Genomic DNA, 288,358 nt, shown 5'->3' with positions numbered 1-288,358 from the left:
TGTTAGTTAATCACTAACACTTCTAGAGATGTCCTATCAGGTGGGGTGACAGCAAAAGGCACGCAACGAATGAGTAGGGCCTCTTCTCTGGAGGGGACAGAGCGAGACAGAAACAGAGACAGAGAGATCAAGACAGAGTCAGAGACAGAGAGAGAGAATTCCAGCAGTGTAACATGTTGAGAAAATGCAGAGAAAGGGCTGAACTATTTTTAAACAGTAGCTGTTACTGAACACAAGTTCATGTGCCCCACACACAGTGAGGCCAAACAAATTTAAACGTCAGAGATTGGAGCAGAGAAAAGTTTATTGCAGAGCCAAGCAAGGAGAATGGGTAGCTTGTGCTCAAAAACTCCTGAACTCCCCAATGGTTTTCAGTGAGAAGTTTTTATAGTCAAAATATGGGGTGAGGGCTGGAGGATGTGTGACTTTCTTCTGACTGGTTGGTGGTGAAGTAAGAGGGCTGTGTTCCAGGAATCTTGTGCTTAGCTTGAAGTTACCATCCTCCACCTGGGTGGGGGTCTTAGGTCCTATAGAAGAGCTCAAAAATACATTGTTATGTATATTCCTTGAGGAGGAACCAGGACCTGCTTTATCCATGTACTATTGTTTCTTGACTGCACCTCCTTCGTTTTTGCATTCCCTCCCTTCCCTGATAAGCAACTGTTTGAATCTACACTTTGGAACTCAGGGAAGGTCTAGGAGGCTTAATGGAGCCAATTTTCTATGAACAAGAAACAGGTGACATGGAAAGGATTTATACTGGAGAGGGCCCCACAGGGTGCTACTCAGTTTCAAAGCCATTTCTTCTTTCTGACCTAATGGGTATGATTGGCTTTGTGGTACCAGGGAACAAGAAATGTGATGTTCTTTCCTTACGTTTGGCTCGAGCCTGAGTTGGTGGCCAGTTTGATGTCCATCTGCCAAGGCTCCTTCCCACTTTCCCACTCCCCTGAAAGATGCCGAGCACCAGAGACATGTTCATTTCAAAAGGGTGGTTAGAGCATCTTCTCAAATAGTGTTTCTGCTTATCGAACCCATACCCCTTGCTCTTTTCTCACAGATTCCCAGTTCTACTCGGGATGGCAATGTGTCCCCCAAATCCTCTTTCCCAGCCTCTCCTAGAGGTAGCACATGTCAACTCTGGTCAGTAAGGAGTATGTGGAAGTTGTTAGGACATTTTCATTTTCTTATCATGAGCCCTGACCCTTTGTGCTTGTCTCTTTCTCCTTTATACTCCCTAAAGTACAGATACAAGGCTAGAGGTGAAGCGGGCTTAAAGCAACAATTCAAGGAAAACCACAGCCAAGGATGGCCAAGAAGAAAGACTGAAGGAACCTAGGGCACAAATGCCTTCACAGAGCCACAGCATCAGCCCTAGTCTGGAATACAGTCTGTTCCTAACTTGGTCATTTTTCTGCACTATGACTTGATGGCACTGGTGAGTGTTGGGTGTTCACCCTCTGTCTAGTTGCCAAGCTGCTAGTGCCCACCCACAGTGGGAAATTCTATTCTCTGCAGGATTCAAGCTCTTTCAATCATTCTAGCCCACCATCTTCATTGTATCAGGGATGTTACCCCTCATGATACAAGATGGCTGCTGAAGCTCCATACAAAACACATCCTTACCTAACAATGTTCCAGTGTGGAAAAGGAAGGGGCACTCTCACTATTTATCAGGTGGAAAATATTTTCCAGATGTCTTCAGTAAACTTTCTCTTAGGCTCTGTTAGCCATAATTATGTTGTTTACACAGCCCTATGTCAATTGTTGGCAAAGGAGCATATGATTACCATGATGGGCTTGGACCAACCACAGATCTTCCACTGGGACTGCAGAAAGAACTCACCAACTGAGCACACTGCTGCTCCAAACCTTAACCAAGTTGGGTTTCTTTTAGCAAGCAACAGGGTCTGCCAAAAGGGACCAACCTGGCAACAGGGGGAGGAAAGTTGTTAGAGGCAGAGGGAAAAGCATGCACCAAGGAAAAGACACATGAAAAAGCATGTTGGTTGCAAAGAGCAGTAAAATATTCATTATCACCTCACATAAAGTCATCCACAAAAATTCCCAAAGAAGGGGATCATAGAGGTTTGGTCAAAGCACAGCATAGAACCTCTTGATGGGACATGGCAGTGAGCTCTTTATCAACTATCATGAAAGCCTAGTGCATTGTCCCTGTGTGCTAAGCAAGGGATCCCTTGGATTATCTGGCATTTTGTGGTCAGGATTCTACCAATATTAAAGTGAAGCATTCTGGGTAAGAAGCCATGATCACCATGGTATCATCAGCTCAAAAGTCCTACAGGGCCCACAATTTGCTGTTTAGGGCCTGACCCACTCATTCCCGTTCAAACCCCTGCCCCTCTTGGCCTTCCCTATTCTAATGGAATCTTTTCTCAGCCTTGGACAGATTCTCTTAAAACCAAACTTATAAAAATACTTTTTTTGGTCTAATAATGGCTTTAATTAGCCACAGTTGCATTTAAATTAGTTCTGCATTTAAATTATTCATTCTAAGTAAACAATCCAAAATAATTTTTTAAATGCTTGACTCAAAGATGTCTATAGCAATGTTTTTATGGCACTGAAAAATTACAAAGATGTCCATAAGAGATAATGGTTAACTGAATTACGTATAACTATGGAATGAAATAATAACTTAGTCATAAGTGCTTAACTGTTAAAATTTGACTATACAGAAGCATGGAAAGATATCTATGGTATGCGGTTAAATTAAACAAAACATGATTATATGAAAAGCCAAGATTGCTGACCTTCTCTCTTTGCTATCACAAGTAGAGGAGGTGGAACATATGCACAACTATTATGCAGGACTGTTATAACAACGTATGGCTTATAAACCACAGACATTTATTTCTCACAGTACCAGACATGCAAGTCCAAGATCAGGGAACCAGTGTTGGGTTCTGGAAAGAGTCCTCTTCCAGGTGCAGACAGCCAGCTCATCGCTGTGTCGTCACATGGAAGAAGAGGTTTGGGAGTTCCTTGGAGCCCCTTGATAGGGGCACTAACACCATTCAAGGGGGCTCCACCCTCATGACCTAATCACCTCCCAAAGGCCCTTCTGGTACCATCACCTTGGGGGTTAGTTTTCAACATTTGGATCTGTGGGGGACACATATATTCAGTCCACAACAGCCCCATTCAAATTCCAGAATCTGATGTACAAGAGTAACACCTTGTGGTGGGAGAAGAAGGAGAAAGGAAAGGGTGGGGGGAGTTTGAGAGAAGAATCTGAAGTGACCTATGACACGGAGGTAGCTCACTTTTTCAATTGCTATTTTCTTTTGCCTTAAATATCCAATAACAAATGATAATGTTAGAATTTCCAAAGTACTTCTGAGAATTCACTGTTGTTGATTTATAAAAAAGACATTTAGAATCCATTCCTAGTATCCTAGAATGGACAGCCTCCATGAAACTGGAAAATTCTAAGGCTAATAGAAACTATTAACAGAATATGCTCACTTGAGAAAGCCCTTTTTCAAATAATTGAGCCGCTGTAGCAATATCAATGACTTAGAGTCAGTGCACCTGAGCAAGAGAAAGCTATCTACTTCCATCATGTCATTGAACCTAAAATACCTTGGATTATAAAATGCATCCACATTTCAGACATTAATATGTAAAAAATTGTGGATAGTAAAAACAAAACAAAAAACCATGGGATTACAAACGTTAGCTTTTACTGAGAGTCCATTATGTACCAGGCATTTTATATACATTCTTCCAAATACTCACCACACTGATATATGGTGTGTTCTGTTCTGTTCATTTTACGCATCAGGAAATTAAAGCACAGAGGAATTATGGAACTTACATACCACATCATAGAGTGAACGAGTGCTGGGACTAGGATTCCAACCGAGGTCAATCTGACATTTTTCATTATGCCATACTGCTTTCAGTGATTTTGAAAATACTTTTCCTTTGTGAGAGGAAAAAGCAAAACAAGTTGTAGAGAGCATAAGTTGCCCTTATGGCTACTCAGCTGCACAGCCTGGATCCTGAGATGTCTCAGGATCACCATTTTGTAACCCCTGGGAATTAATGGATCTAAGCAATAATCATCAGAAAGAGAGATAACCAGACATTATGTACCCTCCAGTGGAAATACACACGCCACCTCTGAAATGGTTTTAACAACAACAACAAAGTTACATCCAAATTTGGTCAATCTTCTAGATCTAAGCACTCATCTTAGGAAATACAGGAGACAGAGTAACACATTAATATCACCATGGGAATGAGAACAGAAAAACCCAGCCCATGAGAAAATCTATAGGTCAAACAACCTGGTTTCTTCACAACTTAGTTGTAACGGGGGAAAAAAAGACTTAAAGGGGGAGCCTATTGAAAGAGAATTAAGAGACTTATCAGTAGACTACAATGCATGGACTTTATTTGTATCCCTATTCAAAACAAATAGTAAAAAAACTATTATAAGACAATTGGAGGAATGTAAATATTTGATGATATTAAAGAATTATCGTTCACTTTTTTAGGTGTGATAATGGTATTATTAGTTATGTTTTTTAAAAAAGAGCCTATATTTCGAGGTAGTTACTAAGGTATTTATATAAAAACAATACAATTTGTTTCAAAATAATCTCAGGGTGGTGGGAGGGAGGAATTAGGTAGGGGTAAAAAATGAAATAAGATGAGCTGTGAATTGATGGTCACATGAGGCTTATTATACTATTCTCTTTGCTTTTGTGTACTATAATTTAAAATTATTTTTCAAAGAGGAGACCCAGTTTAAAATAACTCACTCAAATTACTCTAGCAACTACTTCCAATATCCCCACTCTCCTCCCTAATTACTACTGATCTTTGACATCTTTTCCCCATCCAGCCACCTTAGAACTCCCACCGTTTGACCCTGGTTACCTCCATTATTTTGACTCTTGGGTCACAAGAGCCTCTCCCCAAGCCCGTCAAGGGATTTGTGAGAGTGCCTCAACATTCTAGTAGAATTGATAAGCACAGTTGAACAGGAAGCTGCCAACATCACCACGTGCCACTTGCATCAAGGGAACAGCAATGTCCATTCATGGACCACCTTGTCCAACCTTCTCACCCAGGAGCTGAACGGGAATCAAATTGCCCACATCTAGGAATGCTTAATGAAGTGAGGCTTACAACCAACCTAATTCGATCAGCCCGTGCTCAGCCAGGCCATGGGGATGCCTGGTACATCAAGGCAAGTCAGATGAGCTGGGCAGCCCCAAGATCCTTGTGAAATACCTGGGGTCTCGCAGCCACACTGGGAGGAGGATTGGGGCAGAGTGAGGCGGATGCCTCTGAAACCACATAGCCAAGTCTCTTCCTATGTAGGGAACTGCTCTTTGACCGTCAAGTCATATACTTCTTTCTTTTAACTGTATTTTATTGAAGTATAGTTGATTTACAATGTTGTGTTAATTTCTGCTGTACAGCAAAGTGATTCAGTTATACATACATTCTTTTTCATATTCTTTTCCATTATGGTTTATCACAGGATATTGAATATGGTTCCCTATGCTATACAGTAGGACCTTGTTGTTTATCCATTCTACATATAATAGTTTGTATCTGTTAATCCCAAACTCCCAATCCATCCCTCCCCCACACTCCCCCCCTTGGCAACCACAAGTCTGTTCTCTATGTCTGTGAGTCTGTTTCTGTTTCGTAGATAAGTTCATTTGTGTCACATTTTAGATTCCACACATTAGTGATATCATACAGTATTTGTCTTTCTCTTTGTGCAAGTCATATACTTCTTAAGATTGCACTGCCAAAGTTTCATCTGGCCAAGGAGAGAGTCACTAGCCCATCAGTGAGGGAAAGCTTGCCAGATGTAACTCACTCTCAGACTTCATAGCACATGACTTGTGTAGCTGACCCTTGGGATCCAGGCTGGGAGGTACTTCCTCTCTGGGTGGGATGTCATGGCCCCACAGATTTTTGGGAGTTCAACCACCTAGATCTCTGGGAACAGGTATGTCCTTCCTCTAACCTGCCCCAGTGTTGGGACAAGCAATAGATCTGTTGGTCCTTCTTATGCTACCATTCACCCAGGAGCCCCAGCCTCTGGTGCACAGGGGACTGGGTTTATGTGGACCAGGAAACCACTGCTCAGACGAAGCCTAGAGACAGAGAGCATTCAAGGGAGACCCTGGCCTGACATTTAAATGCACCAGCGGCAGTGAAATTTATGGACTAGAAGGGGATAGGAGCTGCCCCAAATAACTGCAGCTGAAGCGTTTCCCAGCCCCCAGACAGATCACACAGACCTCTCAGCAAGGCGAACACGCCACCTTGATGTCTACCTCAGAGCTAAAGCTACGTATGTGCACTCCACCTTCCAGCAAGGCCTGTCCTTGTTCCACTGACCCCGGTGCCCGCTGTAATCAACCTGGCAGCATTTCCCATGGCACAGATCAACCTCGTGGCCATGCTCCGGGGGGTGGTCAAGTCTCGTTACAAAGCCAATGTGGATATGCTCTTAGGAAGCTCCTTCTATCTGTTAAGATTGAGCTCAGCAGGGTCTCTCAACCTCAGCACTGCTGACATGGGTGGCTGGATACTTCCGTGTTGTGGAGGGCTGTCCTGTGCATTGGTTAGCAGCTTTCCTGGTCTCTCCCAACAAGATGCCAAGAGCAGCTCTCCAGTTCTTACAACTAAAAACATCTCCTGACCTCGCCACGTGTCCCCTGAGGTAGCCCCCAACTGCAAATCAATGAGCCATGAATGACAGAAAACCCCAAATAAGAGTGGCTAAAATAAGACACAAATTTATTTCTCTCTCATGCCCCTGAAGTCCTAAAGTCAGCAGTGTGGCTCGTATAGAGGCTCCGTGTTATCAGAGAAGGGGCGCCTTCCTGTTGCCTCTCTGTTAGCCACGTGGGGGTCCTCGTCATGGTCCAAAGTGGCTACTCCAGCTGCAAGCCCAAGTGTTGCTTCAGCCACAGGAAGGAGGCAGAGTGAAGCGCCAGCATCCTCTGCCTTTAAGACACTCCCCCAAAGTGACACAGCATGTGTGTCCCATGGGCTGGAATTAGTCACCAAGTCACACCTGCCAGCAAGGAAAACTGCAAAGGGTAGTCTACGTTCTGTGTGGCCATGAACCCAGCTAATGGGTGGAGTTGTTACCATGTAGGAAGAGAAGAGCAGATCTGAGGACAGCTGGCCATCTTTACTGCCCCATCGTAAGCACAAGCCATATCTGAACTAGAACCTCAGTTCCACCTGGCTGAGTTGAAACGGGGAGGATGCACACACACAGCTTCTTCTCTTCCCATCACCAGCCTCCACCTGGTCTTCATCCAGCTCCTGACCCACAGTTCCCCCCGACCCTCCTGCTCTACCCCCATTCTTTTAAAATGCTTTCCCTCCTTTATTACACATTATAAACAAAAGACTCATTTTTTAAAACATGTTTATTGGAGTATAATTGCTTTACAATGGTGTGTTAGTTTCTGCTTTATAACAAAGTGAATCAGTTATACATACACATACATCCCCATATCTCCTCCCTCTTGCAACTCCCTCCCACCCTCCCTATCCCACCCCTCTAGGTAGACACAAAGCACCGAGCTGATCTCCCTGTGCTATGCGGCTGCTTCCCACTAGCTATCGGTTTTACATTTGGTAGTGTCTATATGTCCACGCCACTCTCTCACTTGGTCCCAGCTTATCCTCCCCATGTCCTCAAGTCCATTTTCTAGTAGGCCTGCGTCTTTATTCCCGTCCTGCCCCTAGGTTCTTCGTGACCTTTTTTTTTTTTTAGATTCCATATATACGTGTTAGCATACGGTATTTGTTTTTCTCTTTCTGACTTACTTCACTCTGTATGACAGACTCTAGGTCCATCCACCTCACTACAAATAACTCAGTTTTGTTTCTTTTTATGGCTGAGTAATATTCCATTGTATAGAAAACCAAGGAAGAGAAGTCCCCCATAGTCACACTACCTTGAGATCAGCATTGTAAAGTTTTTGTTTCTGTCTAGAGTAAGAGCCAACATGTATGGAGTGGTTACTAAGTGCCACACCCTAAGTTACGTGCTTACCTTTCCCACCTGATTTAATCCTTAGGACAACCCTGTCGGGTAGGATTGTCACTGAAGTATAGAGAGGTAACTCTAGTCTGTATTTCCTGAAAAGGCTAGGAAACAGCTGAACCAGAATTTGAAACCAGAAAAAAGGCTCCAACCCTCATATGCTTAAACCCTTTACTCTTCTCTCATAATTTACCTTCCTCTGTCTATGACATGCACACACACTTTCTTTTTTCACAGAATGTGGCTAGACTGTACCATTATGTTGTACACCTTTCCTTTTCACATGATATATTATGAACATCTTTCCATGTCTTTACATTTTCCTTAAAAATAGCTTGACATTGTAGCCTGATTTGGGGAGTCAAACAAACTGAGATTGGAGTTCCAGTTCAACCAGAGTTTCACCAGGTGGCTAGCCTTTCAAAGATTTAATTTTCTCATCTATTAGAGATAATATTATTTTCTAATCACAGGGTTGTTAGGAAGATTGCACTGATACCATTAAAAGTGACTTCATGGGTAATCACAGGGGCTAATATTTATTAAGTAGCTACCAGGTACCAAAAGAGGGGGGATAAATTAGAAGTTTGGGATTAACATAAACACACTGCTATAGATAAAATAGATAACCAACAGGGACATACTATATAGCACAGGGAACTCTACTCAATAGTTTGTAATAACCTATAAGGGAAAAGAATCTAAATATACATATATATATATAACTGAATCACTTTGTTGTACACCTGAAACTAACACAACATTGTAAATCAACTATACTTCAATAAAAAACAAATGAATAAAAAAATTTAAAAAACACTTCAACAAGTTAGTCATTATTATTTTTCCATAAGGGCATTTGAAGTGATGTCAGTATTCTATTCCACAGAGAGTACCCTGCCCTCTAGTATACATTCCCATAGTTTGCGTCTGTGATGAAAGGCTAGAACCCTCCTTGTGTTACTGGGATATACAAGATCATAGAGCCTCAAGTCGGCCTGGGAAGTTGCCAGTCATTTCCCTTAGACCCAAAAAGGCAGCTGCAAAAATGTCAGTGGATTAGCAGTAGACTAGAAGTCCCTGCTGGGCACGACCTGCCTGGTGGGTCAAGTTTCCTTCTATAGGCTGATGCACAGACCTTGGCCCACCTTAGCCAAGGATCCAATCTGAAGCGGTATCCGTATTGGCAAACAGGCAGATTTTGTGAACTTCCTCTCTTAACATTGACTGCTCACACTGTCTGCCATTCTTTCAGGCAAAACTCAACTCCCACCCTTTTGGTAACAAAAGTGCAGAAATCACCCATCTGACATCTTCTGATCTTGGCCTTCTCTTTCTCTTTTGTAAAGTGGTAACATTGCCTTAGAAAGGAAAAACATATGGGGGAAAAGAGATCAAATGATGGTAGATATTTAGCCAGCTTTGGTGGTTGGAAGGCAGGAAAGCGGCAGCCTTTGAAGCTAGGAGGAGGGAGTTTGCATCTCCCTGTCCCTGTATCTCTCCTTTAATCTCTCTCACTGCACCACACTCACAGCACCTCTGACACCAGGTGTGTGGGCTTCTTTCCCACACCAAGCAATTCTCTGCTACACCAGCTGATTGTACGATCATTGAATTCTGGAGTTAGAGCAGACTCCACAGGTTAGGGGCTCAGTCCCACAAGACCGCCCCCCACTTCAGATGCCAATGACAAGTATAGGTTACCCACAAGTTCTGTTCAACTTGGTTGCAAGTTGGTTGTTCCCCTACCCCCACTTTGGGTTCTATCATTTCCTAGAACAGCTCACAGAACTCGGGGAAACACATTTACCGACTTATTATATAATAAAGGAGATCATTCAGGACACAGATGATCAGCCAGAAGAAGAGGTACATAGGGCAAGGTCTGGAAGGCTCCAGAGATTCTTATGGAAGTTTCATCTCATAGGCATGATAGAGAGTTATCTCAAGCTTCAGCCCCCTTTCTTTCTCCAGAGAATGGGGGATGGAGCTGAAAGTTCCAAATTTCTAATAAAGGCTTGTTCTTTCCAGTGACCAGCCCTCATCCTGAAGCCCACCCAGGAGCCCACCCAGGGTTGCCTCATTAGAGCAAAAGACACTCCTATCACTCAGGAAATTCCAAGGAATTTAGGAGCTCTGTGTCAGGGAACAGGGTCAAAGACCAAATATTTGAACAAAAGACGTTCCTAAGTGCTCTTAGCGGTTAGGAAGCTTCAAGGGTTTTAGGAGCGCTGTGCTGGGAACCAGGGGCAGAGACCAATACATATATTTTCTATTATGTCGCAGGGGGAAAGGCAGGGGCTGCAGAAAGCCAGGCCTCGTGATGCAGACAACTTCGCCAGCCTCACAGATGCGGCTGCAGATCCAGCCCTGTGCTCTTAGCTGGTAAGCGCGTGCGTTTGGGAATTGCTCCTGAGGAGCTGCAGCTTTGTGTTTGACCACAAGATGGAGACTTCGCCTTTTACACTGGAAACCTTGGCCCAGCTTTCAGGAAGGCGCTGAAAGGCTAGGGAGGGCGGTCCTGAAGCAGGCATCCCTTGCCCATCGCTGAGCAGAGCCGGGGCTGCACACTGCCTTCCCGAAGCGGCTGAAGTTCGTCACTTTTGCTCAGTTTACATTTCACCAACAAAGTTCATACTGTCAGCTGTTTTTTTGCTTTCTTGTTTGTTTCTGGTTTTGTTTTTGTTTTTGATCCCTGCTGGTTTCTGGTTTTGGGGGGATATTTTTGCATTCTTTTTTCAGGCCAACTCCCCAGCCATTTTAAAAACATCTTATTTACTTTGATTTCATATCGAAAGGCTGATTAAGTAGAGAAAAATCTGTCCAAGAAAAGCCCCTTGGGGCTTCCCTGGTGGTGCAGTGGTTGAGAGTCCGCCTGCCGATGCAGGGGACATGGGTTCGTGCCCCGGTCCGGGAAGATCCCACATTGCCGCGGAGCGGCTGGGCCCGTGAGCCATGGCCGCTGAGCCTGTGCGTCTGGAACCTGTGCTCCGCAACGGGAGAGGCCACAACAGTGAGAGGCCCGCGTACCGCAAAAAAAAAAAAAAAAGAAAAAACAAAAAGAAAAGCCCCTTGGAGCGGTACGGAGGAACATGTTGCCTGACTGCCTTTAACTTTATACTAAGACTCCCTGTCCTGCTCTTATGAGCAGGCGACTGGTCTTCAGAGTCTGTCCAGTTAGGGAGTCATCACGGTGTCTTCACAGACACACACATAAACACACAGCCTCACACATACCCGCAATCTCACTCACAGACACACATACTCACATGCTTACATGCACAGACACTCACTCACATATGTGTGCACACACATGTGTGCATACTCACTCTCCCATCCACTCACACACTCACTTTACATACACACTTACACATATACACTAATAGACACACTCACACACACATACATATACACTCACACATACACTCTCACATAAACATGCACCCATACATATACCCTCACGCATGCACACACACTCACCTACACGCGTGTACATATGTACACATGTGCAAACGCACACTTACTAACTCATTGTTACACTCACATTTTATATACCATCCCATACACACACATACTCACACGTTCACTCACCACTTATAACACATACTTCCATATATACCCCAAGTAAGAACACAGAAAATAGGAAGAAAATAGGAAAATAAGAAAACGTTCGCCTGCATCTCCAGTAGTACCTACTGCTGGGCATTAAGTACAAGGAGAAGCAAAAACAAAGACACAAACATTTGAAACAGGAAGAAGAAAAATTTTAACTGATTAGCTCCTTCTTTCCAGGTAGATTAATTTTTGAAAGAGCAAATACTGGTCCATTTATTGCTCACCACAACATTGTTATAAATGTCAAAAAGTGGAATTTATGGCATGACATATGTCAAAAACAAGTATCAGAAGTCAAAGCAAAATGCACACAAATTTGGTTGTTGCTCTAAGCAAACTGTCCAGACAAGGGATGGCATGGCTTTGAGATAAGCAAAGAAGACAAAGAAGACACCAGCACCAACCCCTGAAGGAATTAAACGGCACTTGTCGCCAAACTGAGAGCTCTGTGGCAGGGAGCACGTCTGGGACATCCCACTCGTATCCCTAGTACGAGTGGACTATCTGACTCCCTATCTTACTCAGGATATAAATATAAGAATATGGTGCGAGTGCAAGAGTGATCGTGTGTTAAAGAAGTATCTGCCAAATAAAAGAAGGCGGCTCAAAGGCACACAAGTTAAGAGGGCACACTTGAACTCAGTGCCAGCCTGACTGTCAAGTGTATATTCCTTCCAATACAACCATTGCCATTTGAGGTTCACGACCAAAGGTACAATACAGAGGGGTGGCAAGGTCTAATGCCCTGGGATGTGGTGCAGAGCCATCCTACTGTCCCCAAATGCTATCTCTCTAAGGCTTGCGAGCAATGAAGGCCAGGTCTGGGTCAGAGGGTGTTCAGGCAATCTACAGGCTGCAGCAGTCACTCCTGTGCATGGCTCTCTCTTCTTCATCTAAACACTTTCTTCCCACATATTTTAAGCTACAAATTTCAGTTTTTGACATTTTAAAGTATCCTTTATTACAACTTTTAAACCACTTGTTTTTTAGTTGTTTTTGTCTATTTTTCTGAGACTTTTCTCTAGAAACACAGAGATACTTTGGGGGTATCCCGAGATCTAAACATTTCGTTAAGACACTTCTTGTGAAAATGCTCTTTTCTAATAATTTTTTAATTTATTCAGAGCCATAGATAAATCAATGTCTTTATGAGAGAATAAATGAATGAATGAAATCAACTGTCATTTCCATGGCTGTTGAGGGAGAGGTTGAAAGTTCCCTCACTTGTTTGCTTATAGATTCTTTTATCCGCTCAACCAATCAAAAAATGGAAGAGAATTTTGTTGGAATCCTCCAATTTGCTCTCCGCTGCTCTTCTATAACAGAAGGAACCTGACCCTACTGGATGACTTCTGTGACTGACTTTTCCAGCTCTCATGTTAGCCTGTCTTCTAGAAAGGAAGTCTGAGGAGAGATGGTTTCAGGGGACTCTTGGAGGGGAGCTGACATTTACCAGGGGTGGACCAAGGGCAGAGAGCTTCCTCAGCAGAGAAAATGCTTGCAAAGTGGCAGTGCTGTGTTTGGGGAGAGAGAGGACGTTGAAATTGTCATTGAGGCTGGATGCCAAAAAGCTTCCTTTCCACACACGCTAAGGAGTAAAGATTCGGGGCTTGGTGTGATAGGCGTAAATGGCTCATGAGTCTTAATATTAGAACAAATGAACCTTTAATGATCTATACCCAAGCGGATGCACATAGCGTGTTCTCATGCGGTGTTTCATGTCACCTGAAGCAGCCTGGCCTGTTTCAAGCCTATGAGTGACTAGGACAAGCTTTATCTCACAGAAGGGGAGTTTTTGCCTAAGAATAAGCTATACAGTGATTGATGTGCTTTGGCCATTATTTTGAGCTTTCATAGAAATGGAGCAGACTTGACCCAAGATTTCACAAAAGCAGTTGTCAATCAAACAAGGTCACTTACTTGCTTTGCGGCTGGCACTGGGGCTGGCGTTCCTCTTCTCTGCCCTCACCCCTCACCCTGTGCCCTAGTACATAACACCACAGACTTGGCCAGGCTGCAGTGCAGTGACCTGGTATATGCCTACCTCCCCAGCAGACCTTAAGTTCCTTGAATGTATGCTCATGCCTCACTCAGGAATTATTCAACAAATATGGGAAAATGCAAAGTTGGCACCAGAGACTGTACTAGGGACTGGAGTGGCAAAGGTGAGTAGCACTGATGGGGTCCCTGAGCTCATTGAATAGACAATCACAGTTCTGTTACTTGAGTGCTGTGATTGGGAAAAGGCAGGGTGCAGGGTGCTCATCACAAGGCTACCCACAGTGGACTTGAGGGGTTGGGGCCATATCCTAGAGGCAGTAAAATCTAAGTCAAGTTTTACCAGATGTGCAGGAGTTAAGGCTCCTCTGTATTTGGTGCAGGACCTGATCCACTCCCTAGATGTCTGACGGAGAAAGGACAGGATCTAAACAGTGTGCACAAAGAAACTGGTGGAAGGAGGAAGAAGGTAAAACTGTAGGGCCTCCTGGTCCCAGGCTCTTTCCCAGGCAAACCCCTGAGCATCCCACAAACTCTTCCCAAACACCGGCCCTAAAGAGATGGTCTGTCTTCTGGTTGGCTCCGGCTCCATTCCCATCTCCATGCCCAGCTCTCTCGCTCCACTAGCCTGCACTCTGTGTAATTACTTACGGCTTTTCAAAAGTTTCCTCCCCGTTTTCCACCCTTCCTTTTAACCCCAGCAGCTTCCGTGAAAACTTGCCAGCAGCAGGCCTGCCAGGCCAGCTGAGAGAGGGGGCGGCTGGGCGCCCAGAGCTCCCCCCTCGGCAGCTCGCTCCGCAGGTGCCCGGGCCCTGCCTCCACGTGCGCCTCGCGCCGCGCGCAAAGCGCTGTCACGACTCGGTGGCCGAGGTGATTAATTAGCGGCGTGGCGGAGCAGGGGGACGCGTGCTGGCCTCCACATCTGCCCCGTGACAGCAGGGGTCAGTATGCGGTGTCACTTCTTTCCCTCTCACTCCCTCCAAAGCCTAATTGGCTGTGACACGCGGGCCAGCTGTTCTGAGAGGTGGAGCACGGCGGGCGTTTCGAGGACGGGAGGCTGTGGGCAGGTGGACGCGCCTGTGGACTACGCACGCTGCTTCCTGCCAGCCGACCACATCTTTGTTCCAAGAGCGGGGCGGGCTAGAGGCTGTGGGCTTTAGCATCTCATTTCTTTCTCTTCGTTTACCTCCTGATCACAGCCGGGGGTTGGGTACAGAGGAAAGGAGGAAGTTTCAGGTTTCATATGGGGCATCAGGAAGCATCCTTGCCCGCCAACACCCAGAAATCTCCCTCCCCTCCTGGACTGAAATCATTGTGCCCCTCTTACTTTCTCTTATTGGGAGATAAATTCAATCAGAGTTATTCTTGCTAAGAAAGGAGAGAATATATGAGCTGGAGTGGGCGACGGGGAGGAAGAAAGAAGGGGTGGTTTTGAAGCATCGGACACGGGTAGGGGGAAGATGCCAGCGTTAGGAGGTTGGTCTGTACCTCCAGGAACTGGCTGGAGCACAGGAGGGAGAAAAAGAAGCACTTGGAGAGGGGGGCAGGCCTGCTGTTGGTAAAAGTACAAAGGTCTTTGTCCCGTTTGTGGGACAAATATGATTCAAGAAGGAATACACTTTTTAAAAAAGTCTTGCAAGCCTGTTTTAGAATGCATTCCTACTGAGCAGCAGATGTGTGCTGCAGCCATTCCGATTTTCTAACAAAATGATTAGTGCTGCTGCCTGGATTGAGGAGGGAGTAGAGGGGAAGAGCCTTGATGTTTATGGAGCCCCGACTGTGTAACGGGAAGGATTCTGAGTGCTGCTATACCCCTGGAAGAGGGGGTGGGGACAGGCTCCTTGGCCTCTCCAGATCCTGCTATCCAGCGCTGAGCTAGGTGGTGAATTCAAATGATTGGTTCTTTTGTTTCATTATTCAACAGCTTTTACAGAACCCAGCTCTGCCAGGCACCGTGATGGGAACCGAGATACAGAAGAGCTGGAGGAACTGATAATGAGGCTGAGAAACCAAAAGGGAGTGAGCGTTACAACCCAGGGCAAGAGGCGTGCGAGAGAGCCAGGCAAGGGCCGTGGCAGGGTTCTTGGTCAGAGGCGAGAGTCAAGGGAAGCCCAGGGAGGCACCCCCCAAAGAGGGAACCCCTGAGTTGAGTGTTGAAAACGAGCAGGCATTAGACAGGTGTCACTGACATGGTTCCGCAGAGGGAGACCCAAGCTTAAGCCCGGGGAAGGCAGAGGTCGCTAATGCTGGGGGTACCACAGCAATCCTCTGCTCCCTTCTCCTCCTTCTGGAAGAAGCCAGGGAAGGCCGTGAGCAGAAAAGCCAGCTGGGCTAATGGGACACTTCCCCCTGCAGGTATAGGACACCCTTAAGACAATCCTCCTCTTAGAGAATGGAGGGCCGCTTGCACCCACAAGTGGGAAGACGGAGGGGTGGGGAGGGCCTGGAGGCCCCCGCAGCCGCTGGGGCAGTAATAACCTCATTAGGAGGGTGAGGGGCGGCACGGCACAGGTAGCTGCGGGCGCCGGTGGCGCCACGTGCTGTCAGCACTTTGAGCAGCTGTAATTGCCGCTGAAGCTCCTGCCTCACACCTCGTCTCTCATTAGCCCCCCGCTGGGCTGCCACCAGGGCAGATGAGAAAGAGCTGCTGCATCTTTAGCCTGCTCTGCTTCCTGGACCACTGTCCTGCCACTCCCCTAACCACTGGGCGGTCACCTTGTTCACTCTTTCTGGGTCCTCCAGCCTCTGAAGCAAGGACATAGGGGTTTGGGGTAGAGAAAGTAGGAAATCAGCTTCATCCTCAGCTCCCTGGCCCAGATGTTTTGACATCCCTGCTAAGCCTGGAGGTACCACGCTCCAGGTGGCGCCCCCCAGCGGCCGAGCCGGACCTGGCCCTTTGCTCTTGATTGAGTGTGGTTAGTTGCTCACATCTGCTGGGTATGACCACGCAGGATGGGCAAGACACCTCGCTAGGGAATAAGGGTGCTCCTTGGATTCTTGCGGTCTAATAGGGAGGAGTGAGATCACAGTGTGTAAGGAAAAAAGCAGTGCAGCAATGCAAGAGGCGTCCTGATGCTGAATGAGTAGTGAGAGAAACAAGAGAAATGAATTTAAAAGAAATGGAGGAGCCGGAGGTTGGCAGTATCCTGAGCCTGCTGTGCGCTGGTGACTAGGGCTGTAAAGACCACCAGAAGGTGTGTCCCCTGCCTTTGAGGAGGTCACCGCCCAGCAAGGAGGTGAGGACTGAAGCCTGGGACATTCCAGGCAGAGCGCAAAGTTGAAGCAGGGGCACCAGGTGAGGGACAGACCGATCAGGACAGAGAGCTGGTAGAGGAGTGGGGGGTTGAGTAGCACATGATGGGGTGGGGCTGTGATGGGGAGAGTGCACTAGATTTTAGCAACCGAAGGAAGCAGGATAGCCTGGACACAGTGCCTGCTCTAGGAGGGCTTTACAGAACCTGCAGCCTCTCCTCTCACTGTGCGTTTTCCTTCTTACGTAACAAGAGCAGTAGGCCCCAGTCTGGGGCTTCTCAGGGTGGACCAGGGCTTCTCACCTGGAGTTGGCATCCTTGCTTCTCTTCACCCTCTTTTCTTCCTCCCATGTCCATCCCAGCGGCTTCCTTCAGTTCCCACATGGCAGCCCACTCACTCATGTAAGAGGTTTTGATTTAGCTATAGAATGGTTAGTCTTTTCTTTCAAAGTTTGTGGTCAACCTGTTTGTCTTAGGAACTTTGTATACAGACAGCCAAGAAGCTTTTGAAAAGTCAAGGGGAAATAATCATCATCTATTTTTAACTCAGCATTATCAAGAAATGAGCTTTACTGTTTTCCAATCACTCCACCCCTCCCACTGAGACCACTTCCCCGAGCAGAACAGACTAAATGTCTGACTTGGTGAGCGAAGCAGTAATTTTAGCATCTGATGGGCAGTGCCTTCTGAAGTCCTGGGTCAGGATTCTCATAGCTTCCCTCTGCTCTGCCAAGTGCAGGGCCCAGCATTGAGCAAGTACATTGGTGAAACAGCACAGCTTTCTCTGAACCCTCAAGGTCACCCAGCGGAAGTGTGAGAACAGCCGATCAAAGCTGAGTCAGGTGCCACTTTGCGAAAGGAAAGGTGACACCTGAGGCTCGGGCAGAACTGGTATCATCCACCACCTGTCCTGGGCCTTCACCTGCCATGCTGAGTTCGGCTGAGCTGCTGGAGGCTGCAGTGTGGCTTTGATGCGTCTTTTTATTCACTTCAGCCCTGCTTGCCTCTCTGAAGTTGGCATGGGGCTAGCTCTCATGGCCCCTAAGGCAGCCTTCCTCAGAGTATATTCGGTGAAAATCTAGACTCTTGGGACACTTAATCTAAAAAATAAATAATAAAATAAAGTAAGTACTGGAGAGGGTTCTGGTTCTGTCATATAAATTTGGGAACAGTGACTACTGCATTCCCCTTGCACATTTGGCCTGTTCAAAGTTCTGAGAAGTCCTGTAACCGGGAAATCCTGTTTAATTTTTTGTTAATAAATTTTATTTATTTATTTTTGGCTGTGTTGGGTCTTCGTTGCTGCACTCAGGCTTTCTCTAGTTTCAGTGAGCGGGGCCTACTCTTTCTTGCGGTGCGCGGGCTTCTCATTGCGGTGGCTTCTCTTGTTGCGGAGCATGGGCTCTAGGCACGCCGGCTTCAGTAGTTGTGGCACACGGGCTCTAGAGCACAGGCTCAGTAGTTGTGACGCATAGGCTCAGTTACTCTGCGTCACGTGGGATCTTCCCGGACCAGGGCGCGAACGCACGTCCCCTGCATAGGCAGCCGGATCCTTAACCACTGCGCCACCAGGGAAGCCCGAAAGCCTGTTTAATTTTAAGTGTTGTAGCTGCCCCAATTTTTTCATCACAGAGATTCCATTTTTATGTAACACCTATTAGCCTCTCATGGAACTTGGGTTTTCGAGAATGCGCTTGAGGTAAAGGACGATGGCCTGAAGGGTCTTCAGTGATAAGCTGAGGTATACCATTTTACCAGGCTACTCTTGAAGACACAAAGCCTTCTTGAACCAAAGGAGTAATTCTTTCATGACAACCAATGGGTAGGCAGATGGTAGCCCCACTAGTATGTCCGAAATCACATCACATGGGTGATCTCCCACTTTATGCAGCCAACCAATTCAGAGAGTTCCAGTAGCCATGGGGTTATATAGAAGCACTGGGCATCTCTTCAAAAATTAAAAGCATGCCTCTTTAGTGACAGAAGGCAGAGGGTGAAGAATATCCCCTCAGATAAATTAACACGTATCTCATACAATTTATTTAGAAAGACAAAATTTCATAGGCACACAGAAAAAGACAGTCAGAGAAGGATAGGAGAGCCACCTTCCTTTCATCAAAATTTGATCTCTGGTACATAACACTTTAGCCAAAGCAAGCACTGTGTATGAACAACAGGAGGTAGGAAAGAGTTATTAAATCAACAGTACGCATCAGCTCTTCTCCATATCACATCTAAAAACAAAATAAGATGTGAGATCAAATTGCAGCAAGTTTTTGTCATCCACTCTTTCATTTAACAAGGATTTATGGGGTATGTACTGTGTGTAAGATACTCTTGCACCAAAAAGAAAAAGAAAGTTTAAGTGAATAAGGTATCAGTCTTGCCCTAAAGAAGTTAGTGGGTTATAGGGAGTTAACATGTAGAATCTGAATTATAATCATAGGGTTATAATTATATAATTATAGTACATAGTTATATAATTATGATTACTGGACTTTAAACAGAAGGCTCCTTAGGGGCCATATAATTCAACCCATCATGTTGACACATGAGGAAACTGAGGCTCAAGGAGATTGAGGAACACAGTTAAGGCCACACACGTTTTGGTCACAGAGCTGAAGTAAATGCATTGTCTTCCAATAAAGGCCCCTCCTCCTTTTCCACAGAGAGTATTATCAGAGCCCCAAAGAGTTGCAAGGAAAGTGTTATGGGGGCTCAGAGGAAAGGCCGTTGGGAAAGGAGGCATTTAGGCTGAATCTTTTAAAATGTGTAGGATTTTGATGACATTGAGGATGGAAGGACATCCCAGGAGGGTGGAACAGCAGACAAAGGTTTAGAAATGAAAAAGTACAGAGTACGTTTGGATAACAGGCAAATAGTCCAGTTCTTGGTCAGATACTTGGTAGAGGGAGGGAATTTTTTGATGCACTGAACTCACTAAAGTAGGTAGCCAAGACCCTCGGTGGCCCAAAGCGTCAGACCAAAGGCTAGACTAGGTCAGCATGATATGGTCTGAGCCATACACAGGAGCTGTAGAGGCCCTTACATTATCCACTCCAAAGCAAGGCCTGCTGCAGAAGGATGAGGGGAGCATAGAAGGGAACTGAGGACTGAGATGCTAGAAATTTAGGAAACATTGCTAGAGTCCACCAAACGTAGCATGTTGAGACAGTGAATGACATTAATTTGATGGTTCCTGGAGTAGAGAACAGGAAGGATGAAGTGTCCTTTCCGTCAAACCAGGTTAAGTATCATCAGTTTGTCTCTCCAAAGTGGCTGTAGTCTTGTTCTTGGTAAGAACTGAACTTAAGGGAGAATAGTTAAAAAACCTAAAATCTCTTCTAAGCCTTGGGGTGATGTGAACCTTGGGGTGAAAATTACCACCCACAGGCCTGGAATCACCAGAGCAGGCAAAGGATGACTGAGTATTACCCTCACTCTGCCCATTGGGGCATAACAGTGATGATTTCAGAGTTTTCCTCTTTAATTCATATTCTTTCTCTTTAGATGAAACAAGTGTCCATATATATATTTAAACCACTGAGAAGTGCTTCACTGTGGAACATCTTGGCCCTCAAACCATGTCTGATCAATATTTCCATTTTCTAAAATTTTCTTGGCATCTTTTTCAACATTGTTCTGCCTAGTAAAAGCAGGGAGATTTACAAATGGAGATTTCAAATACTCTTCCAAACTGATGACATAGATCATCTTATATTTGAATATAAACAAATAATCTCAGTGTCCTGATTCTTTCAACTATTTAGACATCTGTTATTGTAAAATCAAGACATTTTTGTTTTTACATGGCAAATGCTATAGATATTTGGTATTATGGTGACACAGGCTCAGAACTGGGTCACAGTTTAACTCTAAGCTAGAAGAAAGTCTGATCTAGATGCTCCCCCCAAATTCCTTTTTGTGATTCCTGCCTTTCTCCACAATGCAATTCCATCCCAGCACACACACACACTCTCCCAAAGAGGTCTTCATCTGAATGCCCGCCAGGCTGTGAAAACACCTCCATTCCTGTGACCACTGGGTTTGCTGCCATATCTGGGAAGGGAAGAAAAGCTGAAGGACTTGGCCTTATGTTCAAAACAGAAAATCAATAAGCTCATTCGAACAAATTAAGAAGAAATGAAAGGGGGGCTGAAAAGAAAACAGGAGGAAAGAGGGAAATAAAGAGACAGGGAGGAAAGAAGGAGAGGATTCAGAATCATCTCACTCTGTGCTGATACACACTCTGCAAAATCATGGAGAAACACATAAACACCCTGGCTGTTTGTGTGAATAAAGAAATCACGTGTGTATATCACAGTAGTAATTAAAACCTCTCAGTCAGATGCTATAGAGAGATTAGTTGTCACATTGTGTTAAAGGAATCCTTGCCTTATTCCCTAGAAGGGGACAGACTGCCTGCCGTCCTGTCATCTGTTCCTGTGCTAGATCAACCCTCAGCCAGGATGCCTCACTGGCAGATTCTGTGCCCAGAAGCCCTTAGCTACTGGGAGTGTTCTATCTGCTCAATAAGAGAAAAAATGGACTGAATCTATATGCCCAGCTACTCCAAACCTGGGCCCCAACAGCAACGCAGTTGTTGTTAAAGACCCTAAACGCTTCCCAGAGACTTTCACTTCCCACTTTTGCTTTTCAGGAAAGTGAGTCAGAAGGTTTAAGAGGCCACCAGGAAGGGCAGGGAGGAGGAGCAATAATATAGGGGTGTAGGGAGAGAGACTGCCTGCCTAAAACTCAGGGAGACAGCTACTGGTCATCCTCACTACCAGGCACTATGAGACCAGGATGAGTGTCTTAACTTCCTCGTGTATGAGCTGGACCCCTTGGATCTGTTGGTTCCAAGCTGTAATTCTTCTAACCAAGTAGAGTAGATTCTATGGTCAATAAGTGGAATAAAAAGCAGTGAAGTCCTTGGACACTTTTTCACTACCAGGTAAGCAGTTGGTTCAGTCAACATTCGGTCAGCCCAGTAAATAAGAAAACTCAGCCACACCAGCTTTTTGACTGAACTGACTGCTATTTTGACTGAATTTATGGGCTAAATAGTTGGTCACAAAAGAATTTACACAGACTACCTGAGGAGTTCATGGACACTTGTTCTCCTAATCAACCACAGCCTCCATCTGGGGTGATTTTTAAGCTACCATATGATCCTACAATCCCACTCCTTGGCCTATATCCAGAAAAAACCATAATTCAAAAAGATACATGCACCACAGCGTTCATTGCAGCACTATTTACAATAGCTAAGACATGGAAGCAACCTAAATGTCCATCGACAGATGAATGGATAAAGAAGATGTGAGATATATATATATATATATATATATATATATATATAAAATTCAGCCATAAAGAAGAATGAAATAATGCCATTTACAGCAACATAGATGGACCTAGAGATTATCATACTAAGTGAAGTAAGCCAGACAAAGATAAATATCATATGATATCACTTTTATGTGGAATCTTAAAAATAATGATACAAATGAACTTATATACAAAACAGAAATAGACCCACAGACCTAGAAAACAAACATGGCTACCAAAGGGGAAAGGGGGGCAAGGGATAAATTAGGAGTTTGAGATTAACATATACACACTACTGTATATAAAATAGATAACCAACAAGGACCTACTGTATAGCACAGAGAACTATACTAGGTATTTTGTAATACCCTATAAGAGAAAAGAATCTGAAAAAAATATATATATATCTGAATCACTTTGCTGTACACCTGAAACTAACACAACATTGTAAATCAACTCTACTTCATTAGAAAAAATTCGTTGCAGGAAAATTCTCCCTGTATTGTATCCACATAATACCTTTGTCTGCAAGTTAATTGGAGGCAAGAAACTTGTCTTCAACACCATTAAGAAAGTGAAAATACAACTCATGGAATAGGAGAAAATATTTGCAAATCATATATCCGATAGGGGACTTGTATCTGGAATATATAAAGAATGCTTATAACTCAATAATAAAAAGACAAATAACCCAATTTTTTAAATGGTCAAAGGATCTAAATGGAGATTTCTCTGAAGATATACACATGCTAAAAAGCACATGAAAATGTGTTCAAACATCATGAGCCAGCAGGGAAATACAAATCAGAAGGAAATACCTTCACACCCACTAGGATGGCTATAATCAAAAAGACAGCAATCATGAGAGTTGATGAGGATATGGAAAACAAGGATATGGAGAAATTGGAACCCTCATACATTGCCGGCAGGGATGTAAAATGGTGCAGTTTCTTTGGAAAATATTCGGGCAGTACCTCAAAAGGTACTGAGTTACCATATGATCCAGCAATTCTACTCCTAGGTATATACACAAGAGAAATAAGAACTTATGTCCACACACAAACAAGTGCAGGAATGTTCATAGCATCTTATTATTATTAATCAAGGTCTGATCCTAAGACTTACATGTTTAGAAACGAGATCCCATCAGATGAGCTAGAGTTGATTAGACTCAATAGCAACAAATTACTGTGGGAGACTGCTAGCTGTCCCAAAACATCTGTTTCCCTTTCTTCCACAGGAAAAAAGTTGTAGCTGCCTACCTAGCAGCTAGGTGTAGCCATATGATTACATTCTGGCCAGTGGAATGGAAGTGATATATGCCATTTCAGGGTACCCTTAAAAGAGTTGGGCGCATGTTTCTCTGGGTCCTTCTATTTTTAAAAAATCTTTCAGCTGTCTGAGAAAGAAGCAAACACTGGAGCAAACACATTTGCCCACAAAGGGATGACACCTTTTATGAGTACAGAGCTGTTCTACCAGTCTTGAGCCCTATAATTACCACTGGACTGTGACATAAGAGACAAATAAATTTCTATCAATTTAAGCCATTGTGTTTTGGGGGGCTCTTTGTTGTATCTGCTTGGACTCTACTCTAACTGACAGAATTAGGCTTCCAATTGTGCATGTGACTGATGAGAAAACCAAATGCTACTTTGCCCTTCCTACTACCTACTATACATTTCCCCAAACAGGAATGTTTAATTCTCTCTACTGAGCATCCTCTTCTTATTCAACATCATGGGAAACTGAATTAGAAGCTCTGTTAACAGATATTATTAAGATGAGTAGTTGGTAGTTAATCTAAATGAGTTGGTTAAAGTGGATAATCATTTAAAAATGATACAAGCTACTATATTAAACATTTCATTTTAGTGTATATGAGATACTTCCTGGAAGTCTCTTAAAAAGAAAGTGGTGGATGATTGGCACTCTGGGAGTCATATTGGGCCATAAGGATGATGGTTACTTTCCAAGGATAGTGAAGCAGAAACCTGGAGGGAGGCTGGATCCTTAGCAACCTCATGATACTATCATCTGAGTCTGGACTGCTTGCCTCTGGACTTCTGTTCCATGAAAGACACTGTGGGCATCAGTCTGTAAGTTCTATGGAAGGAACAGAGAGTATTGATCAATTCAACATATTAATTAAGGGGTAATCAATTAACAGCATTTGCAGAGTAATCAGATTCTGGACTGAGCAGAAGTTTAGAACAAAGTAAATTAGATATAGTTACAGGAAATGTCATTCAAGTTACAGAAAGGCTTAATAAATGTCTCTATCCCACAGTAAGTACAATACATCTATCTTGTGGATAGAATTCTTGGAACCACTGGATATATCATTTTATTTTCTCTCTGGTGGTACTAAAATCTGCCGATGATTTTTAAATTTTCAGTTCTGGTTTTTAAAGTTACCATAAGGGCTTCCCTGGTGGTGCAGTGGTTAAGAATCCACCTGCCAATGCAGAGGACACGGGTTCGAGCCCTGGTTCGGGAAGATCCCACATGCTGCAGAGCGACTAAGCCCGTGAGTTACAACTACTGAGCCTGCACTTTAGAGCCTGCGAGCCACAACTATTAAGCCCACGTGCCACAACTACTGAAGCCCGCATGCCTAGAGCCTGTGCTCCGCAACAAGAGAAGCCACCTCCATAAGAAGCCTGTGCACTGCAACGAAGAGTAGCCCCACTCGCCACAACTAGAGAAAGTCTGCACACAGAAGCGAAGATCCAACACAGCAAAAAATAAATAAATTAATAAATAAATTAATTAATTAAATAAAAATAATGTTACCATAAGCCCAATGTATAATATGAGACAAGTTATAGTAAAGTTGAATGTTTTGCAGTTCAATTGGTTTTCTGAGCCTTGAATAATTCTGAGAACACTTCTCATATCCTGGCTACAACCATTGCCTTGTCTTCATCAACCAAGTCCCATAATTAGCTGAACTAGAATCATTGCAAGAGAATATGTCATTGACTATGGGCAATGCCAAAGTGATGTTTGTGTAACTTACAAAGGTCCAAGTTGGAAAGGATTTGAAGTTCATTTATCAGACCCCTACATTAGTTCCTAAGGAAAATTCCACCTAAGCTATCCTGAGACATGGTATAGAATCACTTGAAAGACCTGCAAGGAAAACCAGCAAAATGAGTGCTTGCTCTGTATTATTCTTTAAAATGATTTAAAATAGGAAATGAAGCTTTGGTCATAGAAATAATAAAATATTAAGAAATAAAATAGTCTCTACTATTCATTCATTTATCCCTTTGTAAGTTCGGCAGATATTTATTGTGGACCTCTGATTGACTGTATTAAGTGCAAGATGTGTCTGTGGCAGCTACCGGACCATCAGAGACTGGTGTCCTCTTTCCATGGTGTAGAGTTGTTGCTGGAAAGTGTTTCCCAGCCAGGACTACATGCTCCAGCATCTGAGTGACCAGTTCTGGTCTAAGCAATGTGAGTGTAAGTGATGTGTGTTACTTCCAAGCCAAGATTGTTAATATCCTTCCCCATTTTTCTTTCCTTCTGTTTTGTCTTTGGAGACCCTGTTAAAGATGGTGGCGTCACAAGATGGAAGAAGCCTGCACCTCTGAGTCACCACTTGTTGGAGAGCCTGCCAGGAGAACCACCCAGCCAGGAGCACTGCATTGTATTTTATGTGAACAAGAAAAAATATTTTATTTTGTTAAATCACAGAGTTTGGGGGTTGTTTTGCTATAGCAATTAACCTACCTTGACTAATACTTAATACATAGGATTGGGGATAAAATTCTCATTTATTATAGGTAACTGTTCCCACTATTATGATCTTATTACATTGTTATGTAACTTTATTAGAAAATATTGGGGATTTGTGAGAACTTCCCTCTGGGGATATGAAAAACCTTCTTTACACAACAGAGTCTCACCAAAGAATGAGAACAACCCCAAATTAACTGCATTTTGGCAAACATTCTGTGCATAATTTGGAAATTAAAGTCTCTCAAAGGCAATTGCTTAGTTTACTGAATGGAATGTTGGGAAAGTTAGCAAATGAGACCATTGGGGACATGTACATTTTTAATAGGAATACTCTGTAAGGTCTGAAAAATTTAGCACTAATAGTTTGACTGTCTGTTTAGCTTTCACACCATGCCCTCCAAGCCTTCAGGTATGTCTGATTTACGAAGAGCTACACCATCCAATGTGACATGGCACACAGAATTGGAAGTCCACCCATCAAGGAATGTGGCCTGGGTGTTGGGTCCTCAGAATGCACTTATGACTTCTCAAGCCCACCTCTCTCTGGAATTTTTGACATGCTTTATCCTTCCCAGGCTCACAAATTAGAAGAGAATAGCATACATACAGAAATCACATAAAAGTTTCACATTACACTCACCATGATACATGCAACAAAGTCAAATATGTTCTGTTCTATTTCCTTTTATAAATGCTGATTGAAAACCAATAAACTGTTTTCATGATCCACTAAAGAATTAGAACTCTCTGTCTGAAAACTGTCCCGTCTTCTCTGTGTCACCTTTTTGCCTTAAAGTGCTCTTTTCCTTTGTGCTCTTTCCTTAACTAAAGCCTGCACTTAAGAAGTTTTCATTCATTTCCAACCTATTGAGAATTTGAGTCAAATTTTTACCTTCACGGGAAATATTTGAAATTTTTAGCCTTCGAGCTGAAGAAATCTTAGATCTCTTTTTCTTTTAATCAATGAGTTGACAAATAAGTTCAGAAAGGCTAAGTTCTTGGAATGGCTGGTTATAGAGTTGGGGATCAGAACCCAAGTCTTAGATATGGGGTCATTTCCAATCATTGCTCTGCCACTTTACTAAATGAATGACTGTGCCCTCTCATTACCAATTTCAGGATTAATGAGATGTAAAGAGTTTTGTGGAGACAGGGTATTGAATACATGGAAGATTCTCAAATTTTATGTATGTTATTTATGTATGTTTGTATGTGTTTTTGATGATCAAATATCTCATTTGCTGAAAACTCTATTCCTTCATACAGTTCTATGGATTCTTTTATTGTGGTAAAATACACATAAAACAAAATGTACCATCATAACCATTTTTAAGTATACAGTTCAGTAGTATTAAGTGTATTCATATTGTGTGCAACCATCACCACCATTCATCTTCAGGACTCTTTTCATCTTGCGAAACTGAAACTCTCCACCTGTTAACAATAACTCTCAAATCCCCCTTCCCCTCAATCCCTGGCAACCACCATCCTACTGTCTCTACCTCAAATTGTATTTTCAGATATCTTTTTCATCTAGGCTACCCAGCTGCAGAGGTGGAGTGGACAGGCAGGATAGCAGTCCAGCTCCATTTAGACGTGCACAGAATCCTAATTTTAAATGCTGCCTCTGGGCTCAGCAGGTGGCGCAGTTGGCCATCAGATGCCTCTGAAGCAGCTCATGAAATTAAGGAAACTATTAAGAAAGCGGGAGCTGGTGTGGAAGGTAGGCGAGGACAGCAAGAAGGCAGACACTGATCGGCACCTTGCACTCTGGCCACGGAAGTCACGTCTCTGCGGACAAGCAGGGCAGACACGGTGACTGACAGCAATAAAGATAGAGCAGCTGGTGTGCCATTAATCATCACAAGCTCCAGGGAATTCATCCCCCTGCAGATGAGGACAAACAGTGCAGGCTGTCGTCAGTGTATGCTGGGAACACCCTTCAGTCACCCTGGAGGCATGACTTCATGTCCCTCACCTTTTCAACTTGCTTTTCTAGGTGGCTGTGACATTTATTTCCTGACCTCGGGGTGACAATTCATAAAGGCAAAATTATCCCAACCCAGCACCTTCTAAGCCTTTAGGCTTAATCCATGTAAATCATTACTGTAAATGACAACCTCCACCACTGACAAAGCCATATGGGTCCTAGAGTCCTGATCGTATCCCTCTCCTATTTGTCCCAAGCAAAATATATTTCTTTTTGATCACACTCTTAATCCCTTATGTTAATGGTAGACTCGTCTTATATGGACAATGTAAGCAATTTACAAAAGTCATCCTATGAGCCAGACAGAGCCATTGTCAATAGTAAGCATAACGTGAGGAAAGACAGCAATGGCCCTGGACCATCAGCATTACTGATAGTTCTTGTAACTAGTGCCACATTCAAGCACTAATAAACGGCCAGGTGGGTGTCTCCACCCAAAGAGCCAATATGAAATATTCAAGGAGAAAATAACAGGACACCCTTCTCAGTTTGGACTTCACACCAAGAAGAAACTCCAACAGTGGCAAGTTCATAGAAGCAACAACCTCACTGTTTAGGAATGCTGTGGGGCTGTGAATTGCCAAAGAATGCACTAAGCACCCTAAATACTGTATGCAAGAGAGCCTTGGATTTGGAGTGAGACCCTTGAGCTTAATTTCAGGCTCCTGCTCACTAGCTGTAACCCTGAATAAGACATAAACTCTCTGAATCTCTTTTTTTTTAATTTGGCAAAATGGATATAATATCACTAGCCCCTGCCTTTTTCACAGGACTGTGAAGATGAAATGAGATCGTGTAAATAAAGCACCCTAAGCCTAAGTGGTGAAGGCAAAGTAAAAATATGCAGTTGGCCATGCACGTAGGTAGTCACATGTGTCATATATACACACAGGCAAAGAATTTTGATTAGTTTCATTATTAAGAATTCTTCATCAGTGCTTAATGAGAACCGCTGCCTGCCCTTCTGCCCTAGGAATATTCACTCGGTTCTATGAAATAAGTTCAAGTTGCAGCAAATGCATTGCCATTTACAGGACCTTGGAATATCTGAAACAAAAGATGATGTGTAAGGAAGGTAACCATTTTGCAATGTGTGACTAAGGGGGTACATATACTGCAAAGTTATATAGAAGGGTTGTCCTAATATGTCCTAATGGATGCTACAAATTTCCAGAGTACAGTAGAGGGGCGTGGAATCACATTCGATAAACTACAACGAAAATACCGTGTTCTTGCTTGTGAAGGCAGTTCTGTTCGTTGTCCTCATGGACATCAGCGTTCATGCATCCCATGTGTTTACTGGCAGCTGTGGTGGTTACTTAGTGCTATGGTCTCAAAGTTTGTGTCCCCCTCCAAATTCATATGTCGAAATCCTAACCCTCAGAGATAATGGTATTAGTAAGTGGGGTCTTTGGGAGGTGATTAGGTAGTGAGGGTGGAGTCTTCATGAATGGGGTTAGCGCTCTTACAAAACAGACCCCACAGAGCTCCCTTGCTCCTTCCACCATGTGAGGACACAATGAGATGTCTGCGACACAAAAGAAGGCCCTTATCCAACCATGCTGGCACCCTGATCTTGGACTTCCCAGCCTCCAGAACTGTGAGAAAAAATTTCTGTTGTTTATAAGCTACCCAGTCTGCAGTATTTGTTATAGCAGCCCAAAAAGACTAAGACACAAGGAAGTGTTCAATAGAGGTCTGAGACAAAGAGAAAAAAACATAAATCAGGCCAGTTCCTTCCAACCTGAAGGTTGAAGATGATGTAGGCACAAAGGATCTGTGCACAAACTTATCTTCACACAAGCAATACATGCTTGCTCGTCTGTGATGCGTGTCTGTGATGTGTCCATCGGGGTATCTGCCTACTAATATTCAGATCATCTATCTATTCCTAAGAGCACCTCCCACCATGCATGGCCCATTTGTCCGTTCCCCCCACCAACTATAGGCAGAGATCTAAGAGGGCAAGGACTGTGTTTTCTTTCATTGTATTCTCAGCAGCTAGCAAACTGCTTAATAAATATTAATAAAATGAATAAATAATGAGCATGGCCAATCTCATTTTTCTAAAAGAGAATTTACCAAGACATTAGAAACATAGCTCTTTTGCAGAGGCAGTTTGAACAATTCCTTTTGGGGATGCCTTTAAAAATAGGGGAGATGCCTCAGATGCTGTGAGTCCCATCTTGTTAGAAGGAAGTAGCACGTTCTAAATCCGTGGACCATCTGTATCAGAATCAGCAATGAGACTTTAGAAAATACAAACTCCTGAGCCCAAGACCTGGGGGTTTCTGAGTCAGTAGATCTGGAATGTGGTCCTGAAATCTGTAGTTTTAAAAATTCCCATTGGTGATTGTCATGCATCTCCAGGCTTCAGAATTACTAGACTAGGGGACTCTAGTCAGCTTCAGGGTGAGTTTAGACTGGGTCTAATTTGAAAATAAGTCCTTCTCTGTCTAGATTCAAGTCAGAAAATCCTGCCTGGTTAGAGCTCAAGATGAAATGTAGATGTCGAGCAGTTGGCTGATTCTTCTGGATTTAAATACTTGAGATTACAAAGTGGGTTTAAGCCTCTGAAGGGATCATGAGCTCATCTTTCTCTGAGGCTCTCAGATTTAAAAAAAAAAAAAAAGGCTCCCTTCAGGGCACAGAGCAGGTGCTGAGATGGGAGAAAGAGGATGGGATTAGATTTTAAGATTTAAAAAAGTAAGAATTAAATAGAACAAAGAAATTTCAGCAAGGTAAGTAGCATGAGTTTTCTGCAGTCATTTCTAGTGAACAAATGGGAAATTTACCTATCACTTAAACTGCTCTGCATCCTGGATTTTTCTACTGCATCCATTTAGGAAATGGTGTTATCCAAAATGTCACGAAGGATGAAACTCAGGGATGTAGAGGAGAAGTGACTCTTAGTTGTAAGCAAACCAGATCATCTGCTCTTTTTATTTGCTATTAAGTAATAATTAGCAGAGAAAACAATCATCTAGCCCAAGTTTTCAGGCACATCAGTCCTATATTTATGCTACAGACTTGACAAATTCAGTAAAGTATAAGTGTTCAATTATTCAGTCAACATTTTTGGACAATAAACTTTGTGAATCTCTCTGCTAGGCAGTCTGAAGATTCAGATGTGAATTTTACATGGTCCTCACCCTCCTGTAATTTATACTCCACAAAATCAGTAACTTAGAATTTTATGTGTCTTTAAATATTACAAAGTTATTTCTTATCTATTAAACCCAGATTTCTATATCTAACTGCCTATTCTACATCAACACTTAAATATATAATAGGCATCACTATCTTACCATATCCAAAATTTAACTCCTTATGTTTCTCCCCAAACGGGCTCAACTTTCAATCTTCCTTATCTTAGTAAATGGCCTTTCCAATTGCTCAGGTCAAAAAACTTGGAGTCATTCTTTTTTTTTTAACATCTTTTTTGGACTATTATTGCTTTACAATGCTGTGTTAGTTTCTGCTGTATAACAATATGAACCAGCTATATGTATACATATATCCCCATAAACCCTCCCACTTGCATCTCCCTCCCACCCTCCCTATCCCACCCTCTAGGTGGTCACAAAGCACCAAGCTGATCTCCCTGTGCTATGCAGCTCTTTCCCACTAGCTATCTATTTTACATTTGGTAGTGTATATATGTCCATGCCACTCTCTCACTTCATCCCTTAGAGTCATTCTTGACTCCTTTTTACTCTCAACATCATCAGCTCTTATTGGATTTACCTTTAAAATGTATCTAGAATCTGACCTCCCCTGCTGTTACCACCTTGGACCAGACCACCATTATCTCTCCCCTAGACAACAGCAGTAGTTTCCTTGCTTCACTCTTAAACCTATGTGATTTATTCTTAATACCTAGCTTGAGTAGCTAGAGAACTTTCTTTAAAAAGTAAGTCAAATCATATCACTCTTCTGCTCACTTCCCTCTAATGGCTACCATTTTGCTCAGGATAAAAGCCAAATCCTTAGATTGTCACCTTTCCCCTTCCTGAATCCTCATTTACCCACTCCCTTCCCTTAACTCTATGACTATATCTCTGTTCAGCACAATAGAAACATTCTTCAAACACAATAGAAATATTCTTCAAAGCACTAGAAATATTCCTGCCTCAGGGACTTTGCACAGCTTGTTCTCTATGCTTTAAATGCTCCTTCCCATATATCTGCATGACTAACTCCTTCATCTGCTTCAGGTTTCTGCTCAAATCTCATTTTCACAATAAGGCCTATTCTGACTATTCAGTTTAGAATTTCAGCCTGAAACTCTCCACATATACTCCCGATGTCACTTACTCTGCATCTCTTTTTTTTTTTTTAACATAGTTCTTATTTCCTTCCAGCTTATTACATAATTTACATATTTATTAAGTTTTCGGTTCATTATCTTCTGCTCCCTGGTACAATGTAAATGCCATGAGACCAGAGACTTTTTGCCTGACTTGTGCGTGGTGATATCCCAGGCATCTAGAATAGTACATAGCAAATGGGACAGACTCCATAAATGATCATAGAATGAGTGAATATACTTTACTGAGTGCTTTTTAAAAATTTTGATGTTTTATTTCATCCTCACCATAACACAACGAGGTAGGTAATATTATTTATTATGCCTACAAAGTAGGTAATATTATTTATCCTTAAAAATATAAGAGAACTGAATCATAAAGAGACTTGAGTACTCAGCTCTGAGCCATTAGCTTCCAGGGCCTGTACACTTGGCCATTACGATAGAGCTAGAGCGTGAGAGAGGATATCTCCACTTAAAAAGTGAACCAAAGACCTTAACAGCATGTTAAAAAGGGGTAGAGTCTAATGCAATGACACAAGAAAAGGAAATAAAAAGTGTACACATTGGGAAGACATATGTCTTTGTTCACAGATGACATGATCGTCTATGTAGAAAGTCCAAAACAATCGACACAAAAACTCCTGGAAATAATAAGTGACTGTAGCAAGGCTGCAGGATACAAGGTTAATATACAAAAGACAATTGCTTTTGTACATACCAATAATGAACAAGTGGATTTTGACATTAAAACACAATTAGAACCTCCCAAGAATAAATACTTAGGTATTAATCTAACAAAATACATTCAAGATGTATATGAAGAAAACTACAAAACTCTGATGAACAAATTAGAGTTAAATAAATGGAGGGATATTCTATGCGCATAGATAGGAAGATTCAATATTGTCAAGATATCAGTTCTTCCCAACTTGACCTACAGATTCAATGCAATCTCAAATAAAATCTCAGCAAGTTTTTAAGTGGATATGGACAAAATGATTCTAAAGTTTATATAGAGAGGTAAAAGACCCAGGTTAGCCAATACAATATTGAAAGAGAAGAACAAAGTTGGAGAACTGATGCTACCCAACTTCAAGACTTACCATAAAGCTACAGTGATCTAGAGAGTGTGGTATTGGTGAAAGAATAGACCAAAAGATCAATGGAACAGAATAGAGAGCCCAGAAATAGAGCCACACAAATCTAGTTAACTGATACTTGACACAGGAGCAAAGGCAATACAACAGAGCAAAGATAGCCTCTTCAATAAATGGTGGTAGAACAACTGGACATCCACATGCAAAAAAATGAATCTAGACACCTTTCACAAAAATTAACTCAAGATGGATCATAGAGCTAACGTAAATTGCAAAACTATACAACTCCTAAAAGATAACAGGAGAAAATCTAGATGACCTTGGGTTTGGTGATGCCTTCTAGGTTACAACACCAAAAACACAATCTACAAAAGAAATAACTGATAAGCTGGACTTCTTTAAAATTAAAATCTTCTGCCCTGTGAAAGACAGTATCAAGAGCATTGGAAGACAAGCCACAGTCTGGGAGACTATATTTGGGAAAGATGCATCTGATAAAGGACTGTTGTCCAAAATAAACAAAGAACTCTTAAAACTCAACAATAAGAAAACAACCCAATTTAAAAAATGGATCAAAGACCTTAACAGACACCTCATCAAAGAAGATAAACAGGTAGCAAATAAGTATATGAAAAAATTCTCCACAGCATATGTCACCAGGGAAATGCAAATTAAAACAACGAGATACTACTATACACCTATCAAAATGGCCAAAATCACACTGACAACATCAAATGCTGACAAGTATGTGGTGTAACAGGAACTCTTACATATCATTGTTGGGAATACAAAATGGCACAGTCACCTTGGAAGACATTTTGGTGGTTTCTTACAAAACTAAAAGTACTCTTACAGCACAATCCAGCAATTGGTATTTACCCACAGGCGTTGAAAACTTAGGTCCACACAAAAACCTGCACATGGATGTTTATAGCAGCTTTATTCATAACTGCCAAAACTTGGAAGCAACCAAGATGTCCTTCAGTAAGTGAACGAATACACTGTAGTACATCCAGAAAGTGAAATATTATTCACTGCTAAAACAAAACAAAACAAAACAAAACAAAAAAGCTATCAAGCCATGAAAAAACATGGGGGAACTTTAAATGCATGTTACTAAGTGAAAGAACCAGTCTGAAAAAGCTATATGAGTCCAACTATATGTCATTCTGGAAAAGGCAAAATGATGGAGACAATAAAAAGATCAGTGGTTTCTGGGGAAGATGAATAGGCAGAGTATAGAGATTTTAAGGCAATGAAAATACTCTGTATGATATTATAATGATGGGCATACGTCATTATACATTTGTCCAAACCCACTGAATGTACAACACCAAAAATGAACCGTAAAGTAAACTATGGACTGTGGGTGATTATGAGGTGTCGATGGGGGTTCGTCCTTGGTAAAACCATACCATTCTGGTGAGCGATGTTGACAGTGGGCGAGCTGTGCATGTGCGGGGTCAGGAAGTATATGGGAAATCTCTGTAACTTCCTCTTAACTTTTTTGGTAAACCTAAAACCACTCTTTAAAAAAATTGTCTATATAAAAAAAAAAAAGGACTAGAGTTAGAAATCTTGAGACAGTATGTGTCAAAATAAGGGCAAGCAGAGTCCCTAGATCTTCCCACATGTATGGGTTTCCTAGGGCTGCCATAACTAATTACCACAAGAAAACACTTATTCTTTGAGAATCTGGAGGCCAGAAGCCTGAAATCGAGGTGTCAGCAGAAATGCGCTCCCTCTTACGGTTCTACAAAGAATACTTCCTCGCCTCTTCCTTGTTTCTAGTGTCTGCCAACAATTCTTGGTTTTCCTTGGCCTGTAGCTATATCACTCCAATCTCTGTTTCCAATTTCACAGCCTCTTCCCTCTGCGTCTCTGTGTTTCCCCTCTTCTTCTTATAAAGACACCAGTCACTTGATTTAAGGCCCACCCTCATGTTGTATGACCTCATCTTAACTAGTTACATCTGCAAAGACCCTATTTTCAAAGGTCCTGTTCTGAGGTTCTGAGTGGACATGAATTTTGAAGGGACATTATTCAACCCACTACACCATTTGTGACAGATTTCTTATGTCTCAGGTTTGGAACAACCTTATAAAGACATCTAATCAACCTCTTATCAGGTATTAGAATCCCATCTACAGCATTGTCATCAAAAGTTGGTCCATTCTCTGTTGGATTATTTCTAGGAGTGGCATGTCAATGCAGCCCACTCACTGCTGTATAGCTTTATTAGGAATCTATCTACATAATCCATTCTTATGCTGAATGTGTGATAAACAGAATAATGGCCCGCCTAAAATGCGCATGTCCTAATCTCTGGAACCCATGAATATATGGCAAAAGAGACTTTGCAGATGTTTAAGGATCTTGCCACAGGGAGATTATCCTTGATTATCCAGATGGGCCTACTCTAATCACCTAGGTCCTTATAAGAAAGGAACTTTTCCCAGCTGTGTCAGAGGGACTTCAGAAGAGTGATCAGAGAGATGCAATGCTGCTGGCCTTGTAGATGGAGGAAGGGAGTCATGAGCCAAGAAATGTGGGCAAACTCTAGAAGATGGAAATAGATTCTCCCTTAGAGCCACTAGAAGGGACACGGCCCTCTTGCCACCTTGATTTTAGTCCACTAGGCTCCATGTTGAACTTCTGACCTATGCAACTGTAAGAAGATAAATTTGTATTGTTTAAGCCCCTAAGTCTGGGGTAATTTGTTATAGCAGCAATAGGAAACTTACACATAGTGGAAACTGACATTCCTGTAACCATCCCCCATTGGCTCTAGATCTGCCTCTGGAGTAAATCAAAACACATCTTTTTCTTTCTTTCCTAGAGCAGACATTCAACTACTGGAAGACATATTTCAAATTCCCCCTAAATCTTTAGTTTGCTAATTTAACATTGTCGGTGTTTCTTTGTATGACAATTTTCAGATGCTTTATCACTGTAACTACATTATATTTTTGTCCTCCTCCTCACCCAAAAAAAGTTGGTGCCCTGAACAGCACACTAACTCCAGAGTGGAATACGGGGGAATCAGCCCCTAAAAATGCTCTAGATTGCTAATTCCTCCCTTGAGCATAGGTGTTCCCATCCCCAATGCTTCAGTGTAAACAGAGCCCCACATGATTCTATACAAGACTTATTATGGGAGAATGGAAAGAGCAGGGCGTTGGAATTAAACCCACCTGAGTTTGAACTGTGACATTTCTATTTTCTGGCTACATGGTCTTAAAAAAGTTAAGTAGCCTTTCTGTGTCTTGGTCTGTAATTCAGCTATAAAAAGTGGGGTTTATAGGTTGTGAAAAAAATAAATAAAATGAGATAATGCATTTGAAAATATTTTGCAGAAGGAAGGCATTAAAATAGGTTGATTTCCTTTTTTCCTAGTTCTAAACACTATATTTCCATTCACGTGGAGCAAGTTTGGACTCACTTTTTAGGCAAAAATATCACATCCCAGGTGATGTTTTTATCAAGTTTATAATTACCTAAAAGCCTAAAGTCTTTTTAAGGGTATGCCTAGCAAGCCACCTTCACCCTAGTCAGTACTGGAACAGTTATTGATTTTATGTTATATTTATCTCGTGAAGTTTGGTTTATTGTCCTGGTCCACCAATAACATTGGGATTCTAATTTTCTCACTTAGCATATTGGTCGTTGTGCCTAGCTTGAAACCATATGAGTTTGTCAGATGTTTCATTAAATACCTGTAGAAATCCCAAGAAGAAAGGAGATGAGCCTATTTTAGCATCACTTGTCCTCAATACATTTACGCCGGATCCAAGTGTTCACCGTTTCCTTGTCCAAGAGCTCACAAGCCAGCTTTCCAAAGACCTTTGATTTCTGGATTCCTCAGATTTCAGATTGTGCAGGGTCTTTCCAGTCAGCTCATATGCAAGTTCTCTCCTCCTCTGAAAGCAGTCCGTTCCTCTCGGGAGATTTGCATGCATGTAGAGCACCTTGTTTCTCCTTTATTGCTTCTCCTCCTCTCCAGGGCTTAAATCCCCTCCCAACAACGTTGATGTTGACCTTCACAGTTGTACAATCTTTCTTTTTAAAAAAGTATAGAAGCAAAGTAGGTATTGGGGAGCTCTTGGGGACCCGTTCCTTTTCAACATTGACCTTCAGCAGAGAGATATCCTTTGTTACTGGATTTTCTTGCTCAAATTCTAATTCTAAAAGTATTTTTATCATTTGATGCACTTTGGTTGACTTGTAAATTGCCCCCCCAGAGGTCAATGGCATGGCGTTCTGTCCATCATTATTTTTAGGCACTTATCTCCATAGCTTTTTATGTCTGAACTCGCAGATACATTCCCTGAGAACCACTCAGTTTATATTCCTAAAGTATAAGATTTGTGTCTAACTCTGCCCTATGCTCTGGTGCCGTGAGGTACCCACAATTTAGAGATTGCAAAGCCAAGTTTGGTCCTTGCTCTTCAGACATGATTTTGGCTTAACATCTCTCCAATCCCCAGAACCCAGAGTAGCAAAGGAATCTCCTCTCTTCCCCCAGGGAGGGCTCTCCTTAGTCCCAGAGGGAAGGCAGACCCTGGGGGGCTGAAAGCCCAAAAGTGATGGTTCCTCTTATCCCTTGCTATTGCTGAGAAGCTCAGAGAAAAAATTCCCTGGTTAAAAATCATGGTCCTATTCTTTCTTTCATCTCTGTATTTCCCTTTACTCAGATTCCACCTGCAGCAGGACTCAGGAGCCATGAAACACTGTGGCTAACAGCCTTATTTTCTCATCTGTAATATGTGGTTAACAGACCTCTCACAGAGGGATGGTATGAGAATTCAATGAGATGATAACTAGAAACCACTTAGCTCAGTACCTATAAAATAACAAATGTCAATTAATGTTTGTCATTATCATTCACTGGAAATACGTTCCTCCCATGTAAGGTTAGAGCTTGTGTCTGGTCATTCAGCCTACCTAAAAGTCAGGTGAGGCTGCCACGTGGTCCAGGCAACCCACCACGGAGCATTCGGCCATTAATGTGACAACGGAAGAAAACAAGAAAAGGAACAGACTACAGAGTGATAGATTCTGTGGTCCATTTACAGATACGGCCTCAAATGAAAGCTGAGTCTATAAGACATGAGGGCCAGAACTCAACCTGACTTTTTCCATAGAACTAGTGGTCATTCCATCAGAAAAACTCAGTCATTCAATTGTTTGACTCCATTGCCCAGTTATTTCTGGGTCGTAAGTATATGGCAGATTCTGGTGGAAAATAGCCCAGTTGCATCGGTTTGCACAGAGAGAAGGGAATGGTGAGGGGTATCTTCTGTTTTTTAAATCTCAGCACACAGATGGATTTGAGAGAAGAATAGAGTCGAGGAGGACGGCAAACACAGCTTCCCTTTGTCCATCTGTCAGAACTGGCACCAACTTGTTGGCAGCCTTTCGGGAGCCTCTGTGCCTGGGCTGGGTTAACTTGGCCCCATGCGTTTAAGAATATTTGATTTGATTGCACAGCAAAATGCTTTTGAAAAGCTGGGCTATTATCCCTGAAATAGAAAAATTTAAAAAAATTTGAAAAGCACCTTTGAAGTCAGCTACCCAAATGAAACTTGTGACATCAGAGCGATGGCAGATAAGTGGGGGGCAGAACAAGGCCGTCATTGACCGCTGAGGAGGCCAGGCCGATGCCACACTTTACACCCTACCAATATAAGTCAAAGATGAAAGATGCTCCGGGCAGCTCGCCTGACCCCTGTGCTCTGTTATCTCCAGTTGATTGCACAGTGTTTCACTCTGAACAATCCCTCACTGTCTACCTGGTGCAGGTGAATCTCAGCAGAACAGGGGCTTGGGCGGCTTGGCCAGGTTATAGGAATGCCATGCATAGCACAGGGGGCCAGAGGAGGGCTTGCTCGAATCAAGCACTGTCTTTATTACTCCTCTTATCCCCTGGATGCTGAGGACAGAACAGCTAAGTGCAAATTGAGGGCAGCAAAGAAAACCCAGGGCGTGTGTGGTGACAGACAGGCAACTCTCTCTCCAACTGATAGAACATCAGAGACTGAAAACAAGCTCCAGCTGCCGCACTGCCCCCTGCAGATTTACATACAATGTACTGGAACCATGTTATAGCAGGACTTTAAACAAACCTGGATTGAGTTCTTGCATCCCTTAATATATAACAACTAGTTGCTGAAAAAGTTCAACTGCTAAGGAGAGTCCATCAGCGGTTCTCAAACTTGAGCATGCATCAGAACCACCTGGAGGATTTGTTAAAACACAGATTGCTGGGCCCACCCCCAGAGTGTCTGATTCATTTCTACCAAATTTCCAGGTGATGTTGAGGCTGCTGGTGCAGGGCGCACACTCTGAAGGCCACTGGTCTTTACGGTAAATATCAGTCTTAACATCCAACACCATCATAAATGAGATTCATTTGAATTTAATACAGTTCAACAAGAGTCAGGTGCTATACTAAGTGCCGAGGGTACAAGCATGAATAATAGACTTCAGCTGAACAGTTCAATACACTCTAAGTTCTATCTAGAACAAAATGGGATCAAATAAAGCCCAATGGTATCCAATAAACCCAACAGAGCATTTGGGGAATCAGTAGAGTGGGTTTGCAACTTTAACAAAAAGAAGTAAAGGTATCTTGTATCTATCATTAAGAATAGATGGAACATGCAGTTTAGGAAGGGAATTTGGCAGAGAAAGGATTAGTCTGTTAAAAAAATTTTTTTTAAGACAGAGGCAGAATGGCTGTGCATATCTAGAAGACACAATGTGGAATGGAAATCCATGAAACTGAGGGCGAGGAAGGGTGGATGAATATGAAAGGAAAGAGGGAAAGAAGTAGAGTCATTGTCAATGGCACAATTAGGTGGAGGAAATAGACAAAGTAATTCTGATTCCATTTTCCATTGGAGTCTGACTTAGGCACCTGTGAAAGAGAGAAGTCTCTGGGGGTCTTTCAAGCCTTCCTCTTCCACGCCGTTTCACCTTCTCTCACTTCCTCAGATACTCAACACACCACTGTAGCTTCCGTAAGTTATCTAGGGCAGCTGAGGCAGAAGAGGAAAACTACTCTCAAACTGGAAATGACTTGATTGCTCCAAGTCTTCCTTTTCTGAGCTGGCCTCATTCATTCATTCAGTAGCAGCCCTGAGCAGCTCCTGAGTTCCCAGTAATGCGATGGGCTCAGAGGGGGTGAGCTCTACCCTCAAAAGCATGTGACATGATCGCTGTCTTCAGGAAGCTTCCAGGAGACAAGAAGGCACTCTTAAGAAGTTATTTTTCATTGACTAGCAATTTTAAAACTATTGTAAGAGATGCTACAAGCTATATGTGATTAAGGGCCCTGTGAGTAATTCAGAGTAGGAAAGTAGGGCTGTAGAAGACTGAACAGTCTCCACTAAGGAGCAAGATGGGAACTCAGAGTAAAACATGTGTAGATATTATACAGTTGGAGAGATATTATACAGATATTATACAGATATTATATCTGTATTATACAGATATTATATTATATCTGTATTATACAGATATTATATTATACAGATATTATACAAGATGGGAACTCAGAGTAAAACATGTGTAGATATTATACAGTTGGAGAGATATTATACAGATATTATACAGATATATATATCTGTATTATACAGATATTATATTATACAGATATTATACAGATATTATACAAGATGGGAACTCAGAGTAAAACATGTGTAGATATTATACAGTTTTTTTCATTTGAAAGAAAGAAAGAAAGATAGGAAGGAAGAGAGAAAGAAAGGAAGAGAGAGAGAGAAAGAAAGAGAGAGAGAAAGAAAGTGGGAGGCAGGAAGGGGAGGGAGGAAAGGAGGGAGGGAGGGAGGGAGGGAGGAAGTAAAGGAGGTGGGAGTGTATGTAGTATACTGAAGGGCAACATAGTTTATCTTGGTTGAATCAGAGGGTTTGTCTCAGGTTGAGAAGAGACCTAGCAAAGTACTGCAGGCTGTCCTAAGGAATTCTGACATTATTTTCCAGATAATAGGAGATCAGTCATGCATTTCATTCATTCATCTATCTAATCCACACTTATGGAGTCCATACTGTGGGCCAAGAACAGAGTTCACTTGCAGGCTTAGAAATCGGTAAGACTAATCCTTGCCCTTTAAGTGTTCACTGGCCAGTAGGGAGACTCCATGGAATAAGATAATAACACAAAGCAGCAGCTGTAAAGAGGGAAGTTTGAACAAGGACAATGAAAATCAGAGGAGGCAGCAGGTGACTCTCCTTGGGAGCACTTCGGAGAAGCTTCACAAGACCTAACTCCTTGAACTGGAACTTGAAAATGAACAGACAGCCTGAAGACAGGCAGCAAAAGCAATCATCACTTCTCAGTGTGGTCATCTAAGTCTGCTTCCTACTCTTCTCACCCACCAATCCTGTGTCATGAGTGAATGAAGGAATAAATGAAGGAGGGAAGGAAGGGAGGGAATAAGGGAAGAAGGATGGCACAGGCTACAAGACGGGAGGACAGCAGAAGGACATTTAGAAGGGGTGACAGGGATGTCAGCCGAACATCATGGTGTGCACGTGACAGCCCTAGAAGGAGCTCGTGAGGGGTGCCCAGCACTGCAGCTATCAGGTGACAGCAGAAAGACATTCTTTCAGCGCAGGGAAAATTCCCATATTTTTCCAAGCACGCCGTGTATGGCTGGTTCTCTTTCTACTCAGGGACAAATGTCCCCTAGTTGTGAGAGAGGATAGCTGATTGGTCTCTGCTCTGGCTTGAGGCACCCAAAGTCCCCTCATCTGTGCTGCCTCCACTCCACCAGGTTGGTGTGTGAATTCAGTCCCATAACAGGCTTCGTGCATGGGTTAGGAAAAGATCAGGACTCCTTTTCAGAAGGCCACAATTAAGAGGAGAATGTGTCGGCCAGAAGCGCCATCACCCCTTTTCCAGAGCTTATTACCTAGCTTCTATAAAGTGAAAGGAAGGAGCTTTGAAAGGGGAGCCCCATAAGGAAATGGATCCTATCCTGCTATGAAAGCTAACCTAGGACCACCCTGCCAGTGAGTAACGGGAAGACTAATTTTTTCAAAGCACCACTGTCTCAAAGCCCAGCAAACAATCTATCTGAATAGATCATTTATGTGAAAAGCAAACTTTCAACAGCTAGAAGATCAAAGGAGTGATTCCAGTTCAGAAATGGATTTCAGCTTTCTTTTGTCATTGGTGTATTCCATTAAGCATCATTCTTCAATCTCCTCTTACGAGCTTCAGTCTCTTACGACCCACTCCTCCCCCTTCCCTAAGTGGAATTCTACCTAAGAGAGGAGTTGTACTAGCCCGGGACTCTGAATTAAGGTAACTTGGGGGTTACGTGGCCTAAGCACCCTCCACAAGCAATTTTCCCCGTCAGTCAATTTCTTCCTATTAGTGAGAAGGACCCCCAGTATGGCTGCTCCTGTGGTTGGATTCCAGGTCAGTGCTGTGCCCCATGTAATTTAGGAACCTCTTTGATTATGCAGGTGAATAGCTCTACTTGTTTCCCCAGCAGATGTTTGGTTGAAGTTCCTTCCCTGTGATTATGATTTTCTTTGGTCAAAAGAAGAGTAACTTGAGAAAGCTGGTCCAGGAATGAAGGACAGGGAGGCAGCCACAAGATGAATTTTTGAACTCTCCAGACTGCATTTTTGACTATACAATCCCTGAACCAACCTTATTATTAAGTGTAATTACCAGCCCCAAGCACAAGCTCCAGGACCGCTACAGAGGACCTGAGCTTGCTGCTGTAGGTACCACCCAGGTAAGCTATACTCTTTCATGCACAGTCATCTTACCAATTGAGGGATTATGAACTCGTGGGTGATCATTGGGTCAAGGAGGCTCCAAATGCCCAAAAACCCTGATAGGATCCTAAAGAATGTAAAAACATCCATCATTAGAACCTTAAAAGCTAAGCACACCCAGGCCCCACTTAAAAACACTAAAGATACGTTTAATGCAACATTCTTTCCCAATATTAATTTTTGCAAAATAATTAAAGCTTCTCCCTGTCCCTAAAAAAAGAGACGTATATCAACTCCAGGCTTGTTCATTTGATAATACTCCTGGGAGATGGGAATAGGTGTTGGTTTAAGGATTACTAGGCCCTATTTCATAGGAGCCACAGTCACTAATCAAATAAATTGTTGGCAATGGGCCACTCTTTTTCACACTGTGATTGTGAAAAGCATGCAGATAGCTACAGCGGCACATATTATCTCAATAATGCACCTCAGATTATTCCAGTGAAATATTCAAAGAGCAGAAGAGAGTGAGAACATGTACCTCTGGGGGACGAGAAGAATGCCAGGAGCCTGGGAACGTAGGCTGAGCCAGTCCCCACAAGTGAGACGTTTCTGTGAAGATTAATACTTGATCTTGAAAATTTATGAGGATATTACAGTCTACTTCTTAATATATCTGTGTTCCTCTTCCAACAATGACTTAAATTACTTATACCCCGAAAACTGATGCTCCAGGAAGGTTTGCAATGTTCATTCTGGAGCTAATCTCCTGTACCTCAGAGGACTGGTCCTCTGGCTCAGGAAACAAGGTCACGAAGGACACAATGTCTTGGTGAGAAGACGGGCCACCAGCCCCATTCTTCTTCAGAGTAAGAGACCAGCCCAGGAAACTTTGACCTACGGAGACCCCCTAGTAGATATCGTAGCTGATCTTAGACAACTGGGGCCCCAGTCACTGTCTATTGAGGACAGATCACCTAGCCTCATTCTTACTGTTTGGGGAGGCAGATGTAATAAAGTGATATTACCTTATTATATAAATCAGAGATGCAATGGGTTTTGGGCGGGGGCGGTTTTTGTCTGCGCCAAGCGGCTCGCGGGATCTTTATTACCCGACGAGGGACTGTACCCTGGCTCACAGCAGCGGAAACTCGGAGTCCTAACTCCTGGACTACCAGGGAACTCCCTCAATGGTTCTAAAGGGTGCTGAGAAGTTGAAAAGTTGAGAAGTGCGTGTGTATACTAAATATGAAATCAGTCCCAGCAGTGCATTAATGTACCACATGGTAAGAAATCAGTGGAGAACCTGAAGGAACCAGGAATCCTGAGCAAAGCGGTGAAGGAACGAGGTGTAACAGAGGCGGAGTCAAGAGCGCCATCTAGAGGCAGAAAATGGCAGGTCAGACGGGTCAAGCTGGGTAGGAATGAAGTGGAAGGAATAAGGGTCAACAGTGCGTTTCCCGGGCTGAGATGACGCACAGAGCACAGGGGATGAGGACACGACCTCCAAAGGAAAAGTTATAACAAGAAGTTGTATTTACTGAGCACTTTTCAAATGAGATAGGTATGATTCTTAATCCCATTTTTCAGATGAGACAACTGGGATTTAAGGGAGATTAGCTCATTTGCCAAATTTCCTTCTTTTTTTTTCTTCCTCCCTTTCTTCTTCACTTTTCTTTACATTCTGTGTGTCAGTCACTGTTCTAGGCACAACAGAAAACAAAAAGACAGTTCTGGCCCCTATGGAGCTCACAGTCTAGTGGAATAATAATATAACTTTATATAGAAGATAATATGTATAGCATACTTCCAGGTAATGAGAGCGATGGAGAGTCATAATGACTGAGAGAGGGAGAGAGAGTGATGATGGTGGTGAAAGGGCATCCATTAATACAGATGCTCAGGAGAAGCTTCTCTGATAAGGTGACATTTGAGCAGCGACCTGAATGAAGGGCAGGAGGGAATCATTAACATATATACACTACTATATGTAAAATAGATAACCATCAAAGACCTACTGTATAGCACAGAGAAATGTACTCGATATTTTGTAATAACCTATAAGGCAAAAGAATCTGAAAAGAATACATATACATATATAAAACACTGAATCACTGTGCTGTACACCTGAAAGTAACATATTGTAAATCCACTATACTTCAATAAGAAAAACTTTACAGAGAAAAGGTACCTTTGGAAAGAGTATCCTAGACAAAGAGGATAGCAAGTTCACAATGCACTTGTGGGTTGGAGGAAGACCGAAGAAGCTGCTGCATCTGGAGCAGAGAGCAGGAAGGATCAATGATAAGAGATGAGGATGGAGAGTAACCGGAGCACATACATACATTTGCCACATGCATGGCAAGGACCTGGGAATTTAAGCACAATGAGAATATATCAGGTTGCTGGGGCAGAATAGACTGCAAACGGACAATAGTGGAAAGGGATGGGGGTGTGATGGTGATTCAAGTGGAAAGCAGTATACTAGGCTTGGTAATGATGGAGGTAGAGAGGACTGGCTGGATCCAGGTTATATCTGAACGTAGGACCAATAGGATTGGCTTTAGGATACAGCGAAGTCTAGTTTTAAACCTAGGTAGGTGAGCCCACACCCAGAGCCCACACTCTGGCCAATACAGTAGGCCGGTCTCACTGCATCAACCACCTGCATCCTCCGTTTCCTCCTATTGCCTCCCTGCTCTCAGCTGCCATCCAGCATTCACATGCTGCCTCAGAAACTCCCCAGCTTGCCCTGAGTGGGGTGCCCATCAAATGTTTATGAACAAAGTGTCACCTCTCTGGGCCTCTGTTTCTTCATCTGTAACCTGCCAAGGCTGGGATAATTGTCCTCTAAGGTCACTTTCAATCCTGATTTTCTTTGACCTGTGATCTAATTCCCTATAATGCAGAGAGGACAGAAAAAGCTAAGATTGTGGATATTTATGGAATTTTTTTTCTCTGCATGAGTATGTTTTAAAATATTGCCTGGATAGTTCTTAAGCGTCCTGCTCTATTGCACAAAAAGAATCATTAGGGCTTTTGAAAAGTTGGAATTGAAATGATTTAATTATTGTTTAATTAAAATGATATGAAACTAAAAGTTCACCTCTTAGAAAACAATTGGGTGGGTTCTCAAATAGTTAAATACAGGATTGCCATATGACCCAGCAATTCCACTCCTAAGTATGTATCCAAAGAAATTGAGAACAGGTATTTGAACAGATCCTTGTACACGAATATTCATAGAAGCACTGTTTACAATAGCTACAAGTTGGAGCAATACAAACGTCCATCAATGGATGAAATGATAAATAAAATGTAGTACATACACTTAAAAGACTATTACTCACCCATCAAAAGGTTAGAGGTCCTGATGCACGCTACAACACGGACGAGCTTTAAAAACATGCTGAGTGACAGAAGCCAGTCACACAAAGTCCTGTATCGTGGGATTCCTTTTCTATGGAATATCCAGATTAGATAATCCGTAGAGACAGAAAGCAGACTGGTCTTTGACAAGGACTGAGGGGAGGGTGGAAATGGAGAGCCACTGCTTAATACATACTGGATTGTCTTTTGAGGTGACGAAAATGTTTTAGAACTAGATAGAGGTGGTGGTGGCACAGTGGACTAAAAGCCACTGAATTGCACAATTTAAAATTGTTAATTTTATGTTATATGAATTTCACCTCAATAAAAAATAAAGCAGTTCCTCAAGTGCTCAGTAGCTACGTTCAAGGGCTCAGTAGCTAGGGGCTACCATGCTGGGCAGCCCAGCTAAACTGAATATTTCCATCACTGGAGAAAGTTCTATTGGACAGCTATGATTTAGACAATGCATGGTTTCTGAAACGATTGTGGAGAGACCGCAGGCGTGGAGAAGAATAGGGAGAGCTGGATCCCATTGTCTTTGGCCCCTGCTCTTCACACAAGTTCCATGCATGTCTGTCCTCCATCGCAGAGCATCCTCAGCTCAACATTTCCAGCCAAATGCCCACCAGAGGGCACTCACATACCCCAGAAAACAAGGCTGAAAGAAGAACGCAAGGATCAAAGCATATTTTTAGCATCCAAGGCTGAGTCACTGAATGCTAAACAGGGGGTAACAGAAATGTGTGGAAACAAAGATTTATATGACAGATTCCATGTGAACTATCCTATTCCCACTTGTGAAATTGTTCATAATTGGGGGAAATTTCCCTTCTTGGTCATCTTGGATCTCAGCACATTTATGTGCCGATATATACAGGCACACACTTAAAGCAGATTAATGTGTATATACAGAGATATCATGCAAATGTAAAAGCTGAAGTCCTGTGGCACAGCAATTGTCCATCCCTGCCCTCCGCCAGTAAATATAGTAAACCACAACACCATGCTTCACAAGCATTTCAGAGAGATAACCCTCTAATTAAGGCAGCAGGCTCTTAGCGAACAAATTATCCATCCGGGATAGGAACTATACCAAAAACATTTGAAAATCACCATCCCTTCTGGGACATTAGTCAGTGAGAGCATTTATGTTTCACTGTTTGAGTTTTCACGTGAATCCTCTCACATGAAAAGCTGTTGTAATCTGAAAGTTGACCATTATCGTAGTTGGGTGCAGGCATTGCTGTCATTTTGCAAATCTCAATGTGAGAAACCAATCTGTCAATTTTACACTTGCAGAATAACTTTGTACAGGACACATCTATTGCCTCTACCATTTGGCACTTGGAGGAACTAAGATAAAATCCCTCCATTCCTGAATGTGGAAATGTTTTGGGTTAAAAATATAAACTCACAGGCTTCTGGAAGTGGAAGCCCCTCAGGACAGGGGTGTAAGTGTAACTTGCCCTTACAGTGGTTGGTTGTTTTGTCCCATGATCATCAGTTTGGGTTTTCTTCCCTCCCGTCCTCCCATGCTCCTTCCCTTCTACTCTCTTTCCTTCAATCTGAGGTTGATTTCTCAAAATCGGAACAGTCTCTCCTAATTCTCAGCTCTCCAGAAAAAGTGGACAAAGCCAGACTTCAGCCTTGGATTAATGGCAGTCAGTGGTATAACAAAGAGAAAAAGTTACTAGACCTTCCTCAGCTGGATACTTAGAAATGAAAGATCTTTTAAATATCCTGTTATGTAGTACTTTATAATTTTTAATTTCGTGTATGTATAAAAATTTTATATCTACCTATTTTGTTGATACACATGTTCTTTAGGTCTTTGAAATCCAAGACCAAAATTCCATTGAAATTCCACAGGACCATCACTCCCTCACTTTCCTCAGGCAACCTTAAATATCTTCCATCCTCAAAAGTATTCAGTATTACCTAAAATCAACCACATGCAGGCTAATCAGTTGGAAAGTACTGTAAATTAGGGAATTATTGGCCAACCCAAACCCATTTACACACTCTTAATCTTATGTCTCCCTAAACCCTTAGAATTTGCAAGAGAGAGCAAAATGTAAGCAGCATTTCCCAAACAATGTTTCACAGAAAACCAGTAAGAGAAGCACTGAGGAGAACAAAATGGACTTCCTGGCCAAATAAATTTGGAAAACATTGAGCATTTGATCTTTCTCCTGACTCTTCACAATTTATGTCAATGTACTACAGTAAAGGCTTTGAGGAGCTGCATTGTCAGTGCTCTATCCAGACCTCCAAGATTTCTTTACAGTACTTCATGCTCATCGCCAGCCTCTGTGTCCCCCACAGGTTTCTTCAGAGAACTGATAGGGGCCCTGAGAGCTGGAGTACTGAGTTCACATTCCCCTGGGAGGCTCATGGCCAGTGATGACTGGGGCAGGAGTTTGGAAACCTAGCTCCTTGCCTTGGAGTAGGACAAATTCTGCCAAGTAACGTAAGCCTCAGAGTTTCCTGGGGTTGAGACTGAGGCTGAGACATAATCTGAAACTATACCCTGCCTCACTTCTTCCACTTCTGTCCTGTCTCCTGCCTCACTTACTGCCTTCTGCAGGGAGCACTTCCTTGATAAATCCCTGCCCATATGGCCTCACCTCAGGGTCTGCTTCTGGGGCAACTGACCCACCATACCACTTAACTCTGTTCCGCTCAGGATTTTGTTTATTGATGCATTCATTCAACAATATTTTACTGAGTTTCTATCATGTGTCACCATTTCCTAAAAGTCCTTGATCGTGAGTGGCTGGCTAATGGTTGGCTGGTTTGTGTCACCAAGTACATAAGTGGGTGAGCTTTGCCATCCAAAAGAATGAAATAATGCCATTTGCAGCAACATGAATGGACCTACAGATTATCATACTAAGTGAAGTAGGTCAGAGAGAGAAAGGCAAATACCACATGATATCACTTATATGTGGAATCTAAAATACTCCCCATAAAATACGAATCTAAAATGAACATATCTACAAAACAGGAACAGAATCACAGACAGAGAGAACAGACTTGTGGTTGCCAACGGGGATGGAGGGTGGGGAGGGAAGGACTGGGAGTTTGGGATTAGCCAGAAGCAACCTATGATATATAGGATGGATAAGCAATAAGGTCCTACTGTATAGCACAAGGAACTATATTTAATATCCTGTGACAAACCATAATGGAAGAGAATATATATGTATGTATATCTGAGTCACTTTGCTCTACAGAAGAAATTAACACAGCATTGTAAATCAACTATACTTCAATAATTTTTTTTAAATGAATAAATGGGTGAGTTTTCCCTCCCATGTAGCATCTGTCAGATTTCTGGGAAATTAGAATGCCAAGGAACTTACTTTAGAAAATGCTGACACACAGAATTAGACATGGCACACACAAATCTCCCTCTCAAACAGCACTGTACATTCCTCAAGGCAGAACTGTAGGGCATATTTCTTTGCATCCACGTTATTATTGTTCATTCTGCATTGTGCCCTGAAAATACTCTGGACATGGAGTCAGAAGCCCTGAGTTCTTACTCATCCTCATGAAATGAGGAGAAGCAGGAGGAGACAACCTGGTGATAAGATGTAACACTGGTAAATATGGGGGCGGGGGGTTAACACCAATTTTGTAGGATGAATAAAATTTTGGCCACCTGGCAAATCTGGACAAGATTTTCAAAAGAGTGTTGGGTAATAATTTCTCCCAAGAAGCTCCAAGTTCATTCCCAGATAGGGTGTAATCTATCTCCAAACATCCCTAGGAAATAGGAAGTACTTCAGAAGCTCACAGTATAATTTTTAAAGTTATGTCTGCCCAGTACTGAAACATTTAATCAATTCATAGAACTCAGCATTCAATTTTGGTACTTGGCATCACAGAGGAAAATGATCCAGGTGTTCTGAGACTGGATTGAATGAGTAGAAAAGAATCTGGAGGTGAAAATTGAGTCAGGAGACATGCTTTCTGTCTCTACCTTTTATCTGCCCACCTTTCTCAAGTGAACAAAGAATTCAATATTTCATAGAAGCCCAGTATGATGGGATAGTGGCTAAACCAGGGTCCATGAAGAACCAAGCCTGGTCAGGGACAAGCAGAAGAGGGTGACCTGCTGGCTGCTTCTAGGGCGAACACAATGCACACGGTGCCCAGTGCTGTGGCCTGAAGCCAAGCAGTGGGATTCTTTGTACTTAGTCAGGTAAGATGGTTAAAAAAAACAAAAACAACAAACAAATCACCCCCTGTGCCTAATACTCCTATTAGAAACGAGTAAGAAAAAGGAGGTGATTGAAATTACAAATAAAAGGGTATATGTGCGTATCTGCATCCTGGTCACAGCCTCAAAGGTTAAGAAGGCCGGCTTCAGGTAAATGGTGGAGGAAAAAGACTGGGAACAGGTAATTAGTGATCAGAATTAAATGAGGGGCTCAGACGATCAGAGGGTTAAATATTCAGAACAGGAAGACACTGTGGAACAGGCTGGACCATGAATGGCTACACAGAGAAATCAAGGCTTGCAATAAGCCTCAGTGGAGTTAAATCTGGGGAGTTTGGTTACAAGTTTATAAAGTCTTATCCTAGGACACTCCCTGCCTCCTTTAGAACTGAGAGAAAGCCCTCTGAAATTCTAATCTTGACTCTTCTGAACAAAAGAGTCTAGAACTATAGCATGGACATTTTCAAGACCTGCACTTTTAACCAATCACCAAGGCCCATTGTTGACTTTTCCACTGGCTCACCTTCTGTCCACACTATAATACCTGTCCACATGCCTAAGGACCCTTCTTCAGTGGCAGAGTTTTATTACTTGAGATCGAACAATTTGAAAGGAAGGAGCCATAGAATTTTTAAGAAGCTCAATGTATCCCAAGCTGCTAGTCTTTTACTTAATAGACAGCAAAAAGGTGTGGGCATGCATGAGGGGAAAGGGACCTGAATCTGTACATATAGTAAAGTCCAGCCTCTGATACTGGTATGACCACCTACAAGACAATTATTAAATAGCACAATGCATATGACACTGTGCTACACTGTGTCTCATCCAAGACAGGTGCAGCGACACAGGGCAGAGTGTCCAAACATCATCACAGTCTAATCATTGCCCTCCATGCCTGATGGGTAGGGAACATGCATGCTGCTGAGGTCAAAGGCATGACCTCGGTGCAGCGAGGAAAACTGGGTACTAAAAGTTAGAGTGCCTGGGTCCAACTTTTAGTTGGACCTCGGCACTTTCTAATTCTGTGACGTTGAGAAATGCACTTAAGGTATCTAACTTGGGATTCCTGTAAAATACCTGCCTTGCTTACTTCAAAAGACGGTTGTGAGGAAGTCAAATTTATCCAGTTTTGCCATAGCTCTAGGAAAAGGTTTACAGAAGAGTAAGGTAATTCAAGACTGACCAGAGGAAAGAGTTGAAAATCTGTGAGAAGTTTCCTGTGGAAAATGCATACTTCAAAGGAGGTATGATTGGTTTACTGTTTTCATCTACCGTAACAAAAAACGTGACATTTATGCCTAGTTCAAGCATCATGTTTTTACATAATAAGAATAACTACTAAGCAATCAAACCAGAAATCTCATCACTTATGTCAAAACCTTCATATCAAATTTATCACATTTATGTCAAAGAGACTACAAAATTCACATATAAAAGGATGCTGTTTTGCTAAAAACATAAAATAAAATTCAGTACCAGGACAAAAGACAAAAGAAAAGACTGTTGAGAGAATCAGATGAAGGAACAAATGTGAAAGCATGTTGCACATGCAGAAATAGAATACAAATGGAAATTCTTTTAACGTAATCAATATTTAATTCTCCCCAAGCCAGTGCAAGATGGCGCAAGGATAATCATCATCATAATAGTTAAAATTTATCTCTTTTATGTCATAACTCTTTTATTTGATATAATTTCAAATTACAGAAAAGTTATAAGGAAGTACAAAGAAAGCTGTATGTCCTTTACCCAGATGTACAACTGGTAATAATTTGCCACATTTGCTTTCTCTCTCTCGTGTCTCTCTGTCTCTCTCTCGTTGCAGACATCATGTCCCTTTAGCCCTAAATAACTTACTGTATATTTCCCAAGAACAAGAACATTCTCTTATATCACCCCAGTACAATTACCAAAATCAGCAGATTCAACCAACCGCAGATTGTATAGTTCTGTAGTATGTATTTATTGAAAAAAATCTGTATATAAGTGAACCTGCACAATTCAAACCTGTGGTGTCCAAGGGTAAGCTGTGTATATATTAAGCATAATATACATATAGAGAAAACATGAGTTTATACTGGTACTTCCATTCAAATAAATACTACCAGTGCATTCTAGCCCTTCCCCTGCCCATATTTGTAACTTTCTTCTCTGACAGTGAGTAACCTGGCTTCCATTCACAAAATACTTATTTGCGCAGTCTTGAAACACTCACACAGTAGTTTTGAAATTGCTAACCCTGTGTTACTTCACTTATCGTATGATATCGCTTATATCTGGAATCTAAAAAAATGATACAAATGAACTTGTTTACAAAACAGAAATAGACCCACAGACATAGAAAACAAACTTATGGTTACCAAAGGGGGAAGGGAGGGGAGGGATAAATTAGGAGTTTGGGAGTAACATATACACACTACTATACATAAAATAGATAACCAGTATTATGTTAGTTTACACTGTATGGCAAAGTGAATCAGCTATACATATACATATATCCCCTCTTTTTTGGATTTCCTTCTCATTTAGGTCACCACAGAGCACTGAGTAGAGTTCCCTGTGCTATACAGTAGGTTCTCATTAGTTATCTATTTTATACATAGTGTCAATAGTGTATATATGTCAATTCCAATCTCCCAATTCATTCCACCACCACCCCCTTTCCCCCTTGGTATTCATATGTTTGTTCTCTACGTCTGTGTCTCTATTTCTGCTTTGTAAATAAGATCGTCTACACCAGTTTTTCCAGATTCCACTTATATGCATTCATATACAATATTTGTTTTTCTCTTTCTGACTTACTTCACTCTGTATAAGAGTCTCTAGGTCCATCCATGTCTCTACAAAAAAGAAAAAAGAAAAAAAGGAAAAAAAATGGGCCTGAATATTTGTATTTGTGGATGTATTTGAGGCAAGAAATTTTGAAATTTTTGAGTACAGAATCAATTATCTTAAAGTAATTGCTTAATAAAAGCTTCAAACTCTTCGTGTTAAAAAAAAAGATACAATGGCATGCAACGAAACAAACAAATCTTGTGTGATAGTCTGATGCATTCAAGACAAGGAACATTGCCGTAACTCTAGAAAGTTCCCTGAGCCCCTTTCCTGTTAATTGCCCTCCTCCACAAAGGCAACCATCATTCTGATATCTAACCCGATAGACTAGTTTTGCCTCTTCTTGAACTTCATAAATATGGAATCATACAGTATAAAAAAAAATAGATAACCAACGAGGACCTACTGTATAGCACAGGGAAATATACTCAAAATTTTGTAATAACCTATAAGGGAAAAGAATCTGAAAAAGAAGATATACACAACTGAATCACTTTGCTGTACACCTGAAACTAACACAGCATTGTAAATCAACTATACTTCAATTTTAAAAAAAGAAAAAAATTGCTAACCCGCACCACTATGAAAAACAAACCTGCTAAGTAGAGTTCAATATTTATTTCTCGTTCTTTTTTACTTTAGATTGAGGTTATATAGTGAAAATACTGTGGTCAAATGTCACTTGGATTAGTTTTATTTCCTCCTTTGGTGTGATTATGTTTTTCATACGAAATGTAAATAGACCCATTTGTTTCTGTTTGTATTCCATTTTATTCCGTTTCTTCTTTGTCCTTCCTGATTAACTTTTTTGCGTAGTAAAATGTTGACCTGGTTCCAAAAGTTATCATACAAAAAGGTATTTTTAAATTGTCCTTCCCCAATTCTTTGCACTCCATTCCCACCACTCCCTGCGAATAACTAATCTCATGAGTTTGAGGTTTACTCTTTCTGTGTTTCTTTTGGCAAAAAAATAAGCAGATGCATGTATATTTCCTTAGAAAAATTAATAGCAGGATTATTACTGGCTTACAGGAAAGACACAATCGGTACACACCATATAGTCAGTCCATCAGATCAGGTTGCATTTCCTACTGACTCAGAGGAACCTGCAGGGGTCAGCAGGGGACACAGAGCCAGCTCTCGTGAGCTGAGTGGATATTACAAGTTCACTGCAGTCTGAACCCACATCCATCAACTGGCTGCTAATCCTTCTTGACAGACATCCCAGAAGAAACTTGATGTGTTAACTAGTTCCAGAGTTTAACGAGTGTGAAAGCCAAGGTTTGTGTTTGAGAAGCTGGAAGTAAAGTGATTTATTTCTACATTTGACTGACCATGAGAAGTCACTCAGAAAGTGGCTAGACTCAGTTGTTTCAGTGCTCTTCCTCCGCTCCACCCCAAGAAAAAGAGCCTACATTTTTAGGGTTCTCCATAGGGCTGTGCTTAGGAGACCCAAGAGTCTCGAGTCCCAAGCCCTTCTTAAGATGCATTTGATATACCACCCTGTGCAGGCGACAATAGCAGGTCTGTCTGCCCGCCTGTCAGTGGGGCCTCTCAGCCCCACAGGTGAAGAAAAAGGACGGTGGCTCCACCTGAGTGCACCTGTGCTCACCTGAGCGGAGTCAAGAATGTGAACAATTCAAGTATTCTCCAGCCGAGAAACTCAGCTGCGAGGCTGAGAGGCTCTGGATGCACTTTTCTCTTTGGGAATTTCTCCTTTGCTTTTCTTAGCAGGACAGAGTCTGTGCTGCATGGCAGGCGGAGAGCCTCAGATGGCTGTCTTGGCTCAGGCAAGCAGCGCTACAGCAAAGGAGGCAGTTTCAGCTGTTCTGTACAGCCAGGAGCGATATAAGCCCACCTGGGCATGAGGGAACGCCCCCCGGCTCTGCCGAGCGTGCAGAGGGGCAAAGCTTTCTCCTCCATCTCCAGCTCTCCTTGTTTTCTCATTCAGTCCGTCTTACTTTCCCATTTCGGTACACTCAGTTGAGAAGTGTAAAGAGATACATACCCTTAGGGCACCGAAAAGATAAATCCTGCCCCTTCCTGATCCCATCGTAAACCCTCTTCAGGTTGACAGCAGCTCCCCTCTAGCCCCATGAGGCAGAGAATAGGGAATTATGTGTTGATGGATGGTAAGATATATGCTAGTACACTAATGTTCTACTACTGTGGCTCTTTCATAGAATCTTGGATTTGGAAGGACCTTGAGGTCACCCAGGCCAGTCGCCCACCTCCCCAGGAATCCCTCTGCAACACCTTTGACAGGCGGCCATTCAGTCTCTGTCTGAACCCTTCCAGTGATAAGGCACTCGGTACCACTGAATAGCAGACTGCTACTCATCCTTCAAGACCCTGATCAAGTGTCATCTGCTTGGTAAAACTTCTCCCAACTCCCCCAGGCAGATCAGTTACTTCATAATTTGTGATCCTTCAGCACTTTCCCTTCAGTCCATCAGAGCCTATTGCATTGGAATTTATCTGTTTACATTCATATCTGTCTCTCGTATTGGTCTCTGAGAGAGTGAGCTCTGCATATTATTCATCATTGTATCCTCAACTCTTAATACAACACCTGACACTTAGATGATGTTCCAGTAATTGTCGTTGACTCTGAAGATGAGTGCATTCCCCTAAAATAGCTCATACCATATTTAAACAGCTATAATTATTTAAAAATCCATCCTTATGTTGAGCCCATGTCTTCTTTCCTGCATTTTCCACGCAGTGGTCCTTATTCTGCCCCTGGGCAAAGGGACAACAGGAAACTAGAGCTGATCAAATTTCCACTATTTGCTAGACGCTCTGCTGGACAACTTTAAGTAAAATCCATTTATTCTTTCATTAACCATCCTTCTGATATTTGCAGTCCTCATGGCTCCCGTGATGCTCTCCTGTTTAGGTTAACCCTCCCTGGTTAGCTGATGTGGCTTTAGGACATCAGCTCTCCATTTGCCCAGTTCTGCATAGGTTTACTTTGGAGAAGCTAAGGAAACTCAGAACCGTGTGGTGAGTTCTATTATCTGTCCTTGGAATGCAGTGGCTCACCAGATAGCATGTGACAGCCGCTCAATCTTACAGAGGGCAGATACAGAGGCTTAGGAAAAGAGGTCAACACTTCTCCTAAGTGCCAGCCACAGTACTTTGGTAGGACGTCTGATTTTCCTTCAAGCCAATCTCAAGGGAAGATCTTATTTTCTCCCAGCTAATGAAACATTAAACCTCTTTTTAAGATTTCCTTTCCATTTAGGTCACCACAGAGCACTGAGTAGAGTTCCCTGCGCTATACAGTAGGTTCTCATTAGTTATCTATTTTATACATAGTAGTATATCTCTGTCAATCCCAATCTCCCAATTCATCCCACATATGTATACGTATAACTGATTCCCTTTGCTGTACAGCAGAAACTAACACAACATTGTAAAGCAACTATACTCCAATAAAAATTAATTAAAAATTAAAAAATAAAAAATAACTTAAAAAAAATTAACCCTGAGACCAAAGGGCCATACACCCCATCCTCAGAAGATTATTGTCACTAGTGTTGAATCCTCAGGCCCAGGTTTTTATTTGTAGGTCAATCAGCATTTTTTTCTAGTCCTGCCTGGATCTATGTTCTATTATGGTTTCGGTTATTTTCAAGTAGGAATCTTCTCTGCAAAATGCTGCCAGAACGTGAATATATCTGTGCATCTCTCGTATCAGGTCTCTTTGCTCTGCAGAACACCAAGAGATCTCCGGGGGGGAGGTGGAATGGGAGGGGGACATGACACAGAAAGCAAAGACATGCGTATCCAGATCAAACCTGATTGCGTGGATTCAGCCCCCTCTCCACTTCCACCAAAATGCACCGAAATAGCCAAGTGCTTCCCTTCCTTGCCATCTCCAAAGACACATCTCTGAAGATGATGTATTTGATTTTAGTCACTCTCTTCAAAGCTGAAAATATAGTGCCCAGCCACCCCTTAACCATGTAACTTTCTTTTCAAAAACCACCCCAGGATTCCTTCCTCACTCCACATCATATTAGGCTCATTTTACTGATAACAGTTTTCAAAACACAATTGTTCCCCTCAGCTTAAATCACTTCTGTGCCTTACTGTACCCCAAGGGACCACCACTTCTACCCTGGGGTCTGCACTGCATCTTTGTAGAAGCTTCCAACCTAACACATGATTAAAGTTATTTATTTATACAAATGTCTCCCACAGTAATCGTCTCTGAGCTTCCCAAGGGCAGGAACTCTGTCAGTCTTTGTGTTTCCAGGATCCAGCATAATCTCTGACATGTAGGAAGTACTCATTTGGCACTAATGAACTCCTTTTGCAACAGTCCCTAAATTGCTGTGTCAGTGTGTGACCTTAATCACTCCTCACACTAGTGGCTTTGAATCCCAGCTGGAGAGTTTGTTAGAAATGCACACCACAGAGCTGTTGACTCTTTTATTGGTGGGGTCAGGAAACTTGCATTTTTAGATAAGCACCCCAGGTGAATCTGATGTTGGTGTTCCTCATACCACACTTCAATGAACAGTGACTAACCTGCAGCCTTCTTTCCCGTCATGCTCTCCGTTCAGGGTAATTTGCCATTTCACACCCAGAAAATTATTAGCCTGGTAGATCAGTGACAAATTATAAATATCATATATCTGGTGTTCAGCAAGGCAAATGTCAAAATCTCTTATTAACACAACTAGGTAAATTAATAGCTGGTTAGACACTATCAGTCAGCATAGGAGAGGGTAGATTCCAGTAACAATTAACCATGAAATCCCAGTGACTTAATGTCGCAGAAGTGTACTTCTTCCTCAATGGACTTGGTAGGGTACTTGGTTCATTTGTGGAGCCAGGCTGATAGAAGTTCTATATTAAAATGTGCTTCCAGAGACCCACAGCAAGGAGAAAAGGTGGCAAGTCTTGCAGTGGTCCCACGGCTTTGGCCTAGCAGTGACACCTGATCACGTTTCATTAGGTGAAGCAAATCCAATGACCATACCCAAACTCCATGGGGACGTGTGATCCTACTATATGTTTGGGAGAAGAGGAGAACCTAAACATTAATGAATAGCAATAATAACTACCCAAATACTCACTCACACCTAATATCGAAGTAGGGAGAGGGTGTCAGAGAGGCTGGCACAAAGTACGTGCTCAATAAATATTTATCAGGTAAATAAAATGAGAAAATGTAGCACCCATGTAGGGAAACTACTGTCATTATCTTTCTACTTGCGAAGCTAGTTATATCCTGTTTTAGTATATATTAACATGCATGTTCTATGCTATTGAGTGGGGGACCAGTAGATTACAGAACATCTGTTTGGTATGATTATGATCTCATTACCCAAAGTTATGGATGTACACATCACACCAGATATAGTTATATGTTATACAATGAGAAATAAATGTCTGGAATGGTGTTCCACCAAAAGTTATTAGTGGGTGATTTCAGTCTGGTGAGTTTTTATGTTTTCAAATTTTATTTTCCTATTTTGTTTGACACATTTTCAGTAAGCATGAAAATCAGAAACAATAAAGCAACTTTTGTTCTGAAAAAAAAACACAGATGCTCATTGTAAGGGAATGAAGTAGACAATACTAATAAAAAGCATGCATGGGAGAAAATTAAAGAAAGGAGTCAGTATATGTTCTGAAATAAGAGCAAGTTTAACAAATGGCCTAAGATACAAAGACGTCTGTTCAAGGATAATCAGTAGAGCACTTATGACAGTGGACAATTGGAAATGTCCATTAGAAACTAAGTGCGAGCTCCAAGAATAGTATGGACTTGTGAAAAGGACACAGGGGCCAGCTGGAAGGGGCTCCCAATGGCCAAATCTAGGACAACATGAACCTTAAAATTAATAATAATAGTAATGAGTTATAATCCATTGAATAAACTAAGAACCAGAGAAGCTCTTGGAGGCTCCTTCACCCTCAGCACTCACTACAGCTGTAGGCACATGGTCAGTTCTCAGCCCTCATATTACTTGATTCAGAAGCAGCATTCAACACAGTTGATTCCTCCCTCCTCCTCTAAACATTTAAAACACTTTCTGACCTCCAGGACACAACACTCTCCTGGCTTTCCTTCTACTTCGTTGCTTCCTCCTTCTCAGGCTCCTTTATGCTTTCTTCCTCTTCTACCTCAAACTCTCAACATTGGAGTCCCCCAGGATTCAACCCTCGTTCTCTTCTCTACTTGTTGTACTTGCTCTCCTCTGGTGATCTCAGGCAGGTGCATCACTTTAAGTACCATGTATACGTTGATAACTCCCATTGTCTGTCTCTCCCCCTGGCCCCACTCTCACTCCTGGACTACAGAGTGTACATCCAACATCTTCAGCTGGTTGCCCAGTAGACCATTGCAGATCCAATATGTCAGAAACTGACCACGGATCTTTCCCCCAGAACTTATTCTACCTCAACCTTCCCCCATTTCCGTTGGTGTCTTCTCCAAACGTCCATTTGCTGACACCAAAACCCTGGGATCTTCCATGATGGCTTTTTTTCTCTCATGCCTCCCCGTTTGATCTGTCAGAAAATCCTGCTGGTTTTGCTTTCACACATATACAGAAACCAATCACGTTCTGCCCCTTCTTACGCCACCACTGATTGTTTTCCCCACCTGGAATGCTCAGACAGCCACAGTCTAAATCTCTCACCTCCTTCAAGTCTTTGCTCAAATGCCATCTTCTCAATAAGGTCTTTGGTTAAAAATGTAACCCAAATGCTGCTCTATTTTCTTTTTGAAGGCACATATCATCTTTTTAGAGACTATATGATTTGCTTTTCATTTTGCTTATTGTTGGTTGCATGGCACAACACAGTGTGAACTCCATAAGAAGTATGATTTTCATTTGTATACTTCCATGATGTATCACGTGACACATAATAGATATTCAAGAAAATTTGTTGAATTAAAAATTGCCATTTAAATTTATTCATAATATATCGTTGTGGGAAAAAAGCCAGTTACAAAACCAGAAAAGCAACATGATGTTATTTGGGGGAAAATAGTGCATATATGTAATAAAATATACATAATAGAATGGAAGGGACATATAACAAAATGTTTACAATGGCTTTCTCTAGGAAATGGGTCTAAATAATTTCCATTTTCTTCTTCTGGCTTTTTAGATTTGCATTTTTTTAAAAACATAAATATTATGCATTTATTATTTTCACAATCAAAGAAAATTCTTTATTTTCCTTTTATGGAAAGAGTTGTAAAAATAAAATGTCACCCAGAAGCCTACAGAGGCGAAAAAGAAATCTAATGTATGTTTATGGCAAATTCCTAATGAGAGGGAGGGTAGTGAGGATGCCGTAGCATCATGGCTATGAATTTGGGGTTTACATCCAGATAAACCTAGGCATTATTCTGATCTTAAGTGGTTCCCTCATCCATAAAACTCAAATTCACAAGGTTAAATGAAAAACGCATGAAAACCATTTAACCCAGTACCTAAATTAGTACAGTAAGTACCAGCTGTTATCACTTATCTCATTTAATCCTCCCAACAAGCTAATTAGGAAGCATCATTATTCCCATTTCCTAGAAGACAAGTCTAAGAGGAGTTAAGTACTTTTCCCCAGTAAGAGGTCAGTCCAAGATTTTCACCTGAGTTTGCCTGATAGGCAAGTCCACACTCACGGCACTACGCTGCACTTCAACTCAAATCTGCACAAACACTGCAAATGTCACTATTTCATTATTGGGTAAGGAAGAAGCAACAAAAATTACAGCATTCCTTCCCTGCTTTTAATTTTAAGATTGATGAAGGGGATGTCTAGAATCACAGGAAGACAGAGCTGCAAGAGTGTTTAGAGACCTTAAAAATAAGGAAATCAAGATCTGGGAATGTTAACGGAAGTTGCCAATGTTCGGTGGCTGGAACTAGACCTGGCTGCCTGTCCAGCCTCATTTCCACCTCACCCACCAAGTCAAGGCCTCATCAGGTACCTTGCCATGCGCCTGGGCAGCCCTGTTGGATCGCCTCCTCCAGGCTCCCCTCTCCCTGGGGCAAAGTGCACCAATTCTTTCCATTTTCTTTTAGGGCGCTTATCCAAGCCTTTCATCAACTCCACAGGTCTCTCTGTATTTTTTTTTGTTTTTTTATCTTTAGTCTCTGAAGCTCAACTAAGGAACAGTTTCATATAAAGAGTGATTCTTGAGTTAGGAGAGAAATAAACATGCATCTGCTCGTGGGCAGCTGTAGGGAGGGAAGAGGGAAACGCATGCTAGCTGCCTCCCTGCAGGTCATCTCTCCTGGTAAGGATCAGTGGGCATGACGGCTGGCCAGCCAGGGGGAGTGAGAGAAGAAATGAAATCTTAATTTCCGAAGAGCCTGGGGAATAAAGCTGCTGGGAAGAAAAAAAATGTGATCCTTGCAAAGATAAGACAGGCAGGGAAGAATCAATAAAATTACCAGCTTAACTATGAAAACATTTGACTACTCTGTTCTCTATACTGTCTCCTCCCAACACACATTCATGTACCCCCCGCCCCTCCCCCCGACACACACCAGCAGCTGACATTACTGTCATCATAACAGCATGTTTCAACTCAAAGTATTTGAGGATCGCTCTCAGCATGCTGAGTTCCGCTTGGCATCCGTTCGTGTCTGAAGGACACCTCTACACATATTTTCCCCCTATTCCTACAGTTTTCCTTATCTCACCCCCAGTGGAAAACCAATTGTTAATGAAGATGAAAAGTTAGGTTGAATTAAACCAAAGATAAATTGATGTAATGGTTGAATGGTTAGTAGAAAGATCCTTGAACTGGAAATCACAAGATTCAAGTTTTATTTCCTCATGTCCTAAAATACTGTGACCTCAATACTCTACCATAAAATAAGGATCACATCTCTCCAGGTCTCACCTTCCTCTACCAGAAAATAAGGATGACAATGAAAATTATCCTATCTGATGGCAGGTGACTATGTCAAATAGATGGTTTTATGAATCCCTTCCAGTTCCACAGTTCATTTATTTCTTTCTATATCTAATTTTTATTCTTTTTAACAGGCTCATTGAGATATGACTGGCATACAATAAATTGTAGATATTTAAAGAAAACAATTTGATAAGTTTGACACATGCATACAGCCAAGAAACCAGCACCACCATTAACATAATGAACACATCCGACACCCTCAAACTTTCCTCTTCACACTTGGTAGTCTCTTCCTCCTGTCCCCATACATTATTTTACATTTCCTAGAACTTTCCATGATAGAACCACATAGTACATACTCATTATTGTCTGGACATAATTTATTTATTTAGTCACAAGTATTTCCCAAACTTCTATAGCTCCAGACAGTCTTATCCTCAAGGTGGTTGGTGAGTGCTAGAAGGAAAAAATGAGCAGGAAAGAGGATAAGGATGCTATTCTTGGTAAGGTGGTCACTCTAGAGCCACGTGGATGCCTGGGGGAAAGGCAATCCAGGAAGCAGGAAGAACAGTACTTTCTCTGAATCCATGAACTGCATTCTGTACACATTTCCAAAGGGGCTAAAAGTCCTCCCAAAGTCTGCTTCCTTCAGAAACGTTAGAAGTGTGAAGGCCTGGCCAGCTCTGTCTTGGAAAGGCCAAGTATTGAGAGTTAGGAAAACGGGACCCCTTTTCTTCTTCCTCATGCCTTCCAGGACCAGCTGGAACGTAGCCACCTGTCTGTGAGCAGCGATTTTTCAAGAGTACTGCTGCAAACAGGCCCTCCGTTCCAGCGGATCTCTCGTGCAGAGCCCTTGTTAACAGCCCCCCCCCCGTCCCCTTCCAGCTCCTAGGAGGATGATGACACTTCTCCCAAAGCAATCTAGGAAAGCAAGCTTCCCGCTGGCTCCTCCCCTCTCGGTTCAGGGGCCACATTCTCTCACTCTCAGGCAACCCTGAAGCTCTTCTCCTAAGTGGCACTTATAAGGCAGAGCATTGGTGTGATGGGAGGAAATAAACAACCAAGCAAAAAAACCTGCCCCAAACTACTGCACAGGCCTCCCTATGAGGATGATGGAAATTTCCACCAGGTAGCATTCTTTCAAATTAAAATAGTAAAGTGTCAGTTTAAAAAATGCAAACATGGCACAGTGTTGATAACCCTTTACTGCATTATCTGCTTTTTGCGCGTGTTGTGGGTTGAATCATGGCCCCCCAAAATGTACGTTCATGTCCTAACTCCAGAACTTGTGACTAGAACTAGTGCCCCTGTAAGAGAGAGAAGGGGAGAAAACAAACACACGGGGGAGAAGCCCAGGTGAATACAAAGGCAGAGAGGGAGTGACATGGTCACAAACCAAGGACAGCCCAGAGCCCCCAGATGCTGGAAGAGGCAAGGAAGGACCCTCCTCTGGAGCTTTGGGGAATGTCAGCCCCGGCCAGCACCTTGATTTTGGACTTCTGCCCTCCAGAATTGTGAGAGAATAGGATTTTTTTGTTTTAAACTACCGAGTTCGTGGTAATTTGTTTTGGCAATCCCGGGAAACTCACATAACGCCTCAGCATTATATTTCATATTTAACATTATATTTATTAGATTTGCTTCTTCTGGACCTCAAAGCTCTGAGACGTGGGACATTTTCGTGTTTCACAGGGAAGGGAAATGGAGCATTAGGAAATGTTGGTGAAGGGGACTGTGACGAGCAGACCCGGGGAGGGCACAGATGTGGCAGATGGGTCACACCAGAATACTCTGGGGAAAAGGAGGACATGGGCACCTGGGGTGAGAGGTGACAAGAAGGGGTTGGCAGGGCCTGGGCCTTGAGGGGTGATGACAGTTAACCCCACAGCCTACACATTTCTTTTTTTCACACTGAGGAAATGACAGCCTTTTTATTTTTATTTATTTATTTATTTAATTTTTGCATTCCAAGAGACCCTGATGAATTTTACTAGTGTACAAAGCATATTGCGTGAATTTACCAGGGGTCTTTATTCTGACCTCACATATGTTCTACAAAGCTGTTTTTTTCTTTTTGTTTGTACATACACGTATATCTATTCTTTTTCAAATTATTTTCTCATTTAGGTTATTACAGAATATTGAGCAGAGTTCCCTGTGCTATACAGTAGGTCCTTGTTGGTTATCTATTTTAAATATAGTAGTGTGTATAGTAGTCAGTCCCAGACTCCCAATTTATCTGCACCCCCCCTTCCCCTTTTGTAACCATAAGTTTGTTTTCTAAGTCCCCATGGCCTGCACTCGATATTCCCGCAGTTTTATGTCACTGCAGCTTCTAGCCCAAAGCTCAGAGAATGGACCTCATTCCCAGGAAGGACTCCGGCTCTCCCCAAACGAGCTGTTGATCCAACTCAGTCTCCTTGGAATAGGCCCTGGGCTGAGCAAAATGATTTATGAAAAGCGTTCTCAGCCTGCATTTATCTGAAGTGAAAGCTTGAAGAACCATCTGACTGGTGCTCGAAGGCAAAAAAAAACCGGCTGTTGGCTTCAGATGAAGAAGTCGCAGGCAACCCAACCCTAGTTTGGAAGCCAGTTCGCCTGTGATTTGTCACACGGAGAAGGCTCCAGGGACTAAGGAGAAGCGGCTGATTTAGCAAGCTGGCACACATCCAGCTGTGGGTAGGAACACATGCACCCACCCAAAGCAGCTGACAGCTCAAACATCTTGCCCAGATTCCTTTTCTCGGCCGAGTTTGATGGCGATGATCGAACAGCCTCCTTGGGAAGCACCTTGAGGATACAGAGGGGAAGAAAGCTTCCTTTGGGGTTTCCAAAACACTCCCCTTTCATGCTTGTTTTTACTTAGTCATTGCCTCCCTCCTGGCCTCCGGCACCGAGCCTGCATCCTGCCTGCCCCAGGTAACCAGAGCCCTGAAAATACACAAAGCTCCACTATGCCAGAGTGATGTTATCAGGCGGGCCTGGCCTGCTCCACACGCTAAGACAGCGGCCGAGCCAGGGTGGCCAGACCCGGAGCTGAAACAGGATTCCCATGCGGCCGACCGAGGACAGAGTGGCCTTTGTGAGGGACAAATCGTATTTAGGCTGGTTCCTTATTAACATTGCAGTCATTAGAGCATTTTCTTTCCTGACTTCCAGCGCCAAAACCGTATAGGCTTCTGTAGGATGAGGATCAACGCTGGAGTTGACATTGGACGGAAAAGATGATGTGGCTTTATTTGTCCTCAGTCTTTGTGGGCCCATCAGGACACTTAGCACACCATAATCCGTGATGCAGAGCAAACCTTGTGTGGACGAACCACAGGACCGAAAGCTTGATAGAGCAGGGTTAGACCAGACAAGATTTGGTCATCATAGAGGGAAATAGTGTCTTTTACAGGAAAGAGGGCAGATTTGGAACCATATAACCTTGGATTATTGAGCCTTAGACCACCTTTCCCACTTAAAGCAGCACTGAAGGTCCTACTGACAAAGATGACCAGCCGTTGGCTTCCATTCTATGTGTGAGGAAAGCCGAGACATTCACATGGCGTATGGATAAAAGACTCACTATCTCCTTATGGCTATGTTGGACTATGCTGGCTGTTTAGAATCCCCTTCTTTCTGTAGGATCCTCTTATGGTTCTACAAAATGGTCTCATGGCTAAAACTCACTGGTACATAACTGGTTAGGACATTTAACAGAAAATTTCACCCTTCATCAAAGCCCAGCTCAAACAACACCTCCTCAGCCAGAGCTTCAACTCCCCCGGACCATAATAGCCCAGTGTTTACACAATACATGTAGCCAGAGCAGATCAGATTATACGGTTTAGGATAGGTGGAGGGAAGGGAGGGGCTTTTTAAAAGAAAGAACACAAAATAATAATTCAAATTTGATAGGAAAGTAAATATTTATATAGGATGAAAAAAATAACGCATTATAAAATTTTAAAAGCTGGCAGGTACAACAAACATTGCAAAATCCAGAAAAAAACGTATTTTTTGTGAATGAACTGCCTGATACATTTTTATATGTTCCCTACATGTTTAGCTACATACTATTTTGTGTGCATACATATTTTTGTAATGTTTTCTACCAAACAGAATAAAAAGATAATTTCATCTTTCTTTTAGCATGGTTAATTAAACTTCGTTACTATTGATAGGTGGGATGCATAAAACATATAAACTCACAGAGATTTAATTTACTCAGTATTGTACTACCACTACAGTTTGTTCCTACAAACACAGGAGTCAGGAATTCTGATAGATTCTATATCATGGAATTCTCATTACACACCCACATACCCACACACCCACGCTTTCTACCTAAGTATGTATAGCGGGTGTGGGTGTATTTATAATTGCATGTATTCCATCCTTAAGTATGTTCCTGACCTGAGGAAAATTACATTTTGATTAGTCATTGACGAGAGCCAAATCCCCCACTTCCAATTTGATGTTTGGAAGGATTTTCCAAAGACTAGTTTCTGGGTCCATATATTTCAAGTCTTCTTTCACTCCTATGATCTACACAGTTCTGGCGCCAGGTGTGATGTGATCTCTGGCCCTGCATCTTCATTTCGTCAGTGAACTGGAATGTGGGTAGTAGGCGTATTAGTGGGAGCCATTTCTGTACCAGCTTGGCTAGAGTAACTGTACACAGAAGTGACCACAGAAAGAACTAATCCCCAAACAACTGTAATCCCAAATCCACTGCTCCTTAACCAAACCTCAAAATTGCTCTTGTAGCACCACCCAACACTGAGGGAGATGGGATGGAAAGAAAGGCAGAGAGAAGAGAAGGTCTTAACTGATTCCATTTAATTCCATTTCATTGTGCAAATTTTACAAAAGCCCATGACCGGGCTTCCCTGGTGGCGCAGTGGTTGAGAGTCCGCCTGTCGATGCAGGGGACACGGGTTCGTGCCCCGGTCCAGGAAGATCCCACATGCCGCGGAGTGGCTGGGCCCGTGAGCCATGGCTGCTGAGCCTGCGCGTCCGGAGCCTGTGCTCCGCAACGGGAGAGGCCACACAGTGAGAGGCCCGTGTACCGCAAAAAAGAAAAAAAAAGAAAAAAAAAAAGCCCATGACCACTTGAACACATTCCTAGAACTTCTCCAAGGCTCTTTGAAGGTGCCCATGGAAGTGAGCTGTATTAAGACTGCAGATTCATTAGTTTCACAGGAACTCTGCCCCCTTTATATTACCTTTCTTGATTAACCTATTATATTGTCGCTTACCATTATCCTGCATTTATGTCCTGTCTTTACCACTCACTACCTATGTGATTTGAGTCATGTCTATTGACCTTGCTGAGTTGCAGTTTGAAAATCTGTAAAGTGAGGGTAAAATAGAGAACGCTCCTGGGGCTCTTGGGAGAATGGTGTGAAGTGATGGCTGGGAAGGTTCTTGAAAACCAGCAAACAGTCGCCATGCCCATGGCAGATCTGGTGATGGAAGTGGCAGTGGATGTGTCCTTCACACTCATTGGTTATGACATAGGGGACAAAGAAGCAGGTGAGTCTCTGAACGGGCCTTGGACCCTCAGAATAGCAGTCAATTTTTAAACAAAGCTTATGAGACCCTTTATGGGCTGGCCCTGCTTATCTCTCCCACCTTACTTCACCTCTAAAACTTTTCTCTCCAACACCCCCCCTACTCCATTCTTGCTGCTGAACCACTAGGGAATTTCTCCACCATGCAACACTTCTCTGGCCTTTGGGCCTTTTCTCATGCTAATCCCTCTGTCTGGAAGACTCCTATCCCCACAATCCCCCTGTTTGCTTCACTACCTTTTTTTTTTTAATTTTTTCTTTAAAGTTATTTTATTTATTTATTTTTGACTGCATTGGGTCTTCTTTGCTGCGCGTGGGCTTTCTCTAGTTGTAGCGAGTGGGGGGTACTCTTGGTTACGGTGCGCAGGCTTCTCGTTGCAGTGGCTTCTCTTATTGAGGAGCATGGGCTCTAGGCGCACGGGCTTCAGTAGTTGTGGCACGCGGGCTCAGTAGTTGCAGCACACAGGCTTAGTTGCTCCGTGGTATGTGGGATCTTCCTGGACCAGGGCTCTAACCCGTGTCCCCTGCATTGGCAGGCGGATTCTTAACCACGGCGCCACCAGGGAAGCTCACTACGTTTTGATGGTCCTGCAGGACGCAGCTTAGCTGACGCCTCCTCCAGGACATTGTCTCTGAAGCCCTGGTCTGTGTCCTACGTGTTTCCTGGTCCACGGTACACCTCACCCCCACATGTCCCAGCGCATCCTGCTCTTCCTCTACCTCTGCACTTGGCGCACTGATTATAACTTCCTGCTCGTTTATCTGTCTTCCCCCACTAGCCTGTGGGTTCCTCAAGGACTCAGTGTACTTAGTGCCATGACTAGCAAACACTAGGTGTTCAATAACTATTTGTCAATGAATATACAGGTGAAAATAAGAAAAAAAGCTGACCCTGCAATCCCTTAGTGGCATCTGGAAGAAGCAGCATAAGGCAGCATCCTCTGGGATGTATCTTTGGGCAGTCGGCTGGCTTAAGAGCAAAGTAAACTTTCTCCTATCAAATGACAGAGGGTGAAAGCCTCACTCCCTAAAAGCACCTCTTCAAGGAGCATGGATACCATTTGCTAGAGTCATTGATCCCAGACCTCAAAAGGTTTGCAGAAGTTGTTGGACTAAATGAAGGAAACTTCTACAGGTCAGGGACAGGTGCCCTGAAAACATAGGCCTCCCTGATTGCTGGGTAACCAGCCACATAAAGGAGTTGCAGGTGGCTGTATGAGGTGTGGTGCTCACTCAGTGGCCAGCCTGGGGCTACTCTGAACAGGAAGAAGGACTCTGCCTTGCTGTGGGAGCACAGGAATAGAAGTGGAGGAAAGAAATGGGTCATTAATCAGAAGATAATGGCCTGAGGTCAGCCTTCTTTCAACCCCAAAATTCATCTCTCAAGCTCAGGGTGTTGCCAACAAATCAACTTTTCTTTGGAGAAGTGTCTAACCTGTGCTTGAATAAAGCCCCGTTCTCCTATGCGTAGGCAGAAGCAGAGCAGGAAACCTCTGTCGTGGGATTTTTTCTTTTAGATGCAATGGGGAAGCCACTTTACTCGCTCCTAATTTTCCTTTATGGTCTGAAATTCCACAGTTAGACATGCATTCCTTTGGCTTAGTATTTCCTTCCTTGTTAAAATACAAATATCCTTGGCAGCCTGTGTTTTGAACCGTATCCATCATTTAATCCACTCCTGACCTCAGGATTTGCTACCTGAGTCAGGGGAGTTGGGAGTACTCTAAAGAGAATTTCAAGCCCCAAAGTCACTGTCCCCTCCTTTTCAGTTTTCCAAGTGCCTTTGTCCCTGCCCCAACTGGAAATATTAGTAATCCTATGATACTCTTCACCATGGATACTGTTTTCTTTCTCTGCATTTTCTACTTCTCTCCCTCCATTATTTCTCTTCTTTCATTCAATTTCTTCTCTTCTTTTCTCTCTAATCCATCTACCCCAAGCCTGGAGAAACATCCATACATATGTTCACGGGCATTCTTTAACATAGTGGCAGTGTGGTATATGAGGAAGAGCACAAAAGCTTTGTTTTTCTAGCTTCTATTGTTTAGTACATATGTGACTTCGGACAAATCATTGGTCTTATTTTTTCCTTTGGAAAGTGGGAATAATAAGTTATATCAACCTAGCAGAGAGCTGTCAAGACTCAATGTAGCCTGGCTGATATGGTTGGGTCACAGCAAACCGTTTCTGCTTTCCCCTCTATCTCTATCTGGGCCTAACAAGAGCCCTCAGTGAACCCGTGGGCATCGCTCAGCTATGGGGACTGGAGATCATTAATCTCTCTTGTCAGCCACTTTTACTATTATCTTTTCATTTTCCCTTTACTCTTCCCCCTATAATAGTGTTCTTAATTAGGTTGCAATAAGTCTGTAACATGGCAGCCTGGTATTGTAAACACAGGTGCTTTTCCTGATCAATTTCAATGGAAATTCCACAACTTTAGAACAATGCTTCCAAAAGCATGGTATTCAGTCTAGCTGTATCAGAATCTCTAGGAGCGTTTGCTAAAACTGCAGATTCTTGGGCCCTATCCCAGAGTTCTTAAATACAGATATCTGGAAATGTGGTCTGGAAGCCAATGTTTGCCAAGCACTCCAGGTGATTCTCATGAGAGCTATTGTCTTACAGGTTAAACTTAGTCTTACAGGTTAAGCTTAGTACCTACACTGACTATTGCAACAAAGGGAAAAGCATTCATAAGCTCTTACTGACTCTTCATAGCAGTAAGATAACCTTTTTCCGCCTGCCATTAAGACCCAAGAAATGACTTGCCAGGAGGCTCACAGCTGGTTAGTGACAGAGAAGGAAGGAAACCCAATTCCCTGCTAGGAGGTTCAGGTCTGTCTCTACTGCACCATGCTGTCTGACCCTCCAACCACCATCAATCCTTCTTTCAAAGAGTTCTCATCACTGAAGAAAATAGTTCCAGAATCTTCAGGCAAAAGAAGTAAAATAAGTGTGCATGTGTGTGTGTGTGTGTGTGTGTGTGTGTGTGTGTGTGTGTGTGAGAGAGAGAGAGAGAGAGAGAGAGAGAGATACAGAGACAGAGATAGACACAGACAGAGCACAGAGACAGAGAGACAGAAACAGAGAAAGAGAGGGAGAGAGAGATGTCTCTCTTTTACTACCTAGCTCATTACATTTTCTCTCATTTTCAAATTCATCATGAAGGTTAAATACTTGATATGTTCTTTTTAAATTCTTGAAAATTCAATTTCAGGTGAGTATAATCATAATTAAATTTCATTATGGAGAAGGAATTTAGATGGCTAATGGCATTTTTGTCTTAATACTAAGATTTGATCTATATGTCCATTTAAGTATCTTATGTTCTTCCTTATAGTTGGGAGCTGTTCTATCAAGTTTCATGCTTCCACCTGATAAAAGATTTTTGGACTAAGGTAATCATTTAAAACATAGCTATTATCTGGCAGAGAAATTAATGTAATGATGTCTCAGGAAGAGTGAAGTTGAAAGAGCAATGGTCTGAATGTCAGCAGATTTGAGGTTCCAGCCCAAAGAATGAGATTGGAACCCTGGGTAAGTCACTCATCCTCCCAGGTCTCAGTTCCCTCATTGGAAAAATAAGATAGAAAATTTGAATGCTTCATGCACTGTGTTCTGCACAGTGATGTGCCTTGATACGTTAATGATCATTCATGGGAAATGCTGCCATACACCACATCCCATCTCAGAGAACCTTGACACATATTCTTGTAATAAAGGCTGTGAGAAACTCTGAAGGAAAGAATTTAGTCTAACTTTTCTCAACCCAACTTTTCCCAAGCCCATTTCATTCTCCATTCAAAAATTATTGATTGTGTATCTACTTTGTATAAGGCAGTGTTCCAGGAGCTAGGGATTAAGCAGGAAAAAAAACACACTGAAATGCCTTCCCACAAGAAACTTACATTTTAATGGGGGAGACACTAAAAGCAACATAAAAAATTGAAAAGTATATAGGATATTAGATGATGAAGGTGTTATGAAATAAAATAAACCAGGGAAGAGAGTTGGTAGAAGGGAGGTGTGAGTGACCAATATTCTTTAAGAATAATTCTTATTAATATCTCTGGACCTGATGTTGTGCAAAAATATAGCCTGGGCATCCCTCTACTGGAAAGTGTCTAAAGGCTTATCTGCTCTTAAAGTCATCTGTTTTGCTATGAAAGATCATACTGAGAATCTCGCTGGTACGTAGGGAAAGATAGAGTTGGTCTTTGGCACCATAACTGATTATATAGTCAGATAACTCCCATGATGTCACCTAGAGAGTAACTCAGTCCACCTACCCTTTGTTCGCCTAGCACTACACTGGGTGCTATTAGGAGACACTAAAGTAGAAACCATTGCCCTGACCCTAAGGCAGTTGAGCGTCTTACTGGATAAAATAACTGAGAGAGTAATTCCAGGTCAATGTCTGCAGTGCAGTTGAATACAGGGAAAGATATTAGACAGAGAATCATGAGGTTTGTTACCTACAGGACATTCTGCCCCTAGTCAGTGGTTTTGTACCGTCACTTCACCAATCTCGGCTCAATTTTGTTACATTTAAAATGCAGATGTTGGACCAGATGACCTCCAAGTTGCTTATACTGGTGAAATGTTATTTTATATACTTGTATGAGGTAGATTTATGCATTCACTTAATAAACATCTATTGAGTTCCCAGTGATACTTGGCTCTGGAGTCAAGGTAAATGATGCAAGAAACCTTCTTTGAAAAACTCTCACATTTAGTAATGCTTTTTTGACTAACGTTTGCTGAGCACTTACTATGTGCCAAGAACTATTCTGAATGCTTTTCATATATAATTCACAACCTTTTGAGGAAGATACTGTTTTTTGCCCCATTGTGGGAAGCAGAATTCTAAGAGAACCCCAATGACTCTTGACCCTGTAGGATGCCCTCCTGTTGAATGTGGGTGGAACCTGTGAATCTGATAAGATGTCACTTCTGTGATTAAGTTATATTATATGACAAAAGGGATTTGCAGATGGAGTCAAAGTCCCTAATCAGAAGAAGGGGTGATGTATTTTATATATAGCAGTGTGTATGTGTCAATCCCAATCTTCCAATTTTTCCCTCCCCTGCCCTTACCCCCAGTAACCATAAGTTGGTACTCCTTAAACTAACACAACATTGTAAATCAACTATACTCCAATGAAATTTTTAAAAAAATAAAAATGAAAAATAAATTAGAAAAAGAAGGAGTAATGTCAACAAGATGGAGATATAGGAGTTTCCACATTCATCTTCTCACAAAAACATCAGTTTGAACAACTAACCATGCCCAAAAATATCGTCACAAGAGCTAAGGATTCCAGATGAGAGATTACAGCACATGGGTGGAGCACAGAAATAAGAAAAGACAATTCAAGAGGTTAGAAAGGACAGTATCACATTACACTCATCACCCCTCCTGCAAGCCTGGGCAGTCTACTACAGAGACAGACACCCACCCCATGGGAGAAAGAGAGTGCAGTGAGCACCCAACTTCACTGGGGACCCCAGCATGAGGTCTCCATCACCCCAGGCACCCACAGACCCAGTCTCCAGACCCACCCCTGCATCAGGACAGACTCTGCAGTTCCAGGCTCTAGGCTAGCCCCAGCACCAGGCTGGTTCCCATGGATCCAAGCTCCAGGCAAGTTCCCATGGCTCCAGGCTCCTTTCCCGCCCAAGTATCAGTCCAGCACTCACAGACCATGGCTCCAAGCCAGCCCCTGCGGCCCCAGGGTCTAGGCCTTCCCTAGTGCCAGACCTTCCCCTGCACTCTCAGGCTCTAGGGGAACCAGGGTCCAGGCATGCCCCAGCAGACCTCAAGGCTAGGCTGGTCCCCACTGACCCAGGCTCCAGGCCTGCCCAGGACCAGGCCAGCCCTCATGAACCCAGGCTCCAGGTCAGCCCACATAGACATAGGCTTCAGGCCTACCTCCACAGACCCAGGGTCCAGACCTGCCTCGGTGGGCCCAGTCTCCAGGCCCACCTCTACAGACCCAGTCACCAGGCTCACCCCAGTACTCCCTGGTGCCTAGTTGCCCCCTGCAGACCCAGGCACCAGACTGGCCCATTTGAGAACTTCAAGCAGCAAGCACGTCATGGATACCACCAGGTGAACATCTGGACAGGCTGACTGGTAAAGGGATTTCCCTGCCAAAGACAGTGTGTAAAGACCGGAAGAGATGCCTACTTCTTCAAAAGCACAGACATCAACGCAAGGCTATGAGTCATGAAAAATCAAGGAATTAGGTCACCACCAAGGGAATCAAATAAAGCACAAGTAACCAGCCCTAAAAACGTGGAGATCTACAGATTGCCTCACAATTCAAAATAATTAGTTTGAAGATCAGTGATGCAGACAGTTAAACGAAATCAGGAAAACAATATATAAACAAAATGAGAAGTTTAACAATGAGATATAAACCATAAAAAGAACCAAATAGAAATTCTGGTGGTGAAGAACACATATGGTGGGACTGAAAAATTTCATGGAGAACCTCAATAGCGACTCAATTATCAGAATAGATAGAGCTCAAAACATTACATTTGAAATTACTCAACAAGAAAAACGAAAAGAAAAAAGAATGAAAAAGAATAAAGAAAGCCTATGGAAATCATGGCGTATGATCAAGCAAAACAGTGTACTCATTCTGGAAGCCCCAGAGGAGCAGTGGGCAGAAAGCTTATTTAAAGAAATAATGACAGAAAACTTTCCTAATCTGAAAAGGGAGAAAAGCATCCAGATCTGTGAAACCCAAAGAACCTCAAATAGATTAAATATAAAGAGAATATTGCCAAGAAACTTTAAAATCAAATTCTCAAAAGTCAAAGACAAAGAGAGAATTCTGTCGAGAGCCCGTGGTAAGATATTCAGGACTTTTGCTACCTGGTTGTTATACTATTGGCAGCTTGAAGGGCCATAATGGAAGTATTTACCTCATGGAAATCAGCAAGCACTACAAGTCAGGGTTTTCTGTTTGTTTGTTTGTTTTTTTAAAGGGACAGTAGGTTAACCAGCTTTACGACTGAACTGATGGTTCCTCAGACACAGTATAGAGACCGAACATCTATCAAGTATGGCTGGTATTCAGAGAAAAGGAAGAATCATTGCATGATGAGGTCCGAATAGGACAGCAATGAAAAGTAAGAGTCTGTAGGTGGTTCAGGAAACACGGCAGAGACTGTAGGAAGAGCATTTCAAATGGAGGGGCAGCACATTTGGAGCGCGGCACAGAGGTGGCAAGGAATGTCGTGTGTGCGCACCTGGAACGGAGGGCCATGCTGGGCACATCATTCTCCATCATGAGAGGCTGGCACGGGATGGCATCCTGAGAGCAAAGTGTGCTCTGCAAGGGAGGGGTCTGGATGGATCCCAGCAACCTACCAGATGGGCTGGGGGTGGGGCACTCACAACTGTCCATCAAGCACGACCCAGAGGCCCAGGGCACAGTGTACTGGAATGGGAAGGCGGAGACCAGGGCCGCATCAAGAAAGAAGAGTGCTAATATGAACCCAGCGTGAAACCAACTCAAATCAGCTGGCACTGCACTGGGTGTAGCCACTTAATAGAACAGACACATTCACTGGACAATAGAGGCAAGAATGGCCTTAAGGAGTTTGATTTAGTTTCAGTACTAAGTAAAAAAAATACAAATGTATCAACATTTAGTTGCGTACATTTTCTCAGAGCCCTACTATGCGGTGTCAAAAGAACTGGTTGAAAAGAAAACATTCCATCCTTTTAACCCAGGTGCATTGCAGTCCTGGGTACAATAAAAACATTTACTGGTATGTGTGTTTAATGCCCTCTGTTGGACACCCCCTTTAGCCTCTCTTCAGACCCTCTTCCCTAACTGCTGCAACCGGCTTCATGGAGGTCTGACTGGACAGCCCTCACCTCAGACTTCACCACTCACCTCCCAGCTCCTTCTTTGTTGATGCTGTGCTTTGGGTCACCTGTATTGGTGACCAGCTGACTCCACTCATGCTTAACTCTGCTTGTGCTTCACTCCTGCTTCCTGCTTCCTTTCTTCTCCTCTGTTAAATCTTTCACTCAGTTCTGCTGTCTGAGGAAACCAAGAGGAGACTGTACTAACCGAATGACTTAGTATCCTGTAGACATAAATAAGAACAACAGAGATCTTAATGACTGACCTACCTACCAGGAATAGATTGATGGATAGAAAACTTTCTTAGTGAAAAGCCACAAGTAGTAGGTTTGTTCTGATCCTCAGATTTCCAAATTCCCCTAACCCAGACCTATGTGCTAAAGTTTGGATAACATGCAACATACTCACCATAATTTGGAAGAGAGAAAATTTCAAAGTTTGTTGGTTAAGATGTACAAGATGTTGGTTAAGATGTTTTAGTGGGTATAAAAAATATCTTGTTTGGGGTATATTGGTAACAATTTGCTCAGAGCTGAGGCACAAATACCATTGGAAGGAGGAAAATAGTTACATCACCAAACACAATGCCTGGAAATCTCTGACATCACTAGTCTAAGTAAGTCTAAGAATTACTTGCTTATTTTCTATTGAATTTCATGGGTAACTCTTTTTCCACACTGCTTCAGAAGTATACACATTTAAAGTTTAATAAGTAACTTTTTGGAGGGTATTTTTTAATGCTCTCTGCACAATTTAAAGTGCTTTAACGGATTATCAGTTTTAAGGTTCACAACTCTGATGTGGGTACAGTATTATTATTATTACCCATTTTATAGTTAAGAAAGCTGATATCCAGAGACATAAAATAACTTCCTGAAGGTCATACAGCCCTTTAACAATATAGAATAGAGCTGGGGATTTAGATCCAGTGGGGGCTGACTCCAAAGCTTGACTCCTAATCCACTCAACACACTGTCCCACATTTTGATGCCCTGCTATGTTCAGATAGAAAAGTGAAAGATTGTGCAAATATTTGGTGAGTTGGGAATGTGGTAAAACATCAACGGATAGCTCAGAGCCTTACTGCACTTGGGCCAACGTGACACCAAGTTAATGGATGAAAGTGAGGAATAAAATACAAACAGGGCACTGTTTGGTACCCAGATGGGCTTCCCACTGAGTTAAGGTGAATCAGTTTGACTTCGTTTTGTTTCTCATGGATTGAAACAATCAACCAGTTGTCAGGGGTTATACTGATACCAATCAATTTGATTTTAAAATGCACTAAGTCCATTTATGAATGTTCCTAACCAAACTTTTGGCATTTTAATCAATTATTTGACCTGATTAGGATGCAGAAAGAAACCAATTACTATTTATAATTTATCTCAGCTTCTTGTCCAAACTGTTCTAAAATGGTTACTGGATGGCAAGAGCTGCATAGAACTGAGAAAAGGGTCCAGTAACTTATGCCTAAATCACATTAATTTGAGTATTCTTACTTTTGGAAATTATTTTGTTTCTGTCTAGAAAATTGAGTTCCTAGGCAGATCGTGTTCTACTTCTGCAGCTGAACTGCCTCTACGTAGGACCATGTACGTACGGAAAGTTCAAAGACTAGATCTTGAGAATGTTAGAAAAAATTAATCTCTCTCCATTTGTAAGAGTAGGAGAACTGAGGAATCTCACAATCCCTTTTTCTTAATCTTCTCAAAGAGCTGAGATCCAAGAACCTGTGGTTTTTCTTAGTTCTGAGAACACCTAACATTTGAACACCGGGCCTGTTATGTCACAGATCTAGTGAGGGGAGGGGGCCCCAGCTGTAAACCTAATTGCTCAATAAAATGTAGAAGAAAGGGCTGCAAGATTCCTGACTTTATGACGTGACAATGAGCAAACCACGTAACTTCCCTGAGCATCACTTCTCCTCATGTATGAAGCGACACAAGGTTGTCGTGGAGATGGAATGAGATGATACATGTGAACACTGTCCAGGGCTGTACACCTGCAAGAGGAAGATTTTATGTTATCCTCCTGTGCCCAGGAGAGGTGATGTACCCAGATAGGAGGCACTTTGGAGGGCACGGTAGGCTGAATAATGGCCCCAAATATATCCACACCCTAAGTACCTGGAACCCGTAAATGTTACCATATATGGCAAAAGAGCCTTTGTTTAAGGTCAGGATCTTGAGATGGGAAGATTGTCCTCTATAACCAGGTGGATCCTAAATGTAAATCATAAGGTCCTTACAAGAGGGAGCAAAGGGAAACTTGGCTACCTACATAAGAGATGTGACAAGGGAAGTGATGGACTGGAGTGATGTGATGAATAAAGGATTGCCAAGGAGTCATGGCAGCCTCTAGAAGGTGGAATGAGGCAAGAGACAGATTCTCTCCTGGAGCCTCCTGGAAGGAACCATCCCTGCTGACGCCTTGATTTTAGCCCTAGAAGACTCATTTCAGACTTCTGACTGCCAGAACTGCTAGAGAATAAACTTGTGTAGTTTTAAGCCACTAAGTTTGTGATCAATGGTTACAGAAGCAACAGGAAACTAATACAGGAACCAGGGATCTGGGTCCCTGTCGCTATTGCTGCTTTCCTGCCTGCCTGCCAAAATGGGATAAACTGCTCTCATGTGCCTTCCAAACATGGAGCTCATGTCATGCTTCCAAGCACACCTTTCTGGATATTGTAGGGTTTTTCTAAGGAAAGTCATTATTCCATTTAACACTAACAGTGCATACAAGGATCCAGCCCAGTTTCTCTCAGGCAAAGGGAATTTACAACAGGTGTAAAGAGGAGACACAGTTAAGAAAAATCCTAAAGTGCTGCCTGTAATACAGGTGGCCGGACCAAACAAATATTCAACCAATTACCCATCCATTGGTCAACATGTTTGAGCAGTTGTATGTGTAGACAGTCACCGTGCAAGTTAACAAAAGAGAACACAGGTTTTCTGAAGAAGGAAGTAGTGTGGGTTAACAGCAAAAATGTAGCGAAAAGAAGTCTTGCCTCTAACCCATCAGGAGGCTTTAACTAGTCACAACCTCTCTGAATCTTGGTTTCCTCTTAAGAGTAGGGGTTACACTGTAGGCAATGTTTGTGCTTTTTAAGTGCCTTGCTTGCTATATGAACTTCCCTGAATACCCACAACAATACTATAAGTGAAGTATTGCTATTTCCATTTCAGTGTGAAGAGCCAAGCCCTAAGTTCACCACACCCTCCAACATCGGTACAAGTCTGACGGCAGACGCCACGCTCCTCTCACTGCATCACGGTGCAAAACCATACTCAGCCTTCAAGCTCCCTCTCACCTTTAATGTTTTGCACCTGTCCCTGCCTTTGCCCAAGTAGTTTGTTCCCTCTGCCTAAAATGTACTTACCGGCTTTCCCTGGTGGGCAGTGGTTGAGAGTCCGCCTGCCGATGCAGGGGACACGGGTTCGTGCCCCGGTCCGGGAGGATCCCACATGCCGCGGAGCGGCTGGGCCCGTGAGCCATGGCCGCTGAGCCTGCGCGTCCGGAGCCTGTGCTCCGCAACGCAACGGGAGAGGCCACAACAGTAAGAGGCCCGCGTACCGCAAAAAAATAATAATAATAAATAAAATAAAATGTACTTACCTAACCTTTGTTTATCGAAACCCATCATTTAAGACCCAGTTGAAATACCATCCTGTCACTTGGAATGAATTCTCCCTTTGTCACATCTCATAAAAACTTGCATGACATTTGTGACAACATGGATGGACCTGGAGGACATTGTGCTAAATGAAATAAGTCAGATGGAAAAAGACAAATATCATATGATCTCACTTATATGTAGAAATAAATAATAAACACAACAGCAAACCAAGTTCATAGATAGAGAACATATTGGTGGTTGTCAGAAGTGGGGACAGGGGGTGGGAGAAATGGGTGAAGGAGGGTCCAAAGGCCCAGACTTCCAGTTATAAAATAATTAAGGTATGGGGATGTAATGTACAGCATGGTGGCTATAGTTAATAATACTGTATTGCGTATTTGAAAGTTGCTAAGAGATTAGATCTTAAAAGTCTTCATCACAAGAAAAAAATTTTTTGTAACTATGTATGATGATGGATGTTAACTAGACTTACTGTGGTGATCATTCTGCAATATATAGAAATACTGAATCATTATGTTGTACCCCTGAAACTCATATAATGTTATATGTCAATAGTATCTCAAATTTTGAAAAGCGTGTCAACATTTTCCATTTTGTGCTCTTTATGAACAAAAGCAATGGTGAGAGCCTTGTTCACCATTGAGAAGTCTGGAAAACTAAAATGTGATTGTATGTTATAAAGATGGAGATATTCTGAAAAGTGAGGCAAAGCAAGAATTTTGACAAGGGACAGTGTCTCTGGGAGGGTGAGAATGAACACCTTTAGGAATAAAAAGCAAAGGATGTTAACTGAGAACTCAAGGGAAACCTTGAGGAGAGCCACCTTGCGTTCTGACTCAATTTCTCCCGCACTCTTGGTGGGAATGTAGAACGGTAGAGCCACTATAGAAGACAATTTCAAGGCGCCTCAAAAACTTAAAAATAGAACTACCCATATGACAGCAATCCTGCTTCTGGGTGTGTATCCAAAAGAATTGAAATTGAGATCTTAAGAAATATTTGTACTCCCAAGTTCATTGCAGCATTATTCACAATTGCCGAGAGATGTAAAGAACCCAAGTGTCCATCAACAGATAAATGGATAAAGAAAATGTAGTATATATATATATATATATATATATATATATATATATATATATACACACACACACACAATGGAATATTATTCAGCCTTAAAAATTAAGGAAATTCTACCTTTTGCAACAATGTGGATGAAACTGGAGGACATTATGCTCAGTGAAATAAGCCAGTAACAGAAGGACAAATACTGCATGATTCCACTTATATGAGTTATCTAAAATAGTCAAAAGTATAGAAGTAGAAAATAGAAAGGTGGTTACCAGGAGCGGGGCTGGGGAGAATAAGGAGTTGTGCAGTGGATGTAAGGCTAAAGTTATACAAGATGAAGAAGTTCGAGAGATCTGCCTTGTAACATAGTATCTCTAGCTGACAATACAGGGTTGTGCGCCAAAAAAATTTAAGAGGGTAAATCCCATGTTGAATGTTCTTACAACACACACACACACACACACACACACACACACACACAAGGGGCACAAGGAAACTTTTAGAGGTGATAGATGTTTATTACCTTGATTCTGGTAATGATGTCTGGTGGTGTATACAAATGTCCAACCTCATTAAGTTGTATACATTAAATATGTGTGTTTTTTTTGTCTTCAGTTATACCTCAATAAAGCTGTAGAACAATTAAAAATTTTTGTTCCTCTGTAGGATTGAGCGTGAAAAGAAAACCACAAAACTGGGAGAATATATTTGCAATGTATATAAACAAAGGATTACATCCAGATGACTAACAGTATTCTACATATCAGTACAAAACAATCTTTAAAAAGGATCACTCACCTGGGCACTTCACAGATGAAACAGAAACAGCTGACACACACGTGAACATTATGCCTAAGCACATTAGTAAGCAGAGAAATGCAAATGAAAATCACAACCAAAAACTCCAATTTTTAAAAAAATTAGCATTCTGAATAAGATACATGTAACTTGTAAAATGCAAATGGCATGTATAATTATGTTGGGAAATACTTTTACTTTCCCAAATGGAATTCTCAAGGGGTTCCCTGCCACCACTGAGAACTTCTACACAGTAAACTCCATGAAAGGGATGGTGTTTTTTTTCTCCTCATTATATTCTCAGCACCTATAATGCCTGGCACTTAGCATATACTCATTAAATATTTGATGGAAGGGAGAGAGAAAGGAGGGGAGGAAGGGAGGAAAGACTGAGAGCACAGATTATGTCCTAGGTGCTTGCACGTTTAGGGCCTTAAATCTCAAATCTGTAGTTTGTGGAGATGAAATCCTGAGACTAAGTCCAGGCCCTAAATTTCAGAACCTTAGGCAAGTCAGTTAAGCAGCGGGAATCCATTTCCCCAGTTTAAAGGGAACAGGCCCCATCACATGGTGGTGGTGAGGATCAAGGGCAGCTCTGCTTGGAAAGTGGCTGGTCACCTACTAAAGGTCCCCAAATGCTTTGGCCCCAAGGTCTTAGACCTCCCTGTAAACATGTTTCTGGATCATTTGCCTCCGGAGGCCTCTAGGGCTATAAACCCCTCCCCTCCTTCTGGCTACTGTCTGTACCTCTTGAATGGCAGACAAAATCTTTCTCCTGCTAAGATAAGGATGCAGAAAGGGTGTTGACAATAAGCTTCACCGGCCTCATGGGAGCAGGCCGGTCCTGTATTGCTGAATGAACGTGAATGAAGACTGTGATGGGGCAGAGATACCTGTTTCCCTTGGGGGCAGAGTCAGGTCATGCATGGGCCCAGGTCAAGAAACTGAGAGGGCCTTCGGGGCTGGGGGTGGGCTGCAATCCAAACCCATTGTTCACCTTAGGGGAAAGGCCTTCGCTTTCTGACTCTCCCCCTCCCAACCCAGTCTAAAAGGTTGGAGGTTTAGGAATGTTATCCAACCTGGGCTTAGCCACAGTAGCAGGCAGCTGGGCCACTAGGGACACAAGGACAGGAAGATGGCCTTTCCATCCATACATGTCAGAAGAATTGGGGCAGCCCTCCCAGGGCCACAACAGCAGGAGAAGCCCACATGCCCCAAGGCGGTCTACCTGAGACCAGTGGCTGGCAGAGACACTGCTGGAACACCGGTCCCACCACCCCTCCCGGCTAGCAGGCGGCACCAGTCCCAGGTCAGCACGTGTGCTTCAGACACAAAGGGCGGGGAACTGGGACAGGGCTGAGAGACTTCTAGGATCAATGGGACTCAGGCTGCCGTGGGTGGCACAGCAACAACTGCTGTAGCCAAAAGTCCCCAGGAGGGTGGGATATAGTGACACTTAGAGGGTGGAGTCAGCCCTGAGTGCACTGAAGGGTCAAAAAGAGATAGCAGTGATGGATAATAACAAAAAGATAAGAACCACATTTTCCTGGACGATCATTATGTGCCTGGCATGTTACATGCTTGTGTTCTTAATCCTTGCAGTCACCTTAGGTACAGAAACTGGCATCATGACCGTTCTGCTGAGGCATAGTCTCTCAAGGTCACACGAGAGTGCAGTCCAGAGCCAGTCTTATGAGCTCAGGGTGTCTGACTCTCTACTGCTCACTCCCTACTGCTCTTATGCCCACTGAGAACAGAAATCTGTTTCTGTGGTTGGTTTTCTGATCTGAGACCACTGTGTGTCAGGCCCTGAGCTCTTATGAAGCCAAGGCCAAGGCAGAGCTGGAAGAGAGACAGGCCAAACCCTTTCATTTTGGCATATATTAACCCCTATAAGTCCTGGCACCAGCTAGGGGTCAGACGTACAAAAGTGGAGGACAGACCGGGTCCCACCTCCTGTAGCCCATGACACAGTCCAGTGGAGGCTCCAAGAGCCTGAAAAAGGGCAGAGGCCTGGACATGGAAGGAGGGGCAGTGGACCTCCTGGAGGACATGATAACTAATTTGAAACCTGAAGGATGAGTAAGTTAGTCAGGTGTGCGGTGGTGGTAGGATGCTGTACGACAAATAACCTAGGCCAAAACCTGGAGACGGGAGAAGGTGCAGCAGGCTGGGTGACCAGAGATCTGGGGACGAGAACTTGGAGGGCACAGGGAAGGGGGAGAAGACGAGGCTGTGGATGCTGAAAGCCACAGCGATGGTGTCCAGTTTGCCTTTAGAAAGATCACTCTGGCTTCAGGGCACACATAGGGAAATAGCAGCCTTCCCTGCCTGCATGGACAGTGGGATAAACACCATTGTTATTATGGATGCAGGGGTGGGGCTTAAAAGTAGAGTCCGGGAAGGGTCTAGAGCAGCAGTCCCCAACCTTTTTGCCATCAGGGACTGGTTTTGTGGAAGATAATTTTTCCACGGACGGTGGGGTGCGGGGGGGATTGTTCAGGCCGTAACGAGAACGATGGGGAGCGATGGGGAGCGGCAGATGAAGCTACGCTCGCTCGCCCGACACTCACCTCCTGCTGTGTGGCCTGGTGCCTAACAGAGGGGTTGGGGACCCCCTGCTCTAGAGAAGCCTGGCAGAGCCTCCTTCTACTGCACTGCAGGACGCACCAAGGCCCTAGAGCACACTGCTTGGAGAAAGATGGACCAGGGCTTTTGGCTAGAGGCACAAGGGGCAAGAACCCACAACCTGCCTTGTATTGACCCATGTGCCCTTGACAGAAGCATCCACGGGCAGACACCACCCTGGGGCTGGCAGGTCCAACCAGGGCAGGGGGCAAGCCCGGAGCAGTTGTTGGGACAGCTGTGTCTCGTGTCACTTTCCCTCCAATCCATCCTCCCCACTGCTGTCAGAGGTATCTGGTATAAAACATAGCCCCTTATGTCACTGGTCTGCTTAGTGCTCTTAAAGAAATGGTTGGTAACACCGCTGAAGCCTTCACCTGATTCAAGGAAGTAGCCCCACATTGAACTAGTAGTCATTGCATTCTTCACTTCCTCACACTCCCATTTATTTAAAAGCCACTTTCATTTAAGAACGTTATAGATGAGGGACTTCCCTGGTGGCACAGCGGTTAAGAATCCGCCTGCCAATGCAGGAGACACGCGCTCAAGCCCTGGTCTGGGAGAATCCACGTGTCGTGGAGCAACAAAGCCCTTGCGCCACAACTACTGAGCCTGTGACCTAGAGCCCGCGAGCCACAACTACTGAGCCCGCATACCTAGAGCCCATGCTCTGCAACAAGAGAAGCCACCGCAATGAGAAGCCTGCACACCACAACGAGTAGCCCCCGCTCGCCGCAACTAAAATCGTACATGCAGCCACGAAGACCCAACGCAGCCAAAAATAAATAAATAAACTAATTAATTTTTTTAAAAAAGTTGATGATTTCATCTAACAGATATTTAACAACAAAAAAAAGGATGTAATAGATGAGCCAGTAAAAATGGTTAATTTTATTAAATCTCAGCCCTTGAATACAGGTCTTTTTAAAGATTTGGTGTGATGCTATGGGAAGTACACACAAAGTGCTGCAGCTGCTTACTGATGGATGACGTTGCATCGCACAAAGCTCTTATGTGATTGTTCAAGGTGCGAGCTGAACAAGCTGCTCTTCCTGCAGGATACCATTTTTACTTGAAAAAGTGACTGACAAACAATGGTTATGCCAATTTAGGTATTTGTTAGACATTTTCTCAAAAATGAGCAAAGTGAATTTTTCAATTCAAGGGGAACAAACTGACAATTTTTGTTGCCAATGATAAAATTCGAGCGTTCAAAAGAAAATGAGACCCTTGAAAACTCCCATGTACTTGAGAGCTTGACAGCTCCCCAGTCCTCAAAGACTGCTCTGATGAGATCGGTGGTGATGTTAACAAATGTGATGTTGAGTATGGTGTAATGAAATGTGTCAACGCTGGGAAGAGTTGTCTAGCTCAGAAATCAATAGTTTCCAAAAGACCAAGGAACGATGTCACAAAATGAACCATGGATTGAAAAAATCTATTCAAAGTGCAAGACTGACCCTTGAATTTTTAAAAATAAACTTTATTTTTTAAAGTTTGTTTCCCTGAAGTATAGTTGATTTACAGTGTTGGGTTAGTTTATGCTATAGAACAAATTGATTCAGTTATATATATATATATATTTTTTTCATATTCTTTTCCATTATGGTTTATTACAGGATACTGAATATAGTTCCCTGTGCTATATAGTAGGACCTTGTTGTTTATCCATTCTACATATAATAGTTTGCATCTGCTAATCCCAAACTCCCAATCCATCCCTCCCCCACCCCCTCTCTCCCTTGGCAACCACAAGTCTGTTCTCTATGTCTAAAAAAAACCTTCATTTTTTTATAACAGTTTTAGATTTAAAGAAAAATTATGAACTCAGCAAGTTCCTACATAACCTGTGCCCAATTTCCCCTATTATTAACAGCTTGTATTAGCATAGTACATTTGTTGTGATTAATGAACCAATATAGACACATGATTATCAACTAAAGTCCATTCTTTATTCAGATTTCTAGAGTTTTCACCTAATTAACTTTTTCCGTTCCAGGACCCCATGCAGGATATCACATTACATTTCATCACTACGGCTCCCCTTGCTCTGACGACTCCTCAGACTCTCCTTGTTTTTGATGACATTGATGGTTTTGAAGAACATTGGTCAGGTATTTTGCAGAATGTTCCTCAGTTGAATTTGTCTGACATTTTTCTCATGACTCGACTGGGGTTATGGGTTTGGGGATAAAGACCACAGAAGCGGTATTTTCATCACATCATATCAAAGGTATATACTGTCAACCTGATGTGTGACTGTTAGGTTCGTTTTAGTCACCTGGCTGAGGTAGTGTTTGTAAGGTTTCTCCACCATTGAGTTACTCTTTTCTCTATTTTCATACTGTACTTATTGGAAGGAAATCGTTAACTGCAGCCCACACTTAAGGAGTGGGGAGTTAAGTTCCCCCTCCCAGCAGGCAGGGTACGCATATAAATTATTTGAAATTGTTCACACGGGAGATTTCTCTTTTCTCCTCCATTTATTTGTTTATTCAATCATTCATGTATATATATCAATATGGATTCATACTTATTTTATACTTTGGGTTATAATCCAATACTTCTTTATTAACTTTGCTGCTTAAGTTTTTCTAGCTTTGGCCACTGGCAGCTCTTTCAGTTGACTCCCGTGTCCCTTTGATGTACCCCCATCATTGTGTGTGTGTGTGTGTGTATGTGTTAAGGATCATCTTGTAGATATCCTGCCCCAGTCCTACTAGAATCGGTCATTTCTCCTAGGATCCCCAGTTCCTTGTATTAGAGAATGGTATTAGAAACCAAGATCTAGGTCCTAGGTACTAATGGATTTTAACGTAACAGACAGCACGGTTTCAGATTCAAATAACCTTTAAGGAACTACAACTTGTCAAGTTTGGGAGTAACAGGAAAGAAGAATAGCCACATAATCTTCAAAAGGCTATTAAAATACTCCTCCCTACAAACACATATTGATGTATCTGCATGAAGCCAGATTTAACAGACTGAGTGCAGAAGCAGATATGAGAGTCCAGTTGTCACCGTGAAGCCAGACGTTAAAGAGATGTGAAGAGTGTAAAACAAAGGTAATGGCAAATTATTTTTCTTTTGGAAAATATAGTTATTTATTTTTGTGGTAGTTATGTTAACGTGTAATAGTTTATTATGATTATTTTAAAGGAGCTAATAAATATGTTACATTTTTCTTGGTTTAAATTTCTAAGATGGTAAATCCCAATACATACAGTCACATAAACAAAAGTTCTTTGAGTTTCTTAATAATTTTTAAAAGTGTAAATGGGCTCTGAGACAAAAAGGTTTGAAAGCTGCTGGCCTAGCCACAGCAGATAATTGTCATCTCTCTCTAACCTCTTTCACCTTCCCTGCACCCTTGCCTACCTCTGATCACGCTGGTGCTTAAACCCAGAACACCATTCCTCTCCTGGTCTCCAGGCCAACTCCCTCTCACCTCCCAAGACACAGCTTGAATATCTTATGCAAAGCATTCCCCGAGTCCCCAAGCAGATTTAAGTCTGCCCTCTCCTATATTCCCACGCTCCTTGGTACAAATTTCTATTTCAATGTGTGTCTTGTACTGATTGTAATTTTGTGTACCCGCTTCTCTTTTGAACAAGGGCAGGGGCTCATGTGATTCATCATTATACACTGATGCAGAATGTAATGCCAGGCACATATTTGGAGCTCAGATATGTTTGCTGAAGGAATAAATGAACAGCTGACCCAGTGACACCCATCTCTTCTGGTGACTGAGCAGGCCCCCCTGCTGGCTTTACATCTGAATGAAATATATCTTTCTCCATTTTTCTAGGGCAAAGGCCAAGTGTTTACATCTTGCAAATTTCATTTAATTCAGCGAATAGTTTTCAAATGTCTGGTGTATTCCAGGCACTGTGTTAGGAATTAGAGGTAAGAGGTGTGGAGATGATGTCTAGCAGGAAATAACTGGTCATTTTGATGTTTGTCCCTGATATGTCTTCCCTAGTTAAGGGCATCCAGGACCAGTTGACATAGAACAGTCAGCTGCATAAATAGGCCAAGGAGCAAGCAATTACCCAGTGAATTCAAAAACTGTAGGTAGCTACCCTAAGGAGGGAAGTGTAGAAAAGATTTTATACCAGCTGGTGGTCAGATTTATCCAGATTCAACAACCATGTGCTATGATTCCTCTTGAATAATGATACACAAACATGACCAAGTCCTTGTTCTCTCAATATTTTAGCATTTTCTTTTTGGCAAATATGGGGTAAAAGGAGGTAGAAAGAAGAAAAGAGAGAGATGATGCAAGAAAATTAGAGAATTCAACTTACGGTGCCCTTAGCCAGTAACACGAGGGAAATGCTAGCATGTTGCATTTGCAATGGAACAGCGTTTTCAGATATTTCAAGCTAGAGCTGCAGCATCTTCCTTTTTGCCACTCACTGGGTATTAGAAATTTTTTTGGCCCAAATTACCTACACGTGTGTTGTCTGATACAGTAGACACTACCCACATGTGGCTATCGACGAGCTGAAACGTGGCTAGTGGGACATGTTGAAAAATAATATTTTGAATATATGGGATTTAATAAAATATATTATTAAAATTAATATCACCCATTACTTCTTACTTTTCTTTTAAACATGGCTAATGGAAAATTTTAAAACCCACAAGTGGCTCATATCATATTCCTAGTGGACACTGCAGTACACTGCAGCCTCACTTCATCATCTGATGTTCAGGTTAGCAGAGGCCCTGGTTCGAGTCATTTCTCTGCCCCATAATGACTGTTCACTTGGCTAGAAACCCCTCCATTTAACTCCAAGCCAAGGTCTCTGCCTGCCTTTGCAAAGTGAGGTAATTAACATAAGATCACTCAGAGCAGACTCTTGCCCTCTCCTGATAATATCACGTGGAACTCCCCACCTGAAAGATAATCTCCCAGCAAATCTCAGCCTGGCCATCGGGCAAGATCTGAGGACAAAAGAGGGGTTGTTGATGGAGTGTCCCAATCCCCAGAGGAAGGTCAATTCCGAATTCATCCTTTCTCCTCGTTGCACCCTCCTGCCCCTGAGGAGACCTTCATTTCCCTTGGAATCTCCCCCCGGAAGACCCCCACCTCTGAGCCTGTCCAGCTTACTGCTCTGCAGTAAGAGTTGTCAGCAGCAGCCCTGGAATCGCGGCAGGCATGGAGCAGCCTCCCTGGAGAAACTGCCTCTGAGCCGTTCCCCTGGCCGGGCTGGATCCCAGACGCGAGCCTGACATCCCACAAAGGCTGGTTCGAGACCAGTTCCGTGTTCTGTGTTTGTATTCATCAAAGGTAATCTTCCTCCACAAAGGAAGACGGGACGTGGTAAGATTTACTTGGTGTTGCCGATTTTAAAAGGCATCCCCGTGTTTCTAGTCACTCAGGTCCAAAAGGTCTTTAATCTCTCTCTCTTCTTCCCTTGTCTGATGAGTGATCAAGTCCTGTGACTTCCACCACGAAATCCTTCCCCCGATTAGTACCCTTTCTGCCCTTTCCCATCCCCCTACACCAGGCCATTACTTTGCCCAGAGTGACCACAATAACTGCCCCCAGATTAAATGCTGCTACTGATCTCATGCTTCTACACCTCATACCAATCTGGCAACCGGGCATCTTTATCCCCACTGAGTGATAAGAAACAGGTTTGAGGGGGAAAACGTGTGGCTGGAAGTGGCAGAATGACAGAGCAAGCATATCTGAATCCAAAGTGCTCTTGTGCTCTTTCTACACTGGTTTCCCCATCACCATGGAATGAGAAAGAGAGAACCGAGGTCATATCTGTCTAAGTTGCGTCTGTTTCTCCATTGGTCAATGTCTGAATGAAAAGTGAAAAGTTCAATCCATCACCCTAGGTCTTCCGAACATCTGACTGTTGGGGGTTGTAGGGACCCAGCTGGCTGACACGTTTGGAGTCCTGACTTGTTGGGATCTATACTTTAGGTCTCTGTTTTGTATTGCTGACTGTATTTTGTTTTGTATCTATTTGTCTCATATAGATTGTTAAATAAACTGTCGAATATTTTCCTAAATAAATATACTAAAAATACTTAATAATATGCCATGTCTCCTTACTAACCTTTAAACTTTATGAGAATGGAAGCTGTGTCTATCTTTATGGCATCCCATAGCAGTGTCTCTTTCTCGTAGATGCTCAGGAGATGTTCGTTGAATTGAAAAATTTCTAATGCCTGGTAGATGAGGTCCCATCTGCTAAGGAAGCATCTGAGGTCCTTCCCAGCCCACAAGGCCATAATTTAATTTCACAGCCTTGGGTCAGCAATTCCCCAACCCCTCTTCCCCTGCCTGCAGTGTTCTAGCCACAATAGAGGTCCCCCCAACACTGTGTTCTGCTCTTTCTGGATTGTCCTCCCCTCTATTCCTGGCATTCCCCTCATCTTCCAAGGTCCCAATTAGATATCACCTCCACCGTGATGTCATTGCTAACCCTCCTTTTTCACTTTGCCTCTGTGGAACTCTGCACACACCCTTGTGAAAAGTCCAATTATATCATACGGATTTATTTACAAACCTTTTCTCACCAGCTAGAATTATGCTCTGTGGGAAAGGATTAATTATTTCCAGAACCTAGTGAGGCAGGAAAATATCTGACTCTAAAATATTATTTTATTCTATTGCAGCAGAATTAAATAAAGGCAAATGAGTAAGGATTCAGGACATGGGGGGGAAATGTCTTGATTGAAAACATAATGAAGAAAAGCTTTTTCTCATATTAAAAAGGGATCCCTGAGGGAGATGCGAGAGGGAGGAGATACAGGCATGTATGTATGTGTATAGCTGATTCACTTTGTTATACAGCAGAAACTAACACACCCTTGTAAAGCAATTATACTCCAATAAAGATGTTAAAAAAAAAAAAAAGGGATCCCTGGCTTGATTAGGAGAAGGAAAAGGGTGGGATACCACATAGGTTTCCTAGTAATGTTATCAGAAGACCCAACAGAAACCACTGCAAGGTGGGTCAGGACCCTGACAGCTATGAAAAAGGTAAATGGCATTGACCATGGTGATGGGCGCCTTGGGATGACAGCCAACACCAGATGGGCCCCTTTCTCTTAATCTTTGGCTACACTGACCCTGCCCAAGACACAAGACTATAATATGGCCAAGGAGAGGGAAACCCAACCTAGAGGAAAAGGGATTGAAGCTAGACTAGGTTGCCATATGGAAAATAAGACAGATATTCTTCTTATAAAGCTGAGTTTTCAAATTAAAATTCATACTCACTATTCTAGCCTAGTGACTGGCACAGAGATAGCTCTGAAAAAGTTTGCCTAAAACGTTGAGTGGATGAATGAATAAATTTATTTAAATTTGCCATGCAATTGCTAAACTTTTATGGTAGGTCTAATGGGTATTTAATTGTTGGAGTTTTGGGGAATAATAAATAACATCATTGGTTCTGTTTCCCAAGTTTGTGACTAACCAGCAAATATTACAAAGGAATCCGCCAAACGGAGATTTTTTTTTTTAAATCAGCTTTATTGGTAAATCTAATTAAAGGATGAAGTTTAGATCTGCAGCCACATTCAAGATCCATAACACAATCGCCTTAAATGGAACTGTTCCCCCAACTGCATTTCTGTCCCAGGAACCTTCCACATGGATGAACCAGGAACACCTAATGCTGAGTCCAGGCCACGGAGAGACACCAAAGACTCACAGACTCAGCAGGGCTGGGCCATGCATGCTCAGCTCCTTTCCCCAAACCACCATTCAGATACTTTATGCAACTCCTTCAGGGAGAAGGAAGTTAGAGGGGAGGAGAGAGGCCAGACATGTTTCTCCAGTGGAATTCTCCTCACAGAAACATGAGACAAAGGGAGCAAAGTTTCCTCTCTAAAATCAATAAATTGTTTGTTATTGGCATGATGTATGATTTGTGATCAATCAACTCCACTTGGCCTCCCAAGTGCCTTAATTCTCTTCCAATCATATTAGATTGGTCCTCCACCCAGGCCTATCTGTTCAAGGCAGAATAAGGTAGACCAGATGCCTTAGGTGTCTTTACATCCTTTTTCCTACTTCAGAGTAGGAGCAAATTTCCTTAGACTAATTAGTTCAGCCTCCTGTTTTCTGCTTTCTCACCCAGATTATAGCAGATGGTTGGAGGAAGCAGTTTGTGTATCACAGGAAATTAAAAGAGCATTTTGCTTCTTTTCAACTCTCGTGTCTTCTGGGTCCCCAATACACACAGATATAACCATTCTTAGGATTTGTCCAAATTCTAGTTTAGGGCTAGGATTAAGAGAAAATACCTGGCCAGCCACGAGAGAGTGTGATTTCTGGCCAAATCTCCTCATAAATATGTGTTATATGTGTGTGTGTATACATATTATGTACATACATATGCATATGTAAATACAGGTATTTATACATATATATGCATGTATGTATACATATATATGTGAATAATTTAAATCATGAGTATGAATGTATATAAATGATTTTTACAGCTACACTGGTGGCTAAAACTGGGGTATGTAGGAAACAGTGTATAGAATTGCCTGTTCATTCTCTTTCAGGAGGCTGGGTAATCTGAACAAGTTCCACATTGGTTGTAGATGCCCAAATATATGTAAGATATTTAGAGAAATTTGTGATGAGGTGAGCAGATAAAAAAGCCACCTTGACATCCCTTTCTTCAAGGGACAAGAAGACCCAGCTCTAAAGTCTCTGCTTTTTAGATCATCTGTATATTCTAAAATCATAAGACTATCATTCCACCATCTATTTGCCTTGCCTCAGTTGACTCCCATTACCTAGGAATATATTGTCTGGACATTTCACTTTTTATCTACAGAAGGGGAACAAAATGAGCCTAGATTTCTTCCTAAATGGCTTAGGATTAGACTTAACTATGAGTCAAAGAAACACAAAACAACAGTAACTTAAAAAAAGAAAGTTTATTTTTCTCTCATATATACGTTAGAACATAGATAGTTCAGGGTTAGAATGGCAGTGTGTCTCTCAGAAGTCCTCAGGAATCCAGGTTCTTTCTACCTTGTTGTGTCACCATGTGTGGCCTCCATTCACAAATTCATCTCACAACCTCAAGACAGTTGCTCCAGTTCCAGCCATTATATCTGCATTCCAGGCAGGAAGAAGACAGTGACACAGAAGAAGAGGGGAAGGGCACATACCAGTTGTCTTTTAAGAAAGTTACCTCAAAGATGCCATATGACACTTCTGCTTATCTCACTGGTCAAGACTTAACCAAATGAACACACTTAACTGAACTGGATTTTGAGAAATGTAGGCTTTATTCCAAGTTACCTTGTACCAGCTAGAAATGGAAGGTATTGCTTTAGGAGAGACTAGATTAAGGGAAATGACTAGCAGCCTCAGCCACACCTTGAAATGGGATATCTTTGATCTGTGTTAGTAAATCACTGGCAACAAGCTCCTGTCACCAACAGCTTCACCATCAACCTCATTCAATGCCTCAAATTCCACCATTAGTCACCCCTCCACTCCAACCAGAATGGCCTCTATGCATCTGTACTTGAACACACCTTGCATCCTTTCCTCTGTATTAGTACCCACTCTGGTCCTTTTGTTTAGAATGTCCTCCCTCTTTCTTGCTACCTTTCTAAATTCTATCCATCTTTGAAGGCTCAGTGCAAGCCCCACCTTCTTGGTAAAGCCTCTTCTCTCCTTACCTTTTCCCAATAACTTCTCTCTTTTCAGAATGCCCAAAGCACACATTACCTATGCCAGTAACCTGACACCTGGAATATATAGGCATATATGTTGAGTTTGTTTGCACATCTTTTACTTTCAACTAGATTGTAGGCTCCTTGTAGGAGGAAAGGTATCATAACTTCTCTGTACCTCTCACCATCCCTGGCATGCATGTGCTTCTAAACTTCTGAGTATCTTGACACTTAGAAGTCAGGGCTGGGGGAACAACAGAAAACTGAAATCTGGGAGAAATAAATTAGAAAATGCACTCCGACCCTAACTAGCTCTACAACCTTGGACTTAATTTCTCTGAGCTACAGGTTTCTCATCTATAAAAGGAAGGAAGTAACACCAGCCCAGGCTAATCCAGAGGGTTGTGGTAAGGACCTCACACACACACACCCTTTGTACAAGGCAAAACACCACACAAATTGTAGGTAAGTAGCTTTGTCAGGGCTTTTTGACTGCAAGCAACTGAAACCAACTCAGGCTAACCTGGGCAAAAAGGGTCTTTATTGGAAGAGCAGGAAAGATTGTTCACAGAATCATAAGGTATCTGGAGCTCAGTCTTGGCAACTGTTGGGGAGCAGGGCAACTCTGGGAACCAGACAACAGGACCTGTTTGGCCATGTCATCAGGAGCACCTTCAGAAATGAACTAACTCCAAACAAGTTTCCAACTCTGTGCCACTCTCTCAGATGTCAATCCTGGGAGGAAACTGTTGGCTTAGCTTTGATTATATGTCCCTGCTTCTTGGTTACAGCAACCCAAGTCACCCTGATGGAGAAAGGTCAAAGTCCTGAAGGAAATCAGTGATGTTATCAGCAGAGTGAATGGAGGCTGGATAGCCAAAAAGCAGCAAATGTCCACCATCAGCTTAATAACAGTGTTGATTGAGTGACAGTGGTCCATTCCTTTGACTCTGAAGACATTTTGCATTAAAGATACCATAAGCAACTTCTTTAGGCCTTATCAGTGAACACCTTGGAGGGCATTAGTTCATCAGATTCTTTCCACGCACGGTAGTTAGAATAAGACCTTACAGAAAGGAGATGCAGAACTACATACTTGATGGGGGGAAGGCGCTAGGAGAGATGAAAAAAGACTCAGCTCTATCATCACTGGCTCACAGAAGCCTTCTCTGACCTTCCTGACTAGGTCACACCTCCCTGCATTCTTGTAGCTCTTAGTGTTCTTGGTAGCTCCTGATACTATGCAAGTTAAATTTATTAGCATTTTTGATTATTGATTCTTTCCTCCACTAAGCTGTAAGCTCCACGAGGGCAGGGCCAATGTCTCTTTCTGCTCACCTCTATTTCTATGACCCATCCCAGAGCCTGGCACATTCTAGATGCTCAGTAAATACTTATTGAAGGAATTAAATACATGAATAAATAAGGTGCTAAAAAGGCCAGAGTGATCAGCTGCACAACTATCTAGGGAGGGTCATTCCCACCACAAATCAGGGGCAGGTTCCATCTTTCCCGTCCTAGGCACACGGGGTGATGGGGGGGGGAGATTAAAAATAGTGACAGATTAGCTAATGCACCATCCATTAGGGGCTGGGCCACCCTAGTTTTTTTTTTTTTCCAGAATCCACCCTTGGAGGGGAGAAGGCCCATCAGGCAGTGGCAGAGGTAATCCACAGCTTCTGAGAGAGGAAATAAGATATTCTCACTCTGATCCTACATTCACTGTCTGATAACATCACCCTGATTTCCTTCCGGGCCATTTCCCAAGCAGAAGCACTGCTCCCCTGAATGCCATGATCCCCAAGTGGTCCATCTGCAGGTGCCTCCTGAGACAAGATATTAAGAAGCCCTCCTGTTTGTACAGCACTGTGGTCTACAAAGAGCTTTCGTAATTACTTCCTTTGATGCTCACCGTGACCAACCTGTAAGACAGGCAAGTGTCACTGGCGCTATTTTACAGATTAAGAAATGCAGGCTCAGAGCCCCGCTCAAGGTTATTTAGGGAACTTCAAATATGGCATAAACTTCAAGGTTAGGGAATCGCCCATTGTCCACATCATCCACGTGTAGAGGGACTGTATTTTTAGCATAAATGTCTCAAGGCCTTTTTCTTGAGCCCTAAAGATAGCTCTCCCCTTTTTGTCATTGAACAGAATGTTGCAACATGGAAAACAAAGGGATGCAGGAAAACAAGGTATTAACTTGGTTTTTATTCTAGTGAAATCATGTCAGTTTGCAGGTCAACTTGGATTGACTGAATATATTTGGATTTGTATGTGAGGAGATGGGAGAGGGGAGAGAAGGAGAGAAGTACTTTGATTTTACTGGAGGTTCAGTTAAAAATTTATTTTGTCTTTGAGTTTGGAATTGACAAATTCATTCCACTTTCTTCCCATTTTCACTCATGCTAGGTCAACTCAGAACTCTCTTATTCACCTGTGGCTCTGGGCTCTCGCTCTCATCTCAGCCCTAATGTCTAAGGAAGGCCCCAGGTGACAGATGGCTGGAGAAATCACCTATGACCTGACTGCTTCTCCTTGGGGGTCAGAGTTCTTAATGTGTCTTTGGAATTGGAATTTTATCCTCACGCTTCGAAAAAACAAAACAAAACAAAACAACAAACCACTCCCCGACAACCGTAAGTCAGGCTATAGAAGACCCACACTGAGATTTTTGTGTGTGTGTGTGGTACGTGGGCCTCTCACTGTTGTGGCCTCTGCCATTGTGGCGCACAGGCTCCGGTCGCACAGGTTCAGCGGCCATGGCTCACGGGCCCAGCTGCTCCGTGGCATGTGGGATCCTCCCAGACTGGGGCACGAACCCGTGTCCCCTGAATTGGCAGGCGGACTCCCAACCACCGCGCCACCAGGGAAGCCCCCACACTGAGAGTTAAAGGAGCTCCGGTGAGGCTTGACTAGGAGCCTTCCTCTCAAGTGAAACTGGATGTGTTCTTCTTCTTCCTCAAATGTGGTCTGAGACTCCCAGAAGCCTTTCATCAGTGACCAAACCCCGAGTGCAGAGTCTGGTCCCTGGCACAGCAGCTAACACGTGGGGCACTCACCACGGGCCCAGTGCAAGGCTAAGTGCTTTGCGTGTGTTTTCTCACTCGTCCTCAACGCCCCTCTGAGGTAGCTAGTGACAAGGACCCCGCCTGTCCTTTGGATGAGCAGCCAGAGGCTCAGCAAGGGGAAGTAACTTGCCCAAAGCCACACAGTTAGTAAGGGGACGAGCTGGATTTGGATCTAGACACACCCACTTTCAGCTGGAAGGGGAGAGAAAAGAAGAACGGAAACAACCATTCCCCAGTGAAATCCTGGATGGAAGAAAGGTGCCCTTCTCACACGAACTCCCTCCCAGGCCTTTCATGTGAGCACAAATAGAAGTTTCTCTTGTGTTGGAGCTATTATAAAATTGGGAGGAGTGATCACAGCAGGTAGCATCAGCCCGGTTCCTCCACACAGATACTGAACCCAGCCCTGCAGACTTCCTTGAGAAGTCTGCCAAGTCTAGGCTGATGCTAAAGGAGAAGTAGTTGTCAGGTAGGCACATACGAGGGGTGAAGGTCTCATCCCTAAGCTCTGTCTGGAAAGCTGGAGATGAAACCAGGGCTGGCCTAGTGGAGGTCAGTCTGAGATAGAGGCGTCCTAAGTGGGTTCCACCTGCCCACATCTCTCTCCTTCCAGGCCCTCGTGGGAAGCAGAGCCAGCTTCTACCATGGGGTGGATGAGCCAGGGACAGGGGTGGAAGGGCTGAACAACTGCAGGCGGCTGACCGAACATGCTGGCGCCTCCCCTCTGAGTGTGTCTTCTGGTCTTCCAGCCACACTGTTTCCTGACTCCTTTTCTCCATGAGCATAATCTTTGCCTATCCATACATCGCACTGAAACTTGTTGAGAATGTTGGGAGAATCTATCAGGGGAGCCACACTGTCTGTTGCTCTGACCCTGTCCCTGGCAAGGCACCTGCCTTCAGTCCTGTGTGGAGAATCTTTCTCGTGCCCCGTGGCTCTGCTCTGATTTGCAAGTAAATGCTCCCACAATGCGAACCACAGCTGCTCTGCCTCGAGTGAACTTGCTGGTGAGGGTGGAGTGTTGCCAGTGCCTCCTTCTGGAGGGGTGTCTGTAAAGAGTGAGGTCTCTGAGTCCATCTTGGCAGGAGGGTAAAAGCCGCTTTCTCCTTCTGTTTTGCTGTCGTCACTTAGTCACGCTTTCCCTTCATGCGAAGCTTCCCCCGCTGTTGACAAAACATCCTGGTCCCCCAACCCCCAGCCAATCACCCCTGCCCCTGAATAAACACCAGCTCATTTGTAAGAGGTTTTTAATTTCACCTTGGTATGCCATTAAGGAGTGGAATAAGGATCTCTATTCATTTTCCCTCACAAAATATCTGCTACTTTTCTCCAACTGATCCTCTCACCATGGAAGCCTGCGGAGCCATATAGCATCTGCATGATTTTCACTCAACAGACTGGTTTGGGTTTCTGGGTGGTTTGCATAAATTATAAAAAAGAGCACAAAAATCATACAACATCAACTCTACCATAAGGGGGCGTGTTCCCTCTGGCCGTGCAGAGAGTGATGGAGACAAGTAGCTGTGTCCGAAGCTCTGATGACTGGTGACATCTCTAGGAGTGAGGCCAAACCTGTCCCAGCCTCTCTTGGAGGAGTCCTCCGTCTTCCCCATCAACTCATTCTGGTTTCTCAGGAAGCCTCCTATCACAGAAGTAGCCCATCCTAGCACCACAATTGGAGGACAGGGTGTGGAACTGTCCCTGTGTACAATGGCAACTGGGTCTTCTGCGCTCAGCGGCCCGGAAAGTGAGCCGGAAGGAGGAGCCCTGTCTTTCCAACTGGACCCCCTCCGCCTCTGCGAACTCCAAGAGGTTGTTAGCAAACAGAGCATCTGGAAAAGGAGTCAGCAAACTTCTTATGAAAAGAGCCAGACAGGACAGATAGGAACTATTTCAGGCTTTCTGGTCCACATACAGTCTGTTGCATATTCTTCTCCTCTTTGCTTTTTACAACCCTTTAAAAATGTAAAAACTCTTCTTAGGAGGCAGGCCATAAAACACAGGCCTGCGGGCTGTGGTTTGCCAGCCCCTGGCCTAGAACATGATGATGCCCTGTCCAACCCATCCGTCACAGCCTCCTTCCCATCGAAGGCCTCTGGCATCCCCCCAAGCTGCCCTGAGCTGGTATCTGCAGCGCAGGCTTTGCAGAAGGGACCGTGGCAGGCAGAGTTGCCCTCAGGTTCCTGCTCTGCAGCCCCAGGTATCCTCCTTTGCCAAGTGGCTGGTCTGGTTGTATTTTAAGCAAATATCAGATATTAGTCTCAGCCCTGCTCACGTGTCCTGGGGTTGAATGAAGCCTCAGCGTCCCCAGTGAGGTAGGTACATACTATCAGCCTCGTCTCACACTTGCAGATGGTGAAGTTCAAGAGCAGAAGTGACTTTCCCAGCACTGCCCATCAGCCACATGTCTGAATTTCAAAGAAAGCCGAAGAATCTAGGCTTTACATTTTCTAAGGACATGATCAGGGACTGTTCTGTCCCACCCAAGCCCAGTGATTCCACCTCAAACAGCGCAAGTCCAGAATCCACCAGTGAATACTGTCAACCACACAGAGTTGCTCTCCAGACCTCAGTGACACTCTCTGAAAACAGAATGAACTCAAGCACTCAAAGCTACGGGGCCTCGGTGGAGCAGCGCTCTCTGCCCTGCCTACAAGTCTCTTCAAACTCAAAATAAAGTTTATAAAAGTAAATTATCTCATTTTATAACTTAAGTGCATCAAGCATTTCCTTAAATATAGTTCACACTGAAAATAAAGTTACTTTTTGCTGTACAGTTGGTGTCTGTTATAATTAGGAATAAACTTTGATGATAAAGTATGAAAGGTTACACACTCACGCACACATCTATCTACCTGTCTGTCTGTCTGGCTGTGGGTGTGTGGATGGATAGACATATGCACCTCTTGAAAAGAGCTTCCCCAAAAATGGCGGGAAGTTGTTAGGGGTCTCTAGGTATCTAGTTTGCATGAAAATGCCTATATTTAAAATCCCTGTCCTTAACGATAAACACATCTTCATACCTAACACTAAGACTCTTATTAGAAACATTAAACTATGCAATCCGTAATGTATTCAGTCTTTGGAAATGCCGAGCTACACCATATCATTATACAACAGCATCCCGGACAAAACTCCCTCCCCAACCCACCTCTTCCCTGCCTCCCCATCCTAAAGCCAGCTGACCCCTCATGTAACGCGGTTGTTCCAGAATGGGAGCCTAGCCGGAGAACTCGAGGGGTGAACTCAAGAGGTGAAGTAAGAATTCTGCATGGAATACAGGTGGTCAATGGGGTTTCCCACTCTGGACTGCAGGGGCCCGGCTTCTGAGGTTGCTAGGAAGCAGTCACCCAGGTTACTGAGAGAGGTGTCATCACTGTCCAGGTCGTGGAAAAGGGGCTCAGCACCTGAAATGGAGAGGAAACACTGGCATGAGGGTCTGGAAGGAGGGACGCATTCAGTGCTGGGAAATGCAGCGGAATTCAGCCAGCGTGGTCTGAGCACGTCCCCCAGGGGGCGCTTTCTACTGGGTGCTGGGGAGGGGGTGGGGGAGGGTAGAGCTACACAGAAGAGTAGGAGCGGGCATAATCCCTGTCCACAAAAGATCTCCTTAGGGGGGCTCACGTCTACAACCGAAAATAATATGAACTAGGATATAACAAAGTGCTAAACTGAGTGCAGCATAAGCAAATGTCAGAATGTCTAGACAGTGAGGGTGGGAAGTGGGCAAGACACAGCACCACAGGCTGGAGAGACAGGGGCAAGGGCTTCTGGAGGACTTTGGCCACAAAACTGGTTCTTGAAGGAGGGATGGTAAGAAAACAAACATCAGCTCTGAGAGTGATGCACACGAAATCTCCGGTGATAACACCTGTCCTTTCAGATAGCACAAGTATACTGAGTGCCGGCTGTTTCCCCAGATTTGTACTGCAAAGGACAGGGAGGTTAGGTGCCCAGACTCAACTGATTTACATCTTTGACCAAAAAAAAAAAAAAAACAAAAAAACAGGAGGGCAAACTGAGCAACAGCTGGGGGACCACTGTGACCGGAACCTTGAGGATGTACATTTCACCTCTACTTCAAGTAAACGGGAAAGATGAAAACTGCAGTTTATAAAAATGGTCATGTGGCTTTACTTATTCATTTTACTGAAGGATTCATCACAGGAGTCCTTTATGTAACAAGACCCCCAGGACTCTGAAAATGTAAGAATTTGCAAAAAAACCCAAAAAGTCATTTGCCCTGATTTTGCATAGTGGTGAAGACAGGTACAGACCTTACCTGAGTCTTCTAAGGGAGCAAAGAGAATGGCGGTCACTGGAGCATGCATATACATATATCTATGTGTGTATGAATGAATGAGGTTGGTCAATGACGTTCCTGCACATGGCTGGATCTTGATAAGTGTTTGCTGAATGCATCACATGGGAAGATAGGGCTGATTTTAACATTATAGATAATTTTTTTTAATGAAGGCAAAAAAGAAGTTGATAATCTGTGCACTGAGGCATATATCTCTGATACTAATGTTTTGAAGGCTTGCGGAATAAAACATTATTTTTAGCTATCAGGGTTAACAATTGCAGATTTCACAGTACAGATGAATGTATTACATAGGCCACTTACCTTCTCTGTATAAAAATGCAGTGGCCTATGTTTGGCACTGAGATTGAACTTCAGCCTTCCACTCCAGAGCTTGCCCATCCCATCAGGGTGCCCAGGCCCCAGCTTCTGTACATCAGCTTAAGCAGCAAACTGGGAAAATGGGGGAGTCTCAGCTGTCCCCATTCCCTGTGTTTAAAGCAGCTCTGTTTTGGCTGGGGTGAGACCGGGAGGAGATATTTTTCACTTCACAAGTCAGTTTATGTTTCAGGAATTACATTAGTACACCTACTAGTATCTATAATAGGAGAGTCCAATTCAAACATCTGTTTTCTGTGCTTTTCAATATATTTTTTTCTTACGTGAGAGTTCGCATAATTAAGGCCTCTGCCTATATCACTGCTGATAATGCTTATGAACATGTAAGTGTGGTACCTGGCATGAAATGAAAGACTTGGGAAGTTCAATCCCAACCAACAGGTCTACAATGAAAACCCAACCTCCTACTCAAACTAACAAATAAGAAGCTTCGGGAAAAAAAAAGAAGCTTTGAAAAGGAGAATAAATGGAAGCGTGACTAATGTGTACGTGTGCTGGTCTTTCTTCTGGAGCCATCAGTTGGGTGATTCTAGCAGTATTTTGTGGGACACTCCTTCTGCTTTGGAACTTTAATGAGCATCTAGGAACTGTGTAGAGGTGTCTGGGAGGGGATGAAAAACTCACGCAAGCAAGTTGTGTGAGGTCCCTGCATGGCTTGAGTCCCTCTTACCATAGGGGTGCATGTGGTCTCCAGGCATCTGGGGTGGGGTGAGACCCTGTCGGAAGGGATCTGAGCTGTAGACGCTCTGCTCGATGGCCAGGAGCTGCTGTGGGGTGGGCAGAGCAGTGTAGGGGTTCATGATCCCTTCCATCCCAGCGCTCCCGCCACCATTTGTCTGAGCTGTGGGACAAAGAAGAAGACAGATGATTCTCCACGTGCAGCCCCGCATCACACGCTGGGAGGGAGGGAGGGCCACAGAACAAGCTCTGAACTTCACATGCCCCACTGGCTTGTGACCACACAAGTTGTGTGACCATGGCTACATCATTTTACTTCCTGGATCTTGGTTTCCTCATTTATAGAACGGAAGGGTTGAGGTGACATCAATGGCTCCCCGTCTGTGCCCTACCAAGGGCCGTCAGGGATTGCCTTGAAGGACAGGCATGGCGGGTGTTGTACTTGGAGAGCTTCCTTGAACTCCATCACTAAAACAAAGGCGTTTGATGCTACACACAGGCTTGGCAGCCAATGGAGTGGATGCATCTAAAGAGCCTTCCAGCATTACCCCACTAGGAGTCCGTCCGTCAAGTGGGGTTCACGACACCGGCCCAGCGGACCTCGTGTAGCCGATACAAAGACTCCATGAGATCGTGTGTATGTGCTTTGGAATGACAACGCGCTACACTCGTGTACAGAATTTTATCAGAAAAGGAGGACTCTGTTCCTGCCTCCACATCCTGCTGTGGTTCTCTGAACACAGTGCCATTAACTCTCAGGGACTCGATCTGCCACCTTCTTAAGTCTACCCTAGGAGCTGCCCATAGAATTCTTCAAAGTTCCAAGCACTAGGAGTTTGTGTTCTCATAATGCCTTGATGAGTTCTCCTCCCTTTGAGCGTGTTGACCTATATGGAGTCAACTTACATGGGTCCTCTTAAAGCCCTCTGACACCTGTGACCCTCTCTGAGGTGCACAGTGCCGTGTGATAGGACTAGCAGGCCCCATTCCCCTACCCTAGGGATGTGAGCCTGAGGTGCAAAGAGACAGAAAGACAGGTCCCAGATCTCCAAACAGCATTGGGAGGTGGAACTGGGGCAGATTCAGGTCTTCTGACCAGCTCGCGGCTCCACCCTGCCCCAGGGCCCATGCCCTTGCTTCACTTCTCTCCCAGAGCATCTATCTTGCCATTAAGATACTGTCTGGCCTAGAAGGTCAAAAGCAAAAAGAACCCTTGACTGCAAGAGTCAAATTCTCGTTGGAGCCTAGCCCAGGTATCAAGCACAGGTAAGGTCCGTGCAAGGACAAGGGGCTCTGTTTAGAGGTCAGACAACCAATGTCACATTCCACAGCCTTCCAAGTGTGGTCCAAGGCTGGCAGCAATGAGAGCTTGTTAAACATGCAGACTCTCTGGGCCCACCAAGACCTTAAGAATCAGAACCTACACATTACCAAATACCAGGTGATTTAGGTGCATGTTAAAGGGTGAGAATCCTTGCTCTAGGGTACAAAGAGACCACTCAGGTAACGCTGCTGGACAGCTGAGATGGGGAGAGGGCAGCGCATATCCCTTTAAGAATGACATTGTTCTAATATAGTTATTCTTGCTTTTTTTCTCTTAACTTCCTTGAAGGGTCCCACAACCTGTCCCTCTTCACACCCTCCTCAGTCCCCACACCACCCCTATTAAAAACAACAACAACAAATGGAGGTAAGTGTGAGTTAAGGCAGCGTGGCCGAGCGGAACTCAGAATCAGAGAGACAGGTTCCAGCCCAGTTCCATCTCTCATTGGTCTAGGACCGTGGTTGCCTGGAAGGAGGAGGGCCACGTGGGATGAGAAACTGGGCATGTCTTTGACCCTGTAGGTAGGCCTGACACAGTGCCCTGACACTGCAGCAGGGCCGGGCAAAGGGGCTTTGCATTGGATTGCCACCTCCAATCCGCAGTTCTGGACCTGCAGAACCCTCTCACAGTCCTGATGGTTTGGTCCTCCCTGGAAGGTCCCATCTCCCAAGCAGGTGTGGACTGGGCTTCACGGAGCTCAGAAATGGCACTCCGAGGGCTGGGTGGTTGGAGGCGTCTGGCAGGAGAGGCCTGGCCGGGAGAGGCTTCAGCTTACCGGAGCTCAGCCTCTGGGTGTTCTGTTGATCTTGCTGTTGCTGCTGCTGCCGCCGGGCCAGCTTCTTCATCTGATGAGGGGAGGACCACAGGATTAGAAGTCAGGGGGCCTGCAGCAGGTTCCTGCGGCTAGGCCAGGGGGAAATGGCTCGTGGGTAAAGCAGAGGGACCCCTTCCCCTGCTTTTACTCAGGAAAGGAGCCACACTTCAGGAACAGCGCCTGGAGCCCGCCCGATGCGTGGTGGCTGAGGGCTTTTTACACCGCAGCCGTGGAAAGACAGCTGGCTGGGAAGCAACAGTGTGGCTGGTCTTAGCAGGAAGAGGGATTTCCTCTCAGTGCTTATGTTGTGACAGTTATATGTGAGGGGATGTAGGGTCTTCAGCCCAGCTTAGATGTGCAGCAAGGGCCTGCTGACAGGGTATGATTTGGGATGAGGCTGGTCCCCCTAGTCCCCTATCTGCTGGTCCTTGTGGCAGAGACTCCTACCAGGAGATGCACGCCTCTAGGTAAGGAGCTTGACTCCCAAAGCACCCTGTTAACACACAGACTTCCCAGAAGGAACAATGTAACCCAATGTTTCTCAAACATTGGAACATTAGGGTTCCATGAGACATTAGCATACATTTTGAGTGAGTGAGTGTGTGTGTGTGTGTGTGTAGGGAACACTAGACTTTTTTAAATCTAGTGTTGTTGTTTTTTTTTAAATTCTTTACTGTGAGATTTCTCAGACCTTCAAATATGCTCTCTGCTTATGAATCCACAGGCTATAGGTCCTCTCAAACCTACTGAACCATGAAATCCTCTCACAGAAAGGACCATGGACTATACACCAGCAGCCCTGGTGTGAGGAATTCAGTGAGGGAAATGATATCTTAACCAATCATTTCACCCACTAAAGATCAGGGCTGTAGAGAACTGGGCCACTAACTCATGCATGTACACAGGTAGGAGAATAAATAAGTAAAGGTCTAAAATAAGTAAAAGACCACGGCAGGGGGATGCAGACCTTGGTAGGATCCAGCAGACAATAGGATGGTTCGGGCCTATATCAGGGAAGGGTGGGGCACTGGGAAAGGTGAGTCAGGGCGTCCATTCCATGCGCCATAATGTTGTCTTAGACCTATCATGTGGGTGCTATGTAGGTTTCCCTCTGAAGCTTCAAAGGAACTCTGGTATCTGTGTTAAATGAATGGGAATTAAAGAACCTGCTTTTACCAAAAGACACAGAAAGGCATTTCTTCATGCAGATGGCTGTCCAGATTCACAGTCACAGCCACTAGGAAAATAAAGGCCATCTCACTAAAACAACTGCCCCGTCTCTCCCCCTTCTGCAGGGCTGCTATAGCTGAAATGACTGCTGAGCACAAAATTTCTGAATCAAGAGAACTATTCTATCCAATGAGTTGAGGTTAGAGCACCTGCTGGCAAAAACAACGTCCTACTGTTGTTTCAGGAAACCGGCCCCACAGAGACAGAAGTAAGAAGCAGATTACCTTAGCTCTCTGGTTCTGGAACCACACCTGAACGACACGGACGCTCAGCCCTGTCTCTGCAGCCAGAGTCTCCCTCACCTTGAAAAAATGGAACGTTAGAAATATAGAAACATTGGCGTCTCAGAGTAGAAAGCAGAACGTCCCCTACGTGGTGCACGGGGAGGCCAACCGGCTGCATCTTCCGTAGGAGCTGGCGAGCGTTCATTGTTCAGCGAAATCCCAAACACAAGAACATTGCTCTCCTTCAGGCGGACAGAAGGTCCTTACCCAGGTAAATGAAGAGAAGAATAAGCATTAATTTTGATGTGCATTCCAAGAGGTGTTCCTGGGTTTCTCTTCCTCTGGAAACTAGGCCTTCAGGTGGTTCTTAGATATTAGCAAAATATATTGCTGTGTTTTTAGCTGTATGCCAGGCATATGCATTAACCTACTTAAGGAGAACTGAGGGTGAAAACGACTTTGCAAAAACAAATGGTTCTCTCTTGCTCTCTTCTCCTGTCTACATTCACTGACTTACATTTTTGGTTTTGTCCCGCATAGCTTTAGGTCACTTTGGGTGTTTCATGAATATTCATATTCACTGTGAGCCTTGCCCGAAGGAAGTAAGTCAAGAGCCATCTGGGATCCGACAGAGCAAGAGAGACAGGGCTGATGCGGGGACATGTCCTGGGACTGTGAAGAGACAGGACCGTCAGGGTCCCTATTATGAAGACTCGTGTTTCAACATCTGCCCTCTATACAGGCATTTGGTGAGGGGCTGGCAGAGTGGCTGGAAGGGAAGGGGGAAGAAGCACAGATTTCCCAAGAGTGGTCCTGAGAGACACCGCCCCCTCTTGGTTAGATTCTGAGGAGATGAGATGGGAGGAGCTCCTTGAATAAACACAGAAGCAGAGCAAGCAGGAGGCCTTGGGAAGTGCTCATCTTTATCATGCCACTGGGGGTGAGGCTTAGGAGCAGGATAATTAGAGAAGATTTTACAGGCACATCCTTCTGCAACGCCAACGGAAACAGCAGTATATGCCCAGGGGCCCACGTCCACCTGCTGAAACCCTATCCACCCTTCGGAGGCCCAGCTCAAAACCCACCTGTTCCACAAAGCCTTGCCTGACCCCCCAGACGGAGGCGGCCTTTCTCCTCCGGCAGCTCCTGGCTGCCCCTCTGTTCTGGTCCTCAGAGCGTTCTCCCCAGTGTTCCAGTGTACACATCTCCTCCCCTCTGGTGGCCTAGACGCTGCCCGGGAACAAGCACCGGGCACAGGCCACACAGAGGCTAGGAGTCCAGTACATGTAGAACAAGTAAACCAACGAGGAAGTGGGAACTGGTCCTTGCGCAGGTCTACCTTGGGGCTGTTGCCACTTTCTACCAGCTCTTCTCCCAGAGCTTAGAGGGCGGTGAGGGCAGGGAAAGGAAGTCTTCTGCAGGTGGGAGAACTTTTTTCAAAAGGTAGAAGTGGTGGGAGACTGTATTATCGTTCCTTCCCGCCCCTCCTCCATGGAGGGGTGTACGCCTCCCCCTGTACTCACAGTGGCTTAGCCACATGACTTGCTTTGGCCCATGGAATGTAAGTGGATGTGAAGTTGGTGATATTCAAGGAGAGCCATTCAGTGGGACTGCCCAGTGTGACTTGGCCTCTTGCTTTCTGCCGTCATCATGAGACCCGTGTGCCCCAGGTGGCCACTGCCCTGGACTCTTTAATGAGAGACCGGTGGGGCAGGCCTGAACCTGAGCCCAGCTGGGTCACAGCCAACCCACAGCCCAGGGGCAGGAGATAAATGTTTGCCGGGAGCCGCTAAGATTTTGTTTGTTATTGCAGCAAAAGCCCATTCATACAGAGAGGGAGGCGTGCTAAGGGATGGGATGCTAGGGACGGATGCTAAGAAATTTAAAATGTCTTTCTTCTATGAATTTCAATTCAATTTCCATGTCAAGAAAGCTTTCTTTTCTTATTTTTATTGCATAAAAGACAGTACCCAGCATACGGCAGGGAGTCCATAAATGGTGGGTACTTAATAAGCGGACACAGCTATTTGTGGCAGAGACTACTAATTGTCTCCAATATCCATTCTCTCCTTCCTCCTCTTAGCAATGTTATCCCCAAGTTTTAGCAAGGCACACGGACACCCAGATAGACTCATTTCCCAAGTCCCCTTGCAAGAGGTACAACCTCAGGATTAAACCCTAGCCAACACACATGAGTGAACGTGATGCAAAAAATCCCAGGGTATGTCCCTAAAAGGGCAGCTGCTTGCCCCGACTTTCTCTTTCTCCACCATGGTGGCTGGAAAAAATGGTGACACCTGGAGCAGCCCCTTGGACCCATGGGATGGATAACAGAGCTTCTCGGCCAGTCTTGGATTGCTTATCTCTGGACTGTGATGTAAGAAAGACATACACTCCTATCTCATTAAGTCACTGTATTATTATTATTTTTTTACATAACTGTTCACAGCAGCCCTATCTGTAACAGCCCCGAGCTGGAAACAACTCACATGCCCATCAACAGGTGAATGGTCAAACAGCCCATGGTACATCCATGGAATACTATGCAACAACAAAAATGGATGAACCACAACACGGATGAATGTCAAAATCACCACCTCAAGCAGAACAAACTGGACCGAAAAAGAATACATGCTACAAGCCACTGTATTTTTACTGTGTTGTAACATTTCGATCTATACCCCAACTGGAACCTCTTATTGTTATTCTCCCCATTGCTCTCCATGAAATGAAAGGTATGAGCAAGTAGCCAGTTGGAGTGGGTATGCATACCCCAAAAGCACAGGGAGATTCCACCATGACCCCGGCCACAGCTGCAGTGATCCCTGGAGTCTCCAACGGGGCTCAAGGCCACATGCCCAGACTCTGTCTGAACAGCATCTCCCACCCTGACCCCCAGGCGCACAGTGACACCCCAGAGGAGTCCAGGGTGCACACAGAGAAGAGGAGCCTCGTCCCCTTTCCTCCCTTCTTCCCCCCTCCCCGCAACCATACCTTCCTGCACGGCTTGGAGGATACTTCAAACGAGGCCTTGAATGCTCTCCTCTGTTGGGTTGTCAAGATGGTTCTGGGACGTTTAGGGCGCTTATGGTCCTTGCCATCCTCAGCGGCTCCTTTCCCTGCCCCATGGGCTGACTTGCAAAGACTTTCTTCATCATCACTTTTGCCTGAAAGAAGCAGAAAATAACGTGTTGAGTCCCTTAAGGCCACTTCCTGGAGTTGTCTGTTATTCCATAACAAGACACTTGGGTCCACGTTCCAAGGATGACTTAAGACATGAATGCAACACCCTGTGTGATACTGATCCTAAAGCCCCCAGGAAGGGCTAAGGAAAAACTTCTAAAACGTGGAGACAGGAACCAGGAAGTCCACCATCACAGCTCAGGACTTTCTCTCGGGAGGCTCTCCTAGCTCCACGTTTACTAGTTGTGTGACCTTGGGCAAGTGACTTAACTCTCTATGGCTCAATTTCCTTATCTGCAAAATTGAGATATAGGAGTACCTACTTCATTGCGGTTGTTGTGAGGATTAAATGAGTTTATCAAGAAGGCACTCAGAAGGCTGCTTAGCATATAATAAATGCCCAGTAAGTGTTGGTGGTTAATATTTCTTAAATGTCATTTTTCAACTCTAGACCTGGATAAGTTATATATAACTTCCTAGATACTATGTCTGAAATTCTAGCCACTGCCAGGATGTAGAAAACAATACTGTTTAAAAGGCCACAGAAGACCAACATTAGACTACGTGCAGGTACAGATAACACAGACAGTTAGTCAAAACTGCCTGTCTATAAAATAAATAACTCTCTATTAAAGTAACTGTATTTATCTATATTTACGTGAATTATTTCAACTCTATAAGCAGTGATCAATACAAGCAGTAACTTGAAGGAAATAAAGCCTTCAGTATATACGACATTCTTTCCCAGGCTACCTCTTGTATCCCACAGACTTCACACTCCTAAGAAGATGCTTCTAGGATGTGGGAAATACCCGTGTGAGAGAGACTCCTTACTACTTTCAGCATTAAAAGCCATAGGCAGTTGTGTGCCCACATTACCCTAATGAGACCCTCATTTCTCTCTGGGTCTTTACAGAGCTCAGCTGCCCTCTTTCCTCCAGTAAAAACCATTGTCCCAAGAGCTTCCCCAGCTCCAGTCCCCTGATTCTGATCCCCTTCTGGACACTTCAAGAAATCCAAGATGGGCTTCCCTGGTGGCGCAGTGGTTGAGAGTCCGCCTGCCGATGCAGGGGACACGGGTTCGTGTCCCGGTCTGGGAGGATCCCACATGCCGCGGAGCGGCTGGGCCCGTGAGCCATGGCTGCTGGGCCTGCGCGTCCAGAGCCTGTGCTCTGCAACGGGAGAGGCCACAGCAGTGAGAGGCCCGCATACCGCAAAAAAAAAAAAAAAAACAAAAAACACAAATCCAAGATGAGGCAACCCACCGTGTGCGAGCTACGCATCCTTGTTCTTCATCCCGCCCTCCTCTGGAAAGATGCTCTTTGCATATAATGTTTTAGTTTAGACTTTAGTTGAGTTCTAATTTTTGGCTCTACCAGAGACAAAAAACCTTGTTTTATCTGAAAAAACAATGGCTAAGATTCTTTTCTCTATGAACTTTTAGGCATACAATTTGAACGTGAAGGAAGACGAACCTCTGAGTTCCTTGAGGGCACAAGCCTTGCAATATAATTGAACAGGGTCTGATATAGGCAGACCTAGGTCTCCATCCAGCTCTATCCCTTGTTTTAAGTACAGCCCTGTGCAAGGGACGTCCTGCACTGAGCCTGCACTGGAGACAAGAATACCCACCAGGGGGTGGCATAGGAGTAGTGCTGCTGTGTGCAAAGCAACTAACACAGAGGCACAGAGAGGCTCTTATTAGATGTTGTGGGAAGGATGTCTTTTCCCCTCTGCCTCACTCCCCTTGAGAGTACAGACAAAAAAACCCACAAGATGAATGAAGAGGAGATTAAAGAAGAAGCCTCCTGACAAGGAGTGGCCACTCTGGCATCTTCAATTCTTAGGCTGCTCTTTCCTTGATGGGAGTGGGGGGGATTCAGTAAGCTGATCTCAGTCAGACCTCCGTATTGAAGGGTATTTAGGATCTTTCTAGAAGGAGGTTTTCAGAATGGCAAGGAAAAAATAAGCATGTAAGAACTAAAAGCCTTAGGGAACTAAGAAGACCCCACAAGAGAAGAAAGGTAGAAAAAAGGAGGCCATTGACTATGCAGATTCATCCTTGCTGGGCCCTACCTCATGCTGCTCAGAGAACCCCCCACCCCCACAGCCCAGTCTTTAGTGACGTCAGTAATTCTCTCTGTTGGTGGATTCTTTGGGGTCAAAAGGATGCTCCTCTGGTACTGGTGATGCCTTCAGTAATATTTCTGAGGAAACGTGGCTGACATCCCATGCCAAGGATTGTGTAGATCTCCTGCAAGGCAGGTGATTACAAGGAACTGAGTCTAGAACAAATAAGTGAGAAGTCCAAAGCACAGAATTTACTTTAAAATGCAATTGTGGGCTTCCCTGGTGGCGCAGTGGTTGAGAGTCCACCTGCCGACGCAGGGGATGCGGGTTCGTGCCCCGGTCCGGGAAGATCCCACATGCCGCGGAGCAGCTGGGCCCGTGAGCCATGGCCGCTGAGCCTGCGCGTCCGGAGCCTGTGCTGCGCAACGGGAGAGGCCATAACGGTGAGAGGCCCGCGTACCGCAAAAAAAAAAAAGTGCAATTGTATCATCTTCAGAAACCACTTGTCTTATACCAGTTTTGTCCTTGAAATGGTATTTGCAAACATCTCACGGGGTCAGTCTGATTCTTCTACAGTCACATAGCTTGATGCAAATGTATATTGATGACTAGGATGATGTAACTAATGAAAATGCAAAATCTAAAATACTGTGGATTCCATGGTGATGGCTCATATATGTTGACGACATTCAGGAAAGCAAGATGGCACAGTGTCCACAGCATGGGCTCTGGAGCCGTACTAACTCGGGTTTCAATTCTGGCCTTGCCAGATGTGTGATTTATGATGTGTGTTATGATGTGTGATTCTGAACAAATCCCCAAGACTCAGTTTTCTCATCGGAGAAAGTAACAGTGTTGTTGGAATTACATCAGATGATGCATGGAAGGGGTTCAGCGCTGTCTAGAGTGTGATAGATGTTTATTAAATCATCATCATCATCATCATTTCAAAAGAAGGCATCTTAATCTGAGACCCATGTTTTCTGTTATTAACAGTTGCACGTTGATGGGGGTTGGAGTTAAGGTTTTACACTACAAGCGTTCATTCCTCTCTCTTTGCAGATATGACCCTAGCTCACACTAAGCGTTGGTTTTATAGAAAGTGTGTGTGTGAGTGCTTGTGGGAAAGAAGGGGGGGTGGTAGTCGGGGGGCTGGTTCCAGAAGGAAGATGTGATTGCTGAAGTTTGGTCGGAGCCCTAGAAGTGGATGGCTGAGGTCCCTGATGTTTTCGTACTGCCTCTGGACTTACCCCAGCCTAAGATACATGCACATTCCCCGAGACCTGCTATCCCATCCTAGAACAGCAGAAAGGACCAGTGGGGGAAAGAGCCATCTCCTAGGGCAGCCCTTGGTGCCCATTTTGGGAGGATGTAAAGAGCATTACAGGCGACTGCTCATTCATTCTCTCTACATCCCTGTGAGAAGAGACAAAAACATCTGTTTTCAGAAGAAGAGGGAGGGGCAGAAGTGGGAGCAGAGGGAGGACGAGATTAAGATTTGTCTCTGGAGTGTTTCTATCGTTTTTTGGGGTGCATTTTCTTCTTCTGATTCCTCCTTTTTGCTGTTCAATATCTCTCTCTTCTGTCTGCTAAGGGCCCCATTTTGCCTTCCAAGAAGCACTAGATGCTCTAGACCAGGCATCTACAAACTTGTTTTGTAAAAGGCCAGAGAGTAAAATATTTCACTCTTTGCAGGCCTTATGGCCTCTAGTGCAACCACTCAACTCTGCCACTGTAGTACGAAAGCAGCCGCAGACAGGACGAATAGGCATGGCTGGGCTCCAGTAAAACTGTATTTCAAAAGCAGGCACCAGGCCGGATTTGTCCTGCATACCATAGTTTGCTGGCCCCTGCCCTAGACCTCTCCTGACCCGTTCTCCATCAAAACTTACGTATCCTGTGTTCCAGGCTTTCACGCTCTGACTCTGGGGCAGGAAGCACTGCTCATCTGCTACACTGAGTCAGGGATTAGCAGGGTCTGAAGTGTCCTCTCCCACAGTCAATAACACATAGAAATGGAATGCCTCCAACCAAACAGTCACCACCATGGAATTTCAGGTGTCCTGGCAGATCTGAGCAAGAGAAACTCTGAAGATAGAGGAACGGAAGGCCTTTCCATTTCCCAAAGTGCAGACAGATGTCACAACCCGGCTGCCAAGGGGAAGGCAGACCATCGCTAACCGTCACCCAGCTTTGGTCTGCCGGGTTGTAAATATTACGAGCATAGCAGTGCCCTCTGACTCCCTCGGGGAACTTCCAGACTGTTCAGGGAGGCTCCCATCTCCTCGTTCGGCAGGGGCAGGGCTGCCTGACTCTGATGCCAACTTCTCCATGAAAGCAGGCAGTGCCTGAAATATACACTTACTGATTTGTCCAAGAGAAAGGAAAGTTCTAAATGAGCCAGGAGATTTCTCCCAGGGCCAGCAGGAGTACTGGAGAGCAGGAGATGCAGAAAAACCTTCCAACAGCAGAGACATCTCGGAAGCGGAAGGAGGGGCAGCCCCTCGGCATTGCCAGAGGCTCCCACACCCAGATGCAGGTCAGAGCGATCCCTCATAATTTAAGCTGACACCCCTCAGCGGAGATGAAAGGAACACCACTTGCTGTCTCCAGCAACAAATGTCAGCATCCCTGGAGGCCATTTAGACACAAACGCAGCATAAATCTGACTCCTAGAGGGAAAGTCCGGAGATTAAGTCTCCACGCACAGCCTACCAGGGTGAAATGAATTTGCTTGGCACAAAGTTGGAACATGTTTCTCAGGGCCTTTCTTTCCCATCTCTTGTAAAAAAAAAATCTGGAATGGCTCGGGGGCTGTTGCTTCCCGCTTGCCTGGTCCCCCCACTCATTTATGACATAAGCAATGGCAGATGAAAGACCCAGCCATGGTTTATGGCCCCGAGACAGGCTGTACTACCTGTGGGGCCTCACAGATTCATTTCAGGTTGTTGGAAAAATCCCAACAGATCATAAACAGGGCAAGAGATATCAGAGCTTGGCCCAGGAGGCGACGGTGAAGGAGGAGGGCCAGAGACCCTCGTGCTAGGAAAGGGAGAGGCAGGAACAGGCCTCACATGCTTCCCACGTGATGGGCCTCATAAATGTCCTTCAGGCCGGGGGAGTAAGAGGAAGGGTCTGGGACTTGTGGTGGGTGGAGGGGGGAGGGAAAGAAGTAAGGGAGGAATTTATGAAGACAGAATATGTAGGGAACTATTTCAGTCGCTGCCCTGCACTGAATGGATCAGAATTCCATTCTCCCGGAGCATAACTGGATGCAAGGCAGCATTTCACATTCAAGAGGCAGTAGGTAAAGTTCCCTAGAATAGCAAAGTCCCTGCAGCTACTGTTTTGAAACTGCCTCACACAGAGTTCTTCAAGGAGGTCTCAACTCAGACCCAAATCAAGTTCCCGGAAAAGATTTGCCTTGCACCTTGTTCGCGTAATCATCCGCTCAGTAAGCATTTATCGTGGGCTCGTGTATCACGCACTGAGCAAGGACAGTTCTGGGCTACAGAGATGATTAAGACTTGCCCTCTGTTCTCACAGATCCCAGATTAATAGGGGAGAAGGCTACAATGCCAAAATAATAGCTCTGCTTAGAGGACTTGGAGGAGGGGACTGGGAAGGTGACACAGTACAGGTGTCACTCGAGGTGAAAGTGAATGACAATGAACAGAAGTTGCCAGGCAGGAAAGGGCAGAGAGGGCGTTTTAGGTCCAGAGAGACCTTCTAACGGCATGGGAGCAAGACCTTGACCCGGGAAGTGAGGCTCATCCGATAGATGAGGTACATCCAATAGTACCTTGCATGTCATTAGGTACTCAGCACCCTGCACTGCATCGCAAGGGGATGAGTGAGATCTGAGATGACCCCTTGCTCTCAAGGAACAGAAAACTGTGTTAGAGTTAGCACGTGTGAAACAATAAATATAAAATAGTATTTGGTTATGCTCTTTAGGCACGGTATACATAGACGGGGAAAGGGGGGAAGGGATAAATTAGGAGTTAGGGATTAGCCGATACGCACTACTACGTATAAAAGAGATAAACAACAAGGTCTTACTATATGGCACAAAGAACTATATATTCAATATCCTGTAATAACCTACAATGGAAATGAATCTGTAGAAGTATATATATATATATATATATATATATATATATATATATATATATATATATAAAACACTGAATCACTTTGCTATACACCTGAAACTAACACAACATTGTAAATCAACTATACTTCAATTTAAAATTGTAGGCATAAAGCCAGCCAATGAATCTGCTTACCTGAATGTGTTTCTGCAGAAATTTAGAAAATGCTGGCAATAGGAAAGCCGTGTTACGAGCCTTAAAGACACTGAAGTCTTTAAGGTCCCTGAAAATGGCTACAAGACAAAAAAAAAAAAAAAAAAGTAGGCATATAGGAAAGAGAGGTGTCAAAGTGCCAGAGGAAGTAGTAAAGGCAGGAGCCTAAATGCAAGGGAGGAGGGAGGCATGGATCTGGAAAAGCAGAGGGGAGAGGGCAGGGGTTCTGAGAATGGCTCAGCCTTGAACTGGAGAAAAGGGGAGAGAATGGGCATGAGGGAGACCTCAAGGCCCTGGCAGAGGGTGCACTTCTGAGGGGAGAAGAAATGCAGGGTGGAGAGGCCACGTGGAGCTTACTCCAGGGGTCCTGATGTTCCAGAGCCGATGTTGTTAGCAATGGTGAGACATGGGGGGAGTTCTGTGTCTGGAGCTACACAGGAAAATTGTGGACCCAGAGCGCAGGGCACCATGGACCGGGAAAGCACAGACACCAGCTGCTAGACTGCTGTGTCCATGTGTGGGTGACACCACCAGGCCACCAGGTCCACTTTGCAGACTGGGGTGAGGGAGTCTCTCAGGTCTCAGTGCTAGACAAGGGCCCTGAAAAAGAAGAAGCAAATGCCCACATCCCAACCACCAGTTGTGTGCCAGGCCCCGTGTCCGGGGTAAACATTTCATCTCATCTCTGTGGCAACACAGCATGGCAGGCACTGGCGGAACTCCTCTCCTACCTAAGGAATAAACACAGTCTCAGAGAGTTTCAGGAACCTCCCCCAACACACAGGGCCTAGGTGGGATGGCCAGGTTTCACGCAAAGCTTGTCTGCTTCCAAGCCCAGGCCTGAGACACTCCTACAGGGAGCAGAGAAACAGGCTTTTTAACCAGCAAACCAGGCATAAGCAAATGACAGTCACCTGTGCACGTCCCAGCCCAAGAGTGGAGGCAATCTAGATGCTAGGTTGCCAAAGACCACGAAAAGATCACTCTTTATATCCAAAGAACATATGAAGTGGTGGAAAGTAACTTTAGCCATGAAATACGAGACTTGGACCCTAGTTCTAATTTTGCTACTAAGCTGTATACCCCTAAATGAAATTCCTCACGTTTCTGAGACTCAATTTCTTCATCTACAAGATGAAATAAAAAGCCCTTTCCCTTAGCTAATAGTTGACTGGGCTTCTTCACTTTACAATTGCATTATTTCATTGTTTCTATTCGAACAGTAGGAGGCAGGAAATGTGTTATTATGCAACACCCCCCCCCTTTTTTTTTTTTACCACAGATGAGAGATGAGTCAACCAGGCCCCACGGACGTGGGGTGATGTTTTGGGTGATGTTTGCCCAAGGGCACACAGCTGGGATGCTCCGTCTTCCACTCCCACTTCCCCTCTCCTGCCTAAGCTGCCTCTGGGGTTGCTGGATCTGAAGATCCAAGGATACCTGTGACTTGCAGAACATCAGGTGAGGCCCAACGGCAGGCAGCATCACTGTTATTAAAGAGTGAGGAAAGAAAAGGGAAGGTTTTCTGAGGGGTACGGATCATCCACTCACACTCTTGAGCTCCTGCTGGAAAAGCCATTCTTTTCAGTCCAAAAGGGACAGAGCTTAGTTTAAATCCAGGTTCCCCCCACTCCTACCCACCCTCCCCAGGCACCCCCTGCCACTGCGACCCCACTCAGGGACAGGGCACTAGGCATTTCAAGAGCAGGGCAGACAGAAGCCGAGCTGCTCTCCTGAGTCAGGCTGTGGGTAAAGGGTCCCAAGAAAGACACCTTTGTTCAGCGATGCCCACTGTGGATGGAGACTCTTGTGCCAGGCAGAGGGAGGGGAAGGCAGGTCAGAGCAAGGGCATCCAGCTCCGACATCCAGGCAGCCCCTCGAGGGGAGCTGGGTCTCCACTCTGGGAGTGCTGGCGCCTGCCACAGCCTGGACCCCTCTCCTTTTGCTTTTCTCTGCTGGCTGGTGCTCCTGAAAGGGAAACCTTGTGCCTGGGAGGTTTGTAGGGAAAAGAGACAGTATTGGTACTGACTGGTGGAATTACTGTGAATTTGCATCAGTTTGGGGTCTTTTCGCATTCAAAAAGGATTTGTGCTGGCATCTACCCTGCCTCACTCCCTCCCCCCTTCTACACAGACACACACACTCTGCATCTTTTCCTCTCAGAGTTTTTCCGTCTCTTTCTCCTCCCCTTCCTAATGAAAACGTGGCCACGTGCAACCCAAACTGATAAGCAGAGGTGTACATGCTCAAAGCACCTATGCATAGCTTTGTCATATACTGGAAATCCTGGTAATCGAGATATCAGCAGACACCTCTACACCTACATCACTGTATTCCAATCAAGTATGGATGCATATACTAAATAAAAACCATAACTTGTTCGTTTGGATTCGGCCAGCCCCAGAGAAGGAGACCGGGAAGCTCAGAACAAGATGAATCAGATGTTCGGGGCTCTGCTCTCAGGCTCAATAAAAGCTCATTAATCCGCCAGCCCGATGGTTCACTAGGCACGGGTGTGACATGCATGACATTATATTCGGTTCATATTAATGAGGTTGGAGTGTGTTTGCTCCGATTTACGAACTGACTTAAGTGGATCAATACCATATCTCTTTGGAATAGTCCAATTTTCCTGCGTTAATCACTAGTCTTCAGGAGGATAAAATGATCTGGGATGGGAGACAAAGGGTTAATTTTCTTTCCAAAGTAAAAAAGACCCAAACGAACAATCTTCTAGGTCAGCAGCAGTCCCCAGCCTTTTTGGCATCAGGGACCAGTTTCGGGGAAGACAACTTTTGCACGGACGGGGCGGGGGTGGGGGGTGGGGGGAGTGTGTTGGGGAGAGGGCAGGATGGTTCAGGCGGTATGAGCGACGGGGAGTGGCTGACGGCTCCTTGCCCGTTCACCTCCTGCTGTGCAGCCTGGTTCCTAACAGGCCCCGGACCGGCCTGGGTCTTGGGACCCCCTGCTCTAGGTTACTGCGGAGCTGGGGTGAATTGGCTCACACTCTAAATGTTATCACAGAAATGAGTCCTCCCTGGACAAATTCACCTTGGACTTGACCACAGAGAGAATTTGCCCAGAGGACCACAGCTGATCTGAATGCCTGCCCCCTCGGTGGAGACGTCCTGGTTCTGCAGGCCCTCTGCTGGTTTGGAACGGCAGCCGAGGCCAATACCCAGCCAAGTCTGTGCCTTCAGACTCTAGACCATTCCACAAACTGCTGATAGGCTCAAGAGAGAAGGGAAAAGTGAAGTCAGACACCTACTGAAGTCAGACACCTAGCTTCTGTTCTTATGTCCACTCACTCACCTGCTGTGTGACCTAAAGCAAATGACCTAACCTCTCTGAACCCCACCTTCCTAATTTGTAAAATCAGGGGAATAAAGATCTGCCAAGCTACCCTGATAGGATTATGAACTCAATAGTAGGAGTAAGTAAAAGCACTTTGAAAAAATTTTGTAAAATAGCATAAAAATGTAAGATTTTTAAATATTTTTATTCTCATTATGCATCTTGAGTGTTCATGAACTTACTGTATGTTTCCACTGACTATGAAACTCACACTCCTCATACGGAACCCCTGTCATTCAACAACTACATCATGAGTGTGCCTACTACGTACAGGCACCTTTCTAGACACAGGATAAGGAGTGAACAAGGTCCAGACAGCCTCTGCTCTCCTACCTCTAGCGGGAGAAGAGAGACAAGGAATAAAGAAACACATAATTTATTCTTTAACAATGTTAAATGCTAATAAAATAAAATCGAGCAATGTGTCAAAGAATGATTGGGGGCAGTGGGAGAAGCTTCTTTCGGTTCCATAATTCTGTACCACCAAGAAGATCCAAATCTATCTTCTCCTGAAGCCTCCGTCAACTCCTTCGCATGTCAATTTCTTCCCTTTCCACACACCTGGAGCACGTGTTTGTCTACCTCCACTGTTTTCATTACTCAAGTATATGCAAATTAGAAGACAATTTTATATGTTGCCTTACATTATTCTCCAACTATTTTAGCCAAAGACAATATTGCAAGTGCTAAGATTTTTTGAAAAAAAAAATTGCACTGGAGTAATATAGAAATTCCGTTATGACGTACTCCCGGAGGCGCTACAGCAGAGTGGTTAAGAGCAGTGCTTTGGGCTTAAATATCAACATTTGCTCCATCACTTATTAGCTAGTAGTCTGGGCCAAGTTGCCTCTGCATTAAGTCTTGGTTTCCCATCTGTCAAATGGGGTTAATAGCACCTACCCAATAGGATAATTATAATAATGATATAGACAATTTATGTGCAGTATTTATGGCACTAAGCTCATGATAAGAACTTCACAAATGCTGGCTAACTATCACCATTATAATTTTGTGTACCTTCTATATAACCAGAATAAGCTTCCAGAAAACAAAGATCAAATCTAAATCATCTTTGTATCCTCCACATACAACACCACGCTGAACACTCAGGAGATTAATAGTTTTCGTAGTTGGTGTCCAGTTAATACAGAATGAAGTGACGCACTGCACTAACAGGCATGCTGCAGAGTCTTCCCTGTGTTTCCATTTTTCACAGATTTGTCAATGCCAACCAACTTCCAGTGGTTACAGAAATTATTATAGAATTACAAGCTACTTCCATACTTGGGGCTCAGCTGGAATGAAATTTACTTCCCTTAAACTACAATCTGTATTTCTCTTTCATGTTGATATTGATTCCACTGATGGCCCAGTTTCATCAGTACCCATCCAGTTATGCTTCCACAAGGAGAACAGGAAAGTGAGCCATGAAAAAGAAAAACCCAAAATACAATAACGAACGATAGAAAGGGGAAGGAAGGAAACTAAAGAAAAGAAAATGGAAATGGGACAGAGGGAGGACAACGCTGTGGGGCAGGTACCATGCAATTTGTCCTCCCGCCATTCCTTAGGGGACCGGAAGGCACAGTCTCCAAGGGCAGCTGTGGGAAGGATGGGGCCCTAGGGCAGGAGGCCCTCAGCCCCTTCCAGCTGGGCTGTCTTTCCTAACTGAGAGAGCTTCAACAGACATTTCCATAGCCGTGATTCTTCACGGGTAAGAACACAGATTGGGTGAGGAAAACAAATATTTATCACAGGAAGAGCTTTCCCTAAATTAACTATCAACTGAGTATAAGTGTGTGCAGTGAACTCCATTACAACAATTTGCAGAGTAGTTATGGTTATTACCCGTAAGTGAAGTTGTGTGTCCCAAGATGGTTTTGATATTGATGAAATCATTGCTAATAGCACCATCACAAATGCTTCGTGTAATTAGTTAGCCTTGAATTTCTTTTTTTTTTTTTTAAAGAAGATGTTGGGGGTAGGAGTTTATTTGTTTATTTTTGCTGTGTTGGGTCTTCGTTTCTGTGCCAGGGCTTTCTCTAGTTGTGGCAAGCGGGGGCCACTCTTCATCGCAGTGCGCGGGCCTCTCACTATCACGGCCTCTCTTGTTGCGGAGCACAGGCTCCAGACGCGGAGGCTCAGTAGTTGTGGCTCACGGGCCTAGTTGCTCCGTGGCCTGTGGGATCCTCCCAGACCAGGGCTCGAACCTGTGTCCCCTGCATTAGCAGGCAGATTCTCAACCACTGCGCCACCAGGGAAGCCCCAGCCTTGAATTTCTAACCCTAAAAACTCTTCTTTGCAATCCTGTCGTTACTTGTAAAGTATGGAGTTTACTGTTGATATGAGGATGGGAGGAAGAATACTGTTATTCTGAACCTAAGACCACTGGAATTCAAGTCTAAACTTGGTTCTCAAATCTGAGTACACCTCAGAATCATCTGGAAGGCTGGTTAGACGCAGACTGCTGGCTCCACACCCGGAGTCTCTGATTCAGTAGGTCTGGGATGGAGTCTGTGACTTTTCATTTCTAATGATTTCCCAGGTGATGCTGATACTTCTGGTCCAGGAATCACACTTTGAAAATCACTGATCTAGAACATTCCTCCTTACCCCTACCCCTACCCTTGCACGCATACACAGGGAGGTCTGGAAATCATAACACATTCTTACTTTCAGCTAACGGAGGCCTTCAAATCTTTTCAATTACTCCAAATCTTCAGAGTAATTCCTGCCAGTTTTGATAATTAGGGGAGAATAAAATTATGATTAAAAATGTTTCCCTCTTTAAAAATAATGGTGTGCGAGTGTAAACCAGAAGTTGCAAACTAGCTACTTCGGCCTTGACAGTGTTGGCCCTCAAAGTATTTTTGCTTTTAAGTTGTTACATGAATTGGCAACATTAAGAACGACCAGATATTCAAATAGGGAGTAGAAAAGTGGTTGCCAAGGGGCTGGGAGTGGGGGAAATAGGGTGAGCCCGGTAAAAGGGTAGAAACTTCCAGATGAATAAGGTTTGAGGATCTAACATATAACATGGTGACTAGAGTTAATAACACAGTATTTTATAACTGAATCTTGCTAAGAGAGTTAAACTTAATCTCACTAAAACAAATTTAAAAAATAATAATGGTGCACACAGAGGAAAGGTGGGGTTGAGTGTGCAGTGACTTAAGGTTGACATGAGCAGGGACAGCCCTTGGTATGCGTCGTCTTGAAGTACCCTACCAAGCGTGGGGGTCAGATCTGCCTCTTTGTCAAGTGTCACGGCCACTAAACACCAAAGCCAGGGACACCTAAGCTGGTAAAAGAGCAGTGAGCCCCTACAAGGACTCAGGGGGATGATTCAGCTCTCCCTCACCCTCGTGTGGAGTTGCTCTCTTCCCCTCTATTTAGGATCGCCTCTTCCAGGATTGAAGCAAAGGGCCGGGCAGCCCTTCTGCTTGCCTCACCCAAATGATTCAAAGCTATGCACTGCTCACAAAAACACGGATGTCATCAGATGTGTCCATTTAGCTTAGTGTCCTAGACCAAGTCTTAAAATGAGTCTTCCCTTGCAGTCAGCTGTTTCATCTCTACTGATGCCAGTGAGAGCCGGGGCAAGAGGTTATCAGGAAGCTTGGCAATGTGGAAATACCCTACCATTACAGATACAGCTGAGCTTCGGGAAAATGTAGGTGGCTAATGGGCTGTAACAGCAGCTGCAGCTTAACCTTGCTATCAGGTTCTAAGCTAATATAGCTCCTCTTTATATCACACATCTTGTTCTACAGAATGAATGTGCACCTAAGAAGTTGTGCATGGATCAAACTCTTTATGCAAAGCTGAATTTTATCCTCTCAGTGAAGAAGAGTTCTTAGTTTCATAGATTCTTTATTTTAAGGAATAAATATTTTTCAATATACAGGGGGATTCTAATACTTCAATCATTCATGCATTCACCTAAAAATTTTAATTAAAAAAATTTTAATTGAAATATAATTGACGTACAACACTGTGTAAATTTAAGGTGCACAAAAATATGAGTACCACAGCAGCATTAGCTGACACCTCTATCATGTTGCATAATTATCATTTCTTTTTTGTGGTGGAAACAAGATGTAGTCTGTGAGCAACTCTGAAGTTTATGATACAGTATTGTTGTCTATAATCACTATGCTGTGTATTCCATCTCCAGGATTTATTTATCTCCTAGTTCCCAGTTTGTACCCTTAAATGATATCTCCCCAAATCCCCCACCACCCAGCCTCTGGTAACCAGCATTCTACTCTCTATTTTTAAAATATTTACTTTGCAAAGTACTTAGCATACATCCATGAACAAGACAGAGTCCTGGCTCAAAAAATGTACAGGCTAGTGGAGGAGACAGCGGGTGAGCAGGCATTTACAAAGCAGCAGGAGAAGTGTTTTGATGGGGAGAATTCCCCATCAGAGTGTGATGCTGGGAAAAATTCCGTGGAGGGGCAGCAAACGTGGTCACTGGGGATCAGGGTGGGATTACTCAAGAAGACTGTGGAAAGAATAGGCTGGATTTAACAAAAATAAATTTAAAATAAAAGAGGAAGAGGCAAGGATATTCTAGACACAAGAGAGAGAGAGAGCAGAGCATGGACAGTGAAGGAGTAAGTGGAGCTGATCAAGAAGGCTCTTGCATTTTAGTTTTCTAAAACGTAGAAGCAACACAGTGAAATGATTCAGAGTAGGGGCTTTGAAATCAAAGAGACCTAGGTTCAATGCTGGCTCCTTTGGAAGCAAATTACTTAATTTCTCCAAATCTCAGTTTTCTGTACTGGGCACAGAGTAAACATTTAAGAAATTTAAAATGTTAATTTTCTCAGTTACAACTACGTAATCATAAAGTAATATCATATACTCTATCCAAGAGGGTCTTACTAACATGAGGACTGGCCAAAATTTTTTGCTGTTTTAAAAAAAAAAAAGGAAGGAAGAACGGGCTTCCCTGGTGGCGCAGTGGTTGAGAGTCCGCCTGCCGATGCGGGGGACACGGGTTCGTGCCCCGGTCCGGGAGGATCCCACATGCCGCGGAGCGGCTGTGCCCGTGAGCCATGGCCGCTGAGCCTGTGCGTCCGGAGCCTGTGCTCCGCAACGGGAGAGGCTGCAGCGGTGAGAGGCCCGCGTACCGCAAAAAAAAAAAAAAAAAAAAAAGGAAGGAAGGAAAGGGGAAAAACACTTTAGTCTCAAACTAAGGAGACCGTCATACAAGCAGCTAATTTCAATGTCATTTAAAGGCATTCTTTGGTTCACTACTCCGGCAAACATGTACTGACGCCACACAATGTTTTGGCCACTGTTGTTCTAGGTTTGGGGACTACAGTGGGGACGAGGACAGATGAGACTCCTTCCTTTTGGGGAACCTACCTATCTTTGGGGAAAACATATCAAATCAGAATGAACTAGATCATTCCAGAATTTAAATAGTGAAAAGTAATGAAAAGAGATTTACAACAGGGTGACTGTGATGGAGAAGTCCACAGTTAAGGATGACATTTTAGATAGAGTGGTCCTGGACATTTAGATAGAGGAGCTCCTGCTGAGAAAGTGACATTTGAAGGTGACAAGAAAGAGCAAGCCACATGAGAGCTCAGGGCAGAATGTCCCCAGCAGAGGAGCAGAATGGGCCAGGTGGACTCAGCTGTTAGGGCCATGTCCTAGTCCCTGAAGAGGAGAGAGGTAGAAGATGAGGTGAGGAAGCAGGGGCAGGCCAGGTTAGGGCACACAGGCCATGACGGATTTGACTCTGGATTTGTTCTCAGTACTATGGGAAGCCATAGCGAGTCAGTGGCAAAGGCTGAAGTAGAGTTACCGTCCCCGTCCCTTACCTTCCTAGTTCAGGGCTTTTTTCTATACTTTGCTCCCTGTCGCTAGGAAGTCAAGAGACATGCCTTTCCTCAACACAAAAGAAGGCCTCCACTTTTGTGAACACATACTTATTTTTAAATTTTCTTTCCACCATTTTAGATGTCTCTAATTTTCTTCTTCATCTGTTTTACACAGGTTAAGTGCAATTCCTTGGCACTCAGATTTCTTCCTTGCCTCTCCTCTATGTCCTATGTATCACCTGGGGACTGACCCTTGCAGCCTGCTACATCTGCCTGGGTCCAGCCAACAGGAGGCATTTACAAGGAAAACAGAGGAAAGGGAGAAACCAAGGTGTTCCCTCGACCCCCTTCTGCCTTGGGTGGTTTCTGGTAGCTCTTGCATCTCCTGCACAGCTCCAAGGCACACCTAAGAATCCCACTGTAGTTTTTGTTTCCACCAGATGTCCACAGAAGTCACATCACCTGTCACTCTGAGGCTTCTCTCCTTTGCAAATTTGTAGATTGTCTCACCACCCCGATCTGTTTGCATCCCAGCAATCTCATCACCGTGTAACCAATTCTCTGTATTAAACTCTGTTTGAAATGCTGACAGTTGGTTCTGTCGTCCTGGCTGGTCCCTGGCTGATACAGATCTCGAGATTGACGAGGGATTTCACAGGTTTGGCAACTGTCCCTCCATCTGCCAGGTGAGTATCTCCAGACACTCCATTTCACTAGCCACACTGAAACCTAAGGTAGCTCAAATCACCCTCTCACTTCCTTTGTTATTTTCCTTGGAACTACTTTTGAAGACTTATGCCAAAGTAGAATTAAGTAACAAGACATGGCAATTATCTGCCCCAGGATTTAGATTTTAGGTACAGGATTTGCTGGAAATCAGTAGTAAAGGTCTATGAGCAGTCAGCACCATGGCCAGATCCAAAAGGCCACAGACAAAAACTGGAGGCCAGAAATGACTTCAATGGAACTTTATTCCAGGGACAAGAGAGAGAAATTGGGCAGCTTATCATTTTTACTGGTAGAGCCTCCCTTCAATTTGTCTCCAATACCTGTACCACTATGTCACATTGAGACCAAGTAATTAAAAGGACAGGTTTTGCCACATGCTGCAACACCTTTAGGGATAGATAAAACTGAAATGATCTCTACAACCTGTCCTAGAAGTTATCTACCATATTTCATCAAATATAAGATGCTTTTAATCAGAAAACATGTCATTGTTTTATGGACCACCAAGGAAGAAAATGTGACAAATGAAACTTTGATACAATGCTTTCTCATCACATCAACTGTGAGTCACGTCCCAATTAGGGATATGTTAAGATGCAGCCAGTAAAAGTGTCTTAGAATATGAAATACAGCATTGGCCCTCCTTAGACACCTAAGTTTTCTTACCAGATAAACTGGTTAAAGAACTGGTTATTCTTGAAAACCCTCAGGCTCAGGACTTTGAGGAGGGCATCCATTAATAGAAGTTATAGACAGCCCTCCAGTCATTTCAATTATTGGTCCCAAACATCTCTTTGACCATGTCAATGGGTGAGCCCTGCAGGGGGTGAGAGACAGCCTAATACTAAACATGCCTCCTTCAATAATTACAGTGCCTTGGATGAGTCACTTAACCTCCGTTTCCTCAACTATGAAGTGATGTCTTAGATTCCTTTCAACACAATCTTCTATGTTTTTAAACGAAAAAAAATATTAGCAAACCTGCTATCTGGTTATGATCACTCAACTGACCAGTGGTTCTCAATCAGGAATGTTTGGTCCCACAGTGTCATCTGCAAATGTACAGTTTTTTCCTGGTTGTGACAACAACTGGTGGCCTTATTGGCATTTAAGGCATGGAGGTCATAGATGCAAAATAGTGAACTGTCACACCCAAAATGCCAATAGAGCTCACATTGAAAAATGCTGACTGAGACCTTCTGAGATGGTGTTTATGATGGTGAAAAAAACCTCTGTGCTTATGTTCTGTTTCCATTGTGATTTTTTTCTAATTTTATTATAGTGACTTAATATCAATAGCTATAGAAGGGAGAAAGCAAGACTGTCACTTAGGCAATGCCTAAGGACTACACCCGCCAATTTTCTCTCTAGATGACAATCTAAATCTTAACATTCTCCCACGAACTTTTCAAGTTTCACTTTCCCTGGTGATGGGATCAGCCCTACATATAAGGCGATAAGTCCCTGCATGAGTTAAGTGAAATCAACAGGTTTCCACTGCCATGTCACATTGTTCACAATTCAGCACATAAACACAGCATTATCACTTACCTTCCAGCTGCCCCTTGTTGGAACATGCTGAGAAACAGGTCGTCATCAAAGAATAAAGGAACCTGGAGAACATCCAGATCAATGACTTCACATTACAGTTGAAGAAACTGAGCCCCAGTTAGGTGAAGGAGCGTGTCCAAGATCATACACCTAGTAGGAGCAGCCCGCATTACAGGCTCCCAGTCTCCTGGCTCAGTCTTCCTCACACCAAGTATCCATCATAGGTAGTGAGAGGAGGAAAGTCCTCGACAGTTCTGAGTCAGGCTCCTGCTCAGCTGATAAGGTGAACACCTCAGCATAAAACTTTGTTGACCCACTGCCCATGGAATGGGCTACTGTTTTTTTCCCCCTCTAAATACTTAAATATTTCCTAAGAATCGTGATATCTTTGCATAACCACAGTACAATTGTCAGAATTAGAAAGTGACATTAATGCAATACAAATTTGAATCTTCATTCAAATTTTGCTAATTGTCCTTCTGACGGCCTCCTGCTGGTCCACAACCCAACCCAGGAAGCCACACTGAAATTAGTTGCTGTGCTGCCGTAACCTTTCCCAATCTGGGACAGCTCCTCAACCTTTGACTTTCGTGAGCCTCCACTCGTGAAAAATACAGGCCAGATATTCTATAGAAAGTCTATCAGTTTGAGTTTGGCTGATGTTTCCTCATTATTTGTTTTAAATTGTGGATCTGGGGACAGGAACCCCAGGACTGATGTTGTAGAAAAGTGCTATTCTTGTTAACGCCATGTGCTCAGACTGAAGGGTTGAGCACCAACACGCCTAACATCTGTTGATATAAAGTTTTCTAATGTAAATTATTCCATCTTTCTGCTTCACTAAGTTTATAGACCGAATTACTCTTTTCTGTATGGTTCTCAATTTTTGAGTAAGTCCTGAAGGATACTGTTTTAAGCATAAACAATTGCTTTATACACCTGCAAGGGTAGAAAGTCTAGAAGATGGGGCTGAGTGGGGACTAACTCTGGAAAAACACTTTTTCAAGGTTGTTGCTTGACATAAATCTTTAATATCCATTTATTTTCTGATTAATTCACTCTTTATACCACAGGAGGACTTCAAATGACATTCTGCTTCATTGAGAGTTCAAGTTAGTTGGGTGACATGAACCTACGTTTGATGCAAAATTATAACCATTGTTATTATATCTGAATAATCCTTCCCCTCTACTTACACTAATGTAATAGGCATTTTAACCTGTTCTGAAAATCATAAATTCTAGAGCTTATAACTTGAGAATTCTAGCCTTTGAGATACAAGTTTCACCCAACTTTCTGGAACCTTAAGGATTATAGATCTGTTGTTACAGGGAACTTGCCTACATAGACTATCCAAATGCATTCAGGGCATTACAGTGACTGAAACCAGTCTGTCGTATGCATTTGACTAAGTACTCTCAAGGACGAGCTCTCAAACAAGGAGAAGGAAAAACCTCCTTCTGGCCCTTGGGCACACCCAAAGTCAAAGAAAATGAACAGCGTGGGGAACACTCTGTAAAACCTGCCTCCATGGCTCATGGTGTAGGGACAGCTTGGGGAATGCCCCTGTGCTAGGGCAGCAAAGGCTCCAGCTGAGGGTGTGCAGAGGCCTGTGGGAGCCTTGACCCTCTGGGGAGAGGTCCAGCCCTGCACTGAGCCCTTCGCATTGGCAATTACTGTGTCCTGGCTCAAAGACCCAGGGTTCATCAAAGAGAGGGAGGCCTTTCCGTTCCCTTTCTCAACCCAGGAAAAGCACCGGAAAAATTCCAGTGCATGGCTCTACCAGCCTTTTGGAGGGAAAACCCAGTCTCCATGGATCTCTCTTACAGGTAGCATGGAGTAGGCTTACAGCATCCCAGAGAACCAGGAGACACGAGCAAAGGAAGGAGTGATGGAGAGTGAACACTTCCCTGTACTTTTTTCAGGGTAGGAAACGTCTGATATCATTGCCTCATCTGCGCTGGGGGGGGGGGCACATACTTCTGCAAAGGTGAGAAGCGTCCCAAGTTGTAGTTCGTTTATGAAGAAAATCAACACTATTCAAACCAGACTGCCCCATATACATGAATCTAAACGAATTCTTGGGGAAAGTGCTAGAATCAATGTCACACTCCCTTTGGCACGTTCCACTTTGCAGGGATCATGTCTGGTGTCCTTTGTCCCTCCTTTGAGGGCCTGAATTCCCTCTCATCACACCCCAGCTGTTAGATGAGGTAATGCCAGCTGTGGTTCCTCGAATCACTGTCAGGCCGCCTAACACACAGCTTCTCAACCATGTGAAAAGGGCACTGTGGTGAGTCGGAAGATGCCCTTGGAATGTTACCACTTCTTGGATTTCCTCACTCTCCTTTGCCAGTGTAGGAATAGGATGTCAAAACGACAAGCAAAAGTCCCCCGTGCGTATGTACAATGACACATTCTCTTTATTGAGCACTTACTGTGTGCCAGACACCACAATAAACACTTTATACATATTATCCTGTACAAGCCTAACAACAGCCCATTTTACAAGTGAGGAAAGGGAAGCTCCCACTGCTTACCCCAGGTCACCAGCTAGCAAGTGGAAGAGCTAGAAATTAAATCCAGGTGTGCACAGCCTCTGTTTTAAAACAATGCATTAACTGGATCACTGACTACTCCTGTCCTCATCAGTTTCTCTCTTCTCTAAAATCATTCAAACACCTAGAACATACATCAAATCACTGCCAATTTATTCAGACGATAATGTATTATTTGCTGGTCAGTTCGAGTGTGTTGAGGCCCATCTGGACCACGAAGGTGGTGTTTTTTGAATCTTTTATGTTCCCTGAGTGACCAGTCTGAGGCTGGTCACAGAGGATGGGTTCAAGTGTTGCCTGAATGAATCACATTGGAGGTGACGGTAATAAAGAGGAACTTGTAGAATGGTTGTGTGTGTGTGTGTGTGTGAGCATCATTCATACCATAGAATCAGAGTTAAAAGGAATTTCAGAAACGGTTTTGTCAAGCCTTATCTGATGCCTAGGTCCTTTCATATCCGTTCATTCATAGTATGGTTGGGGATATAATAAAAACATGGACAAACAGAAGACTGCAATCATCAGAATCTGAGGTGAATGAGACAGGGTAGAAGCCCCACAATACCACAGATCACACTAGAATGAAAAAAGAAGCTGGAATCAAGGCATAACACTTCAGGATGTAAATTAACAGCTGTGTCCACATGTTCCCTGGGGGAAATCAGAACAACCCACAGGTGTCCTGGATGTAGACAATCAGTTTCTGTATACAGTAGTCCTAACAAGTACTGCTCATGCGTGAGCTATAGTCATCATGGCTTGTATCTGGTAGGCTGTATGGGCTGCTCTAGTTCAGTAGTTCTCACATTTTACAGGGCAACAGCCTCACAGATTTCTGACCCCACCCCTTGGGTGTCTGATTCAGGAGGTCTGAGTAGGGTCTAAGAATTCACATTTCTAACAAGTTCCCAGGAGATGCTGATGCAGCTGGTCCTGGGATATATTTACTTTGAGAACCACTGTTGTACTTGATGTCTGTTGTTATTGTTTTGTTGTTTGTTTTCCCATAGCCATGCAGACTCAAACAACTGCATCGGTGGAGACACTGGTGAAAAACTACCTAGTTTTAAACCCTCAGCTTTTCTGTGATCCTCAAATCCACACCTGACCTCCCTCTTGAATCCCAGAGATGTGTTCAACTGCCCACATGCACGTGGTCCACAAAAACCTTCAAATTCAACACGACCCACCTGAGTTCACTATCCAGATCTTTCCTTCTTTTCTGAACTTTCTAGCTCTGCTTGTGATAACAACATTCCTTCAATTTAGAAACCTCAAAGTCACCCTCAACTTCAGCTTTTCTTCCTATACTTAACATCATTTAATTCTAGAATTCAAGCTCCCCAATGGTGGATATTGGCCTGTTTTGTTTACCATTATGTCCCCAGCACTTAGAATGATGCCTGGCACATAGTAGAGATTCACTTGGTATTGAATAAATAAATGAAGGAAAGAATTCTCTGAAACCTCTCTCTAATCTGTGCCTTGGTTCAAGCCTTATCCCTCACCTGTAACATGGTAATAACCTCCTGCCCAGCTTCCCTGACTGTAGTCATACCTCAACTCCAACCCACCCTCCATACTTCTATGTTGAAAGCACAAATTGAGTAACGTCACTGCTGTGTTTACAAAGTTCTGATCAGACTTTAAATGACCATCAGGATAAGATAAGATGCTACACAAAACACTTCACATTTTGGCATCACTCTTGCTGTTCACCAACACCAGGATCTCAGACCCCCAGAGCAGGGGTCCCCAACCCCTGGGCTTCGGACCACTGCTGGTCAGAGGCCTGTCAGGAACCAGGCCACACCTGTCAGGAACCAGGCCAAGACTCCCCATCACTCCCCCTTGCTCACATTACCTCCTGAACCATCCCCCCGCCCCCCACTCCTGCCCTGTCCGTGGAAAAATTGTCTTCCACAAAACCAGTCCCTGGTGCCAAAAAGGCTGGGGACCACTACCGCAGAGGAACCCTACATTCCAGCCCTCCTCTCATGCCAGATACATTCCTATTTCTGCAACTCTGTACGTGCAAACCTATACCATTCTAACAATGTACTCATCTGCCTTTCATCACCTGAAAATGACGTACTCTGTCAAAACCACTCTACTATGTCACATCCATTGTGAGCATTTTTAAAAACAGTCCCCTGGGGCTTCCTTGGTGGCGCAGTGGTTGAGAGTCCGCCTGCCGATGCAGGGGACACGGGTTCGTGCCCTGGTCCGGGAAGATCCCACATGCCGCGGAGCGGCTGGGCCCGTGAGCCATGGTTGCTGAGCCTGCGCGTCCGGAAAGGCCACAACAGTGAGAGGCCGCGTACCGCAAAAAAACAAACAAACAAACAAACAGAAAACAGTCCCCTGATCCCTCTGCCCCAATAACGTATAAACACCCCAAGAGGAATTACTGATCCCATCTCTACGATCACAGCACTTTGTACCTCCACTATAACATACACACATATTATATTTTACTGTAATTATTTTGTTACTGGAGTTTCTTATCCACAGAGGAACCTGAGAGCTTGCAACACAGAGGTTGTTTCCCTTCCTCTTGTAATCACTAGTATCTAACCCAGAGTCTGACAGATATATAGGTCCTCAAAATGTTTGCTGAACTGGCCTCAATTTAATTTAGTTAGCATCAATCAGAGAGTAAGGAATAAACAAACAGTCATGGACTTAGTGAGACTAATTCTCTGAGGTCTTCACCATCAAGGCCAAGCTGAAAACTAAAGTAATTACTTGGGTCGTTAATTCATGAAAGAAGGAAAACCATTTGCATTTGAATGATCTACTGAGGCTTTTCTGCTTGTTGATGTTTCTGGAATTTTTCAGATAATGGTTTCAATTCTTTGATTCTTTCATGGTATAGAGAGTAGGCCAGAAAGTTAATCTAGCAATCACTCTCCCATCTGAAACCGGGCAACTTTCAACCAGTTGCGCTGAACAGAAAGCATCCACAGAGACCAAGTTTTTAGAATGCCGTGATGTAGAGGTTGAAGGACCTGCAAGGTTCGGATTCAGCACTCCAAAGAGCTCCTAAAGAAGGCCAGTTGGTGTTAAGTTGCTTTCCTGCTATTTAAATAAGCTCAGATCTGGCCACCATTTATTTATGCTCTTAGAATTCTCAAGGTTGGGGCATGAAAGGGGTGGGGGGAGACAAGTCAGTAAGTGATATCTGTAGCCGAGTGTGCAGGAGTCCTGAGTCCCAGGAACAAAATCCAATCCAGGATGCGTAGGCCCCCTGGGAGCCAAAAGGAAAGCCCAGTTCAGGTGGCATGTGTCTGTGCCTCTGTCTGTCCCCATCCGAGTGCACGTGCAGGGGTGGAGGCACGGGGTGAGGGGGGAAAGGTCATCTCAGCCTCCAAAACTCAACAACACGTCCCTCCCTCTTAAAACAAACACACACACACACTCACGCACGCAAATCCCCAGCACCTGCTTCGGAAAGCCCTCCCTCCAAGGCTGGCCCGCGGGCGAAGGCGGCTCCACCAGAAGAGAGCGGCGGATTTACCGTGGCATTACTTTTAATTAACTCTGCGGCGGGCGCGGGGAGCGCAGGGTGGGCCCTAATCCCGGGCCCGCCTGACGTCACCTGGGAACGCGGTGGCGCGGGGCGGCGGGGACCGGCGACGACCTCGCCGCGACCCGGGCGCGCCTCCGCCCGCGCGGGGCTTTGCTCGGCGGGAATTAAGGGAAGGAGAAATGTTAGTACACTTTTAATTGGAAACCGAGTTCTGCTTTCAGAGCGGCTTGTTTACTCAGGACCGGGCATTAGAACTCAGGGGAGGCTCTAATTGAAGTGACGGCTTTGGAGATTATGGGGAACATATGGCCCTACCGCCGGGCTCTTTATCTGCATTTTTCTCATAAAACTGCCGTCCGTGTGTGTTTCTGCGCTCGTCCTTGTATATTTCTAAAGGGCCTCGGAGGAGCGGGTGAATGCGGTGCCCGGATGTGCTGGGGCGCCCGGCACCTCGCTCTCCCTCCCGGCCTGATGGCACGGAGAGCCCCGCCTCGGCTCGCTGGCTCAGCCTGAGCGCTGGGAGCGAAAACGAGAGCGAGAAAGAAAAGAAATCGGACTGGTGAGCGCCTAGCAGGAGCGTCATTCAAAGGGTTGTGAACTGACTGCAGGAGGGAGTTGCCAAGGTAACGGGAGAGTCCCACTCGCCGCCTTTCTCTAAGGCCCAAGAGAGAGAGCCTCCTCGTGCCTGGCTGGGGCCAAACCCGCACACGTAAGGGAAATGGGAACTCGGGTGTCTTGAGACAGGATTACATTTCTCCCTATCTAGCTAGCATCAACCAACCAGTCAATCAATCGTCTATTTATACACCTGTGCAGGCTCCAGCACCAATCACCACCCTATTGGTTACACCCGCTCCCCACTAGATGCTCACTGTATCTAGAGGTGCCAGATAAAATACAGGACACAGAGTTGAATTTGAATTTCTGGTAAACAATAACTTTGTATGGCATAGGATATAGTTATACCAAAAAATTATTCACTATTTATGGGAAATTCAAATTTAACCGGATTTTTCTTTGCTAAATCTCACCACCCTTCTCACTCTAATGAAGAAGCTGCCTTCTGTCTTAATGCTAGAATCTCTTTGGTTCAGCACCAAAGCTCTGCAGTTGGGAAAAACAGCTGATTGAGGTGCCCCAGCTCTGTCCCCCTGAGCTTCACCTTCGACTAGATCAGTGGTTTTCAACCCTGGCTGCACATCAGAGTCAACCACGGATCTTCCAAAAAATCCCTAAAGCCCAGGCTGTACCCCCAGACCCATTAAATCCTCAAGGCCCATTCCACAGGAGTCCAAAGTATTTTTTAAAATACATACGTAGCATAAGTTTTATAGGGTGACTACCTTGAAGAGTAACTCTCATTTGAACACACAATCTCATTTATCTATTTATTTGGCTATTGACTGTCTCCCTCCATTAGAGTATGTTTCATAAGAGCAGAGCTTTCACTCAACCACCTATAATAGGCCAGCTACACAGTCTGTGCTCTAAAATATTTGCTCATCAGTCAAACCTCATATACTTCTACATGTTCCCCCCCATGCCCCAAACCCAGTCCTTGCCCGATGCAGGCACTCAAGCAAATTTCTATGGATGGAACGAATGTTGAGTTGGTTCAGTCACTGCTTCCACCCCCCTGCTTATGATTCCTAAGAAGGAATACCTGGACATTCACTTCGAACACCAGCTTGGTCCACTGATCCTACCCAATGCACACATGCACATGCTACTCAAATCCCCAAGAAGAGAAAAGCACAGCTCTGGATCCCAATGTGCAAACCTGGATTTGGACCACTAAGAATCCAAATGGTTCTTAAATTACTCAGTCTTCCATATACTTTTACAGCATCAAATATCAAAGTGCTCAGAGGAAGCCATAACCTGGCTTGCCACCAATCCTTAGTAAACTGGACTTTGGGTTTTTCCTAGGTCACTGATACCAGGACACAGGGAACTACTGGGGGTGATTCTTCCTTTTGCTCCATATACTGTCTAAAGTTTCTTTAGACCCATCATGAAAACTCTTGGTAGGAAATCTAAAAGTTGATAGACTTGGCTGGAAAGTCAATGTAAGAAAACTGGCGTCTTTTCTGCACCTCCTCCCCCATCTTTACTACATGATAGTAAAGGAAAGTGAGTCTCTGATTATTTAGCTCAGGTCATGAAAGGTCAAAGTCATGGGTTGGCTCTGCATGGCCAGAGACTTCACTCCTAACACTCACCAGTCACACTGCAAAGCCCTGCCCTTGTACCCAAAGAGGATCCGATACGAAGATGGATAGACAGAAGCACAAATTTCATCACCGCCGCCGGAAAAACTAATCTGAGTGCATTTCTCCTGAGAGTGGGGTTATAGCAGATGGCAGGACATTCCAGGTCAGCCTGTAGAAGCCTGTTAGAAAAAGTTTTTATAGGTACTAATTTACTCCACCGTTGTACTTTTATCCATTTAATTAATGAGGACTGTGGTTTGGATGGCTCTACCTCTCATCTGGACAAAAAGAGCAACTGTTTTTTCCTGCTGCCATCAAATAAGCCATAGGGAGCAGAACAGAAGTTTGTTGAGTAGTTGTAAAAACAAAACAAAACAACAAAACACAATAATAGTACCTTATGCATACTTTTAAAGTACTTTCACATTCATACATCATGTCGGCTTTGGACCCTTGAAAGCCTCCTACTTCCTTATAAAAGGTGTGCGTGTGAAGTATAGTGATAGTTATTAATTATATTAATTATTAAGGAGAAACCAGAGGTTAGAACAGAAGGCAAACTTGTGATTGATTTGAAAGGGAGTGGAGACTCCGTTCAAATCACCTTGTTTTCATTGCTTTAATTGTACGTGAAAAGATTTTTCAGTTGGGGTCTCTCAGGTAGTAACTCTGACAGAGTACCTGGAGCCCTGCCATAACTAGCAGGGAGAGCTGTCAGTGAAATACGAGAACAAAACGTGAGGTCAATTTTTTTTTTTTTTTTTTTTTTTTTGCGGTAAGCGGGCCTCTCACTGTTGTGGCCTCTCCCGTTGCGGAGCACAGGCTCTGGACGCGCAGGCCCAGCGGCCATGGCTCACGGGCCCAGCCGCTCCGCGGCATGCGGGACCCTCCCGGACCGGGGCACGAACCCGCGTCCCCTGCATCGGCAGGTGGACCCTCAACCACTGCGCCACCAGGGAAGCCCCGTGAGGTCAATTTTAATACACGTGTACATTTTTATCAACTAGGCAATACAGCCCAGTTATTAACGAATCAGATTGGAGCTGAACTGCCTGCGTTTGAATGCTGGCTCTTTTCATTACTAGCTGTAGGACTTTAAGCAAATTAATACTTTGTCCATGTTCATCTTCCTAATCTGTAGAATGGGAATAATCATAACGTTGTCACCAGCTTGATATAAAGGTTAAGTTAGTTCACTCATGTAAAGTGCTTAAGGCAATGCTTTGTGCAGAGTGAGGACTCCATAATTGTTAACATCATCTTCATCATGCAAAGATCACAATGATCAATTGTCCACTTGACCGATTTTTTTTTCTTACAGGGATTGTGCAAAGAAATGAACGCACACACACACTATTATAGATTAAATATGCTCTGAAGCCGTTGCACTAGTTTTAAATTTTGGTTTTTATCAAAATTAAGTGTGAGCACATATCCAAAATTAAATTACAGTTCGGCAGAAAAGAGATAATGCATAATCTGTATTTTGCCTGTAACGTTTCAAGCACCAAAGATAAACTCTACCCAACTCATAATTACAGCAAAGGCTGAGTATCAAGTATCCTGACTGGTAATTGGTAGAATTAAGTTCTTATTCTGGCTTATCCCCGACTCAAGTATCCTGTGTCCTTATTTTTCCATCTATAACACGAAGACAAAACAAATACACTAGAAGACAAAGGTTCAGAAGAGACAAGAAGCTCTGAGCCTCAGGCTGAGGGCAACAAATAATTCTGGTCGTCAATTTCATGGCTGTGATACTAACAAAAGACAAAACTTGATTTTGGAAAAAAACTTTTGAGAGGCTCAGGCAATTGTAACTGCCTCTTGCCTACTATCCAGAGATGCCAGATTAGTAAATCAAAAAATGTCCACAAAGACCTTTGTGCTAGTCATGATATAAATATGTGTGCTCTTCATGTCTCCTTAATAATACCAACAAAGATGAAAACAGATAACAGTAATTGCGTGTTTACGCACGGCATTGAGCCAAGTCTTTGGGGCCAGACGATATCTTCTGAGTCTTTGGTGTTAGTCGCAGCACCTGACACAGTGTGGGTATATGCAGAAGATTAGAACATATTCATTAGCTTGAAATTTGAGGAATTTATAATTCCAAAACCTGGGGATAGGGTTGAAAGTAACTGCCCTTTGAAGCAGTATTTTTCAAACTTTAGGCCATGATCCACCAATGGATTATGAAATTAATAGAGTGGCTAAGACTAGAATTAAAAAATAAATATAATGGATAATATCAGCATGTAGATTAAGCAGTAAATCAATATAACTGTTGAAGTTTTTTTCATATACACATATAAATGTGTATGCTAGGGCATAATTTAAAAAACATATTTTTACTGAGCTGCAGTTAAAATTTTCTGGACAATGCTCTTGTAGAGGAGTCTTGAACACACTGCTTTAGAAGAAAATATAAAATAGAATTTAAATGGTTTCTTAACAACTATAATGTTTATCTAAGTATTTTAATATCTACTCAAGGTTTTTTGTTTTTGTATTTGTTTTTATAATAGCTCACCCCCTTGTTTCTTAAAGGAAAGGATGACAAGGCTGATCTCCAGGCTATGTCTCTTTTCCTAGCTCTCAGCCCCTTTATATCAACTAGGTTGGCCTCACTGTTCCCCCTGATATTAGGAGGCTGGCTTTGTGATGTTTTTCTGATCTGAGTTGCTCAGTATTCTCTAACTCCTCTGCCCTTCTTTTTCTGCAACTAAAACACAGCATTTAGCACAGAGCCTGACACGGGGTAGGCGTCTGTAAGAAATCTCTCTCGGATTAAAGGTTGGTTAGGTGGCTGCTTGGAAGGACAGAAATAGATCATGGCATGTGACAGAGCAATGCTGAGGCCTCTGCTGGAATACAGTGCATTATCTAACAGGTAACTGTCAGGTTCAGTGTCCTTCCTGAACTCAAAGATGAGTGTTGCAGAAGAGAACAGCAGCTAAGTTCAACACATCCTTTCCATTCTTGCTTGAAATTCCTATTGAGTCCCAGAAGCGACTGCAAGACCTCCTGGTCTTCTGCACTGACTTTCCAGGGTGGAATGTTAGCTCTAATGTTCAAAGCCTGGAGAGTACCTTTGAGACACGCAGGCCCATGGAGTGAATCGATCCCTCTCCAGTCCATCATCCTAGCCACCCCAAATGAGAGGCCCTCTGTACTACCCTGAGATGCCCTCGGGTCAGCTATCCAGAAGCATCTAAAATAGAAGCGCAAAGACAGAAGATGAGATGTTTGTGAAATGACAGATCTTTGGAGAAATAAGCTTATGAGCCATGAGCTATCCAGAAGTATGCTAGCCTCTGCACCAGGAGATAACAATGACACCTGCCATTCACTGGGCATCCAACAAATTTCAGGCCCTTGAGATGCATTACCTCTCTGCATTCTTACAGCAATCCACAAAAGAAGTGTTATGATCCACTTTTTACTGATTAAGAAAGAGAGTCCTGGAGATGAGAAGTACAGGCAGACCTCATTCCATTGTGTACCACTTTACTGCGCTTTGCAGATGCTGCATTTTTTTTACAGATGGAAGGTTTGTGGCAACCCTGCACTGAGCAAGTCTGTCGGGGCTGTATTGGCCATAGCATTTGCTCCCTTCATGTCTCTGTCACGTTTTGGTACTTCTCGCAATATTTCAAATTTTTGCATCATTATTATATTTGTTATGATGATCTGGGATCAGTGATCTTTGATGTTACTATTGTAACTGTTTTGGCATTTTTTTAAAGCAGTAAAGTATTTTTTAATTAAGGTATGTATATTGTGTTTTTAGATATAATGCCATTGCACACTTAATAGACTAGAGTGTAGTGTGAACATAACTTTTATACCCATTAAGAGACTAAAAATGGCTTCCCTGGTGGCGCAGTGGTTGAGAGTCCACCTGCCGATGCAGGGGACACGGGTTCGTGCCCCGGTCCGGGAGGATCCCACATGCCGCAGAGCGACTGGGCCCGTGAGCCATGGCCACTGGGCCTGCGCGTCCGGAGCCTGTGTTCCGCAACGGGAGAGGCCACAGCAGTGAGAGGGCCGCGTACCGCAAAAAAAGAAAAAAAGAAAAAAAAAAGACTAAAAAATCCTTGTGAGTTGCTTTATAGAGATAGTCTCTTTGTTAAGGTGGTCTGGAACCAAACCCAACATCTCCAAGGTGTGCCTGTAACTTTTCCCAAGATCACGCTGCTTCTGAGTGCAGGCAAGACTCAAGTTCAGATCTGTCTAACTTTAGATCCCAAGCCCTTTGTACTACCAGGTGGAGAATGAGACTTCCTCATACCTCCTGCTGACTTCTCCTTGCATTTTAAAATTCATGACTATGAGCTGACAAGATAATCCCACAGGACAGTCAACTATTTTCCAGAGCTCATGAGGTAACTGCTGCCTCTCTATTCTAATTTATCGAAGAACAAGAAGAGTTCCAAGATAGGCTGAAATATTTCTGTAATGAATACAAAAAAATCAGTTCCAAGGTTGTAGAAGGAAATGAAAACCAGTATCTAAATATCAGTGGTAATGAAAAGAGGAGGAGAGAGAGCTGTATTACACAAGGAGAACAAGAGAGTCATCTGAATCGTTCAAAGCAGCAATATCCCACATCCTAAGAAAAATTAAGAAGGAAGAAGGATTCGTAAACTCTGGGATGTGTGAATAATCTTCATTCCTGCTCCGGTAAGAAGAAAGTCATACTTCTGGTTGGTGTTTCTCTGCTGAGGACCACAGAGGCTAACGTGAACAGGTATTCACGCAAACATTTACTGAGTGCCTACTGCATGCCAGACACCGTGCGAGGGCCAGGGGAGTGCAGACCATTAGGAGAGAAGCAGCATAAGCCTTTCAGTGCTGTCCAGACAACCCGATAAACAGAGGCCACTAAATTGCTGTAGTCATCCAAAACATAATACCTCCTTTGCAGAAAGGCTACTCACCATGGGACTTCATGACCCAGGCTCCTTCTGGGAAAATCCCTCTACAAAAGCAGAGCATCAGAAAGAATCCTGCCTTAGGCTGCTGACAGTTTTAACTCTAAGAAGATAAAGGAAGAAGTGCAAGACCAGCTATTCTTGGACTTTGGTCTGACCAAGGAAGAGCTGGTACCAGAGGATGTAACCCTGGGAGAAGATCATAGCCAAGGAATAAACCCTGGGCACGATCTAAAATGCATTCCCTTCTTCAGTTAAGAAAATCTTAAAATGATAAGCAAACGAACCCCAAAACAAATAAGCAAAAAACAGATGGATCCTACGGTGAGAGATGCTAAAAGGAAATAAAACATAACAGATACTGCTGGGGGAGAGGCAAAAATGAAATTCTGACTAGGCATTTCTAGTGATCCCAAAAATGAAGAAAAAAGGCAATTTAACATAAATATAACATAAAACTAAATGCAACATGGTATCCTAGATTGGATCCCGGAATGGATAAAGATATTAGTAGAAAATCTCCTGAAACTGAATAAAGTCTATAGTTTGGTTAACAGAGCTGTACCAATGTTAATTTGGTACGTTTATCAAAATGTATATTTAAATGTAAAATGTTGACATTAGGAGGAGCTGAGTGAAGGGTATATGGGAAAGTCTGTCCCACTTTGCACCTGCTCTATAAATCTAAAATTTTATTTCAAAATTTTAAAAGTTTTTTTTATTTTTTTTAATTTTTTTTAGCTGTACATGGGCCTCTCACTGTTGTGGCCTCTCCCGTTGCGGAGCACAGGCTCCGGACGCGCACGCTCAGCGGCCATAGCTCACGGGCCCAGCTGCTCCGTGGCATGTGGGGTCTTCCCGGAGCGGGGCACGAACCCGTGTCCCCTGCATCGGCAGGCGGACTCTCCACCACTGCACCACCAGGGAAGCCCAAAATTTTAAAAGTTTTTAAAAATCACTACACAAGACATTCTTAGACAAACTCTGATGTTAAAAGAAAATGTGAAAATAAGAGGGCTAGGTAATTAAGAAATGCAACATGGACGAGCCAGAAGCCCTGATGGCCTGTAGTCAGCCCCGAAGTCTCCACCCCCTTCCCTAGGTCAAAAAAGCTAATGACATCAATAGAATACGATGTCCATGACACGTAGTAATAATAACATGGTGCTAGTTCAGACCACATATGGAAGATTTTATCCCCTTCTGGGTGGTACATTCTAAAGAGAATATAGTATTTTTGTAGATAGAGCAAAGAGTCTCTTCTAAGGAATAGCTGGAGGAAAGAGGAAGAACTAGAAAGGAAAAGAGAAGACTTAGGGAGCATAAGGGATTCCATCTCTAACTCGAAGGGCTACCACATGTCAGGGAGACGGATATATTTTGTGAGTTTCTGAAAGCTGAACCAAGGCCAAGGCTGAGGTTACACACGGAAATAGATATTGGGGCTCAATTCAACAGTTCTGACAATCCACACTCAGAATGTGAGGTCAAGAGCTCCCCATGGTCAGACAGGTTCAAACAGGCTGGATGAGCTCCTGGTGGGAGTCTGAACCAGATAACCTCTAACGTGCCTACCAATTATTGTCAGAGCCCAGGATTCTCTGATCAAGAAAGCACAGGCATGAATGTTGCCAGGTCTATACTGGAGGCCCTCGGCATCCAAGTTGCCCAATAAACCCAAAGAACACGGTCTGACTCTGGCTACAAATACAATTCCACTGCTTGGGAGGGTCCTTCAAGGCCACTGGCAAAGCAGGAACCAGGACAAAGGAGGATTTTCTGGCCACACAAGAAAAGAACATCCAGCACCCGAGTATCTCCTGAGTTTGGTGTCCCACATAGCTCTAAACGTGTCACATGCTTTTGTGTAAGTTGGAACAGTCAGCAGCATAGATTCTAAAATCCTAGATTTAAGCAGCCCTAGAGGTCACTAACCCAGTCACCTACCCACTGTAATTAAAATGTTGAAAGACAAGCAGGTTTATTCCCCATAAAGGGAGTCTAGTCTGCACCCTTTTTGGACACAGTTCTATCCTATATTGAACCAAAATCTGTCATTTCACTCCCAGTACATGGGTCTACACCCTTGGGTGTGACTCTCATATCTCCTTAGTCTTATTTTTACAAAACTAAATATACTGAGTTTCTTTAGATATGTATCATTTAACGAGCCAATCGCTCTCCTCAAGACTTTCTCTAATTGGTTTGTGACCTCCTAAAATGCATCGTTTAAACCTAGACCAAAAATCCTAAACGTACTCTGACCAATGCAAAAAAAAAAAAAAAAAATGGAACTGTAATTACATGTTAGGGACATCACAGTTCTAGTAATGCAGTATATGGCCTTTTGGTTCCTACTGACTTTATGATCAACTAAAACCCCACGAGAAATTCCATGAAAAGAGGCCTCACTGCATATAATTACTGTTGAATTTGGGAACCCAATGGCTAGATCTCATCTTGCTGACTTTGTACTGTTCTGTTAGCTTGTCAAAATCTTATTGAACATCGCGAGTATCAGCGGCCACACCAGCACTCCCTGCCAGGTTTGTGTCATCTGCAAATCGAATAATCCTGCTTTCGGTGTCTTCATCCAAGCCATTGATAAAAACGTGAAAGATGACAGGTCATTCGATCATTCACTCAACAAACATTTAATCAAGCACCTACAATATGTAAAACACTCAGGACAGAAATGAGAGGAAAAATTGTATCTGTATTGGGACAGATCCTAAAATTGTTTGCTTTCTGTAAATATGAGGTGGACTTCTTTTCTTGAAGATTTAACTCAACTCATTAGGTACTTATTGATCACTTACTCTTCTCTTGGCATCATGCTAAGCTTTGTTAAAGGAACAAAGGAATTAAAAGCTACAACCCTATTCTCTAGAAGCTGTTCCTCTCATTAGTGAGGATGGCGCACAAAACATTTCATGTTGCAACATTTATGTAATTGACAAAATTAGTGATACAGACAACATATTTGATTCTGATTGAGACTTTGTCATTTCGTTTAAAGCTGCAAAAACAATGATAGATTTTAGAGCTGAAGGGGGCAACAGAGGTCTTCTGGCACCATCCTCCCCTCCCACCTCGCCAATATTACTTACAACAATTGGGTATCTCCTGAGTAGTTACACTGTGTTAGACCTTATAATTAGAATAACATCGTAACATCCCCTATGTTGAGTCAAAATTACTTCCCTTTGCCTTTTCATCTGTAGTATAAATACTCAATGATTTTGTTAAAGAATTGAATGAATTCTAATTCTTCTCTCTGAAGCTAGAAAAAAAAACAGGTCGGGTCCAACCATTTGAAGGCAATAATTATGTCCTTATTTAGTCTTTACTTTTCGAGCCTAAATATCTCCAGTTCCTTCATCTGACGTGGGTTGGAGACCTCCCCACCCCCATGCCATTCTTGTCATTCATAGCCTGACACCATGCCTGGCATAAAGCAAGAACTCAAGATACGTCTACTGAACAAATGAATACATGAATAAGCGAACTGGAAAGCTCCAGTTTGTGAATATCAGCCTCAGAAAGAAATGCCTGGAACTACAAAACGTATCGCTGAAAATGTGGTTGGAAAAGTGGACCCACTGCAGTTTGCTTACTCTGAACATTATACTTTTTTTAAAATTGAAGTATAGTAGATTTACAATGTTGTGTTAATTTCTGCTGTACAACAAAGTGATTCAGTTATACATATACATACATTCTTTTAAAAATTCTTTTCCATTATAGTTTATCACAGGATATTGAATACAGTTCCCTGTGCTATACAGTAGGACCTTGTTGTTTATCCATTCTATATATAATAGTTTCTGGGTTTTTTTGTTTGTTTGTTTGGTTTTTTTTGCAGTATGCGGGCCTCTCACTGTTGTGGCCTCTCCCGTTGCAGAGCACAGGCTCCGGACGCGTAGGCTCAGTGGCCATGGCTCACGGGCCCAGCCGCTCCGCAGCATTTGGGATCTTCCCGGACCGGGGCACGAACCTGTGTCCCCTGCATCGGCAGGCGGACTCTCAACCACTGCGCCACCAGGGAAGCCCAATATATATAGTAGTTTGTATCTGCTAATCCCAAACTCCCAATCCCTCCGTTCTCCAGTCCCCACCCCCTTGGCAACAACAAGTCTTTGAACATTATACTTTTAACACTCCTTAGATCCAACTTCTTTTTGTCTTTGCACATGGGGAGAGGGCAATACACTAGTGACTCATACTGTCTGTAGCCAATTAAAATCTGTAACTGGAAAACACTGGTCAAGACCCACACAATTTCTAGCAAGAAAAGCTAGACCACAGCATTTATGTCCATGTGAGAAAGAATGGTATGTCCTTCTGTGTCTGCATGTCTTTCTGAGGTCATGCTGGTATTTTGATCACCGTAGCACCTAAGCCCCTCGGGAATTTGAAGATTGCGCAATATTCTGCAGAAGAGACCTAGTGAGTGGGTACAGCAGGACACCGAAAGGAAAAGTAGGATGAGATAACCTACTAAGTGGAGGCCATGAAGCTCAGTTTAGGATGGGCCCAGTTACCCAAGAGTGAGACGTTGAATATTTCAGTGGCAGTGTTACCGACAAGGAGAAATTTCCCTCAGATTAAAACATCCAGGAAAATTTAAGTCTAATGAATCCAATAGAAGTTGGGATTGCCCTGGTGTCAGCTTACTTGTGGCTGCAAGCGGAGTCAGGCAAGAAGAACCAGCTGGGAGGTAAAGGAAGCAAAACACAACTGCGATGAAGATGCCAACACCAGCAGGCACTTGGTAAATAAGCACCAGCACTTACATACATTTATCTTTTATTGCCCCAAATAAAATGATTAGGTGGGCACAATGTTCACCATTTTACAGCCGTGGAGGCTGAGGCTGAGAGAGGTTCCGAAACATGCCCAAAGTCACACAGATCTAAGTGGTGCAGTCAGAATGCCCACCTGACTACCTCCAAAGCTCTCGGACTCAAGCATCGCGCCGTAGGACTTCCGTTCCATGTGTTTATTCATCCTTTAACACAGATTTTGTCAAGCACCCTCAGCGTTCCAGGCGTGTGCTAAGCCCCGTGGATACAGTGGTAAAAAAGACACACACGGTCCCTCATGGGGCTTAGCACTCCGGCAAGGACAACAAACAGCTAGGCAAGCAACTCCAATCAAGTAGGATCCATCTCACGGCAGGAGAGGTGAAGGGTAAACTCACCCGGCACATGGGAATAGGAGTCTTCCTCGATGAAGCAGGCCTTAGAAAGAAGCTTAAAAGATATGCAAGCAAGACAAAAGAGTGAGGGAGAGAGGCAGAGAGGGAAGAAACGTTTACGATGTGGAAGTGAGTGGAGACACTGATGTCTGCTGAGTGTAGAGGGGAGGGCTCAGGGGCTCCCACGAGGTTGAAGAGCTGGGCAGAGTGAGATTCCAGAGGCCTTGTAAGCCATAGTAAGGCGTTTGGAACTGGACTGTAATCGGCAGTGGCAAAAACCAGTAAGTTTACATGGATATCACCTAATTGGGTCTCCAGATTCTTCCAGGAAAACGGAGGCCAGGCTAAGACACACGCTGCCCTGTGGGACAGACATCCTGGGAAGACATTCCATGCTTCACCTGGGCCGTTTTAATTTCTCTGGCCTTGTAATACCTGCTCTAGAAGGACTCTGAACCTCTGCCATGTCTTCTCTTTTCCCTCTCCAGGGAGGGTGGGTGGGTCTTGGGTGAGTGGAACAAGTGTATTCTAGATGCTTTCTTTATGTGACCCACCAAGCCTTAGAGATTCCAGCTTTCCCACTTGACAGATGAGGAAACAAAGGCGAGAATAGTTCAGTGACTGCGGCAGATGGAATTATTGGTTCCAATCCATCATTCTCTTTAATAGTTTTATGAATCTTTACCCTGTCAGGGCCTCGCAGTACATGCAGTGTATTTCCCCTCCCTGGACTTCGGGTTTCATCTTCTGATTTGATTTGGCCAGTGAAATATTAGCAGCCATGATATGAGCAGAGGTTTGAAATGTGCTTGCATGGTTGAGCATGCCTTCCTGCACTTTTGCCACTGCCAGGAAATTATGCCCCAGCATAGCTGCTGTTTCTCAAGCCCGGACCCCAGCATGAACCACACAGAGCAGACTTGAACCTGGTCTACAGCCTAGAGCTAAGCTCGGCTGAGATCAGCAGATCCCAGGTGACTTGAAGACCTTCAGTGTGAAGCAAGGTCACTTCCATTAACCCAGAGACTTGTGGATGTGTGAATAAGTATTTCTGGTCGTACACCATAGAATTCGGGGGTAATTTGTTATGCAGCATCATCATGGCAATAGCTGACTGATAAGAGCTTACTCCAAGCTCACAAAGAAACTCCCTGGAATGCACAGCACTGCTCTGCCATGGGACCAGGGTGCCCTGGTGGCTGGCTCTCTAAAAGAGAAAGCAATGCAGACTGCCACCGCACCCCACTCTCCCACACCGCCCCCTGCCCACCACACGGCACTCACCTGAGTCTGAGGCTGCCGGGCTCACCAGGCTGAGCAGCTCCCTCTCCTTCTCATAGTCCCCTTTGCAGAGCAGCTGCCCCTCCTTCAGGACAAACTCATCGCCCTTCTGGAGCTGCCGCTCGCAGACACAACAGCAGAAGCAGCTCAGGTGGTACACGCTCTTCTGGGCCCGCATCACAAACTCGTTGGGCGCGATGGCCTCAAAGCAGCCCCCGCATTTGACAGCAAACAGCCTGGCAGCATGGGAGAAAGCAAAGCAAGGTCGGTGAGAAAGGTGGCTGGGTCCCAGGTCTCCTCTCAAGTCAACAGCGAAGGGAACTTCAAGAGCTGGGACAAAGAGGCTTGGAATGGAATAGGTTTTAAATCCAGATGATTTCTTCCCTGAGGAGGTTGCACCAAAGAATTCAGTTAAGTTACTCTCTCAAAGGCTTAAGAAAAGCAGGCTGAGAGGTGCTGGAAGAAGGGTGAGCTGAAGCCCAGCGTGTATTTGGTGTGGTCCATGGCACAGTGTTCCCAAAGGATGCCCTACAGGCTGGTGTCAGGCAGGCTGCCCAGAATCCCCAGGGGGGTGATTATGGAAACAAAATAACAATAACAAAAAGGTCCAGGCCCACTCCAATCAGCATGCAAGAGGATGGGCCCCAGAATGTGAATTTTTAACAAGCTCCCCAGGGCATTCTGACGTGTAATCTAGTTGAGAGATAAACTACATCCCAACTTCCCAGCCTGACGTTCAGTGCATTCAGCCCAGCTCTCGGGACTTAACTCTCATCTCATTTCACTTACTTTCAACCAACCACGAAGAGGGTGTCTATCTATGCCAGGCGGATGCAGTAGGTACTAGTGATATTAAGGTGAATAAAAGAAAATCCCTTCCAGAAATGAGCTCAGGCTAATGGGAGAGACAAACGTGCAAATAACTAGAGGGTCCCGGGAACACAGAAGAGAGGACAACTGTCAGGGAGTCAGCAGGGGGATTTGCATTTTATTACCCATTCAATAAATCTTGGTCAAACGGAAGACAGGAAGGTGGGCAGGCAGTAGGCCTGAAGGGGTTGGGGAGTGGATTCCCCACAGAAGGAACAGCCTGGGCAAAGGCCTGACGTCCTGCAAGTACATGCTGTGGTGGGAGCATGCTGTGTCCTCCACCAGGTTGGAGGCTGGGGGCCTGGAGAAGGGTGACAGGTGAGGCAAGTCATGACCGGATTGCACACTGGGGCTGGACAGCATCTGACAAGCAACCAGAAGCCTTTGAACAATTTTAACATGCTAAGAGCCTGTTTTAGAAAAGGAGCTCTTTGCAATGTGAAAGGTGGAGGGGAATTGGGGTTGGAGAGATGAGTGAGGGAGAGCAGCTGAGTGGTGACAAGGGGCGGCACTAAGGCAGCAGCAGGGAAGCCAGACAGGAGGGGACAGATCCAGGGCTTGGAGACTGGGAAGTGTGGGGTCGGCTCCCAGGCTCCTGGCGGCCAGAGCTGGAGGATGGTGATATGTCACCACACCTGCGCACAACGTTCCTGATTTCCTACCTCTGGGCCTTGTTATGCCTTGCCGCCCTCCTGCAAAGCCCTTTCTTCTCTGTTTAATCTACGTGAATACAACACACCCTTCAGGACACAACTGCTCCCACCTTCTCCCTGAATCCTGCCCGGACCTCCCCTACACCCCTCCGGAGTGACCGCACCTCCTCTGAACACTTTCACCATGACCTGTCTGTGCTGGTCACTGGGCAGTTACCTGGAGATGCTTCAAGACACAAGAATAGCCGATCTGGAAGCCTGGGCTCTGCCGCCCGCTCTGCAGACAGCTGTCTGCAAAACCTTGCTATTGTTAAAGATGTGAGGCCACACAATCTCTTCCAGCTCCAAAAGTCCCAAGAGCATTGCTTCCTAATGCTGACTTAAAATATCTTAATCTTGCCTTATTATTTAATTTTCCCATGTTTATAACTTATCTTGCCAACAGCCTGTATTCCAAGAACTAGGCCTACGGAATATTTATATGCCCTACAACCTCTTGCACATGGTGGGTACTCAATAAAGGTTGATTTGATTTGACCTGTTGATTTCACCTGCTCACCCTCTTCTGAAATAGATGTGCAAAGAGCCTGGCCTCAGAGCTGACCCACAGTAGGTTCCCAGTAAAGGTGGCCCATCTCTTCCCGGTCACCCCAGATCAGTAAGAGCTCAGGGCAGCCTATGAAAGATTAAAATCTAAAGTAGATTTCTCCGTTTCTCTTTCTCTTTTTTAAATTGCCTCATGATAACATAATTGCCTTTGTCAAAGCCTTGGGTATAAGCACAGAGATAACAGACCCTAAAAATATCTCTGGGATTCATTCATTATAGCATTCATTTTTCTATTTCCAAAATAAAGAGTTATTTTCTTTTTTAAAGTAGTAGCGCAATAAGGGGGGGAAATCTCTCTCAAAAACACTCTCTGTTTGTCTCCACATACCAGAGGGGTCACTAGACATGGGAAGGTCAGATGGTATAAGGGAGAGGATGGTGCCAAGCGGAGACAAAATGGGCAGAGTGAATTCATAGAGCTCCAAACACCCCTCCTCTCATCACAAAGGCAGACACAAGCTGACTCAGAGGATATCAGGGGGCTGAAGACACCCTGCTCTGCTCATGAGCCCTACCTCGGCAGGAGACAAGGAAACATAAATAACTGAAGAGCATTTTTCTATAGACAGGCCATCCGCCATGATGGCTTAAGTGTGGCCAATCCCATCTCAAAAGCTCATTCATACATTCACTCGCTCATTTAGTCTTCATTCATTCTCTCATTGATTCAGAAGCATCTACTGTGCGCTACACAAGACACTGTGTCTTAACAGGGAGGCGGGGAAAGAAAGCCCCACCCAGCAACATTCATGTTCATAAACCAGCCTACGTGGAGTGTCTGTTACGTGTCAGGCACTATCGTGGGCACAGATGGTAGAAAACAAAGTCGCCGTACTCCATGGAGCTCATATGATAGTGAGAGAAACAGCAAACGAAGAAACGAACAGATAAATAACGTCTACCCAGAGGGACTGACCTTTGGGAAACAGAATATAAGAATGATACAAAACAATGTTTCATGAATACAAAACAGAGTGGCATAAAGCCATAGTCTGTTTATAATATTTAATCACTTCTCAGCTCTAAAGCTGTACTAGTTGATGCCTAAGTCTATACACGTGCACAGTGTGTTTATCTTGGAAGCTTCCTGGATGAAGGAAAGAGTTTTGAGGGTAGAGTGGAAAAGCAGGTAAGGAGGAATTCCCAAGGAGGGAACTGGTACAAGAAAGAGGGAGGCCATTCAAACTCTTTTCGTGAAGGAAGCCAAGGCTTGGAGAAGGGATTGAAGCCGCCTCCCATGAATCTACTAGGGAACGGCCTCCCTGGACAGAGGCCAGCTTGCAGGTGACTCCAGCACAGCTCGGGATGAGAAGTGCATGTGTGGTCTCACTCTTAACCCGGACCTTGGGCCCCAACACCCATCCTCCCTGCCCTTGGCCATCAGAAACACATTAGAAACACCCATCCTGATATACCCTCCCTCTGCCTCTCAGCTTCAGAAAGGGGGGTGAGGTTGGGAAACAGTTCTAGGGCTGGTACGGCTCTTTCACCACCAACAAGGTATGTGACAGCCCCCAAAACAGAAGTCCAGGTACCAGCAGTCCTGCCCCTGCCCCCTCCCTTCCCCCAGCTGCCCGGGGTGGTTTTGCTCTCCGTGTCTGAACCTCAGGGCACCCCAGGCCCTTGAACAACTGCCTTTACTCCCCTCCCCCCATGCTGGATGCTGTGCATCGGACAGAAAACCCACCCGGTTCATCCCTGGCCCGGAGTCCCTAGACACTGTTTGCCAACCTGAGCAAACGAATCAGTACTTTAACAGGAGCTGGTCAAAGGCCCTTTGTCCCCAAGCCCTCCTTCCTTCTCCTCCCCTTCCCCAGGAATGAACTGTTAAACAGACTCAAGGCAAACGCTCCCAGGAGTCAACAAGCTCTTGAGAATCCACAGCCGCAGGTGGTGGCATCTGTGCTTGTCTAACTTCCACCCTGTTAATCTCCTCCTCCCTTCTTAATTTCATCCCCCACTCCAAAAATTTCCCCCAAGTTGGAGAAGGGAGGGTTAGGGTGAGCTCAACAAAGAAATCCCACCATGTTGACTCAGGAACGGCCAGAGGAAGTGGCAGGATTGTCTGGGCTCAGATCGTGAAATGGTCATGATTGGGCGAGGGGTGGGATACAGACCCAGAAGAGGGAGGCAGTCCCATTTCTCTCCATTCTCTGCATTGGCTGCCCCGTTCTGGGTAAAGACCAGGTTGCCCTCACCTTACTGCTCTGGCTCTCGTTACCCTCACTAACCCCAGGGCAACCCAAGGAGAAAAGGCACACGCAGTCCACCACCTGTGTGCCAGATGTGTACACAGCTGTATGGGTACCACTGTGGACCCAGCTGCCGACTACACACTTCCCACAGTTGTTTTCTCTAAGGCTCAGACAAGCAGAGAAAAGGATTTGTTCAAAAGTCCAGGTCGTAATTAAAACACAGCCTGTCTCTTCCCAACGCCCTGGATGGCGGCCCCCACAGTGACTTTGGCCTCTGAATGCTAATGAGACCTCTCTCTGGGTTCAGAGCCTGGCAGCCTGCCTGTGCTCTAGAAAGCTAAGCACGGTTTCCAGAAATGCCCAGCTCTTCTGGGCATACACAACAACTCTCAACTCTGCCCACTGTTAGAAATGCACCCACCCCTGAAATCTCTCCAGATGATTCTTTATCTCTTTGTTGCATCTGATCCCCTCACCTGTAAAATGGGGATAACAGGATCCAGCGCGGGGAGAAGCGTCCAGAGCCCAAGCTCCCTAATACTGCTCTCCTTCCTCTGCCGAGCAGTCTCCGTGGGGCAGGCGTAGGGATGGAGTGCTAGACAAGGCTGCCCTGTCCTCAGGGAGCTCACATTCTCCAGCAGGCAGCAGGCTTTCAGCCAATGACCATAGGAGGGTGTGTTTGGGGTACATAGCAGAGGATTAGCCAGAATGGCCCAAAGCAGAGCCCCATCCCCTTGGCTTGGGCTAGGGTCACCGAATCTTCTTTCTCTTCCTTCCCTCCCTCCCTCTACACCTGTTTATTCTCTTCTTCCCTCTGGCCCTTCCCCACTCCCTCTACCAGGCAGAGAAACAGAGGCTGGCTGAAATTCCATTCTATGCCTTGCCTACGTCTCTCCCAGTACAGCCAAAAGCTCTAAGATGCACAACTTGTAGTTTTGGTGAGAGAGCCGGAATCGGCAGGCTCTGCCACTTCCAAGCGGTCAGTGTGACTCGGAGCTCATCACTTAATCTTTGGCAGTCTCAGTCTGCTCAGATGGAAGAGGCAATGATGAGGCTGACACTCCTGGATTACTGAGGACTAAATGAAAACAGGTATAAGGACTTTGTGACCTATAAGGAAGAGCACAATTTTTAGTTCTTTTTATTTGCCCGGCCTCCGTCTTTTGACCTTTGTGGATTGTGTGTTTTTTTTTTACCCCGAAGGTGGCTCTCTGTGCTCAAAAGTTTCCTGAGCCCTACACTGAGAGAACACTTCTTCCTCAGCAGCGGAGTCCTGCTGACTTCTCCCAGCTTTGACATGGGCATGACTTCCTCTCCAAAGAGTGTGGCACTGACCCAGGAGATGAAGCCGGGGATGCACAGCTGGCAGGGCTGCCACACAGAGCACACGCCTTAGACAAGGCACAACCTCCCACCACAATGTGCCAAGACAATGCAAGGGAAACAGTGTTTCTTGTATTAGGTGCCACGGAGGGTAGCAAAGAAGAAAAGAAAAGGTGACCTGATTCATGGAAAGAGCACAGGACTTGATGTAGGAAGACCTGGGCTCACGGGTTCTTCTTTTACCAAGAGGCCTCAGAAAAGCCACCATCTTTTCCTGGGCCTCAGTTTTCTTATCTTTTTTGAGAAGGGGCAGACAGCTTATTTATTTATTTTTGGCTGTGTTGGGTCTTCGTTTCTGTGCGAGGGCTTTCTCTAGTTGCGGCGAGCGGGGGCCACTCTTCATCGTGGTGCGCGGGCCTCTCACTGTCGCAGCCTCTCTTGTCGCAGAGCACAGGCTCCAGATGCGCAGGCTCAGTAGTTGTGGCTCACAGGCCCAGTTGCTCCGCGGCATGTGGGATCTTCCCAGACCAGGGCTCGAACCCGTGTCCCCTGCATTGGCAGGTAGATTCTCAACCACGGCGCCACCAGGGAAGCCCCAGTTTTCTTATCTTTAATGGAAAAGTACTGCCCTAGATCAGTGTGTTACGTCAAGAATTTAGAGGCTGTGGAAGGGGAGGGTCTTTATTCCGCGTACCTCCTTTCAACCAGAGAAGCCCACTCTGCCGCACCTAAATCCAGGTCTCCAGATGGTGTTTCAGCATGACAGGGCCTTGCTATGGTAATTCTCCAAACAAGGTATTTTCCAGGACCATATCATTCACAGATACACCTATATATATATGCACACATATACATAAATGGAACAGGTAAGGCCAAATGAGGTTATGTATGAATGGACACACAAACACACAAAACATACATACACACACACCAGCTAAAACCAACAACTCATTCACATAGTCTCTTTCTTCCTATCTGTATGGTACAAATATATACGTACTTCCAGAAAGGATTTATATTACATATGTATATAGATATATGTATATATAGATATATTTTATACAAATATACAAGAAGAAATCAATTTGCTCCTAAGGCGTGTTTGAAACCCATTAGACAGGATAATTTCTTTTTATTTTTTTTAATTTTTTATTTTTTTTTTTTGCGGTACGCGGGCCTCTCACTGCTGTGGTCTCTCCCGTTGAGGAGCACAGGCTCCGGACACACAGGCTCAGCGGCCATTGCTCACGGGCCCAGCCGCTCCACGGCATGTGGGATCTTCCCGGGCCGGGGCACGAACCCGTATCCCCTGCATTGGCAGGCGGACTCTCAACCAATGCGCCACCAGGGAAGCCCTCTTTTTTTTAAAAAAACTAATTTATTTATTTATTTTTGGCTGCATTGGGTCTTCGTTGCTGTACGTGGGCTTTCTCTAGTGGTGGCGAGCAGGGGCTACTCTTTGTTGTAGTGCGCAGGCTTCTCATTGCGGTGGCTTCTCTTGTTGCGGACCATGGGCTCTAGGGTGTGTGGGCTTCAGTAGTTGTGGTGCACGGGCTCAGTAGTTGTGGCTTGCAGGCTCTAGAGTGCAGGCTCAGTAGTTGTGCACACGGGCTTAGTTGCGCCGTGGCATGTGGGATCTTCCTGGACCAGGGCTCGAACCAGTGTCCCCTGCATTGGCAGGTGGATTCTTAACCACTGCACCACCAGGGAAGCCCATAGGCTGCATACTTTTTAAATTCACCCCCATTTTTATGATTCATGCTTTTATTATAGGGTTGGGGATCCTGCTCTGTAGCTAAGGAGATAAGAATGTTTCCAAAGCAGATATGAAGGCTTGACACTTGAGAAACTCCTAGAGAACATGTCTAAGGCAATCAAGACAGAGGCCAGACCCCTGGGAAGCAACAGCACACCCTGCGCACTGTAGGAGTTACAGCAGAAAGACAACCACGTGCCAGGACCCCTTGTGGACACCTGGACTTTGATGCTGGTTACGTGAGCTCAAGAAAATCATTCCACATTCAGAATACGGGGGTCCTAATGGTTAGAATATATTTCATCCCCCAAATTATTTTACTACAAAGAAAAAGCAGCTTGTAGAAGATAGGAAAAAAGGAAATTGGTCTTCACTGAATAGTCACTTGGTGCCAAGAACTGTGGTGCTTCTTACATTCATTACCTCACTAAATTTACGGGGTAAGAGCAAACAGGACTATTTTATGAACCCAAAGAGAGCCTTGTCATATTTCAGCTCAGCTTGGTTCACGATGCCTCTCTTCCACAAGAGAGACAGACTCTGGGAGGGCCGATCCATAGGTTCTTCTCTATACATCCTCTCTGGCACTCTTTTCACAGGAGAAATAAGGGAAAAGATCAAGCAGCTAAGACGGAGGCCTGAGCTCCCGCCAAGTTTCCTGGGTGGGCCCATGGCTTTGTAGGAGGTCCTGAGACCCTGCTGCCCACATGCAGGTGAAAGGCAGGAGTTAGGAACCAAGTTGATTCCTTCAAGCTACTCATCTCTTGGGCCCCAAAGTATCTGAAGGGATCCCCAAAAGAGCTCTCTCCTCTGTGGATTTATGTTAAGAACAAACAGTGTCCAGTAGATGCTTAGACCCAACACCACCACGCCCAAGAGTCTACTCTGATTGCAAAAAGATGGGGAAACAAGAGAATTCCTGTTGGAATCCCAGTCACTGGGGGATTTGGTGGGTCACTCTTTTCAGAATACAGGTAGAAATGTAGGCCATGGGGGTTGGACCCAGAAAGACCCAAGAAAGCCCAGCCAGAAAGACTGAGCTGTAGAAATAGCAGGACAAGGAGGCAACATGGTATTCATCAAATAAACTTAGGTCCAAGTCCCTGCTCCTCCACTTATTAGCTATGTGATCTTGATCAGGCTATGGCGGCATTAGTTTACTCATCTATAAAATGGAAATAATAAAGGGACTTACCTCAGAGAGACACGATAAGAATTAATTGAACTGACACATTAGAACTGCTTAGCAGAGTGCATGGCACATGGTAAATCCTCAGTAAAAGGGTAACCCTTGGGCTTCCGTGGTGGCGCAGTGGTTGAGAGTTCGCCTGCCGATGCAGGGGACGCGGGTTCGTGCCCCGGTCTGGGAAGATCCCACATGCAGCGGAGCGGCTGGGCCCGTGAGCCATGGCTGCTGAGCCTGCGCGTCCGGAGCCTGTGCTCCGCAACGGGAGAGGCCACAACAGCGAGAGGCCCGCGTACGGAATACTAAAGAACATGGCAGCCTCATGCAAACCCAGATCTATCCCAGGGTAAGGGCTTTGAGACTCATGAAGGCTGAGCAGAAACATAAGGGGAGCCCCCATTATGATACTGTAGAAGGTTCCTAAATCAAGAGTACGTTTGGAAAGACTGAGACCTTCATTAACCTTGACCCAGAGTACTGCATACCTCAAAGGGAGCCTCTCAAGGCCTCCACACCATAGACAATTAAGTGGAAGGATGGAAAACAAAATAAATACACGAAAAACCCTAATGCCAACTTAAGGCCAACTGACGGGATACTGTTTTTTCCCACCAAAATAAGAAATCAGAGCCACTTTTAGCCTTGGACAGCAGACAACTACAGATCATGCAGCCTTTCCACAGACAGACACTGACAACACTATTTTTAATCAGATATATGAACACTTTGGTCTAGAAAGTAGGAGGGGGTTTTTATACAGCTCTTTAACAAGAACACAATAATCTGCCTATCACTCAATTTCCACCCTCTCCACCAGGGGGCAGCATAGCAGCATGCATTAACTGCCATGTTGACTTGGTAACTGAGGTCATCCAGGCACCAAGACAGCGATTGGCCATATGCCAAAACTGTCTGTCGGGAAAATCTGCCGCTGGGAGTCTGGGAGACCATGTGGCTAAAAAGAAGGAGAGATGGTGAGAGAGAAGAGTATTCAAAAGTACTGGGAACCAAAAGCATGGCTTGTGGCCTTAGAAGTAGTGACACAAGCAACCTTGTCAGCTGGCTCAAGGTCTCTGTCCTTGAGGCTGAGCCAACACCACCACAATAAGCAATGGAGCCCGTGGTCCTGGGGCGGTGGGAAAGTCTGCAGGGACAATAGGAGTGGCAGGATCTTCTATAGGAGACAGTCTCAATACTCTGCAGTGGGGAGAAAATGGAAAACAATAAGTGGCCAGCAGAGCCAATCAGAGTCTCTGTCTCCCTGGGGCTCCTGGGGAGCTGTAAGAAGGACCATACAATGGGATGAGAACTGCTAAGTGTGATGTCTGCACGTCCCAGAGGCTCCGTGAGGCTCTGGCTTCACCGAGAAGTGCAGGATAACACAAACAGCTCATCACTGATGGCAAATGTTGCTGGCAATGGGCAGCTTTTACCTTGAAATGGTGGACGGAGTACTTTTCTTGTTCTCACAAAGCATCTGTTCCAGAACCAGCCAGGCAGAGTGGGAAGAGCCTGGCTTTTGGAGTCTGATAGAACCTGGATTCAAGTCTTGATTCCACCTTTGAGAACTTGAGCAAGCTATAGACTCCTTTGGAGCCTCAGTTTCTTTATCTATAAAATGAGATCATAACTGTCCCACAAGATGTTTTGGAGCTTAAATAAGATAATGTATCAGAAGGATCTGATACATACTAGCTGCTCTCAGTAAGTGGCAGCTCTTAACTCCCTTTACTGAAATCAATTTAACGTATCTGCCCATGTACGTATTTGTATAAGATCATTTATTTCAAGACAGCCAACGGAGCCAAAAATAGAACTTCATGAGCATCTCAAGGCTCTGTTCTTCATTACTATAACAAATTAAATCAAACTTCAACAAGCCTTTCATATGTTATCAGAGAAAAGACAAACGGACAAATATGAAAGGACAAATACTCGAGAGGAAACAGGGTGCATTTCATTCAGGCAACCATGGCTATGGTCTACCCTAACCCAAAGTCAATATTGACATTAGCCAACCAGTGGCGACCAACACCCACTTTCATTGCCCAACACCCAACATATGTTCAGGAAGTTGGCAGCTCCATGTTTGACCAACCAGAGCCAACAGTTGCTATTTGGTTAATGCTGACATTATCTGACAAACGTTTGGAACAGACCCTTTGCCTGTATCACTTCAGTTCTCAGATGACTGCCTCTCATGGAGGCTGCTGACCACTGTATGGACCTACACTGAGATGCCCATATTCTTGCCTTGTGCCCCTAACTGTCAGACCCCCCACCCCAAGATTAGTCCACCTCCCCCCTCATTTTATAAATGGAAAGAAACCAAGGCCAGAGAAGGAGCAGTGACTACCCCTGACCACAGAGAAAGTTCAGATTATTGAGACTCGGTTAACAATCAAGATATAAAAGAGGTTATAACATGGCCCAGCTAGGGATGGAAACGTGTCCCCCAGGCTCTTAAGCAGTGCCCTAACCAGCTGAACGAGCAGACAGTGTACGTCAGTGAGCCTCTCCCGCTTAGAAGCTCTCGCTTTCCCCTCTCCCTCTTCTTTGCCGAAACCTGGGAAGCTGACTACCAGTCAGGCCACGGAGCAAAAGACTGCGGTGAAAGCATGGATTCCAATAACCCAAGCCAAGGTGGCACGATTTATATTACAGACTTTCCATATTGTCACACAGACATGCAAAATGGCAAGAAACATAAAACAGACATACAGAAAATACATGTTTCCTTTTTAGGGAATTAAAGGTTTGGTTTCCTTTGAAAAATGTCAGTTTTCCTTTCCCTTCATCCTCATTAGCCTCCTGGGACACTCTTAAACATACCCAGCAAAGAACAGAGCAGAGGGAATGAGGTATTTTTAGCTGATATTCTGGGCACAGATTCCTATTGTTCCACAATTTTTGGCTTGACTGGATGGCACGTGGCCAATATAATGTATACGCTTACAAAGAATGTATGTTTCCTGGGCTCTGTGTGTGTGTGTGTGTGTGTGTGTGTGTGTGTGTGTGTGTGTGTGTGTGTGTGTGTGTATTAATAGTAAGAAGGACAAGGACATTATTGATGATGTTTTGATGGGAAAGATTCTGAGATCCCAGCAGGGGTAACACCGAGCTCTCCATGAATCCCATTTGCTTTTTGTCACCATCACTTTTCATTATTACCGCTGTGCTATATGTCCAAAAAAAAAAAGAAAAAGCCATGTTGTCACAATCCAAAGCTCCTCATAGAACCAACTGATATCAACTGCACTGTATTAGGAACTAGATGGATTCTGAAGACCAGTGATGACGTTCTAAATCATCTGGTGCGGTGACCAGCACACGATAATGTTTAAAACCGTGGTCCCCAACCTTTTTGGCATCAGGGACCAGTTTCATGGAAGACAATTTTTCCTCGGACGGGGTTGGGGGGGATATGGTTCAGGCGGTGATGTGAGCAATGGGGGCAATGGCGAGCGGCAGGTGACGCTTTGCTCACTTACCCGTCGCTCACCTCCTGTTGTGCGGCATGGTTCCTAACAGGCCGGGGACCAGCACTGATCCGTGGTCCGGGGATTGGGGGTGACCCCTGGTTTAAAACATTACCAGTCACTACTATCCTTCTCCTCAGTTGTAATACTTCTCCTCAAGGATCACCCACTCTTGGGCGAAGGGGAGACAAGGAAAGACAAACACTGACTGACCATCTGAGTAAAAATCTCCCACTGTGGCATAAAAGCCAAAGGGAGCACCATGTAGGACTTTCCCTTTCCATGTGAGGGGTGGAAAATATCTCCGGATAATCTGAATTTCCAGAATGCCTTTAGTTCAAAGATCTCAAAGCATGTGCAATCTTATGTAACATCTCAGCTCTGAAGTAAAGGGGGGGTGTGTGTCAGATTTTATTATCTAGTATCTTCATCACACAGAAAACTGGCATCACAGCAGGGTGTGGCATTTTGGGTGTATAACAGCACCAAAATTCAGCAGTGGTGGAGCCCAGAGTAAAAAAAAAAAAAGTGTCCTGAACCTCTGACGCAGCCTCTTTCCCATAACATTGCATTGCTTTCCTTTTGACTTCGACTCCGTATGTCTTGAGAGCTCCAGAAGAAAGGTTTCAACAAAGTATGACCCAATGGAAGGGAGACAGTTTTTATCTCTCTATTTTATTTTTTTAATTCTATTTTATTTTTTCTTTTTACCCTTCAACATTTTACCCTTTTTTATCCTTCATCTCTCTCCTCACCCATTAAAAACTGGAAGACACCACACCCATTAGGGGGGCTACTATCAAACGTGGAAAATAACAAGTTTGGTGAGGAGAAATTGGAACGCTTGTGCGCTATGGACTGCGAAATGGTGCAGCTGCTACAGAAAACAGTATGGTAGTTCCACAAAAAGTTAAAAATACAATGACCATATGATCCAACAATTCTACTTCTAGGTATATACCCAAAATAATTTAAAGCAGAGACTCAGATGTCTGTATATTCATATTCATACCAGCATTATTTATAATAGCCAAAAAGGGAAAGCAACCCATGTGTCCATCAACAGATGAATGGATAAACATACTTTGGAATGTATTGGAATATTATTCAGCATTAAAAAGGAAGGAAATTCTGATACATACTACAACATAATAAGGATATTATGCTAAATGAAATAAGCCACTCACAAAAGGACAAATATTATATGATTTCACTCAGATAACCTCAGTAGGCAAATTCATGAAGACAGAAAGTAAAATAGTGGTTGTCAGTGGGTAGAGAAAGGAGGAATTGGGAAGTTATGGTTTAATGGGTAAAAGTTTCAGTTTTGAAAGATGAAAAGAATTCTGTGGTTGGATGGTAGTAACGGTTGCCCAACAATGTGATGTACTTAATGCCACTGAACTGTACACTTAAAAATGGTTGAGATGGTAAATTTTATGTCACGTGTATTTTACTACAATTTTTTAAAAATTAATTAAAAAAACTGGAAGACACAATGATTGTTCATACTCTACCTCCTGTAACCACAATCTAAGTGACTGTGTTCCCAGTTGAAAATCTCACCTGCCCAGGCTCCCTTGCAGCTAGGAGTGGCCACGTGAAGCAGTACATGGGGTTCTACTGGGGGTGGAGGTATGAGCAGGAAGTTCTGGAAAAGCTATTGTTCTCTTGATGAAATGAGACAGCCTCAGCGGGTGCGTACATTTTGCTCTTCACTCTTTCCCTATTTCTGTCTGGAACTAAAATATAACATCTGGAGATGAAACAGCCATTATGGTACCAAAAGGATGAAAGCTGTCTGTTAAGGATGCAAAGCAAGAGAAGAGAAGCCTGGATCCTTGAAGACTTTTATGAGCAGTTGCACCATCCTTGGACTCCCTACTTCTTGACTCCCTTTCAGTGAGAAAAATAAAATCCCTTTTTAATTAACCCACCGTAGTCAGGATACAGTTATATAAAGCCAAGTATTTTGAAGGACTTCCTCATCCCATCCAAGCTCTATCTAGGGCAACTTCTCCACTTAGACACTAGACTTCACCACTTCCAGCTTACTCAAAAGCTATGTCATATATTTTCCCTCTCTGTAAACATTTTAATATATTTTTTAAATTTCTCCAGTGTTTGGAAAAAAATTATCCTTCTTTTGATCCTACTTCCTCTACCAACTATGTCCTAATTTGTTGACAAACGTCATAGAAAAAATTCAAAAAGAAATTACTTCTGTTTTCTTTTTTTTAAAAACAAATTTATTTATTTTATTTATTTATTTTTGGCTGTGTTGGGTCTTCGTTGCTGTGTATGGGCTTTCTCTAGTTGCAGTAGGGTGGGCTATTCTTCGTTGCAGTGCATGGGCTTCTCATTGCAGTGGCTTCTCTTGTGGAGCAGGGGCCCTAGGCTTGTGGGCTTCAGTGGCTGTGGCACGCAGGCTCAGTAGTTGTGGCATGCAGGCTCTAGAGCGCAGGCTCAGTAGTTGTGGCTCATGAGCTTAGTTGCTCTGTGGCATGTGGGTTCTTCCCGGACCAGGGCTCAAACCTGTGTCCCCTGCACTGGCAGGCAGATTCTTAACCACTGCGCCACCAGGAAAGCCCCTACTTCTGTTTTCTATCTCCAGTTCCTCTCCTTCTACTCTCTCTTATGGCCAATCCAATCAGGCACTTATTCTACTCTTACTAACAAAACTTTCCTGTAAAAGTCGCTCATGGCCTCCGTATTTCTCAGTCCTCATCTCACTCAGCCCATCAGCAGCATTTGACACTGGGATCACTTGGCTTTCAGGACCATTCACTCTCTGGTTTTCTTCCTATCTCACTGGTCACTCCTTCTTGGTCTTCTTTCTAGTTTCCCTCATCTCCCTAACCTAGAAATATTTCATCCCCTTCTCTGTCTAGACTCATTGTCCTTGGTGATCTTATCCAATCTCATTACTTTAAGTATCATGTATCTGCTAAATTACTTTGATTTCTATCTCCACCCCAGATCACTCTCCTAAATCGAACTTATATATCCACTCAGTATCTTCACTTGGATTTCTAAATCTCAAACTTCAAACTAAAGTAGAATTCCTGATCTTTTCCCACCTACCTCACCCTGACTCAAATCTGCTCCAACTAACCACAGTCTCCACTCTTCTGTTGATGAACGGCACCTACATCTTTCCTGTTGCTCAAGACAAATATCTCGTAATTATTCTTGACTCCTCTCTCCCACACGCCTCATATTCAAACTGTCAACAAGCCATTTCTGCTCCACCTTGAAAGTATAACCAGAATCTGATCACTTATCTCCATTACTCCTTCTGTGGGCCGTGCTTCCATCATATTTTCCCTGGATTACCTCAACAGCTTCCTAAATGGACCACCTGCTTCTTCTTGCCACCTGCCAGGTTGATTTTCAACCCAGAAATCAGGGCGATCCCATTAAGAACTAAATTAGAACATGTCACTCATCTGCTCAAAACTTATTCCCATTTTATAGATGAGAAAATAGAAGCTTGTGAAGGTTTAAGTAATTTGCCCAACTTTACACAGATAGTCATTGGGGGCAGGGGGCAGGATTCAAATCAAGTCTGCCAAGGCTAAAACCCACCAAAGATCCATTGTATCATTGTTTAACTTAGCTCTGAGGGCTGCCTCATCAAATGGTAGGATGGTACCTTACAAATGTAGTCTATGTGACTACAAGGCAATGCTTATCAACCACCGTTACCAACCCAAGCTCCAGATAAGGTAGAGGTAGATGAATGAGGTTCACCTACACCTATATTGCAATATCAGTCAACTCTACTGAAATATTATACCTAGAAAGGAAAGGCCAGATGTTGCCCTCCACTTCTTGAGAGAGAGAGCCCAGGCTCTGAGATCAAAGGCCCAGGCCAGGTGTCACCCAGAAGAGCATCAGCCTTGGAACTTGTGTGAGAAACAAGCGAGTGGGAATTGGGGAAAAACAGAAAAGCCAGGAGGAACAGTGGCGAGTGTGAAGCACCAGCCAACAAACCTCCACCCCAACCACAATATTCGTGTGCAAGTCTGCGATATAATTTTCATCTTGGATGCCTTTCATATGGCTCTGCTCCCCACAGCCAGCCCCATTCAGAGGATTAGAGAACAGGGACAGACATGAGGAGCTAAAGAACCACAAAAATCTCTGTGAAACAGGATTCCTGGCTTGGAATCACAGTGACCAGTTATGTGTACAAGTTATGTGGACAGATGTGAGTGCATACACACACACACACTCCCTTAGATTGGGGATCCAGTTCGGTTTCATAGCAGACTACGGCCAGAAGTTAAAAAAAATAATTTATAACAACCCCTCCCTACCATGGGAATAAATAATGACCAGCTAGGGTGTCCCCAAGCCAGAGGAAGTCTTGAAGGGAACGTGAGCTTTCAGGGGTGTCTCCGTTCCACTTAGGGCAGTGAGCTCTCAGAGTCTATAAGAAGGGATCAAAGGGAGGATGGTAATAAAGTAGCCCACCACTTCCCTGCTTCTCAGAGACTCCGGGTTCCCAGGTAGAATTTTAAGGACAGTTAGGAACTTGAAGACCAGTTCTTCCAAGCCAAAACCTAAGGCTGGAGGGACCTCGTGCCGATGACAGGAGAAATGCCTGCCTTCAGTACTGGGTGCTAGGCAGATTACTTCAACCAGGCACAAAGACAGGGGTTTGTGTTTCATTTGGGCAAGGGAGTAGGCAGAGGAGCTTTCGCGAAGATGCCTCTCAAAAGGCCTGTAGACCTTGCCCCAGTCCACCAGGAAGAAGGGACTTCTAAGGAAAAGGCAAGAATTATTTTGCACTTGAACATGAGTGTTTCTCCGAGCCCTGCTTATTTCTTCACTGTGAGGAAGGAGCTGCATATACTGGCATCAACCTCCATCCCAACTGTACCAAGAAGAGCCACACGGGAAGAACATTTGGTAATTGCTATTGTCACTGAAACATACTGCTACCTAGACTATAGTCGTGGGCTGAATCCCTCTAAGAACAGGTCAGTAGCCCCGCGAAAAAGAAGTTCTTTGTCCAAACTGCAGCCATGGGAGGGGAAGAGAAAAAGAGGGGGAACACACACCACAACACATCTTCACCAACCAGAAAACAACATAAAGGTCATGACCAACTGATTTACGGCCACGCCTGGGGAAAAAATAATGAATTTTGCAGCATTCCTCACAAAGGGACACAAGGTCTTCACAACTTGCAAATATTGAAAAGGAAGTTGGGAAACTCAAATTATAGATCCTTATGGAAAAGGTTGTATTCACACATATAACAAAAACCTGTGTAGTGCCTACTATTCTAGTTGCTGATATCGAGGCACCATTCTAGGTGCTAGAAATATAACAGTGAACAAACCAAGCAAAATCCCAGCCCTTGGAGTTTACATTTGATTGAAAACAAACAGACACCAAATAGAATGTCAGATGAGTGCAGTAGATTAAAAGGAAGGCATACAAGAGGATGGGAAGTGTACCAGGGTGAGGAGTTGTAATTCTCACTGAGTAGCTGATGTTTGAGCAAAAATCTGAAGGAGCTGGTGAAGTAAGTGAGCCTTACCACTACCTGTGGGAAGAACCTTCCTGGCAGAGAGAACAGCAGGTGCAGAGGCCCCGGGGTAGAAGCAGGAAACAGCATGGAGTCCAGTGTGGCTGGAAGATGTGGGCAAGGGGTAGAGTGGTAAGAGCTGTGACTGGAGAAGTTATGGGGGAGAGGCTAGATAGGCCACAGAGGACCTTGCAGATGACAGTGGGGACTTCAACTTTTCCTACAGAAGCCAGTGGAGGGTGTTTTGCAGAGGAGTGATTTGCCGGATGAAGTTTTTCTTTTCCTTTTTAATTTATGGAGGTAAAATTCACGTAACATATTTCAAAGGGAACTATTCAGGGGCATTCAGTACCTTCACAGTGTTGTAGAAGCACCACCTCTATCTCATTCCAAAACATTTCCATGACTCCAAAATAAAACCCCTTAACACACTAATCAGCTTCTCCTCCCTCCATTCTCCCCTGCCCCTAAACGTGGGCAACCACGAATCTGTGTTTTGTCTCTACTGATACCTATTTTGGATATTGCATATAAATAGAATCATACAGTATGTGTCCTTTTGTGCCTGGCTTCTTTCACTTAGCATGTTTACTAGGTTCATCCACGTTGAAGCATGTGTCAGTGTTCCATTCCTTTTATGGCTAAGTAATATTCCATTGAATGGCTATACCACACTTATTTATCCATTCATCTACTGATGGACGTTTGGGCTGTTTCCACGTTTTGGCTACTGGGGATGATGCTGCTATGAACATGCATGTCCATGAACTCGACTGGGTTCCCGTTTTCAATTCTTTGGGGTATAAGGATGAAGTTTTAATGGGATAAAGTTTTAATGGGATCACTGTCAGTGCTGTGTTGAGAGCTATGTGTAGGGAGGGGAAGGTCAAAAGGAGGAAAGCCAATAGGAGGTTTTTTAAATACTCCAGGTAAGAAGAGACAGACACTGAGAAGAAGTGACCAGGAGACAGGGGAAAGAACAGGAAAGTGCAGTGGACGCCAAGTGAAGGGAATGTTTCAAGGAAACAGGTGGGATGAAACCCATCCAGTGCTGCTGACAAGTCCAGGAATATGAGGACTGAGCACTGACCACCTGGCTTAGCAATGTGGTGAGGGAGGGTGGATGGCTGGGGGAGGGATGCAGTGGAGTGGGGGACATGGTGACACAGGGGTAAACAGCTCTTTCAAGGAGTTTTGTGAAATAGCACAGAGAAAGGGAGTGATAGCTGGAGGGGGATATAGGGTCCAGGATGGTTTCAATGGTAGGAATTATGGAATGTTTGCCCACAGGAATTATGTGATATGAGGGGAATCTTCAGGATGGACGTCAGAGGCAGGGGAGACATGCTGGAGCAACATCCAGCTGAAGGAGTGGGTATCCCATGGGACCCAGCACACATATGGAGTAAGAACTGGCCTTAACTTAGAGCGAGGTAAGCCTCCTGGGTGCTATAGGTAGAATTCTCGCAAAGTCATACTGAAAGGAGCCCAAGTCTGGACCACTCTGGATTGTTTGATCTAATCAAAAGCAGAGCCAAGCTAAAGTCAAAACCACATAAATCAAAGCACTAATATTTGGCAATGAATATGCCAAGTAATTTTCCTTTTTTTTTCTTAAATGGGACTTTTGAGGTAACTTTTATTTTGACTGATTGCTTGGTTGATTAAATGACAATTGATAAAAATTGGCCTTTATTAATTTTTTTTGCAATTATAGTTTCTTTTTTTAATCTAATTTAATTTAATTTTTATACAGCAGGTTCTTATTAGTTATCTATTTTATACATATTAGTGTATATATGTCAATCGCAACCTCCAAATTCATCCCCCCTCCCCACTTTCCCCTCTTGGTGTCCCTACATTTGTTCTCTACATCCATGTCTCTATTTCTGCCTTCCAAACCAGTTCATCTGTACCATTCTTCTAGATTCCACATATATGTGTTAATATACAATATTTGTTTTTCTCTCTCTGTATGACAGTCTCTAGGTCCATCCATGTCTCGACAAATGACCCAATTTCGTTCCTCTTTATGGCTAATATTCCATTATATATATGTACCATATTTCCTTTATCCATTCATCTGTCGATGGGCATTTAGGTTGCTTCCATGACCTGGCTATTGTAAACAGTGCTGCAATGAACACTGGGGTGCATGCGTCTTTTTGAATTATGGTCTTCTCTGGGTATATGCCCAGTAGTGGGATTGCTGGGTCCTATGGTAATTCTATCCAAGTAATTTTCCTTTGCCTCAGATCTACACTTCTTGTGATGCTCTTGGGCTAACGTTAAAGCCACAGTCATGAATGGTGGAGCAGCTGGCTCAAGAGTGAGTGGAGAGACTGGATAAACCAAGCCCTGCACCTCACACAACACGCAAAATACTGAGGCCTTAGGAATGGCTTTGAGAGAGATTGTTACTGTCTCAGTAGGATTGCTAGTAAATATTCCCACATCTACTGCATATGTACAAATAGGAAGTAAGGTGGAAGGGATGCTAAATGTCTTTTTATAATACAATTTAAAGGGAAATGATAGTGTAGTGGGAAGAGCACTGAAAGGCATGAGTTTGAGATCCCACTCTACCACTTACTATCCGTGTGACCTCAGTCAAGCTAACTAATTCTCTGAGCTTGAATCTCTCAGCTGTAAAATGGGGTTAATGAAAACCACGTCACCAGTTTTCAGCAGCAAATGAGGGGATATCACTAAAAACAGTCTGTAAAACAGTCCACGTACCAGGTTTTATGTACATGTACATAACCTGGTTTTAGCTATCTAGATGTGCTTCATATTTTTATGAAAATTTTTGAAAGCTATTGCAAAGGCCCTATGACAGGCAACAAGAATCTCTAGAAGGGAGCCGTGCTTTCTATATACTGGACCCAAAGTCGAAGAACAGGACAGAGAGAAATCCCCAACAGCTCAGGTGTGTGGCTTCTTCAAGAGCCTAGACTCATCACCTCATCCCTGGCTAAGCCACCAGAGGCTCACCAAGAGCTACCCAGGGATGGATCTCCTGTTTCATCATTTACCCCCATTACCTCTTTAAGCACACTTCAGTCCCTTGGAGGGTTTGAGACAAAAGAGGGTGAGATACTCTGGACTCTCAATTTGGAGACTGGCTCCAGAGGGTGTTACCTGTCCCAGTGCTGAGAGCAGGGCTACATGGGAATACCCTGCTGAGAACCAGCTTCTCAAAGGCCTGTTTGTATGTCCATCCCCACACTAGAGACTGCCGGGTCAGAGTTCAGCAAACTAATAGAATAAACGTGGGAACTGTCCCTGCACCAAAGGACATCAGGATTTCAGCCCCACTGGACACCTCCCCGGGCGACCCTCCAGGTCAGCACTGCCCAACAGAACTTTCTGCAATGATATAAATGCCCTATATATGTGCTATCCAGTATGGTGGCCAGGAGCCAATTTCACATGCTCCTAGAGAAAGTATTAAGATGCTTGAAGGTGAGGCAAAAGCAGGAATGTGAAGACCCTGGTGTGTTCTTATTCACAGTTGCATCCTGCCCCCTCAACTACGTGGCATGGCTTCTGTCTTTTCAGCAAACGAAAACCTGCCCGGCCTTTAAGGGTCAGCTCATGCCTCAAGCACCGCTGTGAAGTCATCCTTGCCCATTCGGCGCTCTCTGTGGCTCATGTGGGTACACTGAAAACAAGAGCTACAGAAACTCACAGAAGACTCAGGAAACCTCCAGTTGGGGCGATCAAGGCAGTATTCTCCAAAGAAATGATGACTTAAACGAGAACCTTAAATAATCAGTAGAAAACCTGAACGGCCTGTCACAGTGTCATACGTGCCAAATGGAGACTCTAGAGTGAGCTGGGATGCAGAGACAAAAAGCCCAAGGTGAGGTAAGCAGGTAAAAAAGTAGACCAGCTTGACTGCTACCTGCTTGGCACAGAGGAGAATCAAGAGATGAAAGATGAAATGTGTGTTTCCTGCGAGATGGGAGGCCGTCTCGAGCCAGAGAGAGAGGGCCTTGAATGCTAAGCAGAGTCTGACCTCTATTGCATAGGAAACGGGAGTCCACACGTTTCTGAGCAGAGACAAGCAGCGCCGTAGGAGGAACTCTGTCAGGCCAGCATGCAGGATAGATGCAAAAGAATCCTGGGGAGGCGTGGACTACTGCCATCTCATATCCCACACACTTCTGTTTCCCAGGAGTGACTTCTCCCCTTCCAGCAGTTTCGAGCCCAGTGACCCTTGCCTTTTCTGCCAGTGGAGGAACACCACAGCAGACACCGTTGGTTGCCTTCCCAGTCACCACTTCTACCTCACTAAGGGAACCCCAATGTTGATTGGCAGCAATGTACCCCGTTCCAGGGATAAGTCGCGAGTAATCTTAGCCAGGCAGACCAATCTCTCCCCGTTTGCCGGTGACCAACCTGGGGGTGGGTGGGTATGTGGCCAAAGAGATACAAGGGGAAGTCTGCTGGGGACTTCAAAGAAAGATTTTCCTCTCAGAAGCAGACAACGAAGAAAGCTCTAGTCCCAGCCCTTTCCTTCTCACTCTGGGCCCTATCTTATGAGGATGTGAAGCCACCTTACAGGCACTGGGTGACAAGCAGGACAATGAAGTCAACACACGGAGGACAGAGGGTAGGAATTTGGAGAGAGGTTGGATCCAAACCGTGGATGACACAGTTGAACTGCCAAACCAACACAGAAATGCATCCCTCCCAATTTCTGGTTAAGAAAAAATCACTCTCCCTTTGGTTTAAACCTACGATCATTCATTTTCATGTTACTTGCAGCCCAATACCTACTAAGTCATAGAGTTCACCTGGGACATGGTCCCAAAGCTGACCTATGTTTTCTATCGCATGCCGATCAAAGCCTGTGGATCCCTGCAGGACAGCCAGACAGCAGAAGGCACAGTGTTCCAAGAGCACAGGAACCGGACAGTGGCCAAAACTGAGAAGCAAGGGTCACTAAGACCAGCGGCTGCTGACCCCGTCGTAAAAAGGAAGAGAACCACACTTTACCCTGCTGCTGGGCAGGTAGAAACACCTGGAAGGAAGAGGATGCACCAAGCCAGAGGGAGGGCTCAGGGCCCCGGCTGACCCATCGACGACCACTCAGTTCACCAAGCGACTCCGTGCTGTAAATCGAGTGGAAAGATTCCACCCACCAGCTCGGCCCGGGGCGTGACAAGCTGGGCGCGTTCCCTGCCAGACCCTCACTGCCTATCATGCTTTACGGACGCAAAAACAAATTCCACATATGTTAAAGTTAATTGCAAACATTTGCTGCTGAAGAGGACTCCATTTTTCAAGAGTCCTGGGAGATCTGGTTACACCGGTGGCTGAAGCGTCAACCAGCCTCATTCACTCATCAGAAGCAGCAGGGCCAACGTGAGGGTGGCAACCAAACTGTGGAAAGGACCCTCACCCACTCCTCCCTCCCCTGCCGTCCAGCCTGTCCCCGCCTCTGCTGGGCTCAAACAAGTGCATACCCCAGGCCCAAGAATGTGCAACAACGCTCACCTCCATCAGCACAGATGGAAAACCACTGTGGGGGAGTTGGAAGGACTGGGGCTGCGTGGGTGGGGAGAGGTGATGGCAGGAAGGGGCGGAAGGATGAGGATGGCCTGGGAAGTGAGCTGGCTGTGTTCCATCGTTCGGTGAGCGATGAAATAAGAGGCACAGAGAAACGCAGAAGCCCCCAGGAGGCCCAGAGCAGTCAGGCTAGCTTGTTAGGGGCCCGCCTGGGGATATGATCGATAGTTATTGATGGTGTGGTTCAGGAAGACGCTAGTGAGGGTGAGCCTGGGGCTGACAGGGCCCTCAGCAGTGAATGCAGCCTGGGGAAGTCCCCAGAGTGATGGCTGTGAACAAGGCAGGACTTAGGTCTTCCGTGAACATTCTTCTATGGCCCACGGAGAGGTATTTATAAGCACATCCCTGGCGGCACGGGGAGAGGAAATAGAGCACTTTCTAGAGCTCCGCCTACGCACGGCACCCACATTCCCATCTGTCCTGGGAGAAGCACTTCGTGGTTTGGACTTGCACCAGCCCAGGTGGAGACACGAGGTGGGAGGAGCCACAGCACTAACTGCTCTGGCGCAGGTAAGAGCACCCCTGAGGGTGTGTGGGGGGGATTCTGTGCACTAGCCACCCAGGCAAGTCCAAATGTGCTGTGTCCAGCTGATGGAGAACCCTTTGTGAGCAAGCTCTTGGAGGAGGGCTGTGTAAGGCCATCACCATCCCTGAGTGACCTGTCATGCCTAGGGACTCATTCCCCCGCCCTTTACAAAGGATGAGTAGCATGTGTGGTCTAACGAAGGGAGCCTGCTTGACGGCTTCCTAGGAACCCAATACCACCCAGAAGCCCCTCCTAACAGCAAGTCCTGAGATAATCTGTGTCCATACAAAGACCATTCATCCAGCAGACACAAATGTGCCATCGACTCAAAGGGGCGAAATTTTTCAAGAAAGGCAGGTCAACCCATCAGGGATCCTTCGGACCCTGTCCACTGAGGCAAATCTCACCTTCCCATCTGGGCTCCCATACAATGAGCTCCTAATTCTGCTATCTTGTCTCTCCTGATATGAATGTTGCCCCCACCAAACACATCGCATCTTATTACATACATTATCTTATTTGTAATAAATATGCATTTATTAAGCACCCACTGTACTGAGTCACTCCGTGTGATGAGTATCACAAAAACATAGATTGTTCCTTACACAGGGAAGTCTAACATCTAGTTGGAGGTTCAGAGCACAAGCATGAGAACAGCTAAGTGATGATACAAGAGTTAAATAAGATGAGGGTGCAAGAAGACATTCAACGGATTGCTGACCACAAATCCGGCACCTCTGGGAGAACACACAGGACCACAGAGCGATGCCACAAGGTAGCACCACGTGAAGACAAACAGGCACTAGCAAGTCATGCTCGCTGAAGCTTTACACGCCCAAGACACTCCTCAAGGCAGTAGATGAAGTCATTTATTCATCATCACCACCCTGAGTCAGACACAGTGATCGTCCCCATCTTACAGACTAAGCAACTGGGCACAGAGAGGCTAAGTGAGCGTAATCTCAATCTAGCCTGACGGTGACGTACCTGCCCTGAGTCCTGGGCAGTGCACACCTGCCTGGTTTCCTGGAATGACTTTTTCTCTCTTCTCTACTTTTCAGGTCCAATTGTGGCCTCCCCTGGCCATCCTCCATTCCCATCCTCAGGACCTCTACACACATATGTATTTATACTCTCATCTTCATGGTCTAAGAACACTTTACGCATCTACTTTGGTCTATGTCACTGAATTTATAATTATCAGCTTATATCTGTCTCCCTCACTACACTGTGTCCCTAGAGGAACAATATTCCTTTTTTTTTTTTTTAATCCCCAGTACATAGCATAGTACCTAGCCATGTACAGTACAGTAGGCACTTAACTGTTTGTCAGACTGAATTAAAATGAATTGAATTGAACTAACATGGGATTTTGGTTTTGGGGCATAGGAGTCAGGGCTGACTGCTGATTCTCTCTAAGAACTGAGAAATGACCACACTGCCCTTAGCTAATCCACCTTCCCAGAGCTGGACTCCAGGGGTGAGTATTTACTGCAGAAATCAGAAGTGGCAGCAGGACTGATGGATGGCCACCACCCTCATAAAGAGCTGTGGGACGCAGTCTCCAGCCACAGCCTCAGGGCTGCTAAGTCCCTTGAAACTTTATGGCATTGTTGCCATGGCGGTCACGGACGTAATGTGCCATGGAGGCAAAAAACTGACATTCCCCTAGAGGTGAAACACTGGTGGGAACCCATTCACAGGCAAGAGTGCGTTACTTAACCTCTCTGAGCCTCAGTTTCCCTATCTGTAACGTGGAGATGATAACCTGCCTCGTAAGGTTGTTGGCAGGATTTAATACAACAATAGAGAGAGAGCACACTGGTTGAAGCATAGTAGGCCTTCAATAATTGATAGCAGTTCTCATTTCCTTACCTGCTGTTAGGAGTTCTAGTATCCTTTCACCTTGCCAGAGTGAAGCGTTTTGGGTCTCAGTTCAGTTTTTAATTTAAACACACTAGACCAGGGTTTGTAGGAACTCTGGGGTTAATGGTGGAAGGAACCCTATGGTTTCCAATCAGTGAGCCTCCGCATGGATCAAACACAGCCAGACTGACATCTGAAACTGCCACTGAAGAGCGACAGGACTCAAGTCCTCCCAATCTCAGTCCCAGGCTGGGCCTCTGCCAGGCAAGTAATTTGCTTCTAGGTGCCCACAGTCACTTGTTTGACTTGGTTGGTGAATACACTAAGGGAAGTTATTCATTAGCAAGTGTGAATAACAGTCCCACCCCACCCCCCAACAAGCAGCAGTCTGGGCTCTGCTAGAGAGAACCCAATGCAACCGCCCATTAGCATTTGTGAGCAATACCCCAGGAAAAAACGCCAAAGGATGTCACATTAAACCTGACGGGGGTGACAGCGGTCTCCTCACTTACAGGTGACTTCTAACCACATCGAAATACCTTCCTTCACATATACCCCTGCTAAGGCCCCTCCTCTGCACTCAGTATCACGCCCTGAGAATGCATTTTCTGATTCTCCTCGCCAAACTTCAACTCCCCGGTCACAGTCTATCTTGGAAAACCCTCTCTGCCTTTTCCTGCCCTTCAAGAGGTCTTTAATGCTAAGACAAGTCCCTCTTTTTCTGATAACAAGAGCCTGCCGGCATTTTAAAATCAGACCCTTGCTGATGAAGAGCTCTTGAAACATAAAAAGATTCCAGCCAGACTGTGCTGCCCAAGAGGCAGCTGCCCTCCGCCCTCCCCCATGCAGTCTTTGGCAAAGCCTGGCCCCAGCATGCAGCCGTGGGTCCCAGGAAGAATCAGCACTTGTAACTTGATGGGTAACTTAAAGAGGATGAATGGCCAGTGGTCCCACAACCATATGCTCGAAGCCAGGGTGAACACAGGACTCAGAACTGGAGGGTATAACCACTCTCTCCTGACTTCGGCTGCTAAAATCACCTCGGACAATGTTATTCTACATTTGTCATGAAAAGCAAAAAGATTTTTAAAGTGTGACTGATGACAGGCTTCCTTGGTTGAAATAAATTCCTCAGCTCTTAAGAGAGTGGTTGGAAAAAAGCATTTACTCATGATTGAAAACGGAGGATGATATTAGTAAGATATCGCATGTGAGCGCACTTTACAAAGGACGTGGGAACTCCATACGCATCATTTGGTGCCGTGAGCGTTCTTGTTGGTAACTCCAACTGACAGCAGGAGAAACAGGGCACTGAGCAGTAGAGAGAGATAGAAAGGTAGAGGTAAGGGCCTCCACTGAGCCCAAGATGTGGGAACTAAAATCTTTAATCGGCCCAATTCAAGGCATGCCACAACTGTATTCACGATTCCTAGCAATGTACGGTGAGGGTACGAATGAGCTGCAAGTAGGGTGCAATCGTGCAACAGCTCTGGGACCTATATTCGACTGTCTGAGACAGGAATGGGGGGTGCTGGGGAAGGGACCTGCAGGGCTCATTGGTGAGAGCTGCAAGTCAAGTCGGGGTGGAGTGGCCAGTTTGCTGGGGCCGTTGGAATCCCCAATGCTGGGCAGGGCTGAGTGGCAAGACGCTGGCGACAGGAGGAGGTGGGGGTCAGAAAGGCTCTGTGGGTGGCACGTCCACTCGATGAAGTTGTCTTGGCATCTGCCCATCCCTCCACTCTCCGCCAGGGCCCACAACCAGGAATGCCAGCTTCGTTCGAGAGGGCATCTCTGCCGAATCTTCCGCTCAGGAAGGGGCATTCCAGGGCCGTGGCAGCGTCTGGGAGACTGTTCAGGGGCCGCAAACAGGGTAACCACACCTGCGATAACGTCACTCATTGGGTCTTCTTCATCTCACACTCCCTCTCACCGCGGGCAGGTGTATGTTCGGATCAGAGACGGATCTAACGTGGGTCGTCACTGCTCCACGCGAATCTTTCAAAGCACCCGGCTGCCAGGAATACCCAAGTCCTCCTTTGCTCCACCAGCCCTCTTTGGGCTTCAGATTCCTGGAATCTGCCTCCCTCCGTCCACTGTGGCCACAGGAAGGTCTCATCCTTCTGCTGCGTGCACCCTACCTCCACCCTCCACGGCACCCCACAGCACCTAAAATGCTTCCTGCTAGAATGGCAGAGAAAGAATGGGATCTGTTGTTCTTCAGGGCCAGAATCCAGCTTCTTCTGATTGGTTGGGTGACACAAGTGAAGAAATAACTAGGATTCTTAGGGGTCTATGACTGGGCATCAGGAGGTCTATGAACCCCCCAGAAATTGTATGGTTTTGTGTGTAGGTGCTTAATGCGAATTTCTGGGAATAACTACCATACCCAATGTCAGTTACCATGCATGAGTTGCTATTCTAAAGGCTTAACCCAGAGCAGCTAATTTAGTCCTTACATAGGAGATACAAATTGCTTTCATCCTCCATTTAAAGATGGGGAAACAGAAGTACCAAGAAGCTAAAAAACTTGCCAAAGTCACAGAACCAACCAGCGGTGGAGCCGGGATTCAAACCCAGGGCTCTAGCTGCAGAGCCCCCGCTCACGAAACCACCTTGCCTTACTGTCCCAGTTTACATCACATTCTCAGAGAGGTCCATAACCTCACCACGTTCAACTGTCTTGGAGGCATCTAGCTATCAACATCTAGCACGTGGCTGTGCCCTATTAGTTTTTGTACGCCGAGAATCTAGCACGGCGCCTGGAACCCAGGAGACACTCGGCAGCCACGCTATGAGAGAATGAAAAGCGACGATCATCCAGGCTCTCCTTCAGGAGGTTTCTCCTGCCTTTCAGAGCAACCTTTCTCACATCCCCTCACTTCTTCCCGGCACCTCCACCATGCCAAGCCCTTCATCAAACACAGGAGTTTCCCTGCCACAGGTGTTCTCTCTCTGCCCGCTTGCTGCATCCTCTCTCTTGCTGTCCTCCCTCTTCACCCGCAGTCTCTCCAAACCTCGCTGGTTCCATATGCCCAGGGGCTTGCCCATACCACCCGATTCTGGACTACCTCCTGGTTTGACTGGCATTTGGATGGGAGGTGGCAGGACCAGATGAAATTCAGTACACAGGCTCTTTGAAGAAGAGGCGGTCGCCACTGCAGCGGAGCCTCGGGCCACCCGCTCCTGTCCCTGCCTCACCGCCGTTCACCCCCACCGACGAACAAGTCGGTCAGGAAGCCGCGCCACAGCCATGGCTTTTAAAGGTACCAGAAAGACTTCCGTGGAGCCAGAGGTGGCGTGGTGATTCACCATATTAGAATCACCCTCACCGGCCGCAGCGTGAAGTCTTTGGAGAAGGTATGTGTTGACCAGATCAGAGGCGCGAAGGAAAAGAATCCCAAAGTGAAAGGACCGGTTCGGATGCCTACCAAGACTCTGAGAATAACTACAAGGAAAACTCCTGGTGGTGAAGGTTCTAAGACTTGGGATCGTTTCCAGATGAGGATCCACAGGCGACTCACTGACCTGCACGGGCCTCCTGAGATTGTCAAGCAGGTCACTTCCATCAGTCTTGAGCCAGGAGTCGAGGTTGAAGTCACCATTGCAGATGCTCAAATCAACATTTTTAATAAACTGATAATCAGTTGTTTTAAAAAAAAATTCAGTACACAGGCCCTCAGTGGGGAGCACAGCATTAAAAAGCCTTCACCCAGAGAAAACTCACCTGCAGGCCAAGAGGAAGGCATCAGAGCGTTAAAGGGGACCCAGTGCCAAGGGTCCTGAAGGTGAGGCGTGAGTCTTTTTATCGGAGGCCCACAGGGAACCTCAGCCCCGAGAGCACCAGGCAGGAGGCAAAGGAGGCAGCCTCCTCTCTGTTTGTGAGGGCCTCTTCTGGAATTCAGGCTTGAGGAGCTCGGAAGTTAAATGTCCACCACCAGCTGGACATCCTGTGGGCATTCAGCACGTTTTCCTGTGTAAGTGAGTTCCAGGCCAGAACTAGTAGCCTTTCCACTGTGGGTCGCAAACTCACCAGACTTGTCCAGTCGTGGCTGAAATCGGTTCTTCCCTGACGGGAACTCCACGGTCTGTGAAAAATAAACGGGTGTGGACTTCATCCAGTGGGCAGAGGTCTTGTCCCTGAAAAGTAGCACTGCAGTCAGCAAGCACTGGCCCGAGTCTGCTTCCTGTTCCAGCGGAGACTTGGAAGAAGAGACAGAGGGCCTATCTCAGCGCCCTCTTCTTAATATCAGTCACAGAGAAGTACTTCCAGGACTGAAGGGCATCTCTCCTGCAGCCTCTTGCACCGCAGGGAGACTGGAGAGAAGATGTCAGAGAGAAGATACACGAAGTCCACCTGCATTGCTGCCCTCCCTTGAGGGGAACGAGATGCTGCTGCTTGATTCATCTATTCCCTCAGTGCAAGAAACTCAGCTGCTTTATGCCTCGCTTTGCCCTTTCGTGAAATGGGGTCCGTGCTGCGTATGCAGAACCACGTCAGTCAAATGAGTATATCTAACACCCTCCAGAAGCGGCAGAGGGCAAACTTATGCTCTGATTAGCATCTCTACAATAATAAAAATAATTTGTAGTATTAGTTCTGACAAACGACCACAGTTTGGGCCTATGCAGCAGTGTCTCTCCACATCGATAAACATATCAACTGCCCCAAAGACTCTCAAGCGGAGATTTAGGGGGAGGGCCCGAGTGAGCCGTTTACATGACCCCTTTCCATCTCGTGGTCCCCCTCTCCCTGGGGCAGGCAAGTGCTCGTTTTACTGCCTGGCAACCAGACTGGGACTAAGCTTGCTAAAATATGAGTGTTTTTTTGGCTGGAGTACCAGAGCGCCTGCAGCCCTACGGAGAGAGAAAAATTGAACACACCAGGCCATGGCTCCAGAAAGGGGAAGAATTAGACTTCACACCGAGCAGGCTGAACCATGGCATTCTTTAGATAATGCTTAACAAACCCCCAAACAAAGGCAGCCAACTTAGCTGCATGTTCGTAAAATGTATTCTCAGCAGATTCGGGCTTATTGAAGCACTGAGTTGCTTTGCAGCCAGGGTCCCCATCCTAAGCTTCCCGTTTTTCCGTGCTGTTCCCCTTGTCTAAATTCCTACAGATTCTGCCAATCAGAATTCCTCACTTCGGGCTCAGGAGGGCTTAGCAACCAAGGTAAATGGTGGTGCTTTTAAATTTGATCCTAACCCTGAAGAACAACTGCCCCCCACCCCAAAGCCCCCTGCTCTGACGAGCCATCTTCTGAGGCCGGTCCTCAGCGGTTTGCAGGCTGACCGCTTAGACATGAAGGGTGTGGAGTTCTGGGATTCACCTCCTCGTCTCACCATTCCACCTCAAATGACACCTCTCACATTTATTCAATGCTGTCGTAGACTTTCTGTGACCGGGATCGTGAAAGTTCAAACTCGAGGTTATTTTAATTTTTGGAAATGCCACTGTCAGTGTTATTTTTAAAGCCATGGCTATCATTAGTATTACTAGCATTTGTGTACCCAGGTAGAAAACCAGCTTGATAAACTAGTAGGCATGTTTTTGTGGTCCAGTCCATTTTTTGCTGCAGAATGTATAAGGCTAGGTAGAAAGGGCAAAAGGTATGGAAGCAGGCTTATAGATCTCAGATCAAACGTAAACGTCATTGAACTCCACTGCTACTTAGTACAGCTTTCACTCCTTCCTCCCTCTCCCGCCTCCATGTTACCCCATTTATCCTGTACCCAAATACCCCAGGATTCGTGTATTAGTTGGACCCTTCTGTAACAGTTGGTGGAGAACAGGAATTTAAGGTCCGGAAACTAGACTGGAGTCCTTACATATGGACTCTGCAAATTTCATGAGAGCAATACTTTTCCTGTAGGAGAAAGCACCTCTTCACTCCAAGATATGGAGAACTGGCCCTGGTGGCTAGAGTCCCACCAGCATCCCCTGCTAACTCTGGGACCTCACACGGGATTCTTTGTTAAGGGCCTTCTCCATAAACTCAGAATAACAATTCTTACTCTCACTGAACTTCCGGGGCTCTGTCAGGGGTGAATGGGATAAGGAGTAGAAAATATTTTCATTGCTTCTGAGAAAGATGTGTTGACTGAAAAATAAAAATGCACAACCTAAAATTTAAATTATGTTTTATTCGGAAAACTTGCTGAGGACCTACGCCCGGGAGGCAGTCTCTCAGATAGCTCTGAGGGACTGCTCTGAAGAGGTAAGGGAGGGGCCAGGATATATAGGAGTTTTTGCAACAAAAATCAGGTAGTCGGAAAATCAAAAGATTACTATTAATTAAAGAGAAAACAGACATCTCAAGTTAATGAATTAAGCGCTTTCCTATGTATGGGAAGATGCAAAAGTCTGGGCTTATGAAAATCACTCCTTTGCTATGCACCTTAACTATCTAGGGCCAGCATCCCGCTTTTCTCTCCATCCTGAATCCCCTCACAGTGCATAGCTGGGGGTGGCTACAGTGGCTAATGGTTTGATGGCTGCAACATCCTTTGTTTACTGATACAGCAGGTGACATTTTTCATCCACAAATGCCAGATATTATTAAACTTCCTAAAAAATTTCCAAGACTCTAGTTCTTGAAGATTCTTGCATGTGGCTTCCCTGAACCCTCATCTCCACTGAAAAGTTGCAGCTGAGAAACTACACCCAACCCCAAAGCACAGACCAGCACCTCCAACCAGTTTGTGAGCTGAAGTCTGCTTGGACCGGTGACCTAAATGTTCATGGATTCAGGTCTGCAGATTTAAGAGGTGATCACAGCAAACATGGAAGCCAGGAAACATGTCAAACACAGAGCTTAACAACAGAGTCCAGCTCCATCCCCAGGAGACAGAAGAGACTCTAGGATTGCTGGAGGTGAGGACAAGGGAACTTTCAGGGTGGCTCCACACAGAGCAGAAAGCAGTCTTTACGGATGATGGCTGCAACTGTGCATTTTTGCATTCATGTGTATACAGTGATCGTCTGTTACAGAACGCCCACTCAAGCACAGGGACCCACAAGTAATAATACCACACACATATGTGTGTAAATGTGTATGTGTGTGTGTGAAGCCACAATGCACTGTCCTCTGAAAATGAAGCTATATTGCCCAGAATACCACCTAACCAATAGTGTACGTTCAGTAAGTTACCTGTTGACTGAAAAGTGATTCTACAGACTTTTAAACTATCCACATAATTTAAGGGCCTTCCCCCAAGAGATCGCAATGGGTTTTCACTGATAAATCAACCTCTCACTCAGGCCATGGTGATCAATAGCCCACAGTTGTGAAACTGCTGAGTGGGGTTCTGGCAGTGGATAGAAGGAAGCTCATAGCGTGTTCTACCCCCAGCCCCCTGCCTTGACACTCCTGCTTCTTGCTGGAGACTAAACCCCGCGTCTTGGGCCTCTGCTTCCTCTCCCTCCACACACTCTACCCAATTCATCCATCCATCCCCATGGTTTTCAATACCATCTACAGGCTGATGAATCCCAAAGCCCTATCTCTGACCCTTTTCCAAACTCCAAACTCATATTTGACATCTCCACTTGGATGTAAAACACACATCTCAAATTTCACATGGCCAAGCAGAACTCTTTGCCCCCGTCTACTCCCCAAATTGTCCACATGGCAGTTAGTGGGGTCTCCACCCACCTAGGAGTCACTTTATCCTCCACACCCTGCCATCTAAGTCAACCAGTCCCGTGAGGACTCTGAATCATGTCCAGAGCTCTTCCCTTTCTCACTGTCTCCACTAGTACCTCCACTTCTTGCCCTCCTAAACTCTGCCACAGGGCAGCCAGAGGGTCTTTTTGAAAATGTAAATCAGAGCTCACTCCCCTGTGTAAAGCTCTCCAAGGATTTCCCATTGGATTTGGAATAAAATCCAAAATCCCTACTCTGATTTACTAAACTTCCAGTCTGATCCTTGCCACCAACTCCAACCCCATATCATGCCACTCTTCCCTCCTTCACTCAGCTCCAGCCTCACTGCCTTCTTTCTGGGCTCAAATAGGTCAAGCTTGTTCCCATCACAGGGCCTTTTCACTGGCCATATTTTCTGCCTGGAACAACCAGCACCACTGCCACCTCTGCCTCCCCCTCCCCCTTCCCCCTCCCCTCCCCTCCCCCTTCCCCCTCCCCCTCCCCCTCCCCTCCCCCTCCCCTCCCCTCCCCCTCCCCTCCCCTTCCCCCTCCCCTCCCCCTTCCCCCTCCCCTCCCCCTCCCCTCCCCCTCCCCCTCCCCTTCCCCCTCCCCCTCCCCTCCCCTCCTCTCCCCTCCCCCTCCTCCCCTCCCCTCCCCCTCCCCTCCTCCTCCCCTCCCCTCCCCTCCCCCTTCCCCTCCTCCTCCCCTCCCCCTCCTCCCCTCCTCCTCCTCCCCCTCCCCCTCCCTCTTCCCCCTCCCCCTCCCCTTTCCTCCTCCTCCCTTACATGGATGGCTCCCTCTGGCATTCAAATCTCAGCCCCAATAGGCCCCCTGATCACCCACCCTAAAGTACCCTTCTGGTTACTCTATACATCTCCCTACATAGCACTGTTTTTCTTATTTGCATCTTTATTCCTGGTTTGTCTCCTCCAGCTCTAATGTAACTCAATGAACAGAGATATCACATCTGAGTGGCCAGAACAGAGCCCAGCATGTAGCAGGTTCTCAGAACATTTTCAAATGTATGGCTCTTCTAACCAATAAAATATACACAAACACACATTCATGGTCACAGACGTTTAGGTAGAATTTTCTCATCATTCTCTTTGTCCACAAGATATTACACACCACAAGCCCATGCTTACTTTATGTCTAATATCCTTCTGTTGCCAGGAGGCAGAAGAAAGAAATTGCTGAATAATTATTGCCTCAATTGGCAGGAAGTAAGGAAAAGACCAAATTCGCTCCCCCTCACCCCAACCTCCATCATGACAAACTATCTCTATGGTCCATCTCAACACCAGTATTTAAGGAACAGTTTTGAGATCGAAAGACCTAAGTTTGAATCAGGGGCTCAGCCACTCACTACACAGGGGATGCCAAACACCCGTCCCCCTCTCTGGCCTTTGTTTTTTTCTCATCTGGTGGATGAACATACTACCAGCCCTGCCCACCTGAAAGGATTGTAATGAGGAACAATGAAATATATAAAATCACTTTGCACACTGCAAAGTATAAGCTATAAAGGTAGGAATTATTGGCATTATTGAGATAAGTGGAATTTTCAATGACTGCAAAGACCTACCTGATTATTGATTTCATTTGATACCATGGATCACCTTAGCTCAGGGTGTGTGTGTGTATTTTGGGTCAGGATGGGAGCGAAAGAAGGGCTGCTAGCCATGAATTTTAAAGAACGCATCCCAACAACAAACACGGAAGGCTCATTCTGGGAGTCAAAGCTAATAATAAGAGCCAGGAGCCGGCAGGCGGAGGAGGTCAGAGTTAATTACAGCTGGCGGCATTTTACATGGTGCCTACCCAGGCCCCCTCCACTGGGAACACCACATTCTAAATCCGAGCTGGCTGATATTAGCGAGCACTGATTAGAATATGCCCACAGGGCCTCTTAAACTTTCCTCCTCTTTTAAAGCGTTTGTTTTCAGCAAGATTTATGGGCACCTCTGCTGAGCGGAAGCAGGTTTGCCAGAGCAGGCAAGTCCTTCCCTTTATAAAGCCTTGGCCGCACAGTGCCCGCCTGGGCACCCGGGTGGGAAGAAAGGCAGGCTCCATCTGGGTGATCTTCCTTCCCGCAGAGAAGAGCGTGTAGGGACCTGGCAGAAAGTGTTCAGATTTCTGACCCGCCTGCAATGGCCCCCAGCACCACGAGCTACCGAAGGGGGTAAACACCCATGGCCTTCAGGAGAACCAGAGGGTCTCAGTCTCTCCATCTGTGAAATGGGTTGACAGGAAAAATGGAAGTTGACCTTGCCAAGCTCTGACAGGTAAGAAGGGCTTGCTGTTTGGAAGAATGTCCTTTAAACCTTAGCCACACACTCAGAGTACTCTTCTTAAAAAGAATAAATGTATTTCTCAGATTTAAATGTTCATGTGAAATGCACAGCAGGATCTCCAGCCAGGATGCAGGGATCCAGTGAGGAAAATGAAAGAATTCTCATCTCCACTTCACAGTTATGGCCCATCCCACACCTGGAAGGAAATCCTCAGGGAGAGAAAGTTCTGCAAGAACTCTATTCCCTATTTACTACCCAAGCTGAGTGAGTCTGGACCTGGGGGATGAGGTCCCTCTGTAAAATGAGATGTGGATGAGATAGCATGTCACATTCCTTCCAGTCTAAACACTATCACTCTATAATTCTTCTTGTCCCTTCCCATGATGCCCACAAAACCAGGGACCATTCTGAAAAGAAATAAGGGACAGCTCTAAGACGCCGCAGGCCTTTTCTGCTCAAGAGTTGCTCTGTGTCTCAGGGCTGCCAGGGAGGATAGTCTTCTTGCCCAGAAGACAAGAGAAGGCTGAAATCTCCAAGGTGAATGCACGCATATGGGCTTCCCCATGAAGGATTAGTAAGGAGCCCGTGAGGACCAGCTGTTCAGCATCTCCATCCAGGACCAAATGAAAGGGAACGGGTTCCGCCTGACGGGCTGGGCTTAGGCTGCAAGTAGGGAAGTGTTTCTAGCCAGGACGGGTTGTTAAACACGGCAACGGTTTACTAACAGAAGCGTTGTAAGCTTCTTTTTCAAACTCCTCCTCTGGCCTGATGGGCCCTTGTATGTCTGAGGTGGCTCAGTAGTCTGGAGTGAAACTGGGAGGAAGGGCAGGGGCTATGCGATGTCCCACCTTTCCCAACCATGCGATGCTCTCTGGAGTCCGTCAGAGTGTGACTAGCTGATTACAGAAATGGCAGCCCCTCTCCTTGGCCAGTTAAAAAAAAACAAAAACAGGACTTATACAGACTCAAAGGCTCAGTCCAAGAGGAGGCAGGACCCCTGAGCAGTCGCTGTGCAAGGGGAGGTGAGGTTGGCAGCAGGGCTGTTGTCTCAAGTCCAGGGGGTTGAGTTGACCCCTCCCATCACCACTTTCACTACTTCTGTGACTATGGACAAACTACCTAAAACCCCCGAACCTTAATATCCTCATCTATAAAATTAGGTTCAATAATTCCCACCCCGGAAGGTTCTTGTATTAGATGAGTTAACTTATGTAAAGCACCCGTTACGTGGACACTCAGTAAATGTAAGTGTCCTTCTTTTCCTCCTGGCAGGCTCTGGATCTGTGCAGGAAGTGCCCTGATGGACCTCAGAGGTCACACCAGGAAGACAGGAGCCAGGGAAGCGCCAGAGTGCGTTGACCTGCCAGTTCCTTTGACTCATTTCGTGAAGGACCCTCAACAGGTCTAAATTACCCCAACGCCGTGTACCTGGGCGATGGAAGCACACAGCTTCAAAAACCAGAATCTGAGGATTCCACACTCGGCTTTGCCTTGATCAAGTTCCCTTGGCTTCTCTGTGCCTCAGTTTCCCTTGATTCAGTAAAGATGGAACGAGAGTACCTAGGGTGGAGGGGAGAGTACCCACCATGTACCAGGCGCTAAACTTAGCACTTTACATACTTTCCTTTAATCCTCAAGAATCCTGCAGGGTTATTACTGTAGAGTCATCTTACAGGTAAGGAAACTGAGGTTTACAAAAGCACATTGCCAGAGACCAAAACAGATCACGTGTGGCGCCAGGATTCAACTGCAGCCTATCCAGCTCTGAAGACAACCCCTTTTGCATTTTTAAATACCTCTAAGAGGTGTTCTGAGCATTTGCAAGATTGTGTCTACAAAGAATATTTGATGCTGGAAGGGAACCAGCAGTTCTTAAGTACTGCAGATTCCAAGGTGTATCTACCTTAAATTCTCCATCTCTCTGCCCTCGCCTATCACCCAACTAGGTTAAAATCCAGGAGATACATACAATGGGAATTAATAGTAAGACTAGGTTAATAAGAAAAATAAAAGAATGTCCCATTGTATTTGTCTTGATAATAGGAAGCACAGAAACTTTAAAAATGCAAACTACTAATTGTCTAAATGACCTCCTACTCCCTGCCTAGCCAGCTGCCTCAGGTAGTGTGGGCCAGGCTGCCTCCATAAAATGCATCTGATTTGGCCCAATTCATCAGACCCTAAAGACTGTTCCGGTGGAAGAATATGATCAGTGACTTGAGAATTCCTCTTCACATACAAGGGAATTCATTTCTCCCTGGGGCCTGAAGCACTGAAGTCCTTCTCACTCCACTCCCAGTAGGTAAATTGGAGCATGGACTACCCCTCTCCTTAAAGAGAGAAGCCCAAATTCAGAAACTAATTTGCCAAAAATGAGGCAGTGACAAGATTTAGTTGGAACTGGGCCCTCAGTGAGTTACGTCTGATAACTCTTTTGTTCCTTTGCGTTCTAGAGCTCTGGTAGACTCCAGTTATTTGTCCAGGAAGAGTGAAGCTGGGTCTTCCCACCCAGGTCTCCCATCCTAAAATTCTAGACGCTAACGGTATTGTTTCCTCCACCTCCCAGGCAACACCTCCTACAAGGGCCACACCTGCCGCCTGAGTCTTGAACATACAAGAGTCTGGTTGAGGAATACTCTATTCCCAACAAATCTGTAGAAGTCAATTAGGGAAAAGTTATCCATGGTCTCGGTTCTACTAAACAACAACAAACGAGTAACAATAACAACAAACCGACTGACCACTAAATTCCTCTAAAAACTCTTTTATTTCAAATATCTGACGTAGAGCCAATTTCCCAAGAATGCCACTGTTGTGTAAATCGAGGTATGCCTGTCCTGAGAATGAACTCCCAGCCAGGGTCCCTTGTTTGGTTGTATAGCCATAGAGCCAGACTGAGTTATTCATTAACTTCCTGTATGAAAACCGAATAATAAAACTGAAGTGTGTTAAACAAATACAGATGAGGGGGTTTAAATCACCTCCAAGTCACTAGGCTTAAAACCGCTGTCATTTCCCCTGGAACAAATACGCTGTAGCACCGCATTAGTAAATGGAGATAACAATATTTATGCCCATCCCAGGCTGGGGCCTGGGTGGACAGCTCTCCCGGGCCGGGCCAACACAGAGGAAGAATTGACAGGCACTGGGGGAATGGGTAGGTGGTCCCCACCCTCCGAATCCCCTTCCAGTCCTGTGATTCCAAAATATGCTCAGAGGTGAGGGGCAGAAAGGTGTCTTGGAATGAGCAGTGCCTGCCGTGTGTTAGAGCCAGAAACGTTTCTGTGACTAGCTGTGGGAGTCGAAGCCTTCGCCCCTTTGTAACAACCACTTAGCTCTTATTTCTCCCCAGGGATTTATGTGTGAGCGAACAGCAGGCGGCTGCCACCGGGAACTACAAGGCAATGGGACGCCTGCAGGAGGAAAGGCCCTCCTGGGCTGCTCCTGCAAGCAGCCAAGATGCGGTTAGATTCCATCTCTGGTGGGATCCCATGTCTCCTAGGTTACAGCTGAGGACTGTGTTTTCCTTTATTACAACACAAAATGTGTGTTCTCCAGGGACTGTTCAAACATCTGTACGAGGTACACCGTGCCTGCGTGTGTGTGTGTGTGTGTGTGTGTGTGTGCGTGCGCGCGCGCTCACACACGCTCAGACAGCAGCGGCAGTCATGACCCAGCTCTTCAAATAAACCTCTCCAGATATTTAAAATTCATGGGGCCTCAGTGCTGGCCCAGCAGCCGGTCTGCTACAGATGTGCAGTGGTGCAGTCTCAGAACTCTAATTAAAACAGAGGAAGTGATCTCTTCCTCAAATTTCCTTTAGCTTGAACTCCATAAAAATCACTAAGTAATATCCGATTGGCAGAGTGAATCATAGGAGCTGGCAGCTGGGCCAAGTGGACAGAGCAAACAGACCTCTGGCCCCCTGCAGGGGGTGTCTTTCAAAACACCCACACCAGAGGCTCTGGCCTCCTTGCCCTGTGCCTTCATCTAATCTTTTGTGGTTACATTTATGAAGTAATGATTATGTGTCCATCTGGAGTTAGGGGAGGGGTACTGTTGATACACCTTAAACACCACGGACCCAAAGTCCCTAAAAAGTGTGGTCAACTACTTTTCTCTGATCGTTGATTGAAAACGAGAGCCAGCAGCCCTGATATTTACACAAACAAAACGGCACTGCGGATCGAGTTGTCCCCAGATGGGCTCCTAGGGCCGATGAGCACGCTAACACATATTTGGGGCCACTGGGCACCCAAGCCTGGCCAAAGAGTCAGATGCAAAGTGCCGCAGGAACTGATGTGGGATGAATTGGAAATGCCTTCTGAAGAAATGTCACTACGTTTCCCTAGCCTCAAAGCTCACCGACCGTTTCTCCCATCACACATTTTAAGTGATTCAATATATAAAAGTGTTCCTGTTTCCAACGTCCAGAATCTCAGGACCAAAAATCCACGCACATGTCATTAGGTGCACACAGTCACAAATTACTGCTTGGGCTGGTGACGTGCCACACGGTACAAGCAGCGCTGGGTGTGGGTCAGAGGGCTGAGTCTGGGTGGAGGACCAGCCACTCTGCATCATCTAACTTCTCCTTGGCCTCATAATTCATCTGGAAAAAGAGGACGGCACCCACCCTGCCTGCCTCAGAGGGCCGCGGTGGAGGTTAAATTTTATAGGAGTCCTTTGCAGACTCAAAGCCTCCCTTAAGAGTCATCGGGAGGATCAGCCAGATTCTATGACGAGCCTGGTCTCGGCCATTTCAACCCTGGCTGTAGATTAGAATTACTTGAGGAACTTTTAAAAAAATAACAAAGCATAGGCCCCATGGCCAGGGGTTCAAATTTAATTGTGCTAATGTGCAACTGGGGGTGAAAACCACCAGGCTGGTGGAATGGAAACTGAAGTAAGTGACAGATCTGGGTCTCCCTTGCAGTAAACATGTACAGTACTTGGACCAGATACATCAAGCCCTCAGTTTATGTATCAGTTAAATGGGCATCCTAATACCTGCATCTAGATTCATTTCATTGATGTTTACTGAATACTTACTATACTCATTTCCTATGGCCACTGTGAAAAATTAGCACAAACTTGATGACTTAAAACAGCAGAAATTTATTCTCACATAGTTCTGGAGGCCAGAAGTATGAAATCTGTTTCACTAAGCTGAAATGAAGGTATCAGCAGAGCCACACTGCCTCCAGAGACTCAAGGGAAAAAGCTTCTTCTAGCTCTGGTGGTTACTGACATTCCTTGGCTTATGGCTGCATTACTCCAATCTCTGCCTCTGCCTTCACATCATCTGTGTGTGTGTGTGTGTGTGTGTGTGTGTGTGTGTGTGTGTAATCTCCTTCCATCTCTTTTTTAAAAATTTTATTTATTTTATTTTTGGCTGTGTTGGGTCTTCGTTGCTACACGTGGGCTTTCTCTAGTTGCAGCGAGCGGGGGCTACTCTTTGTTGCGGTGCGCGGGCTTCTCATTGCGGTGGCTTCTCTTGCGGAGCACAGGCTCTAGGCGTGTGGGCTTTAGTAGCTGTAGCAAGCTGGCTCCGTAGTTGTGGCTCGCGGGCTCTAGAACGCAGGCTCAGTAGTTGTGGCGCACGGGCTTGGTTGCTCCGTGGCATGTGGGATCTCCCCGGTCCAGGGCTCGAACTCATGTCCCCTGCACTGGCAGGCGGATTCTTAACCACTGCGCCACCAGGGAAGCCCTCTCGCTGTCTCTTATGAGGACACTTGTGATGGCATTTAGGGTCCATCTGGATAATCCAGGATAATCTCCTCATCTCAGATCCTTATCTTAAATCACATCTGCAAAGACCCTTTTTCCATATAAGATCACACTGGCGGGCTGCAAGGTTTAGGACCTGACGTGTTTGTGGGGACATCTTCAGCCCACTACACCTACTATGGGTCAGACATTGTGCTGGGTGCTGAGAACACAGCAGACAACAAAAGCCTCTCAAGGAGTGTTAAGGATTACAGACTCTCAGACTTAAGAGACGTTAGAGCAGAGATTCTCAAAGTGTGGTCCGCAGCCCATCAGCATCACCTGGGAACTTGTTAGAAAACTAAATTCTTGCCCTTTCCTCTCTTCTGAATAAGAAACTCAGGGGTGAAGCCCAGCAATCCATGTTTTATCAAGCCTGTTTTAACAAGGTGATTCTGATGCATGGTAATGCCTGAGAACCACTGGACTAAAGGTTATGGAGTTCCTTTATTCTAGCCTTCTTTTTCCAATATCTCTGCTAAATTTATAACCAGCTTCTGCTTAAATACCACCACTTTAACTGCATCTCATGGGAAGATTTCCAGGGCTCCTGCTGACAGACGCCGTATGGCTGGATGGAGGCTGGTTGCACTGAGGTTTTTGACTTCTACAGTAGAGGGCTGGAGGCTGGCAAAGGGCACTGTTACCCAGATAAGATGATGATCAGGACTCCTTGCTTACCTTACCTTTTGTGATAGAAACAGCTAGCAAATTTATAAAAATCTACAGTAATTAAGAAAGTGTGGCATTAGCATAGAGTTGGAAAAATAGAAAAATGAACAAAAAAGTCTCAAAAATAGACCAATGTCGACATTGGGACGTTATATGTGATAGAAAGAGCAGTGCAAATCAGTGAGGAAAGACTAGATGGACTAAATATTCAAAAATAAATTCCAGATGAATTAAAGACATACATAATAAATGTGAAAAAGGAAAATGTTTTTAAAAGAAACCATTATTTAAAATACACAAATTCAGTGCAGCATGACGTTCCCTGCGGTACTGCAGTAAGCAGGATTCCACAAGAGATCGGTTAAGAATCTGCCTGCCAATGCAGGGGACACAGGTTCGAGCCCTGGTCTGGGAAGATCCCACATGCCGCGGAGCAGCTAGGCCCGTGAGCCACAACTACTGAGCCTGTGTGTCTGGAGCCTGTGCTCCGCAACGGGAGAGGCCTGCGCACCGTGATGAAGAATGGCCCCCACTCGCCGCAACTGGAGAAAGCCCTCACACAGAAACGAAGACCCAACACAGCCAAAAAATAAATAAATAAATAAAATAATATTAGATAAAGTAAAAAAAAAAATAATACACAAATTCATTATGGATCAAACAGAAAAATAAACTCTTAGAAAACAAAACAAAAAAACCCTATTATTTCATATAACTGCCCATTCCATTGCTCACAGTTAAAATGGTTAGAAATGGTTTAAAGTTACTAATACAAGATCTAAGAATTTTATTATCGTTCCCCTACACACTCCAGACGTTGCTAATACTCCCCATCTCAGCAATAACTCCAATTTACACAGCCCCATGCTTGAGTAACCCAGCAGCCAGCTACTGCTCAATGCCAACTTCTGGTCTACAGCACGGTCCTAGGCACTGATGGAGATATAATGCACAGGTGGTGGCTTTAAAGATGTGACCATCAGCATGGAGACACCGATCAAAGGTATGTGAAACACTGATGTAGAGTAGTAGCAGATCTCTGTCCCTAGCTTAGAGGTGAAGAGGAGGGTTCAGGGCCTGGGCTTGCCTCTTTCCATGTATGTGACGTACCAGCTGACTGAGTCTGGGCCCAACACTCATTTAAAAAATGAGGCAAGTGAACTGGACAATATCTAATCGTCTATGACTTTTAGTGTGGCCAAGTGTGCTTCTCTTATTATTATTAAAAATAACGATGATGCCTAATCCTGAATGCTTACTTGCGGCAAGTACTGTTTTAAACATTTTGGTCTTCATTTCAACCCCACAAGGTCAGTTCTGTCATCATCTCCATTTTATACATAAGAAACTGGCTAGAGAGGAGAAATAACTTTCCTAATATCACACAGCTAGTAAGTGGTGGAACTGGGATTTGAACCTGTACTCCCAACCACTCTTCTGTACGGCTGCTCACAGCTGACTAAGATGGGCAGGGATGCCTTGCAAAGGCAGTCACACTTCCTTTTGGCTTTGAAAGACAACCAACATAAACCAACTATAAAAAGCAGGATTTGGCATCATGTTTCTGCAGGATTCTGGGGGTTTTCTTTTCTTTTTCTTTTTTAAAAATAGATCTTTATTGGAGTATAATTGCTTCACAACACTGTGTTAGTTTCTGTTGTACACCAAAGTGAATCAGCCATATGCACACATATGTCCCTATATACCCCCCCTTCTTGAGCCTCCCTCCCCCCCTCCCTATCCCTCCCCTCTAGGTCATCGCAAAGCACTGAGCTGATCTCCCTGTGCTATGCTGCTGCTTCCCACTAGCTAATTATTTTACATTCGGTAGTGTATATATGTCAACGCCACTCTCTCTTCGCCCCAGCTTCCCCATCCCACCCCATGTCCTCAAGTCCATTCTCTATATCTGTATCTTTATTCCTGCCCTGCAACTAGGTTCATCCGTACCTTTTTTTTTTTTTTTTAGATTCCATATATATGTGTTAGCATACAGTATTTGTCTCTCTCTTTCTGACTTACTTTACTCTGTATGACAGACTCTAGGTCCATCCACCTCACTACAGATAACTCAATTTCGTTTCTTTTTATGGCTGAGTAATATTCCATTGTATATATGTGCCACATCTTCTTTATCCATTCATCTGTCAGTGGACATATAGGTTGGTTCCACGTCCTGTCTATTGTAAACAGTGCTGCAATGAACACTGTGGAGTGAATCAAAATGAGCACAGCTACCGGAAACATCTCTCTCACAGCAGCTGTAAATCATAGTTGCCCATTCTGGAAACATTGTTTTCATATTGACATATATACACTACCACGTGTAAAACAGATAGCTACTGGGAACCTGCTGTAGCACAGGGAGCCCAGCTCGGTGCTCTGTGATGACCTAGACGGGTGGGCTGGCAGGGGTTGGGAGGAAGGTCCAAGAGGGAGGGGATATATGTATACATGTAACTGATTCAATTCGTTGTACAGCAGAAACTAACACAACATTGTAAAGCAACTATACTCCAATAAAAATAAAAATTAAAAATAAATCAAAGCTCTGAGAACCGCACTGAGGGGTCTGTGTTAAAAGTTGGAAGCCAGGCTCAGGAAAGTGAATCAGCGGTAGGATTAGTTGTTATACACCAAAAGGCAGAGAGGGAAGTAAAAGACAGGTTAGACAAGTGAGGGGGTTCTGAGGCCCATACAGAGTAGAGCAGGCAGCCTCTCACCTGGAAGGCCACCTGTGCAGCAGGAGTGCTCAGACTGTGGCATCAATCCACACCTACCAGATAACAGGTCTGATTGATTTGTACTTTAAAAAACACCTGATGATGAAAATCATTCCCCTTTATTTCTTCTAGATATATAATCATTCGTTTGCTCATTCCCTCAAAATGTGTGCAAACTGTTGGTTCTCAGAGATGAACAAGACCCAGGAACTTACACAGGCAAGCAAATACAACCCAGGGATAGAGATGACCCTCTACACCAGCTTGGTGTCTTGGGATTTACGCCCTTTTCACACTCATTGGCAATATCAAAAACACTTATTGGGTCAAAGCTATATGCAGATGTCCTCAGGGGAACAAGGGCTTAAAGAAGCGTCCATTTAACCAATTAGAGTTCCACTTAGCCAATTTCTATTGAGTTTTATTTTTTTCAGGGGCCATACAGACAGTGCATGATTAATTAACATCGGATTAATGTGTAGGAGTTTAAAAGAACTTCACACTCAATATTTGGTCCTCTGAACCCTCTGAACAAGGAGGCATGATCACCCCTGTTTCAATGTGGGCAAGTCACATCACCACATCTAACCCAGTTGTCTCATCTGTAAAATAAGAGATGTGGGCTGAAGATCAGTAAGACCTTTTCCAGCTCTAAAAGGCTATGATTCTCAACATCAGCGCTAAGACTCAGAGAGAGGAAATGACCTGAAGAATGGTCCACCCCATAGTGATCGGTAATGAATGTTGAGCACGCCCTATGCACTAGACACGAAGCTAATGCCATACAAGGGTTTTCTTGTTGGTCTTCACCACAGCCCTGCAAGTGAAATGGGCACTAGTGTTAGACTCTTATTCTATCAATGAGGGAACTGTGACACAGAGTGCTTACACACCCTGTGCAAGAGAACACAGCTGGAAGCAGAGGCACCAGGTGGAAACACAATCAAGTCTGAACCTAGCGACCAAGTTCCTACCCACCACACTGTCTGGCCCACCCAGCAAGGGAAGTGGCCATGATGACACTGAACACAAACCCAGATCTTCTAGTTACAAACCCAGGCTCTTTCAGCTGAACCTCGGCAAACACCTCAGTATTCTGGGGTGCTTGTGACTCCAACTGCAGCACTAACTCAACAATGCTTGAGGGTAAATTACAAGTAAAGAGTCAGTACAACGAGTAATAACTGATGATAAATCTCAATGGGGAATGCCGAGGGCTGGTCCTGGTTGGTCAGGGTGGGCCAGGGTGCAGGGAAACAAGCACCCTTAGCTGCTGCTGGTGGTAGTGTACAGACCATTTAGATCCAGTAATTTCCCTTCTAGGAATCTGACTTAAGTAAATGTCTCCTCCATTTTTGACCCTTCAGCAATTAAGCCTCTGACTCTCTAATAAAAGATATGGTCCTTCTCCCCACAAAAATCAAATGCGCGTGAATGTTTGCATGCAATTACAGAGGATGCATGGATGCCAATCTGAAACCTGTCCGTGAGTTTCAGCTCCGAATCCCTAAAGAAAAGAAAATCAGTGATGTCCAACACCTGGATAATATGGTACATAAATTCAATTTAATATTATGCAGCCATTTAAACAATGTTGGAAATGTGAAAGAACTTTTAATGACACGAGAAAGTGCTCGTGATAAATTGTCAAACGTGGAAGCAGATTATAAAATGTTATAATATGATCCCTACAAAAAACATAGGCAGAGGGAAAAAAAAACATGGGAGATGGGAGGCTGGAATCCAAACATTAACAGAGATTTCTGGACAGTGAGATGATAGATGATTTTAGTTTCTTCTTCATGATGTTTTACGTGTTTTGAATTCTTTATAATAAATATGAAGCCCTTTTATAATCAAATATAATGATTTTTTAAAAAGAAATAATCTAATGATATCACCTAAACAAGCATGAAGTTTCACTTTTCTCCCACTGCCAAATATAAGCTCCCAGGCCTCCCAAGGGAAAGGGCATCCACGTCAAAACCAAAATCAGAAGTTGACCTGTGAACTTATAGTTCCCGCTTCTCCATTCTTTGGCCACTGAATAAAGCTTGTGCTGTGTTGGAAAAAAAAAAAAAATCGAGGTGCATGATCAGTGGATAATAGTAAATTCCACCTACTTGTATGTAAAAATGAAGATACTTTTCTCCTCGAGAGAGAGGGTGAAACACTGCATATCAAATCCATAAATGAAAAGGCAAGGGTTTCCAGCTCTTTAAGGCAAACACTCTCCAAGTGGCGGTTCTCAGCCACGAGCCCTGGAGAAAACTCCCTCCCCAGGGGCAGATGGGAGGAGAGCCGGGATAAACATAAAGTTCACGTGGCTGGTAGAAGCGAATCGAACATATGGGCCTGGAATCTGCACACCAAGTCTGGGGCACCACCCTGAACAACAGGAGAAAATATTGAACGTTTATTCTTCTCTCCACCTAAATATTTCTTTGGCTAGAAAAGTCTGGTTGGAAATAGTTGAAACCTTGAGAGAATTGACTAAAAATCCAGTTTAGCAATCCCACTCAAAATACATACATAAATAGATACTGATAAAATCTAACTTGCTTGTGAGTTCTTTTAAATTGCTTAAATACACACACACAGAGGACACACATTTGAAAAATTTGGCCTCTTCTCTTTATTTTTAATTAGTTCCAAAATGGCTTTCCAATCGAGATTTGTTGAAGCAGTCAGATGCTTCCATGTTGCCATCGAAAGTGCAGTTTTTCTCTTCTAAAATAGATTTGATCACATCATAATACTGCTGAAAACCCCACACCAGAGCCCCAGGTCCAAGTTTAGCCTGTTAAAACCCCCATCCCAGCCTCATACACCACCCTGACCGAGCCCTATACCCTGAGGCCCGCCAGGGCTTGCCAGTCCTTGAGAAAACTCTGTCCTCTGTTGCTTACACCGTTCCCCTTTGCTGAATGCTATTTCCCAACCTCCTTCACCTCCTCCTGTCAAATTCTATCCATCCTTAGACGTCTCTCTTCAAAAGAAACAGTGAAACAGAGAGCGTCAAACTTGTATAGGATGTTCATCAACTAGAGCAAAATCTTGGTGCAAAAGAAGGAGTCTGACAACAAACAGGTGTCAGTCAGTTGAGAAAAAGTGGGAAGGGCATCACAGACAGGGAAGAGCATACACAAGGTACAGAGAGGCACACCAGAGCACAAACAGTGAGGCGGGGAATGGCAGGAGAGGAAACTGGGAAGGTCTTGGAGGGCACGCTAGCGTTTGCCACCTCAAAGGAGAGGTATCTGCAAAATGCAAACGTCATGTCCGGTCAAGCGCCATAATACATGTGTGTGGCTCAGCGGAGAAGAGCCTGGTTCTTAGACAGCCAGCTCCAGACATCACCTTGACTGCGAAGCCTTCTTCCCTGCCGCCATTCAGAATTAACTGTTTCTTCTCCACGCGCCTTTAGAGCATTCTCTTTACACCTTGAATGTAGGATAAACAGCCGATGCCTGCCACCCATCACAAAGTTACTAAATCAGATCTCGTACAGTGGGGTGCAGGCCTTGGACATTTTTCCCTCTCACACATATTCTTTCTTGTATGAATGAGTAGACATCTCAAAGATTTATGGCCGGCGAGGGCCTCCATCACTTGAAGACTGAAATGACTCTGGAGGCTCAAGTGCAACTTTCAGCTGAAAGGCGTGTGGCCCAGGGGCTGAGGCTGCTGTCAGTGGGGTCAAAGGGAGGAATTCTGCACAGTCAGCCAAAGGGCTCTAAATAGACAGCAGGATGTCTGTGCTGCTGCAGCCCGGGGCTCCCACACATACAGTCCGAAGCCTCAGCTGCAAGATGTGGGGCCCAAAGGGCTGGGAATGACATTCCAAGTGCCATTCTGGACTTTGGTGGCTGACCTCTGACCAGAGTGTGATGTGGCTGAGGTGTGTGTGAAACGCTTCCACGCCAGCTAAGATCACCTCTCTTCCCCGTGTTCCAAAGTAAAGTGAGGCAGCACTTTGTGTTATGAATCCCCACGAGGTTGAATCGTCGCTGAAGAGGGAGGCTCCAAAGCCCACAGAAGGGACTGCAGCTTTTAGAAACAGCCAAATTAGCCAACAGTAATGAGTCTAGCAAATTACCATACATAATATTGCACCGCGACTCACAATGAAAAAGAGAGGGACCACAGAATCAAAAGAGGTGCGTGTTTTGTAAGGTTGATATGTAAAGTGATGCCAACACTCTGATTTCAGCTATGTGAACTGTGTCTGCACACGGGAAGGGAATATTGAGCATCTATTCTCTGCTGATCTCGTTACAAGAATAATTTTAACTAATCCCTACAACTCCAAGAGATTTTTATTTTTCCCATTTTGTAGATGAAAAAAAAAAAAGAGACCCAAAGAGTCTCATGTTTCAGACTCATGATTTTTAGAAAGCCAGTGTCCTTCTGGTATATCTCAACCCCAGACACCCTATCCTTCCTCTTCCCTTCAATATCTGCTCTCTGACCAGAATGCGGTAATGGACATTTACATATCCGTATGAATTTAAGCCATTATTTCTCTCTGGGCATTTAAGAGTAAAATGTAAAGGTGAGTCCCCTTGTTAATGGATCCAGTCTTTAAAAGGCAGCTGGAGGAGACATCTACCAAACAGGGAGTCTGGCACCCACTCCATCCTTGCAATCCTAGCTGCTTGGCTGTCAGGAGGTCAGGCAGCGAGGGCACCAAAGTCCTCTGACTTCCTGCCTAGCCGCTGGCCATGGGGCCAGGCTCTCCATCATGGAAAGCCCTTAATACCACAGGATGGAAGGTATTCTCTGCCTGAAAGATATCATTATTGAATAAAAGGGGAGGGAGGACAGAAAAAGGGCATCAAAGCCTAAACAAATAACATCAGCATGAAATCTTTAATGAATGGCTCATCCAATGCGATCTACTAAAATCCACAAGGTTTAGCAAAAGATGCCTTAAACCCAGTTTATACTGCAAATCAGCCATGAGGAAAAGTCAACACCAAGTTAATCCCCATTTAATAATTCAGTTTCAGGATGTTAAAACATATTTCTCTTGGAGCTCCTGCACGTATGACTGATAATGGGGCAACGAAGAAACACGCTGAAAAAGAAAAAAAAAGAAATAAAAGTATTCTTTTTGGAACTATACTATTAGTAGCTTCCAAGAGGTGGCAGTTAGCTCTTCATGACTGACGCCTGACTTTGTCTCCCCAATCCTTTCTTTTCCCCCTTAGACCTCCTCCCAGGTAGGAAAATTTTAAGTCCTGCTTAGGGGCCTGGCCTTGACCAAGCATGACTGTCAGATCACTGGTTTACACATCAAGGACAGGCTGCCCTAGAACCTTCTGTGGGACAAAGGTCATTGCAATAGAAGACTCTTCCCTCAGGCCCCTTTGGGAAGAGTTAGTCATGCAGTAATTCCGATTCACCAGAAGGCTTGCGGAGCCTGACACCAAGAGATGGGAGCAGGCCAGCGCCTCACCGATCCGACCTTCCCAACCCATACCATTCTCAGCTGACATCCTGAGTTCTCAAATCATTCTGAACTCAGAGCCGATCAGAGGCTGCCATCAACTAAAATGTACTCACAACCCTAGGCCTGACGCAGCACTGTCTTAACTCTCCCACTGACCTTCTAGAAAGGACTTTCCCATCACTGATGTTCTCTTGGATCAGACAGCTTCCAGGGCCTTCCTCAGTGGAGTTCTCCAGACATGCGAGAAATGTCCAACACAACCTTCTTCCCCATTGGAACCTTGACCTGACCCCAATTAAGTCCTCTCCTCCCTTCTCCCAAGCCTCACTCATTTCTAAGTACAGAGAAAACTCCAGGGTGAAAGCAGTTCTCATAAGCTCTTCTCAGAAGAGCTGCACTTTATACTTTACTCAAGCATCAAACAGGAAGACCCACTGTCAAGTCCACCACTGACCCCAAAGCAGCCTCAGCTTCTCCCTGCCATTCCCTGCTTCCCCCGCCCCACAAGTGCTCCACGGGTGCGTCCACAATGCTCGCAACTGCACAGAAGAGGAATTAAAAGCAAATCTGCATCACCTTTGCGCAGTGCTAGAGCACTCGGTTTTAATTTGCATTTTATTTGCACAGCACTTGCATATAATATCATAGAAATGCCCAGAACTCTCCCTTCCCCCTCCCCACCCCACCTGCTTCTCTGCATCCACGAATCCCAGGACGCCTGTGGACCCAGGCAAATTACAGAGGGACTTAGCATCCTGGGGAACTGAACCAGAGAAGCTCCTGGGTGGCATCTAAGGGCAAGAGAATCTGAGGATCAAGAGTTTGATGGCAGTAGGTTCTGACCCTCGAATAAATTAGAGCCCAGTTATCTGTTTTCCTTACATTTGAAATCATGGTAAAATTCTCCTCACCGCCCACTGTGCAAATATGCACGATGCTGACTCAAAACCGCCAACTCTCAGGACCGGCTTAACACAATCCCAAACCTGGTGAGAAGCCGTGGGACAGCTACCTTGTGCCATCTGTGGAAGCCCCCGATGGGCCATTTAATATCCCTTTCCCTTTAACAAGTGAACTTTCTACGGTTTGGGTTCTATCGGGTGTTACACCCACCTGCCTGTCATCCCACCTGGCGCCTGTATGGTTGAATACTGCCACCCCAGAGGTCCCCCACCTATATACATGCACATACACATACCCCAAAACTAGCCTGGGTCCAACACACAGTTGCCTCAAGCATACACTCTTCTGCCAATGCAATACTATAACATACTATGGTTTCTGTAAGACCTGAAGTTTACAGAAACATGCCCACACACAGGACAAGAAGGAGCTGGGAAATGTACCGCATCGCTTCACGTAACCATTCTCTGCTTCCTCGACACCCATCCGAAGTACTGCCCTCCTCCCTGTTTACACAGACACGCAGTTTCCAACCTGATGGAATTCAGCATCAAAAGGAAAAAAAAGGTGAGAACGCTTTGCTAAATACGCTCCCCCAGTGTCAAAACTGACAGCCAGGTTCCAAGAGGTACTTAAAGAAGAAAACAGAATCAGGAGCAAAAGCGATGGGATAGTGAAAACAGAAAGGACTGAAAAAGAAAGAGCACGGATTAAATCCGTTCTTTTTCTTTCTCCTTTGTTTTCAGCTGTTGCCGAGTTATTTATCCCTGGAAAGCCACTTGCTTTTTCAAGGTGAAGTATTTCTTTGTGGGATGACTTCTTTCACTGGGTTCCAGTTTATGGCTCTCAGGGAAGGGGAAAAAATACCAAATCATAGAAGGCTGGGGTACAAAGGGAGCTTCAGGGCATCATTTGTCTTCTCATTTTATAGAAGAGGGGGACTGCAAGGCCATTTTGCTGGACCACAGTTAAGTGACTTTCTCAACACCACAGAGACAGACAGTCTAACAGCAGAGACAAGAGGAAACCCTCAACCCCTCCCCGCCTTTCTCGTGTTCCCTCGCACTGGCGTACCGAAAGAAGAGAATGTTCTGAGATGTCCGTGATGCTGGTCTCACCTTTCCTCCTCACTCCCTGACTACCCTGGACAGTGATATTGCATGTCCTTGCCTTCAGTGTCCTCTATCGCCCAACAAAAATGTCTGTGCCCTGTTCCTTTTGACTTTACCTGAGTGCCATGAAGATGTGCCATGAAGGTAGCAGTTCTTACTGAATTTGTGGCAAAGGTATTTTCACAAAATCACTGCCCACTGAGTTGCCCAGTGACCCTGGGATAATCGTCCCTATGATTCCTCCTCCTTAGAGAAAAGTGGCAGGGGAAGTTTCCCTCTCCAGATGCCCAGGGAGGCTGCCAATTGCTAGCAATTGAGCCCTATGTAACTCAGAACAATTGCTTTCTCCGCTGGCTTCCAATGTTCAGAACTAAGTTTCATATGTCCACCTGAATGACTCCTCTGAGCCTGTGTTTTATGGAATACCTCTTGCTCCACACCACCCTTGTTCTCCTTCTTTTATTCTTATTTCAATCATTTTATTGAATCATTATCCTAGTCATTTCAGACTCTATAACAAATACCACAGACTGAGTGGCTTAAATAACAAACATTTGTTTCCTACAGCTCTGGAAGCTGGGAAGTCCAAGATCAAGGTGCTGGCAGATTTGATTTCTAGTGAGAAACTGCTGCCTGGTTTGCAGATGGAGACTTCTTGCTGTGTCCTCACATGGCAGAGAGAGAGTTCAGGTCTCCTCCTTTTCTTATAAGGGCACTAATCCCACCATGCGGTCCCCACCCTCATGACTTTATCTAATCCTAATTACCTCCCAAAGTCCCCATCCCCAAATACCATCACGTCGGGGATTAAGGTTCAACATATGACTGTCCCTTCCCCCAAATTCATTCGGTCCATAGCATTTGATATTATTATAAATGCCTCAAATCATCTTTGGAAGGGTATCATATAAATAATATTAATGAAACTCTCAAGATTTGAGGAGAAAGATAATGTATAATTTTCATACATCTTGGGCCAAAACCAGGAATGCAGAGCTGGTGAGAACATTCCTTTTGTGCTGAGATTACAATAGCAGACAGACAGACAGAGAACTCCAAGAGGATCCCAGATGTGAAGGTAAATCTGGGACAGGCTCCCCGTGCACCCATCTTTCCATGGCCCTGTGGCATTTATCCACACACGTGATGACCTCTTTTACGGCTCACAAGTGGCATCTGACTTGCTCCAAATGTGCTGGGGGCTGGGAATGCTTTGTGGTTGGCTGACCTTGTACCCACTCTGGAGCTTTGGGTTGTTCGTGGATCCTCGTCAACATTTACAAAAGCACAAGACAGATGAGAAGGGGGAAGCACATTCCTCAGCTGGAAGAGTGGCCAAGTAACCACAAACTGCTGACCCTCCTGGGATCCTGCTGGTCACGGACTTGGCTTCAGCAGCCCAATGACTTGTTCCTCCAGACAGCGCCTACGCCCAAGCCTTCTCCCCTCCAACAGCCAGCCCTCCAGGTCCCGAGGAGGGAAAGCATGATGGGAAGCAGACAGGTACCAGAAAGGAATGTAAGGAGCCAAGGTTAAGACTGAGAAAGAAGCCACTTCCTCCATACTCGGTGCTCTGCCAGATTCTAAGACCCCTCTGCCTAACAATTCTCTCTCTAAGTAGCCTTTGGTCCAAGCTCTGGAGCTCAGGGGGGATTCCAAGGCAGTAGCTGCAGAACATAAAACTTTCCATGTCTTCTACACAGGATGTCCTGTCTGGTATCTCTGTGGGATTATCCTAGACCAGATGTTATTTTCTTAAAATGCAGAGTTTATCACACCCTCCATCCAAGTTGTACAGACTCTGGGCCTGGAGGGAGAAGGGGGTGACAGGTAGACCCTGTGCCACATACTGGTTTGAAGCTCAGGTCTGGAGGTAGGGTCAGAACTGAGGTGGTGAAGCCAGGCTCCACTCTTTCCTAACTAGGTCACTCTGCAAAGTTACTTAACCTCTCCATGCCTTGGTTTCCTCATCTGTAAAATGGGAACAATAATGGAAACTACCTCATGGGATTGAGAGGACCATGGGATGTGCTGGGTTCAGGGCAAGTGCCATGTAAGTTTTAGCCTCTCCTTCTCAAAAAAGTCTTGTCCTCCAAGATAACAGCTCAGTCTCAGAAAGAAAAAGGAACACAGTTCCACTAGAGTTAGTTCAGCCTTCTCTCCATTATTTGCAAAAACATTACGTTTCCTGTTGTGGGATCATCTCACCAAGATATGCCTCCTCTAAACTTGGGCATCTGAGGTATGCAGGACTGGTTTGGATGTACAGTGAAAGATGGAAATTATTTGCTATTGAGTCTATGACTTATTTCTACCCCCCAAACCAAGATAATTATAACTAATTGTACGTGGTTAACACTCTTTTATATACCATGTCACTCCCCTGTTTCAAATGCCACTTTCAATGGGTCCCCAAACAGAGCTCGTTCCATGACATCCAAGGATTGTGATCTGCCGTCAGCCTTCCCCACCTCTTCACCTGCCCGTCCCCACCTTTCTTGACATCTATAATCCAACACTGCTGAACTGTTGCTTCCTTCTTGGTGCTTGGCATACTCCTCCTGCCTGATGCCTCAACTTACATTGTCCCACCAGCCTGCAAAGTTTCTCCTCTCCTTTTGGCCAATTCTTCTCGGTCATTACCTCCTCTCGGACACCTTCCACGCAATACTACCCCCCACCAAACCCCACCAGCAGGCTGAGGTACATCTAATTCAAGTTCCAGTTGTGATCTGTACATTGTTTCACAACTACACTTACCACTCTGAATTATATTGATCTTTATTCCTTGTCTCATGGACCCTCCGGAGTATGGGTCTCCCAAGAGCAAGGAGTGTGTCTTGTGTGTGTGACACAGGTACCAGCACAAAGTAGGTGTTCGTGGAAAGGAGGACAGGAAGGAAGGAGATAGAAACATGCAGTTGGATTGGTCTACAGGTAGGAGGGACTCAGATAAATAGCACACTGCCCAAGTAACAGGATCTGATGGACTCATTGCCACCCAGCAGTGACAGGGCCCTGGAGAAAGGGTCCCTCTGCTAGAAATTCATGACTGAGCAAGCGAGAGAGGAGAAGGGGAAAAACTTCTGACTGTGGCACTATCTGGGATGGAGTGTTCTAGAAAACTAGCACGAGGGAAAAAAAAAAAGACTCCAAGAGGAAAACCTTGAGGCTTAAGTTTGAAAGGACCTAGTAGGCCAAATATCGCACCTAAAATGAAATCCCTCCATTCAGGGCTGAGGCAAGACCAGGTTGCTGGGTAAGTGTCGGGAAGCAGCTAAGACCCTACAACCACTCTTCTTCCTGACACGGCTCCTGGGTGGAGCTGGCCAAATACACATTCCACAGCAGAAAGGTCAAATTGGATACCCATTGGTAGTTCAAAAGAAATACAGTCATTCCTCGGTACCCGCGGGGGATTGGTTCCAGCCTCCCGCCCGCTGCAGCTACCAAAATCTGCAGATGCTCAAGACTCTTATATGAAATGCTGCAGCACAGTTGGCCTTCGGTATCCTCAGCGTTGAGTCCCCAGATGCAGAACCTACGGACACAGAGGTCCAACTGTACAAAGATGCAGAAATCGAACCCAAGTGCTGGCAGCATCCAACTCAAACCTGGTTTCTACCTTTATTACTGGTCTCAATGACAGGCATAAAGCCCATAATGGCAGCTCCTTGAAAACTACAGCAGGGTGAGCACGAAGACTAGATTTTGGGCCTAAGAGATAAGGTGCAGCGTGGAGGACGAGGACTGATCTGCCAAGAGCCACGGCACATGGGAAACCAGCGCAGCCCTCACACCCGGATGTGCATACAAAGGAGCTAACTTCCTCATTGCCCAAATTCTGCCTGGACCTGTACCCCGGCTACACACAATAAATATTCACTCCCCTCCCACCACTTCCCTTTGAGATTGAGTAAATTTCCCTCCCCCACTGACTTTGGGCTTCACCATAAGACTTGTTTGGCCAATGGAATGTGAGTAAATGTGGTTTGGCTGCTATCATCCTCCACGGGAACACGGCTCAGTGCCTGCTGATCCAAAGGGAATGTAGACAAGACCCGAACCCAAACTGACACCTGGAGCCAAGTCCACGTGGCCCACAGCCTGAAACGGATTAATCATGCCAACCCAGAGACCCATGAGGGAGAAAATAAACGTCTGTTTTTTTAAGCCCCTGAGTTTCAGGATGCTTTGTTATGCTGCGTTCCTGTGGCCATAGCTAACCAATACACTCTCTAAAAGCTAAACGTGATCATCTGCTTGTTCTTCCCCCATTTATCTACATCACACGGTGATGGCTCCTTCCCAAGTGCAGTCTGCGCAGATGGCCTCTGAACCTCACCGCTAGCCCGCCGGTGGCTCTCACACCATCTCACACCCAGGATACAGCTCCTGATACTGCCCAGAGATAAGGTGGATGGTGGTGGCTGCTTCTGCCCGACTTCCCACCATCAGCAGGATTTCCACTCCAGTCCTTACTGGAAGCTGTGTGGACCACGCCACCTTCCTCCTTCTCCTCTCCGTCCCCCTGCCCGGGCAGCATGCAGAGTGAAGTGGTCAGCAGGAGATGGGGCTCAGGCCTGAGCTGCTGGCAGCCACTCTCCCTGTGTCCTCCCGGGCAGAAGACAGATGCTGTGTCTGTGCATATGGGCAGTGGTAATGAGAACTCCCTGTGGCTTCATGCAAGGGAATCAGGCGGTGTAGGCAAGGCAAGCCAAACTTCCCTTCTCGTTCCAGAAATGACAGTGAAACAAATGGCAGGAAATTCATTCTGCTGACCAACACAGGAAGCAATGCCAGGGCACAGATCTGGAAGCGGTGAGAAAGCAAGAGGAAAGATAATAGGGAACAAGAGACAAAGAAAGTGAGAGAGGAGCTCTAACTTTTGTGTGAAAATCAATCTATATTACATCATTGGCCCTCATAACTCTGTCCATCCAAACCTCACCGAATCTAGTTCCAAAAAGGCTTAAATCTGACAGATATCTGCTGTTCAGAAAACTGGACTGCCATTCCACAAGAATTTTGGATAGCACAGGTGCCAGATAGAAATGAAAAAGGGGTGGGGGGAGGGGCTGGTTTGAACAAGCCCAAGGCCATAGTACAACTCGAGACAGTTATTAGCCACAAACATGCCTGTGCCACAGACAGAATAAAGAAGGTTATCAGGACCTGCATCCCCAGGGTCATGCTACGCACAGAAGGAACTCTGGGGTGATGCGCAGTGCAGTGTGTACATACTTAATAAAGATGCTGGTGAGGTACTAGGCGATTTGCCTGTGACCTCTGGACCTCAATAATACCCTTCTGACAGATCCTTCTGAGTCTGCAACTAAGCAGCCACCCTCTGCTAGGTCAGCTGGTCCTCTGTACATACCTCCTGGGAATTTCCACCCAGAGGAGCCTGGCCCATGCATGGAAGGACCTAGAAGAAGTACAGTGAGTTAACAGCATGTACCTCATTCCACCGTTGGTATTTGGACTCAGGCCTTAAATGAAAATAGTCCCTGAGCAACAGCACATTTAAAATTTTAACTTTCAAACAAAGACAGTGAAGACCACTAACCATGGTTAGGAATGCTACTTCCCCCTTCCTCCTTAATAAAGGTTGAGACACAGAACCATCTCTGGAGGTTGAGCAGCCGGAGAAGGACTTCTGAAGACTGCTTGCCAACGTGAGGGGAAAAGAAAGAAAGGATCACCCATGGAAGAAAGAGTTCTGAGGAAAAACCAGTCAGCATATTAATGAAGAAAGGATTAGTCCAAGTGTGAAATACATGCATCTAACACATCCTCACTGCAGGAGGCCAGGCCAGTGGCCGTTCGTGGGTTCTCAGTGGACCCCAGAGAACCCAGGGTCAGCCCTCTGAGGACCCATGGCTGGGAGGAGAGCTGGGAACACCCAGGATACCCTACCCATGAGCCACGTGGCCAAAGCCCTCCAGCTCCTCTCGTCTCCTCGCCGCAGATGGAAGTGATGAGGGTTGCGGCAGGAAATAGCGTTGAATGCAAGAAAGCCCCAGACAGGTTTTGGACCTGACGTTCACGTGCGGCACTGCCGAACACCCAGCAGGCACCGCAGGCAGCAAGGTGTGTAAGGTAAAGCATTGAGAAAGGCACTGAATCTCCCATAGCAGGTTTGGAGGCTATGCTAAGCACGCACTTGGTGAGTTGCACTTTCTGCCAAGTGTTGTTACTGAGTCCTGGCAACAATTCTACCAAACAGACATTATACTCCCTACTTTACAGGTAAGAAAAATCGAGGCATCGAAAGGTTACGTGACTCGGTTAAAATCACATAGCTAGTAAGGAACAGTGCAGGTTTGGTCACCCAGATAGCTGATTTGGACGCCCTTGCACCATGTTCTCCAGCTCTGGTCCGTATGTGTATGACGGGTGACTTTTACAGCACCTGTCCATCATGTAGAGACAGAGTCTGTGTCTGTGCACACACTCTTAACAGTCTCCACCCAGAAGACGCTCAAGACGTAGTGGTCGTTTCTAGAGGGGTGAGCTGCTCATCCTGAAAGCACCTCCCAGGTCAGATGATGGGACCTGACACTACCCTCGCTGAGCGTTCCCTCCCCCTTCGTTCTGTTCACATGGATAGTATTCTAGATGACACTGAGAGAGGCTCACAGGCGTCTCATATTCTACCCTCCGTCCCCTTTGGAAAGAGGAGCTGCTTATGGAAAACCTCCCTTTCCGTCCTGAGTCAAGGCATTCCTTGGGTGATTGGAGGGGAGCCCCCTCCCCACCCCACAGCCATTTGGAAGTGATTACCACCGAGATACCCTGACAGAGTGAATGATGCTGAGGGCTCGCTCCTGGATGCTGAGTGGAGAGCTCGCCGCACGTCCCCACCCCCAGCCCTTGGCACACACTGCTATAGAGAGCCTCGAATCCCACTTGGATGCTGACTTCCAAGGCCTGCTTTCCACTCTCTGATACATGGGATCAACTTTAATAACAAAAACCTGGCAGGGAAGGAATCGCTGCCTAGCAAGAGCTCCCAGTGGCAAAACCAAGAAGTCCTGGTGGGGGGCTGGAGGGCAGACTGTCAGCTCATTTGTTACCTCTCAGTCCAAGATGCAAGGGCACCCTGTGATCTTCTCCCAGTCCTTCTGCCTTGGATCTAACAATAGCAACAATGGTCTGCATGATGGCTTCTTCCCTTTCCCTGGAGGAACCCTCCCCCCCCGCACCACCCCCCCACCGCCTCTAGCCAAGTTCCACCCAATTCTTCCTGTAGGTTCATCTCCTGCTATAAACTCTCAGGGTAATTTGCACTCCCTGCATGGCTCTCAGAAGCTTCCCCAGGGAAGAATCCAAAACTGCTGGGCATCTGACATTGCCAGGTGCTCAAGAAGACCAGTGAACGATCCACCTTCCCCATGACCCATGGGAACCATCACTTCTTTGTGTCTGGAGCTAGAAACTTGGTGGTAGGGGGCTGGTCTTGGCAAACCAAACCACAGCATCCAACCTCTGCAAAAATCACCGCATTGTAAAGGCCCAGAGAGAAGACATATCCGATCTTGCTGCCTCAATGAGAAAAAAGAAACACAGGTGAGAAAAACGCTTGTCTACCTACACTGAATGGTCATTTCTCAAAGATGTGTCATATATTCCCAACACTCTCATGGCACAAATACTCTCCCCATTTTACAGATGAACAAAAGCCTCAGGAATACAAGACGTTGCCCAAAGCTCTACTACCTGTAAGTGGCAGTGAACATATGAATCCTGGTCTGGTGACCAAAGGCTATTGCTCTCTGCCTGGTTCACAGAGTTTCAGGCTCTCTAGACTCTTGTCCCTTACAGTGGCCTGTTAGTTCCTTGAAGGCAAGGACCCTTGACGCCCCACCGATTCATCCTAGCTTTATGCAGTATAAACTCAAATTCTTCACCAGTGATGGGTGACTATGATACTTGCTTTCCAACGCAGACTCGGTCTCTTGCTCATCCTCACTTTGTTCCCCACCCAAGCTCTCTTCCAGGATAGGAAGAGTTGGCATGCTTCAAGTTATAAAATAAAGGAGGAGGGCAAGAGGATAAGAAGCACCTCCTTGGCCTGTTCCTTTTGTTTCTTACTTAATAGAAAGTCACCAGATGGAGCATTTAAAACTCAAAGCTGCCTCCATCCAAATCCACAGGGCACCCAAGATGGAGCAGTACATCAAAGTGGGTTATCAAGGGTACCCGGACATCATCACAACCCCGAGGGAACTGGAGACAACGCAGATCAGTGCCTGTGTAAAATGAACAATTAATGGAGGGGCCCTGCAACCAACAGGGCAGAGGTGCAGATGTGGCCCACACACCTTCCCTCTCCCGCCCTTCCTTCTCTCTGCCCTTGTATTTTTGGTCTTGTCACATCCTAGTGAATGATTTGGGGAGTCATGCAGGTATGCGGTGTGGGTCACTGAGGTCGGTTGGAAAGTAATTACAACTGAATGGCAGAACCAAGAGTTGGGAGAGCTCAGCGCATTTCATCTGCACAGACTTAGGTACTTGGTAATACAGACGGGATGCTATGTGAACGAGGACTTGGGAAAGGATATTGTATTTGATGATGACTCTTAGAATAATTTTGGGCAAATCTAATCACCCACAGGACAGGGAGAGAATTTTTTATACAAAAGCTGCCATTTTGACATTATTTGCTATAATGTCCCCCAAATCTGGGAGTCTCTTTCTATTCCGACTTTCCCACTTCCTCTGACATTCTAGGAGTTTAAGACTTATCTGGAATCTCCTCCGCAGATGTAATGGAATCCCAAGAACTAAGCATTGCAATCAACAGGATTCACATTTTTTCTCTCCCCGGGGTCCCTTACTCTTCCCTAGGAATGCCTGGCTGGAATCAGAGTGGTCAGGATAAAAGTGCCTCTATTCATCTGAGTTTTTCAACATGAGAGGCACATAGGCCTGAAGTGATAAGCACTTTATCAGAGGTTCATAATCACATGCAAAGTACCTCTATGTGTAAAGAGTCTTGGGCCCAGTCATGCTTATATCACATTCCCAGCTTCATGTGGATTTGCATGGCAAGAAACCTATACTCAACTGGATTCTGAAACCAATGGAAGTTCCCAAGCCCATTCTGCTTCCACCTAACAGATGGCAGGACAGGAGTACCCTGTCCCTCAGAACCGCAGGTACTATAACTGACAGATGTGGAGGTCCACTAGCTAGCTCTTAACTGCTTCATGTCCCTGCAGTTACTCCATAGACACGCCTGAAGACAGAAAAGGTATCCCAAGTACCACAACAAAGGGCCGTACACTCCAGAGTTTGGAGATCATCAGTCTCTTTCCCAGAATTGTCATCAAAGATTAAGGGCTATCACCCTGGGCTGGGAAAGTTCTAATCTGTAGACCCTGCACTGAGGGAGAAGGATAAAGGTATGCTTGCCCCGGAGGCTCCTGGGAAAGTGAGCTCTTCACCTTTGGGCTCCATCAGCACAAAGGTACCCAAGCTCTTTGAAAGAGGATGGGAGGCAACTGTTGCCATAAGGCCCGACTCCCCCAGGAGCTTCTCAGAGGGCACAGTGTGTGGCACGCCATTCATGAGGCCTGAGAGCTCCCCAAGAGCCTTTAATCTTAACTTATAGCTTCAAAGTGACCCACAAGGGGCCTCCTAGTACCATCATGGACATTCAAGCAGGTGGTCCTGGGCTACCCACTCTGCCGCTGTAACATGAGGTTACCATGTGCCGTTACATCCTCCCCACATCACCTAATCAACCAAGACAAATGAGAACTGCTTCTATTTTTATGGTTTTGGTGTTTTCCTTTGTTTTCTAAATGCCTAGACTCTGTTTCAGCACTTCAAAACAAAAGTACTGGAATATCTTCCTTACTACTATTCTAATGCGCTTTGAGGTTGAAAAATGGGGCCACAAGGACAGAGAAGAGTTATTACGGTTTATTAGATTATGCAAAATAGCAGTGTGATATGCTAGAGAGAGCACAGTCTGGGAACTCAGGAGCTTACAGGCACTGAGTCCAGCTCTGCCCCAGATTTGCAGTTGTCCTGAGAAAAGATTTCATTGCATTGTTGCCTTGAATTTTTTCATATATAAAATAAGTATGCTTACTGTGGAAGATTAAAGATATCTGATCGTAAATTCTTTGACTCTCTTCCTATCAAGAGCTGGGACTATATCTTCTCACCATGGATCTGGGTGGGCACTGTGACAGGAAAAGTGACCATGGGAGTCACACCATGCCAGTTTCTGGGTACAGATTTTAAGACTGGCAGCTTCTACTTCCTGTTTCTTGGATCATTCACTCTTGGAAACCAGCCACCATGCTGTAAGGAAGCCCGAGCAACCCTGTGTGGAGAGGCCCACGTGGAGAGGCATCAGGCCCCCTAGCCAACAGCCCCAGCTGAGCCCCCAGGCAAGAGCCAGCACCAACCTGCCAGCCATATGTGTGAGCCATCTTGGAAACAGGTCCCCTGTCTCCAGCTGAGCCATCCCAGCCGACAGACGTCGCATCCAACAGCAACAAGCCATCCTTGCTGAGCCCTACCCAAATTGCAAATTCATTAGCAAAACAAACAGCTATAGTTTCAAGCCATTAACTTTCGGGGTGATTTGCTAGGCAGCAATAAATAATGGGAACGTATACTCAGACTTTTAAGTGGAGAAAAGGAGACTGAACAAAATACAGAGGAATCATCTTTCAATGGTTGCTCTCTATCTCAAAGAGGCTACATACCAGCGGGGGGAATAAAAAAGTCTTCTGAAGAAATGACACTCTAGTTGCAGTCTTATATCCCCATGGCTGGCAGAGGATGAGTCATGCTCAACTTATGCCAGTTGGAGACAAGATAGAGTCCATAGGCAAGTTTATACCAGCAGGACCAGCATAATGTATGGGGTCCCATGATAGAGTGAAAATGCAAGGATTATAAAAATTAAGAATTATAATTATAGACAATTATTACGAATTTCAAGATGGGACAGCAAAGAGTTAAACCAAATGTGGGACCCTTCTGAACACAGGGCTCTGCGTGACTGCACGGGTCCCACACCCATGAAGCTGGCCCTGCATCCCAGCTGAATGGCCCAGCAGGTTGACATCAGAGGTACACATATCCTAAACTCTAGAAACCCACCTCTTCCGTTCCTTACCCCAACTCATGCGTAAATTTTCATTTAGAAAAGGCCGGACAAAACTGACAGAAGAAGCTGCCTAGTGTCAGGAACCATTTTAGAAATGATTGACCAACTTCATACTTGGGCAAACACACATACCCTCTCCTCTTTGTTGTTGTTGGGTTAGGTAACAGAGAAGAGTTTTTAGAAGGACTATTTACGATGGTGTGGGATAGGGTTTAAGGAGAGCAACCAGGGATGGCACAGTAGCCCAGGGCTGGGAGCTTCAGGGAGCATGCCCATCCCTAGGCCTGGGGGTTGGGGTCGGGTGGAGGAGAGGAAGCAGTTACAGGCACCCAGAAAGCTGTGTGAAAAGCACATCTGACAGCAGCTATGGCTTTGGTGAAAGGACAGAGCCAACATGTCAGGACTGTAGAAGGATGGAGTCAGGGGAATAAATACCCAGCCTCCTCCTTTTGGCCTCAGTTCTTCTATCATCGCCTATTTCTGGTCAAACCCAAGAGAAGCCATTGGCCAGGTGAGTCCACAGAGGCAGAGCACACAAGTCAGTCTCATGGGAGCATACATGACAGCTAAGTCTTATTTATTAGGAAGCTGGAAAAGCCGTCTTTAGAAAATCTCACCATTTTCCCTTTTCTTTTTTTTTTCATCTAAGATAAAAGAAAAAAATCACTGGAGGAATCCTTTGATTGCCATCTCTGCCCTCAGAAGCCAGGGCTGGACTGTGCAGTGAGGCGATGCAGGCAGTGAGGGGTTAAGCCAGAACTGGCCGGGGCCAGCCCTCAGCCCACAGCCACGAGAGGGAGGGTTAACAGCAAACAGAGAGAGGACACAGCCAGCGCCTAAACGAGGCAGCAAACATCTCCACAAGCTGACACCTCCATGAGAAATAAATACTGTCTCAGCCATTTGTGTGGGAGATGCCTTGCGGGGTGGGGGTCAGGAACAGACACCACATGCTTTTTTCTGAGCTTCAGAACACACTGTCAGCTTGTCCCTCGGAGGCCAGAGTAGTGAGCACGGCCAAAGGGATACAGGGCTTCGTTGAGTCAGCCTCTAAGAATCAAACGGCCCAGGATGCTTTAAATGGGCTCCAGCCACCCTGGTTTTGTGCTTGCATTTTAAGTGCAGGGTACCTCCGGGTCAGTGGTAGCTTTTTCCTAAGTCACCCTCTCCTGGTTTGATGATCCGACAAGAGACAGGGTACAGTAACCGAAGGTTAGAGAACAGACCGGCCCCCTTACTAGCTAGTCCTGCATCTTGTTTTCCTCCCTTGCCTCTCAGCTTCTCTTTCTCTTCATTTACTTCTTCTAGGTTTTGCTCTACCTTTAAAAAATATTTTTTTCTCCCCATACCTTTATTCTTCTGTTTTACCTCCCGTTCTGAGATTCACTCCCTTTTCTCTTTTCTTTAGCTTCTCAGTGATTGACCAAAGAGCACAGAGGCCCATGCTTTCCAGACCCACAAGACCTCTAGGACCTCCCCCCTTTATACAAGACTGGCAGTTTCTCTTCTCCAGCGGCCAAGCCTGTTGCCTTTCCCCACAGCAAGCACCCAATCATTACAAGCATGATTGGACTAAGGGCAGAGCCGGCAGATAACAGTCCATGGTGTCCATCTCACGCCAGCTAGTGGCACCGTGACCACAGGCAGTTTCCCCTCCTCCCAGACAGAAGCCCTGGACACCAGCACCCCGGAGGCTCCTGATGGACTGGCTCCACAGCTCCCTTTTCTGTCACCCATCCCCCAGGTTAAGTGACTGATCAGAAATCCTGCCCTAGAAAGGACAGCCAGGAGTCCCACTGTTTGCCCCTCTTGACATGTCCAACAAGACATGTCTATCAATTAATTGTCTCTTAATAGTCCTGTTTTCTTTCTTCATCTTCGCCTTTCATTGTGCTCTCTATCCCTCCCTGTTTAGTGAAAATCAGGGTTCTAGTAAACCACAGCCTTTATGTTTAGGAAGGCGATGTCACCCCAGGCCACATCCACAACTCCTGACTGGCCCTGCCTCTGGTCACACCCTCTTTGGGCTGGCTCTACCCACCCTCCCTAAGCTCCCCCAACTTCCACACTAACCAAAGAACACTGAGGAAAAGCCCCACTCCCTTTCATCTCCACCAACTTCAACCTTGGTTTAAAGCCCCCTGGGATATCAGAGCAGGAAATCCTAACCATAGCTTTGTATTTTGAATCCTGCCTTTGAAGTATGTGCTAACAGCTGTAATTGGCATTATGGAAGAAGGTTAGAATAAATTACTTGTAGCTAAGGAGCCAGCAAGGAGAAAATTATCCAAGTCAACTTGTATTTGGTCCTTAATCCAACACTGTAAAACTAAATCCTTGTCACCCTGACTCTGTGTTAGTCTGAAGCCCAGAGCAGGGTTTCCCCATCCTGTACTTACTCGCTTGATAGCGTCGAGATCTGGCCCCTCTGGCTGGCAGGGGCCCTTGGCGGAAACTCAAAACCACTAAGGAGGCACAAGAGGCTCTGGAGAGTCCCGTGTGCTCCTGACACATCTCCTGACACGTGTGACCCCCCCAAGGACCTCTGCCCCTCTCCTAGAAAACCTTGACTCTAGCAGCTGAGAGTTAATCCTCACCACGATATTGCCTAAAAAGTATTCAAGGAGTGCCCCTCTCAGCAGTAGTGGGTTTAAATCAAGAGTTCTGAAAATGGAAATTCTCACAGGGCTATCCTCCACGGTAGTGCCTCAGATACACTCACAGGAGGCAGATGAGAGCTGTTCAGGTGAGGACCCGCTGTCTGTCTCTCAAAGCAGGGCCAGAATCAGTCAGGCTGTTATGACCAGACACCCGTCACCCACAGTCTATTTGTGTGGCACGGCGGCATGGGGTGTTTCGTTTCCTGATTAAAAAAAGGAAGGTTTTTCTTTTCTAGTTGTGTGGCTTAGTCATTTATGGTGGGTTTTTTGCCTTGTGTATGTACAAGTGTGTGTGTGACAGAGAGAAAGAGACAGAGAGACCACACACAGGTCTGAGAGAGAGACAGGCAGACACCGGGCAACAGAAGGGGGTCACACAGTGCCTGCCCCTTCCCAGCCCCAAGAACTTCTTTTGAGAGCTGACGGGGAGATGGGTAAGGACAGAGTGGAGAGGGCTGCTAGCACGAGTGTTGCCGCCTCAGGGCCCAGGGACAGAGCACAACACCCGCTTCCGCGTGAAACCATCACCCCACATCACCTTGAGGATTGGCACCGCCTCTTGGGACCCACACCAGCAGCCTCCCAGTAGACACCCTTGGCAGTAGGGCCTGTGACTCTCCCTCAAGATGCTTCATGCAGGGAGGACCTGGAACAGGACAGAAAGGTCGGGAGAATTCTGCTTGGAGGCTGGGGCTGACAGGCGGCAGAGCCACAGGCAGAGATACTTTGGAGTGTGTGCCTTGGGATGCAGAGGGGCCTGAGGAGAGTTGCAGGGTCATAAAGGTCCCACATGGGCACTGGAGCCAGAGGAAGGAATCTTTAATGTTAATCTGCCCCCATTGGCATGCACATGCAGGTGGGGCTCCCAGGGACACCTGAGTTCCACACACGCAGCTGGCAGTGGAGCCAGATGTGTCTGTCCTTTTACAGCACAAGGAAAAATGGACGTGCAGAAGGTAGAGGCTGAGGGAAGTCCAGCAGCCGGCAGGAGTCTGCACCTGGGTCCCAAGGTGCACCCGGGACCCAGGCAAGGCTTCTACCTTCCCTCCTGCTACCCTCCACAGGACTGAGGTGCCCCTTCCCCTTTGGCATATTTACATCCCTGATCAGGATCTGGTTCAGGGAAAGTGAGTTTAGAAAAACCAGAAGAAGAAAAAAAACTCAAGAAAAAACTACCCTGATAGGATCATTTATGGAATGGATGCTTGTAAATGCCCAAGAAGAAAGTGACCTCTCTGCTGTATTTCTGACCCCACCCACCTCATCACCACGTACTCAGCATATACATCACACACAGCCCTCAACCACTGTTAATTATTCTGTTCCTCGAGTGTGCTCTGACTTTGTGGAACCCAGGCAGAGAGAGGAGAGTAAAGAGATGAAACCCCCAAATAGCTCCAATTCTAGCTTTTTTTTTTTTTTTTTGCGGTACGCGGGCCTCTCACTGTTGGGGCCTCTCCCGTTGCGGAGCACAGGCTCCGGACGCGCAGGCTCAGCGGCCATGGCTCACGGGCCCAGACTGCTCTGCGGCATGTGGGATCCTCCCGGAACGGGGCACGAACCCGTGTCCCCTGCATCGGCAGGCGGACTCTCAACCACTGTGCCACCAGGGAAGCCCTCCAATTCTCGTTTTTAAGACTTATATAAATACGAATACCCAGAAATACAATTAATACACGCACTCCAACTATTCCGACTATGTTTTACCTACCTGGGGAATGAAATCTTGCGTATTCTTACAGGAGAAAGCCACAAAGAAGGCAGGAGGATGGATAAACTTACATATTAAACTTACCCTTCTCTTTGTATTGGTTAAAATCTTGGGCTTCAGAATAAGACAAAATTGGAATTTACTTATTAATACAAAATAACTATAAAAACAGGGGCACAGAGAACACCGACAGAGCAAGGCATTTCAGATGCGTCAGTTCTGAGTTTCGCCATGTGGGAGAAAATCAAGCCATTCTGGGAGACACTGGGACACAGGTATAGTCCTAAAATGTGAAGTATGATAATACAAGAGGATAAAATCCTTCTGAGTGGGGCTCCAGGCCCAGAAGATTTCTGCAAACTATTATCTAATTTGATTCCCCTCATTGCATTACAGAGGGATTTAAAACACATCACCTCCAGCTGAAATGGGTTCTGGTAAATTTCCTGAGAGCTCTTGTAGATCTCACGTCATCCTCCAGGTTCAGGGTCAACACTACATTAATGACCCACCATTTATCCGCTGGGTAATTCACTCCCTGGCAACCTACTTTATTTATGCTGTCTGAATTCAGGAAGCAATTAATAGTTGCCACAAAGCAACATGATTGAGGGTGCTTTTCCCAATAAAACTGTGAAGCAAGGCACTTCTCTTACCCCAAGGCAGAGAAGGGTGGCAAAGCAGATTGGGGCAAAGTACTAAATAGCTTTGTTAATGTTCTATCCGCCTCCTTCCCCTGGTTCGGCAGAAGTTGAGATGACTTTCTGGCTTTTTCTCTTAGCACCTTATTTCCACTCCATTTCAAAGGAATCATCCCTGTTGCTAACAGCTGTCCATGTTACCTTTTTTGACATCCTGTTCACCTTTCGGCTCAGTTCAGACAAAAGTAATTTAATAATACCATAAAAATCAGGAAGAAAGAGAAGTGTACTCATTAACACAAAAAAATTTATCCTAATGCAAAAAAAGAATGAAAATAGGGGCACTCTTAGGATTTGACTTCACCTGCACTTCACAGGCAGCCTCCTAGATAGCCAAGGCAGACATCACCCCATGAACAGAGAGGTTAAGTAACTTACCCATTCTGGCACAGAGGGTCAGAGGAGAAGTTCAAAATCACACAAAAGCCAATGACCCCCGGTTCAGAGTACTGAATGCTAAGGCATTCTATTACTTCTCTTCTCTAGGGTCTCCAAGCCATTTGCTTCCAAGCTGCCGCACTGCTGTTGCTTGGTTGACCCAACCCACGTGCTCATGCCCCTTCTCCCAATTTGTACTGTTAAGGGTTATCCATCTGACTTAATGAGATAAAGTGAAAGCCCCTGGGCGGCTCCTAGGAGAAAAGACTCAGCTGGTTTGACTCTTTGGCCTTTTACCCTTCCCTTTTTAGCCCTATCCTCTTCTTCTTCCTGCCTTGAATGCGATTGTGAGGCTGAGCTGCGCAGCCTTTCTTGGCTGTGAGGATAAAGGTCTATGAGCTAAGGATGGAAAGAAGAAATAGAGAAAGAGCCTGATGGCATTGATGAGCCGCGGCACAGTCTCAGTACTGCCTACCCCCAGACTTCTTATAACGTGGAAAAAAACAAATTCCACTTCCATTTAAGCCAGGTTAATTGGGTTTCTGTTATTTGAAGCTGAAAGTAATTTAGCTGAGATCTCTCTCTCTCTCTCTCTCTCTCTCTCTCTCTCTCTCTCTCTCTCTCTCCCCCCCACCACTTATCTCCCTCTCTCCCTCTCGCAAACACTCATATACACACACACACACCATTGCCCACCAACCTTTTCATAGAAAATAAAACTATTCCTTACCATGATAAAGAATGTCGGGGGGGGGGGGGCTTCCCTGGTGGCGCAGTGGTTGAGTGTCCGCCTGGCAATGCAGGGGACACGGGTTCGTGCCCCGGTCCGGGAAGATCCCACATGCCGTGGAGCGGCTGGGCCCGTGAGCCATGGCCGCTGAGCATGCGCGTCCGGAGCCTGTGCTCCGCAACGGGAGAGGCCCCAACAGTGAGAGGCCCGCGTACCGCAAAAAAAAAAAAAAAAATGTCAGGGGACTTCCCTGGTGGTGCAGTGGTTAAGAATCCGCCTGCCAATGCAGGGGACACAGGTTCGAGCCCTGGTCCAGGAAGATCCTTCATGCTGCGGAGCAACTAAGCCCGTGTGCCACAACTACTGAGCCTGTGCTCTAGAGCCCGTGACCCACAACTACTGAGCCCGCGCACCTAGAGCCCGTGCTCCACAAGAGAAGCCACTGCAATGAGAAGCCCGCACACCGCAACGAAGAGTAGCCCCTCCTCGCTGCAACTAAAGAAAGCCCACACAGCAAGGAGACCCAATGCAGCCAAAAATAAATAAATAATAAATAAATAAATAATATAAATTAAAAAAAAAAAAGAATGTCAACCTTACACCTACAGCCAACACCATACTTAAAAAATCAAAAGGCATTCATTTCCCCTTAAAATCCAGGGAAAAGGCAAGAATATTCCCTATTACCACCACTAAAGAAGTTCTGTCTAAAAAGTAGATAAAACAGACACAGAGACATACAACAGCTGGAATTAAGAAGATATTACAGGGGCTTCCCTGGTGGCGCAGTGGTTGAGAGTCCGCCTGCTGATTCAGGGGACATGGGTTCGTGCCCCGGTCCAGGAAGATCCCACATGCCGCAGAGCGGCTGGGCCCGTGAGCCATGGCCGCTGAGCCTCCGTGTCCGGAGCCTGTGCTCCGCAACGGGAGAGGCCACAACAGTGAGAGGCCTGCGTGCCGCAAAAAACAAAAAACAAAACAAAACAAACATACAGCATAAAGAATGAATCAAGGAAAACCAAAAAGTCTTTATTAAAAAAAAAAAATTATGGTGACAAGGGCAGTCTTGCTCTATTAAGTTATTAAAACATACATTATAAAGCTACATAAGTTAAAATAGTATGACACTGGCAGATCTAGAATTGATAGACAAATAAATGAAACAATTTAAGTCGCCTTGAAAAATTCCCTCATGGCTATGAATTCAACTGATGATAACAAAAGCATCATAAACAAATGGAGACGAGAGAAGCTTTTCTACAAAAGACGTCAGGAAAACTGGATATTGGAGAAAAGTAATTTCTTCACTTGACAATATACAGTAATATAATTCTAGATGGATGGAAGAGTTAAATGTGAAACATGAAACCCTAAAGGCAAGAATTAAGTATAAGTGATCTCAGGAGCTCCAAGCTCCATGAAGACAGGCACCACGTCTGACTTTCACTATAATTTCTCGAGTGCTTGGCACAGTTCTTGGCATAGAGAAGGGCTTCCAAACATATTTGTTTACTAACTAGTTGGCAGTAATGCCATGAAAGAAATCACAAAAGAAAATGAATATTTCATTATAAGATAAAATGTATGTATATGATAAAAATTTTAAAGCAAATTACAAACTGGGGAAAATATATCCATTAAATACAATAAAAGGGTTAATTTATATATACACATGAAAGAGAGTGAAAAGTATGTCATAAAAGAAGGAATAAGAAAAGCAGAAAAGTACAAAGGGCCATTAAACATTTGAAAAATTCTTCAAATACATATGTAATCTAAAAATGCAATGTAACACTATCAATCATCACATATTTGTAAATAAAAACTGGTCAATGAAAAACAACAATGAGAATGTCACTGCATATCTATTAGAATGACCGGAATCCAAACACTGACAACGCCAGATGCTGGCAAGGATGTGGAGCAACAGGAACTCTCATTGGAGTGCCTGAATAATAATTCCATCGGATTAGTCAAAGACATCATAAGGAAAGATAAAGGTAGAAAGTGATGACAAAATACTATTGAGTATGTAATATGAGTATCACAGAAAATCTAAACATTACATCCACACTAGAACTTCTACATGAATGGTTATAGCAGCATTACTTATAATAGCCAAAAACTAAGCATAACCCAATGGGCACCAACTGAACAAAACAAAATGTGGTCTATCCGTGCAATTGAATATTATTCACCGTACAAAGGAATGAAGTACTGATACTTGCTATAACATGGATAAACTTTGGATGCTTAGTGAAAGAAGCCAAACGCAAAAAACCTCATATTTTAGGATTCCATTCATTAGAACTGTCTGCAACAGGGCACGCCCACAGAAACAGAAAGGAGGTTAGTGCTTTCCATAGTCTGGGGGGTTGTGGATAGGTAGTAACTACCAATAGGTACAGGGTTCCTTTGGGGGATGACGCAAATGTTCTAAAATGAAAGTGGGAGTGATAGTTGCCCAACACTATGAATACACTAAAAATCACTGAATCGTATACTTTAAAAGAGCATATCTTATGGTAAGTGAATTGTACCTCACTAAAACTGCTACTTTAAAAATAAACCACATGGTTTGAATGCTCTGTCCTCCACAACAGCTTCCTTGTTTTCCTCCCAGTTTTTCTATTTCATTCGAAAAATAACTGTCAGAATAATCTTCCCTATACGACTGCTGGGTAACGTTTTGTAGTCAAGAACCCAATCATGCCTCACTTTACATCATATACAAGACATTCACTCAAAATAGACCCAAAGGCCCAATCATAAGAGCTAAAACTATAACACTTCTTCAAGAAAACATAGGAGTAAATCTTAATGGCCTTGGATTTGGCAATGATGCTTGAATACAACACCAAAGGAACAAGCAACAAAAGAAAAAACTGGGAATTGGATTTCATCAAAATTAAAAACTTCTGTGCATCAAAAGACATGTTCAAGAACATGAAAAGACAACCCACAGAATGCAATATTTACAAACCATATAACTTATAAGGATCTAGTATCCACAATATATAAAGCTTCTTAACAATTCAATAAAAAAAGACAAAAAACACAATTCAAAAAGGTCTTGAATAGGCATTTCTTCAAAGAAAACAGACAGATGGCTAATAAGTACAGTTGACCCTTGAACAATGCAGGGTTTAGGGGACCCAACCCTCCAGACGGTCGAAAATACACTTATAACTTAGAGTCGGCCCTCCCTCCCTATGGGCAGTTACTCCACATCCACTGTTCTACATCCTCAGATTCAAGCAACTGAGGGTCATGTAGTACTGTAGTATTTACTATTGAAAAAAGTCCACGTATAAAGTGGACCTGTGCAGTTCACACCCATGTTGTTCAAGGGTCAACTGTGTATAAAAATATTACCATCAGGAAAATACAAATCAAAACCATGAGATACCACTCCACACCCACTAGGATGACTATAATTTAAAAAAAAAAGGAAAATAACAAGTGTTGGTGAGGATGTGGACAAACTGGAACCCTCATACACTGCTGGTGGGAATAAAAAACGGTGTAGCTGCTGTGGAAAACAGTTTGACAATTCCTCAAAAAGTTAAATATAGAAATACCATATGACCCAGCAATTTCACCCCTAGGTATATACCCAAGAGAACTGAAAACAGGTGTTCAGACAAAACTTGTACGTGCATGTTCCCAGCGGTATTATTCACAGCAGCCAAAAGATTGAAACAACCTAAATGTCCATCAACTGATGAATGAATGACAAACAAAATGTAGTATGTCATACAATGAAATATTATTTATCCATAAAAAGGATTAATGTACTGATACAGGCTATGGCATGGACGAACCTTGAAAATATTATGCTAAGTGAAAGAAGCCCTATTGTATGATTCAATTGATATGAAATAGACAGAGTAGGCAAATCCATAGAAACAGAAGGCAGAGCAGTGTTTGCCAGGGGCTGGGGAAGAAGAGAAAGAGGAATATCTGCTTAAGGGGTACAAGGTTTCTTTTGGGGATGATGGGAAAGTGCTGGAATTAGATATTGGGAATGTACTAAAAGCCACTGAATGGTATATGTTAAAATGGTAAATTTTATGTTATGTGACTTTTACCACAATAGTAATAATAACAATAACCCACCACGTTTCCTTAACACCTAGTCTTTGAAAACTCTTCTCCAATTTTTCCCATCCTTATCTTTCCAGAATTTTCAGTGCACGTGTGATCGTGCCCTAATTCAGTACACCCGTGTCTTGCTGTACCCATGAGGTCAGACCACAATTTGCTAATACTAACTCCATTTCTTCAAATGCCATCCCCTTTACCTGGAATACCTCCCTTACTCTTCTGCCATGGAGTAACTGTTTCAGAACCAAAAGGCTCAGGATCTGATCCCAGTTCACTACTTCCTAGGTGTCTCGCCTTGGGTAAGTCAACCTCTCCAAGCTTCGTTTCCTTCCATGTAAATGGCTAGTCAAAATTCAATTAATAAACATACCTATTAAAATTCTACTTTGTGCCAGGGTAACATTACCTGCCCAGTCAGTGGACTGGACTATTAGGGCAGTTATGACGATACATCACATAAAATATATGAAAATGTTTTGTGAGCTGTAAGGCACTAAACCTATGTAAGGTGATAATATCATCTCTGCCAGTGTTTCCTGAGCTCCAAGAATTTTCATGTCACAGACATGGTTTACACCAAGCCTCTCACCACCTGTACTACTGTAACCCTTTATCTGTAATCAATTCACTTATTTTACTTAAACAGATGTATTTTAAAACAGAAACCTTATATCACTACCATGACATCCTTGGTTTGATGTTACCATCTTTCTATACACATTAAAAGTAAAAACAGTCCTATTGCAATACAAAATGTGCACCTGCATGCCAGGTAAACTCACCGTTTGTACCACCACTGGCAGCAAAGCTGGGAAGCACTGGTCTCGGCCAGCTGCCTTCTTAAAGACATAAATCAAAACTTACCTCCTCTAGAAGACCTTCCCTGACTTATTTTTCAGTCTGTTTTAGTGACTCCTTTGCTCCTAAATGATAAGGCCTTGCATGTTTAATTTATACTCCATCACTTTTGCACTTGTTGATTTCACTGTTCCCAATACTTTCCCATCTGTGCTTTCAACTCCTTCACCGGATCATAAAATACTGAAAGGCAAGGATCTCGTCTTGTTTCTTTTATTCCCTCCCATAAGCTCAACAACAGTACAGCAAACATTTGCTGAATGGATCAGGTTTAAATGAATGAAAAGTGCCCACTAAATACTTGTAGTTATCTTTTTATCGACTCTCTTTTAGAGACAGAGCAAAATTCACCCACATCATTTCCTAGTCTATAGTGTGGTCGCATCAACAGCCCAATCAGTGAGAAGGATGGTTTGTTAAAATAAGACTCAAGCCTGGCACATAACAGGCATTCAGTAGGTTTGGGGGAATAAATGCTGAATAAGTGGGATGAATAGTCAGAAAGCCCTGCCTTCTCGGACAGACCACCTGCAGAAGGTAAGAGAGATGAGCACAGACTAGTCAGCGTGGGAAGACGAAGGCCCACCTGGGGCTGAATGTCTGGGCTTAATGGGAGCCTGGACCACACAGCTCAACCCAGGGCTCTAGCTTAAGCCTCCTTCCACCAGCCCAAGAGTGGCTCTACCCTGATGAGGGGCCCAGTTCTCAACTTGATACTCTCCTAATTAGAAGTAAATCCCTATAATACAGGAGAGACTTTGCATGTCCACAGTGTATTTTGGCCATGAGTCTCAAAGCACTGACAAAGGAAGCTGCAAGTGAAATTACCGATTGAATACATCCAGACACAGAGCAATCCCTGTGTCAATGTTGACAGAGCAGCTCCTTACCGTCCAGCTCCAGGACGGTGAACATAAAGCAAAACCACCAGAGATGCTGGGAGAAAAAGAGTATTTGCAACTAGAACCATGGAACCTCATATTCATAAAACAATACCTAGTAATAATAACAATCACTGTTTCTAATCTTAAAGGTGTATAGCTCTTTACAGCCTACAAAGCGTTATTCAGATTTCATTACCTCCTGCGATCCTTACACCAACCCTGCCAGAGACGTAATTTGCCCCGTTTTTACACATGAAGAAACTGAGGTTCAAAGGGTGTCTTTAAACCTGGCTTTTCTGTCTCCAAATCCAGTGCTCTTTTGATCTCAAACTCATCTAGATAAGCCAGTTTTCTTTTTTGTACTGAAAGACGGTAGATAATAAATATATATTCAATATAAGGATTTTGTAGTGCCTTCTATGCCACCATCATAATAAAGGGCTGACTCTAAGTTCAAAAGCAATGTTAGAAAGTCTTCCTTAGGTTAATGTGAACCGTCTCTCCAAGGAGCCCATCCCACTCGTTAGTGCCAATGGCCACCATCCCTTCATCTCCAAAACCCTCCAAAGGCAACTGCACAGCCCCCAAAGGGAACCCAAGGAAATGCAACCTTCTGGATTCCTAATGCCAACACCATGTCAGTTTCAAAATACTGAAATTTCCCCCCCAAGATCCCACTCCTCACCGTACTTCTCATCAAAAGTTTTCTATCTGACCTTCCCAGATCTGTCTAATCAGTTTCTTCCCTTATTTAGTGAGTCTTGGATTATTCGTAGGAGTGAATAACTTCTGGGACGGAACTTGAATTTCCAATTAAACCATTCTATCTTTTTTATTTTACTTTTACTTTTTTGACATGTTGTACCAATGGTAACTAGAGGAGGAAAAGTATGCTTCCTTCCTGCTCTGTTCAATTTAGATCTCTGTTGTTTTTTTTTTAAGTATTTTTTCCAGCGCTGCCTTTTCACAATCTCTCCAGTGCCCCCAAGATGCGGATTATCTATGACAGCCCCACGGTCCTTGGATGAAAGAGAACAGAGCATCCTCTTCCCTCAGTTAATTACCATTTCTTGCCTGTGCATTTGATTTCAATAAAGTCTCTCTAATTACTTCAAATATCACTGCTCCCGCATCCTTCCCTCTCTCCTGTGCCCCTCTTTCTCTTGGATTGCCTGAGACGGATGAACTCAAACACACCCACAAGCCTCAGGCATCTGCAGCAACCAGCATAGACTTCTCCAAGTTAATAAGCCAGGAGAGTTAATCAACCAGACTTCCCAAAGTTAATAAACCCGGAAAACACAATTATTACTATTTTTACTATTATTCAAATATCGCCGTTATCTGTGTTGTTGTTATTCTCTGCCTCGGCGGCAGCTCTCCTGAGCCCCTCCCCCACGCCTGCCTGCCTCCCCTTCCTCCCTCCACCCTCATCGGTGGCAGTAATATCGTGTGAGTAATCCCAGAGGGGCTCCCCAGCACTGCCCTGGTGGAGGAAGCAATATTGGAGCTCGGGCAGCCCCCAGTCCCTTCAGGCTCAGCGCTGCCCTTTCATATTACACACTGTTCAGTCAAATCCATCACCGGCCTCCCAGATCTTTCCAATAGGCTGGAGGAGGCTGGATGGAAATGATGATTAAAGGAGTTGGGGAGAGGGAGGAGGGGAAGTGGGCAGATGAGATAGGAGGGAAGATATTTGGGTTTTGGACATGCCTGAGCTGTCAGGAGTCCAATTTCCATATCATGGCTTCTGAGGCTCAGTGTTTCGCTGCACCCTCTAGGCAATGTGTGGTTCTCTTAGGATCAACTAGGAATACCTGCAAATAAGGGCAATATTAACCACAGTGCCTTCCAGCCCCCCAGCAAGTGGGTTCCTCCCTCACCTGTCTTCTTTCCCTTTGAAGGAATCGCTCCATCCATCAAGAAGGCAGCCTTTTCGAATCAGTCAATGGAATGAAACAAGTGGAGAAAAGAGTCCCCGGGCAGCAGAACCTGAACATTCCTCTAGGCCAACTCCTCGTTTTATGGATAAAGAAACGGAGGCTCAACTAAGTCAAGCGACTAGGCTGGCTGCTTAAGAGAAGCACCCAGTCTGGACCCTGGCCTTTTGACCTCTTTCTGCAAGTGACCGCATCCTTCTTCCCCAGCTCTCCCTAGGCCTTCCTCATCCTGTCTGCCACCAACACCCTTGCTATCATATCTCTAAAACCTAACTCATCTATTTCCCCAAACCTGCTTAGTTCCATGTGGTCCCCATTTCAGTGACTAGTAACACTACACCCCAGTGGATCTCACCGTGGGGAGATTTTGCCCCCCAGGGGAGACACGGCAATGGTTACAGATATTCTGATTGTCACAGTTGAGATTGGCATCTAGTGGGGAGAGGTCAGGGAAGCTGCTAAACACCCTACAGTGCACAGGGCAGTGCCCCGCAACAAAGAATTATCCAGCCCGAAATGTCAACAGGGCCGAGATGAAGCAACCCTACTGAACTCACTGGTTCAACAACTTGGTTTCAATCTCCTGGCTAGAAATTTGAAAACATGGGTCCAGAAACTAAGGCAGAGGTAAGCTTTTAGGCTTGGGATTCAAAAATCACTCTCCAAGGGATGCCAGCTGCAATTAGGGGAGTAGATGCTTTCACCGGCTGGGAGAAGGCGTGCAAGAGAGAGAAAGAGAGGACTATGGGAAAGGACCGCAGAGGGACCAAGAGGAGAAAGAAGCAGCACCCCAAGGAGAGAAAAGACCCCAATGTAGCCCAAACCCTGGGTTAACTCGACCTTTGCACATGATCCAGAAACAGCTACAGGCCCAGGCCATGTTCAAGGGGCTGTGACAGCAGATATAGACACCCACAAAAAGCCCCAGGTCTTCCTGACCTCAACAGAACCAAGCCTGGCTTCAGAGAGAGAGCCATGGACTGTCACGCCAGCCCTCTGGGTGTGCGGGGCAACCAAGGTGCTGCTGAATCTCAGAGCGTAGCAGCAAACTCCAAATCCTATCCCAGCGTCCACCTCAAAGGACATGGGGGGAAATTCCCTGGAGGTCCAGTGGTTAGGACTCCGCGCTTCCACTGCAGGGGGCACAGGTTCAATCCCTGGTCAGGGAACTAAGATCCCACAAGCTATGCGGCACGGCCAAAATAAACAAAGAAAAAGGACACAGGACACGAGGGCAGCCCTCCTCAGCTGCTCTGAACACTCCACCATTAGGGCTCACCTCCCCACGGACAGCCTCGGGTTTCTCTCCCCGAAGCCCTCCACCGCCAGGGAGAGAAACTCAGCTGGATGGCAGGGGCCACTCAGGGTCTGGACACACGGCCCAGCCAGGGAGGGCCTCCCACACTGCTCTCAGCCCAAATCCAGGCCCTTTTCAACAAGGTAGCTACTGCCAGCAGGAGGCTTTGGAAGGAGTCAAGTGTAATTAAAAGCTGTGAAAGCCGCATTGTCTCAATTGTAAATCCTTCTCCCTAAGAGGCCATGACTGGGCAATTCTCAAAGGTGGGGAGAGGCCAAAGCTGCCTGCAGCCACCATCTCTACTTAGCGAGTCCAACAAGGAACTTTAATGGAAAAATATTTCCATCAAACATGGAGGCCTGGAAAATGCATGGCTTCATTCATTCTGGCTCTGGGGTGGAAACTGGGGGAGAGGAAGAGCAATGAGAGAGGAAGGAGAGAGGAAAGCATGAGACACAAACTGGAAGAAAGGAAAACTCATTAACCAAAATACCAAGCTGCGCCCCCATTCAGCCCTTACTCACGAGTTCTCACAGAAGCGTCTGTATTGTGACCAGGTGCCTACCGGGCCAAGTATCTGGTCCTGTGATTAGTGCTGGGGACTGTGGGTTCACCGTCTTGATGTCAATCCCAACTACAGCAACAGCCTGTCAGCATGCGGATGCAGAGGGATGTGCACGGTTGTCATCCTGTCGCTGGGCACAGGGCTATCTCCCACATGTGGACAAGTGGGTACAAGTGAGCCCAACTTACAAGCCCCGCAGGCTGGAAAGCAAGCTCTCCATTATACCTCCACGGTGCCCTCACCCCACTGCAAGTCTGTCCCAGCAGCTGGCCAGGAACCCAGCAAAGACAAACAGGTGATTCACCTGGCAGGGCCAGCTCTAGGGCTTGTGCACCCATGCCCATGATGGCCGGCATCCTGCTGGAAGCCCAACTGTGAGAATGAGGCTCTGAAAGTGACTGAGTTTATGCAATTCAGTCATACTCACAGAGAAAATTAGGGCAGACTTCACCTTTCCAATGTGTTCTAGGTTTCCAATGTGTTTCCAGTGTGTACTAGGTTTCCTGCTGCATAACAAAGGGAAACGCATACTGTATTCCCCAACTCTCTTGGGTCTTCTGTTTTATCTCACGCCCACGTGGAAAGAATATGGCTTCCGAGGACAACCTCAGCTCATGGTACAATTGCCAGGAGAGAAGAAATTTATTTCTCTGGGGCAGAAATTTCAAAATACAAAACGGTGGGCATGACTGTATCAACGTACATCAGGGAAGACCTTACCCCATGGTAAAAGAGAGCCCTGAGCTGATAGCTGGATATGCAAAGACCTGGCTTGATCTCTAAGCAAGACTGGGCTTCTCTGACCCTAAAACAGGTCAGTAACCTGAAGGCCATTCAGTGAAAGGCAACGAGCATGACATGGGTCTGGGAAGATTAATTCATGCACAAAGTAAAGAGAGTGGAATTGAACAGTCCCATTAAACAGGAAAAGAAAACAGAACAATGTAGTTGAAGGTAGTAAGTGCCCACATGCCAGAATAACTCCCCCCAAAAAGCCTCCCAGTGATGTAGGTGAATAAAGGGTAGCAAAACGGGGAACAAAATGGGAAACAAAAGTTTTTGTGGAGTCTAACAGAAAAGGCTATTAGTACTAGGATCTGTCAGACTGGCCTTTCACCCACCCCTCAAAAGAATCATTCCCATGGAAACACCTCTCAAAAAAAATCATTCCCATGGAAACAAAATAATTTACAGAGTTATAACACACTGAATAATTAAAAATGTTACTGATGGGCAAATGGTTATCTTTAAGACTGCTATATTTCTTGTGTATGTACATGGAGTGTATGTGCAGCCCAGCTGGAGATTAGGGCTCCAGTGCTGTCTCTGTCACCGATCAGCTATATGATTTCCACAGATGCTAAATGAGAAGGCGGGACTCGTAATATTAACAGCAGCTAACATGGAGCAATGTCTCTATGCCAGAAATAACTCTAAGTGCCCTTACTGCACTTATTTCATCTTACAAAGTAGGTAGTATTATTCCCATTTTACAAACAAGAGAACTGAAGCATAAAAGGTAGTAACGAGGTCATATGGTAAGTGGCTGATTCAAGATCTGAAATAAGGTTCCTCTTCAGCAATGACTAAGTAGATCCCATCAAACCAGCTCTCCCACAGATAACTAGGAACTCTAGGCAAAATATAGGAAACAACTATGTGAAGACACCAGATGATGACCCAAAGCAGGCAGACATTGAAGAGGAATCAGTGCATGGAGGAATTGACTAGAACTGGGTAATTTTCCTGTTTTTACAGCTTTTAGTCACACAGAGTGACTCAGAAACTCAGATGAAAAAGCCACAGTCTTACGGGCCAAAAGGACCAAAGGACAGAATTTAGGGCAACCACAGCGGCTAAAAGTGAGAAAAGAAACCTGGAACTACCCAGAGAGGGGGAGCCCCAAATCTCTAGCTGGTCCCTGAACCCCATGTGTGCTGGCTAGACTCCAAGTTGCCAATTAAGGATCAGAGAACTGAACTGAGATTCCATGTGTGGCCCACCAAAGGGAAGACAGAGTTTACAGTTTGAGTTGATCCAAGTTAACTACCAACTGGAAGTTTCTTAAAATAAAATACAAATACTCTTTGAGGGAACATAAGGATTCAGGTTATCTATAATGTATCATGTCCAGGATACAATATAAAATTATTAATATGACCTATACTCGAGAGAAAAGAAAATCAACAGAGATCACCCCCAAAATGATCCAGATTTTAGAATTAGCTCATAGGGATTTTAAAGCATCTATTATAACTATGATCAAGGACATAAAGAAAAATATGCTTAAAGAGAATGAAAAGATAGGAACTAATATCACAGAAATTCAAACCATAAAAAAGAATCAAATGGAGATTTTTAACAGCATTGTCCAATACAACTTTCTGTAACAATAGAAATGTTTTATATCTTTTCTGTCCAAAACAATGTGTCACTACCTACATATGGCCATTGAGTTCTTACAATGTGAGTACTGCAACTGAAGAACTAAATTTTTAAACTGTATCTAATTTTAATGAATTAGATTTAAATAGCCACATGTTGCTAGTGGCTACTGTACTGGGCAGAGCAGCTCTAGAACTAAAAAGTACACTATCTGAAATAAAAATTCACTGGATTGGCCTAACAGCAGATTGGAGATGACGAAGAAAGTGTTAATGAACTTAAATATAGGTAAGTAGAAGTTATCCAATCTGACAAACAGAAAGAAAAAAATAAAAAAGACTAACAACTATAGCAAAAAAGAACAGGGTAAAAGAGTAAATAGATGTATACAGCAGTTCCAAGATTCTCACATGTTATGTGTAGTGGTACAATATTAACTCTAAGGACATCGTGAATAGTTATGTATGCATGCTGCAATCCCGGGAGCAACCACCAAGAAAAAGTTAATAATCTAAGGAGGTATAATTAAAAAGCCAATAAGTCAATAAAAATGAAATTCTAAAAAAAATATTCCATTAACCAAAAGAAAGCACGAAAGGAGAAATGGAGAACAAAAAACAGAGTGCATAAATAGAAAGTAAATAATAATAATAATAGCAAAATGGTAGACTGAAATCCAACTATATCAATAATTACATTAAATGCTAGTGGGATAAACAGTTCAATCAAAAGAAAGAGATTATCAGAATGGATAAAAGAGCAAGACTCAGCTAAATGCTGTCCACAGGAGTGGTACTTTAAAAACAAAGATTAAAAATCAGGAAATCTGTTGGGAATCTTCTTTTCTTAACTATTATACTATCCACGACCTACGAAGTACCTTCCATCTCTAAAATCCAATGATTCCACATGCATAAGTATATATGCATATATACATAAGTTCATATATAATACATATAATTTTTTTTTACACTCAGGATACATAAAGGTCAAATCTATACATGCACCCAAACCCAGAAGAAATGATGGAAAGGACAATTTTCCAAGTTAACACAGCATCATTGCTGGTTTTGTTTCTCAATCGATGCTCACTGTGTCAGGTAATCAGATGGAATTTTTGCATTACTGTGTCCAGAAAAATCACTTCACTTATTCTTGGAGAGCAACTTAAACCTATCTGCTCAGCAACAGAACTGTCCCAGAACTGCTTGAATTTAAACCTTCACAGAAGAAATGGGCATGACCTTTCCACACAGCCTGATGATTAGAACAGGCAGCATCTCTAGGGCTTTGCCACACAGACAAAGCAGCTGTGACATGGCAAAGAGCACTGGACTTGCCATTAGAAAGCCTGAGCCTGCTTCCCATCTACACGGCTCAGAACCCATGTAACACTGGGACCATCATTTAGCCTCTTTGAGCCTCAATTTTCTCATCTCAAATGAGACTGTGGTGATGATCACATGATATAGTGCCTGTTTTCACAGACTCTCTAGGCTTTTCTCTCTTTTAGGCTCTCAAAGCCCAGTGTCACTAGTTTTGCATGGTAGATTCCAAGTAAATATTAGAAAGGTTGAGAGAAATCATATGGGATGTTTTAAATACAATACAAATTCAAAGATTTTGGACTCTCTCATAAAAGCTAAAACACACAGCATATGCATAAATTAATTAGTGCCATAGATACATTTGAAAATTGGCGTATACGCCCATTCACAAAATTACTATTAGCAAACTGATTAATTACGGTTTATTCTATGGCCTTGTTTAAAAAGGATGATCAATAAGTTGATAAGTCTTGTCATTACAGGTACCTTCTGAGAAACACTGAGCCTCTGTTAAATATCATACCAGACCTGGTAAGTTCACAGGACAGGTTTGTGAAATTCAAATGCATTATTTCCTCCTGACAGCTGTAATCAAGTCCGTAGAACTCAGTTCAACCTTCAGTCGCCAACAAATGATCATAATTGTTGGCAAGGAAGAGTAAACATAAGCCTACTTAACAAATTTGCTAATTATCTTTCAGTTTAGGATTAATGTAACAAATAAATACTGGATGCCTGCAGCTTAAGTTTATCAGTCAGTTCATATGAACCCACAAGGGTAAGTAGATTTTATCTGTTTTAAAGCTCCTGTTCTCAGACCAAGTACTTCTTGCTCTTGATTTTTCCTTCTGAAATCTGATGTGTGTCTATACTTCACAAGGCAATCTGTCTGCCTTTATATCTTTTTAAAATATTAGGTATATCCACTGAGAATTCTTAGAAAAGTAATGCTGAGGTTTAAAAGTAATGAAAGAAACAAACCACTGGTTTCAGAATAAAACTGCCCATATGGGCATAATCTACGATTGGCTGGCAGTGCTAAACATTAGTGAGTAAATTATTAGTATAATTAGCAGCCATCTAGTGAGGATCTTTACTAGATGCTGGATAGACATGCATAATTTTTAATCCCTATAACATAGGTAAAGAGATAGTTTCTGCCTTTTACCAATAAAGAGGAAGATTTCTCAGAGGTTAATTTGCCAAGTAACAGAGCTGGGATTTGAACCCTTGTCCGTGTGGGGAAGCAGGGGGTCTTTCTGCCGCCCGTTCTTAAGATGCTGCAATCTCCATGTGAGAATCTGCCTAAAACTTTCCTTTTCTTCCAGATTACTAACTCTTAACCATTTGGGGACCACAAGAAGATTCCAGGATCTGATGAAAATCTACGGACCCTCTCCCCCAGAAACAGACACACACAGACACACACAGACTCCCTCCCTCTCTCTCTCTCTCTCTCTCTCTCTCTCTCTCTCTCTCTTTCTCTCTCTCCTGGGAAAATAAGGCAAGGGACTCATGAATATCCTGATGCAAAACCTGGGTTTAAAAACCTCTATTCCAAATAGGGTTTCCAAACATCAACACTGCTGGGTTTTTCACTCACCTCCTTTACATTTCCCCCTCCTTTTTGGTTTCTATGTAAGTTTTTAAGGAATAAAATAACGGAGCTAAGAAATAGATGTGTTATCTTGTCCACACACAAGAAAAGTCTGGCCTCCCCAACTGTTGCCTCGCCCCTACTCTCCTCACATCTTGGCCATCTCAGTAAAGGTACTCAGCTCTGGTGGAATATCTTGGAATCATCCTCTTACCTTCACTTTTGTCCACCATGGGTCTAAGACAGCTTTACTGATGAATCAAATTACTCCAAGCGTTCCACAACGATCACTGGGTACCTATTACGTTCCAGGCATCAGACTAGTAAACAAAACTATGTTCCAGGCTCTCATCAGTGAACAAAATAAATACAGACACACCGCAGAGATATTGCAGGTTCAGTTCCAGACCACCACAATAAAGCGATTGGCACGACAGAGTGAGTCACACAAAGTTTTTGGCTTCCCAGTACATATACAAGTTACGTATACACTATACTGTAGTCTATTAAGTGTGCAATAGCATTATGTCTAAAACAATGTGCATACCTTAATTTAAAAATACTTTATTGCTAAAAAATCCTAACCATTATCTGAGCCTTCAGTGAGCCGTAATCTTTTTGCAATAGTAACATCAGAGATCACTGATCACAGATCACCATAACAAATCTAAAATTAGCGGAAAAGTTTGAAATATCGCGAGAATTACCAAAATGTGACACAGAGACACAAAGTGAGCAAATGCTGTTGGAAAAATGGCACGAACAGACTTGCTCGATGCAGGGTTGCCACAAACCAATTTGTAAAAAAACACAATCTCTGCGGAGCGCAATAAAGCAAAGTGTTTTATTAAATGAGGCATAACCTGTATCACTGTTCTCATGGGCTTAGAGTCTAATGGGGGGAACAATATATTGGCATAATAAAGAAATATATTACAGGGTAACCTAGAAGGTGATTAGCAGCTGGAAAAAGGAAATATATAGAAGTTATAGGAGAATGAAGAGTGTCAGGGTGGGTTGTAATATTAAATACCTGGATATCTGAGTAAACACATGAAGGAGTCAAACTTGGGGAGATCTGGGGGGAGACATATTTTATTTGTTTGTTTATTGGCTTTCCTCCCCTCTAGAAGGTAAGCTCCCTAAAGTCAGGAATTCTCTTATTGTTCACTGCTCTACCCCAAGTGCCTATAACAATGCCCACAGCAGGTGTTCAACAAATATTAGCTGAATAAGTAAAGTAAATGAAAGTTAAAATTTACTTTCAGGCTGACCAAAACTGAGGGATGGGCCACAATCCTAAATCTTACCCTGAATATATCAACCTCCTTAATTAAACGGTAAATTCAAAGCAAAGAGAAAAGAAACCGAGTCAAGTTGGGGTCACCTTTTAGAAGGGAAAACTGAAAACTGACCTTACATGAAAAATGATAATAATCTGAATTCCCACTTTTAAAAAGCCAAATAAGAAATGGGCTTTTAAAAAAGCCCCAGGATATCCGATATCCAATAGGGTTTTAAAATTAGAAATGACCCTTGAAATACAGGACTCCTAAATGCTGAACGATCCCTCAGTTAGGTTCTCAGTGAGGTACATGGAGACGCGCCATGGAAGACAGAAGCCACCAACCTGGGAAGTACCAGCCACTGTGCCACACCTTCCTCACCCCCAGCCGTACTCCCCATTACAGACCTGCATATGCAGATCACTCACTGTGTACTGATGCCCTTGGATTTTAAGCTTGGTTGTGGCCGATTAGCTCATTTACTTACCCCTTGGTGCTGGTAAGTCTGAAGACATGGGTTGGGTCTCCATGGAAACCAAGAGACAGTGACTCAGTTATCTGGCCACAAGTTACAACTCTGACCTTGCCCAGTGATCCCACTAATGTACATCCTCAGTTACACAAAGGGACAGAATATGGTCTGTGTGTGTTTGTGTTACTACCCGCAAAAAGAGCAACTCAAAGCACATGCTTCATGTTCAAGAAGGCTACAGGTGGCTGTTGAGGACTGACCGACCTCCTCAGGCACAATTACAACATCAAACCAAGGCCCTGGATACAAATCTCTCCATTAGCTTCTCCTAAAAACACTATTCACTTCCAAGAATAAGTGCTATCTGGACGAAAGCCACAAACAATTGGACGGCCACAGGCAGGACATATTCTCCCTCCATCTTGTCCCCAGAATTAGCTCAATCTGGTAAAAAGGCAGGAATATGAGCTCCCTGGATTCCATGGCATGTGACTTTATTGATGGTGGGTCTTACCACGTTACAGGTAATATGAGCTTCAGAACCTTCTTTCCTCTCTAATTAACCAGCAACGTCAGGGTAAAGCTGAAATCACCTCATCGTAACAGTTCAACCTCTGCAATACCGACATACATCATTAAAATTTTAAAGGAGTTCATTGGGGAACTCCCTTAATAATTGAGTTGGAGAAAAGGGGCCAGTGATGAAGAGCGTTTACCTGAGCTGATATTAACTAGGTTTGGCTACTAACGGCTTTCCAGCAATCCCACTGTGTCCATGTTGCCATTTAAAAGAGTACATTCCATTCAGCCCTTGCCCTTTCACTGTCAAGAGGGAAACTGAAAAATAATACATCATGAAGTATTGCAGTTTGTATTACAGTTCTCCACCCAATTCTCCCTTCCAGCACTACTGAGCTCGGTCTAAATGGAGCTCTTACAGCCAGGTGACAAGCAGAAAAATTCATCCCATGAATCGGTTGGGTGTCTATGATATCAAATAACATATCACTGAATGATATATTTTCCACTGAATTTACTGGCCACAGAGGCAGAGCCATTGGAAAATACTCAGCTTCCTTGATAGCACCAATTTTAGTTTAATTTCCTTCTAAGTTAGGTGGCCAGGCCCCTTATGACCCCGTCACCTTTCCTCTCCTAGGGTCACACAGATACGACAGCCCTAGACCTAAGGAAGGATTCCCACCCAACCATACACTGCTCTCCCGCTCCTTGTCAAAAACATTCCCATTCCCCCACTGTACACATCAGGCAGTTTGTGATCAGGCTCCAGACCTCAGAGAGCTCGAGGTAAAGGCGCTGAGGCTAATGGGAGAATCTCAAGGAGGTTAAATGATTTGCCCGGGCCCACCCAGATAAAGCGGAGGCAAAGGAATTACTGAAGCTCAAGGATTCTGAAAACCCACGGTTCTCCACTATAGGTCACTCTAGCCTCCAGTCTGGGAAAGTAAATATACGAACCAACCATATGAATAAGACTGTAAAACAGAGTGATAGTGGGTTAAGAGACCAAGCCACTGTGGTCTGGTCAATAAGGAGGATGGTGTCCCCATCCTGGACTCCCCTCTCTTGAATATTCTCCTGAGAATCACGGGAAGCAAAAGCCTATCAATGGACAGGTGTATGGATGGTCTAGTTGCCAAGCACAACTGACTAGTTCCTGGCCTGGGGAGACGTGAACACGTGTCCTGGGGAATCAGCCACATACTCTACACCTTGGACTATGCTGTAACCAAATAGAGATCTTCACGAACGAGGAGCAGAAACAGGAAGATGATAAGTAAGTTTTACACCCAGACAACTGGATCTGAAGAAGGACTCAAGCTTGAAGCCCCACTCTGCTGTCACCCCCCGGCCCATGGACCAGGGTGACCTCGAGAAAGAAGCTACGTGGGAAGCTACAGTAGCCACCTTACAAGAGATCCTGAGGAGAGATGGGAAACGGACCCACCTTCTGCTGGCCTCTGTTCAGTGATGAGCAGCTCTGGCTAATCCACAGAGAAATGCACAAAAGAACAAAGGGAATGAATGGTTAGGAAAGACCAAAGCAGGAGTTCAACATGCACCCTAGATGTATCCCCGACCCTCCCCAAGCTTCTCCTCTGTGAACTGGAGGCCCCTCTCTCTCCCAGATCCTCAGCCTCTTTCCTTTCCTGGCAAAACTCACCTTAGCCATCATAGAGCCTCAAAACCACCCCATCCTAAAACATCTTGCCTTTATTCTACCTCTAGCCCAGGTACTGTTTTCCCTCCCATCTTTCTTCCACTACCCATCTTCTCAAAAAAGTCGGCCATATCACTCCATTTCTTCTTTCTTTTATTGTAAAACCCATTAAGATGCTGTCCTGATCCCTCCAAGCTTCCGACAAAGCTATTCTTGATAAGGTTACCACTGACTAACTGCCAATTCCAAGAGCAAATAGGTGGCCCTACATTTTAAAATTCCCCACCTCTGCCCTGTCCTCCGGAAGCCCACTCACCCTGGCGTTTTCTCCTGCATCCGTGCCATTTCATCACAGCCTCTCCCAGGGCTCCCCAAAGCTACACCCTTGAGCCTCTTCTCACTCGGTGTAGGATCCCCGTGGGCACTTCTCATATTTATATGATAACATATCCTAAAGCTTCTTGTCCAGGATAGTTTCTAGGTCTTCTTTTACAACTGCCTCCTGGACATCTCCACCTGAATGGTTCACATTCCCATTCACGCTCCAAGAGCCAATTAACATATCACCTCTTCCATGAAGCCTTTTCAACAACCCCAAGTCATTCATTGATGCATTTATCCATTCAGCCATCATGTCTAATGCCTATTATCTGTCGAGAACCATGCAAGATGCTGGAGATACAGGAGTTAAAAAACAAAGCGAGGGGGCTTCCCTGGTGGCGCAGTGGTTGAGAGTCCGCCTGCCGATGCAGGGGACACGGGTTCTGTCCCGGTCCGGGAAGATCCCACATGCCGCGGAGCGGCTGGGCCCGTGAGCCATGGCCGCTGAGCCTGCGCGTCCGGAGCCTGTGCTCCGCAACGGGAGAGGCCACAGCAGTGAGAGGCCCGCGTACCGCAACAACAACAAAAAAAACCAGAAAGAGGAAGGTCCCTGTCCTCACTGAGCTTATGATCTTGTGACACAGACAGATAGTAAACCAACAAATAAATATGTACTTCAAATTATGATAAGCACTATAAAGATAATGAATAGCACATAGCAATAGGGAACCAAGGGATTTAGACAAGCTGGTACTCGGTCCCAGTGGCCATGCCTCTCTTAAAACAAGTTTACTCTTCTTTCAAGCCTCTGTTTAATTTATGTCTCTAAGCAATCTCTGCTAGACTGTTAATACATCAGTGCTTTGTTTTATTCATTTTTACATATCTGTCACATACAGGAATTTAATAAGTCTGATGATTAAAGGAATGCATGAGTAATTTAATTAATGAACCAACTGTTTATAAGATTCCATTTAGTTCTAAATTTGAGAAATGCACATACAACTAGGTAAAGTGCATTCCAATTGCTGGTGTATTACCTGAAATCTCTAGTTTCATTAAACGCCAGTTTACAGAGATTAAATTCAAATGTACATTTCATCTCTCTAAAATTGACTGGACCTACCTTTAAGAGAACCAAGTGTCGGCAGTGGTGAGAGAAATAATACAATACAGGAATACTTAATTTCCTCAAAACCCAAGATTCCATTATCCCTTTTTCGATACAGCCAGGCCAAGTAATAAACAAGAGGGAGCGAATAGTTTGGGAAATCAGCCTCACACGGGGGCACAGTGGGATCTTTCCTAGCTGAGGCTGAGGCTTGTTTGAAAATACAGCACAGTTCAGAAGAAAACTTGGAAAGGGGTTATCTGAGGAATGGATGGACAGCTGCTGGCTAGTCCCAGTGGAAGTATGCCTAGAAGGCTCCAGATCTGATAGTTAACAGTTCTGCTGCCAAATGTGCAGACAGGCTCCCAGAACAAAAGTCACCAATCGCAAACTCTGGGAGCTGGAGAGGAGGTAAACGGATGCTTGTCTCCCTTTGTGTCATTCTTCTGGTGTGGAAGAACAGCGATGCTGGCAGACAGTGGAGACCAATGCAGATGGGATGGGATAGGAGGGATGGGTAGGACAGCTTTGCACTTGCGGAGGAGTTTGATAAACAGTGATGAGTGTACACTAGCAGCTTTCACACACACACACACACACACACACACACACGCACACACACTCACTGACTCAGGCATTCCCCAAATCCAAAAAACTTCCTTTAAAACCACAGAATATATAAACAGCTGACCGTCGGAAGGCTGCCGGAAAGCTCAAGTATCTAGCAGGTGGGGACTTGTTTTCCAAGAGCTAGTTCAATAGGACAGACTGAGAATTGTGATCTCACTGGGGTGTGAACACCAGAATTCAAGGAGCAGATGGTGTGATTTAGTGGAAAGGCCATTGGACCAGGAGTCAGAGGCTTCGGATAGCATCCCAGCTTCTCTCTCAGCTACAAAATGCGAGGGGAAAAAAAAAAAAAAAAACACCTCTCCTTATCGAACTTTTTAAATTGTTGTAAGGTCCAATAAAGATAATATCTGTGAAGGCTCTCTGAAGATTCAAAAAGATACATTCTTTTTCAACACATCCTTTGATGGCATTTTCTATGAGTCAATCGTTGATCTGCATGCTTTAAAAATATTAACCCAAAATGATCCTATGAGGTTGGTTAGTACAATTTTTTTATTCTAGTTTTATTGAGATATAATTAACATATAGCACTGCATAAGTTTGAGGTGTACAACATAATGACTTGACTTACATACATCACGAAACAATTACCACAGTAAGTTTAATGAATATCCATCATTTCATATAGACACAAACTTTTTATAAATAGGAAAAAAATATTTTTCCTTGTGACGAGGATTCTTAGGATTACTCTCTTAATAATGTTCATATATGACATACAGCTCTGTTAATTATATTTATCATATTGTGCATTACATCCCTAGTACTTATTTATGTTATAAGTGGAAGTTTCTGAGGTTGGTACTATTCTTATCCCCATTTTAGAGAGAGGAAACAGGCACAGAGAAAGCATGACCTTCACCCAAGGTAACACAGCTAGTGAGCAGCAGAGCAAGGATTTGGTCCCAGACACTCTGGCTCCAGAGTTTATGCTCTTAACCACTAGACTGTGTTATTGTACACAGCTTCTAAGAATATGTATTCTTTTACTCATATTAAAAAACCAACAATAATAATACCCAAGCCTGTATAGTTCTCCACATTTTACCAAAAGGCTTTTCAAGTTCATTACCTTATTTAATCCTCACAATAACCCTATGAGGCTGTTATTATTCTATTCCTTTGTATAGATGAGGAAATTGTGGCTTGGATATCTCTTGACAGTAGAACATGTGTTTCATATTATTTTTCCAGTAATGCAGAGAGCTGTGGAGTGCCCAAACCATTCATATCCACCTGTCCAACCCCTTCCATCTATGGACGTCGACTTTTAAAATAGAAGAACCCAACCAATAACAGAACACAAAGAAAATAATTTGACTGAACACCCTTCCAGTTAAAAAGTATCTTTGGAAGAATATCACAGTACATCCCAATGTGAATTATTTCATAACATCCTCTCCATTTTGACAGCTAGCGGAGAGCAGGCTCTAGCCTGCACACAGCATAATTTGAAAATTAAAAGGTCATAAGATAGGTTCTGAGCATAAGACACGCAAGAAGGCAAGGCTGAGCTGAGATTCTGAAAATGGGGTTGGAGAACCCATGCCGTGGTTGAACTCAGGGCTTCCAGGTGCATAGAGCCCCAGGGGAAAGATAGTTGCAGAGACCAAGCAACACTCCCACCAAAGACACGCAGGGAAGGGTCTCCTGGGATGTTCTTCCCCTTTGGATTTCCAGTGTCTACTTCATGGTACCGCCCATGAGGCACTAGCATGGCATGGCTTATGTCTCTGAAGAGCTGAGCCCTTATCCCTGTGAAGACGGTATCCATCACTGCGCGTGGTACTGGGGAATACGTGCATGACAGGAATCCCTGCTACAATGTGAGGAGGGACAGGAGGAGAAGGGGGGAGGGGGAGCCAGCAGCAGGGGAGGAAACTCTCGATGGTTATGTTAAAAAGGATTTGTTCCACTGTCAAAACCAGAAAGCTCTCCCCAAGAGCCAGCTTTAAGGAAGGAAGCCTGAAATGACAGAGACCGGGGTGGGATGTATTAAGGAGGCCCTTTGGAAAAGAGGCTGCAATAAAAGAGAGAGCATCAGGCAAAAGGCAGGTGTAGCTGTAAAAATCCACCTCTGGACGATGATGACCAGCAATGCCTGGCAGCTGAACAGAAATTGGGCTCTAGTGTTTCTGTTGGGTCCTCGTCAAAAGGGATCCCAAAGCCATGCTGCCTCTCTAGGGCAAGGACAATCCTTTAAATCTCGCCCATCACTGGGTCTCCACGGCGACTGGGAGAGGGCTCAACGACTACCAAACTCCTGAACACTGTATGAGCCACACTTTGTCCACTCACCTGCCCATTCCCTTTTCCGGGCCCCACCCTGTCCCCAGTGACATCAACCCCTTCTCTACCCTGGAGCTGGGGGCCCCAGGCCAAGCCGGCGTCAGCTTCCACTCAGGTTTAGGCTGTTGAGTCCTCACACAAAGACATATTTGGACCCTCCTACAGAGAGAGAGGGGACTGTTTATGGGCCCAGAGGGAGCTGGCCCTAATCTGCTGCACACCAAATGATGACAACATGTTAAGAATGAAAATATGGTTTGGGGGGAGAGTCCCCAGGAGCCCAACATTTTGGTATTTAAAGGAACTTTAATGAGCTTAAGAGGCTAATCTGGAGTTCAGGAGGGGGTGTTTTGTTTTGTTTTGTTTTGAAAAATCCTTTTAAAAGTTCCTGAGGCTTGACAGGGAGCAGGCAAGAGAACTGTGAGTCAAGGAGTGGCTACCGTGTAACTGAAGGGGCCCCATGGAACTAGGAGAGGAGGCTGCTCCAGAGATCCCTTCTCACTGCAGCAGCAGACCCTGGTGCTCAAGAGATAAAGGATGGTTCTTTCCAGGTTGGAGAAGTGTGACACCCAAGGAAGCAGCAAAAAACGTTGAGAGTGAGTACACACTATCAGAGCGCTAGCCAGGCTTCTCACCAAACGACTCCTCGTCCCGGTTTACCGGTGACAACATCAGGCTCAGGCACTTCTCCGACCCACTGAAAAACATAACCCAGCATCCATGAAGGTGCCAGGCACACTCAGAAAGATGTCCAGGGGCCCCAGTTGGTCACCCAAAGAGTGTGGTCATGGGATCATGCAAACCTGAGTGTTTTAATGCCCCTCACCAGGTATTGTAGCTGAGCTCTGCTCCACAACTGGGTGGACCATTATGCTGTGTATCTAAAAGATGAATTTGTTTCCTCCAAGTGAGAAAAATTAAAAGAGGACCAACAGTCCATAAACTTGGCATGGGGGAGAAATGAGGCAGTTGATGAGATGGTGTTAAGTAATATCATGTGCTTGCAAGAGTCAAGTTAGTAGAATTCTACAGGACATAGGGGAATGAGGGGGAGGCAGAACGGGATGGGGCTAGATGCGAAGTCAGATATGGCATGTGGCCCATTCCTAGCACTGCTGGATGTCAAAGTTCTTTTTTAATATGAAGAGTTTAACTGGCCCATGAGACAAGGCAGTCCGATCCACAGTGGCCAGATACCTACCAGGGTTTGTCCATTATAGGGTAATGATGATAAAATACAAATCCATCAGGGTAGAAAGCCACTGGAGGCCTAGAGAGTCTGAAAAGCCAGACATATTTACTGTTATCCAAAAATAGGATCCCCCAACTGGAAGCTTGAAAGGCTAGAAGAGACCAAACTCTTTCATGTGACTTCAGCTAAGGACTAAGAGAAGCACAGTCCATTTTGTATTTTTAGTTGTTATGACATTATGGTGCAATAATGGGGGATCTGGCAAGGGTTCCATTAAATTCTAGTGAACCCGAGCACGGCAGCCAGGTGACAAGCTCTACAGATGATCTGGTTGCCTTGGTTCGCGACTGAAAAGTACAGCACGGAAGTAGGTTTTAAAAATCCTCTTTTAACTGCCCAGATGGGGCTATTTGCAATGGGACCAAGTCTACCAGAAATTGGTAGGAAACCAGTGTTGGGCCACAGTTTTATTCCTCTGATAATGTCTTCACTAATACTTCACTGTTTCTGCTGCATTCCAATTGCATCTGCTGTCTAATGCCAAAAGAAACTTAATCCCCAACCTAAGTCTCATTTTATTTATTTTCAGTAGTGTGAAAACAAACATGCAGCAAGATTATAGCGTTTACACCTCCTTTTTAGCTGATATAGCTCTAATCCTCCTGCTAATTAATGCCAGGGCCACAGCAATTTTATTAATTTCATCTTGGTTAAAAATATAGAGACAGATAATTGTGCTTGACTAAAATAACAATTTGACATTTGGAAGGTGTTTGCTTCATTTCAGCAAGACAGTTGGCTGGGTTTCATTTAATATACGACAAAGAGACACAAAGCTGCGGCTGACATTGGTCAATGATAACATAACTAATTCTAATTGTCATAAATTGACTAAACTGTCCCACATCGCACTAGTCAAGGAGACGAAGGAGAAAATGTACATCGTGAGGCGTACCAAGTTTTTCTGTGGGTTCCAGAAAACAGGCACAAAGGAGAAAAGGGCCTCTTTTCTCCAGAACCTTTTCTACATTTTGTTCCTAAAATTACCAACTTCCCCAAACTGAATCTGAAAAGGCTGCTGGCAACGCTGATCTACACATTGCTAAGAAACTTTCAGAAAAACATACAGGGCATTCATTCCTAGGGGGAAGCCTCAGGCATGCTGGAAACTGCACAGGGTTCTCCCACATAGGACCCTTTCTGCTTCTGTGCAGGGTGGGGTGAGGGGTGGCACTGCCCACCCCATACAGCCCCCAGTCCTCCATACCCCACCCTGCAAGTGGCTTACCAAGAACTCCCATCTGAAGATATGGGCATTTAAATTTCCATGTTAGAAAGGTATAAAAAAAAAATTGCAAAGCATTAAAGTAAAGCTAAGATTTCATAGTTAAGGCGGAAATTACTTTTAAACCTTTCTTTAGTGGATGTGATTGCACTTTTTCCCCCATAGTTCATTTCCCAGTATTGTACAACTATAGTTAACAATCAAATTAACGTGATTCCGTACGGGTTGAATCTTCGATCTTGATATAAAGCAACAATGACATTTTGTATATCAATTTAAGAAGCTTTAATAAATTCCCGGCAATATAATGAGTATTTTAAATCCTTGTCTATTTTCTCACTTCTGAACAGTAGGATCCAAATAATTTCTTTGACCATAAAAATTAATTAGCTGATAATTTAATGAATGGAACTGTTCTCATTAGAGAAACAGTACCTACTCATTAATTCCAAAACACCTTCCCAGAATTAAAAAACAACAATAAAGAGGGCTCTCAAAAATTAGTAACAGTATTTTAGCTCACACAAAAGTTATAAATAAGAAAAATGAAACTAAAAAGCAAGACAAACAATGAACTATCAGAAAAGCTCTTGTCACTGAAATCTGGACAGCAAAAGCAACTCCTTAGCCAGGTGGATGACAGAATCCCAGAACTCTACAATATGTAAAACTGGATCGGATAAATAACTTTTTTAATGTGCTCCATTTACGTGAAGGATCAACAGAATCCCACAAGTCTACTCTGAAAGGCAATGTTCATATCTAATCCCCAGAATACCATTAATATCTACTCCTGCTCTCTAATTTTATTTCAACATTTTAAGTCTGAGATTCAGAAAGTCCTACCTACGGACCAATACATATAAAAAGAGAAAACACCTCTGAACAAGGAGGGTTTCCAATCACCCTCTAAATAAAAAAAGAGATAAGTCAGCCTGCACAAACACAGCCACAGCCCATGGACCGTGCTTATCCCAAGCTAAGCCCCCCCTGCAATTTAATGCAGACATCAATTCATTACCTAGCTGTGTTTGATTTTTATATTCCTAACTTTTATTATGCCAGGAGTGAGGCCAACAAAAGATAGAGTAAAAATCTAACAACTGCCTCTGTAATTTCATCTGTGGGCTTCTTTCACGAGGAACTGATGCCCAATTTTGATCTCCAAGTAATGTCACAGTAATAAAACCAAACTAACCCTCCTCCCTACACATACAGGCTACACTACCTTGATAAAATGCAGCATTAGTTTATTACTGATCCTAAAAGAAATCATTACCTCAGCCATCCTCTCCTCGGGGCTGCCAATCACCAGGTCGAAAGAAAAATACAGAGAAAGCTCTAAGTGAGGGATATGTACTCTGCTTCACTGGAGTCCCTTCCTTCAGAATAACTGGTCTGCTCCAAAAGAAAGGGGAGAAAACATGGACTGGCCCTCTGAGAGAAGGTTTCCCAAGGCCTGCCCTTTGCTGACATGTGGGGAGTTATGATGTTATAAGAGCAGCCCTGATGACAGCAGTACTATCCCACACTGCTCCTAGGATGTCCAGAACAATCTAAGGGGTAATGATAAACTTCATATGTGAGGCGAGAGGGCCCCGCCTGACACACAGAGCCGCCAGGCACATGAAAGAAACAATATAAACTTGATTTAAATGTGGGATCCCTTCCAGAAGGCTTAATTATCTATTGTATTACCACATTCCTGTTATTCAGCAGCCTCTTCTTTCTCCAACGTAAGTCCAACTACAGTATTTGTTTGGAACAAATTCAGGGAAAACTCCAAACTAACCAGATCCTAGAGGACTCAGTTAAATAGGGAACAAGAGTTATGTAAGTAGAAGTTCCCCAGGCTGGAAAATACTTCGGCTGTCTGCTAACTTTCGGGAACACTGAAGACAGCTGAGTCCAACGTTTAAACACCCACACCTATAGCATCCTGATGTTTTATGTGACATGATGCCCCTTCATCAATTCTGTGCGTGTACCATCCCACCGAACTAGTTATTTTTCTTTGACAGCCCATCACGAACAATAAAGGTCACCTCCAGTTCTTAATTTCTGGACGTTCATAAATCAGTTTTCCGCACTCCAGCCTTAAATGCCTATTTGTTTTGGATGCTGAGGAGATAAATTATTCCTAAGAGTGTCACAGTGTATGAGACAAATATTTAACAAAATACCCTGAAGTCTTCAAATGAACGGCTGTACGCCTAAGATGCCACTGTCAATTCAATTCTTTAAAATTAGACAGATATGGTGTTTGACATCAAGAAGGTGTAACAACTAGTTGACAGAGTAGAATTTTCACTTTTTAACCGGGTGCCTGACACCATGAATAGGCAGCTAATAATTCAAATGCAACAGTGCTCAATGGCCAGAAATGCACATACAAATGGCTAACATAAACAGGATAAGTCCACTTGGTTAATATTATGTTTATGAACTTCACTGAAGACTGTGCATTAGCTATATGTTCTTTTATTTTGATGTGTAAAAACAGCATTTGAGCTCCATGAATTTTGGAGACAAGGGCACTGCCTGAATATTCATTTTCGATGAACTGTTCCATCATTTACCACCACCATTGTCCGATCACTTTAACTTCCATCTTAATTTCCTTTCCACTTGCCTTGGCTGGGTCTCAAATTTTTAAAAAGATCCGAAGAAAGAAAGCAAAAATTATGTTTACAAATGTATTTGTTAAAGAGGAAATGTGCTCTCTGTGACTGTTTCATGACTATTATCTAAAATTGAATTGCATCCTCCTGGAGGCTAAATTTCTGGTCATTCCAGACAGCTTCTATTCAATACTTAGTCCTGCAGTCTCAGTAGAGGTTTTCAAGAAATATTCAATAGTTAGGATAATATAGATGGAGAAAGTGCTAGGCTATAATATAAGCCTCTTGAAGGCAGGCTCCAAGACTTTTTCTCAGTATCCTCCTATCCCCTAGCCTAGTGCCTTGCCCGTAGGAGCTCAAAGAGCTTGTTGAATAAAGGAATTTGTCTTGAGCCTAATTTTAAAACAAACAAACAAACAAACCACGCTTTCTTCTCTTATAGCAACTACCACGCAGATGAATGCCATTAAGATTATTAAATATATTACAGCCCTGCTTGGTTAAAGAAGAACGGGATTGGGATGGGGGACAGAGGAGAGAAAAACGGAATAAAATTAATCAGAAAAAAACAGTGGAGGCTCTGGGCACAGACAAGTGCTGACAGTGAACTAAAGAGACAAGCAACTCCATTTTGGCCATCTGTGTTTCCAAAATATATGTTAAAATCAAAATTAAAAACCCTCACTGTAGCATCAACACCTCTCCAAACAATGTAGCTCACACTACTCTGTAAAATCTGCTTGGTTCTGGCCAACAGCTGGCAAGTTGATCCCTGCAATTTTCCCTTTGCAGAAATAGCTTTGTGCGGGGAGAACTGACCCTAGTGGGCTAATAAGCCCAAACCGCTCCAAACCTGGGAGGCTGAAATGGAGGGGACATTGTTGTGTTAAGTACTTTACAACAACTGTTTCTTCTCCTCTTGACACAGCCTGACTTCCTTAAAGAAGATTTGACTGGCCAGACAGCTGTGTTGACCCTTAAGCCTTCTTTGATTCGTGATTTTTTTTTTCACAAACAATAGAAATTCACCACCCAAATCCTTTCCTAAGCTCCCATACTTTTGAATTTGCCAGTGTTGTGCCTGGAGGATGTGGACATTTCAGTCATCTATAAGCACAAAGATAAAGACGGGGACTACACAATCCCAAAACCTTCAGACGAAAAGCAACAGGGGAAAGAAAGAAAGAAAAAAAGAGCAATCAACCAGAAGCTTTATCCAAAGGTGGTACTTGAAGTTGTGTGCACAAACTCTGCTGAATTACCTAAAAACGGCACTTTTCGCTCAGACACTAGAGCACTGAACAATCAAGAACAGATACAACCACATCTTCTTTTTTCAAAAATTGAAACCGTAATCACCACTTTGGGTAATGGCGATGCATTTTCACTTCTTCATATATTTCTGTATTGCCCAACGCATCCAAAATCAAACACCTATTTTTTTGTGTGCTGAAAAGTGTAAAATGATCTTTTCAAAACAAAACAAAATGCCCAGTACTCTATCCACATGGGGGTAAAATTCAAGCTTGCTATAGCAAGGGAGTTTGAGCAGCAGAAAGAATTTTTGTGTGTGTGGTCACTGGATCTGATTGCTTTGTCAGTCTGTAGTAAACCTCAGAGCCCAGGCAAATCAGACAAGAAGATATTTCTGTTCTCTCCCAGAGCTTTCTGTTATATTGAGACTTCTCCTGGACACCTCCTTTCATGGTGTGTTTTTAATAACATGATAGGAACTGCTTTTCAGGAACACTAACCCTCCCTCGATTATCCTCATATAGTGCTGTCCCTTTCATTCACCAGTGACAAATGCAGAATTCTCCTGCCCATGCCCCGAGGGCACTCCGTCACTTATCCAGTCCTCGGGTACAAAAACAGAGGCCTCCGTTTCAGCCACTTTTCTTTGCTTCAATACCCCGCACAGCTCAGTGAAGTCAGTGTCCCTGTTGCTGAACTCTTTTGACCAGGAAAGGCAGTCCCCCCACCCCCACCCCAGCCTACCCCCCAGCTCAGCTCTACTAAGCAACTCCGGGCCTGCCTGGCCGGAACCAGGAAGTCCTTCAAACTCCCACTCCCCAGCCTCGTCCAGGCTTTAGACATTATGGAGATCTAGAATCGAAAAAATCCACTTTCTTAAATACCTGTCTCCTAGGTCTCCTCAAAACACACCAGAACGTTCGCGTCGACGGGAGGGAACTGAACCTGCGGCGGCGTGGCAGAAACGCATGCCCACATGGGAATTAGGGAGGAGGCGGAGGATGGAGGACCTGGCCTAACTGCTCCTATGGCCCGAGGGTTTTGCAGACAACGGGGAAGGGGCTGGGGAGAATACAGTGAGAGAAAAAGCAAAAGGGGTGTGCGCTACCGCGGAGCTCAGAGGGGCAGCAGCGGTGTTTCCGAGCCCAATCTGTCGGGGACCCCAGTGGACAAAGCCAAGCGAGGTAGGAGCACAGGGGACCCAAGCTATGGAATCAGGACCACCTCAGCTCTGCGCATAAGCGCGTGGGTGGCGCAGACAGGTGGGTAAGGTAGAGGGGGAGCCGGCGAGCAGAGGTGGGCCACTGGCCGCCCCCAAGGGCACCCCCGTGAAGCAGGGAGGGGAGAAACAACGTTGATGGGGTGGGAGTACCCACAAAGGAGTGTCCTCGGGGAATGGCCAGGTCGGGAAAACTGGGCGAGCAGACCACAACGGGAGCCATCCCTTGGGCTTCTTCGGGGCCTGGGCCGTGGCTGCGTGCACCCGCGCAGTCCCTCTGCCGCCCTGGGGAGCGTGGAGGATGCGGGTAAATGGGCACCTGCGTATCTGGGCTCTTGGGCACATCTTGCTCCTTCCAGAAGCATATGAGGGGGTGAAGAAGGAGAAAGTCTCCCTCGCCCGCTGATCCAGTGTGTGGGACGCGCTCCGAGGCGCGGGCACTTACTTCTCGTAGTCATACTTGCAGTAGAGCTTCTTGTCCCGGTAGAAGCAGGTGGTCTCCAGGGGCTCTTTGCAGGAGGTACACTGCACGCACTGCTCATGCCAGAAGCTGTCGTTGAGCCGCAGCAGAAACCTGTCCGAGATGACCCGTTGACAGCCCTCGCAGACAGACTTGGGGCTCACCGCTCTGCCTACAGCAGCAACAGACGTCCGCCCGTGAGCCGAGCCGGCCCAGCATCCCGGCCAAACCCGGCCCGGACCAGCTACGGATCACTCCACACCCACGGATTTACCCCCGCGTCCTCCCACCCTAGGAAGCCCCCCGCAAAACATCCAAGCTTAGATTTGGAAAGCAGAGCAAAATCAAACAAAATGGCATTTCTAATAAACAGGGACTATGTGGGAAGGTTTCAGTTCTACCAGGGGAGGGGGCAGAAATCAATAATAAGTGGCCTTTAATTATCAAACCTACCCTGGTATGCGCGCAAACGTGCGCACATCCTGTAAAATCGGCCTGCAAATAAATTTGTGCTCCCAGGTTTATCACGTAATCACTAAATCACTCACTATGCTTGTCTCTATTGTCTATTATTAAAACTGTGAGTGTGTAAAAAGGATTTTCTACTTTGTTGTTTGGTTTTGTCTTTTGCTAAAACGCAATTCTGCTCTATTTTTTGAAGGAAAACTTTACATTTTCTTTGCTTCCTAAAAAGTCCTGTGCGTGCAGAAAAATACCGTTCTCGCCCTAAGCAAACTAAGTATTGTTCAAACCAATGAACCCCAAACTGCTGGCTGGAGCGCAAATTACAGATGGGTTTTTTTCATAATTAAGAAGCATCAAAATGGAGGGAAGAAAGAAAAAAAAAAAAAAACAGGGAAGAAGCAGGATTCGGAGACGCCGCGGAGTGTCCGGCCAGGATTCCGGGAATCAGGCGAGCTCAGCAGCCACGCGTGAGGGCGAAAACGCACCCAAAGCGACTCAGCGCGAAAGGGACTCCTCTCTGTCCCAACCCTTGCACTTGTGTCACTTTTGTCCCTTTAGTTTGCGGGTGCGGGGGGGCGGCTTCTTTTTTTTTTTTTGAGGGTAGTGGGATGCTCAGCCACCTTTGTCGCTATGTCGGCACGTTTCACAGCTATTTAAAGAAGGCCTATTCCCCCGGGTAACAATACCTTTGCGCGTGGTGTCCCAAAGGGCCTGACCCTTCCCAGTTTCCCTGCTACTCGGTCGCCTTCCCCTCAGGAGACGCAGCCACCGGCTCAGGAGTGGGGCCGGTCCCCTTGGCGCTCAGGCAGGGAGGTCTAGAAGTAGCGAGATCTTTAAAATATTCCCTATTCTTTCTGCCCTGTCTCGGCGTCTAGGGCCACAAGCCGGGCGCAGAGAGCGGACGTGGGCCGGGCAGGGAGTACCGGGCAAGCCGCGACGCCCGCTGAACGCAAGAAGTTCGAGCGCGCCCTGCGCCAGGTCTGGGCCAGCTCTGACGCCCTGGATCTTCCGAGGCTGTATGGAGTCGGTAAGTTTCCGAAAGGGCGGTTGAAAAAGGGGAACGCGGTGCACGCGATTTCGTTTCATCTGGGGAGTTGAGGGGGGGATTCCTCCCTCAGTCTGGTTTCTCTAGCCGAACAGCCTCATCCTCCGCCTCCACCCCGCTCTAGCGGTTCCGAGTTAGGGAAAGAGGCAAGAGGTTTAACTGACAAAACGAAAACCCCTCCCGCTAAAAAATTTTAAAACACCCATTCACCAAACTTGAAAAGCATCGAGGGCGGGGTGCGGGGTGGAGGGTGGGAATCCCTGGCCTCAGCTCGGTTAGACCCGCGTGTGGGTCGAGGCCCTGGGTTCGCCGCTCCTCCGTGGTCGCTGCGAAGAGATTGGGGAGACCCGGGAGGGAGGGCGACACGCCGGACCCGAGATCCGGCTCCAGTTAATTAAAGCCGAGGCAAAGGCCCTGCCGCGCGGGCTAATCCCCGCGCTGCGCTGCCCACCGGCCCGGAAAAGCCTCTCCGCGGTGCTTGAGGCTGAGATTGGGGCTGGAGTTGGTGGAGGCGAGATGCCGCCTCGAACTTGGGTGCTCCGTGACTGGGGTTTGTGTGCTCGTCCTTAAGCCTCAGAGAAGACGGCGGCATTTACGAGACGTCGATCAGCTCTGTGATTAAAAATCCAGTCCTGGGTATTTTTAATCATTTGCCATTCAAACGCCTGCAAGCAATCTCGCCCGCCCCTCGCGGCTCTGGGGAGTTCGGTGCCCGATGCGTGAGGCCTGGGGTGGCTTGTCGGTTAAGGGTAGGAAGGACCCACAGAGGCTGACGGCTAGACAGGGAGTGGGCTCAACTGAGTGCATGAAGCGGGCCGCTAGCTCCCCTATTGCCGACCGGGTCCAAGCAAGCTGGGCTCCAGAGCTGGGGCCTGGCGGAAAGACGGTGCGCCCAGGCGCATGGCCTGAGTACTCACCCAGCAGCGAGGAGAAGGAGGCCGACGTCTCAATGGCGCTTTGGAAGTTCTCCTCCATCTTCAGGCCGTCCAGCATGTTCGGGCCGGGCCGGGAGGACCTGTAGAGGAGAGGAGACGACGCTTTAGGCGTCTGTGCCCTCTGGGACGCGGCGCCCGTAGCCGCCGCACTCTTGGGAAAAGACGGAGGGAGTGTCCAGGGTGACCAGAATGAGCTGGGAGGGTAGAGTCCAGCCAAGAGAAATGTGGGGTGGGAGGAGAGAAACGAGTCACAGCGAACTGCTCTGACTGATCTGATTTCACTCGAAGTCAACGCGTTAAGTACTTAGGCCTCCGCCCCCCAACTGCGTTTCTCCTTCCCCTGCCCCCCAACCCCCTCCACCCGGTCCCCAGCCCAGGTTTCCCATCCCGAGTCCGACTCCGCCCCAACCTATACTAGTGGGGGCCCTAGGGACGCCTCTGCGGGAACCCAACTACTGGGGTAAGATGGAGATTTAAAAGAGTGGGTGTTTTCCCTCGCGGGGCCCGGCCCAGGCACGCGGAACTACGAGGTCTATAGCCCGCGCCCAGACCGGCCGCGTTGCGTCCCTCACCTGCCCCGACCGAGGAGGGGCAGAGTAAGCGACCCGGAGAGCGTCCCGCCAGCTCCCGGACTCAGGGCACTGGCATCTGCTGGGGGCGCGCAGGAGCGGGCGTGCTGGGCGCGCGGGGAGGTCCTCCCGCCGGTCGGCCGGTGCCGGGAATGTCTGCAGGAGCAAAGAAGTCGCCTCGGGGAGGAGCCGCGGCTGGCCCTGCTCACTCTTGGATGCATTTCAAATCAACTTTCAGAAACACGCCCGCCCGAGCTGGAGCCTAGGAACAGGCAGCCTTCCTTACCTGATGGGTGAGCTCGCTCCCGGTGGCAGGAGCCGAATGAAGTTGCCGAGCGCCGCGGGAAGCTTCGGCCGGGGGAGGCGTAGGCCCTCGAGGCTGCAGCCAGAGCGGCCGCCCCCGGCTCCGGCGCGCCCGGGAGGGAGCCGGAGCGAGCGCCGGCCCCTGGCTCCGCTCCTCGGCGCGCCCGGGCCGGGCCGGGACGTGGCCGCGGGCGGCCGGCCTTCTCGGGACGTCCTGCCCGCCCGCGTCGCTCCTCGGGAGGAGGGGAGGGCCCGATGCTTCTCCCAGGCTAGAGGGAAGGCGGAGGCCCACGGTCCTGGGTGCGAGTCGGGCCCTGCTTGGCTGGGGCGGATCCGGTCGCTTCTGACAGGGGCCGCGGCGCTGCGTGCGCGGCGGAGGGAAGGGGGTGGGGTGCGCAGGGAGGGGGCTGGGAGCGCGTCCCGTGGAGGGCCCGTGGTGCTCGCTTCCCAGCCTGGCTGAGCAGCCCAACCTCGCGGCCACCGCCGGGTGCGCCCCTCGGCCGCTGCAACCTCCCGGGCACGCAAAGTTTCCTCCCCTCCACGTGTAATCGCTACCTCCGGGAGCGCTGGCCCCAGTGCCGCCCGCGGCCCCGAGCCCCCGCTGCGCCTTCGCAGAGATCTCCACGCCACCTGGACCGCGGCGCCGGCACGCTGGTTCCCTGGCCGCTCTCCAACCACTGCGAGTGATAAAAGCACCGCAAACCTCACCCGGGCAGCCGGAAAGGCCAAGAAGCTATTTGCCGCGCGTGGCTGCGGGACCCTGCAGCTCCGAGCTACTCAAACCCCTTCTTGGTCACCCAGGGCTCCCGCAAGTTCCCAACTTCCGTTGGCCTCAAAACCCCGTTCACCGTTTCAGTTTGAAAGCCGTTCGAACACAGATGCAGATGCCGAGGATCCAAGGCCAGAGCTTGAATCAGGCTCCCGGTAGCGACTAGGTGGGATCTGACCCCCAGGAGGTGAGCTCGGAATAACACTGCGCTGGAAGTCAGCTAAGGAGACATTCTAAGGGGAGCAAAGTATCTGGGGGGGGAATGTTAACTCACTACACCTCCTAACCCTAGCGTCCAGTGATAGAGCATTAGCCCCTGCAGGAGCAGAAACTGGGTCTCCTGTGTATCCCAGGAGGTTACGACTGTCCTGGGCTTCAAGTGGAGGCTCAATAAAAAAAATCATGACACTGGCTAACGTTTATGGAACATTTATTTTGTTCCAGGCTTGGTTACATAGTTAACCCATTTAATCTTTACAGCAACCCTATGAAGTGGAGACATTATCCCAATATTACAGGTGAGGCAAACAGAGCACAGAGGGCACCTGAATACTACGGGGAGTTTCAGTTCTCTGGGGTTCTCTGGGGGCCCCTCAGTTTCTGAACCGAACAGAAGTGAATTGGAATTCCCACGCACTTTGGCAAGGTGAACCTGAGCAGAGGACATGCCACAGAGCAAGCGTTTTCTATTACCTGCTCCAAGGACAGGACCACTTGCTTATTTTTAAAGAAAAAGTACTGGCAGCACTTGCTGCAATGTGCTTAGGGGCAGTGACCCCATTTTCAGTACTTTATGCCAGCAAGCACAAGCCAAACACTGAATATCACTTCAGAGAAACAAGGGAAAAGGGCAAAGAGTTTAATGCTTTACATCTGAACGCTGCTTTATACTGTTCAGGCTACTTTCACATACATGGTTTTGCTTGATCTTTACAATAAACCCGTGAGGTAGGCAGAACAAATAGCTTTATCCATTGTTTCAGATGATTTTGGGGGGCTTAGCAGGGCTGGGAGATTTCTCTGATGTTGACCAGATGGCTAGTGGCATGTCCCCTGACACCTGTCCTTTGTCCTTTCTGCCACCCCAGATAGAGCAGGGTGTGAAGAAAATGTATATGAATGACAAGTATTCTTAGGAGAATACATAAAATAGAAGTTAGGCAAGAAAAAAAGAGTTAGGCAAATACAATCATAAAGAATATTTTTAAATGTCCAGCAGAGTTTTGGTTTCACTGAAGGTCTTGAATTTATGAAATATGTTAACTAGTAGTGAGAATGTTTCTTTTAGAGAATATCCTGAAAGTGGGTAGATTCTCATTGGATCTGGGACCCAACTTTTTCCAGTGGTCCTTGCATCTGGAAGGCAGCCTGACTAGTGTAGATTACACAAGGGTTTGGTAGGAATGTCTTTCCCCAGCTGGCCCTTGGGCACCTCCAGGACAGAGTTGTATCTCATGATACATTATAAGTCGTAGGGTCCTCGGTGCAGAGCTAGGCACATATATGTGATCAACAAGTACCCTTTACTTAACTGATGGATGAGGGATGCTCTCACTGGGGGGGAGGGGGGAAGCACTGCAGTAAAGGTGAAAACACAGTGTGTCAGGAATCAAAAGACCTCAGTTTCATTCCCATCTCTGCCACTGGGTCAGTCAGGCCATCCGTTCACCTCTCTGGGCAGCAATACTTCCTCTCTGAAATGACGGGGCTATACTATATGGTCCGTAAGGCCCCCCCACAGTCTAAAGTTTGTAGAACCAGACTTCCTTTGGACAATGGGATAGCCAGTAGAACCAGTGGGTCCTTATGTACTTTGCAGCATTTGTCTAGGTGTGGACTAGCTGATGTGTCCAAGTGATGTGTGTAAACCAATATAGATACACCTTGTTTATTCAGAGTTTTATCTTCTGTGATTTATTTTACCCTTACCAATGAATTAGGGATCATGAATCCCATTCCTACCCCTTATTGTTTCACTTTGGCCCTTAGTCAACTCAGTGGCATGAATGAGTGAACAGGCACATTTCCACCTGTGAACAGTCCTCCTAATCATGCCTCATGGTTTTCCATTTTTAACTCAAATACCATTATTTTACCTTTTTAATGAAAAAAAGTTACCACAGAGCCACCGTCCAGAAGCTCTTTATCAAAAAATAAGCCGTGTTCTCCCTTTTATCAGAAAGAAGTATTTTTTTCCAAGAATTTGTGGAAACGAGGTAAACAGGCTGCAGGAGAGACTTCCCAAATTACAGACTTTCAGAATTGGAAGTGACATTAAAGCTCATGTGGTACAACTATTTTATTTATATGGTCAAGTTCATTCCCCTAGAATTGCCACCTCAGGTCCATTGATTGCTCAGGGCTGGGCACTCACAATGTCAAATCCTAGTTCCAAGGTCTGTCAGATGTGGGCAGAGCGGCCTCCCCCATCCTGTTCACTTTTCTCTGAACCCGCTCCAGTTTTTCTCTATCTCTCATAAATTATGGCAGCCAGACCTGTTGCAACTTTCCAGTGATCCTATGTTCAGGGCCTCCTCTCCTTTCTCTGGCCATAAAACACTCATTAGCATGGTCTGATTTTATGTTAGCGTTTTCGGTGGCTGGCCGCTGTTGGCTCACATTGTACATGTTGTTAACAAAACCTGCTCAGTCCTTCTTCACACGGGCTGCCGGTAGGCCACATCTTCCCCAGATCGCAATTATACAGTTGGTGTTTGGCCTCAAGTGTGGAAACTTCCATTTATCCCTGGTAAGAAACGTCAGGAATCTTGCAACTTCAAGCAGATTCCAAGAGATCCAGGGACTGTGTCTTAAGCCTAGTACTCCGCTTTAAGGAGAAAATGTGGAGTCCTTGTCAGGCTGGTCCAGAGGTTGCCATCATGGGAGGACAGGCAAGGGCAACGAATGAGGAGTAACCGTGGGGCCCCAAGAGGGTGTGCAGGAACCTCGTAACCCGGGGTGGGGGTGGGGGTACTTCTTCAAGCGGGAGGCGCCCTGATCCCGTTCAAGTTCTCTCCCGTCATCTGTCTCCAGTCAAGTAGCATATCTGTGGAAGATGCAGGCGAGACATAAAGACCAGCTGTGGAGCTACCCCTTTTCTATGGCAGAAAACGGAGAGGCGACACCATCAGACTCGTGAATCTTTGTGGCTGAGATGTGGGGAGAGGGGTGGGAAGACGGATGCTTGGTGGGAGGGAGACAGAAAGTGAGGGAGAAGGACGTCCTGCTACAGAGTGGAGATGACAGGAACATGTTTTTTTACTTTCCTTTTCTTGCTCTCATTTCTGTGTTTTATTAAGGGAAACACAAAGGGAAAATTGTGTTATTTGTTAAAAAATGTCAAAGTGCATTTCAAGCGAGAGGAAAAAAAGCAGACACATTACTGCCTAGACAGAGAAGGCAGTACGCTAACGGGGGCGGCTAAAGACTCATGTGGCGGGGGACACACTGGGAATACAAACTCTCCTGACCTCTGGATTCTTTTCCCGGGAACCTCCTGGCCCTGCGTTGACATTCAGATCTCTCGAAGGAACTGGAGGACAAGGTGCCTTGGGGATTTCTGGGGTGAAAGGGGGTATCCCAAACCAGCTGCTTGAAAAGGAGGGAAATCAGGCGATGCCTAAGCCAGATTCTCCCACCAACATGACAAGCACAGCCCGAGGCACGGAGGAGACTTATCCTGGCTAACAAAGGCACCATTTAAAACACCGCATTCTTTGGATCTTGTAGTCGAATCATCTATGTGCCCGCTTCATCTCCCTCTTGGACTGGGAGCTCCTTCGGGAAAGGATCCATGTCGGATTCATCTGGGATTCTCCTGCGCCCAGCAAGATGCTTTACATACCAAAGAGACCCAGTGAATATGTGTTGACTCCATGGAGAATGCCCTCAAGTTTTAGTCTACTCCATGGCATAACTGGGTGTATGGAGAACAGAGAGGTCTGAGTTCAACTCCCCGCTGGGACATTTGTAAATGGTTTGATCTTAAATCACCCAACCTCTCCATTTTCCAGTTTCTTTACCTGTACAAGGAAAGGAATAAAATATTCCTCAAGAGTTAATAGAGATGAGGGATGTGAAGCGTCTAACTCTCTGTCTGGTTAACTGGAAGTTCAGATATCCTCTCTGTCTCACTTTAACCTCCCCATGAGTGAGCAGATATAGTTTCTCAAGGAAAATTATCTTACCTTCGCCCTGTTCTCGTGAGCAAACAGGAGCCGTGCCAGATTTAGACAGAGCCCATGTGTCTAATGACAACAGTTGCCACTGGGTAATTGAGGCATTTCTGTGCCTGGGGTAGGCTGTGCCCTCTGGTTGGGAGGATGCAAGGGTGGTTACAGGATGAGTCCTGGGGTCACACAGACCTGAGACTGAGCCCGGATTCTGCCACTTGGGATGACCTTGGGCAAAGTTTCTTCATCTCTCCAATCCTCAGTTTCCCCATGTAATAAACTGATAAAATAATTGAGTTGTTTCTCTGTGTGTTAAATGAAAACTACATACAACCTAAGTAATAGGCACGTAGTAAGAGTTCAGTGAATTTCAGTTGCCATCATCATCGCCATCATCAGACAATAAGCATCTCTAGGACTGTGTTTGATATACATCTGTGGCCCTAGTACCTAGCACTTAGGCAGCGGTATCCAAAGAATATGACTGGAATTAAACTGAACTGAATACTGAATTCAGTTGAAGACAGTCTTCGGCACTGAGGGAAGTTCAGGTGCTGTCTGGCTCTCAGTTCCACCTACAATCTGAGAAGGGATTTTGTTTAGAACAATCGCACGTGCTCCTAACAAGCCCCCAGACTGCAGGCTTCCTGCATAAGCCTCCCACTCCTGGGCTCTGACAAGCCCCTCTTGACGTCTACATGTGCTACTTCACACTAGGTACCAGGAACTTGGATGCAATGGGGGACGGGTTACAAGGAGTAAACTCCCCAGGCACCTAAATAGAGAAGGATCTGTGAAGAGACAGGTCTGTTAGCATTCTGCGCCTGGTTCCCCTGCCCACCTCACCTCAGTTGTGTGCAGTGAATGGTGAATGTGTATGTGGATGGGGAGGACAGCCCCGGACTCACGGCCTGGGGGAAGAGTTGGGGGGCCTGGCTAAAGCCTTTTGCAGCACTGGAGTGTCCAGTGCTAGGGTACAGCAGCTCTGAACAAGCCCCTCAGTCAGGCAACGCCCAGAGGCAGCTCTGCAATAAGCAGCTGCAGAGACCGCCACCACCAAGCCCGGAGTAAGACCCCAGCTACTTACAGGTATTTTCAGCAAGGAAGGGACCCCACCTGCATCTTCACCCATCAAGGATATGAAGCTAGAGTGGCTGCTGCCAGAACACTGAGGACACCCCTTACCCCTTAGCCTACATACCCTCTCATTTCTTCTGATGAATATGCCCTGTTTATGGAACTGTTCATTTATTTACATAATATATACCATGTGGCTTCCAAAAACAATTTGAGGTTGCATATGAATACTATCAATATTGAAATGGATTTTATAAAAATCAAAATTATATACTGGGAACAGAAAAGCAAATCACCCCCCAAATAATAACCCAGGGCTAATATTTTGATCGTGATAGAATGTTAAATGTCACTCTGAGTTTACAAGGCGAAACAGAGAAAAGTAAAGCCCTACAAAATTGCCCTGATCACATCTAACTGTGTATCAATTATATTTATATGTCTAGTTGGCTTTAGGAGAAAGTCTATAATAAAAGAACAAAACTATATAGCTCCTGGCAATAGAGATCAAATCTGTGACCTCACGAACAGTGCTGGAACATTTTTACCTTTATGTACTGATTGTATCTCTCTTTTTCCGAAAAGAATTTAACATAAAACTGAAGCTGTATATAACAGACAAATAAAATAGAACCACAAGACTGGGGATAGAGAAAATGGATAATGCAGATGTGCTGGGTATGAGTTAATGGCCACATCCTGCCGGCAGCAGCCGTGTCTATGTGTTGCTCACCTAGTTTGATCTAACATTGTTCTGAGTACATTCTTGTCACCTGTTATGTGTGACTGTCTGAATGAGCAAATGAACACTGAGAGTCAAATTTGCCTTTGAGCTTCCCAGTAGCTAGAGCAAAAAAGGGAAGCAGCTACTCTACAGATATTTTTGCACCAGTATTAGAGTTGTGATTGTGGGTTTGTTTGTAACCTTAATCCTCATAGCTCTAGATCCCTGTGCCCAAGTGGGTAAACAGTGAAACTTGCCACCCCAATCTTCAGCAGAGTTTCTTGCACAAAATGAATCTTTCCTGCATGAATACGTTAACAAGACCATTAAAAAGATTCTTTGATGCATCTAAAATATAGTCATTGCCACCTTTCTTATCCCGTAAATAATTTATCTACAATCCCTTTTGAACCTTAAAGAGTGGAGGGGAAATTTGTCAGGAGGTTATTGAAAACGAATGCATTCCAGGCAGATGGCAGGGCTTGAGTGAAAGCACAAAGGCCAAAAAGCCAAGGTAAGTTGGAAGATCTCTGTGAACACAGGCAAGTGAGGCAAGCCAGGAGGCTGAATACCGGACCTTAGCATTTCTTACTCTGTAGGTAATAGCCTCTGAAAGTTTGGGACTGGAGGAGGAAAATACTTAGGCATATGGTCAAAGATGAGTAAATCTGGTAGCAGTGTGGCTGATAATTCAAAGGAAGAAGAAAAGGGAGGTAGACTGATACACTTTACTACTCTAGTATAAGTAAGAAATCCAGGGCGTGGACCGGGGCTGCACACATGAAATCAAAGTGGGAGGGGGGGGTGAATGTAAAAGACATCCCGGAAGCCAAGTCAGAAAAGCTCAGTGTCTGTTTAATTGTGAGGTGAGGAGGAAGGAAGGAGAAAAGGAATCTAAGAAGCTTGGGGTAATGGTGAGACAGAAGTGGGAAAGGCAGGAGGAAAACCAGCTGGATGGGGTGCAGTAAGAAGTTTGGTGACTTTTCAAAATGTTTTCACATTCATTATCTCATTGATTTCATATGTAAGTGGAGTAAGACCCACCCTAAACGTCAGCCTGAAAAATAACGCTGCCCCTGTTTGGAGCTGCCAAGTTTCAAGGACAAACCTTGGCCTCAGATCCTTGCGGCGACAGCCGGGCACCTACCTGCAGATGCCGGACACATTCCAGGCAGCCCAGTGTCCTCACCAGGACTAAGCCACCCTGTCCTGGTTCGGGGCCAGCAGCAGCTCCAAGCCAGGTAGTGCAAACACCCCGGGCTGCCATGCTTGCCAGGAACATGGATGGGTGTGCCCCAAAGTTCAGCCAGCGTCTCCCAGAACATCTGGGCAGGGTGGGGAGGGCGGAGCACAGCCATCAGAGTTTGGAGTTTCTTCAGCGTCTCATCTTTCTTCCCACTGGGTAGTGGGCTTCGGTTGCATCACTGACTCACTCCCAGGCACAAGAAAGTGGCTTCACCCCGGGCTGCATCTTCTCCTCGGAGCCCCAGGGCAGATAGTATTTCTCACGCCCTGCGAAGGTAGGGCATTAACAAGAGGGCTCTGCGTGCACCTGGCAGAGCGTCAGCTGACAGGGTTGGCAATCACAGAAACAGAAGAAGCACTGACCTAGTCATGAAAAGTCAGCCCTGGAAGGAAGGGTCTCCAGGCTCAGCGAGTCCCACCTCCCACCTCAAAGACGAGGGCACCTCCGGGCTGCGGCTGCTGCCCCATGCTGTCATCACTGGGGTTCAGACATACACGTGGAGTCCTCTGATGCATCCCCCATCCCAAGAAAAGTCTCAAGTTTTTTCTTCTCTGGCCCCAATCAACTTTTCTAGCATCATCTCTCCCTCTCCCCTGCTCTCTTCTCTCCTCTCCCACTGGACTCCATGCACTAACTCTCTGCTTCCACCAGTGCCTCAGACAGACATTGCCCGGACATCACCCCAGCACATCCCTGTGCTTGGGTGCAGGCTGTGTCCTCAGTCAGGAGCACCTCCGCCCAGCTTTCTTCTCTGGCCTGTTGAATAGCTACTTCTGATGCTCTCCGACAGGTAATTAGCACTTCCTCTGGGTCCCTTCACAGGCTGTTTCCTGTTTATCATATGACATGACCAGTTTTTCTTTAGATGCCTGCCTCCTTCACTGGAAACACACACATCTGTGTCCTATGGAGCTCTGAGTCCTCAGAGCCTGGCAGAGCCAGGCCCTGCTGACAGGTGGGGAGGAAGAATGGAAAAGGCAGATGTTGATGGGGTTCAAAAATCAGGGAATAAAAACAGATGCAGGGAGGCTGCCCTTCCACACCCTTCCCACAGTCCTCCCCAACATCTATCAGATATTCAGTTTTTCTGTGTCCTTCCAGAGTTGCTTTACGTAAGTACATCAAAGAAAACACAAATACAGATCCTTAACTCCGCCCTTTGTTACCTAAAAGGTAACACTGCTCAAAACTTTTTTTCCACCAAGAAATCCTCTTAAACCCTTCAAAGCTCTTCATATTCATCCTGTCTCCATTTAAATCTCCAACTTGTAGGTTTCAATAGCCACGAAACAAAACCACACATTTAATGCAAGTTACAGTACAGGTGCAGTTTGCTTTTCAAAAGGATTGAGTTCCTGGTTAACCATATAAAAATCACATTGTCATTAAACCCATATTTTTGGTTAAGGGGTATTTTGTTTAAAGATATCCAGGTGTGATTCTTCTTATCAATGAGGAAATTGAGTACTGTGGCACTCCTCAAACTACATTAGGTTCCGCTTTGTTAGAACCCAGAGACACATTTCAATGAGAACGAGGATCTCAGTCTAGTTAGGAAAAGGGTAAAATTCAGAGTCTCTCCCACGGACACCCCCTCAAACCTTTCAACAGGGGACCAAGAGATGGCTGGCCCCGTGGCCCACGGGACCGCAGGAGCCGGATCCTGTTGGCACACGGCTACTTCCTAGAATCGCAAGGTAACACAGAAGCTGCTTCAGTGAGTTTAGCTCACGGTGGCACCACCCAATGACTGACTTGTGACTGTGAATCAAGGGCCCATCAGCTCTAGCCATGGGCCCAACCCAGCTCACTGCCTATTTCTGTAAGCCTTGCAAACTAAGAATGGTTTTAACATTTTTAAATAATTTCATAAAATCAAAAGGAGAATAATATTTTGTGGCATGTGAAAATTATGTGAAACTTAAATTTCAGTTTCCCTAATAAAATTGTATCAGAACACAATCTGCTCTCTCATTTGGTGACTGGCAATGCCTGCTCTCACAGTACGATGGTGGAAGTGAGTAGCTGAGACAGAGACAGTATAGTCGCAAGCCTGAAGTATTTACTAGCTGGCCCTTTAGAGAAAAAGCTTGCCAACCTCTGTTTTAAAAGATGCTCCAAGACCCAAAGCAGACGTCTGTGTGAGATGGCCTTGTCTCTCAGTTTTGAGTGTCTATACCTGGACAAACAGGCCATTAGGTTCTTTGGGCAGTAGATCCAGATCTCAGTGATAAGACTTTTATTCCTCTTGAAGGAAGGCATCGTCACCATGAATCAGTGGTGAGCACTCCTCTCATCTGCATCAGGGGATCAAATTGACCTTTCCCAGCTGGTCCTTCCTGGAGTCCAAGATGGGAAGGTGAAGTCGCCAGCCGACCACAGGTCACAACACCCTCCTGCAGAACCACAGGTTTCCACAAGAGGGCGGCCCTCTCCTGTCTGCAGTATTTCCCATGGCCTTCCCAGCTTCGGAGAGCAGGCCTCAGAGACCTCAATGCCTTGCCAGCTTCCACGGAACTTTCTCTAGGTTGATGGTCAAGAATGGGGCCGTCGGGCTTCCCTGGTGGCGCAGTGGTTGAGAGTCCACCTGCCGATGTAGGGGACACGGGTTCGTGCCCCGGTCCGGGAAGATCCCACATGCCGCGGAGCGGCTGGGCCCGTGAGCCATGGCCGCTGAGCCTGCGCGTCCGGAGCCTGTGCTCCACCACGGGAGAGGCCACAGCAGTGAGAGGCCCGCGTACCGCAAAAAAAAAAAAAAAAAAAGAATGGGGCCTTCTTACAGCGCAGGAACCCACATAAGCCTCCTGGCCCCAGGCAGCCAGTCTGACATCTTAGTGGTTGATCATCAAACCTGTTGGTCTTGAAGTGTCAGCAATAAAAAAAGGAAACGAAAAAAAAAAATTCTGGTTGAGTCCCTCTCCCATCTTGCCCACTCCTGACCCCCCTCTGCTATTCCAGCCACTGTACCCGTTTTTAGGCTGTTCTCTCTGAGCTCTAAACTCAGCCTTGTCATGCTGGGGCCAGGACTCTGCGAACCACATTTCTGTTTTCCAGATGCTTCCATGTTAGGCTCTGCTAGGTCAGGAGAGTAGAAGAAGGGATTCACCTCGTCCTAGAAGTTTGCTTCTTTGGGCTTCTTTACTCCTCCGTGTTGCTCTAAGGGATGCCCCTGCAATGCTTCCTCACCCTGGTAGTAATGATGCCTTCCCCTGAGAGCAGCAGAATCCACTTTGCATCTTCTCCACACCACAGAGCCAGCTACCCGTGTCCACTTCAGAGACACTCAAACCAGCTGGCCGTGCCCCATCCTCCAAGGTCAGGTGCCTGGGTTCCCTAGGCCTCTCCTCCAAGGTTCTAATTTTTATAGTTCCAACTTCTTCCCTTTGTCCCCAGAGTCCTATGGGCGGTAGAGCTTCTTGCAACTGCTACATATGTGATAACCTAGTGTCCTCTTCCTGCCTCTTCAGTGATGTAATTAGCAAGGTGATGCCTAGTTAACTATTCTTTATATTAAATTCTCACTGTTCAAGTAACTGGGGTGGCTTCTGTGTCCTAACTGACTCTGACTGATACATAACTCTTCTCAGGTCTAAAACTAACAAGACATTTAACTGTGATTATCAGATCACAGATGTTCCTAAGGCCCACCTGAAAAATTAAGTCTACAAATGCCTAACAGGCAGCTACATGGGAAAGACACTGGGCCTGAAGCTGAGAAATGGGCACCACAAGGTGTCCGAGGTCTCATACTCTTGGGACTCCACACGGCCTGGGAACCTAGCTCTCTCTGCCCTTGTCCAGCAGGGCGGCTCTGTGACTGTGCCGCGGGGGTGGAGGAGATAAAGAATGCAGGTTAGCTGGCCTTTGAGCTCACCCAGGCCACCCAACCCCACCATCCTGACAAAGGAACCCAGAAAAATAAAAGTACCCGGTGCCCCACAATGGCCTGGTGCGAGAGAGTCGAACTTTCGCTTTGAAATTGTTTCCGGTCTGGCAGGGAGCCCTAATTCTCAGACATGGTTCCTTCCAGGCAGCACCATAACTGAGGAAAGAGCACGCAGCCACCTTGGGCAGGGGAGAAGGGGGCACAGAGCTCGCTACCTGCTCAAACCTGACTAAACCTGTCAGTGGTTACTATTTAAGAAAGACCAGACTACAAAGGAAGGAGGAGCTTAACGCCAGGAGCAGATTTTAGAGCTGATAGGATCTCAATTAAAAATTATTTTCCAGTGAAAAATAAAACTTGAAATAACAATGCCTGGCAGCAGATTGGGATCAGTGCCGGGGGAAGAGTGGGAAAAGGAGGCCGGCAGGGTAGATCAGGAAAGGGAGGTCATGGTCGATGTGTCTCCACTTAAAACCCAGCTGGGCTCTTTGCAGATCAACTCCACCAGCGTAGTCAAACCCTCTCTTCAGGAGCCACTGAAAAGACAAACAGTGTTGCCGATGGCATTTAGAAAACAGAACCTCCTCACTGGGAAGCACAGACTCAACCAAAGTACTTTACTGGGTTCTTTTTAATGAAGTCTTTGCCCCTCCTTTCCCAGAATGCCTCCCATCCAGGTTCTAGCAGCACTGGACATTGCTGTGAACTAGAGCGCCCCCTGGTGGCAGATCTCTGCAAAGGCATGAGGGCCATCTTCCCAGCCTCCATGCCCACTGGAGCACTCAGCTGCACTGAAGATGAAAGTTACTTTACCCAAATCTTTATGTTCTTTTCCCACATTCCTATGGACTTAAGCAAATTTTAGCATCTTCGTCTCCCTCTTCTTTCTGACTTTTCTATCCAGCTCTTTCTCCATCTGGCCACTGCCTTGCTTGACCCACCTCAGTCCCCTTTTTGTTTGAAGGCTGAGTACTCAACCCAGGCAAGCCTTGGCTCCTAAAACTACCAAGAGTAGCTTTTGGGTCATGGATGGGAGAGGTTTTATTATTGGAGGTTTTAGAGGCCTGTAAGAAGAAAACCAACCCTAGTGACTAGGGCACTGAAACGACATTGGGTAAATCATCCCAGGCCCACTCTTCAGCTGACCTCAGCCTCCAAGATCCTAGGACCGACCAGAGAAGCTAACTGGTCAACCACTCTTACCTCTTCTCAAGAGGTGTGTGCCTGGGTAAACACAACCCATCCCCAGCAGACTTAGGTATGGATCCCTGTTTCAAGAATTCGCTTCATTTTCCAATGAACAATAAGAATTCAACTTTCTCGCTTGAGTTTCCTTCCCAAGAAATTTCGGGGGAGGCAAATATTTCTTGAGCACCTCTCTGATCTTCCTCTGCTCTTTTTTCTCCCTCTTCACTCTGGCTGTCCAATTAGAGGGCGCAGGTGTGTGTGGTGGCCAGATCAGGGTGGGGTGGACACAGTCAGGGCTGAAAGGACAGGAATAACTGTAGGTATTTATCTCCCCCCAGCTCATATTCCAGTGTCAGCTAACAAAGAGATCTCTTGGAAACCTGAATATAACATAAATGCCTTCTCTTGAGACCATCCTACTTCCAGGATGGCACATACGAGGTCTCCCTTCCATCCTACTCACCCACATACAGACGCACAACTAAATGATCACAGCACTCAGCTGACATGCACTCGCTGCTCCACAGCGAGCTCCAAACAGCCACTTCAAATCAGCTGGATTTGACGAATGAGATAAAACCTTCTCGCTGATCTTGGCCGATTTTAAAACATAAATGTAAACAAAAATGTGTGATTTATTGTCACCTGGAACATTCACTCTTCCAAATCTGAGCTCCAAATCTGCTTAACTATGGCCTTGTAGATATCTCAAATCCCTCCCCATCCTTTTGAAAATGTGGGTGTCTTAGTTCCTCCCATATGTTCTTGAACATAATCTCACCTCAGGGCCCTTGCACTTGCTTCCCTTCATGCCTGTCCCATTCTTACCCTGGAAATGAGGCAAAAGTGAATTACTGGAAAGTCCAGACTATTAAAATTCTTAATGAAATATACTTTTATTATTATTTTCAAATTCAGGGACACTCTCATTATTCAGCACTCAGACACTTAATCTCTCAATTCAATTTAATTCAATTCAACTGCCAAGAAAACCCACAAACCTAGAAGTAATCAGAGAGTCCTTCAGGCATCAGCAGCAACGAAAATATCCCCAAATAGCCAAAATGAGGAAATTCGCTGCGATTTGGTTATCTTGCTAACCAAAAGAAAGGGGGGCTTCACTGACTGTCAGTGCCTATAAAGTGAAACTCTGCCAGCATCCAAATCTAGAAGAGCAGGAGTAAATAGATATCCTAATAATTATAGACCAGTAACACCAAACAACATTGACAACTACTATTTATTGAGAACTTATCAAATGACAGCCCCTAGTCCAACCGCTTTACAGTTTACATAAGTAATCCATGTAACAACCACATCAGATAGGTGTTACTATTGTCCCCATTTTACAGATGAGGAGACTGAAGCACAAAATACAGCAATTAAGGGGGAAAAAAAGAGAAAACAAAGGAACCAAATTTTAGATAGTTATGACTACAAAGGTTGAAATGACAATTTAGATTAGAAACACATTGTCAATCAAAGGAAATGGCAACGGAGAACAGAGGGGGCCAAGAGGGGAAGAAAATTGAATACATCAACTACACAGAAAGCTCAGAGGAGGGGCATTCAGTGTCCGGCCCCCTCAGTAATGCTAAGGGCATTGCTATTCTGTTGGACAGGTCAGTAATGAGTCTCTAAGTCAGCCCTCTCCCATAAAACCTCCAGAGTGATTACTAAGGTGAGAGGGTACTCAATTTGTTTGAATTTTCATAAACCAGTTATCCAGAATACCACTTGTCTAGAATTTCTCCGCGAGATGTGTTGACAACTCAAGTCATTGAGGAGCTGCTTTAAACTTTTGAATTCTTGTAACCAGTACATTTTATTTTATGCAAAGAATATCCTTAAAATGCCTTGAATGTCACTTGCTCTCAAGTAGTTTAAGCAACATCCATAATGTTATTCTCGCCATTAACCTGCATTTCCTTTTCTTTTTTCAGCGTGAAGGTGGATTTCACGTGGGAACATTTCTGTGTGATCACCAGTTCTGAATGCAGGAGACTCTGGGGGTGTGTGTGTGTGTGTGTGTGTGTGTGTGTGTGTGTGTGTGTGTGTGTGTGTGTGTGTGTGTGTGTGTGTGTGTGTGTGTGTGTGTTTCTCCTGCAAACCTGGGCTGTCCAGAATCCTCTGACAAAAGCTGATATCAGCTCTTGCAAGCAGGAACCACCCTCAAAAGTGAATTTCCCCATTGCTCGGGAGAAAGCAGAGGTGGGGGGTGGGTGGTAATTTGGAGGTTTAGGGCGTGACAAGTGGACTTTTGCCACTCCTACATAAAATCTATCAACGCTCAGCCTGGAATTGTAAGCAGGACAAGTGAAATTTTCTAGGTTGCCATGGTTCTTTTCAAGTTGTGCATACGGAGCTTATGGGATGCACAGGCTACAATTCCTGGGAAGTGTCCTAAACGATCCCTAAAAGAAACTCTTTTAGCCCTTACATCTGGTCCACGGCATGTTGAACATTCTTGCCCAGGACTGCTTTTTTCCCCTCCAGATTTCTTTGAGTAACTTGTGAAGCAACTCTCAGTTATTATTTCTATTCATAAATTAGTCTCAGTTCTTCCCTTAATTTCTAGTGTGGCCCCGAAGTACCCAATGTAAGCCAAGCCTCTCACCCACACATGTCACGAGTACTTCAATGTCAGGGCAGACCCCAAGCCTGAAATGTAGCCATTTGCTCTTGGAGAGCAAGGGTAAGAGCAAACAGGGTCTGCGGTAAGACAGGATCTCTAAGGGCTGCAGGGGCCCAGCTGGGCCTCTTCACTTTCATAGCACACTGAAGTCTCCTCTCCAATCACAAGCCAGGATTTAGGATTGGCCCTCCCACCATCACCACCCCACTGGAGCCAGATCAACTCATGGATATTCAAAGTCTCAGTTGCCTTGTGGTGCCCATGTACGCTGATGTTTCCAGTGGCTTATGTCCTCTTTTCAAACCCCCTTCCCCTTAAGGACTGGAACTTGGGGTGTCACCACCCCTTCCAGTAGCAGATGGCCTTTGCCCTCAAACCTGTTTGTCCTCATCAGGAGGCCTAACAGAGACCAGAGAATCTAGCTCATTCTCCAGAGTGCGGCTGACTCGGCTGGGGACCCCCAAAGAATTCCAGCCTCCAAAAGACAGAGCCAGATGAAGTCCTGTGCTCAGGCTTGGTTTAGAGATCACGCCGGTGATGTTTTTGCAGCATTCCAACACTTTTGCATATGACTTTGGTTGCCTAAGGTTAACAGTGGTTAAAGTTTGAGTTAGACGACTTAGGATGGATTTTTTTCCCCTTCCATTTACTTTTCTGTGAACACGAATTTTTCATGTGTACATATTACCTTCAGAAAGAAAAACAACTGTCCTTAGTAAAAAGAAATATATAGAGTTTAGATTTGCTATGAACCGATTCCCTGTGTGTTTTAAAGAGAGGTTCAATGTTTTATTCCAAGTCTGTGCTATTTAAGAGTAGATATTTATATTTCAAACATTGACCTATTTACTTGGAAGATCCGTGATTCAGCTCTGCGCATGTCCATCATCAGACTTGCTCCCCTCCATCCACCTAAGCAGGAGGGGCGGCACCTTCTCTCCTGTTCCTGGCCGGCTGTCTGTCACCGGCAGGGCAGAGCACACAGGCCTCAGACTTGGCATGTTCTGTCCATAAAGCTCCCCAGGGGAAACTCTGTAAGTTCATATTTTCCCTCATCCTGAGGGATGCACAAAGGCCAGACGCAGTAGTTTCAGTTTTTCAGGTGAGAAAACCCAGCTACTGGGCGTGAAATCCCCTTGGATTTCCCAGTTCATGAAGTACTGACAGCAGGTTTTGTGTTCCCATCTTTTAAGACGGATCCCCCTGGGCTGTGATCATCTGATATGTTTCCCAAACTCCCTTGAGAGTCATCAAGGGTGGGCTCCATCAGCCGACAGGAGAGGGGCTGAAAACATATTTCACGAACACTCGCAAGTTAATCACCTTCCAAAAGGAAATTACCCAAATGGATCACAAGATAAGCCTGGCAACAATTAGAGCTTGTTTCCTTCTGAGTCAATCACACTAGCAAACATCTCACCTTTGTTGTACTTACCTGATGTGGCTGGGATGTTGCGGCCATCCTGCGTGTTGAGAGAAGAAAGGAGAGGAGAGGGGACCTTTTGGGTAAGAGATCCTCTCATCCCACCCACCTCCACAATGTGCCCCACCCCCACTGTACTCACTGGCCACGCCTATCTACCCATTCAGTATGCAAATGATCTCTGGTGGGGCACTTTCTATGGCTCCCAGCTGGCTGCAAGGTTGCCTCCTGCCAGCCCCTCCCTGCCCCCAAGCAGCCCACAGACTGCTGGAGGAGCTGCCAGGGAAAGCCGAGGTTTCAGAACGGGGCAGTGGGTGCTTCAAGATAGACACAGGTGTGGTGGGAGCATAGGGTGATGCCTCCAAGTAAGACCCAGCCAGGTGTGCTTTCCAGTCATCCCGAAGTGGCATGGAATGACACCCTCAAAAAATTGTTCATGGAATCCTGGAAGCATGGCTTCGCCTTCTAGCATTTTGTGTTACATCCCCTTCCTTGGTATTATAGCTCCATTTTTCAACTGTCCCATATGTCTATTGAGTTAAATTTGATAAGCCCATGAAGCAAGGCTTTCTAATTTTATGGGTTTTTATTGTGCTTTGAATGTGATTGCTTTTTAAAACAGGAAACATTTTATTTGATCGGTCCATAATAGTGCATAAATAATCAATGGAAAACATCAGCGTAAAAAGTTCTAAGACATGGGGGCATGCAGGCCCGTTGTCAGGACAAGCCAGCACAGCATTACAAGAATGGATGAGAAGAAAATCACCCGTTGCACCCCTCATATTACCTTTCAAGGTAGTGCTTGAGCACACTCCCACTTATAATTCATAATATTAAAAACTAGTACTTGTTTAATACAAATCACAGTACTCAGAGCGCTTACGAGAAGTCTTCCTGCATCGGAGTTTGACAGCAAACCTGTAAGTAGGCCGGGTTCTATCACTCACATTTTACAGATCAAGAAACTGAGGCTTGGATGAGCTGTCGATGAGCTGCCTTTGGTGGGCTGAGCCCCGCCCCTCCCCTCTGCTCAGGGCGGCTGGCGCTCAGTGGCCAGTGCAGGAAGCCCAGCTTCTCCCGCTGCGCTGGGCCCGGAACGCTGCAGGGAGGAGTCGCCCCGTGGAGGGCAGGCGCTGGCGAGACTCGGGGCTCCCCGGGGGCGCTCGGGCCCCGCCCCGCAGGCTCAGCCGCTCAGCCCTTAGCACGCGGCGTTAGATAATCTCCGGGACAGCCAAGGCGCTTTTCCTGCCAAACCACAGGGAGGGACGAGGCCGATGGAGGGAGGGCGCTGGGAACTGTTTGTTGTTGCTTTTTCTGAATTAAAAGAAAACCGGGGAACAGAGCAAGAGAGGGAGCAAAGTTCAAGGGAGAATCTGGCGAGTCACCTTGGGCAGACCCCTGGACCACTTCCAGAACTCTCTCTTGGAAAGGGTGAGGCTGCAGAGTGTGTGATGAGCGCTCAGTGAGTATTCATTGTGGATGATGGATGACTGGCCTGGAATCCTTCCACACCACAAATTTGTTCCTCTGTACACCCAGGCAACCGAGAAGCCAAAAGAGGTGGGGGGATCGGGGTGCTGCCTAAACGGCACTTTCACTCTGCTGCTGGCACCGGAGCTTCTCCAGCTCTGAGCCCCGCCCTCCCACATCCTCTTGGACTCTTCCTTCCCCCGCTCAGACCGACGGGTCCCGAGAAGCAGAGCCCAGAGTGAAATTTCCTCTCCATGCACGCTCTCACAGTCCCAGTCCCAGCCCAACCTCCCCAGGCAGTGATCTGGGCAAGAGTCTTCTGGCTAGAACTAGCGAGGACAGCCTCTCTGCCTCCCTGCCTCCAGCCTCGTTCCCTCTGCTGCTCCCCTTCCCCCGCCAGCCACGGCACAGCTGCCAGAATCGCGTTTCCGTTGCCTGATTTTGATCTTGTAACATCCCCACGTGGAAGATCGGATTCAGTCCCAGTGGCCTTATATGTCAAGTCTCAATCTTTAACCATGCATTCAGATCCTCCTCCACAGCTGCCCATCTTGCCTGCCCCACCTCTAGGCCCTCTCTCCAAACTCTTCCAATGCAGAACTGCTCCGATTATGCAAAACTTTATAGCCACTCCCTTCCCTGTCCCACCACTTAGTCATTTGGTCAGTATTTATTGAGCATCTACAAAGTGACAACGCTGAACTATGGGCTGCAAATACAATAAAGAACAAGAAGAAAAAATCACCTCCGCCCTCACAGACTGTAGGGTCAAGTGAGCAAGACAGTTAAGAAAGAACATTTTCTAGGACTTCCCTGGTGGCTCAGTGGTTAAGAATCCACCTGCCAATGCAGGGGACACGGGTTCGGGAAGATCCCACATGCTGCAGAGCAGCTAAACCCACACACCACAACTACTGAGCCTGCGCTCTAGAGCCCGTGTGCTACAACTACTGAGCCTGTGTGCCACAACTACTGAAGCCTGCGCCCTAGAGCCTGTGCTCCGCAATAAGAGAAGCCACCGCAATGAGAAGCCTGCACAACGAAGAATAGCCCCCGCTCGCTGCAACTAGAGTAAGCCCGTGTGCACCGATGAAGACCCAATGCAGCCTATATATATATATATATATATATATATATATATATATATGTCACTACAGAGTTTTAAAAAAAATGAAATTTTCTTGCTCCCAATTGCTACTGAAACGACATAGCTCATATTTAAACCTGAGCACAGCTATGTAAAATAAACCATTAAACAGACATGCACAGATGAATGACTGAAAGGAAATACACCAATATAGTTGTCCCTGGACAGCTAAGTATCCAGATTAGGGTAACTATCTCCTTCCTCTGCTTTTAGGTAGTTTCCAAGATTTTAATACTGATCGCATATTCATTTTATAATAAAGAAACAAACTGTTTTGTGATAACAGTTATCAAAGAGTAAAACATAAAGGTAAAAAATTACCTTTTCTGTCATTTCTTTTAGGGAAGTTTTGCAACTACAGAAAGCATAAATAAGAAACTAAAAATCATCCCCAATTCCAATATTAACATATAATAAATATCATTTTATTTTATTATGATCTAACCACTGTTCTGTTTTTTCCAAAAATTAGACTCACATTGTGCACGATGTCTCATAACCTATTTTTTACTTAGTGTAACATATTATACATTGTTTTCCATGACATCGAAGTGTACCACAACGTTGTTTTTCACGTCTTTATAATATATGACATATGAACCGTAATTGGTTTAATCAATCCTTATACATAAATCATGGTGTTTGTCCCTAAAAAGGGAGAAAATTGTGAAGGTTGGAAATAGGCTTTTGGACCGCTCAGATGTGGATTTAAATCCTGGCTTTGCCACTTGTTCACTATAACTTTAGGCAAATTAACTAACTTTTCATAGATGTCATTCTTCTCACAGCATGGTGATAATAGTATCTTCCATATAGGGTTATTGTGAGAACAAAATAAAAATTATTATTTAAATAAAGAATAAATTATAATAAAATAATTGCTTTGATCATGCCTGCGCCTAGGTAGTTGTTAGCTCTGATTATTTCCTTGGAATACATTCCTAGAAGTAGAACTTTCCGGCGAAGTGGTTTGACCATTTTGAAGTTTTATGAGGCTACTGCCAAGTTGCACTTTTTTTTAAAAAAAAGTGTATCAATTTCATTTAAAGGAAGGAGGAGGCACGGAGAAATTTTTAAAAATTGAACTTGCCTTGAGCCCTGTGTGCTAGTGCTGTCACAGGCACATTCAGGAACAGGGACAGAAGTGAACCCTCCCAACCTTTCAAATGTTATCATCTGGCCGCTCCCCAGCCTTCTCTCCACAAGCTCCCTCCCTCTCCTAAAACTTTCCTCCTCCGTGGAGTATTCCTAGACAGATCCTCTACGGCTTCCTCCAGGGAACCCTTCTTTAAGACCCTTGTCTACTGAACACTTTGCTTCTTCACCGTGTGTTGCTTGAGATTTTTGCAACCTCTGCCACAGGCTCCCACCGTCTCCTCCATCAGACTGGAAACTTCTGAGGCCCAAGACCAAAACTAAGCTAGGAAAATGAACTCGCTTTGAGCGCTTTGGTTAACCATTTGCTGTTTTGGAAGAGAATAAATTGTCCCCAAGTCAGAAGTATTCGAGAAGGTCTGAATACACGAAAATGCCATACTTAAAGATGCTACTTCACAGGTAGAAAATGGGGGCTGCAGCAGGGGCTGGGCCCTTCCAGGGGTCACACATAAGCCATAGAGCCCCCTCTATCGACATTCCCAGTCCCTCTGCATTCCTCCTACCATGGGCCACCTCCCACCAGTTTGCATGCTTTATGGCTCAGCCTGAGCCCTGTGTTATCCACCGCGCTATCTCAATTTGAAAAATCTTGCCCTTGACTCTTGCTTTCATGCAGTCTGCTGCCCTGCTATCTGTCCAGATCGTTTCTCCCCTTGGACACCACACTCCCACCCACCGCCCTTCCTTGAACTGGGGGAGATAACAGAATCTGTGCCCACCCCGGCATTCCTGCGCATCCCAGACATGAAAGCAGTTGTGAAGCATGCGGAATCCTCCCCGATTTATTTCTTTTTACCTTACATCCCTTCCACTTTGATGTCAGGAGAATATCTGAAAGAAAAGAATCTAACCTGACCTACTACCCCAGAATGCCAAGATAAACAATTACCGGGCCGCCGGTGGAGCGCAGTCAGCAGATGGTGGACGAGGATGTGCTGGACAAGGATATGGGATTGTTTTCTGAACTCCCATTCCACCTCAGGGCTGACCAGCAGGACCTTTGGCTGGAAGCTCCCAGAGCTCCCCATTTACTGAGGTCCAGGGTCCTGCAATCCATCCAAAGAGGGAGAGCGCACGGACCTGTCTTTCCCTCAGATCCTCAAGCTCTTAGCAGGGCTCAGTAAGAGCCCTGGAAACTTCCCAGAAGTAAAGTAGATTAAAAAACACTGAGAATTGTAAGGCTGGGTGGTGGACTGGGGTGGGCAGTAGTGAGGAGAGTGGGGAGGGGATTTGCCCTCCTCCCACGCCAGCCACTGAGTCATGCTAAAATGCCTCCGGGTGACACTGAGGGTCTTCGTGGAGCTCCGCTATCTCCTGCCGGAACCCCAGGGCCTGCCATGACCAGAATCTCCCCAGTTGCTTCTGGCAACCGTGCTCCTTTGTACAGCAGAGTGGTGTTGGATGAGGAAAGTCCGTGTGGGCTTTGAAAAGGGCTATATTTTGGTGCATCAGAATTTGAGCCTCACCACGGACAACAGGCTCCCCTCAACGTGGCCCTTCATCCCCTCCCTCTCCTCCTCTTGTTCACCAGGTCACTGAGTCACTGTTACCTTCTTGTTGCTCTGCAAACAAGCCAAGCTACTTCCTGCCTCAGGGCCTTGATACTTGCTGTCACCCCTGTCTGTATGGCAGGTACAACTTAGTGCCCCAAGAATGTGCCAACCTGCACAAAATAGGATGGCTTATAACCTGCCCTGCCTGTGACCACTGCTACTTATACACACACTCACACACACACACCCTCTGAAAGGAATACTCTTTCAAATCTTAGCATCCCTGGCAGTTCTCTTCATTCACCTCTCTGATCAGTCGTCTCCGCTTCAGGAGGCATTTCCTAGCCACTCTGTCTGGATAGCACTACCCTCCCCCAGCACAGGTCATGCTCTCTTCCCTTACCTTGCACTATCGTCTTCCTCATGGACTCTACATAGAATAGAATTCTTTACCTATGGGTCCCCTTGTTTGTTTTTCTATTCTTTTCTCAGGATGTAAACTCCACGAGAGCAGACAATTGTTTCACTCACTGGCACATCCTGAAATCTAAATCAAAAGCTGACTTATAGCAGGAGCAGAATATAATATGCACATATAATCAGTCACTAAAAGAACTTCCAGGTATGTTCGTGACGCCTAGGGAAGAATCTTATGTAAGCTGGGAGAGTCCCGCTTGCTGAATCTCTCCCCTCTTCCCCCTGAGATTTTCGATTTTATTTTAATTCATCAGTGTTTCAGTGGACCTGCTGTCAGAGCAGCTTCTGCAGAGCTGGGACACCCCCCAAAATTCAGGGCTCCCCCAGTGAGAATGATGACAATTCTTCTGGAGGAGGCTGGCTGTAAGAGGAAGTCTTTGCAAATGACTGCTCAGGGACCCATAATGTAAACTTACACCCCAAGTCAAAAGCATGTATTGAAAAACGATATATCTTTTGTAAGTCATACCTCAAATTCCATTGTTTACAGAGGAAGGACTATTACTGACAAGCATAAGCCATTTAGAAATATGACAGGAGTTATGAACCCTGCAAGAAGGAGCAATCCTTGAACTGGAAGGCTTGACAGTGGAATTTCATTCTATTTGCTCAGACATTTTGGTAACGCATGGGAAATGTTTCTCTTTGGCATTTGACTAGTGGAGAAGCAAATGGCTCAGAAGGGAGAGGAGTTCGTGCAACAGAAAACTGCCCATCGACAGCTGCATGATGCTAGGAATGAGATTCAGCCTCTGAAGAGAGTCCTGGAGGCTGGGCTCTAGCCTCAGTGTGGTCATGTCTCTTTCTGCTACCTGGACAATAATAAGTCCTTCCATACAGGGGTGGGCATTACTAGTGCTCATCAAGGTTTCAGATTCTCTTCTCCTTCTGAGCACATGTCCCTCAACGTTAGATGTGTTTCTGCAGCTGGCTTTGGCCAATGATATGTGAATGGAATGACGTATGTTAATTCTAGGGGAGAACTTTTGAGAGCTCGTGTGTGATTCCCCGTGTTTTGTTTCCCTGCCACTGTGAACCCCAAAGCTTGATGTTGAGCTGGTTGTGGAGACCCTGCCAGTTTGGGTCCCAGAGTGCCTACCATCAACAGAGTCCCACCATCTACCACCCCTTCCTCGAGCAGGTAGTGTGTGAGAGAAACAAAGCCTTGTCTTGCGCGCTGAGATTTTGTTGTAGCAGCAAATCTAGCCTATCCTGACCCATATTGTATACCTAGTAAGTCAGGTGCTTCCACCTACGTTAATTCCTGTGATGGTACCGTAACCCTCTGAGCCTCATTTTACACTTGAGGAAACTGAAGCTCAGCAAGGCCGGGATTCAAAGCTCAGATTCAGAAACTGATTCCAAAGCTGATTCCCCCTCCACGATACTATGACGTCTCCTCCTCTGGAGGGGAGTCAACTTTTCTATTTCTCCAGACCCCATGGGGTCCTCAGCCCTTGTTCTGGAACAATGACTTAGAGCTTGATTTGTTGTGGCCTGTGGCCTCACGGACTTTATGATTTAATGAGGGAATCAGAGAGACAAGTAAACACATTTTTTTTCCTAAAAAGCAGGTTAAAGGGCAGGCACAGCATGAACCCATGGAAGAGCACGGCTGTGCGACTGAGTGGGGTTGGGGGGTTGGTCGGGGGGGACCCTGGGGGTGCAGTGCGGGTGGGTGTGCAGGCTTCAGCCAGGGCAGCCTGAGAGTCACGGGTGATGTAAGACCGGCCTGGGTGCTGGAAGTCTCGGGCTCCAGGCCTGGCCCCTCCAGTCTCGGTGAGTCACCTTTCTGGGCCCATTGCCCAGAAGTGGAAGAAGCATCTTGGATTTGAACATGGCCTACACATGAGCATCACCTGGGGAGCTTTAAACAGACAAATATCCAGCCACCCTGAGATTATGATTCAGTGGCTCCGGCAGCACACGGGGACTACATAGTTTTCAAAGGCTTTTTTTTTTTTTTTAAAGGACTTGATACATGGGCAGATTTGGGTATCATTGGACTAGATCATTCCAGGACACCTTTCTGTTATTTCAGAAAGGCCACCGGACCAGCACTGCTGGGGTCTGTTTTTGGTCAAGTGTGTTCCAGCCATTTCCAGAGTCCACCTCAGACCTCTGCGAGAAACAGGTCCATCAGAACTCTGGGGGCTACTCAAAGTCAGAGGCTCCAGAGGGTCAGTGGGTTCCTAGGGGCTCCAAACCCACTTCTCAAGCGATACCATTGTGAATAAGGCCTCCTTTTCTGGGTACAAAGAGCTGGTGGGGCTAGGAAGGTTAGTACGCACAAGGCTTTCTGGGGACAGCACCTAAACATGCATGGTAGGTGATGCTTCTGGACCAGAGAGATTTCATCATGAAGATGGTCCTCGCACTCCTGCCTTGGACATCACTCTCACGCTCAAGTCCCATCTTCCAGGCCATGTTTTCCTGACCCACACAGAACTAGCAGCCGACCTCCAAGCTGCTTCAGATCTGGCTCTCGATAGAGCCCTGCTCCAGGGCCTCCTTGCATTTACAACTGTCCTGCCGACACCCGGGGCAGTAGCTGTGGGGTTCATTGGAGGAGAAGCCACAGCAGTGCCAGAGAGCCAGCAGAGACGACCTCCAGTTCCCCGCAGCCTCTTGGCAGAGAGCTCAGGGTGGCCTCTCGGCTGACATGCCGCAGCCCAGCCGCTGGGTACTTGCCCGGCCCTAGTACCAGACCCCACGGTGGAGGGCAGAGTGTGTGGCTGCTCTGATGTGCGAGTATATTCTGGTTCCTAGGAGTCTAGTAGGATCATGCGGCGAATGAGCCATCCCATTAAGGCAACCGAAGGCTGACACCTACTTCATCATCAGCACAGGTGGTGCTGCATAATATAACAGAGGAAAAGCCTCACCTGGCCCCACATCCCTCCCTGTGGCTCCCGAGCCACACCGGGAACATCCAGGGTGGTATCAGCAGTGTGGTCTTTCTCTCCGAGGCCAGTCTCTCTTGCCTGAAGGTGCTCAGGGCATCCATCGGCTGCCTTTGCTCCCCTTGTCGGCATAGCAACCTCACGCAACCTCCATCTCCTCCATGCGACGCAGTGCCAGGGAGGTTCATGTTTGGGCACAGTTCTTGTGCCACAAGCCACACCTATATCTTGGCCACTGCCTCTGTGGTGTGACTTGAGGAGTGTTGGCGAAGGCCGAGATCCCAAATAACTCGGTTATCTGCCCATCACGGTACCAAAACTTCACTTCATCACCCACTCAATTAGTTTCTACATCTTGCCAACCTCCAAAAAGGATTTGAAGAGATGTACCATAAATGACATTTTTACTCATCAAACTATTAAGAGAAAGGAAGGAGGCCAAGGGACAGGTATTGAAGAAGGCTGGGGTGAAGGGGGGGAGATAAGAAGAGTGATGGTACCAGAAGACCAAATGGAAGGTGTTCCCACAGGTGACCGTAAGCATCCTGATGGACAACATAAAAAATAGGAATGAGGATACATTACAGTGTCCTTAGTTTTCTATAAGAGAAAGTATAAGAGATGGTGTGGAAAGGCAAGCATTTCCTAGCTCTGAAATGATGAGAATATTTTATTTTCAAGATCTTTGTATAAATATCACTGAACGATGAAATAGTATCTCCCAAATTAGTTTCACCAGAAGGGACCTGTCTAGAAAGAACAATGATAAATTGTCATTTTGTGGTGATATTTCTATAAGAAGCTAGAGTACTATGTATATATTTTTTCAATTTTATCTTATTTTTTTACATCTTTATTGGAGTATAATTGCTTTACGACGTTGTGTTAGTTTCTGCTGTATAACAAAGTGAATCAGCTATATGTATACATATAACCCCATATCCCCTCCCTCTTGCATCTCCCTTCCACTCTCCCTATTCCACCCCTCTAGGTGGTCACAAAGCACCGAGCTCATCTCCCTGTACTATGCGGCTGCTTCCCACTAGCTATCTATTTTATCACATTTAGACTTCTTCAATACCTGTAGTGTATATAGGTCAATGCTACTCTCTCACTTCGTCCCAGCTTACGCTTCCCCCTCCCCGTGTCCTCAAGTCCATTCTCTACGTCTGTGTCTTTATTCCTGTCCTGCCCCTAGGTTCATCAGAACCTTTTTTTTTTTTTAGATTCCATATATAGAGTAATATATTTTAGGATTATAGTTTGTGGTGATTGGGCTGGGTACCTGTTATTATGGATATATATTTATGGCTTCTTTGGGGCCTGAAATGGCTTCTAGGGGGTCAAACCAAGGATGGCAATCTGGGTTTCAAATTGCACGAACCCTCAAAAGCAGGAAGGTGCAAATAGGTAAAGTATAGTAGAGAATAGATGAGGGTGGTTGAGGGATGAGAGTTCAAGAACCAGGTTGCAAGTTGGTGCAGCCACTGTGGAAAGCAGTGTGGAGGGTCCTCAGAAAACTAAAAATAGAATTACCATATGATCTATCAATCTCACTCCTGGGCATATATCTGGAGAAAACCATACTTTCAAAAGATACATGCACCCCAGTGTTCATTGCAGCACTATTTACAATAGCCAAGACATCGAAGCAACCTAAGTGTCCATCAACAGGTGAATGAATAAAGAAGATGTGGTACATATGTACAATGGAATACTACTCAGCCATGAAAAAGAATGAAATAATGCCATTTGCAGCAACATGGATGCAACTAGAGATTATTATAATAAGTGAAGTAAGTCACAGAGAGAAAGACAAATACCATATGATATCACTTATATATGGAATCTAAAGTATGACACAAATGAACCTATCTATGAAACAGAAACAGAATCACGGACATAGAGAACAGACTTGTGGTTACTAAGGGGGTGGGGGTGGGGGTAGAGAGAGAGTGGGAGTTTGGGGTCAGCAGACGCAAACTAGTATACATGGAATGGATAAACAACAAGGTCCTACTGTATAGCACAGGGAAGTATACTCAATCTCCTATGATAAACCATAATGGAAAAGAATACATGAAAAAAATAATGTATAACTGAATCACTTTGCTATACAGAAGTAATTAACACAGCATTGTAAATCAGCTACACTTCAATAAAAAAACAAAGAGCCAGGTCCCACTCTAATCAGGGACACACAATTTTGTTCTTCTTGAGAAAAATTGCTAGCACATGAGCACATACAGAGCCACACCCACAGCCATCCTGGTTCCCACTGTAGCATCTGACTCTCTCACTCAGCTTCCCCTTTGGACTTCCTTGGCTGTATATGCTCTTTCTTCACCTCTTTCACTGGTTATTTCTCCTCAAAGGTGCAAATTCCCCAAAGTTCTGTCCTGAGCCTCCGTTCTCATCCTGGGGGAGACCTTAAACTACCATGTCCTCTCTTCTTCCTGGGGTACAAGGGTGCCCCATCGGCATCTCAAACCCACCATCGTCTCACTGCAATCCTTGTCCTGCCCTGCATGCCCCGTGATGGTCAAAACCACCACCGCCAGTGGCTCAGGCTCGGAATCTCAACATCGCCTTATAGCCTCTATCCAGTTAACCGCCCTCACCTGCCAATTCTGCCTCTAATTGTTTTTCCTATTCTCTCCCTTTTCCTGCCAACATCCTACTGCAGGTCCTTAGGTCCTCTGATGGGATCCCAAGTGACCTTCCTGCCCCTGCTCTCTCCTCTTCCAACTAATCCTATGTGCTTCTGCCAAGATGATCTCCGCAAGTTACAACTCTCAGGCTGCCACCCCTAAATTAAAAACGAAAACAAAATTCCCAGTTGCTCCTGTTGTAGGTTAGGTCCTCTTGAAAAGCTTTAAATGGGAGAAATGCATGCAGAAGGTTTACTGGGGAGTCCTCTTAGGAGACAGACCTATAAGGAAGTGAGGGCGGGGTGGGCCAGAGGTTGGGGAGTGGGAAAGCTGGACCACATGCGATGGCAACAGAGGCCTCTGCTGATCTGATGGGGCGTTCTGGATCTGGGATGGCTCTGCAGAGTGGTCCCAAATTAAGACGAGGGTTCAGACGTCAGTCAGTTACTGGTCACAGTCTGCCATCTGGAAGGGGGCATAACTCTGGGCAAGGCGGCCCCCTCCAGTGCAGGGAGAGATGCAGCTCTGAGACATCCATGCCTGATATTCCCAGCATCGGGGAGATGGCTGTGTGGACCCTGAGGAAGCCTCTAGGCAGGGAACCCCTTTTCCACTCCATTCCCTCAGCCTGGTACACATGCCCCCATCCCACTCACCCATAAGACCCACTCCTTCCTTTCTTTTCTTTCTCTTAATTGTGGTAAAATTTGTATAACATAAAATGCGCCATTGTACCCTTTTAAGAACAGACTTTATTTTTCAGAGCAATTTTAGGTTCAAAACAAAATTGAGCAGAAGGTACCAAGATATCCCATATACCCCCTGCTCCCTCACATTCATAGCCTCCCTCATTATCAACGTCCTCGACTAAAGTGGTATATTTGCTACAGCTGATAAACCTACACCCACACAGCATTATACGTCCATTCTGTGTCCCAGAGTCCACAGTTTACATGAGGGCTCACTCTTGGTCTTGACAAATGTATGTACATTGTAACCATTTTTTAAGTGTACAACTCAGTGGCATTAATTATATTCACACTATTGTGCAACCATCACCACTATTTCCAAAATGTTATCACCCCAAATAGAAACTCTATGATAGTTAAGGAATAACTCCCCATCCCCCAATTCCCCCAGCCCTGTAATCTCTCATCTTTCTGTCCCGATGGATTTGCCTATTCTAGGGATTGCATATGTGTGGAAACATACAGTATTTTTCCTTTTGTGTCTGGTTTCTTTCACTTAGCACAATATTTTCAAGGTTCATCATGTTTTAGTTATGTATCAGAGCTTCATTCCTTCTTAGAGCTAAATAATACTCCTTTCTGTGGATATACCATGTTTCGTTTACCCATTTATTTGTTAACGGACACGAGTTGTTTCTACCTTTTGGCTACTGCGAATAACGTTGCAATGTACACTGGCATACACATATTTGCTTGAGTCGCTGTTTTCAAATTCCTGGGGGTGTACACAGTCATTCCTCAATATCCGAGGCGGGTTGGTTCCAGGACTGCTCGCAGATATCAAAATACAAGATGCTCAAGTCTCTTATATAAAATGGTATCGTATTTGCATAAAACCTATGCGCATCCTCCCATGTACTTTAAATCATCTCTAGATCACCTATAATAACTAATATAAATATTATGTAAATAGTTGCTGGCATAGGACAAATTCAAGTTTTCTTTTTTGGAACTTTCTGGAATATTTTTTCAGTGTTTTCAATGCACCGTTGGTAGAATCTGTGGATGTGGAACCCACAGCTATGGAGGGTGGACTGTGCTAAGACATGGAATTGCCCACTCTTCCCTTTCACACACCTAGGTTTACACTGAACAAACCACCTACCAGTCCTTGAACATGACTCGTGATTTCCTGTTCCCAGAGCCCCGTATATACTGATCTCTCCACCTAGAACACCTTTCTTCTCTCCTCCACATCACGAAGTCCTCTCCATCCATGTTTGGTAGAAAAATCCACCCCCCACCCCACCAAAGATATACAGTCATTTCCTAATCTCCAGAACGTTGAATATTACCTTATATGGCAAAAGAAGTGATGAATAATAATCTTGAGAGAAGCACTTTATCCTGGATTGTCTGGGTAGGCCCTGAATGCAATTACATGTATCCTTGCAAGAGGGAGGCAGAGAAATATTAGACAGACAAGCACGGAGGAGAAGGTGATGTAAAGACAGAGGCAGAAATCAGAGAGATGCAGCCACAAGCCAGGAAATGTCAAGGCATCCACAAGCAGCTAGAAGAGCGATGAGTGGGGTCTCCCGGAGCCTTTGGAGAAAGCACAGCCCTGTCAACACCTTGATGTGGGTCTTCTGGCCTCCAGAACTGCAAGAAAATTAATTTCTATTGTTTTAAGCTCCAAGTTTGTAGTAATTTGTATGGCAGACCCGGGAACTATGATATCATCTTTCAAGTCCTTCTCAGACCTCACCTTCTCCATGAAGCCTGCTCTGATTACCTCTGCTGGGAACTGCAGCTCCCTTTTCTGAGCCCATTTACTCTTTGCCTGTACCTCTTTATGAGACTCGTCATAATCTGTTTCGTAACGTGCTTATAAATGTGGATGTCTGGATTTTAAAATCTCTAAGAGCAGGCACCAAGCCTTCTATACCAAAGTGTTTAATTTAAATTCACACATTAATTACTTAGCATGAGCCAGGCTCTGTTCCAGAGACTTAAGCCCTCCATTTGGAGCACATATGTTTTTTGAATTTTTTTATTTTATAAATAATTCATTCATTTAATCAATAAATATATATTTAACACTTACTGTGCGCCAGAAACTGTTTGGGGTTCTGGGGGTTCAAAGGTAAACAAAATAGATGCTTCTGGTCCTTTACCTCCCCTAAATAGTTTTCACGTCTTCATGAGGGAGACAGAAAATAAACAAATATGTATACATTTGTAAGTATTTAATGACAAGAAATGAAAAATGTCTTGGAGAATTTCAGAAGTGATATATAAATACATGCTCATGGTGAAAAGAAGTAGAGAAGATGATTATAAAGTAAAAGTATACTTTAGTACCACCTCTAACTCCACTCTGCTCCCGGAAGTAACCATCATTAATAATGTACGTCCTTCCTTTCTCCATGCATTTACCTATACCATATAAGCCCATACACAGTTATTTTTTCATAAATAGAATAGTACTTTATGCATCACCCTGTTACTTGGCGTAGAATTTCACATAGAGTGAACGTCTGTTCTACATATAGTGGCTGTTTGATGAGTATTACATTTCTTAAACTTCTCCAAAGGCCCCCCTAAGGCTGAGCATCAGGGCTAGGTCTTTCTGGCCCCTCTGTTAATGGGTATGAGCTCTGGCGAGCCCCTTGGGTACAAAGAAGGGGTGTTGAACAAGGCAGCAGTCAGCTGCCTAGGAGAGGTCTGGGTGGCTCCTCCTGAAAGGGCACCCGGACTTCAATGTGTAGAGTCTTTTCTGCCCACCCCCCACAGCTCTGCCCTGTCTCCAGCACTCCATCACTCAGTACTCCCTGGAGATGCAGAAGACTCTGTGTTCAAGATTTGGGATGGCCCCAGACCAGCTCTTAGTCCTGTTCTGAGAAGTGTCATTTATTCCCTTAACAGACATTTGCACAGTAGGTTATATATTGGGTTGGCCAAAAAGTTTGTTTGGGTTTTTCCATAAGATGTTACAGAAAAACCCGAACGAACTTTCTGGCCACTTGGCACTAGCAGTGTGCCAAGCTCTGGTCGTGTCTGCTTACAGAATATTCCTAAGAACGGAGCAGAGTGGCATACGAGACAGATAAAGATCCAGGAGTCTGCATCCTACTTGTTACATGGTTTCATCTGCCCTGCACAGACTCAGACAGAAAACAGTGGCTGCGACGTCTGCAGTTGCTACAAATGATGCACTCCTACATGGGTGGAAAACCCGAGCCAGCCCTGCTCCACGCTGTGGGAAATGTTCCTATTTCCACCGAAGCCTCTCGTTCTCTCTTCTACTGCATCCTGCGGCACTGCCTAAATGATTACATTCTGCATGTGCCTGTGTGCCTGTGTACGTGTGAGTGAGTGCTTGTGCACAGACTCTCCACACGCTCCATGCTGTGGCACCCACGAGAAGGTGGAAAGGCCCTGAAGAATCATTGAGTTGGAAGGGACACCCCAAAACGCATTCCTCTGCTTCCAGGAAGACTGTGTCTAGGTCATGGACAATAGCTGGGTGTTTTCCAGTTTTTAAAGCTCTTTGAGGAAATGGAAACATGCCTGATCCCATCCTGGACCAGATTTTAACATACATTTTTGCAGACAAATCAACATCCTAGCGTGTCACCTGACTTTCTCCTAAACCCCGCCGCCTCCCTGCACTGACCATGTGCCCCCAATAGAAGATTTTGCCTTCTCGTCATTACTGAAAAATTTTCAACTTTGCTTCCAGCTCATTCCTCATATAGGACTAATTTACTCTAGACATTTGACAATTCAATTTTGAAAGGAGAGCTGCAAGTCACTTTAAAAATATATAGGAAATATTTGTTCATTTTTGTTCAACTTTCATCTCTGCACATTTCCACACTTTTCCTTTTTCTTTTTTTCGTATGTGAATTGGTGCTCTGCAACCCAACTGATGCGCTCCTGAGTCAGCGTCCCTGTTTCTAATTATTGAACATCTAGAAGCAGTTCCAGACAACTGCTCGGCATTACGTTCCCACCACCAAAACCTGAGGGACAGAATTCTTGGTTACAAAATGCCGGAGTTAAGGGTTGAAAGACAACATCCATTATAACCTTCTGTTTTCACTCACTCATAACTGTCCCCAAATTGTCCTTTTGCTCCAAATCATTCTATGCTCTGTTTCCACCCCAGGGATGAAATTGCTTGGAAAGGCTGAACAAAAGTGGTTTAGCCAGTTTGGAACCAGGCAGCTTGGGGGGAGAATATTTTTCTTCAGCTTTAAAACAAAGTGTGTCTCCGGCCACGGACAACCCCCAAACAGCTGTCCCCTTATAACATCGGCTCTCCCACGTGGGTGGTCAGTTTTTCCAAGGGAGGAAGTGTCTGTGAGTGGAGAGGAAATCCAGAATTTCAAGACAGAAATCATAGGCAATGAAAGTATGGATTTGTGCTTTCTGTTCTACAATTTGGCAATGGTGGGGCGGGGGGAGGCCTTAGGTTATATTATCCGCCGAATGCAGGCAGTCCTCTTTCCCTGGGATTAGCGGTCTTATTTCAACAGTGTCTACGTAGCGGTGAATGGTATGTAATTTAAGCGAAGGCGTTCCTGAGTTTGAGTTTGGGTTCTGTCCCTTACTAGCTATGTGACCTTGAGTTAGTAATATAGCTTCCCTGAGCTTTGCTATCCTCATCATTAAAATGAGGCTCATGGTGGTACCCACCTCACAGGAGTGCATGGAGGATAGAGTGAGGTCATGTATGTAAAACCCTGAGCCCAGTGTCTTGCATGCCGTGTGTGTGCAGCATAGATGCCTGGGAGTACAGCAGAGGCAGTCACAGAGAAATAACATAGGTGACTGCAGTTTGCATTTGCCAGTTTTGTTGACATCTTTCTCTTTTGGCCTCTCAGCATCCATTCCCACCTCTTCTGGTGACCATACCTCATTTTCCATTTCAGCTTAGAAAACCACCACTATACATTCTCAACCCCTGTGATTCAGGTGTCGCTGTTCCTACCGCCCTCCCCATGTGTTGTTCTGGAACTCGATCCCAACCAATTAGAGGTTGTGAACGCCTGCTCCAGGATTTCTGCTGGATAGGGGAAGAGAGAAATACTCTTCTCTTTCTGCCAGCGTCGCTGGTCTGCCAGGATGCCCACTTAGAGCTCCTGGTGAGTCCTCTTTGGTCAAACTTACCAAGAATGGCTCTAACAGAGTGAAAGGCAGACCCAAGAGATGGCACGTGAAATTCAAAAGGCACCATCCAGGTGCATGGATCCTGCTGTGCCTAGAGCTGGACCTGCCTTTAGACGTTTCTGTTTGGGGAGACAATACATTCCATTTCTTTGCTTAAGTCAGTTTGAGTTGGGTCTCTGTTGTTTACATTGGTCTCATTGGAATGGAAGCTCAAGGCTAAAAGCATCCAGCAATTAGGCAGAACGCTTCATGACATGTTTGGAAGACACACATCCTCTGCCTCTGATTTGCTGGCAGCTTCAGACAAGTCCCTTTACTCTCTAGGTTCTCAGCAGTAAGATCAGGCCACTGTGACAAGTGACCACCGAGGCTCCAGTATCCTGGGAGGCAATGTTTTGAGGAAGATGGAGCATGGAGGGGATCAGAGTCCATCCCTCTGTTTGGGGTCACAGAGGGGAAATTAAGAGCTAGTTTTGAACTCTGGCTGTACTATTACTGTGTGACCATGGACAAGTTATCAACCTCTCTGAGCCTCATTCTCTTCAACTGTAATATGAAGATATTCAGACTACCTAATGAGAGGAATTGTTACACTTCCCTTCTCTTCCTCACGTTGCCATCTCAGCCCAAAGCTGAAAGGCTTCTGCTTCTCGACTGGAGATAGAAGTACTGGAAAAGCCATTCAGCTTCCCTCTCTGTCCTGTCACTTGTTCCTCCTCATGGAAGGGAAAGCGACTAGTCTGACTGGTGGGAATGGAGCGAGCAGGCAATCGCTCAGCCATGTTACCCTTCCGGCAAAGTGGGTCAGCACAGCCCTGACTTGCTGCCCAGTCCTGTGTGTGTTCAAGTGCGTGAGCCACGTGCTCCAGGGACCCATGGGATGAACCCTCGAGCAGGGCCACTCACGCCACTTCAGGTGCCCATTCTCCAGCTTCTCCACCCGGGAAGGGGCTGGGGTGAATCAAGTCAGCCTGCACTGCAGATCTGGACATCTTTAATTCAGGAAGAAAGGCCTGTCATGTCTCCAGTCTAAATCTACCCCTTACAAAGCAGACACTTGGACCCTCGCTTGACTCCTGGAGTCTGTGGTGAGGTTAATTTACTACATACTTTAGAATGAGAACATGTTTCTAAAACTTTGGGACAAAAGAGATTTCTCCCACAAGACTCCAGATTTGCACACCATAAAATGGGAAATGGATGGATTTGACTGCATCAAAATTAAAGATTCTATTCAAGATAATAAATGATATTAGATTGGGAGAACACACTTGTAACATCTACAGTTTTCAAAGGTATAACACATAAATTATTTAAGGAACTCCTGCCACTCTGTAAGTAAAGGTCAAGAAACACAATAGAAAGCTGGACGAGGGACGTATATATTGGGCACTTGCCAAAACAGAGCAACACCTGCCCCCCACAGGCCAGGCCTAATTTTTTTTTCTCCTTTTTTTTTTTTTTTTTTTTTTTTTTTTTTGCGGTACGCGGGCCTTTCACTGCTGTGGCCTCTCCCGTTGCGGAGCACAGGCTCCGGACGCGCAGGCTCAGCGGCCCTGGCTCACGGGCCCAGCCGCTCCGCGACATGTGGGATCTTCCCGGACCGGGGCACGAACCCGTGTCCCCTGCATCGGCAGGCGGACTCTCAACCCCTGCGCCACCAGGGAAGCCCCAGGCCTAATTTTTAATTAAGATAGGCAACAAAGTGGAAACTTTGAGATCCTTTCAAATTTTAATTGAGTTTCCTCTTTCGTCACTACCCAACACATTATCCTTCAACCCAGAGGTTTACCATTTGTATTTCAGTCCTCGTCTTGAGATTTACTTTTTCTTGTGCCCAAGCAAACCTGGACCCTTCCCCCAAACAGTTTTAGGGGCCTTACCTGTACCTATGTGTCTGCTTCAGAATGTGAGAGATGGTTATTCCAGCACCCTCTTAGGCTGGCAATGACTGGCAGTGGTTACAATTAGTCAGAATGCAATTGGTCACCTGAGGCTCATTAAACAAGCAGCCTCCTCTCTGTTCTTTAGCAGCTGCAATGAACAGCAAGCTGGTCCACATTCTGAACAAAATTTCTCATAGGATCTTTGCATGCGTGATGTATTCCGTTTGTTGCCAAGACGTGAAATTTATCTCTTGGAGGAAGCATATAAATCTTGCTGTAGTCTATTTAAGTAAAGAGATAACAGGGACAGCTTACTGAGCCCATTGGTTTCCGGTGAGAAAGAAAAAAATCATTTGGGGAATGTTGGGGGGCTTTGGGTCACTAAAGAGCATTTGGTTGAGTCCCTTAGAACACTGTAAATAGGAAATTTGTGGAAGAGGAAATCTGAATGGCTAAGAAGAACACTGAATGAAGCCCAACTTTTTCAGTAGTAAGAGAAAGGAAATTCAGAGAATTAAGACAAAATTAAGAATTTGACCAAATGCAAGGAAGGATGTGTAGAAATGGGCCGCTCAAGCACCGGTGGTAGCATATATTGGTGAAATTCTTAGAGAGCAGTGTGGAAATATGAGTGAAATGAACATGTGACTACTCTACAATTAGGCAAGTACTGCCTCTGGAATACGCCCCAGAGAAACTCCCATACAGGTAAACAAGGAAACTCTAAGCAAGAGTGCCTGTCATAGGGCTTCCCTGGTGATGCAGTGGTTGGGAGTCCGCCTGCCAATGCAGGGGACACGGTTCCGTGCCCCGATCTGGGAAGATCCCATATGCCGTGGAGCGGCTGGGCCCGTGAGCCACGGCCGCTGAGCCTGCGCGTCCAGAGCCTGTGCTCCACAACGGGAGGGGCCACAACAGTGAGAGGCCCGCGTAACGCAAAAAAAAAAAAAAAGAGTGCCTGTCATGGGAAAGGATTCTAGACCACTGAGGACTCTGCTGGAATAGTGTGCAGCAATCAGAATGAATTGGCTAGAGTTACACAGAGCATCATTGATGGGTCTCAAAGCATAATGCTGAGTAAAACAAAGAAGAAGGAATCTAAAGGAGATTGATAGCAAAAACATCATTCATGTACATTTAAAAAAACTTTATTGAAGTATAGTTGATTTTCAATGTTGCAGTAATTTCTGCTGTACAGCAAAGTGACTCAGTTATACATATATATGTATTCTTTTCCATTATGGTTTATCACAGGATATTGAATATATTTCTCTGTGCTATACAGTAGGGACTTGTTGTTTATCCATGTACATTTTTAAAACATACAAAACAATACTATATATTTCCCATAGACGTCATATATAGACATAACAAATGGAAGGTGGATTTTCAAGGACCTACTATAAATACATAAGAAGAGGGTACCTTTGGGAGGATTTCGATTTGAGATAGCAGATGAAGGGGAAAAAGAAACAAAAGAAGGGCCTTGAGTGGTCTTCTTTGCCATCTATTGAGAAGGATAAACTCATTTATGTCCACTGGG

At 45.1% G+C, this 288,358-nt stretch overlaps 1 protein-coding gene, 1 non-coding gene and 1 pseudogene across 2 annotated transcripts; 2 read left to right on the top strand and 1 right to left on the bottom strand.

Annotated features, from left to right (window-relative positions):
• Positions 1–100,004: 100,004 nt before the first annotated feature.
• LMX1A (LIM homeobox transcription factor 1 alpha) lies at positions 100,005–250,409 on the bottom strand. Its single transcript, XM_060142224.1, has 9 exons — positions 250,341–250,409; positions 249,751–249,848; positions 247,309–247,495; positions 146,568–146,800; positions 108,801–108,973; positions 105,807–105,884; positions 104,314–104,383; positions 102,207–102,377; positions 100,005–100,241 (listed from the first exon to the last, which is right to left on the bottom strand). The coding sequence occupies exons 2-9, from the start codon at positions 249,824–249,826 to the stop codon at positions 100,081–100,083; spliced, it is 1,149 nt and encodes a 382-aa protein (XP_059998207.1). The 5' UTR covers positions 249,827–249,848; positions 250,341–250,409; the 3' UTR covers positions 100,005–100,080.
• LOC132516604 (small nucleolar RNA SNORA33) lies at positions 115,325–115,454 on the top strand. The gene has a single exon (XR_009539423.1). It is a non-coding gene; the product is annotated as a small nucleolar RNA SNORA33 (small nucleolar RNA).
• On the top strand, positions 175,397–176,054 carry LOC132516435 (small ribosomal subunit protein uS10-like; annotated as a pseudogene).
• Positions 250,410–288,358: the final 37,949 nt, after the last annotated feature.

The sequence above is a fragment of the Lagenorhynchus albirostris genome, chromosome 2 (assembly GCF_949774975.1).
Source record: "Lagenorhynchus albirostris chromosome 2, mLagAlb1.1, whole genome shotgun sequence".
NCBI classification, from domain to species: Eukaryota; Metazoa; Chordata; class Mammalia; order Artiodactyla; family Delphinidae; genus Lagenorhynchus; species Lagenorhynchus albirostris.
Note: the sequence above shows the minus strand (reverse complement) of the source record. Positions and strands in the feature narration are given on the sequence as shown.

Coding starts and splice junctions, on each gene's coding strand:
- LMX1A (XM_060142224.1), bottom strand. CDS start 249,826: ATGCTGGACGGCCTGAAGATGGAGGAGAACTTCCAAAGCGCCATTGAG. Junction 146,801..247,308: donor TGCAAGTATGACTACGAGAA/GTAAGTGCCCGC, acceptor CCATGCTGCCAG/GCTGTTTGCTGTCAAATGCG. Junction 100,242..102,206: donor AGACCACATGCACCCCTATG/GTAAGAGGGACT, acceptor TCTCCATTTCAG/GTGCTGAGCCCCTTTTCCAC.